Source organism: Corvus cornix, chromosome 1, assembly GCF_000738735.6.
Source record: "Corvus cornix cornix isolate S_Up_H32 chromosome 1, ASM73873v5, whole genome shotgun sequence".
Classification (NCBI taxonomy): Eukaryota; Metazoa; Chordata; class Aves; order Passeriformes; family Corvidae; genus Corvus; species Corvus cornix.
In genome coordinates, this window is record NC_046332.1 from 41,208,342 (window position 1) to 41,496,699 (window position 288,358).

The window sequence follows — 288,358 nt, forward strand, 5'->3', positions numbered from 1 at the left end:
CAGTGTTGCGCATTGTAAGATTTAAAATCTATGGTGCAGGTGATTCCACTGTCTGAGTCAGAAAATTAATTTAAAACTATGAAGAGGGGTGTAAATGAAGGTAAAAAAGAGTCAGCAGTGGTTCATAGGCCTTGTGCTGACCCCAGTGCAACCAAGCAAGCCTGGAAAGTTTTATTTTAAAAGCTCTCATACCCACAAAACTGCTGAATAGTAAGATTTCAACAAGCACTGCAAAATTTCTGCAGTTCTGTCATCTTGTGGGTGTGGGTAAAGTTAGCTGGACTGATGGTAATTTACACAGGCACACCAGAGACTGGAATAATCATGACGGTCTTCCCCCCCAAGGAAAAATGGAAAATGGGGATGGAAGATGTGTCAAGATGAAATGAAGTGCCTTAAAGCAGCACTTAGGCACTATTTATTTGAAAATAAGAATTGTGCCAACCATGTGATTTCAACATACATTTTGCTAACACAAATAATTGAAAGGTGTCCTGTTTTGATTTACAGTCTGTGTTTGGTGCCCAAAATAACAGTATATAGTGAATGTGGTGAATGATCAGTGACCCTGAAACAGCAGACACTTCACTTAAGACAAATAAGCAAAAGTCTATGGTCCCATTTGTTAATGTTTCTTACCACAAGGCAGTTGTATTTCAAGTGAAACGTTTCCAGTGCCTGGGGCTGTGCCATCATATTTAGATCAGCTTCCTCTGGGAAAAAGGATGTTATTCTGAGGCCCATTGTGCAAATGGGTAAATGGAGTCTCAGAGTAGTTCCAAACACATGGAATTAGTCTGGATCTGCCTCTCCAGGTGGGACTCCATCTCAAGGACCTGTAGTGAGAAGCGTGGGCCAAGACAACTGAGCTGGGATGAAGGGGATGTTACACCAACCTGACTCTGTTTTACATTAAACAGCAGCATCCCTGTGCCATTTGCTGGCAAAAAGATGCAATTGGGCTGCTCAGAGATGTTCAATATGGTCCAGTGTCAGAAGAAAGAAACATATAAACATGTTCCCAAGAGGCAGTGGCTCTTGTTTGAAGGAGACCCTGCAGACTCTGTGGAGCAGAAGCAAAGCACACCACAGATGGACTGCCTTTTTATCTGCAGAACTAAATTTGGGCACTCTCCTGGGTGCATTGTCTGAAGTCTCATTATGATCAATGAAGTCAATGCACTCTCTAAGCCCTAGACAGCAGTTTAGGTTTTTACACTGAGGTAGGCACCTTGGGATTATTTCAGCTGCCCACAGACAGATATCTAAAGTTTCTTGAAGGACAGAGAGCTCTCATCGGTCCTGTGTCATATCTGACAATCTCATGAAGATGCCTTGGGTCACCCCTTGCGTCTCAGCTGGCTAGAGAAGCCTTTCTTCAGGCTGCTGTGCTGAATACTCCACAGCTGGGCTCCGCTGACTCTAATGGTGCCCCAGCTGGTGCACACAGAGATTCTTTGGTTCAGGTGACCTTTCCTGCAGCAGAACATCTTGCCCATTTTCTGCTGCTGCCTGAATAAGCCAGGAGCTATCACGTTGCAGGGAACTGTTTTGTTGCTGTGCAAGGTGGCAGCTCTGCAGCTGGTAGGCAGTTGGGCAATGTGCATCCCTTCCAGGACAGTGCTCCTGCTCACAGCTGCATCTGACCTGGGAGAAACAGGGACTCCCACCTCATGCCCACAGCCAAACTGAAAGATAAAATGCCTCAAAGAGGTACATGAATGTTCACACATGAATCCAAATTTTCTTTGTCCCAACAAAGTGACTGCTCAGATCAAGTACAAAATATCTAGTTATCTCTATTGCTAGAAAACTGTAGGCAAACAATGAGTTTATGAGTTTGTGTCTAGCCAACATAATTTTGCTGCTCAGGGGAAGGAGCTGGTCAGCAGTACAATAAAAACTGAGGGAAAATAAAACCGCAGAAAACTAGCTCAAAGGTAAAAACTTAATTTTCTATATTTTTTTTTAATACATCCATCATCTTATACTTGTTTTTTAATTCTGATATTTAAGATTGCACATGGTCTCAAAAATACGTTTAAAGACTACCTCAGTAGAACTATGGATCTCTGACACCCATGATTAGGTCTGTTTTGATGTATTTTATTTCTTGTGTCAGCCTGAAAATACATACATTATGTCCTCAAAGCATTTTTATTTTAGCTCTTCCATCATAGCAAAAAATGTTCTCTGTCTTGTCAATTTACTGTTTATGTATTTTACTGTAGCAACTTTAGCCTCAGAACTTAAGACCTCCACTATGAATGGATAACCATTGTTCATAGAAACAATGTTAATTGTAGTTAATTGTAGCTGTAATAAAAATCTTCATTAGGAAGAAAAATGCATTTGATGATTTATCTATAAAGCAATTCAACATTTCTTTCTGAAATTTTGGGGACTAGAGAGTTACATTGACATTATCTGAAAGAGACAGCATCACAAATCCTATGGACAGGTGCTTGTCCTTCACAGAAATGCATGGAAGTAAAGTTTACTGTAAATTTTTGATTTGTAAGGAGTTGTGTGACTAAAACCATACATTTTAAACACATTTAGGAAAGGAAGGGCAATGTTTAAAGCCATGGGTTTTGCTTCCCAACCACATTCATGTTGTTTATACAGCTGGGCTTTTTACAAAGCAGTTTCTCAACTCCATTGCAAAAGCTCTTGAGGATAAGGGGGGCATAAACTAGAAGACTGCTGCATATAGTTTTATAGAAAGTATTAAAAGCAAGTGGTAAGCTTAAAATTAAGGTTTGAATTACTGGTGAAAGGTTACTAAAGGTGGATTTAAGAAATTTCCTGGTGCTACCTAGCAAAGTCCATGTTTTAAACGATAAAGTGATGTGGCACAGAAATAAATGTCTAATTTTTTCCATTGCAAAGAAATATAATAAAAAAGGGGTTGCACATTTAATCAAAAATCTTACTCCCCCATATGGATCAAATTCAGGGTAGGCCACCAAGATGATAGGGCTGGAGCATTTGCACTGTGAGGAGAGGCTGGAGAGCTGGACTTGTTCTGCCTGGAGCAGAGACAGCTTCAGGAGGACCTAACAGCAGCTCCCAGTGCCTGTGGTGAGGTTTCCAAGGATCTGAAGCCAGGCATGTCACTATGGTAAAGGGCAAGAGGGTGAGAGAGGATGGGCATTAAGTAAAACAAGAGAGGTTCAGCCTGGGTAGGAAGAGAAACCTTTTCTCCACGAGGACAGCTGGGCAGTGGCACAGAGTACCTGCAGAGGTTGTGCAGTCCCTGTTGTCAGAGGTTTTCAACACCAGCTGGGTGAAGACCTCAGTAGCCTTGTCTGACCTCAGAGCTGAGCCTGCTGTGAGCAGGAGATTGGATCAGAGGCACCCTGAAGTCTCTTCCAGGCTGAGTTATTCTGTGATTCTATACCTTATTGTAATAACCAAACATCAAAGTTAGATATTTTGAAAACATTTTAGTGAATATGCTTATGTGACACTTTAGACGTCTAAAGTTCCATACATTGCAGATTTTTGAGTGAGAATTAGTAAAAAAACCCAACAAAACAGGGCTCCAAATGTTGGCTGTCACTTGAAATCTATCTTCAGAGACTTCTCATGTTCAAATTTATCAGTCAATATCTTCATGATATCAGTGAATTTTCAGTTACTGTGAAATATTGGTCAGAAGGTGATCTAGAAAAATTAACCAGCCAATACAGTTTGCAAATGCAAATTAATGTGATTCAGACTAAGTCCTCAAGATAGATATTTGCAATACTTTGAACATCGTATTAGCCTATCTAATGCCTTAACACTACCTTGCACACTAACACTGCTCTATATGAATGATATTAACAGAGTATTTTCAGCCATTACTACAAATTTCCTAATTTCTCTGGCATTCTGTGACATTCTACCCTTTTCACCCTGGCTTCTGCTATATAACTGTCCTTTTGTATTCACTTTCAGAAAAAGACAACAGCTTCCATTCCTCTTTTTCACATGGTCGCTGTGGGATGGAATGACAACAAAAGAGTGTTTCTGACAAGTATTAGAAATGAATTTTTCATCGCACTATCTCTGTTCTTCAGTCAGCTGAAAAGTTCCATTCATGTGTTCCCTAACCTTGGCATTCAGCATTTTCTTTTCTGTACTAGCAGATAGCAAGAAGTGGCTTCTTTCACTTACTTCTTCCTCTTTCCTCATCAGGCAGTGTGCTCTGATTCACTGCAGTGACAAAGACCAGCTGCTAGTAATTAAAACTGGTTAGTGGGGGTTAAAGGATTTTAGAAAAATAAAATTAGAAATATTATTGGTTAAGAGAAGAAGACTTGACAAAGCTGTGATCTTTGTTAGCAATGCTTGTTCATATTCATGCTGAAAAGCTGAATTCAATAGCTTTGATGTTGCAGAAGATGCCTGGAGGTCATGGTTCAGATAGGGTCACCTAGAGCCAGTTGCCTAGACCAAAAATGGTCAGAGGGATGGAGCACCTCTCCTGCAAAGTATGGAATCCACTGAGCAGTGCACCATCAAATGCATCTCTCTCCAGTTTAGAGAGCAGGGTTTTGTGGGGGCCTGTGTCAAAGGCTTTACAGAAGTCCAGACAAATGGCACCTGTAGCCTTTCCCTTGTCCACTGCTGTAGTCGCTCCATCACAGAAGGCCACTCCTTGGTCAGGCAGGACTTGCCCTCGGTGAAGCCGTGCTGCCTGTCTCAAATCACCTCCATATCCTCAATGTGCCTTAGCACTGCTTCTAGGAGGATCTGTTCCATGATCTTCCCAGGCATGGAGGTAGGACTGACAGGTCATTAGTTCCCAGGATCCATCTTTCTGTTTTAAAACTGGGAGCAGTGGTTCCCTTTTCCCAGTCATCTGGGGCTTCAGCTGACTGCTGTGACTTTCTGAATAATGTGATGAGGGGCTTGGCAACTACATCAGCCAGTTCCCTCAGGACTCTGGGATGCACTTCCTCTGTGTTAACTGTGTATGTATCTTAACAGACAGTTACCATTTCGTGACTTATATGTGTTACCAACCTCCCCAAAACAGTTCAGAGTTGTTTAATTGCCCTTAATTTCCTACTGCCTTTTCTGTCAACTGAGGGTGCACTAGTGGGAGACTAGAGGCTATTGGGAGTCTTCAGCTCATATCCCCTTCGGGTGGGCAAGCATGGTTCAGTTTATTGGAAGATCTAGAAAAAGAAAGAAATGTTACCTATGCAAAAGAATACACACAAATCACAAGAAATAGTAATCTAATTTATGAGAATCACTCTATGATGGTTCATAATTGCAGATTAATAACCATTAAAAAGCTCATTAAATTACATAGGTCTTAAATCAGAATAGACTCTCTCCCTGACTATTTTAAAATGGTTGGAGCATTTTCAGCCTTTGTTATCACGATATTGGCAAGGCCATAAGACAGTCAGACCAAGGTCTTGGGAAAATTTCCAGCCATATGCTCCAAACCTTCACCATCTTTGTTTGTTTATTCCACTTCTCTCTAGCCAGATGTTATATATTTGTTATATAAACAAATTAGGGAATATCTGTGCATAGTGGTGTCAGAATGTTTCAAGTTAGTAAAAAATCTGGTGTCATATGTGGCTTGGTTTCCTTAGCATATTAAATGGAAATTCCTGCCTGAAAGTGAACCACAACAAATGTTCACTGAAAGTTTCACAGGACTTATGCATTAAGATGAGCTATTGCTTTACGTCCTTTTAATGCAAAATAATTTATAAAACCTGTTCAAAGTTGACATAGAAATCTCTGGCTATGAAAAATACTTCCATTACTGTCAAATAGTGAGATTATTAGAATGGTTAAAAATAAGGTCTGTGTGTTCTTGCTTTCCTTTTTCCTGGATGAGGAAAGAGGAGCATTAAATAAATAATTTTTATCTTTTTAGCTTTTTTTTTTAGCTTTTTCTAAAAACTTAACAAAATACTATGAAACATGAAGATTTTCTCTGAAGGTTGCTTCTCTATAAATAACTATTTGAAACTATTCAAATAACTATGAACGAAACACTTTTTATCACTTATGTTTAAGAAACATCACATGTAACAACTCCTGATTTACACCTGAACAAAAAGAATAAGTATTGTTTCTATGCAATATTAATCCAAACTGAAAGTCTCCAGATGGAAGAGGATGTTACAACATGACAGATCTACTTTCAGTTATTACAGAATTTTACCAGGAGAAAAATTTTACATCCATGCACCTAACAAAGTAAGAAATTGAAATTCACCCACATCCCAGATGAATGTTCTTGTCCATGTAGTAAAGGGCTGAATCAGTTTCTCCTGCCTTTGTGTAAGAAGGGATCAATCCCATTTTTAATTCTGTTTCACAGAGTACCTAATTCTCACAGCATAAAACTTTGATTATACCATTAAACACAATTACTTTCATTCAGTTTTGCTCAATTGTTTCAGTTTCTCTATTTAACATACAAATGACTAAATGACCCATCTATCTCAGTATTCTGTCTCGTAGCAATGATAATAAAATACAGTATGTAGGGAGAACATGAGTTTGATGAGTTTTTGACTGATGATGGATGTCTTCACAATCTTCTTTAAGAACAAATTCCAGATATTCACTTGCTATTCTATAAGAGACGGTTTAACTTCTCTGTCTCAAGTCAGACTCCTGCAAGTCTGATTCAATGCCCCATACCTCTAATATTGTGCAGTTTGGCATATAGCAGCTTTATATTCAGCTTCAGATGTACCTTCATGATTTTGTAAATCTTAGTTATATGAAGTTTTTGATCTCCTTTTCCCCAAACTCCTAATTTGGTAGCTGGTCCTTCAATTTAATGATTGAAATTGCCTGTCTGTGTACTTTCTTCACTATCATTATATCCTTTCTGAGTTCTGGAGAACAAAACTATGTTTTACACAAAGTTCTCAAGAATTGGACATGGGCAGTTTTGATATAGTGGGAAAATGATGCTTCCCATCACTCCTGCTCTCAGCACTTACCCTGATGGCTTCCAGCACTTTTCGACTTCTTTTGCCTGCCACTGCATACTGAGACATTGATTTCCAAGAGGAGATTTAGTCTTGTAGAGTTCACTCTTGCTTTCATACAAGAGGCTGTTTACGTTCCAAATCCAGAAGGCAGAAAGAATGTGAACTAACAACACAATCAAGGTTGACATGGTTACAGATTTTTGGTGGCAAAACAACAACTCTAGAAGGGCACACTGTCTTCTGACAATCAAAACATAGGGATTGTTTTACCTTATGGTGCATTTTTAGCTGCATTGCTTCATTATCATTTACAGGAAAAGAATAAATAACAGGAAGAAAAGATCAATTTCCCATTCAAAGCTAACATGACCAAAAACCCCAGGCGGCTAAACAAACTGTAAGTTAAATTATAGGATATATGATGTGCTGTGCACCAGACAAATGTGTGTTTTTTCTAAAACTGTGTGAATAACTGATGTTTTTGTTCAGTCAGAATAAGAAAAATTAAAAACCCCAATGATTTCATGTGAAGTGTTTTGTGTTTATCTTTCTTGTCAGAAGGAAAAAAACACCCATATTTCATGTTTCCTTAATGAGAGCTAAGGCTCAAGCAAGCCCAGTTTAAAACCCATGGGTAGTAAGTACAGCCATAAGATCCAGGGAAGTGATCACCCACTCTGCTTGGCGTGTGAGACCAGGTCTGGAGCGGTGTGTCCAGGTCTGGCTTCTTTAGTGCACAGAAGAGGTTACCAAGATGGTCAGGGACTGGAGCACAGGACATAAGAAAGGCTGAGAAAGTTGGGTTTGTTCATGCTGGAGAACAGAAGGTGAAGGGGAAACCTTAGTCATATCTGCACGTACCTGACAGGAAAATGCAAAGAAGATGGAGGCAGACTCTCCTTAGATGTGCAGAGACAAGACAGGAGACAATGAAGACAAAATTGAACACTGGAAATTCCACTTGGGTATTAGGAAAATTGTCTTTGTCCTGAGGGATGTAAAATGTTTGAAACAGCTGAGTTTTGATTATTTGTCCTTGGAGGTGTTTGAAATTCATATAGTCAAGTCCATAAGTGACATGGTCAAAACAAATATGAGGCAGGGGTTGCCTGTATGACCTCTCAAAGTTCCTTCCAACCTAAATTAACCTATACTTCTGCAGTTTTTTAATGATGGTTGTTACTGATCCAGTAGATAATAGCAAAATCTTTCAGAAGGAATGTATTTTATATCTGAGCTGCTGAGAAACAACACTCAGCACATTGCTCTTGGTTCTCTGAATTTGTGAGTCTAGGCTGGATCATGTTTCTCCCACCCAGTTCAGATATGTGAATATCATCAGGTCCACTGAAATTGTATTTATTTTTGTGAAAAAATATTTGTCTTAAATGTTTTTTAAACTCTAAATTTTCTCAGATTTCATAGTAGTGAGTCAATGATAAAATTCTATAAACTAGTCTTCTAGCTTCAGAGTGCTTCACAAGCATTAGATGATTAATCCTCATGTATATCTATTGCTCAACTAAGCATTTTCATGCAGGATATATAGTAAAATTGAGAAAGATTGGTCCCTAACTTCAAAGTTATCTGTCAGTTCCAGTACATTCACTTCTGACAGTTTGTTAAGAACCTCAATTTTGTCCTCAAATACAGGTCAATTAAAATTCACTGGTATGTATATAATGGAGGATCCTAAAGATATTGGTGAAATCCTCAATAAATATGAACTTACAGACCAATAACATCAGCAAGATCATTAATGACAGTCATAGTCCAAATTCTACTACATGATGCTCAAATAAAGTTTGCAAATGAATTCTTCAACCAATAAATATGACAAAAGGGTATCCACTTCTAATGGCTTCCCAATCCAATCTCCATGCAATCACAGTGTGTTGGTATTCCAGCTTCAAATAAATAGCAACTTGACGACTCAAAATACATAGATCTTTGATATGTTTCTCCTTTTAAATTCTATGCCAGGCTCTCTATTGATTCATATGCTTACCACCTTCATTTGAAAAAAAAACAAGTCAAGGAGACAGGCTAAAAAATTATTGAAAATGCTGTCTACAAATGCTTTGTAAGAGGGTGAAGTGTTCAAAATGGGCTGTTCTTAATTCTTTCAGTCTGAAATGTAGATGTGTGGGTGAGCACCATGTATATGAGTGTTAGAAAATGACTTGGAACATAAAATGAGTAGGTAGGTTGCCAAAGCCAGCATGCCTGTTGCTATTGTGCCCACTTTAACCTAAGACAATTGAAACTGTTCTGTGATTTGATAAGACTTGATTAATGGTTCTATGAGTTGCCTAAAACTATGACTCAGGTCTAAGTCTGAAACTCAGTCAGTATTTTTAGATTATTAAAAAATGGGGAGACTATTGAGGCAGGGACCTCCTTTGTCTTGTTTACCTAAGGAATGGAGAGTAAGGTGTTTTTCACAGAGACTTGAAAGCAGAGGTCTGTTCCGTGAGTCATAGTGGATTTTCCACAATGACTATTAGATGATAACTTGAAGCATAACAACAAGCAGCTCAATTCCTAAACAACATGCAAGTTAAAGAAGGCTCAAATTAACCTCTTCTAAATATTAATTCTTTCTCTTTAAAGCAATACAGACTCAAACTCTGTCCAGGCAGAACAGTGTGCTCTCATTTTCTCAAATACTTTAGCTGAAGGATCCATTTGACATGATATTATTTTTCGTGTTCTTTTTTTGAAGTCTATGGTTGTAGACAGACACTGCTCTGAAAAACTTCTAAATTTTTTTGCAAAGAGTCAAAAAATGGTGTTAAAATGTCTGAAAGATATAGTTAATTTATTCACACTAGTATGTTCAGACAATCTATATTGGATATAAAAGGTAAAATGTAACCAACTTTCTCACTTTATCAGAATTGTTCCATAGCTCCCAGGCTCTGTTAAATCAAAGATTTTTATGGTTAAATAAAAGGTGTGTTTTCTAATACAATCCTATGCAGATAGTAACAGCAACATGATATTTATGCAGATATTTAGATACTCAGTTATTTAGATATTTATTCAGAACTATTTTCTGAAAAACTTAGATCTCTCTCCATATCATTGGACTTGTCTATGTAGACACTGAAAACGTGTTATGTGAAAAATCCTGTTCAGTTTGCCCCAAATGCCTTTTGTCAGGGAACATTCTGTTTAGACCAGTCATTTCTGTTTCTCCAACAGATTCTGATGATTCAGCCAAGACATTATTGATAACAGGAGCTGCAAAATACTTTAATCCAGACATTCTTTGCTGATAGCAATGAAGCTACACAAACGTTTATTTCTTGAGGAGCTGCTAAGTACCAGGGGATTTTTGTTAGATGTTTGAGTATTGTCTGACTCAGACTGAAACCAAACCAAACCATCAAAGGGGTAACTTTACTGTCAGTCATCTTTATAGGGTAAGTGGTTAGATTCTGATGCAATGACCCCTGTCTTGATCAACAAGGGGCAGACTTCCAGTGCTAAATTATTGAGCCTGTACAGCTCAAGGCTAAACCCCCAAACTTGAGATGGTAGAAGTGATACACATACTGTTAGAATGGGCATGGCACAGAGGAGAATGAATAACATTCATTGTAATTATTTACTCCTACTCAACCTCAGTTAATGAAATTTTTGACAGCAGTATTGGAAAGAGAGGTCAGTCATGCATTCCTCTGAATAAAAGCCAATAACACATCAGTTATGAATAAAACAGTGATTACAGTCTTTATACTGTAACATCTGATTAAATGGTTAGTTGAGGGGACTTTCCTAAAATGTATTCATCTGTCTACCACACCATATTTATAAACATATGAAATTCTCTAATGCAAAATGAAAGTTCTCAAGATTATCTAATTTTGCAGAAACTTGTATCTTAAACAGGCCTGGGGGCTGAAAAATATACAGAGACGCAGTAAGAAAGACCATGTTTGCAAACTAGACACCCACCCTATGATTTAGGCATTAAGAACACAGCACATCCAGATGAAGCAGTGAAAAAATGGAGATAACTGTGTACACTGTTCATAAAGGGGCATAGAGTCCAAAATTAATTAGTCTAATTAATGTGGGTGATTGATTTGGATGATTGTCATGGCACCAAGGGAGAAAGATTTGATGGGATTACTTCATCTTCCTCCTGTGAAATATTCTGCATGTTGTCCCAAGAACAGTCCCAGACTTAGGAAGAGTTAATTAAGCTGCAGTCCTTCTAGTCAATGAATTTCTTTTTTCCCACAAAAAGAGGACACAGAAGAAAAGCTGATTTCTGAGTTTAAACACTTTCCTCACATATTCTTGTTTTGCCCATTTCTCTTGAAGGACTAGCTCTTTTGATATGAAATTATGTAAAGCCAGTTACAACTCACCGCAGAGGAACCTGCTAAAAATTAGACTTTTTGAGAAATATGAGGATCAAGAAACTTTGCTTAGTTAGATATCTGGAGGTAACTTTATAATTAACCATTTCTTGCTAGATACCCCTTCTTAAATAAACACAAATATAACAATAATAGCAAAAGATAGTGTAATTGTGTTCCCTATTCCCTCTATCAAGAACAAATAATAAGCTTATTAGTGTGAAATTATTAAAATTAAAGAGGGAACAAAGTGACAGTGGAAGGAAACTATGGCCCAAACTTTGGCTTAATATCTGTAATCCTAGGTGTCCTGGAGCTGATGGTCTATATTATATCAGGAAATAAAATGACATGAAATAAAAGATCCAGTAAACATAACACATGATTCACATCTTGGTACTGAACTCAAACCAGCTAGATATAAATAGAATAAGCACAAAATATTTAATGAAGCAGCAGATCCTGATTTCCGATGTATCTCGAACTTGCTTTGTTTTGTCCTCGCTTGGAATGACTTTTTGCATTCCAGTGAAGAAATGTTTATTGCCTACTACAAACCAAGATATTTAAAAACACTGGATATGAAACACCCTGTGTCTTACACACAACACTAGTCATCACAAATTAATGATAAAGAAAGGAAGTATAACAGTCACATTTATAGCAGCACAGCAGCTGTTAAACACTACTTGGCAGTTCCTACATTGTAAAACCAGAGATGTACTTACTGGAGAAGGAATTATGAGGGGCTCTTAGTGTATGAGGTACTCTCTCTCTCTCTCCAGGTCTATAGCTCATGAAGAAGCTTGAAAGCTTCAGAAACGTGGATTCAAGTTTATCTTGTAGGGTCCATAGTTAAAATCCAAGTGCATGAAATCGGATGCCCATTGAAAAACACTACTTTACAGGGATCTGAGCAGTGTAAATACTGACATCAAGGATGAGTTTTCATGGCCAAAGGGAGTATAAAACTACTGAGGTGGTATGCTGTGCTCAGCCTGTGGTATCTGGGACACAAGTACAGGTTAATTATCCCATAGCTCTTTGGTTAACAGAATTCGACATTTTAGATAAGTCTGAAGTTCTTGTCAGTGGCTGCAAATGTTCCAGGACAGATCCTCATGGACATTTTACCAAATCAAGAGAATAATGTCTCGAACATCTGCTTTGTAATACAGAAGCTGAAATGTGAGGGAGTTGAAAAAAATGCATTAAATATTAATAACACTGTCAATGTTTTAGAACTAATGTTACTAGGAATAATAGAGATTTCAAATATTTTTATTTTATATTCAATTACCCGATGATTTAAAAAATATAGGTTATATTTTGAGTTTATGGGCTTTATTAATGATGAGTGTGGAGGACACGTAATTGTTGCAGATGAAACTTGCACATACAATTACCAATACTTATGTTGTTCTACATCAGTCATGAACAGAAGCCCACAAAGAGTTCAAGACACCTGGCCTTAACACTGGTGCCCCTATTCATGTGAGTTACAGCACAAGGTCTTGAATGACTTCATTGGGTATCATATGAAACCTTGGAAGTGAAAAAAGCTAATAGTCTGAAATAGGAGAGAGATTCTTCAGAGTGAAAAAGTTCTACAGAGAATTAGTCTCAACAGCTGCACAAGAGAAAATTTATTGATTATTAAATAATTTCTCTTTAGATCAGTACTTTGCCTGTTGGACATCAGTAAAAACATATTTTGTAAATATATAATCCTATATTTCAGTAATATCACAGCTCTCTGCTTTAAGGAACCAACAAAGAATTATAAGATATATGTAATTTTTCCTGGCTAACATTGTCTTTTTTCTTTAGTCTGCCATTTATAATTATTGTGTTTGAAGTCAGATTGAGAACTAAGTTTTCATATCTGTACCTTGGAAAAAGATATTAGAAAAAGAACAGATGATTTACAAACTCTTTTTTGTCGGCTAAAATAAAAGACAATTTTTCCATCAATTTTTTTTTTTTTTAATTCCAAAAAATTTATTTGTAGTCACTTCCTTGGAGTCTTATTAGGATAATATCTTCCCAATCACATACTGGGGACTTATTTTTCTGGAACAAAAGGAAACACAGTGAGAGTACAGTCTGAAAAAAAGAGATTTTAAGATTTTTAGGGCAAGCTATCTCCCAGTATCATTCCAACAGCTGCTGGAGAACAGCACCACCACTGGTTTCCTCCTGCCTGCAGATGATTTTGTTATGTGCAGTTGTGTGACAGGAGAGAGAAGCTATTTGTGGCTTTCCCATTAATTCAGTTACTTCATTTTGGGAAGTAAGGAATCAGCAAACTTTTTCTTGTTTTTCATCGGGACCTAAGAAGCAAGGAAATGCGATTAGGCACTTTGGTAAATTCTTCCTTTATTCTAGCTCTGTTTTTTCCCCTCAATTGTTACACTGATATTAGAAAAACTATGCAGGGTGAATTGAAATGATTGAGAAAGCATCATCACTGAGCATCCTTGCCATTCCCCTGTGCTGCCCTTGGGAAGTGGAAATTACAAAAATACTACCATGTCAGTTGCAAATAAAATATTTGCCTCAAAATAATTCAGCCAGTTAAATAAAAATAATTCCTCTTGTGACAGTAAGGAAATAATTTGGCAGCTATGTAATCTTAGCAGAAAATAAGGCTAAAGTTATGGCCAGTTGTAGTAAACTCAGCCCCAGAAGTAGAGGTTCAGAGCAGCTCAGCCCCCTTTGAGCCCAGCACAGGCTGGCAGAATCTTCCAGAAGGTGCTGCTTTTGCTGGGCATGTTGCAGGGAGCCTGCAGCCTGAGCCAAACCACAGCTATGGGAATGGCTCAAACGGCTTCCAGACAGCCTGTGTGGAAGTCTGTGACCTACTTTTTGCAACACTGCAGTGCACAAACATACCTCCCTACCTGAGCTCTAGAGTAATTTCCAAGAATCATTTCTTGATAGTTTTATCTTGTTTTTCTCTTTTCTTTCCTCTCTCCTGCTGCCTGGCCTGAGGGTACCAGCCTATGGTGGCCTCTCCCCAGCCCTGTTTCTCAGTTTTCTCACAATTAAAGATGAGAGGAATATATTCCTATCACTCATTCAAAGGCACTAAGATACTCATACACTTCTCTCCAAGGTACTTTCCCCATGACAGCAAAAGCCTTTTTAAATTCCCCAGCTTCCTGCAGCAGGGTCTGGAAGGCTTTCTTTGTGGAAGGCCTCAGTATTCTTCTTGTGATACCCAGAGGAGTGAGAGACAGTTCTTTTCCTGGAGAGCCTGAGACGAAGAGAGAGAAACCTGGAAAGAGGGGAACAGTGCCAGAGGGTACAGCAAGTACCTGTGTTTGACAGGCATCTCCATCATGGTCACAGGGCAGAATGCTCCTCAGGGATAGCTCGACAAGGGAAGCAGAAAAGAAGCTCACTCTCATTTCATTATTAAGATATACTAGAAGGAAATCAGGAAATGCAGGTTTCTGTACACCAAGCTTGTGGGTTTGATGTCTGGCTGGGCCATTCACTTAAGAATTGAAGATCCTTATGGGTGCCTTCCAACCCAGAATATTCTATGATTCTGAGTGCAGGGAAAGACATGCATAATAAAAATGTAAACCCAAGAACACCAATTTTTCCTGTAAAGAACCATGGAACATGTACTAAAGAAGGAAAATGAATTTCCCATGGAGTCTTTGTATATTCTCTTTTATTTTATCTCTAGGGTGTTGTTTTTCTTAGTTATAATCTACTGTTGAACATGGGTTGCTTTCTCTAATCTCCTCTGAGGGTTCTCCAACCTCCTATGAGGGTTTCTTCAACTTCCTCAGAGAGTATCATATTTTTGCTGAGACGTCTACTTGTGTTTATGGCTTCAGAGCATGGTTTGTTTCTCATTAGCAGTAGCTGGACTTCCAACTGGACTTCTGATTATGAATCTTACCAGGAAATTAACTTGAATAAATTAGTCATAAAAATTGCCTTGAAGTGGCCTCACAGCCCCAAAATCATAACTACAGTTCAGCCCTGCAGAATGTGGAGTAACCCTTGGCAAAGGCTTAAACATCACTATGTAGAGGTGAAGTGGGGCTGGTGAAGCAGTGTGGCTGTGTGGGCACATCTGTGCTGTGTGCTGCTCAGGGCAGAGCAGCAGACATGCCATTCCCAGGTGATTAATGGAGCAGTGTGGCTCTCCTGCACTTTCTGTGCCCTTTGGGAACAGTCTGGTATCTGAGACTGCACAGCCAATGTGTAACAGGTATGGAATGGAGTCATGTTTTCTGGGCACACCTATGGGTATGATATACAGCAGAGCTGTGGATCCTGTTGTAACTTGGCTACTCTGAGGCTGTGTTGTACCTCTCCAACAAATAAACTACAAGAGTCCCTTCACGTGTTCTTCCCTGTCTCACCCCTAACTGACATCTCAGAATCTTGTCCCATTGTCTTGCTGCAAGATCAATGCCTGATCCATATAGGGTAGCTAAAAATCAGTTTGCATGCTGAGCTGGCAGAGGGGTCTGGAGCAGACCTGACATTAGGTCCTGTAAATCTTATTCTTAAGCATTGTGTAACTCAGCAGATTTTATGGGTAACAGCATTGGTTTCTTGTCCATTTAGTATGGTTGTTGTAATACAGACTTCTGAGTGGCCCTCACTGCTTTTTCCTGTTTTCGAAGCAAAGGGGTTTTTATTACTAGAAGCATGACTTTTGCCAAGAATGGTAACCACAAAAATTGCTGTTTATGTCAGGAATTCAGAGGCACAGACAGCAAGTCTCCCTCTTGTCAAGATAGAGAAGAAAAGAAGTTTGAGGCTCTGAGTTACCTTAGCGGGGAGGTTTGGGTTAGTGTGGGAAGAGTGCACCACAAGGAACACAACACTAACAGTGGTTTTGCTGCTGCCAGGAAGGACCAGAGAGTGCCACAGAACAGAGCATTTCTTGGCCTGCTTTTGTTGTTATACACTAAGGTTTAAATGAAAAATACACCTTCGTCCTCTATAATAAACTTTGCCCAGTTTGAGAATCATAGTGACTATAAACAGCAGAAGTGACAGTAGCTTCTGACAGTAACCTGAACTAATTACAAAGAAATTAACTTTGTGGGAAAGAGGAAAAACATGGCAACACACAAAGCATTAAAGGGCAGGAGGAAACAAAGCATGCGTCTAAATATTTCTTCTGATTTGTGTTAGTTGCTGTCCTGCTTAAGTTCCACAATACTGCTGTGGAAAAAGCAGGTTTGTAAAAATACAAATACATTGTGGGCTCAATCCTGCCAGGGTGCTCAGCAGCAGAGCTTGCAGGATGGCAGCAGACCTCCTGCAGATGCTGGGAGCAGGAACACAGTGTTCTTTACTTCAGAGCTGAGCCCTGTGCTAGGAATAACTCTCTGACTGTTCTAGAGAGCTAATTTCAAGTCAAACATAATTCTTTATCCATTGTATTAAAGCCAAAGGATCCAGCACCTTTCCATTCTATATATACGATATCTTAATATCCCTTAATCCACAAAGCACATTATAGCCCTGCAGCTTCTCATGACATGTAAGTTGCAACCTTTGCAGTTTCTTCTTTGTTTAGTTGAGATCTTCATAACTGAAGCTGCCTCTGATCTTTAAAAGTCCTGTGAAAACCTTCATGAGAGCACAGTTTACTTCTGGATTTCTTACCTAAGGTATTTCCTTCCTTTCTTTTAATGTGCATCACTCAGATAATGAACCTGACTGCTAAATTCTAATAAGTTCTGCTTAGACTGCTAAGTTTCAGTAAATTCCAATAGTGTTTAGATTTCATTCCTTTCATAGTCTTATTCTGCTAATTAATGCTATAGAAGCATTACCATTCTATTAAAGGCAGTCAGTTATTTAATATAAATCGTAAGTTGTTTTTCAAATGAGGTAGAAATTATCCCTCTGTGGGGTTCTTTTATACAGATTTAAATAAATAATTAGTTATCTACATCTCAAATGTATTCTTTTTATAGAACTCCCATGGTTTCTTTCCTAATAAATTTTACAAGGTTCTTCAGTATACCTTTAAATATTTTAGAGATCTTTGGAAGTGAGAATAAATGATTATAACTGTCATGAGAAATTAATGGTGATATAATTTTTCATCCACTTATGCATATGTGAAAATGAATATGAAACAAATTCTTTAGATTAAAATAAAGCTAAAAAATTACCTTATCAACCATCCAAGTCATTACCTAGAAACTGCAGCTGCTCTATATTGTTTGTTACAGCTTTCTTTCCTGTGCTGTATAGATTATAAATTTGGTTTTGGAAAGAAAGAAGGAGGGAATAAGAATAATTGGTTTCAGGAAAGGAAACCGCAACAAAATTGGGGAAGTGGTAGATGCAATCTTTCGAGAAAATAGTCTAAGAAAATAATCTAAGAGTGTAGGACAGAGTAACCTTTAAAAGAAGCAAGTAAAAATTATATAAATTGTGCCAAGGCAAACTCTTCTGAACTAAGAGAAAAGTCAAAAGTGGTACCATTATACTTGAAGATACCTGAGAATAAGAACAAATGGAATAAAAGCAGAAACACTATTAAGTATGAATGTAGAACAGCAGTAGTAGCATGGGGGCATAAAATGGAAAAGATTAAAAGATTAGGGCATTAAATATTTTTGTGGGTCACATAAAGCAACAAGTGCAGATCATACAGTTCAATTAAAGACAAAAGAAACTTGGTTCCATTGCTTAGCAGGTGAATAAGCCATGTGGGGAAGTGAATCATCAATGCATGAACATCACCACGTGGGAGCACAAGGAGCTGCCAGTGACACCAGGAATTCCATGTATTTTTATCAACATTTGCACCAACAGATGGATGGCGGAATGGGGATTATGACAGAATGTGTTACCACATGTACTTACATGTCCTGGGTGGCTTTCTCTGTCAAGGAACTTAACCCTCTTTTTCTGACTTCTTTTTTTTTCATTTTGTTTTGGGGTTTTGTTTGTTTGTGGCTTTTTATTTGTTTTGGTTTTGGTTTTTTATTTATTTATTTTGATTTGTCTATTTGCTGTTGAAGGTTCAGGGGCAATGTATAGTAAATACTTGAGGTGCTGCAGTATTAGGCAAAATCATGAGCACCTTCGTGTCTAACCTTCCACATAACCATGCACAGATGAGCAGGCCATAGCAGCAGCAATGTTGTTCCAGCTACTCCTAGAAAAGGCTTAGTTTTAATGTGACAGAACCTGAAACATTAACAAGGCAGCATATGATTTCTGGGAAATTATAGAATCATTGAGGTTGGAAAAGACCTCCAAAGCCATCAAGTCCAACCTTTCACTGAAAAACACCCTGTCAAATAAACCAGCTTCTTCAGCTGCTCCTCAAAGGACTTAGTCTCTAAACCCTTCACCAGCTATATCAATAAATGACATTATATAACTAATGAAAAAAACAATCATCATACAAGTTCTAATTTTACCTGTGGCTGTATGCTTCAAATACCAGTTATTCTCAGTCAGGTTCATAAAATATGTGCATTCAGATGTGACTGAATGATGTGGATTTAGAGTATAGAGCTGTTGAACTGAAAGCAGGCCTGTTTTAGCTGACCCAAGTTAGTGGCAATACTGGAAGGGTGATCACAAGCTGCTGGACCACAGATCTGAAGGCAAAGTTGGAGTCACAGGCAAAGGACTGTTTCTGCATCTTCTTACTAGGCCTTTGGTTCAACTTATGAGCAAATGCTGCTTCCTGTCCTTCTGTCAATTAGAGATGCTGAAAATTCCCTTATTTTGCAATTTATGAATATTCCCAAAGGCATTTTGAAGGATGTCTTATGAAATAATGTACAGATGGACTTTGATTTATTTGATTTCTTAGATCTTTACCAGCCTAGATTGCTGTACACCATCTCTAAGATGACAAGCTATCACTTCACTCAGGAACATTTGGTTACTTGTGCCAGAATAAACTACTGACTACATGAAATGATTCCTCTCAGAACCTCCCAGTCATAGTGAAACGAAGCCCTTTTGGATCCAGGACCTTTGTATTTATAAAACAGTTGCTGGCTTCTGTTTTCTGGCATGCTGAGTAGGACTTGCAAGTCAGTTCTATTTAACGATGACTTCAGCAGTCTCTCAGTGTACTATGGAAGCTGCTGGTGCTTAGTTTTTTATTTATATAGATCCTACAGTATAGCTGATACACCATCAGGAAGTAGTAACACTTCATTTATGGATAAATATCTTAGCCGAGGTGGCAGAGAAAATCCAAATATTTATATGAATCAAAATAGTAACACTAACAATCTGATTTTGTCAGTGGTTTTGAGTAAAAAATATGCCAGTATTGAAAACAATAAATCTCTGGTCTTCCTACGATTTCAGATTTCAGGATTTTATTTGCCCATCACAATACATAGATGCTGGTTCAGAATTGTTAGATAATGAAGCTGGCAGCCACGTCACTGAGAGGAAAGATTGCAAAGGCACACAGTTTTGGGTAATAGCTTTGTCTTTTATCCTTATGGTGGATTTTATGATGAGTACTGCATATTGGATATAACACGGGTCCTATGGTCAATCCTTAATTAATCTTCCTTAATGCACTAGAATTCAAAGTAATTAATACAAAGAGCAGAAGTACAAGAGAGAATGTTTTCTCCTCAGTTATCAATCTATAAAATTACTCAATAAATGAGAGTCATGCTGAACACTTATTTGCTCAGCAGTGGGTATTGGAAACAGATTTTACCTTAACTTTAGCTTACCTGGGCTAAAAACTTTGTTGTTCTGTTCTTTCCCTGGAACTCATTCTCATCACATACTTTTGAAGCAAGTTCAGGAGCTGTCTTAAAAAACAACATTCACTAAATTTTGATCTAAGAATAACTGCAAAAAATTACTAGAATATGTGTATATTGAAGTCTTTAGAGCTTCCCCATGTTTGTGCTATTACCTAAATCTTTTCTGCTTTGGGAAACCATCAGTGGGAGCCCAGAAGGATCTAATGTGTTGTTCTATTTGCAGGATCCACTTCTTTGGCTGTAAGTACTTCTAGATGGAGACAAAGTATACAATTTTGTTCTCAGCTGTTCCTGGAATTAGCTTGTTAGGGGTAAGGTTTGTAGGGCTTGACATATCTGGAAAAAAAAAATATTTTGAATGTGTTTCTAGGAGCAATTTGAGTGTCATCACAGCTTTATAGTCGTGCAAGAGAGAAGGATCCCCCTCTCTGAGCTTCACAAATTCAGTCTAATCCTGTCCTTCACAGTATTTGGTGTACTGTGATATCATTGATATAATTTGTAGTCCCAGGTCTTAGAAGGACAAAGAAATGAAGGATGAGGAGACTGGGTATCATACAAACTATTAAAATGGCAACAGAAGTAGATAATTTATTTATTTCATTCAAGTAATAAGAAAAATGATGATACATCTCACAAAAAAACAAAACAAAAAAAAAAAACAAAAAAAAAAAAGGGAATGAGTAGTAAGTAAAATGAGCAGTAAATCTTGATTTCTGGCTGTTTATACCTGAACAGCTGTGACTTTGCAACTTGCTGGAATTCAGGAGAAAACAATTTTTCCAATCAGAGATGGACAACCAAACCAGTCATTACACACTGCTATAAACACTCTGCAATGGGCTGCCAAGCAGCGACTCACATTGAAACGGAGGGGCTGCAACAAGGCTTTGCATTGAGTTGGAAGCTATAAAGCAATCAAAGGAGCATTGATTACTGCCCATTACCTAACACAAAAATTTAACAGTAAAACATAACTGTAGTCCCTTCACAATATAGAACTAATTTTGTCCGTTCATTGCTCTGGTTTGTGCTCCAGAATACTCCTGGCTCTAAATGCAAAAAGGAAAATGAACTGCGGTAGTTGCAGTTTAGGAGAGCTCATGGTTGAGTGACTGAGCAGTAAAAACAGGGCTAGACAGAAACTCCATGGCTGCAAGTCAGTGCCCAGCCCAGCTGCTCGCCAAGAGGGAGCAGGTGGCTTTACTTCACTTTGCTTTTGCCAATGTCTTCTGTTCATAAAGAGTACCTGGAGATACAGAAACGTGGAGCTGATATTCCGCAGTTGAGGCAATGTGCTTCTCGGCCAACTCAGAGGTAGCTCGAATCATAACGTAAATCATAAAAATAAGAGATGGGGATGAATACTGTGATGAGTCATCTGATCATCCTCCTTGCCAACACAGGATTATTACCTACTGTGCCCAGATTAGAGTTTTGTGCCAAGTAATTTTTAGGAAACTTGAGCTTTGTAGAATTTCCTCTGGAAAGAACACCATATTTATTTTCCTTTTGAGCTTAAATTTTCAACTGTGTTGTGTCACTGTCAATTATGACTATGCCAATCACTTAAAAAATGTCCATGGATCTTCATTCTTCTCAATGGAATAAGGATGATTATCCAGCTTTGACCAAAAGTTGTGCTTGTGGTTATATGTTCCATGTCCCAAGATAGAGAGATGATAAAAATAACTGGGCAGTGACCTATGAGCTAAGCACTTTGGGGGTTTTTTTGAATTATAAGACTTCATGGACACAGACCTATTTCCTACTGATACTCTTTTTTCTAGAACAGGATAATGAGCCACCTGGTAAAAGGTATCTAAAAATTCATGCTCGCACCTAACCGGATTTTTTAGAATGTGGAGGCAGCAATGGGAGCTAGGTACTAAGGTTCTCTATGCATTTAACACCCAGCTGCAAGGAAAACACTGCCATGTGTTCAAGACCAGTCCTGCCCACCAATTACCAAGTCAAATACTGAATAGAAACGCCCAGGAAACATTGGTGTCTGTACCTGGGATGCCTATATGGAATTACAATAGCTTTGAAAGTCTGTAGTAATATTTTTTACATCTTAGTAAAAAAGAATATCCTAACTGCTAATGACTTCAGTAGGAAACAGCTCTACATTATTCCCAACTCGCTGCCTCAATGCCCTGTTAGTTTCAGAGAGCCCTTGTATACTAACTTTTAATTTCTCATAGTCTTTATAGTTGTCCATTTTTGGAAGAATAAGTCTCCCAGACAATATTGTTATGACAATAACAGAGAAAATATGACTAACATGAACATAGATTCTTTTAGACATTTGTCCTTAATAAAATAAATGTTATAGTGGTAGGAGCACAAATCAGTAAGTAGGCATGACAGTTGTCTGACTTAGTAGCTAGCTACCTATGAACATAAAATATAGCAAGAACTGTAATCATAGAAATTAGACTTAAAACCACATTATTAAATTTCTGGTGCCTTTTATTATCAGGTCATTAAGATTTCTCAGTGTGATTTTTTTTTTAGTTGTAATTTATTTAGTCTACTTTTAAATGTTGCAAATTTGCTTCTATGACTTCTTGGGAGACTGTTTCTCAGCAATGTTTTGGCTAATATGTCTTAATTCAATTCTAATTCATGGTTCTTAATAATAATCTAGAATGCTTCATTATAGCTATTTTTGTACATCACGTTTATTTCTGCAATATTTATTCTTTATACTAAGGTTTCCAATCACCTTAACTCTTGTAAATGCGCTCTTTTTTTTTCTCAAGCCTGGAGTCCCCAAACACTTTGTATAGAAAAGCTATATGCATATAAAGGTATTCCCATGCTAAAATCTTTAGTGCACCAAATCTAGTTATTCTATTATACTCTCTATATGTATGATATCCAAACTCTTTATAAACATATGCGTACATATAAAGTGTTTATATTCAAAAGCTAGGGAAAGGGAATTATGGTCAAGAAAGACAACATCAGGGTTAATTATTAGGAGGGTCTGCTCCCTCGCTCCTGGACCCTGCTCTGGGTAGCCAAGTGTGAGCTCACTGTCCATGCACAGAGACAGCAGACCTCTAGCTGTCACAGCTGAGATTAAAATAAACATGCAGTGCATTTTCCCCAGGTCCAGTGTCCTGTGTGCCAGTATCATACATCTCCATAGAATACTGGGCTGTGAGACAGCCCAGGTGGCACCAGGTCAGTGCGTGAAACACCTCATAGCTCCCTGGAGTTGAGGCACCACATTTACTTGTCTGCACCCTAGTTCTGAGCTCCACCTCACGCTGCCATCCAGATGTAAGTCAGTAGTTCTGCCTATTGTTTGGAAACTTCCCTGAATCACAAAAACTATGGAGTTTTCCTATCTGTTTCTCATTTCCATTAGGAATCACTCGCATACTCATCACAAGATGCATAGCTCAGCACTTGAATCAGCAGGGGAAAGAACTGTATTCCATTTCCTTTGAAATTCTGTCTACTGCAGCATGGTTTGACCACTTAAATCAGTTCACAAGTCAGTATATTATGGAATGTTTTCTAAAACAATAAAATCCTTAGATGTCATCCCTACTCTGCTAGGGAGTTTGCAGAAGCATTAGAATTTTAAAGAAGCCAGATGATTGTTGACTATATTTTGATTATATTCTTGCAACAGCTATGCCATTTTAAAAAGTGCAAGATGAAAGTCAACAGGAAAATGTTGCTGTATGGGCAGGAACAGAATAGTGGTTTAACTGGCTGGTCAAACTGGTTTTATGGTTTATTTCAGTCCCTATAGTGGCAGTGGCACAGTTAGCCTACTATATGTAAATATATAGTGAAGATGAGAAGTGTTCAAATTTCCAGATTGTTTAAAATTCTTATTTTATTGTAACAGCTGGGACAGAGTTTCGCTAGAATCCTAGGGACTTAACATTATATATTTGAGATCATTGAGTAAGAGAATTTTTTAAATAAAATCTAGTGCACATTGGTATTCCACATTAAAAAAAAAAGAAAAAGTTGAAAAGTAAGAAAGTTAGTTTGTTTTTTTTTTTTTAATTTTCAGCATTTCCAGGTATTGGTATGAAGCAAACCCCAGTTCAGTGGGACAAGATGCTGCGCTTTGTGTCCAAATAAGAGAGTATAATTTTTGTTCCTTCTTACCATGGTCACCATTCAATTATAGGTTAAAAAGGGATATTGGCTTCCATTCTAAATTCTGTTTTCAACTTTTGGGGTTTCTATATTTGTGTGGGTTTGTTTGTTTGTTTTTTGAATGTTAGGGACGGATTTGTAAGTGTTTAAGGAGTTAGGTACCAAGGTGCTTTGAGAAACCCCCACTCCTGTGCCCTGCCGTACTAAATTTTTTGGGTCACGGGAGACTTTCTGCGGGCTTTCATGCAAGGCTTTACACTCGGAACAGCAAAAACGATCCAGAGATTCCCCTTGTCCATATCTTTGAGTAGCTCGAAGAAACCCCAGAGCTGGCTTATCTGAGGAGCCTTATCAGCATGAGATGCTTTCACAAGCCGCTGAGTTCCGCGCGCCGAAACGAGACAAGGCAGTGTCCCCTCTCGGTGTGGCAGCGGTGCCTGTCCCGCACGGAGGATGCCGCCAAGGCCGGTTCCGCTCCCGCTGTCCCGCGTCCTGAGCTGGAGCGCCGATGGCAGCAGGCACCGCCATCGCTGGGGACACGGCCCCCCCTCGCGGCGCTCCGCTGTCATCGTGCGGCTTTTCCAACAAAACACGCTGCGCTGGGAACCGCCACAGCACTTCGGTGCTGCTCCGACGCACAGCATCTCTTCAGCGACAGATCCTGCTCACGGGGAACCAGCTAAAAGAGCATCTTCCTCCAGAGCTGGAATTACGAGGCAAAGATCTGTCGCAGTGTTACCCAGAGGTTAAAACCAGGCAAGTTAATTCTGGTTGCTCCTGTCCTTAAAATGTATTTATCCCACTCACGGAAGCAAATGACATGCACAAATGAGGAAATCATGAAAAAAAAGAAAAAAAGAAAGGCATGAAGTTCATGGGTTTCCAGCAGCAAAGATTTAGCAAAGGCCCATACAGTTTCAGTGTTCCCCAGTAGCATAAATGAGGTATGGCGATATTTATGATTCCATAAAGTTCTGGAATTGTACAGGTTTACTAACTCATCACTGCCATCTGGATTCTCTGGGCTCAATGAAAGAGTTCCAGTTTGGATAACGCTCTCAGGCACACAGTGTGATTCTTGGGGAGGCCTGCTCAAGGTCAGGTATTGGACTTAATCATCCTGAGGGTCCCTTCCAATTCAGCATATTCCATAACTCTGTGATTCATACAAAGTTTTAACACAGAAAATGGGCACATACCATGGATAGATGAAGTTACCTGGATCTCAGCTCTCTTGATTAAAAGAGATGGAAGAGCAGAAAAAAGCTGGGACAGAAAAGAGGCACAGACACTTAGTGGAAAATAATAGGCGAGAGCAGAATTGCTAAGGCCAAAACTTTGGTAGTACAGAGTGTTATGAATCAACTTTGTACTTTGGATTAAACCAACAAACGGATATAAAATATTTCTATATTTGTTTAGACTTGCAACTATAGTAATTCTTAAAACAACAAGAACCCCCTGACTGATTTATAAACCAGGAGGGGATAATACTGAATAACAAAGCACAGCGTGGTAGATAGCAAATCAATACGTGTAACTCAGCTTTCTTAAAGTAACACTATTGTAACCAAGTTGTATACAGACAACGCCCACTTTTTCACTCAAGTGAAAAAATCGGCAGCTACCCCAAGAATATTAATAAAATTGTACAGCACCAAAGCAGGTCAAACCCACAGTACAACTGCATTCATAGACACAGGGTTTTCTAAGACAGGGTGGGACTAATGTGGTTGGGCCACATTATATGTTGCTTGGGCCATATAATATTATTCAGTGACTTCTGAATCAGTGGTCAATTTACAGAACAGGTAATAGAAAAGTGTCATTCTTACAGAAGATGTGCATATGAAGCAATAAAGAATAGATTAGAAAATCAGTAGAGCACATACACATATTACAGCACTTGTACAGATATACATTTTACAGCACTTGTTGCAGGAGTTTTCCTCCAAAATTTCCCAGTTTTGGAGAATTGCAGCCTTCTGAGTTTTTTGCACTTGCCTATCACAAGGCTGATACATGATAAACAACACTTCCCATTATGTAATACTTAGTTAAAACAAAGACTGATGAGGTACATCAGTGACATGTCAAGGCTGAGAAAAACATGAAACATTTAAGTTGTTAGCAAGCATCTCTGTATGAGATATAAGTTTTAAAAGGGACTGCATTGCTTACTTAAAATCCAATAGACAACTGATAACTTTTATGATCTGTCATCAAGTCCACTTCAGATGAGGTTATGAATATGATTTCCACAGGAACAAAAAGATGTAGAAACAGAGGGAGAAAAATTCCTTGAGAACATGTCAGAGACCTCAAGAACTAACACTTTCATAGCCTCTCTTTATCCTATAGCTGGAACAATAATGCTGGCCCAAACAGTCTCTGCAGGAATGCTGATCAACCTGGTCTGTGTTCAGTGTGGTCCCTTTAACAATAAAAGAACTCACCTCCTGAACAGAAAAGTAAGGAGCTTCCTGATAATGTTACTTTAGAAAGAGAAATCTGCATGAGATATAGGAACTACCATTATTTTTCAGGAGAAACTATTTGACATTTCCATTCATTTGGAAACTTCACAAGTGAACTGGTCCTTAGATTTTTCAAAATATATATGGAGAAGCAAAGCAAAGTTAGGATTTTCTTTGAAATCAGCTCTTTTTATAGATATCAGATCAAGCCATATGAGCATTTAACAATTTGTCCTACATAGGTAGCAAGTAAAATTCACACTTCAGCAACATTCATTGTGCAGCAGTGTTAAGAAACACAACAAACACAACCTAGCCAGAATAGGCTAATCTGAATAACAGAAGTAGGCTGAGTAGATGTGATTCTTCACATGAAGTAATTGCACCTACTTTTGTTCTGTTCTAATTTTCTACAAACCATAGAGAAAAAAAAAAAAAGGTAAAAGTTCTTAAAAGTTTTTCTAGGTCTGTATGTCTCTTAAAATAGAGCAAAAATGCAAGAGACAATACAAAAACGATGAACAGAAATGTGTTTGAGCACACGCTTTTTACGGCTGTTAAAACCATCATGTCTCTCTCCCTGGTGGCCTAGCCTCTCAATTCATTCTTGTACCTGTGACAGTTCCTTTAATGTGTTAATTCCATTTTAATTACACCTTCTGAATTTCTGCAGGCCTTGGGCATTTGTTTAATGAAGACCATTAAACTGAGATGGACTGGATGAGATCTACAAGGAAATTCTAAGTACTGAACAAAGCAGTTTTAGAAGCTCACTCTTCTGTACAGAGCTGATCCACATTCCCTGCTCTGTTTTAGTTGCAGGACAGCTAGTGATGCCATCTCCCACAGGACCTGGCTTGTGACCCATCTGCTCTAGCTTCCAAAAGACTGATGAACTAACCTGTTTAATCAACTGACAGATTATGCTGAATATGTTCAGCTGTAAACCTTATTTCTTCCATTGAATAGGACTTACAAGTCAGAGCAAAAAGTGATATTAAGAGAAGTTGGAGAGAAAACTTAGAGTGTGCCTAAACTCCCCTTGGCAGAGAGTGCACTCATCAGAAATCCAAGCCCTACTAAAATGAATATTTAAGTTTATAACATTTACCTGAATTTTCCTGAAAGCCTTGAAAGCTTACTGGGCTACTGGACAAAAGGAAGACTGTTATCTCTGTTTTTGACTGTTGTTTCTGAGTGGCTCAAACAATTAGGTATATTCTGGGATGCCTCGCCTGTTCTGCCAGAAACAAAATAGCTGCCAACCCCCTGAACTGCCTCTGGGATTAGATGTGACCTAGGCATCTACTGACTCCAATATGTCAAATGCAGCAGTTCTGGGGACACCCATCAGCAGGTATTTGGACACCTGTGGAAGCAGTAGAAAGAAGCCTGGGGCCATTAGAGCTATAGTCACCTCTATGGCTAGATATTGCCTGTAGGTGCCCAGGGTCTGCCTGAAGCCTTAGCAGGATCTAGATACCCTCTGTGAATCTCACCCCAGATGGAAGTGGCCACTGAGAGATTGGTGTTCTCACGACCTCCCCAACACACCTTGCACACCAATGACTATTGGAAGAAACAAGAAGCTTCATTTACAGATGCACAGAGAGTTTCAGGGTCCAATTCAGGGATATGGGGAAACTATATTGCTTTTCCATTACCACAGCACTCTGCAAACCCACCTCCATCCACTACCTGAAGTTCTATAGGACATGATAATAACATCAATGAATATATTTAAAAAGCTAGAAACAGGTATTAAAATCACATCACTGTAAATATAAACCAGTATTTCTTCCCCCTTTTTTTTTTTAAGGATTCTGTGTGTGTACAGGCTAACACTTACATACAAAGCTTCCTTTTCTCCACAGTAACCTCACTCTGCAGAGCCTCTCTCAGCCTCTACATTTTCTCACATTAGTTGCACAGCTGGTTGTGCTAATGTATTGCATTAACACATTTACAAGTGGACTTTAATAATATTGCCCCAAGCGTATTCCTTTATCTGTGCTCACTGGTGTATCTCTATGATAGCCTAATGATAGCCTTTCCAGGTCTCATTTGAAAACAGTATTTTAAAGTCTTTAGCCCTACTGATAAGTCTCTGATAGTAGCTTCTTGGAGTGTGTAGCAGGACTCTCATTATTCTTTGCTCATTTTCTAGCATGTATTTTGCAAGGAGACAGCCCTGAAGACTGATAGGCTCTGGTACCATTAAAAGATTCTGTGGACCAAAATTTAGGTGTGGATTTAATTGTTAATGAAATCAATCTCAATTTAAAAAAAAAATGGCCTTTAAGAAAAGCAAATTGTGCTGTTGCACTGCAGCATATGCAAGATGTTTGTTAAATGCCCATGCTTGTGTCAACAGATGAGCGTTCACTGATTCTTCCCTAATTATATTTACCTAGAAGTCAACTTGCTAAGCTGCACTGTTAAAAGCTCCAAATCCTCTCTCTGTGTTAAAACTGAAAACAACCTGTTTTATTTCAGTATTCCAAAATATGGCCCATTTTCCTTGAAGCCAAAAATAGATAGTAAGGAGGTGTTTATTTCTGTTTTGGTCACAACACTGGGCTGCACTGATGGCACCAATAATAAAGACCCATTGGATAAGGCAACATAGTTCTATTAAATCTAATTAATTTCATTAAAAAAAAAAAAAAATTGAGATGACTGTTCGAAGTCAGTGCCACTGCGGAAAGCCTGAAATATTGCAATACATTTATAACACAGAGTCTGAGTTCAAATTTTTTGGTGGGATTTCTTTTTAACTTGCTCTAGCCAGAAACCAACAGTTTCAATACTCTTTCAAATACAGAATTATTCCTACTCCCTCTGGTCTCAATCTCTTGCATCCGAGAACTTTGCTTGACTGTATCTAGCAGATTTTCACAATTAGGTTTAGTCATGTTACCTAAGTGAGAAACCACTACTTCTTGCTTTGTACTACTTTTTTTCCCATTGGATTCTTTATGCAGAGAAATACCAAAAAAAGTTAGACAGAAGGTGTAATTTTGATGAAACAGAAACATTTAACTTTGATAGCCGATAGTAACAGTCAAATATTTCCTTGAATGACCATGGATCCTCTATTGTCTTTTACTGAAACTAGGAAGAAAACAACAATTATAATTATACAAGCATGACTTCTCCAAGATGTTCACAAAACTTATTGATTCTATACCCTGCAATATTGTATCCTTAATTCACTGCACTTCATGAAGCTTAGCTTCCAACTCCATTATTTTCCAAATTATTCAGTAAAATGATAACTAAAATAAAACTCTTACCTCTAAGCCTAAGTTTCTTATCAAATATTTAACTATTGTGAAATTTTTCTTCAGGATTTTTCCATTCATATACTGCAAAGATACACATTACAGAGAAAGGAAGCAGGTTAGGGAGGGACAGATTTCTTGGTTGTGGGTGTTAATTTCTACTTTGTCTTCAAACTTGTGCTGTGTTTGTATAAAATCGTAAATTTACTTTTTTAGCATACTGCTAATTCACTAGAGTTTGGCCCTAAACATCAAACACTGGCAATGTTTGTATCAATAAACAATGCATAGTAACAACAGTAAGCACATACCATTCGGGGGCAAGATGTACTTGCCAGCATGTAAGATGGAAAGCTCTGCTCTGCTTGTTGAAAAGGTAAGCCAATAAATATAAATTCCTAGCCAAAATTACCCCTCCATGCTTAGATAAAATGAAGTTGAATGGTGAGGAGGGCCACAGAACAGTAGATACACGTGCAGCACCAATTCCAGCCACACAACTGAATCAGAGTCCTTTAATTTCATGCTGAAGGCATGAAACTCACGGAAGTTTCAACAGGAGTTCACTGGTCTTGTCTCCTGTGGACTCTGTTAATGGAAACATCCAGGTATTAAATGGATTCCTCTTCCTAGCAGCCACTAGAACAATATAAGGAGTTACACTGTTGCAAAAGAAAAGTGACATTTTTGGATATTTAAATCTTAAAAGCAGGCCCTCTGTGTAGCATGTTAAGCATCTGAGTAACAAACATCCAAAACCTGAAAATTCAGACCAGATAGCTTTAGGCAGGGATACTGCTTTATGCAAACAAAGTTATCTCAGAATCTGCCGGAAACTTCGCTTGATTTCCCTGTGCCTTACTGTGCCCTATTTCTAACTCTGTGCAGATGTGGCACAATGTAGTGGCAATCTTTATTTCTTACTCCCACAGAACAAAAAGAAATACCACCAACCTCACACGTTTCAAACTGCAGCCCAAGTGATGGACACAGACCGGGCCTGCAATCCAACCTAAAAGTCAGCTCTTCCTGTCTTCCACCTGGTGCTGCTCAGCAGCAAAAGCTTAGCAATTAGTGTGCACTAATGACTGCACTATTTCAGGGACAGCAGAAAATTCATCTTAAAATACATATGAAAATCTAAGAGAGAAGGGCATAAAATAAATGTCTTGTCAATCAACAGGAATCTAATTTCCGTAAAGATGAAATCTTAAAATGTTTGGAGAACTGTGTCTCTTATTTACTTCCTTTATTTACGTAACCAAAATAATTGTACAACTTGATTGGAATAACCATTGGTGAAGTCAAACTATACTAATACACATAAAATCTGTTGAGTTAAAAAAAGCAAAAACATTCAATAAACAAACTAAGCAAGAAATGGGAATGAGGTGATTTTTCTCTCTGGCGTTTGTTACCATCAATACCAGAACACAAGTTGTTTAATGATGCTTTTAAGGAATACTGAGCAACTATAGATGATGTACTTAAATGGAAAAAATATGTAATATTTTGATTGCAGAGACAGTCTAGTTAAAAGACAAGCACTATGCAAAGCAGAAGCACAGTGTCAGTAGGACAGTAGTATCATTAGTTTGGAACAAAAGTTTTATTAACACAGTACCCAGAACAACGAAATTGAAGCCTTACGTGTTAGTACACTAGCTGTCCCACAAACTCCCAAACTGATAGAAAAATAATACTCTGTTATTAAACAAGGACTATGAACGTGTTCCCTGATAACCAGCTGCCCTTTAGGAAAATAAAATGAGATTCAAAAAATAAAACCTCAAATTAAACTCTGTTCTGAAGCTTATTCACTGCTTCAAACAGCTCCTAACACTGCAGATGCTTCCCCATGACTTCAGAAATCAGTGTTTTTCCATTGAGCAAAGCAGCATACTCACTATGTTGCAAAATGATGTGAAGACCCACAACCTGTATTACACTACATCATTAAAGCCATAAGCTTTGCATTTAAGAATTACACATTGTAATGAACTTCATTACAGCATAGACTCAGTTGCACAGCACAGGCACAGCAACATCCTCATGTGATTTAATACACGACCTAAAATCACAGCCCCATGAACAGATTAGAAATAAAGAAAAGTCAGAAACATTGGCAAAGGGTAGGCCTTGGCACGTAAATATCCTGGTAATTCACTCAAGTGTCAGTAATAATTACTGTCTTCCCATGAACACTGGCATCTTCAATTCTACAAAGACATTTTTCCACATTAGAACAGTCTTTCTCTAAGCCAGTAATCACCGTACCAACCCAACAAACCCCCAACAAACCAACCCCAAACCATAAAAAGTCAGTCACTGGGTCTGAAATCAGCTTACTGAAAATTCAGGAAGGGAACAGCATTTCACTGCCAGACCTTTAAACTGGCTCCTAGGACAAAACCACTCAAATGCAGAAAAAACACCATCAAGGGTAGATTTACATAGGACAGAAAGGTGCCAGCCACTTCCACAGCCCCAGAGAAGTACATATGATTTAGGAAAGCTGAGCAGAACAGAACCTCCTTTCTAATTCTCCTTTCAGCTTCAAAATCCTTCTGGTAGTTTCCACCACACAGAACACTAGATGGGAAACATCTATATATTTTTATATATAAAATGTGTGTGCATGCATAGAGGCTACAAGTCTGAAACAAGGAGAGAGCATACCCCTGGTTAAACTAACAACCATAGAAATACAGGGGAAAATGGTAGGATATGACTGTATTTTATTTTGAGATATATTTCCTATTCTTTCCTGAATGTGCCATCAAAACTTCCATTTTCCATCTTGGCAGAAGCACTGTGTCATGACCCATGCCCAGTCCCTGGAGCTCCAGCACTGGCCTTTGCTTTGTATTGCTACTCAGTCCCGATGCAAAACCACCCTAATACGCATGAGGGAATAAATCACTTTCTTTGTTTCGTAGATAGAACCAATATAACTACTACACAAAGCATCATTTCAATGCAATTGTCAGGTATGCAGAGAGCCTATTTTTTATATAACTGTTGTAATCTGAAAAAAATTAAAGCCATTACATTTCTTATGGATTAATAATGATTTATTTTAGATGTGTCTTGACTAACATTTTGTCTATGTTCAAATTGACATATGTTGAGCAGTTAGATGAGGATGAAATATATTACTGTTAATCATATTTCTTTGTAAGTTTTAATTATTGAGAGACATTACACAGATACTATTTCCTTTTTCATTAGAAAAACTAACTTATAGTTAATTGATTTTGAATCCTAAAATAATTTCACATTAAGCCTATGGTAGTTAGGAGGCTAGATGCCACATCTACCATTTCACTTTATGATAATTACTATAATAGGCACAATAAACCTTTCTGAAATATCCTAGTATTTAAAAGAATAAAAAAGACTCCCCTCAGTGCTATTATCTAAAAAATTAGCTAGCTAGCATTTCTGTGTTCTATCCCTTTAATTTACTACCATAAAATGAATAGTGAAAGTAAACAAAGTAATTCTGGAAACAGTAAGGAACAAATTAAGCTGCATATTAGCTAGAATTGCAATCAACCAAAAATACCTTTATTTTATAATCAGCACTAATTCACTACTAAGCTGACAAAAATACATACATGGACAAACCCCTGAAACAGAGTGATTTTGTTTTTAATGGTCATAATTAGGGAAGAAGTTTAATTTATGAAGCTAAAGAATTTTATGTGTTTAAAGCATCTTTATCAATATGCAGTTTCTAGAGAAACAGGACACAACCATTACATTTTCATAACTTACTACTTTATGAGTCATTCAGCAGAAATCCACTGGAACCAACTTGGATTAAAGAACTAGTATTTGGCTTGTTAAGACAAAGATCTGTCCACTCTAAGGCCTATAAAACAAATTCAGTAACTTACATCTTCTGTCACTGTTAATATGGTCACTATTCAGGGGAAAAAGCTAAGGAGATCCAAATATGCAGAGTGTGTCATACTCCGATTAACTAGAACAAAAACAGGAACAAGATTAAAGTTTAGAATCCAGATGATGCTGAGAATCTGGTGGTGACTCACCTGGCAGTGGCTTAAAACTAAAATGAAAATTAAGATAACACCGGCTACATAATCTTGCAGTGCATGTTCAGGCTTTAATGCACCTACCTATCAATTCAGTGCTCTTTCTCACAGAGACAGAAAGAAATACAGGAAGAATGACAATACAGAAGAGTAATAAAGTAACAAAACTCTGGCCACCTCTTGTAGATATGAGATGCCTGCTGTGCATATACCACTAAACTCCTACTGGCTCAGGAGGGCATCAGGAACTTCATTATCAAAAACAAGATAAAAGCAGAACCATGGAGACAACAAACAGGCACTGCCTTAGGTCTGAGAGACACGGAGGGAAGACTGTCCTGAGGTAGGTTTGGCATCAGACCTTAACTAGGAAGTCTCAAGAGTGGAACAAGAGGCATCTGCAAGGAAAACAGTATCATTAACTCAAACATATGACAGGACGCTGTCTTTGATCCTTTCTGTTATGGGCTCTGAAAGACCCTATGGAAGAGTACATTAGGAAATACCAAGTCCTTTCCTAAAAACAGACACGCTGGGGGAGAGTGAAGGGAGGCGGCTGGGGAAGACAGAAAAGCTCATTCTCTCTTCATTCACATGCATTGCAATGGGTTGTTGGAACAGTGTTCATTCAGTGAATAATTAATGATGGTTAATTTCCAAGATTATGATGTCCTATCAGCACCTAGTAACATGGGATATAATCAAGAATAGTGTTTGCTGTTACTCCCAGTTGAGATAAAGTTCTATTTCCTAAATCTACACACAGAAGCAAAGAAATTCTTCAATAAGGTTAACTTAACAATTAGACTGATCCATCTTGCCAGAATTCAGTTCTCAGCGATTTTAAGAACAATTACACATACACAGAAACACAAAAGGAAAAACTACGAGGCAGCATGACAAAAAAGTTTTCTGCCCTATTACATACCATTTTATTCGTCATACTTAAAGCTAAACCTGTACAAGTTTGTACACAGTGCATTGAAAGAACTGTTCACTAGCTCAAAAAATGAACAAAACATCAGAAGCATTACACTTACGGTCCCTTTCGGAATTTTTGTGCAGTCAGCATCAATGTATCAGCTCAAAGCTTTTGACAGATACAAAAAAAACCCCCAAAAACAACTGAACAAAGGCCACAGAGACCACAGGGCCCTCATTAGGGCTACTCAAGACAGTATCAGGCTGATGTCCGTGGTAATCTCATAAGCTGAATTCGAAGTCTGCTATATAGAAATGTGAAATTACATCCATTAGTAAAGAATCTAAGAGGAATTTAAGAAGCTAATTTAAACAGTAAAGATAAATTGGATCAAAACTACATATACAGTTACAGACACAGGCAAACTCACACAACCATTTAATTCAGGATCACATTTCTACACAGGAGAAATACAACATTCTATCAACCAGTATGGCTTTTTCCATGAATAGGTGGATGTTTTCAGATTTTAAACTGAAAACTGTTATTTGTCTAAGAAAACGAGAAGTAATTAACTATGTTAGGAAGAATTAATGCCAAGACATGAAAGTGAGATTAATGTGAAATTTATAGCATTCAGATAGACACCCCTATGATTTAATTTTGGAAGACATTTCACCTTCAATTGTCATTCTGGAAGCATATTTCACTTGTGAACTTTCATCTTAGAACACTGAAAGATAAGGTATAACTTTAAAAAAAAATTTAATAGACTGAAATGCACCTGAGCAAAACAAAAACTAAAGTTTAAAGACTAAAGCACGCATTTAGCGGAACTCAAGTTTTCACATGTGGACACGCACAAAATTAAAAAACTGAAACAAAACTAAGTTAACAGCTATTGGCACCTATCCACAATAAGCTGTAAGATGATGTAATAAAACATAGCTAATAAATATGATCAGTTCACAATGAAACTGCACAAGCCATTAATTCACATTGAAACAATACACCTGATTGCAGTTTTGAGCAAAAAACCCATAACTTAAAATTCTATTTTATTCAAATTTGAAAAACTATTTTAACCAGTTTAAATACATTCATCCCCAGTCGAAGTTTTACAGTAACTGATAATTTTCAATCACACACACAGCCACATTGTAAATCCCTGAAACATGGATTTATTATAGGAATACTGATAAAACCTTAACAGAGATACAAATGGTACATCACATAGTGTCTTACACCTTAATGGCAAGTACTTGACCACCTCATGATTGGTAGGTGCATCACTCCTACTCTTACACTCTAATACCATCCTCTAGGACCAAATGGTTTGAATTCACAACAGTTTGCAGTTACCTAAAACCAAGGATTTTTTAAAATCAAGCTATAAAAGATTCTCTTCTGACCAGTATTTCAAAACTTTTGGAAAGAGAACACCTCAGTGAGGACTAAATACAGTATGCAAGGAGAGTCATTGTAGTGAATTTTAAAGTCATTTCAGAATCAGCATCCCTGAAGAGTTACAGTATACAGCAGTACATCCCTTGACATCAGTTACGTGGTGCATGTTTATCTGTGCATCTTAGGACCTTACTGTACCAGTAGGTCTTAGGACTCTTGAAATTAATCTCATTCTGGCACAAACTTTCCTGTGGGGTAGGGCAATTTCCAAATGAAAGGCACTCTGTTATGAGTGAAATCAGAATTATCAGCAATGCAAATGGACAACTTGTAATGTATTGAAGAGAAATGCCACAGCTTACACAACGTCTAAAATTAGGTACTTCCTGTAAAACAGGTGAAAAAATATCCAGAGCAGCTGTAGTGCATCTGTTTACGTGCACACGGACACTAGTCATTGTACAAGCAGTGATCTTCCAAGTATCGCAATGATTGGTTTTTTTTCTCCAGTGCTTTTTTAACTTGGGTGAAATCAAGGTGACTTGTGGAACAGCCCGTGGCCCACCACTGCACTGCTTCCGGCAGCCCACAGCAAGCAGATCTGGAAGTAAGCTGCAAGTGTGGTCCTCGGTAGTAGGACAAGAGCACAGGCACACACCACTAGTTGGTACCACTTATTTATCCTCACACCTTTTCTTTTTTTTTCCTGCCCTTCTTAAAAAAAAAAAAAATTACCATCTTGGGAATACAGCTTTCCTTAATACAGACAGGAAAAATGCTTGTTAGCCTGGCTAAGGGATGTGCAAAACAGAAGTAATTTCCCTGAGGCAAAGATCTTCAAGTCATGCCTAGTTTATGTTGTCTATTCTTATTTCACCTGTTGAAATATTTGGCACACTGAGGCCTTGATCACTGACTGAGACTCCTGGCATTATCACAGCCTGTATTATACACTTTATATAATAAAGTAGAAGTTGCAAATGCTTCATTCTCTCATTCTGGTTTGGTTTTTCACATTTACTGATTAAAATCCCTTTCCTTCTCAAGGGTGGCATTGGGTCTCCTGGGCAGGAAAGTAGAGTGAGAAACTTCTACTGTATTTAAAGGTTGCCATGAATACTGAATGCCTAAAAGGGCAGTAGTTATTAGACTCAAAACACAGAGTAACAGGGTGACAATTAATATCCTGTTAGAAAAAGCCTGTTACTTGGTCAAAGGTAGGCGATTAAATAGCTGCTTCTTGACTTACATTATGAAAACCATCCAGGGAGAAAAAAAAGTCATGTCATGAGTGCCTCCAGTATAAAACACATAAGAAGCAAAGCTTGAAACAAGTCTTCCCAGCTTTCCCTTTTAAAATATAAATCGCACTTTTATACAAAGCAATCCAAAAAGTCTAAATAGCAGTAAAAATCTGAAGCTGCCTTGCTGTACCAAAGAGTATCTGTGTTCAGCATCTGAAGTACAGGCAACAAGCTTTCAGCCATCCTGCACATAGAGCCATTTGCTCTACACCCTCCTGCTTTGAAAGGGGCTGCCATTAAATGCCATGCCACTGGGTGGGGAATAAACAAAGAAATAAAAAACAATAGTAGGAGTTTAAGGCCTTTATCTCCACAAGGAGCTGAAATCTGTGGCACAACCCATGACCAATACTTACTACCCAAACGAGCACACTCCCACCCAGGGCTTCCAAAATCAGTCACACTAACATTTGCCACACAAGACAATCATACCAACAGCAAGCAACAGCGCTAATTAAGCATTTTTAAGGTCTTCAAAAATTCAAGCAAAGGGCACTTCTGAGAAAGATAATCTTACAGATTTGGTTTTAAAAATAGACACCACACTCACATTCAAGGGACATCCTTCACTTTTAGGCCTTTGTCACAAATCTGAATCTTTATTGTTCTGAAATAAATGCTATAAACATAAGACTCAAAACAAGAACTCCAACTTTCAGTCTCAGAAGAGGTGTGGTTCAATGCCCATATCACATGTAACAAGAAAGTCTCCTTAAAAAAGGAAAAAAAAATTACTGTAAAGTCTTTCTTATGAATGAAAATGCAATCCTTTCTTTTTCTCATTACTTTGTGTACAGGCGGGCACCAAAAAAAATTTTTGCATTTTCTTTTGAATTCTTGCTATGATGCTTGACGAACTTTCTGCCATTCAACAAACTCATCCAGAAGTACAGGCCCTGCAAATGGATAAAACTTGGATTTACATTTGTCAATGTCTTTCAAACATCTCTCGAAGTACGAGGTTAAAACTACTGGTCTAGGAAACATCCATGTCAATCCTATGGTAAAATACTCATAGATCAGTATGATCATTCCAATCCAAGGATGACAAAAAGTGCACAAAAAACACTACATGGAATTATGGAAAAAAGTGTTCCTGATATCTGACAGGTGGAGCAAACTGAATGGAAAGCATAAAAATAATCTTATATTGTAAATCAGCACAACTAATTCCTTGTTCCTAAAGTTTTCAAAATTGTGAATAATTAGAACATGGATGAAAACGGGACTTAGGTAATTCAGTCATAGCATGACTGGTGGAGAGTTCAGCCCCAAATACCAGCAGGGTAAAAATTGTTAAGCTACAGTCTGTTACATACTAGAACAAAATGAGAGTTTGCTGTTTATAATTCTACTTGCAAGTCTACAGTTTCATGCAGCAAGCACCTTCACTAGATCCTCACTGAATACAAGCTGGCTCAAGAACACCATCATACTACTGACATACTATACCCCTAACATACAATTAACAACAATTAGTATCTACAGTTTGAAGATGAATGGTTATCAGGGCTGTTTTCTATATATTTTTGGAGAAGAACGATTTTACACCTTACAGTATTGTTTCTGTTACAGAAACTTGTTTTATGCTTAAAATTCTCTGCTAATATTTGAATAAGCAAAACATTAAGAATACTTACATGCACCATCTTCATCATAGTTGCTAAGATCTGCATGGACAGTCCTGCTGAACTCTAGTACATTGTACCACTGATCCTTGTTCATAACTCTATACTTCGATTGCTAGGAAAAGTAATTTCAAAATATTAAAATGTCAAGTTGCATTTGGTACTGCTGCATCTCATTTTATCTTCAATTAGCTCCTAACAAACAATTTAATAGGTAACAATGGCTATTATTTACTTGATTTTCCATTTTTAAAAATACTACACACAAACAGATTTCATAGTTATGAAACTACATAAAATGATTTCTTCAAAGGTCAGAGCAGAATCAAAATACCTGGAAATCAGTAAGTCACCATGCTAAGCTCTGGGAACTGGCGTGTCTTTGCCCTGCCCTGAAGCGGGGCATATCTAACTCAGATATATTTCCAGAATGAACTATTAAAAAAAAAAAATCTTCTTTTCTCCAGGGTACAAAACATTATGAATCATAAGGACATCTACTTTGCAGTGTTAGTACTGTTTTGAAGCCAGGGAATAGTCTCAAGCCTAATGTGTTCCGCAACCTACACACATTCACTTTAATCAGTCACTTGTAGCTGAGCTGACCAAAGTCTTCCAGAGACAGCCAGAGATCAAGGTACCTACACACTGTATCTGCAAAAAGCGAACGTGAAATGCAGTACAGACACAGCTGAAGACACTGGTGGGGCTCTACTACTTACTTTTAAATTTATTTTTACAGTATAATTAAAATGGAAGTTTAGTTGCCTTTGATACAAGAAGGGGGTGGGGCACATGGAGGAAGGGGGTGTGATGCATGCAAGAACATCACTGTTTCATAAGCACATTGAGCAAGCGAAGAGGAGTAATACAGATACATTCTTGAGTAAAACAAACACAATATTCTCACAGAACAGTCCAACCACTATGTCATCATTCACAAAGTCAAGGAAACTTGTACCTCCAGGTATTGATAAAATACTGAAAACAGTGGCCAAGTTCTTCCAAGCAGAAGAGCTAACATGGACTTTGCAGTATCAATATCAAGACTTCGCTGGTCTTTTTCCTAAGGTTGAATAAAGAAAGCACAGAAACCAATCAACCACAAGCTTTTTGAATAAATAGAAGTGAGAACTTTCCTAACATTTCAGCAGTCTTACCCTTGCAAAATCAAAGGCGTATCTGTAGATATTCTTAAAGGATGAAATGTCATTCAACTGTGACCGTAAGAAGTCAAATTTACTCTGTAATTTTTCTGTACAGTCACACCTTAAAATAAAAAAAACCCCAAACATTAGAAGTTCAAAACACAACATTTAGGCAATGAAAAAAATGCCAGCAAACATAAAAAACTAAAATCACCAAAATGCAATCATCAGATACACAGGAGTAATACTACAAAACTGATTTAATATTGAACATGCTCAACACATTTGCAGTTTACTGAAATGATGAATGCTGGCTTCTGTAAGCAAGTTTGTTGTTTTAAATATATCAGCAACAATAATACAAAGTGTATGCTTCACATCTCAAATAATAGCCTTTTTATTCCATACTCTACAATCTGTATTCATACCCAGCAGTATCTTACCTTTCAATCACTATGAACATTTGAAGAAAACATTTTCTAAAGGGGTGCATTAAAGGGTGAAATCCAGCTGGAAATAACGGGAAAATGCAAACCCTAAACATGTAGCTTTTAAGTGAGAGTTTACAAATGGCAGGATTGAGCAGGCACTCTGCAAAACATACTAGTCTGCTCATGTTTTATGACTGATAAATGCAAGCTCTGAAAAAACCTTAATCACCTGAATTAGTCACTAGCTATTCAACTGAAAAATCAAAGGCTGTATGAGAATGTACAGGTCTGCTAGTCAACAGGATAAAGCTTCAGCAAAAATAATCCTTTGGCAGAAAGATCTCCTTGTACTTTACTCAGCAAGGAATTTTGTTTCCAAATAGAAAATGGGTTAGATTCACCAACAATGGCAAAGGAGAATGCAATTTAACCTTGCTAATCCTCCAGAAAATACTCACTCAATAGAACAATTGTAACATGACATTTTATTCTTATAAAAAAGCTGCCAAGATTAAAACCAAATAAATTAAATAATCTACCTTGCCTTCTATCCTTCATGAAGCATACTTTCAGAAATGCAGATGTACATAAATATTTCCTTTGGTAACGTGTCCCCCTTTTGGCAGCCTGCCTCTCAGAGAACACACGTGCACCTCTAACAGCTCCACATGGACTTGTCACACAGGCCCCAGCAAGGGCCCTTCGGGGGTACTGCAGCAGGTTGCGGAGATGCTGTGCTTTGATGCTGTACCTGCTACAGCTGATACTTCCTGTTCCTCAGATCTCCCAGCCTGTGTGCACAGCTGTCTGTAAGTCTGTCCCTCCCAGACTGCGACAAGAGAAATGTAGCAATCCCAACTGAATCAGCCTTTTATTACTTCTTGTCTCTGGCAGCATCTACCTAAAGCAGCACTGACTCCTAGCCAACATTGGTGCTAAATAAATAAAACTAGTAGCTAATTAGGCTACATATTCAGATGACAGAACTAATATATTCTGCAATAAATCATACAATAAATTGAAAAGAACTCTTGTCAAAAGAGCTTTGGTAAATTTAACTAAAGATAAAATTACCTTTTTTGTCTTCAGCCATCTAACTGGTCTGAATTCTACTATTTAACTGTTAAAACAGCATTATGCTATGCTTGAAAGGCATCTCTTTTTATATTCATATCTCTCCTATGTTCCAACCTTCATACTTCCAACAGAATGTTCTACACATTTGAGGACAAATCTACCTATTTAACATCTACCTAAATGCTCAAGTTTTTAGTGTACTAGTGACATATATAAGCTATTTATAGTGAGTTTACCACATATTTTGTTAAAAATAATTTGATAGAGATTATTCACCATACCATGGGTAAACACAAGTTTCAGTATGCTTAAATTTCTTACAAGCTACTTCATTAAAATCAGTCAAATAATCATAAATTTAAGTGCAAAGTAAAATGCCAGTTATTGTCTACTATACTACTGGCTATGTGTATTTTAATGCACAATTAAATATTTTGAAAAAGTTGATATGAACATGTGCAGTTATTAAGTGTCAAGACTCCCGAGCAACTTATTGTCAGTGCATTTATAACCAAACAGCGAAACGGATCATGCTCAGACAAACACCACCCTCTGGATCCTGATACAGGGACACGTCTCTGTTAAAGTCATTTAGGGCATTTCTCTACCTAGCCACTGACCTTCTTCCCAAAAGGAGGCATGGAGTTGTCAAACTCCTCTTTTACAGAGATACAGCTGCTTGTGTGGCTGCACCATAAAATAGATGACTGAGGTCACCCATACTTAGAATAATCTTCCTAACAACCAGAACAACCTTCTAATTAGCACAAGTGAATTAACACTAAACTCCTGTACAGACACTAGAAAAAGATGGGATTTCTCAAACTGTCTTTACCGAAAGATAGCATTAAATAATGTTACCTAAGATCAACAAAATTAGACATTAGCTTACTACACTCTCTTCTCATCCCTATGTCACGTTTTTAACAAAATTTAAATTAGCACCACAAAGCAGATGTATTTTAATTTCTACTGAGGTAGAGAGATTATTTGAGGCATAGCTAACGTGGACAGAGAGATGATTCATTAACTCCTACTCAGACATTTCAATGTTTTATATTCCATAGTTATTCACATATGCTTGTCTTTTACCCGAAAGAAAAATCAGTAAGATGTATACAAACATTAAACCAAAAGTATTTAATGTTAGTATATATATTTCATCCTAAGGAGGTATTTAAAGCAGCTGAAATAAACTGCCTAGCAGAGGTACTTGATTCTCTCTGCTATGAGGAGAGCTTGCATACATATGTATATGCACACACACATATATATGTGGCAGAATTCACCCTACCTACACAACATACTGGAAACCTCACAGCCCAAGTTGCTTAGGTCTCATAAGAGGCTAGTTAGGGCTCAATTCACCTTAATTTTGACAGCATCTACCTTACCATGCACTTATTTTTCTCACCTCTAAACAACAAACTTCGCCAGTGTATTACAGAACAACATGCAGAGAGAATGTCACTTCAAGATTCAGGCACCCAAATGCTGCCATCTAACTGTAGATTACATACAGATGTCCTAAGATTCAGGTGTTACCATTCATACAGGACTAGCCAAGCAACATCTAACAGCAATTCAGGTGACCAGTCATTAGGTCTTAGGGCAAACTGGATACCTTCCTAGGCTCCATTATGCTGACTAGATCGCCAAAGATTGCAGTTAAGAGTTCAAGAAATCCAGCTCTTGCATAAAAACCAAACATTTAGGTATCTTACCATGGAGCTGAATTCCACCCAACCCTGCTCATGCCATTACCTTGTGTGACATTTCGTGTATTTTGAAATATGGATTCTATAATGTAACTCTGACTAGAATACACTCTGGGCTTTTAATGCATTTCAATCTCATTTCTTCATGTGAAACTTAAAAGGGAAAAAAGAAAAAAGCTGTGCAAGCATGTAGTAATATTTTATCATTTGAAGTGTAAAATCCTTTTCTTTCAAACTTCTGTCAAACCTTTCAAGAGAAACTAGATTACCCCATTCCAGATGGAATCCCATAATATGATCCTCCGTTCCTAGTAAGCAACAACAGCACAAGTCTACAGGTTTATATTCTCTTTCATCATGGTTTAACAGCAGCTGGCAACTAAGCGCCACAGAGCTGTTCACTCACACCCAGCCAAAACCCACACGTATCTTTTAGCCAATGGATCTTGAGTTGTGTTATGTGAGTGTCTTTGCTTCATCCAGCTGCTTAGCCTATAGCCAGCTTATCAGAGAACAACAGGGGAAGCAAAACATACAGGTTTACTGCTTTAGGGTTAGGCAAGCGCTCTCATCACAAGTCTGTTTCTATAAAAACACACAGCAGCACTCCATTTTCAGTCTTAAACACAATTAGACTACAGCACGACCAGCTCTGTTCTGAAAAGAACCACAAGGCTTCCAGTCACAGCAAATTATTAGAAACAAAATCTAAAACATAGGCTCTGAACAGGTGCCTGATTTCATACATCTTTGGGCTTGCATTCTGTGAGATTGGCTAACTCTTGAAAGCTTCTATTTGGGCATAAAAACGAAGTACTTCAGATAAGCAACCAATACCCATTCACCGCATCTGAAAAATCATGCACCCAGAATTTAATCTCTGTCATCCTGAATTTCAGTCAATTTAATCATTCCAGCTCTTAACTTAATTTCCGGTGATAGTTACAAAATAATCAAGGCATCTATCAGAAGCCTCATCAATTAAGAGTTAAGAGAGTCAGTCCAGAGTCACTTACTCCATAGTTTAGAGTAACTGGAGGGTATCTGCCTGATACAATTTCCCAAACCAATCTACAACTGACAGGGCAAAATCAACCCCACTTTCCTACTGTGCTCTAGCTGCAATAGTAGCTCCCTATTTTTAATATTGAATGCAGTGTTATAACAAGACACCCTTAAAACACTAAGGTACCATACGTAAGTGGTTACACAAAGAGCAAACAAAAAGTAACAACTGAACTAAGCCTCACAAAAAGCTGATTACTTTAATGTAAGATTCGATCTCTTTAGGAAGGGTATTAACACACCAAAAATTCAAATACAAACAGAAAGAGCAAGAATGCATCTAATAAATAATACTAATAGCCAAAACTATTATCCATGCAGTTCTCATCTATAAAGCTCAGAAATCAGTAAAATCTTTCCAGAATATCAGTGCTGAAATATGCTTATGTGCATCTCCACATCTACTTATTTATGTCTGCTAACTACAATGATATTTTAACATATTTTCGCAAGAAAAGGAAGCCACCAAAACCTGACTTAACTAGGTTTAGACAATAACTTAATCCTTTGAGTGAACTCATTGGATTAATTTTGCAGTTGTGGACCAAGACCAGACCTAAAAGCAAGCTTTTTTGTGTCTTACTTCCAACATACAAGAAATAAAGCAGGAGTAGTTAAGCTATAAGTACAACCAAAAAATTAGAACATTCTATTAGATACGTAAAAACACTCTTACTGTAACGAGGTCATTCCTTTTAACCATTCTTCCTTGGTAAAAAATCCCATGCTTTCAGCCTCTAGTTTCCAGGCTAAAACTAACATAATAATCTAGGGGAAGCAAAAAAAAAAAAAAAAAAAAAAAAAAGCGAAAAACAAGGGGAGGAAAAGGAGTCAGTATGTAAGAAAAGGCTGATTTACTGATGTCCAAGAATAAAACTCTTAAGCATACAAACATTCTAGCAATTGTGGTACATGCTTGCACTTCATATTTGTTACCATTAAATAATTCAGCTACATGCAATTTTCCCCTTAATTTCAATTTCTGAAAATGAAGTATTACTATAATAAAACCCACCCAAAAAACCTCACACACCAGCCAAATATAATTGATGTATTCAGCTGAAGTATCTTAGAGCAGCTCCTACATGCAGGAAGATGACAAACTCTTTGCTTAGTGGAGTTAAGAGTGTTACACAGAACTTAACCTTATCTAATTTCCTCTTAGGTGTTATTAACACTAGGAAAGAAACTTACATTTTCAGGTTCAACACCGATGTCTTCACAGAATTTTTCCATTCCTTCAGGGCCTACAACTTCATCAGGACCTTCAACGCAAAAACCACACCAGATTGAAATCTAAGTAACATTCACTGCTCACAACGGTGATGCACAATAATTAGGCTATACTGCACACAAGGTATTTCTAAAAACACTGAATTACACAATTAAATAGCTTTTAAGCTAGAACTATTCTATCAAGTACAATTGTGTAGACACTTATGTGCTACACCAGAATGTTTGTGCTGTGCACTGCCTTCCTATGATAGCAGACAAGCCATTTTAGTTTTGTATCCGAATTTTCAAAAGACTCCGGTGAGCTTCCTATTGATGCAGCTCAACTCCAATAACTGTGGCAGTCAATTGTTTTAAGAAAATTTGGGTACCATTACTCTCTGCTGAAGTTACTTTATGAATAATGTTCTTCGAAAAACTATTTTATCAACAATAAAAAAAACAATCTAGTTCTGTCTGAGCTACTATTACAGATATTATTCTTTTGATGGTGCTAACGTTACGGGTTTACACTAACACAGAAGAGGGTGAATCTGCAAATAACGTAAGATTAGTTTTATGAGCTGAGTAATATAAACAAAGTGGTAACAATAAATTGAAGAAATGCTGAGCATGTTAGCCATATACAAACCAGAAAAAGCTTTAGGACTGCAATGAAAACAGCTTGATTAGGACCACAACAGCTAGTGTTAAGCTGTAATTTCTCCATTTTAACACAAAAAAAGTCTCTAAAATGCAGCAAAATAGTGCATTTAAAGAGTGCATACGGACACACGCTACGGCGTTTTGTTCCTCTAATCCCTCTCCGGTTTCAGTTATTTTGACTAAGTTCCAAAAATTACTCCTACTGGGCAGCCAAATATTATTAAAAAGGCTTGTCAACACAGTATTTTGACGTGTCTTGGATCATTACATTAACATTCAGTGAGGATGAACTCATGTAAAAGGCAAAGGTTTTGTCTTCCAAAACAACATGCCATTTTACAACTTTTTGGCAAATTTTGCTACTTATAATAGGCAGAGAGTCCTTGATGATACCTATCTCCACTGTATCTGCTGCTAGTGTAAGCAGAAGCCTCTTTAAGAGTTTGGATAATGTGCTTTGAGTAACTACTCACTGTGAGATAGGAACATTGTCAATAAAAACTACTGAGAATGGCTACTTTTACTGGAAAATAAAATGCAACTGACATTTAAGATCATGAACCCCTACCTCTTGAAAAATATTGCAAAGGACATTTTGGCTAGGTAAGCAAGGTCAAACAGTGTCAGATAGAAACTGTTAAAAAACCCCAACAAGTTATGAAGATAAAACACATGCAAGGGTTCACCGGCAATGACAGGTAAAAGCTTGAATCAGTGTTTCTGGTCCAGAAATCATACACACACACACATATATATATGTGTGTGTGTGTATAGTTTTATCTTCCAATGGAAATATTCTATCTCCTGTTGTGTATAATTTAACTGGAATTCTATCTCATGCTGGAAATGTGGCATTTTTTGATTACTGGTTAACCAACGAAGTATAACCTCCTACATTCAATTCTTGACTCAACAACAAAGACAAAATTTACAGACATTAAGTCTGAAGTACGCGCAAACATATTTATCACAAGAAAATTAACTTTGAATTATTATTTCCCTAGAAAAGACTCTACTCCAAAAGAGTATGCCTCAAACCTGAAGTAAAAAGCAGATTACTATAAACAAGAGGAGTTTATTGCTGTGAAAAGACTGCAAGGAAAATATCAGTCCTGATAAATATACTCAAACCAATGGCTGGCAGATAAATCAGCAGCTCACTCCACACTAAGAACTGGCCACTAATGAGTTTTAATCACCAACCAGTTATGATAGACTATTAAGTAGTGAGTAGACAAGAAATCAATAACAATTTAGAAATCCTGAGTTTGGAAGCCATATACTTGGTTAATACATAGCAGTAATAGTGTAATAAATTCTGCAAAATACACTGCATATTCACTGAAAGCAGCTATTCAATGGCAATCCTGAGTTATTTGAAAGAGGCTACTTCAAATATTTTTGGAATGAGACATTTGTTATTTAGAATATCAAAAATGTTAGTACAAATTCTCAAATGGAAAAACAGTATAAACCTCTATTATTTTGTTTTGTAAAATAGAAACCCAAGAAGCTTAAATCACGGCCTGTGTCATTAGCCTTCCATAATGATTACAAAAAAAGACGCAGTTAGATACATACACATCAATCTGAATTCACTCTCAATGTCCTGATTTCTACTTGACAATTTCAAAGCAAGAAGTAGAATCACTCAGTATATCCTGGTTCAACTGTACTGCTCAACATCTGTTCTTTCACTTTAAAGTTATAAAGCATAGAGTAAGCAAAAATAAGTCAAAAAGAATAAATACCAAGAAAATAATAGTAAAAGCTATACTAATACAAGTGCATGCTATAAGGAAGGAAATATGGACATATTTTTATGTCTACATCAACATCAAAAAAAGAAAAATGCAAGTAGTATTTGATGTATTGCTTTATTTAAAGCAAAACCATATAGTTTTAAACATTAATCCATTGCATATTACCTGCATATTCATAAAACCAAGCCAGGCACTTTTTGCTTGAAAAATGTTCCTCTCCACTTATTACTTTACCAGATGGTTGTGATCTGCAATAGCAAATAGAAACACGGGGACGAACAGTGTTATTTTAATGGCACATGTGAAAACCGGGAAAAATTAAAACATATTTATTAATCATCTATTTAAATTGTTTCACTAGGTCAATATACATCTACAGTTATGCTGCATTTCATAAAGGGCAACTGTCTGTCATCCCCAACTCTTGTTGGAACATAAAACTACCTTTAGATTACAACTATCTCATAGCTCAATTTATTGCAACTATTACTTTTTCTGAAATGCAGAAGTACTGTTATCTTATAGATATTAATCAAAAAAAAAACCCAACCCCACACAGATGGCCAAATTATCACTCCTCAGTAATTCAAATGCCTTATTATCTACTTATATTTATACATTCAGGCATTTAAAGTTAGGTCTCTAATAAGCAGCATGATCTTCAAGAGTGCTGAGTATGCACAGATCCCATTAAGGTCAACAGGAGCTGCAGAGTTTGACATATTTAAAAGTCAGGCTATCTATAGTTCATTTGGGAAAAAAACTTGGTCAATTTGTTTACATTATATGTATAACTAAGAATCTGCAACTTCTATAGATATTTGGTATATATACCAGAACAGTAATGTGCAATCTGTGGCAAGACTGAAGCTGCTCAGCACATACAGCTTCCCCAGATCATTGTCTTCATTATGTAACACACAACCCAGTTTGCCTAGGAAGTGAATTTCCTAATTCATCATTCATTAAAAGAATGCATAGAATTTCTTCCAGTAAAAACACCAACCACACAAAGGCATCTTTAGTCAGTAAGGCATTGCAGCACCTTTCCAATGCATCCTCCTTTCAAACACAAATTACAGACTTTTAGAACAAGCCAAGATTATTTCTAACAATGAGGTGAGAGCTAATCATATAATAGGATTTAAAATTATGCAGCTCCCACATGGCAATTTTAAAATTAAAATGTCAAGCAGGAGAAGAAGAGTTCTGAGAGGGGTGAACAACTTTATCTCCCATGCATCGTTTTTAGCTTCACTGGAAAAGAATGCAACACTCCAAGATGAAGCCTTCTGTACTGAAAGCTAGAATTAAAGGTGTCCTACAAACATTCATCCATCCATCCAACCGGCATTAGGAACACAAGTCACCAGAAAGAGGCAGTCATACGGTATGCTACTGCTTATTGGTTTCACCCTAGATTGACATAGATCTACTTGTAATCACTGATTTTACTAAAGAATATTACCAATAAATTGCTGTATAAGAACATAATGCCAAAAATGCTTGTGTATCTAACATTTTCTGATCACCTACCACAAACTCTCACATCATAGTTTTCGCCCAGCAACTAGCTCCCTGTAGAATCTAGGTTTTTTTCTTTTTTTTTTTTTTTCCTTGAGCTACTTTTTTTAAAACACTTTTTTTGAGTAAAAGAAATTAAGATCATAAAATTTCGGTTAACAATGTCCCAGAAAGACAAACTGAAACTGAACACATGCAAACAAGAGCTAAGATGAGCAAGGAAACTGAAAGTTGGTATTACAAACCAGAACAATTTAGCTTTTTTAAGTATACAAAATAAAGTGTGAGAAAACAGAAGTGTTCCCTCCAAATATTCTTTGAGGGAGAACCACGAAGGAGTAGAGTTGTATAGAGGATAATGCTGGCACAAGAACAGTTATTTGTAGGCAATGAATAAACTGACTGAAACTAAAAGGTCATCAATGACCACAGAAAGTGAGCTCTGGAATAGTTACCCAGAATGAACAGTCATAACAAAATAAGAGCCCGGGTACTTCTAAACTCAAGCTTGGCCAGCCTATGAGAAAGGCCATACACCACAATTTCTTGCAATAGCCATTCCCGTAGTGTTGATTTTGCAAGTCCTTTGTGCCCTCATGTCCTCAGGACGTTAGTAGTAACTACTGCTTTACTGGCATACTTAACAGGGTCTAATAGATGAAGCAGGCAGTTACTTCAGGGAAGCCACACTGTAAGCTCCTGCTGCACCGCACTAACGGCTCATCATTCTAATAGCAACTTTTGGGTATCACGGCATAAAGTGGTCTTTTTACAGTAGTTAATGAACAACATGCTTCAGACTCCTGTATTTATTAGAGAAACCTTTCCTGCTCTTGTTTTCCAGTGTGCTGACCAATCCTTCCAATTCACTGCAAAAAAAAAAAAAGGAAAAAAAAAAAAAAAAAGAGGAAAGGACGATTTAGCATCGACACTCTGAGTACTCGCAACCTTAAAGTGACGAGAGCCGCCTACCCCAGGGAAATAGAACGAATATGGGGACAAATGCCAGAATTGGCCCTAGAAGTACAGCCAGAGGCAAAGCCAGTCGGGAATGGGAGCCGTTCCGTGGCGTTTCTCCCCGAGGCGTGAGCACGCCGCCGCTGCGGCCGGCGCGGCGAGCCCCGCGCCTGCACCGGGACGTGCCCCCCGGCACGGCCGAGGCCCCGCCGGGGCCCGCCGGGCCGCGCACGGCCTCACCCCGCCCGCCGCCCCGGGAAGCCCCACGGCGGCCGCAGCCCGGGGCCCGCGGAGGAGCGGCCCGGCCCCGCGGCCGCTCGCCCGGGACGTGACCGCCGGCACCGGCCGCCGCCCCGCGAGACGGTACCTGCCGAGTTTACATTTCTTGAGGCCGGTGTCGTCCGCCGCCGCCGCCCCCGAGGACTTCCTCTTCTTCTTCACCGGCATCGTCCTGCCTCGGGGCGGGGCCGCCCCGATGTCGGGGCCCGCAGCCGAGGCCCCCCACGGGCTGGCTTCCCCTGGCCGCCGCCGCCTCCCGAGACCGGCGTTGAGGAGACGAGAGGAGACCCCGTTCCGCCCTGCTCCTGCTGCTCCTCCCCAGCCCCACCGGGCGCTGCCGCTCCCCGCTCGCCGCGGGCAGACGCCGCCGCCGCCACCCCGTTCCCAGAAGCGGGCGTCGCGTCGGGGGCGGGAGCGAGCGCGGGCGGTATCGGCTGCGGAGGGAACGGCGAGAACGACCCGGACACAGACGGAGCCGGGCAGGAAGTGGTAGCGCCGCCGGGGCGGGGCCGCACCGGGCCCGCCCCCGGGAGGGCGGGGCTGCCGCGCGCGTTTCCCGGCCGGAGGGGGAGCCGCGCGGGGCCGCGTGCTCTGGCGGGGTCGGGGTGCTGGTTAGAGCTCGGCGTTCGCAGCGAAATAAACGGGGAAACGCCAGCCCTTCCAGTCCCTTCGAACCCGCGAGGTCGCAGCCCGCACCGGGGGGGGGGAGCTGCCGGTCGTCTCCTGTCAGCGCTGGAAGCGGGCGTGGGGCTGGGGCAGCCGCCTGCCGAGAGGCGCGAGCGGTGGCCGAGTTCAGCGGCAACTGCTGGGCGGGACGGGATGCGCTGTGTCCCTTTACAAACGCTCTGGAGAAGCGGCCGGGAGCGCTGAGCAGGGCGCGCATCGCTACGCCCGCACTGGCCCGCGAAACCACGGGCAGCCACGAGCCCGTGCTCCCGGTGGGCGGTCTGAGCACTCGCCCAGCGCTCCCCCGGGCCGGGCCCGCAGTCCTTCTGCGCCTTGCTGTACTGGGCACCACGGCCTCCTTAGCAGAAACGATCCCTAGCGGGGCAGGGGTAAGGGAAACACCCCAAGTAGTGCGGCGGCCGTGACACCGTGACGCAGCTGGTGGCAGGAGAGATGCTTCGGTGAACCCAGGGGAAGCCTGGCAACGGTTCGGACCAGCTAAGCCACGTGTGACTGCCGGGCGCTGCTACCGCGCCGGGACGAGCGCAGCGCCTTCTCCGCCCGGCCCCGCCCATCGGGCCCACCCCGTTCCGCCCCGTCCCGCTGATAGCCTAGCGCGTCAATCGCCGCCTCCTTCCCCGTCTTGCCCGGCGCCGCCCGGACTTAGCCCGCCTGCGCGCCAGGGCCGCCATCTCCGGTCACCATAGTGACGGGTCCCGGCGACGCTGCGACGGCTCCGGGCCTCTCCCCCTGTGCCTCGGAGCAAGCCGCCGTCCTTCCCGCCGTGAGCCCCTTGGGTCTTCTCCTGCCAGCGCCTGCATGTGCTCCCGTGGGGTTCTGGATCCGCCCCCGCCTTGATCCTGCCTGGCGGGGTGCGTGCCGCCACCATGGCCGGGGAGGGAGACAGGAGGAAGCGCTTTATTTCAGCCACGGCTGCCAACTACTTCGGGCTGGACCCGGCGGGCGGTGCCGCTGCCCTGGCCGCGGAGCTGCATTCCCGTCTGGAGCTGAGCCGCTTCCTCGACGACGGCAATGAGTTCCTGCTCGTGGTGCAGCGCTCGGGGGCGCAGCTCAGCGCCTCCAACAAGGTACCGTAGTGTCCGGCGCCTGCGGGTGCCGCGCGTCTGCCGCGTCCCGGCGTGCGAGCGGGGATGCAGAGCCCGGAGTCAGCCCGGGCTTAGTGGTCGTAAAGACTGGTGTCAGATTTGGGAGACATCTCCCTCCTGCGAGTACTTGTGCCGGTCTCAGTGTCTGCTGCAAGGTATTGGCAGCTGCCGTGGTTTAACCCCAACCGGCAGATAAGTACACTCACTGTCCCCTGCCGTGGGGAGAAGAATTAGAAAGAAAAGAACGCCGCTGGTTGAGATAAGAACAGCTTAATAACTGAAACGAAATAAAATATAATAATAGCTAGCTATTAATATACTAATAATAGTGTTAATAATTGCAATGAAAAGGGGCGAGAGAGATGAACAAAACCCAGGAGGAGCAAGTGATGCACAATGCAGTTGTTCACCCCCCACTGACTGATGCCCAGCCTGCCCCCAGCAGCGATCGGTGCCTCCCGGCCAACTCCCTCCAGTTTATACACTGAGCATGATGCTCTGTGGTGTGGAATATCCCTCTGGCCAGTTCAGGTCAGCTGTCCTGGCCATGCTCCTTCCCAGCTTCTTGTGCCCCTCCTCACTGGCAGATCACGAAGCATGGCAAAGTCCTTGACTTTGGGTAATTACTGCTCAGCGACAACCAACACATCAGTGTGATATTAACATTATTCTCATACTAAACTGCAAATATGGCACTGTACCTGCTATTAAGAAGAAAATTAGCTCTATCCTTGCTGTTACAAGAACACTGTCCCCAGAGTCTGTGAAGGCCGTATCATCAGCTGCTGATACATTTGTTGGTGGATTGTGCCCATGTTGGTGCAGTTTTAGCTGTATATTGTCTCTATGTGAACATAAGGCGGCCTGGGGCATGGAGTTGGATGTATGATTTTTTCCTGGGCATGGCTGCATGCAAGTGATGGGAAGGATTGCATGGGCAATGTCCGTGCAGGGAATGGGACCCAATGTGTGGCACATTGGCTGATATTTGACAAATCGTAGGTGGGCGTTTGTCCAAAGCATGCATTTTCCAAACTGATGTGTCCAGCTGCGAGCAAATCTAAGGATATTTGTGTGAAATGTCCTGCCTTGAGTCTTGTGTTCAGCAATTGACTCATGGGATTGATACCATGGGGTGTGAAGTGTCACCATGTAAGGAGGGCATGGTGTGGTGCCAGCCACACAGCCTGTACAGGCAAGGTGTGGGTCTTAACATGGGACATGTCATTCTGCAGTGAGATCAGGGACATGGTGTCTGTTATGTCAGTGGCTTTGCACACAAAGATGTATCTAAGGAGTCCTCGATGTGAAATTTGGACCAGTAACTTGCATAACTCCTTGGTTAATCTTCTGTGAACTCTAGCGCATGCTATGTTCAGGCAAGAGTGAACATTTATGTACCAGTTTTTGGGGGTGCTGTTGAGCCACTGTCTAAATTACAAAGCAGCTTTCAGCAGCTGTGGAAGATCAGATGCATATTGGTGCTGTACTGTGTACTTGTTGTTTCAGTGAAGCTATGTCTGTAGGTGTTGGGCTACAGAGTTGATAAGAAAGTAAAACTGATACTGTCCAATACAACTGAAAGCTCTTCTTACTACCCTTTGTTTCTTTTAACAGAAAAATAGTACACAGATGTTTACAATTGCACAGAATCTGGGATTTCACTTAGCATATCTTTTTGCTATTAATTTATCAAATGTTTAATATATTTCCCTGTTCTGTGAATTCTCCTCAGCCACAAATAGTTTCAGTAATTACTTTATGGCAATTTTTGGAACTTTACCCATAAGTTGGGTTGTGGATGGAACATTAGTCATATTACAATTTATGGTTTTACTGATGAAGGAGCATGCCTTTCTCTGTCCTTGAGAAATTTATGAATAGAGTTATGTATTTAGAAACTCAGGAGAACAATACAGAATATTTAGACTATAGAAAAATTTTCCCAAAGGTATGTAGTATAAAAAGACAAAAAAAATAGGTTTCATGCTTAGTTTTCTCTAGGTACAAGAGAGAGCTTCTGTTTTGTCCAGAGAAAGCAATAAGTAGAGTTTTCAAAATATAGTAAGAAATTACGGTATTTACAGACATTATATGCTGTAGAAGGCTTTATGTATTTGGTGTTGGAAGTCAGGTTCCTATGGACTCAGAAATGAGTATAATAAAACTTTTAATTTTCTCTGCAAATCAGATACTGCCACAATTTTATCAGAACCCAGAGGGAGTAATATGGTATTTTATATTTTTTTCTTGATGCCAATTGTTTGTGTAAATGGTGTATTTAATTTAGTAAAATATGCAGTCAGTAACAGCTTTCTAAACAAATCCTGTCTTCTTGATTATTACAGATTGAAGCTACCGATTCAAAGAATAACGTGTTGGTGTTCTTTAAGCTGAGACCTGATGTAATTACTGAAGATAATCTTCACAGTAATATTCTTGTGTCATCTATGCTAGATTCACCAATCAACACCCTTTATCAAGCTGTACGACAGGTTTTTGCACCAGTATTACTGAAGGTGAGCAATATGCCAGTTTAAATGTTCTGTAGCTTTATATTGAGACACTGGAATTCAATTGGATGTTACGTAATTCTGAGCTAAATATTTTATGTTATGAAACCAAAGTATTTGGGGAGATTAAACAATGGGTGATAGTTATGATTTCTAAGTTAAAGAAAGTACTTAAGCTCCTATGAGTAAGGATTAGAGGAAGATTCTGGTCATACATATGCCTGACTGTAAATGTGGAATACACTGGCCAGCGATGGTTAATTTGGAAAACAGCTCACACATTTTCAGAGTGCCTTTATAAACCCAACAACTGACTTGTGATTTTGTGATAAAAATGTTTTTTGTAGTAGTATTTTGAATTGTTAAATGAGAAGGCTCTTCTTTGACTTTATAGACAAAAAATGCTACATTGTCCCACCACGTGGTTTCTACTTAATCTGAATTTTATGTATTTTTTAAGAAAATAGTAATTGCTCTGTCATGTGAGAGTCACAATTTTTGAAATTTTCATTACAGGATGAGAAGTGGAGTAAAGCATTTGATCCCAAACTCCAGAAACTTCTAAGTGAGCTTGAAGCTGGCTTGAGTACTGCTCTCAGAAGACCAGATCCCAGTTACACAGGAGCAAAATTCAATGAAGATGATGTGCGAGGTTTGTTTTGCAGTTATGTCTTTTATAGTTAATTTTGAATTTAGAGTAAATAGTTTATTTACAAGTTGAATGTTTAGGCTTCTCAGTGATTGCACAGTGTGAAATATAACTGGTTGTTGTTAGTAGATTGGAATTACTGACGGTCATGCCAGGAGACCAGAGTTGACTTTTATACTGCATCTAGTCAGGATCAGAAGTTAAAGGATATTTACATAATCATGTAGTAAAAATTTGCTTTAGAAAGTATGTTCTGACTGAACATATTTTATAAACATTCATTTATTTTATATATAAATATTTTCTATTTTATTTGCAGCTATACTTACACCAACAGATGAATTTCAGTTCTGGAGAGAATGTTCTCGTCATGGAAGTAAAGGGTGTAGTAAAGAGAGAGCTTCATATTTTAGAGACCTATTTGAGGACATTGCAAAAGTATGTTTTATTTTGTGTGATCAGTGATACATTTCTGGATTTAGTAAAAAACACTCTTCTATGAAATATATGTCAATATGTCAGTATATGTATACTCTTTCCAGATATATGAATATATAAAGATTTAGTTATTTTTTTCTTAGGCAGAATTTTACTTTAAGTTACATTCATGTGATTTGTAGTGACAGAGGTGCATGGGAATGCCGACATTTAATTGGGAGCGGGTTTGATCATTGAATACTAGGAGCTGCTGTAGAAATACAACTATATTCTACAGTTTGTGAACTGGGGATTGATTCACGAGATGAAAAGGACACTATTAATGCTCTCATGCAAAATTTTCGGCACCCACAAAGCACTTTCTTGAGTAGTACTTCAGATATCAATGAATACTTCACGTGAATAAACTTACAGAAATGCTTGTTTTTTTGAGAGTATTATGACATATTCTGTTGTGCAGTAAACCTCAGGAAACTATACCACTTGTCAGCTTCAGAAAAGTAAATGTTTCTACAATACTATCTGCAAAGTAAACGTATTAAGGATTTTTTTTTCTAGGATTATTACAACTTGGATACTCTCTCGTTATTTGAAGCTGTAGATTTGGTGGAGACTACCAAGGATACCGTTGATGGTGTGTGGAGACAAACAGAACATGATCCTTATCCACAGTCTCGCATGCATAATCTCTTGGATGTGATAGGTAAACTGTTATGCAGTCTTTATTAAATGAATATTTGAGAAAAGTAAAATGATTCCTTGAGCAGAGACCTTCTTCCTTGTAAAGGCACCAATAACAGCCCACAGCATGAAGGTGCTTGCTTCTTGTAATTATGATCCATGAATATTATTTGCCTTCCAGTATGCAATAATTCAGCCAGTTCTGGTAGATGCCTTCACACATGATTGGAAAGGTGATAGATAGTTAGAAGATGGAGTTGGATACCTTTCAGCCTGTGGGCTGGATTTGTCATACTTGCTTTGACTCCCTGTCTTTCTTTCAGAGGAGAAAATTTATTTGCATGAACCCCTATTAAAGGTCGGTTCAGTCTGTATGGAGGTGAGAGCAGGATGTGCAGAGAGGTTCTTCTCTCATTCTCGACAGCAGCCCCACATTTGGGGACGGGCATAGGACAGTGAGTTTGTGTGCTGCTGCCAGCTGTGTGTATGCATGAGAGGAAGAGTTGTGGGGAGCAGCCAGATACTGCCATTGCTGCTGAGAAAGACAGGTGCTTGTGTGTGGAATCCAGAATCCAAATCCATCAGCTTCACATGTTGGACCAACCTCTGTTTACCTTGGAGATATTCAAGAGATTTATTGAATCTGAAACAAAATAATCAGTTACTGCTGCATTTGTGTGGTTTGAAATCAAGACTCTACACTGTTTTTTAAAAAAATGTGATTGGAAAGCGGTGTAGCCTTTAAAGGAATTACTTTAAACAAACATAACATCTTGGTTTTTTGTCTTCCAGGTGGCTCACTAGGTAGATTTGTTCAGAGAAAATTAGCAGCTTTGAATTTGTGGGAGGATACTTTTCACAGTGTTAAAGAAAATATACAAGCTGGCATCTTGATTTGTGAGCAGTGGGTGTCAGCTTGTGAATACCTAACTGGACAACTGTGGCAACCTTATACTGTACATCCATGGAAAAATGAGAAATATTTCCCTGAATCGATAGCCAAACTTGGCAAACGTCTTGATGAGGTAGAGATTTGAATTATACACATTAGTTTCATTAGACGCAGAATTAAACAGCATTGCTTTAATTTACAAAAGGGAATTGAAATACTTTCATAGTCTTTTCAGAGTCAGATAGTGTTCCATAATCTGTTTGTCTGAGCCTTTCAAAAGTTTCTTGTAAAAAGGAGAGAGATGGGTACTTGCAAATGTAAGTTTTGTGTAAAAATGCATTTGATACAGCAAATACTTTTTTTCCCTTATAGGTGCTAGCTGTTAGAACACTGCATGAAAAACTTACGTTCTTTTTGCCAGCTGGAGAACAAAATTCTTTACATCTTTCGCATGTGTTTGAACCCTTTGCTGGCCTAAATCCTGTCCACTATAATCCTTACACAGAGGTATAATGCTTATTTTTGATTTATTCACATTCTTTCTGTGTCTTTTTGCAATGTATATAGTCCTAAACTAACACACGAACTCATTATCTCTAGCCATTATGGAAAGCAGCAGTCTCTCAGTATGAAAGAATTATTGCACCAGCGCAACAAAAAATAGCAAGCAGATTGAAGAAATTTATTTCAGAAATTCAGGACAGTCCACAGCAGGTATGAGTAATTCTGTAGTCTGAAAACTTTCCTGAAGATCAAGTTATTTAATGCCTAAGTAGTCAGTTTAGGGGACAAGAGTAAGTACTTAGGGCCGAAGACAGCACTACTGGGTGGTGTCAGCCTATGTTTAATTTTTTTAATGAGAAAGTGATAACATTTTTAAATCTTAATATTCCAGCTTCTTCAAATATTTCAGAAGCATAAGGAACTGATAAAGCACCCAAATATAAGCAAAGAATTGCTTTTTGAAAGGGAAACATTACTAGCAGCACTTCAAGATTATGTCAAAGGTATTTAATTGCATTCATTTTTTGTGAATGCTAGGATCTTTTTTTACTTCTAGAAGTATGTCAGTTTTCCTGGTATATTTTTATAACTACAGTAATGATCTAAGGTTGTTCTATTAAATATCTGGTCTAATGCATCTTTTGCATGTGTTAGACTATGAGTCAGACTTTGAAACTCGATGCCATGGTGTTCCTGGTGATGTTACTGGACCATTGTCAGGCAAGAACCTTTCTGAAGTTGTCAACAATATTGTATGGGTACAGCAGCTGGAACTGAAGGTATGAGATTCTGTTACTGCTTACACACAATTTATCACACAAGAATATAAAACATGGTATTTGACATTTCTGTGGGAGATTCCGCACAGAAAAATTGTGGGCTTCCCAGTAGTTATGTAATCAAGGTTCCTTATCAGTGGTGCTGCTTGCTAAGTTTATTATTTTAGCAGACCCAGAATGCAGTCTTTTTGTAGTAAACTGAACTTTTTTCATTAAAAAAAAAAAAGACCAAAGTTTGGACAGGAGGTGTTTTTGTTAAATTTTGCCCTCCAATTTGCATTTTAAAATTGTATTTAAGATTCACAGACAGCCAGATTCTGAATTCTCACCTGTTATTACTAACCTTTGTAGTGTCCTCTTGTAGTCAAAGGGATTTCTTGGTAGTACACTTCAAGCTTGTGCCTGACACGGAATTTACAGTAGTAAAAGCAAATGTACAACAATTCTGTTTTAATTTATCTTGTTTTTGTAAGTTTGTGTTCACACTTTAGTAGGAAAATTTGGACATTTTTTGGAAAACATTGACCAGTGAAAACCAAAATGTTTTTTGTGAACATAAGTACCCTCTGCAATAACTATAGATTTGAATGAGAATAGAAGTTACTTATCCCAGAATAATGATTAGCCCCGTTCTGCTGATGGGTGTCAGTTGTATGTCTGCTTTAGGCTGTACTAAATTTTTTAACTGCTCTCAAATCTCCACTGATTGTATTGACTAGGGTTTTAATTTGTCCACATGTAGATGTGAAATTCCATTTCAAATACATTTGAGTGTTGTTATGGACCTTACAGATACAACAGAAGACTCATGGGAGATCTGTACCTTTACAGAGAGTTAATTAAAGACCAAGTGGGATATCCTGGGGTATATTAGTAGTGGTGGATGCCATTGGTGGACAGCTTATTCAGACACAATTTACTGTACAGAGAATTCAAACGTCTGGGACACAGTTCAGAATTCACTTTTTTTTTTCCTAATCAGCTTTTGAATCCCACTTGGATGTTTTGTAATATTGATCCTTATTGCTGTGATTTTTCTTTTCTGATCGAATACTGAGAAGTTAATCTTCTTTTCTTTGTTATTGTGTTTAAGGTGGATGATTCTATCAAGCTGGCAAAGGCTCTTCTGTCTGACTTACCTGGATTTCAAACTTTTCATCAAAACGCAGATTGTTTCCTGGAACAGTTAAAAGTATATGAGCAAGAACAATTTGATGATTGGTCTAGGAATATCCAGTCAGAATTATCAAATCCCAAGTCAGGACTTTGGTAAATACACTCTTTTTAAAATAATGTTTATTAAATAATGAAATCTGTAGTGGGATGTAATTCATTAAAACTTGACAAAGGAAATAAAAAAAAAAATTACAGGATTAAGAATGAGTGGAGAGACAAATTAGAACAATTTATTATACTTTCATCATCCTGCCAGTCTTGCTTGGTAAGTTGAAGTATACAGAACTGTATTATTAATAACTAATTAATAGCTAATATTGCAGATTAATAACTAATCTTGCAGTTCCTGTTAGCACCTGGAATGAAGGACGTTTGATTTTCTTGTTGTTTTTACTTGTTACCCATTGTAATCCTTAGAGTGATAATGTATAGAAACCAGATGATATGGGAGTATAGCTGTGATATATAGATGACACATGCAGAGTAAAAAATTGTTATTCACAAGAAATTCTGCAGTCTACATAAGGCAGTTGAAAGAAGGGTAAGCATATCAATTTAAATTTTATTAATTTTGTTTCCCAAAATAATAAAATTTCTTTGTGGGATATTAAAATATATTTTAACTATTTTTTGGTTTAGTTGATTGGCTACATAGCTTCTGTCTTCAACTCTGAGTGTTGCAGAATTCCTCTGAAAAGAATTTGTCTGCAGTTACAGAGGCTACAGGAGTTGATACTTAAGTGAAAACCTTTAATGAAAATACTCAAATATATAACAGCCATCTAATTTATTAGCACCATATTGTTATTGTGAGATCTTAAAAGATGTGATGTGGTTAATTAAAGTACAGAAGTAGCTCCATACAAAGGGGAATGCAATGGATATGGGAAGTAGAAAAGAGATGAGAAAAAAAAAAGAAAAAAATGAGTAAGGCTGAATTGTTTTTGAAAGGATGGTGGTAGAAGCATTGCTAAAGTAGAAAAAAAAATTGGAGTAAAGTCTGAAGATAGGCTGGTGTTCTTATTAGCATCTGGTTGAATATACCAAAATGCTCCATTGATGCAAGTTCTGGTTCTTAGATTGGTTCCCTCATTATTTTCTTCCCCTTTGCAGCGCTGAAGACTGGGGCTGGGAAAGTGCCTGCTTGAGAGAATATGATGGATACAGTGTAATTTAGAAATACTGTCTAGCTGTGAGTTACATGCTAGCTATTGTCACAAAACAGAAAAAACTTTGTAAGCAAAAATGATAGGCGTTGTTAATTCTGTCTTATCTTCATTGGCTTTGAATAAAAGCAAAGGTTACTAGAATAATTTATGAGTAAATTAAAATGTTAGCAACCATAGAAAAAATAGAATGACATCAAGCTGTTTAGAATAGTTTGTTGTATTATGGTAAAATGCACCTAAGGATAAATATCAAATTATAGTCAGTAATATGATTGATTTTGGTTCAGTATCCAAGCTAATAGCCCTGTGATGGAGTTGGATCCCATTTCTGGAACATTAAACATACTTTACTCAGATCGTTTGGTGACTCTGCTAAGAGAAGTACGTCAGCTGTCAGCACTTGGGTTTGCTATACCAGCAAAAATACAGCATGTTGCAAACACTGCACAAAAGTTCTGCAAGCAGGCAGTCATCCTCAAGCAGGTATATGCCATAATAACTTCCTGTTCTGACTTCCCATCTTTAGTTTGTAGAACTTTTCTACAGTGCTGTCTTTTCTGTCTGTGTGGTTAAGCTTTTCACTGTGCTTGTCTGCATGAAAGTGACTTCTTTCTTGAACAAGTTAGCTAAGTCCATAAAAGAAAAAAAAGTAAAGATATGCTTTATGGTTTCAGAATGTGTCTTCTTTTAAAATACAGTATTAAAGCCATATGAAGTTACTGTAAAAAATAAGTAATTGATCACCAAGTTTTAGTCCCAGTTTTTTATAATTATGACTAAAGGGAGTTGTCATGAAATGGAGCAACTTGTCCTCGCCATTGCTAATTTTCAACTGAAAATATATTAGTAAGAATTTTACTGGGGTTTTTGGGGGTGGGTGGTAAATTTTTTTGGTTACACTCAATGCCACTCAATTCAATTTCACATGAGGTGTCAATGATATTTGAGATACCCCTACAGCTAAGGCAAAGATGACGTAAGACTTTTATTTGTTCTAGTCAATTTAAGCTCTCCTTTTTTACAGGTGGCACACTTCTATAATTCTATTGATCAACAAATGATTGGGAGTCAGAAGCCAATGATGTTACAATCTGCTCTAGCATTTGAACAGATAATTAAGGTGAAGGAATTCCTCTCTCTTTGTCTTTTTAATTTCAGTGGTGTCTGTGCATATTCTGGGTCACTTTTTCTACGTTTATTGCATTGTAATTGAAAAAATTATTTCTTGATAAACAGGTGAAGTTGATTAGCAGTTATTAATGTCACATTTTTGGTGTTGATCTGTGCAGAACAAAGGTGTCCTCTAATCTTCAGCTGTCTGCTTATGTTTGTGGAGCAGAAGTCTCAACATCAGTTGATCTATTTCAAACTCTGTTAGGAGTCTGTCATTATTCCTTCTCCACTGCACTGATGTAGCTATAATGCTATGCCCCTCTATGTCTGTGATTTACCAGATTATTTTGTCTCTAGTGCAGCTAGGGAAAGGGAGGAATAAAACCATCTTTCTCATATTATCACTTCCTCTATGCTAGCTGGTAGACTGTTTTTGTCATTAAATCTTACAAAGTTTGTGTGTTTTTAAAGCATTCAAAATCTGGTCCTGGAGGAAAAGCTCAAATAACATGGGATAATCCCAGAGAACTAGAGGCTTATATCCAAAAACTCCAAGCTGCTGCTGAACGGCTTTCCACTGAAAATAGAAAACTAAGGAAGTGGCACACAAACTTCATTCAAAAGGTATATTTTCCAGATGAAATTGAAATCATGTTTATTATGGCATACCTTAACCTTTTTTTGATTTACATGATAATGAGTATGTTTATTATCCCTTAAAATTCTTTTAACAGGTCATATCGCTTATGAATATTGATCTACTTCGGCAGCAGCAGCGTTGGAAAGAGGGACTTCAGGAGCTCAGAACTGGTTTTGCCAGCCTTGAGTCACAGGCAGGGTTTGATTTTTGTGCTGCAAACTGTGAACATTTGACTTTTCAACAGTAATCAAGAATTAAGACTCAAACATAGCATGATTTAATTAATTTTGATTAAGGAGTTATTGGCTGTCTTAGGAAAACATCTGTGTCCTAGTTAATGCCAGATGTGAGGTAAAATCTCAGATGAGGAGGATGGAGGTAATTTTTTTGTCATACTAGTAATGGGGGAAGAACTTTTGGTCAATAACAGGTGTTAGATGAGGAAATGGGAAAACCTTGGATGATGTAGATCAGTTGTGTCTGAGCCATTAATGCAAGGTAAAATGAAGAAATTGGTAAAGATAGTGAGTGATCCCCACACAGAATAGAACAAATGTATAAAATTTAGAATTAAAATGCATTTCTGCCTGAAATAATGAGAAAAACATTTTTTTTTTTTTTTCACTTATCAGCTGACAACTTTTAGGGTAGAATCATAGAATAATTAAGGTTGGAAAAGACCCTTAATATCATTGAGTAAAATGTCAAAGATTTTGATTAAGACTATCGTATTATCAAAGCGAGCTATTTTGAGTTATCATTCAAGTCAGTGTAATTTTTCTTATCACCTTCAGTAAACAAAGGACTCTATTCTTAGATGGACATGTTGTTCTTATCCTTTGTAATGCAAATGCAGATTACTTCTGTTGGTATTTGCCAGTCAAATAAATACAGTAACTTTACAGTATTTTACTTCTAATTTTGTTTCCAGTCTCTCAAGATAATACGAAAAATAAGTATATTGATTCTGGCTTTTAATTTCTTTTGAAGTTTAATTTGCAGATTTTTATCTTAAAGTCAGTATAGTTTATGAAAATAATCTAGATTTGCTTTAGGATCTGCTTGAAAATTATTTTGGTATTGCACAATATTTTTAGATGGAAAATTACCTGAACTGTATTAAGTCACTCTTTAAAAATCTTTGAGTAGAAGTGATAAAACTTAACCAAATGTATATTTTTTTCACATTCCAAAAATTATAAGATGGTGTAGTCTTACTGCTGTCATCATCAAGATTTTATGTATTTCTTTAAAAACTCCATTTATAATTGTCTTAAGGCTTAATTAAGACAATTTCAGGTTTTCTTAATCTCTAGAATCTTTCTCTTGGAAGAGCTCCTGTGGGCAGCTTTGAATTGTAGGGCAGACCTTAAGTGTGTAGCTTCTTGCAGCGACCCTGGACTGTCTCCAAAGCCCTGTCTGAAAATCTCCAATTAAACAAGAGAACCTTTTAGGCTGGAAGAAATTTGTGATTTATTTTCTAGCTTCTGTTGTACTTTTGCAAATTTCTGCATGACTTGCAAACGACCGTTTAGCTCAGTTAGAGCATGGTGTAATAATGCCAGGGTAATGGGTTTGATCCCTGTAGGGACAATTCACTTAAGAGTTGGACTTGCTGATCCTTGTGAGTCCCTTCCAACCCCAAATCTGTGATTTACAGAGCTTGAGTGTATGATAAGGCTTTACATGTTTTTATAGTGCAGTGTAGCAGATTCCAATGAAAATTGGAATTCATTGAGGTAAAATCTTACGTTAATTTATTAGTTAGCATTTATCTGTGGAAACACACAAGAATTTTTATAAATACTATTTAAAAGGCAGCTTACATATTACAAGAAAATAGAAGGTGTGATACAGGTTTAAATCTCTCATTTGCCCAGCTCTTTATGTTATTTCCAGCAGAGTCCTACTCATTTTAGAGTAACCTTGAAGAACGTTCTGGTAAACCAATGGGTGATGAACCTCAGTGAAGTGCTGATGCTGATCTGCCATAGAGACTGTTTGATTTGGATATTTTTTTTATTCCTATATTAATTTGAAATAAATGCAATAAATCCAATAAATACAATAACTGGTCACATAATCAAAAGCTCATATCTTGTGTTAGAAGGGACCCACAAGCGCCATCAAATCCAAGTCACTGCTCATCACAGGACTACCTAAAACTAAACAATGTGACTTAGGTATGTTGTCGAGATGGACCTTAACCTCTGACTGGCTTGGTGCTGTGACAAAGTCTATTCCAGCTTTGTGATCACTGAATTTTACTAAGATCCTGGTCTTCAGATTTTATACCGTGTGCAGTTTTGTCTTAAAATTATGGTTTGGGGAATAAAATAAAAGAAAAATAAACATTGTTAAATTTTAGGGTTTCAAATCGAGTGATATGAAAGCTTGGAGACAACACTGGAATCATCAACTTTACAAAGCTCTGGAGCATCAGTATCAAATGGGCTTAGAAGCACTCAATGAGAATTTACCAGAGATAATTATTGATCTAACATTCAAGTAAGATTTTTTTTTTTTTTTTTGGCCTTAAAAGAAAATATTCAGGTGCAGATTACATTAAAGTATTAGTTTTTCTGTTATTTGTTTCACTTTTTAGGCAAGGCCGGTTGCAATTCAGGCCTCCTTTTGAAGAAGTACGAGCTAGATATTACAGAGAAATGAAGAGATTCATCTCCATTCCAAATCAGTTTAGGGGAGTAAGTGAAGCAGAAGATGAGTCTATATTCACTGTTATGACCGAAAGAAATGCAAATGGGTTTCTGACTGCTTTCAGTAAAGCAGAGGATTTGTTCAGAAGGCTGACAGATGTTTCTAATCAATTCAAGGTATTTTCAATATTGGACTGACTCATGCCTTTTTTCCCTTAGATTTGTATCATTTTATGCTTTGGACATTCTAGAAGTAGCTGAGCAGTGACATTTGTGTATTGTTGTCTGTTTCTTCAAGGCAGATAAGCAAAAGCTTAGCAAGTCCATCCATGTTAAGCCAACCGCTTAAGCACATGCCTGACTTGAACTATCTATAGTTCTTTTTGAAAGCTCTGTATAATAGCTGACTTTTCAGTCTTCATGTTTTGATTCTCCTTAAATGTGTGAATCTGTCAAACCATTTTTACCTCCTGATTTTTCCACTAAGAAAATCTACAGATAATTGAAGGAGAACAAAGGTTAAAGAGAATGTAACTTGAAAATATTATGAAAATATTTTAATGTTATTGAGAAACGGTTTTTTAATCTGGAAACTATTTCTTTCCCATGAAATAAAAAATAATGTTGGAAAGGAATGGATCGTAATTGGCCAAGTAGATATGGAACCTTTGGTGAAGACACATCTTTCTAGCAAACAGGATTGGGAAAGAAACTTCAAGGCATTAAAAGTGAGAGGGAAAGAAGCAGAACGTCTTCCAAGGTATAGTGTAATTCTGTTCTCTTGTTTGAATAATCTATTCTATCAGGTATTTTAAAGGTAATAGTAAAATAGAGATTTTCTTTTTATATGAAGATATAGATGGAATTTCAAGTGTTTTTAAAATGTTGACTTACTTCTTAAATGTTTAGATATTAATTTTTCATTTTTATTTTTAGATACTTGCTCTCTTTTATCTGTGCCACCTTCTCTGAAAACTTTTAATTACTTCCTGTGATCTAATGGGAAACTTCTTCAAAATTCAGGGCTGATTTTGAAATACTACAAAACATAATATTTTAACAAATCTTTTAGCTAAGTCCTGTACATGTGAAATATATATGGCAGTTAAGAACAGACATTGTAAATATTTGTCATGAAATAATTCTTGTATTGAAACATTTGATTACCTCTTACAGTTTAAAATATGCTAATGTAGGCTTTTATTCTTACATATATTCACATGAATTTATTGTACTATATGGTTAGAGCTCTCAAGTAAAACTGGTAGGAATCACGTTCAGAACAAGGTAAAAGACGTGGGATTTCATGCTGGAGAATGGACTGGTAGAACTTGCCGGCTAGTGATACTCTGAGTAGTAAAGATTTCCATGAGTTCATGGACAGACTGAAATGAATAGAAGAGAAACTGGCTGATGTGCCTTACAGCCAGAAACAACATGTTGCTAAAAAATCCATGAGTTGAAAATATTGGTGTTGAGGGAGAATACTCAGGAAGATCTCAAATAAGGTAGACCGTTTTCTTAGTGTTCTTTAGGCAACTACTTATGGTCACTGATATGTTAGGTATGGGGCCTTGAAATGACTCTCTTTGGCTTTTCTTCTGTTCTTATTACTATTGAAGGTTCAGTTAGTAAACTCCTATGGAAATTAGAGAATTAAAGGCATGAGTATACAAACAATGAAAGTATTTTTCTTTTGAGTATGGTAATAGCCTTTCAGAATTTTATGGCACTGGTTATATAAAATCTAGCCATTTTCCAGCTATTTGGAGAAGCAGAGCATTGGACCTCAGTCCTCATAAAACTGAAAGCATATATGCATAATTGTTATAAATATTTCAATACTATGCGTAATTTTCCCAATAAGCTATGACTTTTATTTGTAGAATTATAAAGGAAATTTTTCATTAAGCTACAAAGGGTAAACTACAGATGTTCATAGATCTCAGAGATACTGACATATAAGTATGCTACTGAATGACTGAATGTTTGCTGTCTTTTAATCTCTTTTTTTTGAAGCACGATCAGAATAGATTGTTTAACTGTTAATTGCAACCCTGTGAAAACTGTAATTGATGATTTCATCCAGAAGTTGTACGACATTCTAGTTGTTTCTTTGAGAAAATCTATTCAAGGTAAATAACTTCAATGAATAGTATTTTGTTTGTTTCTGTTGTACTTGGGCACATTTGTGTTAATGTAAATACTCTTTTAAAGAAATATTGTGCTTTCGGCCACAGTGAACTGCAGAAATCACAATGCAGAGAAAGTAATCTGTTACAGCTGTGTATTCCACAATATTACTTTTTCACTACAGATGTAACCTAGGACCCTTTGATGTCCATTGTGTATCTTTCCTGTTCTCTTGTTTTTGCCACTTCTGTTCCAGGTGTAAAAGAATACATATGAACATTATTTTGCATGTTTCCTTTATCTGGAAGAAAATTCTGTTGCTTCCAGGAGGAAAATTTATTTGATGTTTGAGGGAGGAAAACTTCCTAGGTGTTTGAGAAGGCATCATAAAATGTTGTAATAAAAAATTCTATTAGATTTTCGTTTTACAAATTGAAATACTTCATGCAGAGTCTAAAATAATCTAGACTTACTCCATAGAATTGCTTGTCGCTTAGATTGTCAAAACTGTTAAAACTGTGTTGAAGAATGCAAAACATTTCCGTATTTTGGGTGGTCGATCTATATCTGGAACAGTAGGACAAAGCGGAATAAAGTGTACATGATGAGAAATAACAGTGCTTTGTGCTTTAAATCTAATGATTTAGAAACAGGAGACATAGAACAGGGATTGTGCAGAAAGTGAATTATTTCCATAGCCTGAAAGGTGAATCTTTCCTGGAAGATTTCCTGGAGCTATACAGCTCCTTTCCCGGTGTCAGAAAAGATTTACCTTGGTAGGTAAAAACAACATTATAGCTTATTCAGGCATTTGTTTGTGAGACTTTTCAATATGTAAAGCAAGGTGGCTTTAGTTGTTAGCTTCTTTAAAAGAGCCAAACCAAAACAAACAGAAAAAAACCCAAAGAACCCAAAACCTATTTTAACATCTGTTTTTCTGTTTACCTAAAAAAAAGAACTATATAGCTTTTGAAAGTATATAAATAAACACCTATATGTATGTAATACATAAATAAATGTATTTATGTTTAATGTTCAGAAGGGTCTCTGATACTTATGGTTTAAATCATACACTGAATGCAGTGGATCACATTTGAAAAGCTGTGTGTAAACACAAATCTGCAATTTTTGTTCACGTAGTAGACAAGATTGGCGTCTGCAATTTGTTAAGCAAGTACTTTGCATACTTATGAATAATGTTGTATCATTGTGCATTTGTCTGATTTGGATGTTTAAAACTACAAATATTTTCTCCATGGTGACTTTGTTTTCCATCTTTATGTAGCTCATCTGTGTGATGTTTCTACATTTCTCACCGATGCCATGGAAACACTAGTGATTAGGCCCCAGACTGTAGAGGAAATGGCAGAAGACAATTTAAAATATTTAAGCCTAAATGAACGAAAAGAAGGGGTAAGATACTATTTTATTCTGTCCAGAAAAACAGCTATAAAACTAATTACTTTCTAGTATGGAAACTTACATTTAATAATAACTAATAAAGATCATCCAGAGGTCATATAGGGTCAGGGCAGTAGTCCATGTAGCACAGTAACTTGTGTCCAGCAGTGGAGTGATTTACCTAGGTGAAAATACAAAACCAGGGTACCGTATTTGATACTTTTTACTTCTAATCTTCAACCAGAACCTTGTTGAGTTTTATGTGGTTCTTGAGTATATAGGAACACTTCGTGGATTTCTTTTCCACAGCCTTCCCTCGTCTTCTCTTGAGAGCAAATACATGTTTGATATCCAAAATACACTCTAGTAAAGTGTAGATCAATTAACCATTACATGAAGGACCCCTCTTTTCATTTTTTTTCCAACTGCCTCCTGTTACCATTTATGTCTTAAACTGGGAGAGATATGGACCAAACAGTTCCTGTTCTCCTTTTCATGGCACATGACTGTAGTCTTCTTTGTTGTGTCTAGTATCAGCCATCTCTGTTCTAGACTGAAGAGTGTTAGTTAATATAATCTTTTCTTATGCATAAACTCACTCAACTTTGATCATCCTTGTTGCCTTTTGATAAGTCTTTTCTTTCTATTTCTTTTTTCTGTGTGACCAACAGATTTTTCTCAATTTTTAAGATCTGAATAAACCATGGATTTACATGATGGAATAGTAATATTACTTCTTATTATCTTTTTGGTCTCTGTGACTCAGAACATTTGATTTGCTTCCTGCTTCTTAGATTAAGCTCACATTTTGGTAAAATTAGCTGTCATAAGCCCAAGATACCAAGTCTGAGGTGCAGTTTTTATCTTATGACTCAGCTTGTACATGTGAAATTTATTTTTTCACATTTATGTCACTTCATGGTTATCTACTTGAATTTTACTTGTCACCAGTATCATTAGTCATTATTTCTTCTGCATTCATTCTGTAGTTTTTTACAGGTGAAGTGTTTTAATGCCTGAAATAACATAGTATCATCAGTAAACTTTATCATCTCACAGGCTGATCTCCTTTTCCAATTCTTTTATAAGCACTTTGAGCAGTCCAGAACAGATATCTACAGAACTCCATGGGTGATATTTTTTGATTGCAGGAACTAGCCATTTCCTCCTAATACTGTTTCCTGTCTTTTACCCAATTAATTATCTGTGCAAAGACCTTTGTTCTTATGTCAAGGTTACCAGTTTTCCTTAAATGCCTTGGATGAGAGTTTGTGTTAAAAGCCTTTTGGAAACTCAACTGGAATATATGGTTTAACTTTCCTTCATCTGTACCCCTACCAATGCCTTTAAAGAGCACTGGTTCTGCAAGATTGTGGAGTTCTACAAACCCCATATTAGCTCTTCCCCACTGGACAAGATTTATCCTTTGAAGGATTCAGTTCTAAATGAGTGCATCTGAGTTTAGGTGTTTATGTGCAGGTGTCTGCAGTGCATGTGCTGTTAATAGACTCGGCAGAAGTCTGGTCCAGTTGCCTGAAAGTGCAGTTCTAGAGTTAATCGAGATGCATTTCCAACGTCCTCACAAGGCTGGCAGATGTAACAGATAAGTTCTGGAGGCCTTTACCTTCCTGTAGTTGCAGCTGCAGGGCATGCAAGTGCCACAGGACATCTTGGATGGCCCGATACATGTATTTGGGAGGAACTGAATCAAGTCCCAGTGGTATAATCAGCTGCAGCCTGGAGCAATCCTTGTTACCCTGGTGTAGGCACCTTGTGGCTCATCCTCCTGAGTTGATTTCTTAGCTCCGCTGAGAGCTCAGTGCAGTTATTGATGCATAGGTGTCTACTGTTTGAGGGATGTCCTGCATATCAGAGAGCTCTATACAAGGCTCAAGGTAGGTAAGACACAGGATGTATAGGAAGCCCCATAACTTTCGGGGCTGTAGATGTAAGGCAGATGGGATAGAGTAGAGGATCTCAAGTAGTGCTGGAAACCTCTGTGATTAAATAATTGAGACCTTGGTTTCAGTGGAGTTTTAGATGTCTGCTTAACAAGTCCACATACAGACAGCTAATTTTAGCTTTGTCTTGCATACAGGTTATCTGCTTGGCCCTTTACTCAGTACATTTTGTAGGAACTCTGGGAGAATTATTGGATATTGAAGAGAATTACTTTGTAGTACTGTTGCCTGTTATCTCTTTTTAATTTTTAAAGGAAAGCACACATAACAGGAAATTTTGGTAAATGTATAAAACTGTATGTGTTTATCTCAGATGATTCTTCTGACTTACATAGTTTAAAAGGGTTGGTTTGGTTTTTCTTTTGAATTCTTAGTCTGTCTCTTAGTATGTGGGAAAAAAAGATGGGTTTTTTTGCCCTGCATAAACAGGTGACAAAAACTGGTGCTCTTTCAGATAATTTCTAATTATTTGGATTGTCTCTGTTCCTTCTTTTTTTTTTAATATACCATATTTTTTGTGGATTACCCTGATATGCAGCTAAGCACTACACACCTGCTGGGTCACTTTCTCATTCACTCAGAGCCTCCCCCACCCCTAATGAGACAGGAGAAAAGGAAAGGAAGAGTAGAAATGAGACACCTCATGGATAGAAATCAAAATAGTTCAACAAATGAAGAAAGAGAGAAAGAAGTAAAAGAAAGACATAAATAAGGCAAGGAAAGGAAAGGAAATGAACAGAAAGGAGGCAGTATTACATGGCATGGAATATCTCTGCCTGGCTGTATCTCATGGGTTGAGATAAAGACAGTTTAAGAAGTAAAGCAAAAGCCGCACAAAATCAAAGCAAACAAGGAATTATTTCACTGCTTGCCATGGGCAGGCAGGTGTTCAGCCATTCATCTCCAGGAGAGCAGGGCTCCATCATGCATAATGGTGACCTGGGGAGACAAACATCACTCTGAACGCTCCCTTCCTCCTTCTTCCCCAGCTTTCTCTGTTGAGCATGATGCCATATGGTGTGAAATGTCCCTGTGATCAGCGGGGGTCAGCTGTCCTGGCTGTGTCCCCTCCCAATCCCTTGTGCACCCTCAGTCTCCTCATTGGTGGGGTGGGGTATGGAGCAGCAAAGGCCTTAGCTCTGTGTAAGCTCTGCTCAGCAGTGACTAAAACATCCCTGTGCTATCTATGTCATTTTCATGACAAGTCCAAAGCACAACCCCGTACCAGCTACTAAGAAAAAAATTAACTGCATCCCAGTCAAAGCCAGGAAACATACACACAGATTTATTGAGTTGTGTTGCTCTGCTGCTGTTCTCCAATTTGATTGAGTTGATCTCGGCAATATGTAAGGTGTCACTTACCTCTTTCATAGTTAACATTCACTTCTGTATATCTTATGTTAGGATCAAGATATAGAATTTCTCTAAATACCTCAGATACTATTTTTTCAAAAGTTTAGATGTTATTCTATAAGCAGTATTAAAAAAGCAGCTGTATATCAGCTTATTATCGGTGCATACACAATTGGTGATTCATATGTATTTGCTTTAGATAAACACGATTTAGTGAGTTTTTGCATGCACGCTTACTTTTGATCTTTCTGATTTTAGATGTTTCTCCTGTTTCAAGAAGCTGAAGATAAAAACAAACTTCTGCGAACTGTGGCTGGTGCAGGTTTGGACAGTATCGGTAACCTAAGAGCTACGTGGGATAAATTTGAATTAATGATGGAAAGCCACCAGCTTATGATTGCTGAACAGGTAGCGATAAAAGCTTAAAATTTTGCCTGAGAATGTTGAAATTATTTTGAATATGTCTGGAACAATACTTTTTTCTTAGATTACATCTATAAATGTTGTCAGTTCAGTGTTAACACAGGCATTATTGAGTTGAGGATGAGCCATCTGAGGAAAAATACTTAGACTCTTAAGCAGTAACTGTTAACTCTGAAGCAGTAACTAGGGGAAACTTTGTTGAACTGATGCTGAAATGAATGTTGTATTGTTGTACTTCTGTCTCAAAACAACTTTCTGGTGACAAATGGCTTAATAAATGGTTAACAGAGGAAAAGAGGATAACAGTTCAAAGACTGCATTTTTATTACTTTATCATGTTTTTAGTATTGAAGCTTTTTATTTCTTTTCACTTAGCTTTGCTAACCTATGCACAGTCCTGTAATTCCAGTCCATAGGCAAATTACTGAACTTGTTTGAAGTTCTACTGAAGATAGCAGTTTGCCATACAAATTCAGCAATCTTTCTATGTGCTATAAGAGGCAATCTAAGTAGGTAGCATAGGCTGAATAAATAGGTCTCAAGTACTACTCAAGTGCTAGCATAATAAAAAAAAAGTAGTGCCCCCTTTAAAAGAAAAACAAAACAAGGAGAGTAAAGTTGAACTATTTTGAACTATTTCTTTGGGCGTTACGCAAGAAGTTTTTTGAGTTTGATTTTTGATCAAATTGTAGTAATCAAGTTTTGAAGATGATGTTTTGATTTTGATCACAGTTGTAGGTACAAAATATTGAAAGAATGTAATTTTGCCTATTGCTTTGCAGATGGAAATGATGAGAGGAAATGTGCTTTCACGTATCAACATATATCTTCAAGACCTGGAAAAATTTAAAGCTCGCTGGGATCAGCTAAAGCCAAGTGATGATGTCATTGAAACAGGTGATCAGGATGTACTCGAGAAAAGTGCTCAGATGATAAAGGAAAAAAAAAAAGAATTCGATGAACTTAAAACAGTGAAAGAAAAACTCATGTATGTATGTTTATTTCCCTGTATATCTTATTCATTAATATATTGATCTTTTGTAGCAATAGTATCTCAGAAAATGTTCACCAATTTTTATCACAACAGATAATACAAGTAATATCATTTGTGTTACATGTTTTTCATTAGCTTTTCTGGGTCCTTTTTGTTGATTTTTACCTAACATGAATTTCTTAAGCTAAGGTTTTCTAGATGTTTTTTTGGATAAATAATTTGAGAAGTCTCTTAAGGTCTTGCAAAAGGAAGTTTGTACACTAAAGGCTTGATTCTGACTTTTGAAATTCTCACTAAGAGGAGGTTTGGGATATTGGTCCAAAAAGAACCTCAATCCTCTTGTAACTTAAGTGGGCAGGAGCTCACCTCTCCCACCAGTAAGTGTCCTTGCTCATTATTGCAGATTTTGAGAGGATGAAGTTTTCTATTTAACTTCTTACCTTGGCATGTAAATGATGGTAAATAAAATCAGCATATTCTTTTAACCTAGCAGGAAGAAACAATCAATTCAAAATTATTCTCTTTTCGGTTTTGATTTTGAGGGTACCAATTAATTCACTTTTCTCATAAATAGGAAATAAATGAAAGTTTATGGGAAATAAATGTGAATGTGGGAGAAGATTCTTGTGTAGAAGAGTTATGTCTCATATTTCTTTATTATTTCTATTCAAAAAGGAGATTATAAGGAAATTGCAGTTGGCAGCAATATTCTTTAATAAAGACAATGACTTTTTTAAAAAAAATATGATGATTTCTTTATGGTACCATTTCTTAAACTGTAAAAATACAGTGGAATAATGTAATGCATAATGCAGTGATCTTTTTATGCAGTGAAGAATGCCATCATTTTAAATTGGAAGAGCCTGACTTATCACTGTCAGAAGCTGTAAGCCAAGATATTCAGAGTTGTGCAGAAGTATGGGCATTGTATGAAGAGTTTTATCAAGGTGTTCAGGAAAAAGCCAAGGAAGACTGGATTACTTTTAGGTAACATTTTGTTACTTTATTTTTAGTGGACATACAGTTGTGGTAGTAGTACTGTGTTGTTATGACCTTCTCGTTTGATTTTCATGCAGAAGTAAAATATACCTATTTGAAGAATTTTTGTTTAACTGGCATGACAAACTGAGGAAGATGGAAGAACATACTGTAATGACAGTAAAGCTGCAAAAAGAAGTGGACAAATACAAAGTAAGATGCCAATTACCATAGAAGTGTTCAAGGCCAGGTTGGGTGGGGTTTTGAGCAACCTGGTCTAGGGGAAGGTGTCCCTGCCCACAGCAGGGAGATTAGAACCAGGTGATCTTTAAGGTCATTTTCTACCCAAATAACTGTGATTCTATGAATTTCAGCAAGGCCTGTGAAACAAAAAATGTTCTATACCTCATTGTTCATTTCTTACAATAAAATCAATTAAAATTCAACAAAACGTTTTCTGGTACTGTTTTGAACATTTCACTTACTTTTGAGAACTTTTAGTTCTCTACAGTAAACAGAATGGTCATTACAGCTTACATAGACACAGATTTATACATGAGTTGTCTTCAGAATCCTACTCCTAAACTTTAAATTCAGGAACTGGAAAAACTGTACCTCAGTTTAAGAACTTAAATTTTATTTTTGTTTGAGTAGCATGTCACTCCAAAATCAAAGAGATGCAATTTTCATAATGACTAGATGGATTTATATGTGCCTTTTTTCTGCAGATGATAATTCCACTCCTAAAATACGTAAGAGGAGACCAGCTTTCTCCAGATCATTGGTTGGATCTCTTCCGTCTTCTGGGTCTTCCCCGAGGCACTACTCTTGAGGGTTTGCTATTTGGAGATCTATTGAAAGTGACAGATGCCATTATAGAAAAAGCAGTGGAACTTAAGGTATGAATAATTTTAAACGCAGGATCTATAGTTTTTTTTATGGTTTATTTTATGTGGTATATGTAGTTCCATATGCATATTTTTTTAATACTATAGAAGTAGAATTTGCATTATATTTTTGAATGGAGAGTTTATTGCAAGCTCTGTAGTTTCATATGAGATCTATTCTTGCCTTTAAATAGGATTTGAATTGTCGAGCTCAAGGTGAAATCACAATCAGAGAAGCATTGCGTGAGCTTGAACTCTGGGGAGTTGGAGCTGTCTTTGTGTTAACAGATTATGAAGACAGCCAAGGCAAGACTCTCAGGCTTATTAAAGACTGGAAGGACACAGTCAACCAAGTTGGAGATCATCGCTGTCTTCTACAGTCTCTTAAGGACTCTCCATATTACAAAGGTTTTGAAGATAAAGTGTCCGTCTGGGAAAAAAAGCTAGCTAACTTGGATGAATACCTGCAGAATTTAAACCAAATTCAAAGGAAATGGGTCTATTTGGAACCAATATTTGGTCGTGGAGCTCTACCCAAAGAACAAGCTCGTTTTAACAGAGTTGATGAAAACTTCAGGTTAGTGTTACGGAATGCGACTTACCTTTTGTAGTGTCTTTGGCATGTAGGTAGTCTAGAACATTCTTCGTGGTGAAAATATATGGAACAATTGGAATATGTATGGAGAAGAAGGTCAGCGACAGGAATTCAGAAGATACACATGTATGATGGTGACATGTATCTGAATAAAGGTGGTAGTGTTTTCCTTTAATGGGGTACATGTGAAGAAGGGAATCATGTGAAACATCAAAGATTGTGAGCAAGGCAGGCAAACACAAGGTTAGTCTTAGCAGAAGTAGAGGTGATGTAATTATTTTTTCAAGAATCATGCTGGAGACCATCAGAAAGTACACACAGACTTTTGGGAGAAACAGATGGTTTATTTTTTCCAAACAAGTCATAAGATAAAAAGGGAGTAGGTTTTAGAAATATGGAAAGATACGTACCATTATCTGTCTTGGCATGAGTTGAAATGACTTAAAAGGAAATAGAAGTCAAGAACTGAATTTTCTTGGTTCTGGGTAGAGAAATTTTAGCAAGAAACCATTGCTCTTAAATTATATTGGAGAGACATTGAGGTAAATTCTGAAATGTTTCATCATTAGTACTGAAACCTGAAAGTAATATATCAGCTGTTTATATTACTTGCCTGTGTGTTAATTTCTATTTACTTAATTTTATAGATACTATATTTAAATTAAAATTATAATGGATTTATGAATTCTTTTATTTTCTGTCAAGATCCATTATGTCAGATATTAAGAGTGACAATAGGATAACATCACTGAATGCCCGGGCCGGAATAAAAAATACCTTAACTACCATACTTGACCAGCTTCAGAGATGTCAGAAATCTTTGAATGAGTTTTTGGAGGTACAGTAAACATCAATACAATTTTTTATAAAGAAAGTCAGTAAGCTTGAGTTTAAATCAACAAAATTGATTTATTCTGTTTTTATATAGGAAAAACGCTCAGCATTTCCACGATTTTATTTTATTGGAGATGATGACTTATTAGAGATTTTAGGACAGTCCATGAATCCTCTGGTTATCCAGTCTCATCTTAAGAAACTTTTTGCTGGTAATGCATTAATCTTTATTTGTGAAATATACTTATTTAGAAATAAGCTTCTTCAAAGCTAAATATGTTTCAGTTCCTCTTTTTCCATGACTAGAAACTTAATAATTAATGTTTAACTTTGAGAATATATAACTTTATCTATGCTTTCTGATTAATAGGCATTAATAGTGTGAGCTTTGATGAAGAATTTAAGTACATAGTTGCCATGAAGTCTGTAGAAGGAGAAACCGTGCCACTTAGAAATAAAGTTCTTCTGTCAAATGATGTGGAGGTAAGAAAATCACATCCTAGTCTAGATCAAACATCTTAGAGAAGTTAATTTGTAAGGTAATTTTTGAGTTTTTTCATCTCTTTGTCAGGTGTGGCTAAACAGTTTGGCTTCAGAGATGAAGGAAACCCTGAAAAAAATGTTAATTGATTGTGTTGATGCTGGAAAAAAATCACAAGGTTCAATTGATCCATCGCTCTTTCCTTCCCAGGTAGTAGTTGATCCAGTAATGCCTCTGTGTAGTCTTAGAGTTACCAAATGAGTTATTTTTTTTTAGTTCTGTAAAGAACTAAAGAACTATTATGAAGAAAATAGGCCCAGTCAAATCCATTTTACTCATTTATCATATAGAGAAATATGTGCTATTATAAATTTCTTTGTAAACATTTGAAATATTCAAGTCTTTTACATGGCAATCTGACATATCATTTAATGAAAAAGACTTGTTGTATTAGATTACATTACAAGTTTTGGCAAAATTTTGTCAGATTTTAAGATGGCTTTATTTGTTATTTATTTTTTAAGAGCATAGCAAATATTTTTTGTTTAAAAATTTTACAATAAATAAAAATATACAAATCATAGAAATTATAATTATAGAATGCATAAATTATACAAATAATAAAAACGATACAATAAAATTATACAATAAAATACTTACAATATCAGACATAATAAGCAATTACAAATTAATTGGTAAACTGCTTAGTTTTTATATGTGTTCTGTATTTATGAAGTATAATTTGAACTTTCTCTTCCAAAGATCCTTTCCTTGGCAGAACAAATTCTGTTCACTGAAGATGTTGAAAGTGCTATCAAAAACCATAATCTGCAACAATTAGAATTAGAACTCATGGCTAAACTGGACCATTATACTAACATTGGTAGTGGCATAGAAGATACTGGGAGTACAGGTATAAAAATTACAATTAATATACAATTCTTTATTATGACTGCAGTTATGTAGTATTTTACATTGTTTATTTAAATAGGAAATTATATAAATCTGTCTCAATTTGATTTCATAAAGCTGAGTTACATAAAAACACTCACCTACTACAGCCAAGATTAAAATCTTTAATATTTCAGAGTAAGCAAAAGGATTTTTATTTAGATTAGAAATTATCTTGGAGAATTTACGTATTTGGAGGCCTCTCTTCTTAATTTTCTCATAAGTTTCCATCTTTTAGCTTATGTATCTGCTGTTTCACAGGAAGTGGCCAAACAGCAGTTGAGGTACATTATGTCAAGCCAGTATATTCCATACAACTGTGCAGGTGATTCTCTTTTTCTGTGTTCGAGGTTCACATCTGCCTTTGAACTAATAATTCCTGAGTACCTTTGAGGCAAAATAAGCTTGTTATTCTCAAGGCATGATTGTTCTGAATCTTACATAGTCCGAATGGGTTAGAATAATTATGCCTCTGAGTGCTTTTTCCTCTCTTTTGACCAGAGGCTTTGAGTGACTACTTCAGATGTAAAATTCTACACTGTAGGTTAGGTGAGATGGCTTTTACCTTAGGTGTAAAAAGACTCAATTTGACATATGGTTTATAGTCTTCCACCACATTTGTATAGCTGCTTACTACATTAGATTCTAGTTTACAATTTGTGAACTGTAAACATCTGATATGTTAATTAGAAATAGCATTCATGTCACCTACCTCAAGAAGTCTGTAAGTGTGGTTCTTTATCTGAGCTCCCTTTCTGTGCTCTTTCTATAGCTGTTTGAAAAATTTCATCAGCTACAGAGGAGTCTTCCTTTCATCTATTGTATAATACATTTTGTTAACTTTTTAGTTTGGATAGTAAGTGTGATTTTGAAGTGAGTTGCCTGATTATTCCCACTTACTGTGCTTTAATTACCATCATGGAATGGCATAGAAGCACACAAACTGGATTTCTTTCAAATGAAACTAAATTGAACAGTATGCTCTAAGAGTACACTTAAAGCACCCAATCTGTTAATGAGCATTCATTCCACATCAACATAATTATTCTGAGTAAAATCTCCAGAGTGCATGTAGTGTGGTTTTCAGATGCTCAACAGATCCCTCAGCAGGTTGGGCCACACTGATTGCTGAAGTGGACATGGCTTTTAACACTCTCAGCGTAAATTGCTTTGCAGAAAAGCCTCTCCCTCTCCTTTTTCCTCTCCCTCTCTTGCCCCCTCTCTCCCCCCCCCCCCCCCCCCCCATGTAGAGGCAGACAAAATCACTTCAAAATGACTGAAGTTACATGATTTACACTGTCTGTCAGGATCTTATTTTATGCTGCTTGCTTTAGAAAATAAGAGTCTTCATATAATTCAGACAAGGTCTAAATAATAGAAAGCAGCACAATGAACTTGTGAATGGGTAATGTGTGTCTTCCTTACTACACTGGTGTGATTTTTTTCTTTTGGTGTGATTTTTTGCAGAATCTGGAATCCTCGAGCTCAAGCTTAAAGCTCTGATTCTTGATATCATTCATAACATTGATGTGGTGAAGCAGCTGAATCAAGCTGAGGTTCACAGTGTTGAAGACTGGGCTTGGAAGAAGCAGCTGAGATTTTATATGAACAACCAAAAATGTTATGTTCAGATGGTAGATGCTGAACTCCAATATACTTACGAATATCAGGTGTGGTATTTTTACCTAGTGGCTTTTATATATGAGTGAAAAACTTTCTCATTTCATACATGCTGCTGATTGTCTCCCAACTGTTGCCATTATTCTAAACTTTGCTATGTCCTTAACATGCTATTTCATAGACAATATTAAAAGATAGGGTAATAGTTTTCATTCCTGATGCTGATGGGGTAAATGTAAGTTGTATCAAAGTAGCTGTATTATCATATAACTATTTTCTAATATGCGTGCTTTTATATATCCAAGTGCAGTTTCATCTGTAGTTGTGAAAAAATTTGAACAATACATTGGCATTTGATATAAAACAAGGAAAGCTTTGTAAACAAATTCATATACTTAATGAGACAGAAATTTTGGCTGTTGCTTTATATTGTTAAATTAATTACTTACGAATAAAATCAATGAAATTACATTGCCAGTATTTTCTGTCTACCAATCAATATAATTTGTTTTGTTTCTGCAGGGGATTTCCCCAAAACTTGTTTATACACCTTTGACAGATAAGTGTTACCTAACTCTTACTCAGGCCATGAAGATGGGCCTTGGAGGAAATCCCTATGGTCCAGCTGGAACTGGGAAGACAGAATCAGTAAAGGCCTTGGGTGGACTTCTTGGAAGACAAGTATTAGTCTTTAATTGTGATGAGGTGAATATGGTTTTGTTTAATTTAGGAAACGGTTATCTATGCCCATACTTCATAAAGCAGTATTATATTCCAGAAGTAATATTAAAATTATAATATTAACTATTATTATATTATATAAATTGTTATTATGAGTAGTATTAGTATTATTAATATTATTTAAATTATTATGGAAATTATTCTGATAATTTGTCAGTTGCCATTTGAAATTTGTGGATATTTCCAAGGACCTGTTTTTTAGTGGATGGGAAGACATTCTTTTATATTTTCTTGTTACTTGAATTTTGACAACATTCTTTTTAATTTCAAGGGTATTGATGTGAAGTCAATGGGACGCATATTTGTGGGCTTAGTGAAGTGTGGTGCCTGGGGCTGTTTTGATGAATTCAATAGACTTGAGGAAGCTGTATTGTCTGCAGTATCCATGCAGGTTCAGACAATTCAACATGCACTGAAGAAACACAGTCCTGTGTGTGAGATGCTTGGCAAAAAGGTACAGCAAAACTTAATTATTCTGTTCACATAGGCCAAACTTAAAAAACTGTCTACTGTAACTAAACATAATCCACCCATCATTTCTCAATACTGTTTCATCTGACAATATATCCTTACAATGCACTTCTAATGCTAGGTTGAAATGGATCCTAATTCTGGAATTTTTATCACTCTGAATCCTGCCGGAAAAGGTTATGGAGGAAGACAGAAACTGCCTGATAATCTCAAACAACTTTTCAGACCAGTTGCTATGACTCATCCAGACAATGAACTCATTGCAGAAGTTATTTTGTATTCAGAAGGCTTTAAGGATGCTAAAATACTGGGTAGAAAATTAGTGGCTATTTTTAATCTAGCAAGGTAAGCTTTCCCCACCCCACCTCCCTGCTCCTTAGTAAACTTCCCTTTCTAATTCTCTTCCCTTGTAGCTCTTAAATCTAAATGGTATACCATACAAATCTCTGTACAGATACCTTTAACTTTTAAAAATACTGTAATGTGTTGGGAGGTTGAGGTATGAAAACATCTTGAATTCAGTTATAATGTCAAGGGATCAAGGTGCTGCTCCCCTAGTATCTCACTAAATATAAATATGAGCATATGAATGTTTGCAAGCATTGTGTTGTGTCTAGACTCTTGAAATTGTTGGAATGCAAGTGACTGTTTGGTTAAAAGTATGTGCACTAGAGAGTACAAAGATCAGAGGTTATAGTGAATGCTGTCAGAGTCAATAATAAATACATGTTGAATATAACCCCTCTGAAAATTCCAGAGCGTCATTGCTGTATTTCTGAGATGCATTTCAGATGACACTACAAATATGTGCCAGTTTCTCTTTTCACCAAACCTGTATTATAAGAGCGTTCATTCACCAACCCAAAATTTCAGATGCTGTCACCTAGAGCTTATTACCATGTTGCTGTTTATAAATTCAGGGAGCTTCTGACACCACAGCAGCACTATGACTGGGGTTTACGAGCACTGAAGACTGTTTTGAGAGGCTGTGGCAGTCTTCTTCATCAGCTGAAGAAAAGCGATGCAAAGCAAGAAGGTAAGATTGACCACACCAAACTTTGGATTCTTTAAGATCGTGTACAAATATAATTCACTCCAGCTTTCTTGTTCACTGGAGTTTTAAAAAGCCACGGCTTGTATCTGTAGGCAATTTAGAAAAGAGGAAAATATCCATGAGCCCACCTTTACTAGGAGACTACAAAAGATTCTTCGTATTCTAGATTTAGCTTTTATATGATGATAACACACGGATTACAGAACTTCATTTGGGAATCATTTAAAATGTTTCTCAAAGACTTGTTTTCACTTGGCTTAGGACAGGAAAGTTGATCCTCTGATGCTGTCATTCATTAAGTTATCAGACCATTTTGATTTTGTTTGAGTTTTGCAAAAATTGTCACATGGTACTAGATTCAGATTGGTAGACAAATATAAGGATAGGTAGGAAGGATAGAAAAGTATTGGACTAGACTGAGTCAATGTATTTTTTAAAGATTTTTTTAATTATTGTTGTTTAGGTGTTTAATGAGAGGGAATTAAAGAGTGTGGAATGGATGAGCATTTCACATCTTTAGGAGACAACTACTGCTTCCTGTTTGCTTAAACAGCATATATCTGAAAGTTTACAAATTTTGACATAATAAATGGTTTGCATCTGACCAGCACCATAACCACCTCATATCTGTGTAGAGTGCATTTGTGGGCATATATCATACTTACAGTAAGTATGCCTAACTGTGCCTAGCTTCCAAGTAGAATTCTTGAACTGGAATTCTGGAATCTATGCTCTGATTCTACTTTCAGCATCTAAGCAGTGTTGGCTCAGGTTCTGATATATTCAAAGGAAAAAAACCCCAACAAACAGCTTAAACTGATCTGTTTTCTTTGTTTTTCTTTCCAGTTAATGAAAGTCACATAGTGGTTCAAGCTTTGCAGCTGAACACCACATCAAAGCTCACATTTGCAGACTGCACACGTTTTGATGAGCTGGTTAAAGATGTATTTCCTGGCACTGATTCTAAAGATGTGGAATATGCTGAGTTAACTGCAGCTTTAGAACAAGTCTTTGAAGAAGCAAACTTGGAAGTTATAAGCACACAGGTAAACATTAACTACAGCAACAAAGCAGTATTATTCTGAATTAGAACTGATTAATATTACATTCATTTGACTCATTTCTGTTTTCTTTTGAAAAATCTTTTATAAAAAAGTGAGAATAACTGGTAGTGAGATTCTAATTACATATATACAAGAAATTAGATGTGTGTTCAAAGCATGGTAGATCAGTTATGTAATTGAAAGAAAAATAGTGCAAGGAAAATTAAGATATGAACATGACACACAGTTTCATTCAAGCCAGGTAGAAATGCCAGTGAATATTTTGGACAGTGAAAGAATGAAATAAGTGAATATTTGGTTTTCACAAGCAGTTCTCTGTCTTGTTTTTATTTATTTATTGTAGAACTGGACGAAGTTTTGTGACTGAAGATTTGTTAAATTCTCATTAAAAATATGCCCAAAGATGGCTGTTATTTTTGTATTAGTAATTTAGTGAAATGCTTCCAACATGTAAAATAAATTTCTTCATAAATTTTAGTGTCATAATTTTAATTATTCCTGCAAATATCCATTGTTTAAAAAATCAAAATTATAGAAAGTGTCTGCATGCAAAGTAAATTGCAGAAATACTATAAAAGAACATGTTTGATTTAGCTTTACAATTGCACATAGCCATTATCCCTTTCATTGTCTAGATCAAGAAGGCTTTGGAGTTGTATGAACAACTGCGTCAAAGAATGGGTGTGGTTATCGTAGGTCCAAGTGGTGGAGGTAAATCCACGCTCTGGCGGATGTTAAAGACAGCCCTTGGTAAAACTGGCCAAGTAGTGAAGCAGTACACAATGAATCCCAAAGCCATGCCCCGGCATCAGCTGCTGGGCCGCATTGACATGGATACCAGGGAATGGTCTGACGGAGTGCTTACCAACAGCGCTCGGCACGTGGTGCGAGAGCCCCGAGGTACGTCTGAGAGGGACTCGCAGATTGTTACACTGAAATTACTGAAATGGTTCGTTTTCGGGTACATCTTTATGTTGTGTTGCTATTTGTGGATAGCATAAGGCAAGAAAAACTGGTAACAATTGTAGCCAAAAGCCTCGGTACGTTCTTTACAAATTTTGTGATGAGAAAGCAAAAATAGGCAGCAGAAGATAAAGCATATGAGGAGTGCCTTCATAAAACTTCAAGTCGTAATGAAGAAAGGATAATAAATAGTGTTAAGATAGCAAGATGCGATATTTTTAAACTGTTTTTCTTGGGTTTGATATTTTATTTTTGTGTCTGGAAATAGATATTACTTCATGGATAATTTGTGATGGTGATATTGATCCTGAATGGATTGAATCTTTGAATTCTGTTTTGGATGACAACAAATTGTTAACTATGCCCAGTGGAGAAAGAATTCAGTTTGGTTCAAATGTCAACTTTATATTTGAAACTCATGACCTTAGCTGTGCTTCTCCTGCTACAATATCTCGAATGGGAATGATCTTTCTGAGGTAAGTCACGGGAGTATTACATACTTTTAAAGTAAGCAAATATATACTTACTTTTCTTGAAAGGTATTCTGAGGTGAAGGGAGCAGTTGGTTAGTTGCTTACACTTAGGAAGCCAATCACTGGGAAAGTTTCTTTAGGTTGCATATCCCTTCTGTGCTGTTTATTATAATCTTTTGACTTAAATACCTCAGATTTTTTCCAAAAGACATGGTGAATTCTTTATTGGAGAGCCCAAATACTGGTTAGAAATTGTTAAAGTATTTTACCAGACTTTTTCTGGAATTTTGTTGGTTTTTTAAAGCAGTCTATTTAAAGATATGGGTGCCTTATATTTATCTGAATCTTGTTTTGTTTTGACTTAGTGATGAAGATACAGATCTTAATGCTCTAATAAAGTCTTGGTTAAGAAGTCAGCCTGAAGAATCCAGATACAACCTTGAAAACTGGATTGGGGACTATTTTGAAAAGGCTTTAAACTGGGTTGTAAAGAAGGTTAGTAAATGAATACTTAATCAAATTTCAGCTTCTGTTAAGTGTGATCCATTTTTCTAGTTTAGCACTGAATAGATCATTCAGATTAATGTTTGAATTGTAAGTAAAAAACCCAACTCAGTGCTTTTTTGATAGAATTATAGAATTGTAAAATATCCTGAGTTGAAAGGGACCCACAGGGATCACTGAAGTCCAGTTCCTGGTCCTGCACAGGACCACCCCAAGAATCAGACCATGCAGCTGAGAGAGTTGTCCAAACTTCTTGTACTCTGGCACGCTTGGTGCTGTGACCACATTAATGATGCTGTTTCCTTAGTATGATTAATTCTGGAGCTATTATTATAAGGTCCCAACAACTGATCACTGTGCTTAAAAGTTTTGGAACATTTAATACCATTTTAACTAGTAAAGACAGATACTAAGTTTCACAGATTTAACATGCATTTCATTGTTCCATACCAGACATTTTTCTTTATGTTTTCAGAGATCTGAAAGACTTGAATATGTAAAAGAAAAGAAAAAGTGAAGAAATTATTTTCTAGATTGATGTTATTGTCTATCACAAAAAAAGATGGCTAAAATTTGTCAAGTTGCACAGTGTACACTGAAGATTGTAATAGGTTGAGGAAAAATGTAATGTCATATCTGGGGAAATATTTTGACTGTTCAAAATGTTAAATTCAAACAGCTTCCACTAATCTGTCCTGAATTTAAGTATGTAACTTTAGCTCTCTAGGATTCTACTCAAAACCTTGACTGAAAAATGTTTTAATAGGTGAAAAGTGGTACGTAATTACAATATTTAAAAAAAGGTTAGTCCAAAACTTTGTGAATTATCTGGATTCTGGGACTCTGGGATGTACATCATAGTAATTGTTCTGCATATGCTAGATTTGCTGAGGGATTCTAGATGCTTCCCAGACTCGCCTTCTGGAGGAGTTGGATTCACCTTGATCTCAAGTAGCTTATGTGCACAAAACATTTTTTAGGAGACTTCCCCACTGCTGTGGCCAGTGTGCCAGTGTTTGAGACCTGCATTGTCTCCTCCTGGGGTACATATATGGTCCTGTTGTGTTGTTCTAATTATTTTTCCTCCAAGTTCTTTCATTCATGGCATTGTTCCTGAGGCTGCAAATTCTCTTTGGTGCTAAAGAGCAGAATCTCTAAAGATTCTGTTCAAAAGAAAGGTTTCCAGTATACAGTTAAGTTTATTCCTTATATATTCTCAAGATCTGTGAGGAAAGTTTTGATTGCTTATCCTAAATTACATGAACTCAGAGTCTGGAGTTAAAACCTCCAAATCAATGCTTAGACATAATTTAATGCCAAGTGAATTTTCTAGAACAATAGCAATGTTGAGATCTTCCATCATTTGTGAAAATGTCAAGAAGAAATGAGTAATAATTGCGTGCTAGCACCACATCACATTTATATTGAGGAATATATTTAAATCTACTACAACTTTCAATTTACAGAATGACTTTGTGGTAGAAACAAGTTTAGTTGGGACTGTGATGAATGGACTGTCTCATCTTCATGGGAGTACTGATCGTGGACAGTTTATTATTAACTTGTTACGTGGTCTTGGTGGCAATCTCAACATGAAGTCACGACATGAATTTGCAAAAGAGGTAATCTCTGTGCTCTAATTTGATTTTAATTTGTGTTATCTGTAGAGAAGTTGCTGAGAAGTAAAGGAATGTTTTATGTGTCACTGATGCATTGCATCTGTCCCAGATAGCAATCCTTTGGTTCTGCACCAAGAGATTGTGAAATACCTTTGTCCATGCTGCTTAGTGCAAGGACTCACTGTAGCAGGCTGTGTTTGTATATATGCATTGTATATGTAATTCAGATTTATTTTTGTGGGGTTTTTTTCTGTTCAGAATACTTGAAATAATAATAGGACTTTGCACCTCATTAGGAAGGTATTGTTAGGGCATTACACTGAGGTTATATATTGTATGCACTGGAGTGAGGTTCTGTCTCTGTGAAGATATTTGAGAGCACAAGGGCCAGGCTAAAGTTTTGGAAAACTGTGTGGGTGTACTGGTTCATAGTGGCTTGAGAATGTTGACCTTGGAGATAGTTATTTCCACAATCACACTTGGGTTTTGTGTTGGAGAGAGGGAAGTAGTTCCTTCCAAAAGACAGCGATTATAATATATATACTGGGCAATTGGTAAAGGTTTAGACTCAGCTCTAGGAATTAGTTATTCATGCATGTGAATGAGTTATATCATGATTCTTCTTATTAGGTTGCCTAATAAAAAAAATGTAAAGCTTCCCTAAATACAATTTAATTTAATTTCTTTATATTATGAAAACTGGAAGAGTAATATACTATTTAGTTAAGGACTTGATCATAAAGCATATGCATGATATGATTGAATTTTCAAAGGCAGCCTCAAACTATCAAGTCGAAGAATTATATGTTTGATTTTACATAAGTATTCTTTAAACTTTCTTTAGATTAGCTTGAAATGGTAGATCTTGTTGTTAGGAGTATGGATTTAACTGAAGTTTTATTTTTATTTTCTTTAAAGGTCTTCAGTTGGGCACAAGAGTCTCCTCCTGATCCAAGGAAGCCCCTGGACACGTACTATGACACTGACACTGGAGAGCTAATGCTGTATCAGCTGAAAAAACCTGAAAATCTGACAGCTGATGACTTCAATAATCTCCAAACACTTCCTGTCATCCAAACCCCTGACATGCAGAGAGGTTTAGATTACTTTAGACCATGGCTAGATATTAATAATAAGCAGCCATTTCTTCTTGTGGGTCCTGAAGGATGCGGAAAGGGGTAAAAAATGGTTCCTATTTTAAGTAAAATATACTTCTAGTTGTTTGACAGAATTTTTAATATTTTTTTATAATGCTTTTAAGATATGAATTTCTGATAGAATATGACGGGTTTAGGTCATTAATTAAACAAACCTTTTGTAGTGGCAAATAAGTAAATTTTTATGAAGTTGTACAGGGACAGTTCAGACTGTCATTATGCATCTACGACATCTAAATGTGGCTTTTAGATATGTAACAAGACTTTTGGAAAACCAACTGTCATGGAGCAACAGCTTAGAGGCATGTGAGATCCAGTCTCATTTCAAGAGGCTCTAGATGCCTTGTGTGGGCAACTGAATTTAGCACATCCTGTTGCCTTTATTAGATTCCTTATTTAGATGGCTTGGGTCACTACAATCAAGGTATTAAATTAACTGTTTTGTGCAGCTGTATACACTACATTTTCATTGAATTTTATGAATGGAAAATGTTACAGTTTTAAAGGCAAGGATGTTGAATTCAGCAAACCTCAGCTCCACCTATTCCATTAATACAGGATGTAGTATGTGCATTTTAATTCAAAATCTATAAAATATCTTTGGATACACAGCATTTTAATTTGTTTATGCCTATATGTATGTACTGTTTGCTTTTCTAGGATGCTGCTTCACTATGCATTTTCTCAGCTCCGTTCCACTCAGATTGCTACCATTCACTGCAGTGCGCAGACTACTTCTCAACATCTTCTGCAAAAATTAAGTCAAACTTGCATTGTAATCAGTACAAACACTGGGCGAGTGTACAGACCAAAGGACTGTGAAAGGCTTGTTTTATACATAAAGGACATCAATCTACCCAAACCTGATAAATGGGGAACAAGCACTCTTGTGGCTTTTCTGCAGCAGGTGAACACTTACGTCTATTATTTATAAAGGGACTCAAGTATACTGGATATAATTTAGTGTATGTAGTAAGTACTTACATCAAATAATTTCAGAGTTAAAATCCTGCATCTGAGTTTTGTTTGTGCTTTACTAGACTATGTAGGTGTCAGCCAGAAATAAGATACCACTTTCATTTGGCTTATATTTATAAATAAATAAAGACAATGATCATCTTAATGAGTTACAATGCAGTAGACATATGAATGACAAGAAAATTGCCAGGAGTAGTCAGCATGGATTCACCAGGGGCAAGTCATGCTTGATGAGGGGAGGAGAGTGAATATAGTCTACCTGGGCTTCACTAAGACCACTGATGCTGTCTCCCAAAAGATCCTCACAAGAAAAGCTGTTGATCCAAGCTGTGTAAGCAGATAGTGAGGTGGGTTGAAAGCTGGCTGAAGAGCCAGGCCCAGAGGGTGATCATCAATGGTACAAAGTCTACTTGAGGCCAATATCTGTTTAACATCTTCATTCATGACCTGGACAGTGGAGTCCTGCAGGTCTGCAGCTGACAGAACTGTGAGGAGTAAGACACCTCAGGCAATTAAGAAAGCAGAAATAATGGTATACTTCTCGCTATTTTATTTTATTTTGTATGATACTCTGTTGACTTTCTTTTAATGAAGTTATTTATTTAATTATTAAAGGTTCTTACATATCAAGGATTTTATGATGAAAATCTGGAGTGGGTTGGTTTAGAAAACATCCAAATTGTGGCTTCCATGTCAGCTGGAGGAACATTAGGAAGACATAAACTTACCTCCAGATTCACTTCTATTGTTCGTCTGTGTGCAATTGAGTAAGTATATGTAAATTAGTCTAACTCTGAGAACTCAGAGTCAGCCTCTCTTTATAAGGATGTCTTGTCAATTTAGTCTTTATGCAGATGTAGCTGTTCTAGTCTTTCATCTTTTCTCACAGTTTGTGATTGTCAGATTTGGTGCTATTTGGTGCCTCTTGGCACCAGAGTCCAGCTAAGAGGAATCTACAGCTGCCTGTTGATAATGAAGTGTTTGAAATGTTTCCTGTTGGATAATTTTGCTTCCAGTGAACTGCTTTCTGCAGCTTTATATTAAGGTGCTGTTTGTTTAAAAAGTTAGAGAAATTGAAGTTTATTTGTTTTTAAGTTTGACCATATCAACATATGTATTTAGAAAATTTCTGAGAGAGGCCTATTGCAATAAAATGGTAATTTTACTTAGCTTCTGGATGGAAATGCTAGTCAATGAAATTTCTCAGTAATTGTGTATGTAAGTTTAACTCAGTTTTAATTAAATAGAAAAAGTCCATAATGATTAATTTTCTTCCCTTTTTTAGCTATCCAGAAAGAGAACAACTGCAAACTATTTATAGTGCCTACCTGGAACCCGTACTACAGAAAAACCTGAAGAATCACCCTGTTTGGGGTTCTTTACCAAAAATACATCAACTAGCAGGATCTATGGTTCAAATCTATGAACAGGTATGGAAACTGTTTTTCTTTCTTCAAGGAGATGGAGAATTCAGATATTTTATTACAAATAATTAGCTTTTGATATTAACAAGCAAGTAAAAAGGTTTATCAGTATTAAAATCTAAGTTTATATATTTTTAATAAAGTTGATACCAATTTTGGAGCTTCTTACTTTCAGAGAATCCTAGGTGTTAGAAGCAAGCCAAGTAAGCAGTAAGTGCTCCTGCTTTCCCACAGATTTATTTTAGGATTTTGGCCCGCATCTTAACACTTCTATACTTTCAGTTCCTGATTTACAAAATGTGGACAGTAGTGTTTTCCTGCTTAATGGATGAGGAAACAGTGCAACAGATTGTTGTGTGCCCAGTTGTTTATGGATGATGTTATGAACAGAGAAGGAGATACGAGAGTGGAGTCCTTTACAAACATCAAGGACTACCTACTAAAATTGTATACTGTTAAAAGCGGGTGTTTAGAACTGGACACAAGTTCATTTTAGCCTCCCACTTGGAATTTTATGGACTTCTATCTAGCAAAACGCTTAACTCCTTGCTTTTCTTAATGAGTACATAGCCTTACTGGGGAAGGTACTGTGTGGTGCTTGCTGTAGAATATATGTAGGAGCTTGCTGTAGAATGTGTGAATATCCCCATCCAGGCAGAAGCATGATACAAACCCAATCTTTATGACTGGAATGTGAGTTTAGTTGCTGGCCAGCATGCACCTGTTAGCAGGAGTTTCATATGACATTATCCATGTATTCTGAGAAATATGAGTTTAAATCTCATTCCACTGCAATCAAATAACTGATGAAAGCAGCTATTCTTTAAATTAAAGATGTAGTTGTAAATTCAAATATCCACTCTGGGAGAAGAGTAAGTATGAAGTATTTTGTTGTGAGAAAGCGTTACTAATTTAGGTAGGTTTTAGTGAGAAAATGTTAATAATTTAGGTAGGTTTTTATTAAATTTCAGTATTGCCTTTGCGTATCATATTTGGTATTGTTTTAAAAAGATATGTATTTTGTCTAATAATACTGCACTAAAAGTCCTAGGTGAGATGTGCAGTAGTTTCCATCAAAGATGAAAACAGAAAAAACCAGAAAAAATGTTCTGAGGAAATCTTTTGTGGTCAGAATACAAGACTTAAACAAGGAGTGCATTCATAAAATATCTAAATATACACCAACTAGAAAACTAATTTATCTGGTACCTTAGAAAAAGTGCTTTACATTTTACAATATCACTTTTTTTCCTTCCCTTAACTCCCGTTTTTAGGTACGAGCAAAATTCACAGTGGATGATCACAGTCATTACCTTTTTACACCATGTATTCTTACTCAGTGGGTTCTTGGTTTATTCAGATACGATTTAGAAGGTGGTAAGTCACTTGCTTGGCTTTCATTAATAAAGCAGTTCTAAAATGGCCTAGATTATTACTGATGTCAGTCTTACTGTTGGCTCCACATGTAACTCATTGATCTTTTTAAACTGTGGACTGTCTGTAACTCAGTAGAGGGAATAAATGCTTGACAGTTCATTCCATAACATAAAAGTAAACAAGTTTTAAAAAATCTAATGATGTTTTAAAATATGTGTGGGAGCTGCTACTTACGGTTTTAAGGGAAGTTAGTATGTTGGGACTGCATTCTTACTATGGGAACTTGAACTATGCCCCCTACTCCCCACTGTTTTGTTCTGTGTTTTTTTGATTTGTGTTGGGGTTTTCTTGAGCATATATGTTGTTTTCTGGATTCCCAGAGCCTTGCCCCTCATGCTTGTCCTGCTATACCTGGCTGTATAAACCTGGTTTATACACATCATTCATAGGCTGCTTTCTAATCTTGTTTTTGTCTCTGAAATTGGTATTATTACTAGATCATGAGCAATACTCGTATTTTAGCTCTTACATTGATTAAAAGGCTGCATAGAGGGTTGCTTAAAGAGGATGAAAGTCGTAAGAATGTTGTGCTTCATTTCCACTTACTTTCTGGGACTGACAATCAGTGAATGGGTGATCTCAGCCCATTTAAGGACTTCTTAGTTGTATCTAGTGTTGTCATATGCATGTGTGTAGGAACCCAGAGTGCCGAGAATATTTCTCTTCCTGTTTTTAAGGGTTCTTACCCCCTGAACAACACTGTTTTAACCTCCAACCTTGGAAAAAATTACCAACGATCAGACAAGAACTAGAAAATACAGTGGTGTGAATTAGGTGATAGGCTACTCTGTAAGATTGTCACAGGGTGAAAAATATAGAGGTTTTTGGCTTTTCTTTGTAGTAAATAGATAAGAGTAAAAAATATCAAAATGGAGGATTGTTGTTGTTCGCTAAACCTTCTCCTTCTTCTACTACTCCATATTCTGCAGTAAAAGTAGTTTGGAATGATTGGATAGAGAATTCTGCAGTTCCTGCCCGTGTTACTGAATAATTGGTAGGAAAGTGAAAATAATACATGTTTTTAGTAACTATTGGTTAAATTATCTTTAAAAGGCCATGTAAATCTTGATAATTAGATTTAACTCCTGCTTTCTGTGCTCTATGCTGTACCTGGGTCATGCTAGTGGCTCTGTTCCTCTGATTAGACTTAATAAACAACTGTCTGGCAGCATTGAAACTCCAGGAAAAGTCTCAGTTTATCTTTGAAACTCCTTGCAAGGACTTTTAGAAAATTCTTTCCCATCAGGAGGGATTTGATTCATGGCACGGTTCAGTGTCACATGTGCTTTTCCAGTGATGAACAACACAGCTTGTTAGTTACTTACCTTCCTTTTTACTTTTGTGAAGAATATTTAAGATTTGGAGTCTCTAGTGGCATTTTCTAATACATACTTTGCTATGCATGTTTTGGGTATCTATTCTTATTTTAGTATTTGTTATCAGTCTTTCTCTTTCCATTTAAAAATGTCTTCTGGATTTTCTTGGTTTTATTGCCTGGAAAATCGACTTTTAATTTTAACTTTGCGTGCAGCACCTTGTTCAATTTTGTTAGAAGCTGACACTTGTAATAGAGAGAACTTGTTTTAATAGAATATATTTCATTTCATCTTGTCATGATCCATAAAGATATTATTAAAAAGCACTTCATAATGTTTGCTTTTTCTCTTATTTCTTCCTTACCGATGCTCTCCTGCTGGTATGTAATTTCTCTTGCTCATTTTCAATTTCGTATTTTGAAATAGAAATTTGAAAATTTATTATAAATATATAAAATTAATTCTCTCCTTAAATTTTGTAGGTTCATCGATACAAACTGCAGACTTTGTATTGGAAGTTCTTGCTTATGAAGCACGTCGCTTGTTCCGTGACAGAATTGTTGGCATGAAAGAACTTCACGTATTTGATAACATTTTGATCAAAGTGTTTCAAGGTGATTGGGGCTCAGATGTTCTGGACAATATGGCAGGTGAGCCCTTTGAAGCGTACCGCACAAACTTGAAATAATTGTTTAGGAACTATGTAATCAAGCAAGATAGCATATGAGTTGAACATAGAAAGTTTTGAATGTTTCCTTTTATTTTCACAGATACCTTTTATGTAACTTGGGGAGCTTGTCGAGAGGCATACATCACACCAGGACAGGCACTGCCACCACATGGGAGGCCACTTGGCAGACTAAACTCAACAGACCTGAAGGATATTATTCAAAAAGTGAGACATGATTAAAGAATATACACTGCAGGGGTTCACAGCAATGGTTTTGGTGAAGAGTAGTAGCATGCGAGCAGCAGGTTTATGGTGGGGGCTGCTTCTTGTTCAAAGAATCATCATTTGCATTTGGTGAAGCGAGGGAAGACTTGTGCAGGCAGTAGGAAGTATCATGTAGCAAGGTTGTTTTAATGAAAGGGCATCAGTTGCATTTGCTGCTGATATTCAACAGTTTGTTGAAGCAACATTTTGACAAACATTTATGTCCATATATATTTGTATATTGTTTGAGTATCTAAGTGTTTTATTAAATGATTACTTTTCAAATTTGTAATTTGGTAACATAGTTTTTATTTCAAGAGATGCAAATGGACTTTTTGGAGATCTGGCTCGCTTTTAAGCAGTAAAGTACAAAAAATGAGCTTGATGAGGAAACGCAAACATTTTAACTCTTCTAGGCTATGTGATTTTTAGGATGAGAGCTTTGAGATCATCACCCTTAGTCATAGTGTTTGATGGACTGCTCTTGCAGATGGGACTCTACTCCCTCTGCCTAAGTGCCAACTTGTTACCAGTACACTGTATGGGAAATGGTGAAATTCAATAGTCCCAGTAAGGGGGGAGTTTGTTGGTTTTGGTTTTTTTTTGACTACACAGTTATGTTAGGCTTCAAAGATGAGGTTTTAATAAGTATAACAAGGTCAGAATTTAATTGTAGGATCTGTTATTGTGTGTTTCACTAGGAACTTCCATAATCTGCAATTATGCAGCAATTAGGTGCCTAAAACACTCTCCTGAGTTATTAATGAATTAATCTGTAGTCAGAGACACAGTTCAGACTTTGTTCTGGTCCATTATTCAATTTTAATTAGTTCAGTGGTAGATTCCTATTTCAATATATCAAAGACTTTCAGGGTGTTATGGTGCTGGGTGTAGAATATGTTCATTACTGATACATTCATTACTCAAAAAGGGTATGTGAGGTGTATCTAAATTCTGTCACAAAAATAATTTGTTTGGAATGAAGACCAATGTGGTCTCTAAAGCTTTTAAGCCCTTCTTTTCTAAATGTTTAAATGTTGGATGTTTTCATATCTCACTGCTTTTATTTATTACTAGTGATCCGATTTTTTTTTTCTCTTTTTTTAAAATAGGGCATCATTCATTATGGACGGGACAAAAAAGAGATGGATATTTTACTGTTCCACGAAGTCCTCAGTTATATGTCCAAAGTGGACAGAGTGCTAAGTTTCCCTGGAGGTTCACTTCTTTTGGCAGGACGGAGTGGTGTAGGTCGTCGGACAGTTACCTCTTTAGTTAGTCATATGCATGGAGCTGTGCTGATTACTCCCAAAATTTCCAGAGGTTATGAGCTGAAGCACTTCAAAAGTGATCTTAAATACGTAAGTCACTCAGTTTCTTCTATTTTGTAATGCTGTAGGTGGATGTTAAAGAAATTTTGAATGACGCAAAGGGTTGTGTGAAGAGAGATTTTAAGAGAAGAAAAATGACAGTCTAAATGAAAGAAGTAAGTTTTTAGAAGTTCTCACTCCAGATGTGTATACTGTTCTTTATAGTAACGAACTGAAACTCCACTTTTTGGAACATCTTGAGCTCTTTTTGAGTGTTATAGAACTTAAGAGGTTTATGTGAATATTGGAAAGTCTTTTTCATGTATATATTTCCATATTGATATATACTTTTATTTTCTGTCTCTACTATGATCCACCAGTTAATAGTAGTTGAATCAAATAAAATCTTAGTGATTGATGAAAGTGTACATATTATTTAAAACCAGATGCAAACCTTGAATCAAGTGTTTCTCATTGCCTTCAGCAATGCTAAAGAGTATTCTAGATCTATGACTACACAAAAGAGTGATACCATTGAGTCATATACATAAATATACTCTATGAAAGAGTCTGTTTTAATTATTTTTTCATTACTAAGATGCGTATCTAGGCAAAGTGTTCTTTATAATTGATACATAACTGCATCACCTAGAAATCTTTTGTAAATATATAATAGTGTAGATGCTGTGGAGAAAATATGTATGTAATACGTAGTCAGAGAAAGGTTATGATCCTTGTCAGTCCCTTCCAACTCAGGATATTGTATGATTATCATTCTCTTATGATCAATACGTATATTCTATACACTGAGATTTAAATGTCTTCCCTGCTTCTAGGTGATGGAGCTTGCAGGCATTGAAGCACAGCAGGTGGTACTGCTGCTCGAAGACTATCAGTTCGTTCATTCCACATTCCTGGAGATGGTCAACAGTTTACTGTCCTCAGGTGAGTCAAGTCCAAAGAGATTATGGTACTACTTATACCACACAGAATTAGCTCAATGAGGCAGAATTAGATGATGTTTTCTAACTTTATGTCTCTATCAGAAGGTTTAGGTAGCTTTCTATGCTGTTTTAGCTAGAGTCCTTCCACATGAGAACCTGACTCAAAGTTCACTTAGCTGTCTTTTAACCTACCCTATAGTACAGGTGCTTTCAGTTCCTCTAACGTGTTTCAAAGGACTTCTTTATAACAGGGTAACCACAAAATGAGGATGCATTCTACTCTACAGCTTCCCTTCTATAATAAAATTAAAAATTGAGAGGTTTCCAATGCTTTACTAGGTTGTATAGACTGAGGCCTTTACTTAAATGAACACCAGCAGAGCTCACTTTCCTGAAAGCAGTGAGATGATAAATAACAATAACAAAAGTGACTTTATTTTACTGTCCAGTTCTGTTCCTGAATCAGAGAGAGGATCACTGAAGGACTGAGTCTAACTTACTACATGGTTTTTTTGGAACTGCAGTAGTTTAAGAGCTGATTGATAAGAGCCCCAGATTTTCCTGTCTCTCAGGTGCAACCTCAAATCTACTTACAGTATCAGATTTCCATTATCCAGTATCAAATCTTTGTCTGAGGATCTAGGTGACTACTCATTTTCATGTTCCTGTGTCCTGGTGTATTCACGGTTTGGTTTGATTTGTTTTGTATACAGTATTGGGTCACTGCCTTTGGGTAGATTTGAAAGAGCTTTTTTCAAACACATTTCAGCAATATGAACAAAGTAGACTGTTAAATAGAATCACTGTAATTTGTTTTTTTGTTTTCATGATCTCATGAAAAAAATGATTAAGTACATGGGATAATACTCATGAAAGTATACAGGTGAATACTACCATATTTGAATTCTCTATACAGAGAATTCAAGGGAACCCTTCAGAGGAATTTAAAGAATTATAGTGTATTTTATCTGACTTAAATTCATTCTTGAAATAGGAGAAGTTCCTGGGCTGTATAAAATAGAAGAATTAGAACCATTGCTATCTCCTCTGAAGGATCAAGCTTCGCAAGATGGATTTACAGGACCAATTTTCAACTATTTCACATACCGTATGTCAACAGAGTTATAATTTATAATTTATTATGAAGTTACAAAAGTGGTATAATAATGGACAAATAATTTCTAACATGGTCCTTCTATTGTGTGCAGTTTTTGCTTTTAGTTAGTTACTAAATACCAGGCAGGAATAATGGTATCTGTGATATTTGAGGGCATAGAATCTCAAATTAAAATTTATTTTTCTGTCTGAAATTTTGTATTGATGAATGTTCAACAAATGTTATTAAATCTACTGTTGAAAGTAATTAGAAGGAAGAAAGCTTTTGTTCCCTTTATGTTCTGGTTTGTATAGCTTTTATATCTATCTAGTAGCAGAGATTTTTTCTATTTGTCAATTATACCAAGAAATCACTTTGGCTTCTGACTAATCATAAGCAAGTTTACAGAGAGGTTTCTTAATTATTTGTGTTTCTTCCTTGGCTCAACAAGAAGATTAAATAGTTTACAAATAAATCAAGGAATATGGCTGAAAGAATACAGTCTTAGTAGCAGGCCATGGAACTACTTCTAATTGGTTTTATTGTTCTACCTCAATTGGAATGAAAATTAGTGGTACCTATTTAAATACTGTCAGCTCTCCAGAATTAAAAAATACACTGTAGTATATGTAACGAGAATTCATGATACTAAATAAGGTTCTGCTTATAAACATTCCTGTCCTACTGTGATTTGATGTTTTAGGCTCTTTTTTTTTTCTGAAATCACCTTGTGATAAGTATTTGAAAGAAAGTAAATTATGTTGTATTTGTTATAAATCTACCATCATGTAGTCAGATTGTTATGTACTAAAAATTTAAAATGTTACATTTTCTTAGGGATCCAACAAAATCTGCATGTTGTCTTGATCATGGATTCTACCAATTTAAATTTCACATTAAACTGCGAAAGTAATCCAGCACTATATAAGAAATGTCAGGTTTTGTGGATGGAAGCCTGGTCAGATGACAGTATGAAAAAGGTAAATTTTATTAATTGTGACTTATTTAAATTAGTATCTCTAAATATAACTGAGCTCTGGTGAGTAAGGTCAAGATATTTAAAGTTGTGAAGGAATAATTAACACTGTACTTAGTTAATCCATTTTTACGCTCTTACAAAGACAGAAGATTCCGCAGAACAGTTGAGTATTATTAGCATTGTTATTTTAGCAGTAACATTATGTTTTGTTCTGTCTGTGGGCTGACCTGAACAACATGCTGACTGCTATGACTCTGATCAAACACAGCATTTAACAACAAAATACAGACAAGCAAAATGTTAAAGGCAATTGTATTGGGTTTGTGCAGCGAGGTTTTGGTGTGGGGGTTGGCCTTCAGGGGTGACTTCTGTGAGAGGCTACCAGAAGCTTCCCCCATGTCAGCTGGCTCCAGGAAGATGTGCTGCCAGCCAAGACTAAGCCCAGTGCTGGCAGTGCCTCTAGGATAACATTTAACAAGTGGAAAGAATTTACTGTACAGGAGCAAATGCAGCTAGAGAAAGGAGTGAGAAAACATGAGAGAAACAGCCCTGCAGACCCCAGGGTCAGTGCAGAAGGAGGGGCAGGAGGTGCTTCAGGTGCTGGAGCTGAGATTCTCCTGCAGCTCGTGGTGTAGACCATGGAAGGTCTGCCCCTGCAGCCCATGGAAGTCCACAGTGTAGCACAGATTCACCTGCAGCCCATGGAGAGCCCCGTGCTGAGGCAGGTAGAAGCACCTGAAGGAATCTATGACCGCGTGGGAAGCCCGTGCACATATATGCATGTGCTTGTCACACAGAGCTTGTTGCACAGAACAACACAAACAGAACCCCTAAGCACTAACATAAACAGTACCAATGCAGCATTGCCATCATCCTGTTCCTCTTTGTGAGTGATCTCAGTGAAGGCCAATTAGTGGGTAATATGTACATGGGCAGGATGTGGATTAAGACTGTCTTATTTCCTCTGTAATTGTATATACTTTTAAAACTTCCAACATTTGTGCTGTTGTTAGAATCTTCTGAGAATTAGTTGCTCCTTCTTACAGCCAGGAAAATCTCTTCTACTTGAGAGAATAGGAAGTTATCAGTGACATGGAAGGGCAGAATTTATCTTTCTAATGCTAAAAATATTCATAGATTCCTTTTTCTGACTAAATGCATCATTTTCAGTCTTTTCAAAAGAGAAGGTAGATTGAAAGTTTGTGGGTTTTTAAAAAATTGTAACTCGAATTGTAGTTGTTCGTAATTTTCATGCAAAAAATCATGTGGTTTTTTTAGATACCTGAAATGCTTCTGTGTGATTCAGATGAACAAGAAAAGACTGGAAAAACACATAAAGAAGTAAAGAAGAAACATTCAGGTAATATTTAAGTAGACCTACTAGTTATTATTCTTGTTATTAAACACTTGATCCCGTGTTGGGCATAGATAATAACATAGATACTTTGTCTTTAGTAGCATTTTCATAGACTTTGGTGTCGTTTCCACGGCAGGCATTTTGCACAAGGAAGTATTAGTCTGGAACATACATCCTGGCTGATCAAATGTGGTCTCTTCTGTCACATGCAGTCACTGTGTCTATTCAATTTTATAAACTGATTTAGCTGTATCTTGTTTCGGTCTGTGTCTTCCTTCAATGTGGATGTTATTTTGCAACCCGAAAATTTGATGTTTTGGGATTTTTTTGGTTTATATATTTCATTATTCTTTTTGTAGATTTGCTGGGTTTATTTTAATAATTTCAAAAACTAGTTTCCTGTAAGTAATGCCCCTTTTTCAGAATAATTTGTTTTTATAATTAGACTCCAAGTTTGATCATGTTAAAAATAGGGTCTTGAACATAATCTAAGAGACCAGTGCCAGCACTGACTTGCAGAATACTACTTTTAGCCACTTTCTATAAAAGTAGCACTTAGAGGTTATGGAACCAACAGAATATAAGATGGTAAGTGGTTCAGTTGGAGTTTCTTGTTTTATATTGCTTTTTAATAGGCATTCCTGCCAATCAGAATAATGGCCAAAAATAATATTTAGTGTTCACATGATCATCCCTCTTTATCCTAGATCATCGTACTTAATGCAGGCCTCAGTACTTATTAGAGGCATTCATTTATATGTAGATATGCTTTAGCAATTATTTTCTTTTGTAGGGTAATGCAGTTTATTTTACAGTATCTTTGGGCTTCTTTTGAGAAACTGTTCAACAAACTGAATGGCAGGAAAACTTTTTAGTTTGCCTGTCATCAGAGATAAGGGAGAAGACAAAAACACATGGACTTTATTTCTAAAGAAGGCCAAGTATTTTAAAATTCAATTTTTGTGGAAGTAGTTCCTTGTATGATTAGCCCTCAGTAATCTGCAGTTAATTTTCCTGGCTTTTCCAAACATCAAACAATTTCAGTATCTTTCTTTCTGAGAAATAGGCATTTCAAATGTACTTACATATTTCCCTGATAGTACTTTAAAAAAACATAGTCTTTGTGCTTTTTGAATACCCTTAATTCATATCTCAAAGAGCAAGCATATTCTGTTGCTATTTCTTAGTTATTTTAATGTGAGATGAAATTCAGTATAATTTTATCTGTGTAACAAATGATGTTGTACAGGTGATTCTGATTTTCTGAAGTCGTTTTTGGCAATCCATGAATCGTGTAAAATATACGGAGCAACACCTAGCAGGTATATGACATTCCTTCATGTATACAGTACCATCAATAACAGTAAAAGAAGAGAGCTAATAAAAAGGCAGAACCACTTGCAGGTATGTGTTTAAAACACTTAAAATATTGCTTTTCAAAATATTCTTGCATTAGGAAATGTCTTGTGTATAAATGGGCTGTAGCTGCTAACATTGTTATGTGATGTGTCCTCTATTGGCATATGCTCATGCTGTGGTTTCAGGAGACAAATAGTATCAATCTTAATGCCCTTCTTTGTTGAAGTGCCTGAAAGAGTGAAAAGTGGTTTTCTTATTTTCATTAATACTTTTTGTCAAGAATGTATCAGACTGGGCGTGTTTTCTTGGAAGAGTAAAACATACTTGAAAGCAATTTACATTTTTTCACCCATGTGTAGTGGAATTGTGTTGCTAAAAACCCATCATCTTTCCATCAATATAAGTCCTGCCTGTGCTTTTATAAATGTTCCCTTTGTAGCTCCATACTCCATCCCTTTATATCTTGACAGCAACTTCCTGCTTCGTGTGATTTTCATGTCCTTCTAGTTCAACAAACTGTTATATTCAGTGTTAACCTCATGGTGCTCTTACGTAGCTTTGACCAAGGTTCCCTGTGTTGTGATTTTCTTTTCTTTCTGTTTTGGAATTGATTTTGAATTCCTTTGGCACACATCAGTCCTTTGGACAGTTGTAGCCCAAATGCAGTTCTTCTTGCAGGTGTTGTTTTACTCCTGTGCTGTATGTATAACATCCTTATTTTTGAAACCCATTTGGTATCTTTCCAGTCACACCTACTTCCCTCCCACCAGTATATTTTGGAAAGATCTGTATGGTCCTTTAGGGCAACTTTCATCTTTACCTTTCTCCCACCCCTTTCAGCTCCTCTTCTCAGTGACCCTTGCTGCTATTCAGAACCACACTGGCAGTCTGTATTTTTTTCTTAAAACGCTTGTCCAAACAAAATTACTTCCTTGCCTTGTATTCTGCTTTGCTTTTATTCTGCCTGCCAATATTTTTCCATCACTGTAGTATGCAGTTTAACAAGATTGCAATTTGTAATAATAGAAATTGGATTTTCAGTTTATTTAGAAAATAACTGGGGTTTGTTTGTGGCAAACGCTCATTTGCTTGTTAAATGCTCTGGTTAAATAAAGGTAATAACTTACATGAAAATTAGAAATGTGTATCCTAAATCAAAACATCTTCCAGGTAATTTTTTTTCAAATGTATCTTGAAATATTGGTAGTATATAATTAGCATAAAGTAAACAATGTGGAAAGTGTGGGTAAAGAAAATGTTAATATTAAGCTTTATTTTATACATATCTATGATTTTTAGAGAGTGTACAAATATGTAGAAATCAGATAATCTATTTTGTTTAATTCTGTTTAATTTTTATAGATTTGCTTTTATGGGAGATATTGTTACATTGAGTTAATATCAATTAAGTGAAACACTATTGAATTATTGGCAAAATTGTTATGTGCTAGTTGTTGTTTCATTAAAAGTTTATTATTTTGAGATTTTTTTTAATCTTCTTGATGTCGTAATAGATTTTAGAACGACACATCTAGAATTGCCAGATCTCATTTTTAGGTTAAATAATATCAAGAAAATGTGGAAAAAATTAATAATAATAAAAAAAAAAATTAGTCTACATTATTCTTAGTTTGTCCATACTATTTGTAGCAAACTTTCATTTAAATTCACTTAAAATTTGTTGCTAAATATCTGCTTCCTGTAAACTTTTATAGGCAGGTGTTTCAAAGCTGAATGAAGCTAAAGCCCTTGTAGATGAACTGAACAGGAAAGCTGGAGAACAAAGCATTTTACTCAAAACAAAGCAGGATGAAGCTGATGCTGCTCTTCAAGAAATTACAGTATCTATGCAGGTGCTGTATACAATCACATCAAAAGAGGGGGGGAAAAGAGAAAAAAAGCTGGTTTTCTATCTTTTGTCTCTGTAACTGCCTATGTTCTGTATTCTTTTCAACTGTTACAAAATCTGATGCATTTACAAGAATTTGCCTAAAGGAAGGCATGAGCCCACAGGCTTGAATAAAGTTGCAACAGGACAGAGCATTATGTAATTTAAATCAGGTTAGAACTGGTTGAGTAGGAAGAGATCAGTGCAACTTTTGTACCTGAGTTCACTGTTGTAGTTTAGTCTGTCTGAAAGTTTTCCTAGAACTTTGTAAATCCAAACCGATCGATTTTATGTTTATCCCAGATAGGAACTTTCAGCCAAATACTTCCAAGTAGCACTATTTTAAGTAACAAATACCAGGAATTAAATCTGTGGACTGTTAAAAAGTATGTATTTCATGAGGTCTGATTCTCAGAAGTCAACCTCAGAGAAGGTTAGATAATACCTCTATATTCATCACTCTTTGAATCTTTATTCTTCAGCTCAGAAGTACACTTTTTTTTTCAAAATTCTATAATTTTCTTTAGGAGTGTTTTCTCCGTCAAATAAAATAATTGTGTAGAAAATAGGTCTCTACATTGATGCTTCCTGGAATTATAAATGTAGGATAAGCTGTAATGAGTCTGCTGTGACTGCACTGGGTTTTTTTTTGTTACTGGTTTAATCTGGTCAGTCTGAAGCCCGATGTCGAAGACATTCTGTGTGTGCAGTAAAGTAAATGCCTGATCTTCCACAGCATATTTTTCACACGCTGTAAAAGTGCATTACTTCCCATCTTTGTAAGTCTCTTCCTGTTGGCAGTTCTTAGTACTTTTGGGCTCTATCTGCCTGCTGTACACTGAATTTGAATAATGGTGATTGGCTTGGTGTATAAATCTGTGTCTGCTTTTGTCCAGTAGAGTTACAGGTATGTGGGTAGCACATACTAAACTGTAGGACAAAATAGGCCAAAAGCAATAAAACATGATGGCCCCACTGACATCAGAAAAATTTCAGTGGAAGGCTGATTATTTAGATTAGCATAAAGTATAGGTGCCCTCTAACATTTTAATGTCACTTCAAATGATCTAGGTTACATAACAGAGAGAGCTCTAATACAGACAGACTCTTTTAATCTCCTTTCAGAGAAAGACTTTTGACCTACAACTAAATTTTAAGGTTTTCTTATTCAGAGTGATCATTCAGTACAGGTTCATTTGCATGATGTCTAATCTATTTTTATGTAGCTAATGTTTTATGGATTTGAATGTAATCTTCAGTAACATGCTGCTCTGAAGCTTGGGTTAAGTGCTCAGAGGAATATTATTATTTTAAGATTTTCTCTGCTTTTATGCATCTGTTACCTTCTGTTACATCTTCACTCAGCTTGGCAGTTGCTGGTGATGATAATGTGTTATATACTGGAAAAAGCTATACAATGAGCTTCATTGTCTTGTGTCTTCTAGGTGAACTGAGCCTAGAATATTAGTATTTTATTTTGTGTGTTTTATACATTTGTCCTCAATGGATAAAAAACATGTAAGGTCCTTTCTACTGTAGTTTTATAGACTAAGTATTAATTGTTGTACTGAAGTGTTTAGCATTCCTGAAGATGGCTAATAGCTACTCTCTGCTGGTAGACACAGGTATGCACAATACAAATCCAGAAACAAAAACCCAAAAACCCCAACAACTTACAGTATAAAGGTAGGACATAAGACAAGTATCTGTATGGACAGATTGGTACAAAATTACAAGTAAAGAAACCATTCCACGATTAGTAATTCTGGGCTAATAAGCTGTAGTTCCAATACAACTGCTGCTTTTATGAACATGATAGAAAAAGAGTGTTTTAGTGATGTTCTGAAAGAAATTGAAATAGAAATGGGAGCAGGACAAGGCCAATGACAGGAAAATAGTACTTTCAAATGTAGTGAGAATGTTACAGAGGCTGTCACTCCTATGCTTTTAAAGGAAGGCTGACATCTTGATAAAGAAAGGAAAATCAGAAGCAAAGGAAAAACAGTCATAATGAGCCTCAAAGATACACGTACAGATCTGTCTGTGGTAAAGAAAGGGAAGGAAACACAGTAAAAGCAAATTATGCTTATTCCATATACTTTATTTACCTAGGCAACCTGCCTAATATCAAATAGACTCAGATATTTTATTGTAATTGGTGTTGTGCAAAATATTATAATGAAGACTAAAAGAAATAAGAGACCTAAAGGAATAAAATCTGTGTAAATTTGCAAACTAAAGGTGTTCTTTTTTTTTTTTTTTACAGAGTGCTAGTGAGCAAAAAGCAGAAATGGAAAAAATAAAACACCGAATAGCAGAAGAGGCTGCAGAAATAGAACAAAGAAAAAGAAAAATTGAAGATGAACTGAAAGAGGTTCAGGTAAGAGCTGATAAGGAAAAGTAATATTTTGCAGTCTGATTTTATCTGACTTATGTCCTGCTGTGCAAAATAGTTTTGCAGAATTTATCCCTGCAATTCTTAAATTTTACTCCAAATTATTTTGATATTAAAACTTCTATGCATTAGAAAACAGTATTCCGTTTGCCAGATAGAGATTGTCATTTTGGCATTGTGTTCTATTAGATAGTAGTTACAGAAAGAGTTTTCAAGCCAAATATTGCTTCCACCTGCAATTTCTATGCTGCCATGCTCTACAGCTGAGTTCTGATTTTATGGAATATTTTTCAATTACTGATATCTTATATAGACCAACTACATTACGTTGCCTTGATCAAGCTGGTAATACAGGACTTGGTACTCTCAGCTGAATGGAAATAGTTTAGTGAGAGATAATTTACAGTTATTACTAAATCCTGAAAAGTACATATCCTAATGACACTATAGCAAACTGCTTGTTCAAGAGATTTTACAGCTGTTAAGCATCAGGGTTTTTGGGAGGTATGTGTGTTCAGTCATTGCTTTTAGTCTGTATTTTTCATCCTATCCATTTAAAATTTATATTAAAGAATAAGGGAACAGTACAACAACTTAATTTTTTTCCTTTTAAATATCATAGGTATCAAGGAATTATATCCTTGTATTGAAAGTGACATGGAACTACAGGATTAGACCCATTCTGTGGTCTTTGATAAATATGAAGGATGTGCAAGGTGTGCACAGTCTTTAATGATAATCTATAACTTTTGTTTCCTGACCATTTTGTTGCTTTGTTGATAGGGGTGAAGGATTTGTTTAGCTACTGGAAATGAAAAGCTTTTGTGGCCTGTATTTCTGTGGATGTTTACAAAGAGATCCTCAGTCATGCCTATAAATAGTAATTAGCATCATTATTAAAAGATACCTATATCACAATGTTAGATTATATGATGCTGTTTTATATGGAAGTATACTTGTTATCACTTATTGAATACGTGGCAATTTTTGACTAACTTGTAAACATGAATCTGCATCTATAGTAGTTTCTTAGGTAATAAAATATTTAAAAAGAACAAGAAATTGTATGAAAACTGGAATGGGAAATGTTTACTTTCTTATATCCTCATCTCTCTTTTTAATGTGTCTTCATGTTTTAAGCCACTGGTTAGTGAAGCTAAATTAGCTGTTGGAAATATAAAGCCAGAGGCTTTGTTAGAAATCCGATCACTACGGATGCCCCCTGACATAATCAGAGACATTCTAGAGGGAGTTCTGCGGCTGATGGGGATTTTTGATACATCATGGGTGAGCATGAAGAGGTGAGAATTTTACTTAACCTTTAAAATTAAACACTAATTTACAATATGAGCTACTTCCTATTGTATTCTGGAATATGGTCAGAATCCTTGGTTTCATATGGAAATAACCTTTTTAACATTTGTTTCTTCTTTACTTAGTTATTTAATTATTTTTACAGTTTCTTGGCCAAAAGAAGTGTAAGGGAGGACATAGGATCATTTGATGCCCGTAATATTCCAAAAGAAATACGAGAGAGTGTTGAAGAACTTCTTTATAAAAACAGAGCATCTTTTGATCCAAAGGTAATTCCCGATGGCATTATGTAAAATGAAAACAAGCCCAAAAAAAGACCAAAAGAAAGGACATAATTGCCTGGTTTGCCAATATAATTTTTAGGATGAACTTAAGTAAGAGAAAAAGCTTAAGAATTTTGCTTACAGAATTTTTCAGTATAAAGAGATAAAGGTGTATCCAACAGTGAGAATGTGGTTGGTGGGTGAGAAGGGGTGGGGTGAGAAGTCATTATGGAGTCAAGTACTCAAAGATTTTTCTACTGCTGTAAATTAGAACTCAGACCAAGGAATTGTAACTGGCTCCTCTGGCCTCCTTGTAACAGTAAGAGTCTAATAAATCATTCATTAATTTAAAACTTGTTAATTTCAGTATAGCTTCATAGTTATAAAGATACCCATTGTGGTTTTTTACATGGATTGATGGCCTGCAATATATTCTTAGTAACAATTTAAAAGGTTAGTTCAGTAGAAGAGTTGGCTTATTAACATATTTAAGTTGGTAACTAGAAAATCTGTTGCATACATAAATACTTATCCTGTATTTATCTCTTCTACATTATACTTCAAGGACTTTCTTGTAACAACTTTTCTTCTACTGAATTTTTTAGAATGCTAAACGAGCTAGTGCTGCAGCTGCTCCATTAGCAGCTTGGGTGAATGCCAACATCCAGTATTCCCATGTCTTAGAACGAATTCAGCCTTTGGAAAAAGAAAAGGCTGGCTTGGAAGCGTAAGTTAGACTCTATTACAAAATAAGTGTTTTTCATTCCAATGGTGGTGGGTGGAACTAAAGCTGCCAAGGAGGAGTCTGAGTATGAGGAAAGGCTTCTTTAGTTGAGGGTGACAGAGCACTGGAACAAGCTGCCAGAGAGGTTGTAGAGTCTCCTCCTCTGATGATACTAAAATCGTGCCTGGACTCAATCCTGCTTTAGCAGGGGGGCTGGGCTAGATGATCTCCAGAGGCACTTTCCAGCCCCGACCGTTCTGTGATCCTGTGTGAATTGAAGTTTATTAAAAACAAAAGAAAAAAGATAACCTCATCCAGAGGTAATAAAAGGTACATACTGACGCAGAAAAAGTAAGTTTGCAATAGTTTCTTTTTCCTGGAAGCTACGCCTTGGATGCCTTTTGTACAATCGTGAGTTACCTGTCTCAGCTGAATACTGTCAGGGAGAAATGAGCATCACAGATATGCTTAAAATGTATTCTCTCAGTGAAACCCATGCTATTTATGAGATATATAGTTCCTCTTTTTCCAGCAATGTACCAAGCATTACCAGTTTGTCCTTAGGATCAGAAAGATAAGGCATTGTCTTATGACCATCCATAACCTGAGGAATCTGTACTGATTGTTTTTCCAGGTATTAAAATTCTGTATTGGAAGAATTTGTTCTGATCTTTAAGGATGGGGTGTTTGGTTTCCATTTTTAAAACTATGTGATGAGAAGTACTCAAAGCTTTGACATGTGAAAACATGTATTTTAATATAAAACACAAGGAAGAACTATTTCCGAGCTATCTCTATGTAAATTACTTTCCTGTTATATTTGCTCTTTTTTTTTTCCCTTTGGGTCCATAGTCTTAAAATAAATATTACATTTTTGTAGTAATCTCAAGAAAACTGAAGACAGAAAACAGAAGTTAGAGGATCTTCTGAACTCTGTTGGTCAGAAAGTATTGGAACTGAAAGACAAGTAAGTTGGGTTCATTTATTTCAAGGTATAAATAAAAGCATTGATGATTTTACAGTATGAATAATGAATTTAAGGAAATGTAAATTCCTGTACTGCAAGATATTTACATCAGAATTAGTGATGCTTAGGCTATCTATACTCTCAGTGGAGATAAATGCTATTAGAATACAGTTCTTGTCTTTGATCAGATGAAATAAATGCTCCTTAAAAGTACCTCCTTCTCACTACTGACTGTGTTGGTAGCCTTCGTTGTAGTCATTGTAGATGTCAAAGGTAGACAGTATGTTTCTCACCTTCTGAATCACAGAGGACTTCAGTGACTCCTTAGGACTTTGGAAACATTCCTACACGAAACTTCTACTGATCACAGCTTGAAGAGAGGCAGTTCTGCTTCTTTTAGGGTGGCCAATTTGGTGACAGTTACTTAGATAGCTATCTCCTCTTTCCTTAGCCTCTCATCAAATCCATCACTCACAGTGGCATGAAAATAGACCTGGTAAACGATTATACTTTCTCCAAATTCTGTTTAATTCAAGTTTTTTAGTTTGATGTTTTTATTATGTACTTAGTATAGGAGATACTTTACAACCTGACATATGTTGTACATATTACTGAAAGTCATGTTTTGTAGTCTGCAGAAACAAAAAAAGGATAATTCTTGTAATTCAGCTATAATTCATTATATACTATATATTAGAGTTAAATATATTACTTTACGTACTATATATCATATATTTATAAAGTAATATATAAATATATTACTTTAAAGAGATGGATTAAATGTATTAAGTATTTTAAATATGAATCAAAATAATTAGATAGTGAACATTACAAAATAATACCTAAACCATGCCTGGTTTTTAGGGCATGTTCTTACTTCATATTAGTTTACAAAATAGACTACTGTGTATTGAACTGGAGTCATCCATGTGAATTAGTAATATTCTTTTTTAAACATTTAATAGATTAAATTGACCAAATGGTTACAAAGGTATGGTATGGTATTGTATTGAGCATGCTATTGTCCTCACTAGGTGCAGATCAGAACTTTATACGATCACTAAAATTGTCAGGCTGTTTAAATAGAAGAAGGAATGATTTTCAGACATTATAGTCTGTATTTCAAATCTATTTTTAAATGTCACCTATGCATCTATCTAAATTTTGTTAGCTAGAAGTCAACAAGCCCATCTGCCAGTTAGAAGCAGAAGGTACAAAAAAAAGAACTGCTGCAGTTGTGTTCTTCATTAACAATAAGCGAGGCATTCATTACAAATTCAGTCAATTAAACTGCCTTGAAAATAACTGTCCATAAGTTTAGTAGTTCATGGTAGCAATTACAAAGGGTATTTGTTTTACAGGTTCCAGAATAGAACAACAGAAGCAGCAAAACTTGAAGCAGAACTAAGTAAAGCTCAGAAAACGTTGAAAGCTGCAGAGGTACTGATAAGTCAACTTGATAGGGAGCATAAAAGATGGAGCACTCAGGTTAGTGAAAATTTTCATAAGTACATCTTACAGCTGATAATTTGAGAATACAATTTTTGCACTGTTTGGAGAATGTGAATTACTGCCATTCTGCATTTTTTGATTTTTCATTAGAAAATAAAGCTTTCCTTCTTTCTGAAACTTCTTTTTACTTCACCATACTTGCCACCTCTCTACCAGAAGTGTAAAAATCCCCAGTATTTAATACAAAACATATACAAAATTCTGTGCTGGTTTTCAGTCACAAGAATGTAATTATTATGATGGCTGAATGTGTCAGCAGTTGGACTCTCCAACCTGAGATAAAGCCAAAAGGGACAGATTTTAAATGATCACAGTCTTAAAATGTATCTCCTTTATGCCATCAGTGTTGGAAATGCAGATGTAGGTCTATCCAAAATGATGGGTTGCTTTTGAAGTCTTCACTTAGATGCTTGGAACTTTTCTGCTGTTAAAGTAGGGAAGGTAAGCATACATTGTTTGCTCAAGTGATGTATTTGAGAGAAGCTGTCAAGTCTTTGGAGACACAGGCCCTTTTACAGCCTGAAACAAAAAGGAAAATCTGAAGATATATATGAGGTGAAAATTGCTGTCACCTCCAGAGACCCGTAAGTAACTTTCATGGGTATCTTAAAGCAGAAGAAATCTTCATGCAGAGATACATGGTCCTGTCTCTCCAATGATACAGGAAAAAGCCTAAACAATTGACTAAATGCCTGCATTTTGAAGAACCAAAGTTAAGGTTAGATGAATCCTTCTTGTAGGTTGACCACCATACTGGAAAAAAATGGAAGATTATCCTCTGAAAGTCGCTTTACAGCTTTTCCATCTGCTATAGTAAGGATTGGATATATTTGAACCCCAGAGTTTAAATGCTTCTAAAAGTGATTCCTCACAGTTTATCACCCTGGTACATTAAAGAATTCAGACTATCTATTAATGGTATTCTGTAGACTAAACTGACAGCTAAATTAATCAGAAACTCATCCCATAATGAAGACAGTAAAAAGGCAGTATTTTTCTCCCTTTAGGGTAAGGAAGAAACAGTAAAAATTTGCCTTTAATTTGTGTATCAGTATTTGTTTTTAATGTCAGTTTGGTTAAAGTAAAAAAAAAGTGTCAGTAATTTGAAACCAATTATGGCAGTCACATATGCTGTTGATACACTGTATTTTTCTCCAAAACACTGGAACATTTCAAAACTGAGTTGATTCAGTGCAGATAAATTATTTGACGATATATGATGAATATATTTTATCATGTAAGTGTGCACTGAATAACAATAAGTATAATAGTTGTATGTAGTTGTCTGTATACATATTGTAAGTTATACTTACAGCCTGACTGTGACTAGGATCACAGATTTCTTATTTTTCTTACTATAATACTATTTATCCATTTGCTTATAAATTGAACTGTTCATCAAATTAATGGATTTTTAGCAGTTACATTCTCAGAAATATCTGTCCATGCCCTAGCCCAGAGCTAAAAGGAATTTTCCCCATATGTCCATGTGTGTCTTAGCTAGGTAGAGATAGCTGAAATGCAAGAAGAGAAACTGTCTCATCTGTATTACCAATGGCAGGCAAACTTAATTCTGACATTTTAGTAACTGATGAGATGTATTAATGCAGTTTTTGTTTGCAAAACACCTATACATTCTGTACATTCTGTACTTTTTTTTTTTTGAAGGTGTCAGAGATAACAGATGACCTGGCTACATTGCCTAAAAGAGCTCAGTTAGCAGCTGCATTTGTTACATATCTTTCTGCTGCTCCCGAGGATCAGAGGAAAAACAGCTTGGATGAATGGACCAAATCAGCAGGCCTTGAAAGTAATTTCGTGTGTGTGTTTGTCAGTGTCTGCATGCAAGTAATTAAGCTTGATTGAGGAAGTGAGAAATGCCAGTGAGTTCTTATGAACAATCTCAGTTGTCTTTGTGATCCCAAATGAGAAGAGACATTTTCTTAATAAATATTTCTACATGCTGACAGATTATTTCTTAGAATCATTCAATGAAATTATTAGGCTTATAAATATTTATAAATAATTGTATCCTTATAGTCCTTGCTTAAAAAGAAAAGTTTACGAAAATGAATGTGTTCACATTAACGGTTGTAAATTTGCCAGTGTATTCTGAATGTTGCTGCTTTTTCAGCAATCATTTTGATCTGTGTGTTAGCAAAGCTATTTAATATTTCTATGACATCAGCTACTTATTAATAATAAGTTTAATAAAAGCAATAAAATAATAGATTAAAGGGAAATCTACAGACCTGCACTCTGTTAGACAAAGTCTCTGTTCTGTATAGACTGGTAAATGCTTTAAAATTATGCAGACTGTAAATGCTGACAGAAACTTACACTTTCATTTGTCAGAGTTCGATTTACGGCGGTTCCTGTGTACAGAAAGTGAGGAGTTAGTCTGGAAAAGTGAAGGTTTGCCTTCAGATGACCTTTCAATAGAAAATGCTCTTGTCATCTTGCAGGTAAATTTGCTTTTTTGGGATTTAGATATTTACAAATTTCAGTCACATGGCAACTTGAACTATTTCATTTGTGTTACTTATTGGCATCACAGAGCACACACACACATAGAAATAAATACTTATGTAGCAATGGATATTTTGTAGCAAAAGGAAAAAAAACCTGTTAAAGGAAATACGTGTTTTAATTTTTGCCTCTACTGTTTTATTCCATATCAGTCTGTTCAGGCTTAAAGTGTAAATAGTCATTAACACCAGTACAATCAGTGGAGGATTATGTCCTGTATATGCTCACTTTGACATATAATTTCTATTTCTTTTTTTCCTCAGAAAAAGGAAAAGGATATATGCAGATACCATTCAAGATCTATATATATATACAGCTAATAATACTTGAGAATGGGAAAAGATTCCGTTTTATTTTATATATATATATATATATATATATAAAATACATAATATACAATTATGTATGTAATATTCTAATAATTTATTAGATCTGCTAACAAGTAAATATTTAATGGCTTGAGGGGAAACTGCATTTACCACAGGTGATTTGCTTGGATAATTTATGATTCAAATCAGTTACTGATTTTTCTCCAGTTTGAATTTATCTTGCTTTATCATCCTCTTTTAGTAGATCTGTATATTCTTTTCTCAGTTTGATTAAAAAGCTTTTCAATAAATATGGTACTGTATAAATATGGTACCAGTACTTTAATGGTACTGTCTTGTACCATTAAAGCTACTTACATGCTGTAATAAAATCTTATTTTCATTTTTTTCATTAGTTGAGTAGATTGAGCTCTTAAAAATTTCACAGTGTAAAAAGAGCTTTTTGAAGCACTCCCTCAGCTCAAATAATTTTCTTTGTGTACAGTTTTTTTCAGCATCCTTATAAAGCTGAAAATGGTATTTTATCAATGTGATCTACAGTAGAGTTCTCAGCCTCTTGTGTTCATCATGTTTTGGTGCTTGAATACTGGTTATGTTCCCCTGTCTTTCAATTTGAGATCTCTGTAGTTACTCAGTTTGGAATACTGGAACTCAATCTAAAAAAAAGTCCCAAACTTGGAAATGCTTTTCTCTCAGACTGAACCAGAGAATTGTTGAAAATACATGCTTAAACCTTCAGCAAGTTTGCTGACACAAAACTGGGAGACATGGCTGATACACCAAGATGATCCGAGGGCTGGAGCACATCTGCTCTGAGGATAGGCTGAGAGAGCTGGGGTTGTGCAGCCTGGAGAAGAGAAGGCTGCAGGGACACCTCACTGCGGCCTTTCAGTACTTAAAGAGGACTTACAAAAAAGAGGAAGAACAAGTCTTTACATGGGTAGATAATAAGAGGACAAGGGAGAATGGTTATAAACTAAACAAGGAAAGATTTAGATAAGATGTTAAGTAAAAATTCTTTACTTAGAGTGTACTGAGGCACTGGCACAGGTTGCCCAGAGAAGCTGTGGATGCCCCTTCCCTGGAAGTGCTCAAGATCAGGTTGGATGGGACCATGGGCAACCTGATCTAGTGAGTAGCATCTCTGCCCATGGCAGGGGGGTTGGAACTTCACCATGTTTAAGGGACTTTCCAATCCAAGCCATTCTATGACTGAGTCTCTGATACACAAGAGGTTAAAGTTGAAACTCAGAGAGTCCTTGACAGACTGGAGAAATGGGCTGACAGGAACCTCCTGAAGTTCAGGAAGAGGAATTACACAGTCCTGCACCTGGGTAGTAACAACCCCATGTACCAACATGTGCTGAGGACCAACCAGTTGCAAAGCAGATTTGCAGAAAAGGACCTGGTGGTCCTGGTGGACACCAGGTTGTTCATGAGCCAGTAATGGGCCCTTGACTTCTCCTTGGTGTCCTGGTGGTATCCTGGACAGCTTTAGGCCAAGTATTGGCAGCAGGTCAAGGGAGGTGATCCCTCGCCTTCACTCGGCGCTGATGAGGCTGCACCTGGACTCCTGGGTCCAGTAGTGTGATCCTCAGCACAAGACAGACATGGATGTACTGGACAGAGTTGAGTGTAGCTTTGTGCCTGCAAAATACTTGTATTCATGATTGTTTCTAAAATGCATTGAGGTCCAAACCCAGAAGTGGCATAACTTTGCCCACCAGAGGAAGAAAATGGAAAACTAACAATTCTAAGTTTAAAAGCAGCTGTGAATAACAGGAGCTGTAGATTATACTCGTTGAATAGACTCCTGTTTTTAAAAGAAGGTGAAGAATTGCCTAACTTCAGCAGGACAAACATCTAAGTTTGGATTTGGGTGCTCTCCTCTTTTGTTAATGGAGAGATAAAATGAAAGACATAAGTTTCCTCGTCTGTTATTGTTTCTCTAAACAGTGTGTTAATTTAAAAAGTTTTTAAAATATATATTCCATTAGTTTGGGGAAATAAAAAAAAAGGATTTCAATTTTATTCCTAAAATAGATTTTAGTAAATATACTTGTATTTCTTTTTCCCTAGAGTAAAGTTTGCCCATTTTTGATAGACCCTTCTTTCCGGGCTACTGAATGGTTGAAGACACATTTGAAGGAATCACGTTTGGAAGTTATTAACCAACAGGTGCAGTATTTACTCTAGGTCTTTTTTGTTTGAGCTTTCTCTATTCCAAATTTTACAGAGTAGTTTTAAAGGTGTGTGATAGCAATCACCAAAAATGAGTTTATATTCTATGAAGCATATAATTTCTCAAAGAGTTCGAGGTTATTTAAAATTGGAAGGTCAACATCTGGTATTCCTTCTACATGTTTGCTTCTTTGTGCTGCTATCCGAGAACGTCATATTGCCTGCTGAGAGGAAGATAGTAAAAGGTTGTCAAATAGAGAAGTTTTTTGTATACTTGGTTGCAATTCACTGGATTTCAGGAGTATATATACACTTAATTCCCTATGATTGTTGTGTTGTATTATCTACATTGGAAAGAGTAAGTTTGATTTCAGTTTGAGATTAAGGTACCTGAAATTCATTGTGTGCCTGTAACTGTTTACCTGAGTAGTGAGGCACAGCTCAGTTGTGCACACGTAGGCAGGCATCTGGTGCTATTAAGAAGTTCCTTACTGAACCCCACCTGGCCTCCAAATATTGCTTCAACAGCTCTGTGTAACCCTTGTAGATGCTCTCTGATGGTAGTAGATAATATATCTTTGGGTAATTGATTGTTTCTCCTGCTAGCTGGTTTGCCTGATTACCTTTTAGCCTCTCTTGTCTATATTGTCCAGGATCTGTATTGACTAATGAGATCTTAAGCACCACATGCATGTTTAAACACCTGTTTGCAACAAAAGACTGCATGTAGACCTCTTAATAATGTGAATCCTGTGCTTGGTTCAGTTTTGAGACATAGCTACATATTAAAATTTGAAATATGACCAGGACTTCCAGGTGCACCTGGCAGACATGATGGTGAACCTGCTCTCTTCTGATGGGGCACTTGAAGATCTAGGCATGTTAGATAGGTTTTCTGCATGTCAGTAGCTGAGTAGATCAAATTTATTTCAACTAAACATTTATGGCTAAACCCTGAAGTATCATATGCCTGTAGTAGGATTTTTCATCTGTACTACTGATTTTTAGATTTGGACTATATGGTGTAGTGCCTTCCTACTCATTCTGAAGTGTTCACGTTTTTCAAAGAAGCATGAATCAAAGGAATATGTTTTTATTTACCTAGGACACCAACTTCCTAACTGCTCTTGAGCTGGCAGTGAGATTTGGGAAAACGCTTATTATACAGGAAATGGATGGAGTGGAGCCTGTACTTTACCCATTGCTAAGAAAAGATCTTGTTGCTCAAGGTAAATCACCAAGATCTTCGCAAATGCTTGTTCAAAACTTCTGTAGTTTAGATCTATTTATATAAAACTTGATTTTTCTGAAAACATGAATATTGTGTAGTTGTTTTCCTCTGTAGTATTAACCTGCTGCTAATGCTTCAGTGCATGAAATATGTTGGAGATACGTTCTTATTTAGTAAGTGGAAAAATATTGAAAAGTATTTAAAACTTTTTTAAATTGAAATTAAAATAATGTGTTTTTATCGACTCTTAAAAATTTAAATTTTAAGTTAATTTCTAGTGATGATTTCAGACACATAGTTTTAATTGGAAACTTGGGCCTTAAATAAACCAGAAGTTACACAGCTGTTTGTGCAATTAGAAATCAAAGGTTTAGGATGTTGGTGTTCCTGCTTCTCTTGCATTTCTCTGGAACTAAAGAAGACGCGCAAATCTGTTCCTGATGTGCCCTTGGAATGGGGAGGGTCATAGAGATCAGCAAAATGGTGGAATTTGGTGAAAGGAGTCCCTTAACCAATGCAAGAAAAAGGAAAAAACACAACATTTAAGTTTTGCAATATAATATCTCTGGTTTGGACAGATAATGTGTTCTATCTAACTGTCTATATAACTGCTTTGGACTCAGTTGCTTTAAAAATTTTTTTTTAGTATGAAAAATTGTGATGAAAGTTTAGCAAAAATAAATAGTAATTATGCAAGTATCTCAGCATGAATTTTGTTGTATTATGTTACATATTTTGAAATTATATCACGAGAACTGGATGAATTAAAAAATACAGCAATGTGTGTTTTAAATACTTTCCAAATTACAGTAATTAAAATAGATTTGTATTACCCTTTGTAATAATATTTCTGCCTCAAGTGATAATTTCTCAGCATATACCACAGCATATGCATGTAATTTACTGTATGAACTTTGGGTACTGAAAATAACTCAAGACTTTTTTTGCTGTCATTTCATCTACTATTGAGATCTAATGATGTGTGAGGTAGCAGTAATTTTTTAAATGTAGGTACATACTAAAAATAAATGCAAAAACCATAGGATTCTTACTTACATTTATCTCCAATATCAGAAAGATCTGTTTAGGGAGAAGAAAGTCAGCCTAGATCAGCCTGCCATTACAGATGTGCTTGCTTGTTTATTCTCATTGAAAGAACACCACCAGAGCAGTGATTTCAGGGGTCTGTGGGGGGGTTAGGTAGAGCACTGTAACAATTTTTTTTTTGCCCCTCTAGCTTCTGCTGAATTTTGGAAAGCTGATGAGATACAGTATGAGAGATGACTATGTCTGCAGAACTGTGGAGAAAGCAGATTAAATTCAAATATACCAGTTTTTTCAGGAAAATTGCTCATAACACTCAGACATCCTCTTTTGCTTGTTAATGAGCTATGTTAATTCCAGGTCTGTGCAGGTCCAAACTAGAGAGCTGCTATTGGAAAAGGAAGAATGGGTCACTATTTGAACCTTTTCCATCACTTTACAAGCAAGCATGCACTTCTTCTTTTTGTCAAAATGTGGCTGTGGGGGCCTGTCTGCATTATTTGGCTTGTGATGACTGTACATCTCTTCATTACTTGGAATGACATGTTAAGAAAAATGTGAATGTATATACTGCAGTAAATTCGTCTTTGTACAGCTTCCATTTTCTGTTTAACATTTTTACAGCATAGTCCTAAAATTTATACTGATCTTTGGCATAGAGGCAAAATTGGTATGTGATTTTCATCTCTACCAGTGTTTTGGCCAGAGATTTATATTTGTGATCTGCACTCAGTGCTAAAAATAGAGAAGCACCTAAGTATGCCATCTTGGAAAGTTTTCTGTAATGGAAATTTTCACTTTTCATCTTATAATTCTGTTCTTATTTCTTTTTCAGTATCAGGAGGCAAAATCTCACTCTAATCATGGGATTGTCTGAGTCTATTATTTTCTAACCCTGATAGAATGGAAACCTGTTATGGAAGGGGGGGGGGGGGGCATACATGTAGTTTTATTCTGTAACAGGCATGTTGAGAAAGATTAGGAGTATAAACAGACTGAAACCATGACATTAGTTATTTAATAAATCACTTGTTTCTTTCGTAATATGATTAAATTAAATGTATTTGTAGTAATACAAATTTATGGGATATTTCTTGATGGGGTATTTTTCTTTCATTCTACTGTCTGATATTCCATCATTTTTACTTTCATAGATTTGCTCTATAACAGTTATCATAGAAATAGTATCTTAATAGAATTATGATTATACAACAACATCAACCTTCTACAAACATATAACAGATACAGAGATGAAATCTCATGGGTTTGGATGACATTTCAGTAAATATTGAACCATCTTAATTAGCCATTGTATAATAATGGCTAGTATAGAGTGGTAGACCAATGTTTAAAGGTAAAGGAATGTGTTTAAATTATGACAAGACTCATACAAAAGGGGGATTCTCGAGGTCATCTTCTGTGGTGTTTTGTCTCCTATTCATGGTCTGAAGATTTCAAGAAGTCATTAGTATTACTTTTATGTCAAGTGCATTTTTTGTCTTTTATGCTTTGTGTTCTGGGTAAGAAAAATTAAATTACTCAGGTGTATTAAATATTCTTACTATGTAATTTCATGTAGTAGTGTTACGTTATTACTTTTCTGTCTGTAAAAATCAGGTTAGGATGTGTTCTTTAAATTTTTTGAATTTGTATTTTTTTCCAATCAATTTATAAATACATACTGTAAAATATATTTAGATCCATTGGTCATAAAGTATTACACAAATGCCATTGTTTTCAGATAATTTTAGAATGTTCCAATCAGAGTGAGTATAGCATCTATTTATTATTTACAGGACCCCGTTATGCTGTACAAATAGGTGAAAAAATGATTGATTATAATGAAGAGTTCCGTCTTTTTCTATCTACAAGGAACCCAAATCCCTTCATTCCACCTGATGCTTCTTCAATTGTTACAGAAGTAAACTTTACCACAACAGCAAGTGGCTTAAGAGGACAGGTGGGCATTTAGAATAAAACCAGTGTATGTATAGTAGTGAACATGCATAGCTGCATCCAGCATCTGGAATAAACCAGTGCAGTTTGTGTTAATGGTTATGGAGGTACTTTCTAGCTCACAAATATAAATAGTAAAATTTTTATGTACTTTGGAACCAAGGAGTGAGTCCAGTAGAGAAAATGAAAATGTTCTCATTGACTTCAGCTGCAACAGATTAATTGCTAAGCCTTTGCTTTCTGTTCAAGATGCAGTTATGGTACCATGGAAACATTTCTGTTACAGCTCTCCAGTGTCCTACTTAGAGAGTAATGCTGGTACCATCAAGACACTTTGTGTACAGAAAAAATGTAGTGAAACCAAAATACTGTGTATTTTATTTCCTTTAAAATGCTAGTAGGTTTTGGGGTTTTCTCTATAAAGTCTAGAAATCAAAATGTAACATACAAATGGAAGAAAAAGGAGATAAATTAAGGGAAGAAAATCCCCTCTTTATTTGGTAGGAAACAAGCTTTCTATACTAACAAGATGCTTAGAATGGGGTAGATAGGATGTTCATAAGTAAGATATAATTGAAAATGTGAAGCATAGATAACCACATGGATTTGCTCCTTCCTCTGGCGATAGAGAATTGGCATCATACAATGTATCCATGACAACTGACCCCTCTTTACGTGGAAATGCAGAAAACCCCCCAACTTTGTTTTTGTTTTCTTTGTTTTTAGCTTTTGGCTTTAACGATTCAGCATGAAAAGCCTGATTTGGAAGAGCAGAAGACAAAACTGTTACAACAGGAAGAAGATAAGAAGATACAGTTAGCTAAGCTTGAGGATTCTCTTTTGGAGGTAAAACAAATTTACCTCTTGTATATCTGTTAGACCAGTAAGATAATGATCACATTGGCATGTGTTTGAATGAAGATGCTGGGAGTGTTGGAATAATGAGCCCTCAGGATTTTTGATTACAGAAAATAAAGGCATTATTTTCCTGCACCTGTTGGAAGAGTAGAGTAGATAAAAATGTACATCTGTTATGAAACTGTAGTATTTCAATACATCAAGCATTTTCATAGTTAAATTTATGAATTTGTTGAACTAGATTTAGGCTGATTTAGATTGATTAGAAATTTAATTAATTTTAACACACCAAGAAGAGAAACTTTATTAAAAATGATACTATTTCATTCTGAAATTATGAGTTGAAAAAAATACCAGATTTTTAAACTTGTAAATCATGTCAAAGGATTCTTTCTCAACTTGAGAAATGATCCTGTGTTGTGAAAACAATAAAAAATTCCCACTACAAAATTGAAAGATTGCTGAGAGAGACATCTAAAATTTTAAACCTCCACAATTGTTTCTTATTAGCAATGAGCTGTAATATTCTTTCCAGTTAAACATTCCCTGTCTTGCATTTAAAATTAATATTCTCAATTTTCAGTTCATCCTTTTATTTTATTGAAAGTATTTATACTCAGAAACAGCTGTTCACCTTATAAGGAAGGATTGTTTTATTTTTTGCCTGTGTCTTGTCATGGATTTCACATAAATTGTACTTCGTGCTTGTAGGAATGGATCCTCAAATCCTCTGTCTTTCTGAAAGGTCAGAGATGCAGGGAGATTGACCTGGTGCCTTAAAACCCTCAGTCTGAAGCTAAGTCACAGAACTTTGCAGTATTGAGTGCAATGGATTAACATAAGATAACAGTTTTTACAGATTAGCCTGGCCATTCATTACACTGGCCCACAAGAGAGCTGGAGAGGGACTTATTACTAGGACTTGCAGTGACAAGACAAGGGAATGGCTTTTAGCCTGCAAGAGGGTAGGTTTAGATTAGACACTATGAAGAAATTCTCTGCTGTGAGGGTGGTAAGGCACCAGCTCCTCTGGGAACCTCTGGGAACAGGTTCCCCAGAGAACTTGTGGATGCCTCATCCCTGGAAGTGTTCAAGGCCAGTTTGGATGGAGCTTTGAGAAACCTGATGTAGTGAGTGGCATCCCTACCCATGGCAGGGGAGTTGGCACTAGATGGTCTCTTCCAACCCAAACCATTTTATGATTCTATGATTAGTAGCTCAGTTTTAGAATTCTGCATATAATTATCTGATGTGATTTGAATTTCCACATTTACAGTCCCTATTGAACTCCCTATTAATTCTCAAATACTAAGCTCAGCCTTTTTTTAAAACTCTGGTGGGGCAGATTTCTCTTACAGGAAGAGGGAAACTTGCTCTCCAATAAAATTCCGTATCCAGATTTGACCATTTTAACATCTTATTGTCTACCAGAAGCTGAGGGTTCAGAGATGCAACAAAACCAATTTCACTTTTTAGGACACACTTTTTCTGCGATCCTGGAACTCAAAAATCTTTTTCATTTGTCCGATCTGAATTATCAGGTACAAACCTGAAGTAGTTGATGCCGCAGCTGTCTGCAACAAAAAGCATCCAAGTACTAACAGCAAGGTTGTTCTTCTTAGCGCTGCAATCAGGATGCTCTTTGACCCTGAAGAAAGAAACCTAAAGCTCAGTGAAAACTGGCAGGTGCTACATGGACTCTGTCAACAAAGAAGTCAATGTTGGATGAGGTCTAGCTAAATTTAAGTTAGTCTTAAAGCAACGTTGCCGTTCCGTCTGAAATACTGTACTGGTTTTTTACTGGTGCTCTTGCTGTCTCATAGCTCACAGTATGATTCCTCATAGATTAATTGGACTCTTCGAAAAAGTAGGTTATCTTGTCCTAAACTTGTTTCAGGTAGAGAAGCAAGTGCATTCTACTACTCTAACTGGTGAATCTCTGCCTCCAGATATGCTAAAATGCTGTCCTACAGGTGGCTGCTCAGAACTGGTTTGACTGACAGGCAGCCAATTTTCTGTCTGACTAAAATAAATGTATTGATGCGTATTTACTGAAGGTTAGTAAAAAACCTTTAAATATAAGTGAACTATTCAAGCTTTTCCTACTAATTAGAAGTGAAATTAATCGCTTAATTGCTTAATTTAATGAGGAGAACTCAGGAAAACTGTGGGGTAATCTCAAGGATTTTGAAGTGATCTCTGATTATGAAATTTAAATTGTTGTAATGTGAATATTCACTGTTGGAAATGAGAACTAGATTGTATAGGAGATATTGGAATGCTTTTGAAGGAAAACGAATTTATGAATGACTGTGTACAGGAAGTTGTTACAAGTAGCCAACTTCAGGATAAATAGGAAGTTAAACACAAGAAAAAAATACCCTAATGTGTATTTACCATGGGGATTTTAGTGCCTAAGACTGTGATCATAGAAATCATTCTCAAAAGCCTGCTGATGACCTATGTTTCAGAATCTGGATTTTTGGAGTATGTTCTTGAGCTTTATTTTCCATACTTCTTTAAAAAACATCTCAGTTTTTGGTGTAACCACCTGTTTTCTAGTACTGTTGAGATGCATTCAGTGATTCAGACATATGTACAGGTCAGAAAGATGGACAGCTTCCAAAATGGTTACTTTACAGGATTTTTTATTTTTAATGTAGCATAGATTACTTTCTTTTTTCCAGACACTTGCCACATCACAAGGCAATATACTAGAAAATAAGGATCTGATTGAATCTTTGAATCAAACTAAAGCAAGCAGTGCACTCATCCAAGAATCACTGGCTGAATCTTCCAGACTTCAGAGTTTCCTTGATAAGGTAGGAGAATATTTTAATCTTTAAGTGCTGTTTTTCTCCTGCTAAAAATAGTCATCTTTTATCTAGAGAAGATACATATATCCACAGGGCTATAAGATGAGTAACATATTAAATTAGGTTTTTTTTGAGTAAATGATATTTGGTATATGCAAATACATGCAGTATTTTCAGTAATTAAAATGCTTTGTTTTGTATATGCTGAATAGTTACACAGTTTAAAGTCTGCCAGTTTGAATTAAAGGAATTTTGGCAAATCCTGGGTTTTGACTTTATTTTTGCCATCCACTATTGCAAACATTATAGTTCATAAGGATGTTTTTGCTTAGTATGCCCCTTGCTATTGGAACAGTTTAGATCATGGGTGATGTTATTCATCTGACATCCTCCTCTTTTTGTGACAGATTTCAGAGTTTTCTTCTGTGTTCTATTTGTTTACCTTAAAATTTCCCATTGAATTTTGGGATGTGTTCTGTGATGGGAGAAGACCTTAGTGCCCTAGGGATTAATTTCCAACATGTTCTTCGTCATTTAAAGAATTTTTTGCTAAAAATGTTTACTTCCAACTTTGAAATCTAAGGACAGTGTTGAAGTCTGGAGTGCTGGTCCCTCGATGTGAAGGCTTGGAAAGGATTCAGTTTTCTAAAGCACTGGGAGTCATACGAATTGTTTTCTCAGCAGGAGGAGTAAATGTTTATGCAAAAATCAGTAGGTGGCAGTAATGCACCTCCTTTTTTCATATGTGTGTTGTTTTTCTCCACAGGAGAGGGACGCCTATCTCCCTTTGGCTGAGAGTGCCAGCAAAATGTATTTCATTATCTCTGACTTGTCCAAAATTAATAATATGTACCGCTTTAGTTTGGCGGCGTTCCTGCGGCTTTTCCAAAGAGCTCTGCGAAGCGAGCAGGTATTTTCTCTTCTCCTGAAGCTGCTAATGCTGTAGAAGAATCCATCTGCTTTGATCCTTAGAATTTATTAGTTACTCTGGACATTTTTTTAAAAAAACTTAGAATAACTGATGATTAAGTGTATAATAAGTAGTGATGTTGACCTGTGGTGCTTAGATGTTCAGAATACAGGCACATGGACTTTTAAATTATCTTATGTTGTATATAAATCAGAATTTCTGTATCATCTGAAAGCAAAGCAACTCTTTGTGATTGCCGGCTTGCTCTTTGTCTATGGTGAATTAGGAAAACAAAGGCTGATGATAACTTTACTGAAGGCTTTATTCAAATAAATTCATGATCTAAAATACTAATAAAGGTAGCTTTATCAACAAGGGGTAGAATAAGAAAAGACCTATTTTTCTACATGGTTCATTTACCCAGAGGAAGGCTAAAACTTTATCTACTTTTATACCGTTTGTAAGCATGTCTGTAGCCTCTCCTGTTTAAAATGTAATTTTTATTCTTCTATATTCTTAGGCCAGTATATTCTTATTGAAGCAAAGAATGGTCTTATCCCTTGTCACCTCACTCTTTAGATCTAAATACCCACACTGAGTAATAATGCATTTTCTTTTTATTCAGCATCTCCAAAATCCTTTGTATTTTTCTTTGTTTCTACTTAGAAAGTCATTCACCAACCTTTCATCATGTTTCCTTTGGATTTACCTTTAGTCTGGCATCTGTGATTACAGTTCTCCTTCAGCTCCAGTCATTACTAGGAACACAGTTCTGACTATGTGAACTTGCCCTCTTTGAAGCTCCTATTACTTCTTTTCGACAACATGAGGTTTTAACTTCTTGTTCTTACTCTCACACTCCTTCATAATTTTTCTTCTTCCTGCCTATAATCTTAACAAACTCAACTTCTGGTTTTGCCTTCATTGCTTGCTTTCTTTTTTCCTTGTCCTCTATCCAATTCTTCATTTTTGCCAAGTGATTTATTAGACATGGGAAAGGTATTAGGCAAATCAGTTGCCCAAGTGCCTGCCTTAAACTCATCATTCAAATTCCAGTATGGTAGAAAGGAACTCATACTACCTGTAACACACCCAGTCCCTTTCTTCTTTTGTCCTATCTTTTAAATTTTTTCCTGTTAGAATTAGTCTTTCAGTCTATGAGCTTTGAGGGACAGTGTACACTTAGTATTTTTTACAATGTTCATTTCAGTTGGGCCAAATTTGACCAGAAGTTTCATAGCTATGCTTAAGATCAACATACTTGTTTAGTAGTATCAAGTGTAGTAAATAAATGCATAAGCAATTTTTTATCACATGAAAATGATGAGATTTCAGTGATATTGATGTTAGGAGAAGAAAATGTTTTCTCATTCCCGATGTATTTCATCTTAAACACAAAGTTGTATCATGTTCATAGTCAAAATATTCAGTGCCAAAATATTTATTTCTTAATACTTCAGCATGAACTTCGCATTTAATCACCTGTGCGTTAATAGCTGCAGATGAATTTATTAGTATGTTTTTAGAACTAGTGTCGCGTAGAGTCCAGATTATTTGTGTCATTTTGCTGAAATTAACAAAGCACATGAAAAGATTTTTACTTCCACATGAATTTTTGAAATCTGAAATTTCTTTTTTAGGATTCAAGTAGTACTGAGGAAAGAATCAAGTTGCTTATTGGCTCACTGAAGCATACAGTGTATGAATATGTTTGTCGTTGTTTGTTTAAGGTAAGATTGTGTTTTTTCTGGCTTTTATACAGTGCACTGGGTTTGGAAGTATTCTTTCAGCAGTCAACACTTGATCTACTTTAAATAAGCAGTATTGTGTAATAGATACAAAAAATTACACTATCAATATTTAACATTCTAAATGAGGAGGACTAAAAATCGGGATATGACCAAATTAATATTGCTGATGCTCATTTCTCCGCAGAGCTCTACCTCTCTGCCTCATTCTGGCTTCAGAGTCAGTCCTGGGCTTCTCAGTCTTCTGAGCACTCTTTTTGCATTTGCTCTTATCTCTTGCACTCCTGAATATAGGATTTGGTGTGATTATTTAGGGGTTTTTTTGTATTTTGGTTTGGGTTTTTTTAAAAGGAAACAAAAGTGGATTTGTTAGGTTGATGGGTGGACTTGATTATCTTAAAGATCTCTTCCAACCTAGATGATTCTATGTTTCTAAAAGTCCTCCACTGTGATATTCTCCTTTTTCTTTTCACAGCCTGTCCCAAGTATCTACCTGCTATCTTGTTTGTTTCTGTCTATTCCTTGTTCTTCCTCCATATAATGTTCTTAGTGTATTTCTTCTTTATTTCAATCTGGTGTCTTTTCACTTCTTGCTTTCTTACTGAAGACCTAGGGAATATATGCCTTTCATTTTCAGTTCTAATTTTTACTTTCAAATGGAACTGTCATAACGAGAGGTGTTTGTCTCATAGTACCAGGCTGAAGAATGCACAGTAGATCTGCATATATGATTTGAGCAGTACAAATCAGATCAAAGTCTGTAGCTTGATCTGTGAGAACAGAGAGATCTTGAAAATTTCACACCACCTCCTCCCCCCGTCCCCCAATCTAGCAATGCTATATTGTGGATATAGGGGTAGCAGTTATTTCTAAGCGGTTTTGTTTATCAAAGTCCACGTGGATTCTCATGAAATAGTCTCGTAATACTTGATGTCTGTCTTGGAAGTCATGAGTATGTGAAGCCTTCCACTAAGTCATTATATCTTGTGAATATGGAAGGCAGCTATTTTTATATGTGAGAAAAGAGTAGAGAGTTCAAATGCAAGGCAGAGAAGAGAGTTCTAGTAGGAAAGATTTTAACTGTGATCAGATTGGAGTTTAGAAAATACTGAAAGGGTGTTGCTGTACCGCTTCAAACTAATGGTCCATGCAGCTTACTCTTGTGTTCAGTAATGGAGGGAACAAATAAACTCTTCACACCATCAACAATTCACTGCTAATTCTTCCTTTTATTCGTGAAATTTTTTAAAGACTTCTGTGACACTGAGGCTTTACTAGTGTCTTCATAAAAGGTATAGCTGATATGAGTTTATACCTTTTGAAGCATGTTGGAATTGGGAAGAATGATTTTGTCTGTCTGTGGTTATTATTTATGTGTACATAGGCTTCACGTATACTACTAAATGAAGTGGTGCCAAGAAATTTACCTGAGCATTGGAATTGGCCCACCTTTCCTGTTAATTTGTCAAAACAGGCTTAGTCTGGGCCAGTTAGCGTTCTTCCAAACAATTCTTGTTCAAGTTTTAGATACTAGATCATCCAGGGAGCATCCTAATACACAGTTTTGTTACGGATTTGCTGACAGACCTTGTCTGAGAAGATGAAAGAGTTAAATGGTATGGTTTGTTCTCAGTGCCGTATGATGTTCATGTTTATCAATAGAATGAGAACTTCAGTGCCTTGCACAGATTGATGCTAATTCCTCTTTGCCCTCCACTCCACGGCCCACTTTGACTTAGTTTTTGTCTCTAAGTTGCAAAGGTAGGTAGCAATTTTACATTAGGATATGTCATTAAGTCATTACTATGGAATTAGAGGTGGTTTTTTAACAAAATGTTACTTATAGAAAAGAACCAGAAATGTGACTTTTGCTGAGGATATAGATACATTTTTACTGCTTTTATTTCAGGCTGACCAGCTAATGTTTGCTCTACATTTTGTACGAGGAATGCACCCTGAACTTTTTCAAGAGAATGTAAGTGCTAGAGAAGAAAATCGCCAAGTATTTTACTCAAACTTAATATGAAAAGTAAATAAGTAGATATAAAGTTTTTGTCAATAAATGTAGGACTTAGTTGTAGTTATCTGTAGTGTAGTCTGATTAGTGCTATAAAGTCTGCCTGCAGTGAAAGAGTATGCATAATTGACTTCATACAACTGCTTAAATGTGGCTGATTATCCTGAGTCAAGACACAGTTAATTATCTAAAGTACCTACATGGAACGGAGAGACAAAACTATGGCTTTCTGTACTAGAAGCTGGAGACCAGAAGGGACATCAAATGATAGTAGATGTCAGTTTGATAGAGGAGAGTCCATTATGGAGGTAAAAGTAAAAAGCAGATTATACATTTGAAGGAAGTAATGGAACTTGATTATATGAAAGATGTGAGCTTAAGGTACAGAGTTAAAAAAAAAGTTGGTTGGAGCCTTCTGATGTTATGAATGCAGAGTAGTTTCGTTGTAGACATATAGATTGACAAAGTGACATCCCAGTCTTCCAGCAATGATGTGGCCTCATAAAAATAACTCATCTTTATAGTAGGAGTATATCCTGGCTGCTCTTCCTTATCCAAAGTTCCCTATTTCATATTTATTATTTTGTTTGAGCTTCTGAAAATACCTTGCTTTATTTTTCTTGAGTTTCTAAAGTCATGAAGGCAGCAACCTGCAAACAGTTTTCTGACTAAATTAAATTCTGGCTTCTTAAGTGTTTGTAAGTACAACCCTATGTACGCTGGTTTCCATTGTTTAGCATTCATTTCCATCAGCTATTAGAGCTCTTAGCTTAATCTAGGTTATATATAATGCATATTTCTGCTGTATCTGAATACTCAAGAGAGAAAACAGGCAAATAACATCAATATTTTTTTTACTTCTCTGAAAGGTAGAAGTTATTTTAATTAAATTGTTAAGAGAAGAGTGCTTGTGCAAAATAGTGAGGAAAATGAAGCTGAAGTGGTTATTCTTTTAAAATTATTTCTTTTAAAGCTTTTAATGTGATGAGACTAAGAGTTGCTTAATCTGCTGCTAGAGAATTTATTATTCTAAGTCCCTGTCTCAAAAGAATTCAACCTTCTGCACTTAAATATTTTTTTGCATAGCAATATGAAATTTATAGTACAACTTTAGCAATATACTACAGAATGCCTTGGTTCTTAGTAGGGACATTCTCTTTCTGAATCAATATGTATAGATTTTTCTGAGGTAGTTTTATATGTCTCCATATATTATACTTCTGCTTTTCTTCATAACAATATTGCACAAACAAAAAAATATTCCACGCATTTTTGTGTGCACAAGCATTTTCTTTGTAATTGGGAGATGAGCATCAGTTTGTAACTGAAAGAGGGGGTTGTTTCGAGACTCAGTGAGACTGATGGGTGCAAAAAACTGTGTTGGGGTTTGTATCAGCAGTACTACTCTTAGTCAATTGCTTTTAAATTTCTAATGTTACTGTTGTCTTTAATATAAAATCTTTATCATGGAATATAGATATTAATTATGCAAATTTCCAGTACTTATGAGAGTTTTTAGTCTGTTTCTTGTCACCTCCAAATACAGGATTCTGTAATTTCTAATGGTTTGAAGTACTTGTCTGATCTGATGTAAAACAATTAAAAACTGTCTTCTTGGATACATATACCAAGTCTAAAAGCTTTAATCATACATAAATTCAGTCATGCTTTTAGTTACCTGTTCTATGTGGGCTGCTGATGCCCCACCAGGCAGGATGTGTGTCCTTGCCAGCCACATTTGTTGCTTCCTGATAGTCTATAGATGGGCAGTCTGGGTCGGAGCTGTGAGTGCTGAGGAATTATAGAACTTGCCCTTTGCTTATTTTTCTTATAAAGCACTCCAGTCACTTAGCTTGGATTCTGCAAAAGAAATTACATTCTGGTAGCATCACCTACCATTTAAAAATTGTCTTGGAACTCTTTCAGAATCTGGGATTTAATTTGTTTATTTTCCTGCTCTGCCTACATGCTACTACATATTAATCTTCATTCTTAAAGATGTCTTGGGACTTACATGAGTTGTTCACTTATTCCCCCCAGGAATGGGAGACTTTTACAGGTGTGATCATTGGAGACACCATCAGAAAATCAGTAAGCTACATTTATTTTCATATTTTGAAATAAGGAACATTTACTTTTATCCTGAAAACTTAAAATATTCTTACTTTGTTGTTTAATTAGTTGTATTCATACATTAAAGAAATGAGTAACTTTTCACATAGTAATATAAAATACAAATTTATATAAAACTTTCTGAACATGGCAACTAATTTTCTAATTTGAATAACTTTTTGCCTTTGTTGCATATTTTCTTGTATTTTTCTTTTACCAGGATGACAATTTGTAATGCTTGCATGTTTGAGAAGGTTTTCAGCCCTCTGCTGTAACTAAAATCAGTGTTTCTGAATTCCCCTTTCATCCAGAGTCGTGTCTGAGCTGTACTTCTTGTATGAATTAATGAAATTGTACACACACTTTGCTAGCTTTGAGTTCCTTTTTTTCTCAGTGTCAAGGGTTCTACATCTGAAGATGGATTTATATGTTTTCTTGGGTAACTGAGCAAGCTTATGAAGCTTTCTTTGCATGTCTGATGAAGCATGCTGTAGTTTACTAAGTGTCTTTCAGTTCTATTGAATCTGTATACTATTAACATAAAATTCCATTAGGAAAGGGTAGAGAAAAATGCTAAGCTTTCCATATCTTGCCCATTATAGCCCTTCTTTGAGCCAAATATTTTGGCAAAGGTTTCGAAAGGTTTTTTTAGGAAGCATGAGCACAATCAGGAATTATGAACGCAGTCTTTGCCTCCTGTTTTGCTTTTCTGCTCTTTTCCTCTTTCAGGCTCAGCTGCATTTTTCATCATTCATGACTACTTTTAACCTACAGCCTTGTTTAAATATCTGTCAGGGTATTTTGTACATTGAGTGGTACAAAATGATGACCAGTGCAAGTACCTTGATTTTAGAATATTCATGAGAGCAACTGTGTTCCCATGCATGCTGGTAGAAGTGGCAAGTCATTTAAAATATAATGTTTTACTCAGGTTTTCTCAGGCAGCTGGTTGCTAAAATGATCCTTAAAATCCAGTTTCTCTAGCTGTTAGATGGCTCTACTACAGGCTTTGCGTTTCAGTGGGACTGCAGAAGTCCCCCTTCATCTCTCTGGAGTCGTTGTAATTCAGTTAAATGTCTGTGAACTGAGTGATTGTCAAGTATGTTCTTGCTGTAGGCCATTTTCAAGGAATGTGAGATCTGATTGTATAATGGAATTTAATACCAGTCTTACTTCCACCTGCCTAACACACAACCTATAGATTTTGGAAAGCTTGTGCATTTGTGTCCTTTAGCCCAATTCTAAATGGAATGTATATTGCAGACCCATGTCAAATTTATTCCTACAATTGCTTCCAAGTTTCCTAGTTTTGTTCTTTCTCAGACTTTGTAGCTTATGGCTGAGATACCCTTTCACAAGAAAGTTTCTGCTTTTTTCTGCTGAGCATTTAAGATTACTTTTGAAGTTGCTCACTGGTTGAAAGATCCAAATACATTTCCATGCAGCTACTCGTCAGACTGGTTTATGTGTACTGTAATACCTTTTAATAACAAATGATGTAGGGAATACAGAAATTCCACTGGAGCTTAAGCAGTGTTGTTCATCCTTATAATACCCTCCATGCCAAACATCTAAAGAGCAGAAAAATAGAGCTGTGGCCAGATTTTACCAGTGCAGAGATGTTCGGAGGTGGTGTTTTGCCCGTTGTGTGAGGGACCATCTTCTTCATGATTTCAAATATGTGCAATGGAGTTGTTTTTTGAAGTCAGTTACTCAGAGTGCATATGCAGATAGCCAATCATTTGTGTCACTTGTTTTTAATGAAAAACTACTTAGAATTGAGTGTGTCATAAGGATACTCTAAGTGGTAAAGTATTATCATGCTCAAGTAGCTAAGGAAATGTTAATGTGAACAGTATATCTCATATTTAAATCTTTTTGTAGCTTTTTTGTTATGCCATTTATGTATTTAGCCAGAGACCATAGAAAGATTGCTGTTATGAATGCTATTTTTAGTAAAACATGGGTTTCAAAATCTTATTACTCCATATAGTTTTTCACAAAAATTTGTGTAACCTCCATGTGTAATGTAACTTGCTTCCATAAGGATTCACAAAGAAGCGCTCGTGACCAGATTCCCTCTTGGATAGAACAGGATCGAGTCTGGGCAGTAGCATCTTTAAAGGTATACATCATGTGGTCTGTTGAATTTAAATTTAAAGAACTTTGTTTTTGGCAGATAGCAATTTGGACTTGAATACTCAGATACGTATTTTTCAGATCAAAAGATTTTTTTACTTTAAGGTGTTTATTCCATCTTCCAGAAACCATAGCTTAATATACGCAGGTTTTAATATACAAAGGTTTTTTGGTTTTTTTTTTAATTTTAATATCACTTTTTGGAGCCTTTTTCATGTACATTTCTACGCCATCTAACAATGCATTTCAATGCATGTGAATGAACCTGTCATCTCACTGAGATTAGAAAATACTTTAAGTCTACCCAAGGTACTCCAATTTTTATAGATAGGAAGGTAGAGGGAAAATTGCGAATAATATTTAGTTGTAGATTTCACTTATGTAATGACTTTCACAAATCACTTCATATTGTATTAAAAGCCATAAACTGTTAATTTAGAAATTAGTATTCTCCTAATCAGATTTCTCTGTACATTTTATAGGTGTTTCAGACTTTGTGATTACTCAGATTGAGCTAAAACAAAAACACTTTTTTGCATTGGTTCCTCCTACCACAGTCAGTGTTGAAGTCCTCTGATCCTGAAGGGAACGTAAGGAAAATACTAGTTCTGAAATTCTGTCTCAGGCTCTTCTCCTCATGCATGTAGCTCATCAGCAAGAAGAAAAACCTTGACTGGTCTTTGGCAAGGACTTTTTTTGCTAAACCCAGAGTTCACTATTTAATTTCTCTTCAACCAGGAATCAGGAACAATCACAATAAAGGTGTGGCAAGCATAATAGTTAGAGGTTTAAACAAACAGAAATTGAGTAACTGAGTGAATCAGTAGCATGCACTGATAGCAAACTATTACTAATAGCAGATCATCATTAGAGGAAAGGACTTAAAGGTAGAGCCCAAAGTTTAAAATCAAAGAACCTTAAGGTTTAAAACTAAAATTACAGCGCAATATAGATTTAGCCTTTCCAGGGAATAGGTAAACAAGTGATTAATTTTAAAATGTACTCTTTTCTTCTCTAACTCCAAGAATAAAATTGAATTTTGTGATTTGCACAGGTAGTGGTCATAGTGATATTTGGAAATAAATTAAAATATACAATGTCCAAATGTCTGTTCTTCTTTACAGTTAAATCTACACCATTTTTTTTTGTAGATATCTCTCCCAAGTCTCTATCAGACACTTTGCTTTGAAGATGAAAGTCTATGGCACACTTTTTCTCAGAGCTCTATATGTGAACAAGACTTTCCATCTTCTGTTGTAAAAAGAATTTCCTTGTTTCAGCAGGTAATCTTTTCATTCATAATATTAATTATGAGTTCAGCATTGAAAGTAAATTTTACATCCAGGCCTTGTTGAATTATAATCAGTGACAGTATCTACACTTTCTTACCGTTTAACTATTTTTTTTAGTTTAAGGATTATATATTTTTTTTACTATCGTGTATTACTTCTCTGTTATCTGAGTCTTTTTAGTGTTGGTATATTAGCTGCAACTGGGTATATCCTGTAAGGTAACAAGTTCTTTAGAAATATACACAGAATTAATTTTATGAATAGGTATTAAAATTCTTCCATGGTTGCTTTGTTACTGCTGGATGCGTCAGCTTGTTGAGCATCTTTAATTTACTTCATCACTGAATGTGCAAATTCACACAAAATGCAGTAGAAGCCTCTGCTTTTTTAGAATAGAAGTCATGAAAAATGACTTCTGAAAACCTGGTGATCAAGAACTCATGGAGAATATGGGAAAGGCAAGTTCCTTCCTCAACGTGAGAGTCCTTTTCCACTGGAAAACCACTTCTGTGCTTATGAATGAAAAGATGTTGTTACTTAATTTCAAATGATGCTGTGATTTTTCATTTGAAGTTACTTCACGTAAAAAAATCCAGAAAAAGGATGAGGCATTAGACAATGTAGTTTTGTGTTGATTGGCTCTTAGCAGCTGTCTATTAGAGCTTTTTGTGGAGGAGGAATATTTCTGAAACAGCATGCATGGAATTTAGGAATAAACCATTTTGGAAAGGAATTTGTCTGAGTAATATTTGATTCAATGAAATGCTGAAGAGTACTTCTTATGTGTGCAGTGTGTTGTCAGAAAAGGTCTGCGTTTATAGGAAAGTAAATCTGGAATGATTGGTGTACCTTGTATCTTGTACAGAAAGTATTAAGAATGTTTCTGTTGATGAAGTATACTGAAACTATGTAGTAAGATTGATGTGCCACCCATGAATTAGTTTGAACTGAAACCAGAAATATTACTATTCCAAGTAGGACATTGCTGCCTATATACGTGCATAGAATTTAGATTACTAGTATAAAGCTAAGTGTGCTTTCTGTCATTCTAGCTACCCACATAGCTACTGTTTTTCTAAAACATTGTAGAAAAGTTTGTATAAATAGGCATTAAGTATAGATCTATTTTCTGATTCTGTTGATAGAACAAGCTACTTAAAAAAGAACAATTACAGTAGATTGTCTTGGAAAGGAATGATCAGATAGCTCTATATATTCAGAGATGATAAATTTGTTCTTAAGATAAATTCAAAGAATTCATCCTTCTTAGAAGAGTCTTGCATTTTAAATTGTCATTACACACTTTTATAGACTCATCTCTCCTGAATATATTTTATTTTAAGGTACTTGTGGTCCAGGCTGTCAGACCAGACAGGCTACAGAGTGCCATGGCTCTTTTTGCATGTAAAACCCTAGGTAAGTTAATTTTTCACCAGGGTATTTCTGCACAACAATTAAATATCTTCTTTGGTCCTATGTTTCTCTTTTATTTTATAGTTCTTATGGAATCCCTAAATTTTAGCATATGAAAATATGCTGTAAAGGTTTGCTGATTTTGTTCTTGTAAAATATTCTTAAAAGTGCTTTTAAAATGGTTTGGTTTATGCTGCACAGTGATTGAAAATATAATAAAAAAATCTGTCAGATTCTTTTAATTAGTTCTTGACCACTAGATAATTAAGAAAGGAAGATAACGTTTTCTGTAAGTTTTACACTGCAACACTCTCATTAAGACTCAGATTTTACATAAACATTACTTTATTTAATGTCATTTACCATTTAAAGACCATTAGGTTTGAGATTTTGTAAATGGACTCTCAAAAGATTATTTAATTAATATCATTTTTGTCTTAATTCTTGGTCTGTAATACTTTTTACTGTCTTTTTAAAAGTACACATGATTTAGAGTGATTCAGTGCTATGGTTGTCTATTTGTTCTAGTCAGTCAGTTTCCTCTCTCAAGTCTATTATATCCAGAATTTGAAACCTATATGCCAAATAATCTTAATATTGCAGTACAGCACACAAAAACCTTCTTTGAGTTTTTAGCAGTTACGAGTGTGGATGCTGTAAGTTTTAAAAGTCACTTTATCTTACTCCCTTATGCTGTCTGTGGACATTATTTGTTGCTCAAAATTGCCTCCATATCTGCCACCCAGACTGGGATTTTCAACATTAAGATATAGCTTCTCTGTCAAACATTATTAGTAGGTAGAGAGGGTACTTTGATCATGGTGACATGGCCCATGCTGACAATGTCCCTGCCTGTTGGAATCAATGACAAGAGTGATCTGCAGTGTGTGTGGCTCAAAAACCAGCAGAGACCTGAATGCAGAGTAAGTTTACTTGCTTGCTTACCGTCTTCCAAATCTTAAAGTATTACATAAATCGCTTGTTCTGGGACCAGTTCCTTGGAGGAGTGCTGCACAAGGGAATAGTTTTGGTGAATGAAGCTGCATACTCACCAAGGAAGGCAAAATACCATTGACTCCATTTGGATTTTCAAAATGATTGAATCATCCACAAATCATCCATGGATTTTTCATGTATATCAGTGAGATCGGTGTAAAATCATGACTAGCACATTCTAACCAATAAAAGATGTCATGCTTGTATGAATATTTTTTCATATTTTTTTCTACCATGTTTTTTTCAGTGTCCTTGCCCTGAAACAACTTAAAACAAACTGGTTTACATAGTTCTAAAGGGAGCCATTAAGTTTCCAATCTTGTTTGGCTGCTTTTCCTGTGAGAAAAATAAATTCCTGAAGACCTATAATATCCCACAAGAAAGCCTTTCACTTCTGTTTTATCCAGATATTCCTTTTTTTCCTTTTGTCACCTTTTACCTGTATTTTTAAACTTATGGATGAAGAGGGATTAAAATAATTTCTTTTGAAGTTAAGGTTCATAAAAATTTGCTAAGAATGTGTTTTGTAACACGCAAAGCATGCTTATTTCTTTATTTTACATGCTATACAGAAATGCACTATGTTAACAGCCTTTCAGTACCTAAAGGGGCCCACAAGAAAACTGGAGATGGACTTTCTACATGGGCATGTGGTAACAGGCCAAGCGGGAACAACTTCAAACTGAAAGAGAGCAGATTCAAGTTAGGTATTAGGGTGAAATTCTTCCCTGTGAGGGTAGTGAGGCACTGGAACAGATTTCCCAGAGAAATTGTGGATGTCCCATCCCTTAAAGTGTTCAAGGCCAGGCTAGATAGGGCTCTGAGCAACTTGGTCTAGTGGAAAGTGTCCCTGCCCATGACAGGGGGGCTGGAAGGAGATGATCTTTGAGGTCCCAATACAAACCATTCTGTGATTCCATGGTACAAATTATGTAGTACTGTTCTGTGTGGAATGTACAATAGCTCAATTCTGAAAACAGACTGTGCCCTCAAGGAAGTGTGCATTGCATCTTTTAGTAGTTGTGGCATAGATGTCACAGATTTGGGCTCTTCTGTCTTGCTGCATGTTGTGATTTCCCATTGCACCCAATGCTTCACTAGTTAAGTCCCTGTCTAAAGATGCATGAAAATATGTGGTTAACACTATTTCATTTATGATACACTTACACATGTATCTTTGGGCTCATGATAAATCCCTTGCCTATACTAAGTCAACATTCTAGACATTTAAGGTGTATATTAAAACAAATAATAGACATAAGTTATGGTGGCCAGTGGGCCTGTGATACAAGGGACAAAGAGAGTCCACTGGTGAGATAGTCCCTAGTATCAGAGATCCTCCCCAGGTTAGGGTGAACAGAAGAGGCTTTCCCCAGGATGCTTTGCCCTGCTATGTTAATGTACCCCAGTTCCGCTCTCCTGGTTGGCCCATGGCCTCCCTGCTCCTTTGTTACCTTATTTGTCCCATGTCCTAGAAGGTTCTCCGCCCCAGGTTCCCCCCTTTGGCCCCTGCCCCATCACCACTCCCTCAGAGTTCTCCATTGGCTCCCATTCCCTTCTCCTGCCTGTGTACTGCCCCACTGCCCTCAGATCATTGGTCCCATACTTAAACCTGGACTCTCCATTGTTCCTTGTCTTCATCCCTGGAACCCTTCATGAGCATTGCTGCAATAAACCTCTCCTGTGGAACTCTGTACCTGCCTCTTTTGAACTTTGTACCCTTCCTGCCTCGTTGCCATTGCTGTATTTTCTGGAGCTCTCCGTGTGTGTGTGTGCATGTACACGTGTGTGAGTGTGCTGGTCCTGCCAAGCGGCTCCGCTGTGGAGACGCTTTTAGGAAGGTCGCGGCACCTCACTATGCGGCACAGCCAAGCCGCTGGGCTTCGCGACAGTCAGTAATCACAGTACCAAAAACCGTGTGTGTCTAATAATTCAGGCTCCCAGGGCAGTAAGGAGAGAAATTCTGCATGTGGACATATAAACTGCAATTAGTTTCAGCAAATAGCATATTCTCTCTTTGTATGTTTTCCTCAAGGCTTCACTCTAAATAAAGACTGCAGTTTATATTTGTCAAGCTGGAAATCCAGGTACCAAGCTTGTATATTTTTCTTATCAATATAAGGTACCTTATACCTGCATGTTGTAAGGATTTTTTCTTCATTTTAAAGCCCATTTTATGGTGTCTGCTAAACAGAACTCTTGACAGCCAGATGACCTCTAAAATGGATAGTGAAGTACTCCATCATGTGTGGTCACTTTATTTCCATAATAATTGTAATTCTAATTGTAGGAATAAAAGAATTATCTCCATCTCCTCTGAATATGAAACGTCTGTATAAAGAGACACTGGAAATTGAGCCCATCTTGATAATAATTTCTCCTGGTGCTGACCCTTCTCAAGAGTTGCAGGAACTTGCCGGTGTTGAAAGAAAAACTGAGTGCTACCATCAGGTCAGTCTTATCTAAGTGTAATGATTAAAAACCACAACGTGTAAAATTTTACTGTAGTAATATCTCTTTTACTTTGTTTTTTAAAGAAGTTAGTATGTAAAATCATCATTTGGTGTCGTGTTGTTTTGTTGTTCCCACCTGTCTTGAACTAACTTCTCATTCCATTGGCAAAATGGGCTGGAGAAGAGAGACACAATTAGTCATGCTCACAGAAGTGGTATCCAAACAAGAGACATTCCTCCAGTGTGGAGAAGGAAAAAATGAGAAGATGGATGGAAAGGAACAAAAGAGGCTGAGAATTATACATGCTGCATAATTATCTTTTTTAGTGTGGAGTAATTGAAACAAACAAAACCCACTGAAAACTAGGCTTCATCATTTCCTCTGCTTGTAGGATTTGCACATTTCTTTCTTCAACAGAAAACATAAATCAGGTGCTCAGTGTTTGTGAATACTAGGTATTTCGTGAAATTCTGTAAAATATTTTGAGAAGTTTTGCATCCTTGAAGGTTCCCAAGAATCCACTGGACAAAGCCCTTAGCTCCTGGTCTGATCTTCATACCTGGCCCTACTGAGAGCAGGAGATTGGACTAGACACCTTCCAGGATTCATTCCAATTCAAATTATTCTATTAATCAAATGGTTTCCTAATATTCCCAATAAACAGTACCAATATGCTTTATAACTTTCTGTAAAATATTATTTCCTTCTGTCATTTGATATATTAAGGGGGGGGAAGTTGTTATCTAGCTGATCACTAGTTAGCATAGAAATGGAAAATGTCAAGTTTAATATTGCTTTTAAATAGTCCTTGAAATTGTTCCTTTCCTGGAATATAAACTGATACAATGTATTTTTCCCATCAAACTGTAAATATTTATATCCTACTGCCATCTTATCTATCTGTGAGCATTGCAGAATACCTATTTCTCACTGTGCCACATGGATTTTCATGTTTATCTCTAAATATCCTTTACATGTTGGACTTCCAAAATGTAGCATGGTATGGTATTCAGTCAAGGATCAGGACTCAAAGCTAAATCACCTGAAAGTTGTCTTACTACTGAGAATATTTTGTTACTATGTTTTCCTACACTTTCTCATGTAATTTGAGTTGAACATGTAAGACAGAATTTTGTTCTCTGTTGATTTACTTCTTCTATAGGATAAAGAACAGAGTGCTAAATTTATGCCATCTGTAACCATATTGCTGGATTTCCAGTTGTCTTCTCTTGGCTATTTTCAATTATTTCAAGATATTATGCTCAGTGTTCCTTAGTCAGAGAATCGTAATGCTAAGACAGGATTTTTCAGTTGGCTAAGACCTCGTTATTTTCCATTAGTTTGGTTCAGGGTTTTTTTTTTTATATATAGCTTCCAAATAGATTTACAGTAGAACTAACATGGTACTATAAAAATGAAGAAAGGGGTATATGTTAAACTATTCATATATCCCAGCTGGAAAGAGAGCAGCCTTAGTTTTTAACTCATCTTAATACAAAATTGAGTATTTCTCTTCAAAGGAAGTATTCCTAACTTCCAGTCAAAAGAAACTTTGTTCTCATTTATCTCTTACTTTTGTGGTTCTGCAGTAATGCAGTTTAGTCATTGATATTTAAATTACTTTTCGACTTCCCAGGGAATACCATCACTGTCACCAAGTGATGTATGTTTTTTTTCCGTTCAAAGACTAGGTAATGTTGTTTGTTCAGAAACTCTGGCTAGATAAGTTGCAAAGAAAAACTTGTTTCTCTTAATCTTTTCTCTACTTTAGTAACCTATCACATAAGAGAAAATTCTGGTTATCTTTAGCACTCTTTTTTTTTTTTACGTATTTATCCTAACCTGCAAACACGATTTTGTATTTAACTATTAAATGAGGTCTGAGAGATTCTTGATACAACTGTGTCTGCCATTTCAGATTGCCATGGGCCAGGGCCAAGCTGACCTGGCTATTCAAACTTTAAGAGAATGTGCACAGAACGGAGAATGGCTGTGTTTGAAGAACCTGCATCTTGTTACATCTTGGCTTCCTGTTTTGGAAAAGGTGAGAGCAAATAGAGAAGAAGATACTGGAAACCAGACAAAATTAGTATGCAACATTTCTGAGGCATTTCAGGCATTTCCACGGTGATCTTTAAAATTGCAGTTTAAAAATATGCTTTCACGGTTTTCTCAGTCATGCATAAGTTGAACTGCGTCAGATCTAAGGAGCTTCTTTCTTTGCATGAATGCTTTAATTTTCATACAAGGTAGAGTATTTCTACCACAATGAGTGGTCAAATGCTCCAATTAGGACTTCTGGTATTTTATGGGATACCGTCCATGTTTTTTATGACCTATCAATCTATGTATGCTTGAATTTAATTTTTTTCCTCCTTAGTTCTAGGACTTTCTTTTTAGTAGTTCTTTTTTTTGTGAAGTGCAGCCTGAGTCTGAGTCATTAGGAGGTTTTTGCTAATTTGAAATTAAAATATCTCGTATTTTATAGAAACACACACTTGCGGCATATGAAATCATTAACTTTCTAACTAAAATTGCATTTATATGATATACTTTTCATGTATATCACTGTGAAATCCTCAGAACAAATTAAGTCAGAAGAAAATCATGGAATTCCTTTAACAGTTACTGCAGTTTTAATTTTCTAGTTTTCAATGATTTTGTAAAACACAGTCCATGGACGTGAGCTTGGAGTCTGTCATCTGTCTAGCAGTAACCATGTGGCATGTACCTTTAGCATTCCTATAATCCCGAAAAAACGGAAAGGCAAAGCAAGATAACACTGATGTGTGTCATGTAGTCTGAACAAGACAGTCAGCAGTAAGGAAATGTTTGTAAGCTCCTTACTGAATACAAAATTTCAGATAATGTAAGTATTAAAATATGGGTATGTGTCAGGAGGTTCTTATTCTTTCCACATGAGCATAATACTGAATGCGTTAAACTTCCTGCTGAGGTTAATATTGACTGAGATTTGCTGATGTTTGACTCTGCACATCCCCTTGCCTGTTTTATGTACCATTGGCAAGTGCGAAGCTATGTCATTCTTACGTTTGAACATCGTTTTAAGAGACTGCTGCAGATTTATAATTCCATTCCATCCAGGGGCAGAAATTCTGTTCTCACAGTCTCTGGATATGGACCTGAGTGTACCTTAGTGAGGTAGATTGAAAACTGGCCTAATTGCATTACTGCAAGGGGCACTTTTCAGCATCAAAAAATCCAGTTGGAGGCCAGTCATTAGTGTTGTGCTCTAGGCATTGATACTGTGGCCAACACTGTTTAACATCTTAATTAATGAGGTGAATAATGGGACAAAGTGCATCCTCAGCAAGTAGAGATGATAAAAAAATGAGGGAAAAGATTGATGTAATAGATGAGTGTACTTTTGTTCAAAAGGCCCTTGGTAGACAAGAACCTTGTGAAGTTCAGCAAAGGGAAATGGCAAGTGCTTCCCATGAGAAAGAGTAACTCCAACCACCCAGACAGTCTGGGGATGATCTGGCTGAAAAGCAGCTTGGCAGAAAAGACCTGGGAGTCCTGGTGGGTAAGAAGGGGACCATGAGCCAGCAAAGTGACCTTGCAGCAAAGACCACTGGCATCCTGGGTTGTTTTAGGCAGTGTTGCCAGCTGGTGGAGGGAGGTTGTCGTTCCCCTCTATTCAGCTCTGGTGAGACACACCTGGAGTTCTGAGTCCAGTGCTTGGCTACCCAGGACAAGAGAGACATGGACGTACTGAAACCAGTTCAGTGAAGGGCTGCAAAGGTGATGAAGGAACTGGAGCATGTATCGTACAAAGAGAAACTGTGAGAACTGGGACTGTTCAGCCTGGGAAAGAGAAGCCTCAGGGGAATCTTAGTATTTTGTGTATTGGCTGATGGGAATGAGTAAAGAAGACTGAGTCAGACCCTTTTCAGTGGTGTTCCGTGACAGGACAAGAGGCCATGTGATGCCTTTTCTTGGTCTTAAAATCAAGAGACATACACGGTTAGAAGGGGAAAAGGGATTTTACCTTGGTATTTATTTTTAAGGATCCTTAGGTGTACACGTCCAGGTCATATGCATTGAGATGCACCCCACCGAGTCTTTCCCTGTGTCTCTGTGTCTCTCCTCCTCCTCCCCCCCCAACATTGGGTATAACATTATAGGCTTTACTAATTAGCATATCTATCAAAGATTCCCCAATGAGAGGCTCAAGTGAGCCCCCCCCTCCCCGAGGAACCTTCCCCTGGATGGTTCTATCTTGGTTTACAGAATGTGTTCTGGAGAGGACCTTGGGGTCTGGGGCACACTAATCCCTAATTACAAAGCTTCTAAAATGTTTAGTCTCTTAGCTTGACAAACAAGTCCAAGAATGTAGGCAAAAAGCACTAGGAATACAGAAGTTGTAAAAGGTATAACAGGGGTATAAAAGAAAAGACAAAAATGTTCATGGCATCACATGGCCACAATCTAAAATACAGGAAATGCTATTTAAATTTATGATAAGACTTATTTTAATGTGACAGTGGTCAAACACTTGAACAGGTTGCCCAGAGAGCCTGCAGAGTCTCCATCCTTGGAGATACTGGAAACCTGACTGGCTACAGGTCCGGGCAACTTGTATCTGGCTCTGCTTTGAGCACAGAGTTGGACTAGGCAGTCTCTGGTGGTTCCTTCCAAGCTCCACAATTCCGTAATGTTAGAGTTATCATTTTGCTTAAATAGCTGAATGAACTGGTACTGTTTTTTCAGATTTTTTCTTTACTAAAAACACTGAAAACAAAATGATAATTATGCTCTAGAGATGAATGGATTGTGAGAAAATTTTTTAAGAGTTTTTTGAGCTATGTTTCTTCTAATACATACATAAAACTCTTGACATTGTTCTGAAACCACTTGTCAGGCAACTTTGCTGTCTTCAATCGTAGTTGAAGAATATGGGTTTCAGCTGAGCGTAAAGTACCAGCAGTGTGTTTCCATATATTCAATTAATATATATTTTTGTGAAGCCTTCATGTGTGAAATAACTTTTGGCAGTATTTCTCTTAGAACTCAATTTTCCAATCTTCAATTTTCTGTGAATCATGATATATGAAGGGGCCATACAGCACACACTTGAAGAAAAAGAAATTAATATAGCTATACTGGTATTGAAAGTCATTGAGATCTGTTGTTGATATGCAGCCCACATTGCAAGCCTTCATCATTTTTGATGTAGCCTTCTGGTGTTTTTGTACTTAAAAGAAGTAAAGAACTGCTCTATATTTTTATGTCCTGAATTAAGTATCTAAGGGAAAGGGGCAAATACTTTGGCACAGCTAGGATGAATTTCAAATTTGAGCACAGCAATGATACAGAATGTGCAGAGGCAACACATCTTGAACTATAACCTTATGTTTATACACAACTATAGATTTTTTTAGATAAACCTTTCTAATAAAAAGTTTTAGATAAAACTTTCAATCCAGGATATAATTTTGTAAATAGTGTTCTATATATAAAAAACTCCAATCACTTCAAAGCCTATTTCAGTATATAACATCTCTTTCATAGGAACTGAATACATTACATCCTCAACCAAACTTCCGTCTTTGGCTTACTACTGAAGTTCATCCAAAATTTACTCCAATTTTGCTTCAATCAAGTCTGAAAATAACCTATGAAGTAAGATCTGTTTGGAAAGCTTTTATTAGGTTCTTACAGTGAATGAACCTTGATGTATAGCAAACTATATGTTTAGATAGAAAAACTGGTTTTATCTTACATTTCAATTACATGTAATACAAAAAATAAAATGAGTTTACCTTGAAAGATGATTTTTTTCCTATATGCTTTTCCCAGTTGAAAGTATGAACTGAAAATAAGTTTACATAGGAGAAGTAATTGATCTGTTTTGTGCTCCAAATACTTCTGTGCATTTAATCAGTTTTTCTTAAAACCAGAAATCTACACAGGTGTTGTTACATGGATGCAAAACAAGGAATTTCTCCTTCTTGATGAATATCCTCATCTGAAGATCACGGAATCCCACTTTCTCTTCCTTGTTTTCGTTTTTGGCCGTGTAGCTTTATATTCACTGGATCCTTTCAACAAAAATGGCTCTCCTCCTATACATCAGAACATACAGTTAAAAGCCTTTACTCAAATTTGAGAGCTTTGCATTTGAAATGGCTCAGCTTAAGGAATAACTGGGACCATGTTCCTCCAGCTGACTGGAAAGTAGTCTAATCATGAATGCACTTAAGCAGTAATGTCCAGTATGGAAATCATTAACTGGAGTGCTCCTAACTCTTCCATTCATGATGGAGTATGGAGATTTTGCCTGCAGCTAATCCAAGAAACTCTGACCTTTTAGAGTCCAATGTTGCTGACTTTCAAGAAGCCAAAATTGTTATACTTTTATATTGGCTACAGGTATTTTATATTTGAGTACCCTCTTGCTTATATTGAGGTCTTCAATGGTACAGAAACTGCAGGACTGTCTTACTCATCCCACTATTTTTGGAATAATTGGAACTTTGCACAAATGCAATATTCTAAGTAATTTTGTTTCCTTTCCAATTGTAGTAAGTATTTTGTTATCATGAAAGAACGATGATAGGCAATGACTTGGAAAATGGTATTTGATTATTATATGGTTATAGTATGTACCAGTGTATGTAGAATGTTACCAATGAAGATACAGACATTATAAAAAAAAAGTGAATTTACTACAGTGTTTTGCAGGTATTTGTCAGAACCAACTATGGTAATCTTATGGAACCACTAACAGCCATTTTTAAAAAGAAAGAACAAAGAACATTCTTAGAAATTGTAATTTAAATATCTTAATATTTATATTTGTCTTCAGACTTGCAAATAATTTGAGAATGGCTGAGTGTCCAGTTGTTTTTACTTTTAAGCACTGTAATTTCAGTTACTGTATACACCTTAAATGCAGTTATTTCTAGTGGTTGTGATCATTACCTACCACTAAATCAGAGAACTGGCATTTTATCATTCTTATATACCATAGCTATATGCTAACTAACAGAGTGTGGTGATGGCATAAGGCGATTTGACATTCATCACATCACAGAAGTCATTGGTAGTTGAGCTTGTAAAATCAGAAAAAAAGTTCTTTTGTTTGAAAACAGTTGAATTTACTTTATGCTGATATATTTTGGTAGAGTACTATTCTTTCACTAGGTTCTTTTAGTGTAGTACAGTCCTGTCAGTTGGTCCTGGTAACCTGGTTACCATTTCCTTCAGTATGTTGAAGTTATTTTCAGTATAGAATCATTCTGTTGTTAAGCCATTTATTACAAACATTTTCTTTCCTTGTTAAATTCCATTCTATTAAGTACTGTTTGTCATTTCATTAAGTTACAAATTCTAGGTTATAATTTAAGAAACTAGCACATAAAAATGTCAGGTTTTCTGTCTAGAACAGTGTTTTTCCTTCCAATACAGGCACCCCCAGGCCTCAAAAAAAATCTTTTGCGAACTTATGAATCTTGGACACCAGAGCAAATCAACAAAAAGGGAAATCTGTCTAGAGCACATTCTCTCTTTTGTTTAGCATGGTTTCATGCTGTATGCCAAGAAAGAAGAAATTACATCCCTCAGGTAATATTTTATTTGCTATCTTTTAAAAAATTTACCCCATTTATTAGCTCTTGTACTTGGAAGCATTTTTCATCACGTGTATGTTGGGTCATATTCAGAAATGAGAAAAACTTGGATATTTCGGGTGCCTGTCTTTATTGTCTCTGAATTCATTGCAAAGTAAGATCTTGGTAACCTCAGTTCCTGTCCCTCTGAAAATTGCTCCTGCCTGCATGGCGTTATTTTGTGATTCATGTACTAAGTGATACTGATGCAGAAGTGGGGTCCCATGGAAAAGATTCTGTGAATCCTGTTTGCTTGGGAGAGCAAATGGAAGATGTGTGAAAAGAGACACTGGGGGAAGGAGATGACACTGTCTACTCTTTCTTCATACAAACTCCTTCAAGGAGAAGGAAGAGCAAGGGAAATTGTTAGTTTCTTGTGAGGATTATAATGATTTTCAGAGATGTGTTTCTTCTTTAGCTAAATTTTTAATTAAACTGAACATTTTTTTCTGGCTGCAGGTGCTTAAATTAAACAGACCAAAAAACCCACCAAACAGTAAACTGCTCTATGTCTTGTTTATTTTATTCTATTTAGACTAGATATGAAGTTACACTGTCATCTGAAGGATTTGATCTGGCCGAGCCTGGAATGTTGGAGAGTTTTTTTGCTAGTTTCGACTCTGTGATATTTTTAAGGTTGTTTACCTTTTGCAGTAACAGGCTTTTGAATATTGTGTTCAAGTAGTACAATGGGTGAAGATATTTAAAGTATTAAACTTACACGTGAATTCTCCTTTGTTCTTGTTCAAATTCACGTTCTTTGGCACCAGAGTATATTAAAGAATATGTTTGAAGAGTCAGTCCTATTTATGAAAATACTGTCTGTATACTGAAATACAAAGAGGCCCTCAGAAACAAAATGGTAATTCAGTTCATGATCTAGTCACAGATGTCAGTGAGTTTTAGTTGAAGTAAATATTGATAGAAAATAAAATAACCTTAAGTTTACATTTTTATACTCAGTGGATTCTGGTTTATGTGAGTATATAAAATTAAATGCACCGTTACAACTGAATTTTTTTTATACTACTACTACTGACTATTTCAAAAAATGCACTTAATGGACACAGGTTGTTTCTTTTTTCAGTAAGTATATTATACAGCATTCAGTAACCACATGGTGCTTGTATTTTACTTCATGATCATCACTGTGTGACTAATTAAATTGTTTGGATTTCTTTTCATGGTAGGGTTGGACCAAGTTCTATGAATTTTCTTTGTCTGATCTCCGTGCTGGTTTTGACATTATTGATAGACTCTTTGAGGGTAAGTCACTTCTTAAGGAAAGTCCCATTAGTTGGGATGTTGCATGTAGGAGCTTTATCTTTCTACAACATTCATATAAGAGAGGAGATGCTGTAGAGCTCATCACCAGTAAGCAAAACTAGAAAAACAGGGTGAATCATAAATCCATTTTTGGGTGGTTGGGTAAATCAAAAATTCTTGGTGCCCAAGGAGTATTCTGCTCAGCTTCTTGAGTCCAGAGGAACAAATTGGAGATACAGGCAGCCTGTAAGATGAAATCTTGTGTCTCCATTCCTTCCCAGTGTGAGTTCCCCAAAATATTGTATAAATGAATTGAATATGAATTATTAAAGAATTCTTCATATTGACACTCAGTATCAGACAGACCCCACTTCATTATTCTGTTAACCAGCGTAGGAATTTCTAATATTATTTAATATGTTGAAGGTAATTTTCTTCAACTCTTTGCATTTTGTACAATTTCAAAGTAAAGTTAGGAACTGATATGTAGAGATAAGTTACAATCGTTGACTCAAATGGGATTTGTGGATGATTAATACTTCTGGAATTAGACCTTAGTTGTGCAGACTTGAACCACACAGTGATGTAAAGAGATTGAATCATTAACTGTCAATGATAATCATTAATTATTACTGTGAAAATATCTTTTCTTACAAAGGAATGATTGAAGCACTAGGAAACAACAGTCACCACCAGTAAACCCCCTCTTAAAGTAATTGCCACTTCCGTCTTCCAAAGGACTTTAAGGATTACCTTTCTGACCAAGCTTTTATCTGCACATGAAAGCTATAGGATATAAGTAGTTCATTGTCCCATGCAGTTATTTTGGGCAACTGTGATAGAATGGAAGAAAAATAAGACATTTTGAACTTGTGGGGTATAGTTAGGTCAGAGTAGTCTAATGCAACATCAGGAAACTATTAGTAGCATGCTTAAATTTATGTGCTGTGTTGTGTGATTTATAATGATTTGCAGAGTATCTATCCTGGACCTCTTTGTGTTTGAAAGGATGACATTTCCACCAGTCTTACTTATTTGGAGCATGATCTGCTTTTGGTTTCATCAGTCAGTTTATTTTATGAGATCAGATGGTACCATGGTAGAAAATAGCGTATACAATTTTATTTATGACAAAGGAGCACAAAATTGAAGTTTTAATAACATAATTTCTAATAAATAAATAAAAATAATTTCTAATAAATAAATAATTTTTAATAAATAAATAATAAAACCAATTGGTTCAAAAAGCACTTGAAGGCTAAAGTAAAATTTCTAATAATTCATTTGCAACACAGTAAGTGTTCATGTTATCAATGACATATATTTACAAACTCTTTCCAAGTTTCTGCAGCTTTTGCTATTTGGTCATATAGAAGAACAATTAAAAATTAATTATTTGATGTATTAATTTCTTTTTATTTCCCTGAAGAACTGCAGTGACAAGAAGAAATGCTTATAATGCAGTGCTGTCCCGTGATACAAAACTAATGTTAATGAATTAATTCATAGGTTCCAAAGAATTTCAGTGGGAATTTGTTCATGGCTTGTTTGAAAATGCAATTTATGGAGGCCGTGTAGATAATTCCTTCGATATGAGGGTTCTTCGGTCCTACTTGGAGCAGCTTTTCAATTCACGAATCATTGGCAGTTTAAATGCCAGAGGCAAGAAGATGAGTAGTTTCCCATGTTCCATCTCTTTACCAAATTCCTGCAGTATTTTGGTAGGTATACATCTTCTACCACCTAATAATTTATTTTCAAGAACTGTTTTTGAAATATTTCCACAAAGAAAACTGAAGTTGCAATCCAAAGGATACCTCTGTTTCTTCAGAAAATTAGCTCTTTTTTGTGGAGCATTAATTCTTGTCAGTTCATTCACTCTTTTTTTTTTTATTATATCTGATTGGACTGTGGTGCAGAGCAGCCTACCTATGAAGAAATCAGTAAAAGAAATTGAGTTAATTTATGCCAAGGATATAATTATATTTTTAGTTATATTTTTTTATATAATTAGTATATTAACGTAACAGTAGTTTTTTAAAGACTGCTAAATATTCCTGCAACTTCTGAATGAAATAGGAAAATCTAAATATACCTCTCTGTTTCCAAAATATATCAACATTCTGACAATCTGCTGACAGGCCATGGAGGGTATATGACATTTTATTTGGTGATAAATATGGATTCTGATTCTCCTTCAGTAGAAGTGTAAATGAGAGGGAATTCCAACAGTCTAAACAACTGATCTCTCCCTGTCCTTTCACAATGTAATTCTTGGTTTTACTGTGATTAAGGTTCACTTGCATTTTAATGGAAGACTCCATAGTAGACCTCTAATATGAAATTATGTAAATAGTATTATCTCAGTTAAAGTAAATTGCTGTCATTTGGCATTCTTTACCTGGATTCTGACTGCTTAGGCTTGATTTGATTTGGAGTTATTTTATTACTTTAATATGAAAGTTATTTTTTATTTGCTATAGATGTTCTGAGTTAGCATCATAAAGAGAGAAGGAATAAACAAACCAGGCTGGTCTCTGTTCTTGTAGATAATATGTTCAAGTAGATGAACCTTTTTTTCTAGCCTGCCCAGGATTTAATATCTCTCGCTATCTTGTGTGATTATTTATGTAAGAATTTATAGTTTCGTGTCTTCAGTTAGTGTTTCTTCAGTGTTTGGTGTAGAGTTCTGCTGCTGTTGTTGGCTCTGAAGTGAGATTCCACATTAAAGTGAGTTGTGCATATCCAGCACATGCTCCTGCTAGCAAAGACAAAATGCATGTGGCACATACACAACAGGGTGCAGCCAGACTTTCAGACAGTAAATATTTTTGCCTTTAAATCACAATAAAAAAGATGTCTAACACCATTAGCCTACCTTAGTCTGCAAGGCCTCTTTCTGTTTTGTGCAAGAGGGCATCACTAGTGACTATTACACTGCAACTGCTATTGATGCTATTCCACATCTCCAATGATTATGCAAACCTATTTTTACCTAAACTATTTCACTTTCTTTGAGTGATAATATCTTCCTAGATTTAAATAGAAGTGAGTGCTCTTAATTTTATTAATATGTATTATACTTGTTTTAGAATTCCAAAGTATTTTTGGTTTTTTATTTTGTCATTACTCTTGCCTTTAAGTTTTCAAAAGAAGTATTGTACCTACTTTTCAGGGATAGTCTTGGCATATTTTTGTTTTCCTTTGATAGCATTACTGTAACCAGAATTGCTTTATGCTCTTTTAGAGTTATATGAAAGAAGATAGTTTCTGATAAATAAAATGAAGAAGTCTATAAATAAGATTACCATAATATGCCACGTCTTGTATACTTATTTTAGTCTTTGTGTTGTGCTCTGCACCTAATGAAATTCTTTTCAGCATATGCTGTTAATTTTCATGAGCAGAATAAAAAGTTCCCTCTGCTATGTCTATTTTTTTCTTCTTATGCAGGATTATCGTAATATTATTGAAAGCCTTCCAGAAGATGATAAACCTGACTTTTTTGGCCTCCCAGCTAATATTGCTCGTTCATCACAGCGTATGATCAGTTCCCAGGTAACTTTAGCATTTTTCATTGACTTCTGAATCTTTTCTGGGGCCATTATAAGCTGAAGAACCCAACCACCTGTTCATAAATGCAGTTTCCATAAGAAAGAGTAAATGGTTGTGTTTTTTTAATATGTTGACTTTTATCTGTATTTTTATATAGTAACATTTAATCTTTAGTTACAAGAGCATTCATTTAGAACTTAAATAAACAAATACTTATTGAGAAGGTTTCCAACAGTATAATTCACTTTACAATGAAGAGTGGTACGATAGTTTTACACATAGAATATGGGTAAGATTTTTTGCTTTTGCTGGAAGAGAAATTCTGAAGAATTCTTCCACTAATTCCAGAATTCTTCCAATTAGTCAAAAAATTCCATCATTCCAATTAGAAATGTGTTTTTTTTAAAAAAATGTTATTCTCACTGAAGAATAGCTTATAACTACTTAGGCATGTCATAATGAAATTCCCATCGTAATGAAAAGGAAGTTTGAGGGTGCTGTAGGTCTTAATTTAAAAATTCACTGATTTGATGTATTTCCTTTATTGATTTAACTGTAAGATATGGCAGATGGCTTTATAATAGTCAAGAGTTCTCCACTATAATTTAATTGCAGTCTAGTCCAGATTTGAATATGTATTTAGTGTGTGAGAGTGCATTGATCTTAGTGTTGGAATAACAGGCAATGATTAAACATTTTTTACCTCTTTAAGAGTTGTGTGTAGAAATTGCAGCTTGTGTGAGTGACATGGGTCACTCATTATCCTGAGTACTGCTAAGGACCCAGCTGGGGCAGCTTTCCTACTTACCTTTGGGGGAGCCCAGAAATTCTGAATGTCCCTTGTTCTCCTCATTACTTTTTTTTTGTCAGTCTGTGAAGGGAAAAGATGGAGTGATTTGAATTCCTTATGTCTCCATTACCAGTATGTTTGGTTCTTTGGACAAAGCTTTTCATTGCTAGTATTGTGTCAGTTCTCTTAGGTGTCAATTCAGCTGCTTAAAAATTGGTATCTTGTATAAATCTGGAGATGTCCTGGTGCATTTAAGACATCTACTAGGAAGTGTCAAATACAATGCAGGACCCAAGTGAATATACATGCTCTACTGGGCCAGCAACTGGAATTCAGGGCAAAATGGCACTAGAAGCCATTGTTTAAGCAACTGATTCCCATTTCTTGAACGCCCTGATCCAGTAGGGTATTGGTCTGGGGGTCCTATGTCATATTTGTCTATCTGTAACATTTTCATGTCACTATGTGTAACAACTGAATTGAGCTCCTAGAGCCTAGAGTCAAGGGAGTAGTTTGACTAAGTGGCTGTACCTCAGCCTGAGTTGAAATTCAGTAATACTCATAGGCAGGTGAAAGTTCACCTTTTGTTTATTCAGGTCTGCTGGTCATTCTAATACCTTTTAGATCAAATATGGAGCAAGTTCAGGACTTCAAAGCAAAGCTTAAATTCTTTGTTCTATATTTTTCTTCCATTGCTTTTCAGTGAAGTCTGGATGAGAGCGCACAGTTACTGTATAAGTGCAGTTAAACAGTACAAATCTTTTAAATACTTACTAACATAGTTTATTTGACTGGTAAATTAGTAGTGTGAGATAACGTGAAAGTTGATGGATTCGAGAATCTTGCATCAGGATCTGTATATCAAGGCTCTCTTTAATTTTCTGCACAGCCTTAGCATGCTGTTTTATGTATGGACAAGTTATAGAGGGAAAAAATTAAATCATAGAATCATAGGTTGGAAGAAACTAAAGTGATAATCTGGCCCAGCCTTTCTTGGCAAAATCTGTTGGAAGTTCCCTATAACTGGAATTTCCAATAATTTCAAGACTAAGAATTACAGTTTTTTAAAAAATATCTAATTGTTTGCTTACAGTCGCTTAAAAAGGCCTCCAAGCAGAAATTTTCTATTGATATAAGACCTCTGATCTGCTGAAAAAAAAAGGCATTTGCATATTGCATTTGTTGCCTATCAAATATAGTACTGTAAACTTTTTAAAATACATCTATTCACTTAAATCCGTAGCTGTATTGTCAAACTATTTGTGGTTTCTCTAGAACATGAAAATATAAAGATATGTAAAGACAAATCAGTAGGATGAAGGTGCCTGAGGTAATAGGATGAACTCAAGAACTTGTCTCTTACAAAGCTAATACATGCTCCGAGATTCAATGTAGCTGTCTTTGGTTTTGTCTTAAAATCATTTACATAAACAACCATTTAGATGCTTTTGTTTCTCTCAGATTCACTGTAGACTGCTGCTTATTTTTTTTATTTCAGCTGTACTTGCACAACCTGTTAAAAGCTGCAGTTGTTAAAAATCCTAATATTTGAGAATCAGAATATACTCAGAGTTTCTGTGTGAAGGGAAGTAGATAATGAGTGCATTTGCATGTAAACTCACTCTGCTGAACTGGTCTGCCATAGCATTGATTCTAAGCTATAAACTACGGATTATAGTCTTGAATATGTGAGACGGCTGTAGTTAAAATTCTGTGAGATGTTTTTTTTGTCATAGGAGATATTTTCTCACCCTTCCAATAGTATTTTGCGGTATTTCTTTAAGTCTTAGGCAGTTTAAGTAACAGAAACATGAGATTTTCCTTAAACTGTGCTTCTCCCTCCCTGTGAATCCTACTCCTTTTCCATTTCTGACAGTTTGGCAGCTGTTTTAGATCCATAGGTGATCCCATGGTTCACAGCTGGAAACTGAATGATTGTTTTCCTACAGGAGTGTTTCTCAGAAATCCATTACCAAGCTAAAGCAAAGCAAAGGTGGATGAACAAGGGTAGTCAGAAATCAGTTGCTACCAGCTCAGCCACCATGTCTCTAGGACCAGAAAGGCAAAAGGCAATACCACATCCACTACTTCACTGATTCTGTAGACTTTCTATGAATATGATTAATTTTTCATGCCTAGAAGTGATAGTTTGTGTTGCTGCAGCAACACACTGTACTGTAGTAGAAATAGGCTGCAGCACAGTGCGGCGTTTTGCAGTCATGCAGATATCTCTTTTGTAATCTACGCATTGCTTGTGTTTGGGTAAACCTAAAACAGCAATAAGAAGAAAGGGACTTTTTTCAGAAATTTTACAAGTGATGACTGTATTTGCAGCTTTCCTAATTTAAAAGCTGAATATTGCTACCAGTATTATTTTTACATTGGCAATTACTAATTGAAATTTTAGAAATTATGTCTTCCAGTGTTCTGTGGTGTGATTCAGAGAATATTAATATTAAATCCATACTGGGAAAAGCCTTTTTTTTTTTTTAAGAAAACATTTTACTTAAAAACACATGATATTTTTAGAAACATGAATTAGATTTTTTTTCTGAATTTTGTGCTTAGTTGCTCTACATAGGTAAGGATAAGTAAATTTTTAGAGGCTGGATTTCTAGAGTTCGCTGTGTCTCTTTGGTTCTGCCTCACCTGATGTTTGAACAAGCCTTTGACACATCTCCTATGTTGAATATGGTCATGAATAATCTCACATCTCTTGCTGTTTCTCTTTGCACAACAGTGCATTAAAATAAAAAAAAACTCCACTTACAGTGCAGCTGCAGGAGTCAGTATACCTCATCCTACCTGTTTTACACCAATAGAGATTTTCTGTACATCTGCAGATGTTCCTCATACTCCACAAGTCCTCACCACTTAGTTACAGTCATGCTTCTTTCTCCTAAGCTGATAAACACTGTATTTTGCCTGCATATTGGCCTGTATTCAGGTGGTCCAGTCTCCCAGTGTGTTAAACCAATGATTGTAGCAATCAGAATGTGTGGAGGTTGGCTTTAGGCATCCTGTGCAATGAGAAGAGTCTGTAATTTAGATATTTCTCCGGTAACCTTCTTGCAAAGTGGGCTTTTGGTGCCAGTGTACTCATCTCTTAGTTTTGTGCTTTTATGAATTCTTATGAACAAATTTCATCCTTCATTATAATTTTAATAGAACTATACATAAGTGTCATCATCAAAATAAAATGTATCATATGTGATAAATGGAATTTTTACATTGAAACAGACAAGCCTGCATGTATTTTTACACCTTTAAAAAGCAGTAAGGACTATCCTTTTCTGTGCAGGATTTACCATACATGTAACTAATATGACTTATGCCGGTAACCCCCCTAGGAAGATGAAATGAAAATGCAGAGGCATTATTGTTTTTTCTCCCTTCTCTGCACAGCAGACATAGTCATTGCAGGCACTCCAGAGAGTGTAGCACATAAAGCTGCCTGTGTTGAGTGATCCCAACAAACCTTGCCGAATACAAATGACTACAGCCTGTTTGTAGTAGGTATATATGATCAGTCGACTGGGTAATCTAAACATTCTTCAATAATACAGTAAATTACTTTGAGAAGAAAGCCAATCAGTAACTGGCAAGTTGTGCAAGACTTCAAATATGACTGCCAATGATAATGAATATGGCTAGCACGTGGTTTGCTCATTGCTAACTTCTGTATACAATACTGTGTTTAATAATTCTAAAAATATCTTGCCTCAGGAATTCAGCATTCTTTTACACATTTTAATGCTTCACAGGGAGTATCATGGGAGACAGGTTAAGCCTCAGTAAGGTTGAAGAATAGGTCGTTTTTGATATTTTCGTAAATGAATGAGTACAGTCTCTCACATTATCATGCAAAGATGAAGGATAGTTACAGTCTCTCTGTACTAGGACAGCATCTTGATTCTTTTGTGTCCACCATCCCAGTGATGGCACAAGTGGAAGGCAAGTCTGTGGATTTGCAGTAACTTTTTAGGACCTCCTAAGGTTGATTGTGCATGCATAATTGAAACTTGCTTTTTAAAGTTCATGGAATAATGTCTTAAGTGAGTGGGACCCCATGCTGGAGCAGGGAAAGAGAGTGAGGAGAAAAAGACAGTGTGTGATGAACTGACCACAGCCCCCATTCTCTGTCGCTCTGCACTATTTGGGTTGGATAGGGTAGAGAATTCAGGAATTAAGTTGATCCCAGGAAGAAATGAGATATGACAAAAAGGCATTTGAAGATTTATTTCTCATTATCCTACTCTGATTTGATTAGCAATAAATTAAATCCGTTTCTGCAATTCAAGCCTGTTTTGCTCGTGATGCTGACTGGTGAGTGATCTCTCCCTGTCCTTAGCTTGACCCATGAACCTTTCTTTACATTTTTTTTTCCTTGTCCAGCTGGGAAGTAGAGTGATAGAACAGCTTTAGAGGGCACCTGGTGGCCAGCCACGGTCAATCCAATACATCTTCAAAAAGCTTAAGGACATCAGAAATGTAATATAATACTTTATTTTACAAAACAAAATAATTGCTGAAGAGTCCACAGATTGTAGCTTCTTACCAAATTTTCAAAGAAACACTATAAAATTATGTAATTGTAGAATTTATATACAAATTAAAAATTTTGACCTCTGAATACTTATAACCTACATATTAACTGTTCAACTGAACTTGATGAAAGTATTTATCCTCCTATATTTTGTCCTTTGTAATTTTATTTGCTTTTCAACCAGGCCAGTGATATTCTGCAGTTCGGGTGGTTCAGATTTTGCAACCAAGTTACTTGCTTTAAGAACCTTTTACATACTAATTTTATAGACTCAAATAGAATCCAAATCCATCTAGCATTTTCTGTGACAGGGCAGAGGATATAAGGTAATATTTTCCCAGATACATCTCTCTCAAGCTGCATGCTTGTCTTTGCCTGTTTCGTCTCAGAGTGAGTGACAGGAATGACTCTCACTTCTCCTAGTTAGCAACACTATTATTTTTATTAACTGAAAGCAGTTGCAGATAAGTGGTTTGAGATGCTCCTTTTTCTTTTAACCATAGATTTTTATCTCAGCTCTTTTGATAATAATTGGTTCTGCTTTTCTGCCCCATCTAACTATTTCTTTGTGGATTCCACCTGGTATTCATGAAAGCACCGTAAGGAGTTAAACAATTCCTGTAACTTTAATGTGCTGCTTTGTATTATTGCCAAGAGGACTGACGTGCTATTTGACCTATTTGCAGGAATACCTTTCCCATCAGGTTATACTGTAGGTGCTTTACCTGACTGTCTGCCCAGCACCTTTTCTTTGGATTGTCATCACTGCCTCATAAGCCTGGTTTAAAGCTCTGCTTGCTAGAACCAGTCCTGCTGGCAGGTATTTGTCACAGTTTGTCACAGAGGTGACACACACTTTACAGCCAAGTTAACATTCCCCTGTTCTGTCCCATTCCCTTCACAAGCAGAACTGCCGAGAGCACCACCTGGGCCCCCACATCAGTGGTCACCTGCCACTTTCTCTTGAAGGCACTGGTTCTGATCCGTGTGTCGGGCCCCAGTAGCCCACATGCTGATAGAACTTTACCCTCCTCACCTGTTTCTACTTACTCTGCAATTGCACATCTGCAGGTGGAGAAGGAGCCTTTTCATTCTTGCTGGAAGTCACAAACTTGCCCTTTTATTTACCAGTACGGGCATAATTTTTTGGATAGTCACTACACGTTGGCAGCTAAACTAATATAACAGAAAAAATATTTTCTAAGAGTGATAGTCATCTAACAAAGCTTGATTTTTCTGAGAGTAAGGTGCCTAATCTTATGGTTATCTGGGCTCCCTGTGTATTACAGTGCAACTCCAAAATACCGTATTCATACCTGCCATGGAGTGAATTATGTAGATGTGTGAATTCCTGTTTCCTTCACTGATTTTATCTTCAGTTAGTGTTTTAATATTTCTTAAAATGCCTCCTGTTTTAATACCAAATATTTTACTTAGATGTTATTCTAACATTTCCCACAAGTCAATGGTATTTTTAAAACAGATACCGTGGAATTAGAGTTTATCTTTGAAATACACAGAGAGGTTCCGTCGGATTTTTAGTTCAGCTCTTAGAGAATATTTGGTTTAAATCCTACTAGAAAAGACTTCTGATGTATTTATTGATTTATTGAAATTTCCGTGACTGATACTGGAATAATTTCTTATGAGTTTATTTTTCTTTTAAATGTTTAGGTACTGTGATAGAAAAATATGATAAGCCCAATTCAAAGCCCAACTGAAACTAAAAAAAGAAACCCAGTGTAATACCTCTCAACTAGCTTCAATCATATGAATATTATCCACCTCTTCTTACCTAGTCATCCTTTTTTTTTTTTTGTTATTAAGGAAAGACAAGCATTTACAGGGAATAATTTGTGCCAGTCTTAGATAGGCATCTAAAATAAAGGAGTGAATCACCTTTTGGAATTACCTATTTCTTTCCATTGAACTTTGGATCAAACTTTGTAATAATGTCAGCAGCATTTCTAAAACTTGTATAATGAACATTTTAATGAGCATTTAGGAGATTAAAGAAAACAGCTGTAACTAGGAGGTTGTTGCATATGCAGAACACAGGAAGGTTTCTTTTCTACTGAAAACTGGACTATTTGAAAAATTAGATTTTTATTATATCAGGATTTGGAAAATAGTTGCATTTGCCATTTCTGCATTGAATATTGTAACAGTGTAAGTATAGTTGTCACTTGTATTTCATATCTAAGTATTCAATTTAAAATTGAAAAGTTCAGGGGGAGGAAGTGAAATTTAAAGCATCTTAAAGTATGCAAGTTATAGTGCTTGTCTGAAAGACAAAAAGGGAATTTTATTAGTTAGTGGACGTATTTTTTTGCATGTTTTATCTTCCAGGGCAGTAAAGACCAACACATTTCAAATTTCATTTGTTTGTTACCAGCTTTTATTTTATTCAAGTGCTGAAGCAAGTGAATGGTTCCCACCATTGTGCATCCTTAGGCAAGGCCATCATTCCCATTAATGGAAGAGAGTTTGCTTGTGAGACTGACCTTTTACTTGCCCACTGTCTGCCAGCATGCTGAGAGTGCACTCGATCTCCTCATCAAGATCATTGATAAAGATACTAAACAGAATTGGCCCCACTACTGAGCCTCAGGAAAACCACTGGTGACTGGCCAACAGCTGGTTTGAAGTCCCTGGTAGTGTATGAGTGTGTTCATGTTCTTTGTGTGGACTGTTTCTCTCCCATTATTATCTGCTCCTTTGCTTCCTACACCATGCACAGAGGCCTTAGAATACTTCAGGTTCTATGTACCATGCCTCACTTACATTCTCTTACATTCAGCCAATGCCCCATGTTTTTTTGAACTTCTTCATATGTGTTGAAACCTGTCTTAATTGTTTCCTGCTGGTCTTATGTCCAGCTGGGCTTTGGCTTTTCTAATTTCATCTTGAATTTCCCAAGCAGTTCTTTCACTGTCTTTGATATTTTTTATGTGTTGCTTTTTTTTTTGCCTTTCAAGCCACAGAGATATTCCATGCTTACTCAGTCATTTTGCTAAAAATCCTGGCATTTCTGCACAATGAGAGGACTTGTTCTGAAGCTCATTCAAAAATATTCTTTTATTCCCCTTTTTAATCAACTGAAATTAATGTGCTGACCACTCTACTGCCTCAAATTTTCTCTCTCCTTACTATACTGTATCATATTTTCCCTCTCCCTTATGCGTATTAAACCAGTGTCTTATTTCCTTAAGTCCAAAATCTTAACTCTGCAGTTTACTTCATGGGTATCCTCAACATATATATAAATATAAATAATAATTTCTGCCTGCGTTTGCAATGTTGTCTGTTAACCACCACTTTAGAAATTTCCTGCAGTGAAGTCATCATCAATTATACAGCTTTTTCACATATATTTTGAAATACAAAGATGCACAGTTGCAAATAATGGTATTTAGAGGGCTTCTGTGACTAAAAGGTAACTCTTAATTTAAGATTTTGTAAGCTATAATTCCCATGAAAAAATTGTTGATGCACTTCTTTGACATAGTATAAAGCTTGTGTGTTTTTTTCTCATACTCAGTAAAAATCTCATCTTGCAGATCACTGCTGTAAATGTCAATTTGATTTTTACAGAACTACAGTGCAGAGTGTTATAGAGAGTATTTAAAAATGCCTAGGAATGATCCATGCCTGTATTCATACTTATTTTCATGTGGGAGGAGTGACTGATACCCCAGAGGGCTGTGCTGGTGTTCAACAAGACCTGGACAGGCCGGGAAGTTGGGCAGAGGGAAACCTAATGCAGTTCAAAGGCAAATGCAGAGTTCTGCACCTGGGAAGGAATAACCCCATCCACCAGCACAGACTGAGGTCTGACCTGCTGGAAAGCAGCTCTGCAGAGAAGGATCTGGGGGTCCTCATGGACTACAAGCTGTCCCTGAGCCAGCAGTAGCCAAGAAGGCCAGAGAGTTCCTGGGGTGCATTAGGAAGAGCTTTGTCAGCAGGTCGAGAGAGGTGATCCTGCCCCTCTACTCAGCCCTGGTGAGGCACATCTGGAATGCTGTGTCCAGTGCTGGATTCCGCAGTTCAAGAAAGATGAGGAGCTGCTGCAGAGGGCTCAGGGGAGAACTGTGATGATTGGGGGACTGGAGCATCTCTCTTACCAGAGAGTTGCGTCTGTTTCACCTGGAGAAGGGACGACTGAGGATTTTTATCAATGTTTACAGATATCTTAAGGGTGGGTATCAAGAAGCTGGGGCCAGACTCTCTTCACTGATGCCCAGTGACAGGACAAGGGGCAGTGGGCACAAACTGAATCACAGGATATTCCATCTGAATATGAGGGAAAACTTCCTAAATGTGTGGGTGACAGAACACTGGAACAGGCTGCCAGAGAGGATGTGGTTGAATACCTCCTCTTCTGGAGATATTGAAAACCTGTCTGGAGGTGATGCTGTGTGGCCTGCTCTGGGTGAACCTACTTTGGTGGGGAGGTTGGACTAGATGATCTCTAGAGGCCCCTTCCAACCCCAACCACTCTGTCATTCTGTGATTCATACCATGGCATTTCATACTCATCATGAATGGCAGCTGAATCATTTGAAAACTTGAGAGGTTGTTCTAGCAGAAATTTGACATAGAAAATTAATATTCACATAGTGTTATTTAATATTAACATTCATATTCACATATTTAACGTTACATCAGGATGACTTAAGAAAATTATGGTATCTGAACAATGTCAAGTTCAAAAAATCAGGCAAAAAGCATGTTGCCCAACTGAATACTCTACAGGAATTAATACTAGCACAGAAATCTCACACTGAATACATTCTTTTTAGAGATGGGATTGCTTAAAGAGAAACAATAATTTGTTTAATGAGATCCATCAGAAGTCAAAAGGAATAGGTAATTGGGCCTTAGTGTAGCTACTAAATACAGTATTTATTTAAAATAAATACTCTTGCTCTTCTGTCTGTACTTGAAAATGAGAAATTTTGTAGGAAAAAAGTTACCTTTTTATAACTATTTTTTATTATGTGATGAGTATTTCTCAAGTTAAAATTAATGTTAAACTAATAATGAAGAACAGTGTAGAGCAATCTAGTAAAGTAGACAAGGTATGAACCAGGGTCAGGAAACATGAAGCAAATTTTGCCTCATTAAATCTAATTGCTGTGATCTCACTGACTTCAGTAAAACAGCATTTTATCATTAGGTTCTTTTTTTTTTTTTACTTAGTTTCTGATGTGCTCTTATTTTCAGCAAGTCACTGGCTGATTCTGTACCTCTTCCTACTATTCCTTGCATATCCTTTTACTTAGATTAAAACTGCTCTCTGTCTTCCTAGAACTGTGATCAGGTATATGGTTCCAGTGCTGCTTTTTGCCTTGTTTCTGAGAGCAACAGAGACGGAAGGTGTAGGGGAGGGTGTATGAGGACATTGGCAACTCTTAAATTGCTGGATCATGCTTGAGTTTGTACACCAAATCTCCTCGGCTGTTACTACCCAAGTCAGATAAAGAAAAGTTGGGGTATGTCCTCCCAATATTGGAGTCATACATCTGACTCTGCAGTACTTCTACTGTGTATAGAATAGGTGGGCTGTGGTGTGGGGTTATTTTTCAAGGTGCAGCTGTAGTGATAGCTGCAGCTTCTTGAGTGTTTGTCAACAGACACAATTTTCTCTTTCACAATCTAGCTCAACAGAACTCAGAGCATGAATTTTATATTTACTGCTCCTCCGTTATTCTAATTGTGCCACATAGAGTAATGAGTTTAATTATTGAAAAGTATTTTAATTATTGAAAAGCAATTTATATTATTCTTGAACTTCTTATGTTATTACTATAAATTCCAGATGAACGTAAATTTATTTTCTTAAAATAATTTAGCAATTATATAACCCTTCAATTGTTCAGAGTGTTTAATTACTGACATTTATTACATCCCACATCACAAATATATGACTAACAGTCTCTAGGAGAAATTGATGAGTAATGTCAATCTGTATTTATTACCCTGCAATAAGAGAGATCTGAGTACTTAAAAAGGATTTTTAAAATATGGGGAATATTTTGAATACACGTGTGGTGATGCATGAAAGAAATGTGCTGTGCCATTAATGGAGTAGAAGCCACAGTACTGTGCTCTAGCAAAAAGAGCTAGAAAACATCTCTTTACCAATTTAGTGATTCAATGTAATGCTTCAAATAACCTTACTAATTCCCATGGGATTGGTGCTGTGTATATGAGAATTTATTGGTGGTGCTCTGCATATGAGAAGTTTGTTCTCTTCTGAAAACAGGCTGCCATTGTCCAGTCTCTTTGAATTTTGTTAGGATATGTAATTAGTTAAGGTCAATCACCTCTTCTGGCATGCCTTTTAGCATCATGGTCTCCAGGTAATGTGTATCCTGTGGACCTGTATGAAGTAAAAATCAGTTATTCTTCAGGAGAAGGTTCAGCTAGAGTACTGTCTGTGTCAGTACTGGGCTTGTGCTGTCCATATACAGCACAGTGCTGACTTCCTTCCTTCCTTCCCTGAACCGCTGCTCTGCAGAGAGTCTTGTTGTCAAAGGTACATGATAAATGATGTGCTTCTATATAACGGAAGATGCAGGTGTGATCAATGTCTTTGCCACATTTGCTTTGTATTTGACTGAGAAGGTATGTATCTCTATATAGAGTCCAGCCCTACTTCAGATCCTTAATGAGTGAGAGTGCAGCTTTGAGGTGGTCTTGATGGAACAACAAAAGAGCAAGCTTACACCTACACTGTCTCTTACTGACCCACATGCAGTAGGAATGATTCGCTTACAAGTGCCATTAAAGTACCCTCATCCTAACAGCATCCATGGATCCTTTTCTTGCAGAGAGGGACACAGTCAGGGACTGAAGAGAGGTTCCAGTGGCAGCTCAGTCTTAGTCTACTTTCACAGCAATGAGAGAACAGGAACCAAGCTGTGAGAAACAGTTTGGAAGCATGTAGTTGTGACAGAAGGGATGTCACACAGAAACCTCGTCCCTCTCATGATGCAGTAAAGACATAGTTGCGTTGCATTTGGTTAGTACTTTCACAATATTTACCAAAGTAAGCTAAAGCTTCATACTTCAGTTTGAGCTGTAAAGTCTTATAAAAACAGAAATATTTCCTCAAACAGCTGTGTAAAGGGATATATTGTTTCATTCAGAGAAATGAAGCATAGAAGTGGTTTCTGTGCTACAACTATGTCCTTTTAAAACTGGTAGATGGCAGTAGAGTATCTGCTTTGACATCTGTAGATTTACTGAGAGGACTTTGCTAGATTTTTGTACAAAAATGAAGATCCTTTTTGTATGTTCCATAGTTGTGAGAAAAAAATACCTGTTATCTGACTAGCAAATCTTTGCAGTTTTGCATTCTTAAAACAGTAATCATATTGAGTTCAGAAATGATTGATCTGAGATTTTTTTTTTTTAGTTCACTGACATAGAATTTCACAAGATGTTTTTTACTCTATTACTTTCCTCCTTTTCAAGTCGTAATACTATGTGTAAAAATATGATTTTGTTGCATGATTTGTAGGGTATATTGCTTCTGAAATGAGGACAAGACTTAGATGTAAGTCTGTGTTTATTATGTGTTGTGTTTGTGAAGTAGCAGTTTTTGCAGTAGTGGTGAATGACTGAAGGCAAGACTTTTTCCTCATCTTGTGCATTAGTAATGAACAGAAATAGATTTTGTGTTCCTAGAAATCTGTCTTGTCTGAGTTCCAGAGAATGAAAAGTTCAAATCTTCTCATTTCCTCGTTTTTATTTTTTCCATGAATTTTAATTTTCAGGTAAAACATGTCTTTCTAGTAGTTCTGTATGAAGTCACATGGGAACATTTGTTGTCTTTGTAGCTTTCCATTCTGTTCATTATCTCTCATAATTTCTCTAGATTCATCTGTTTTTTACTCTGATGTGCTGGTCAATATCATAGCAGCATATGTCCACAGATGCACCCAAAAATAGGCAATAGATTAAAAAGCTGAGATGCATAAGTAATTTAATAACTAGAGAAATAAATATTGACATTCTTAGTTTGACCAGCCCACCTTTCTTAATATATGCTATTTGTATTTTTCTGCACTGATAACTCAGAAAAAAACATGCAGTGCATGAATTTTCCACTAAGAATAGAGAAGATACTTGGTAGCAGTTTCTGTAGGCTGTTCATCAGTATTAGATGCATTGTTCACAAATAAATTGCTCTATTGAATTTTTTGTATAAATACTGTTACGATTAGGTGACCTTACTTAAAACAGATTCTACAAAGAATTGTGAGTCTGAATAATCTTCTTGCTCCTCCTCACCATTATTGGTGATTGCTTTTATATTTTTATTTCCTCTTTTTCTATCCCTCTCATATTTTTAATCAAGGTACTGTTTTCCTGCTTAAGGGTAGATTTTTTCACTCTTCTCATTATTCGGAATATTCAGATGTGTGTTTGGTCTGGACTAGCACAACATACAAGAGCTTTTATTGTATAATATATAAAAAGAATACATTGCAATAACAAAGGAGAGCATTCAAAGGTTAGGTATTGTAAAAGTACTCTTATTTTGAGTACCCGGTATTATACACCTATAATTAAATTTTCAGTTTCCTTGGTACTGTAAATAAATACCTGGGTTAGAGTGCAAAGGATATGATTCCACAGACCTGGATATATGCATCTGTGCTGGTCATTTCTGATCTCATTTTGTGGCCATAGAAACACTGTGTTTAAGGCAAGCTTAATCTAGAGTAGGTATTTGAAGTTGATTATAGGTTGGCCTGACGGTATTGTATATATAGTACATTGAGAGAAAATAAATTCTTCTCAAGCTTTGTAGTTAGATTTTCAGGAAATGAAATTAAAACCTTCATTCTAATTTCCACAGCACAGACCCATCCATCTCAGGTACCTATGTAAGGAACTTTGCTTTCTTATGTACTCAATAAGAGAGTCTTTCAAGTTCAAGTTAGCCCACTTAAGATATGTCTGTTGGGAGCCCTCCTCTTAGGGAGGCTAAGGCGATAATATTTTTGAGTTAGTTTTAAGTAAGCTTCAAATAAGTGCCTGAGGATAGGTAAGGATGTATTTGTGCTTGCCTAATGTGACCGCATGCAGAGCCTTCTTTCAACCCAAGAGTTCTTTCATCTTCTTAAATCAGATTCCTAATTGTATTCTCTTTGTCATCTGAACCAAGGTCTCCTTCCTTCTAGGTACTTATCCAGTCTGTGTGTTCATTCCTGTCTTGTTGCTTTGGTTTTCATGTGACCCCCAGAAATGTATTCTTGATAATCCGTTTTCTTTTAAATCCAGTGTCCCTTCCAACTCAAAACTTATTTCACTTGCCTGGAGGTGAAAACAGTTATGTGGAGCAACTGCAAACATACTACAATCCCTTGGACACTTGTGATGCACCTGACAATTCTACCCGGGTAATATATCCCACTCGTGGTTTTATTCAGGCCCTTCCCAATCTTAACACATTCTTTGTCCCAATCCATGCATTTGACTCTTACAGGATATAAACTGAAACAAGAAAGGTCCAGATTTGATATTAAGGGAAACGTTTTAATCATTAGGGCGGTAAAGCAGTGGAAGAGGTTGTTCTGTCTCTCTGCTTGAGATTTTTCAAAACCAGATAAAGCCCTTAGCAACCTGGTGTGATCTTAAAGCTCGTCATGATTCCAGCAGGAGGTTAGACTAGAGACCTCCTTAGGTTCTTTCCAACATTAATTGTTCTGTGATCCTATTAAAAAAAAAAATTCCCTTTTCATTTTCATAACATCCAGAAAGAGACTGATTTGAGAGTACTGAGTAAACATTTTCTCAAGATTTGGCTGATTCAAAGTAGCACAGACTGGTCAATAATGTAAGGAACTTCAGTGAGATCTGTGAGAATGAAATACTTGTGCCATTCAAGTTCTAAAATCAAACTTGTAATCATACTTAAGTAGTAATATGTGTTACTCTAATTCTTTCCTAAATTTGGACAGATGTCATGCCATCGAATTTGCAGTTCATTAGCAAAAGTTTGGGGTGTTGAAGCAGTTCAAAGGTGAAGTTAACCTGAGTATTTTGACGTGAATCAAATGTATTTTCATCTGTTTCTTGAAGGTGAATGACTATTCTAGGTTAAAATTTTCAAAAAATACTCACGCTGAAAGAGCCACCAGTACACAAAGTTTCAGCCCAACCCATTAATTAAAAAAAAAATTACAGTGAATTGAAATCTTCGCTGTCATGGAAACTTTAGGAGTAAATTATATTACCATCACACATGTTTATACCTGAGAGAAATGGGATGAACTGTTAAGAGTTAAAGATTTTCCATGAATATTTGATGAAGATCATTGTATGTTACAGTACTCTAGAACACTGAGAGCTAAAACTTGATTTCTTTTGATTCAGTTAATTTAAGTGTTTAACTTTTGATAATGATAACCCAGTATTTTTTAACTACTCTGATGAAATTTACAAACCAGGAACATACAGGCACACTGAAGAAGAAAAAAATTGAAATTAAGGATAGATAGTGTATTTCCTATTTAAACTATATTGACAAATTTTATAATTAGATAACTAGAAACAGACAGCTAACCCCATATTGTAGAGCTAGAAAAATACTTTAGTTACTTGCTCTTGCAGTCACTACTTCTCAAAATCATTTCAGCTATATGGAGGTACATGTTTATACCTTTAAAGGCGCTTTAAAAATGAATATCAGAGTTAGTATTTTCAATCCCCCATATTCACAAAGCAATCGTATAAACATTTTTCAGCTTTATAGTATGCACTATATGCAAGTTTATATGAACTATTACATAGTGAATTACCAGTTAAAGTGCATTTGATATAAATGTTTTATTGCTTAGCAGATTATGGCAGGCAACTATCCAAAAACAAATTAAAAGATACAAAACTATAGCTAAAAGAATGATATCTGGAAGGCACAAATGTGTGTTTATTATCTGTATTGCTTGTCAGAACATTTGCATATGTGCAGAGTGAAAATGAGGAAGAATAGCAGGAATGATAAAGATACTATGATCAAAACATCCATCAGAGAAATTAATTTTTTGCTAAATTAAACAAGAATCTTTTTTGGTATACACAATAGCTGGGGCACACAAAGGATTATGAAAGTTTAAAATTAAGTTACGAGAATGAGAGAATGAAATGTTATTTTACATAACAGAAGCTATAAAGAGCAGTGGCTTATATTTTCTTTTCTTTCAGCTACCAGAATACTCCACAAGTCCTTTTAGGCCTTTGCATACACTGCTGTTTTCAAAGCCAGATGAGATTCGGCTTTCCTCGCTCCATCCTAACACAATTGAGCTGTCTTGATGCCCGTGCTGGGTAGTCCATCCTTGTGCCCATTTTCTGTGGGAGATTTCACTGCAGTCTCCAGCTTCCTCATGAGGGGAAACAGAGGGGCAAGCACTGATCTATTCTCTGTGGTGCCCAGTGACAGGACCCGAGGGAATGGCCTGAAGCTGTGTCAGGGGAGGTTTAGGTTGGATATCAGGAACAGGTTGTTCGCCCAGAGGATGGCTGGACACTGGAACAGGCTCCCCAGGGAAGTGGTCATGGCATCAGCCTGACAGAGTTCAGGAAATGATTGCACAATGCTCTGAGGCACATGGTGTGACTCTTGGGGATGGTGCTGTGCAGGGCCAGGAGTTGGACTTCAATGGTGCCTGTGGATCCTTTCTGACTCAGTTCATTCTGTGACTGGAGGTCAGTAGCTTCCTTTACATCCATTATGATCTTCTGCCGTGATTGTTCTTTGACTTGCTTATCATGCTTGTTTCCTCTGCATCAGAAAGAACTGGTTTTGTGCTTTGAGAATTTTTTTCTTGAGGATTAACCAGCTCTCTTGGCCCCTCTTTGCCCTCCAAAACAGTTGCCAACTGTCTCCTGCCAAAAAGATCCCTGGCTAAGCTGAAATCTTCTTTCCTCAATTCTGATGTTGTGATTCTACTACTGGCCTTATAATCTTCTCTCCGGATTTTAAAACACAGTCTCATGATCAGTGCTTGTTTTAGAAGTGAAAATGATGGTTTACTATGATGGTGTGTTACCATCTTATAGTGCTTCATAGTCCCTATCAAAGCTGATAAATAAGAAGGTGCCATTTGCTTCAGTGAAAGAAAATGAAAAACAACAGAAAACACTTCATCACTGCACATCTTTCAAGACTAAGAAAATAAGCCAAATCCCAGCAGAAACAACTTTACTTTCTCCCTCAGTCTTACAGTTAAAGAGTCCAGTCCTTCTGAATGATTAATACATTTTTTACTATCAAGCTTAATTCTTTATTGTCAAGTGCAAGAGGAGAGAATTAATAAGTTGTTCTCTAACATGCCTTGCAAAATATACACTGTGAAAAACAGCTAGAATGTCGCTAAAATGCCTCAAAAATACCAGGGGTGTTTATATACAATTTAAGGAACAGACTCAATATCACTGAAGAATTTTAATTTCAGTGTCCTTTCTTCCAAATGTATGTATATATTTTATCAGTTGATTTTTGAACTTACCAGGGTTGCTAACAATAAAAGGCAGTTGGACCTAATGAATTAAAATCTCCCCTTCTTTCTGGAAGGTTTGTAGTTATTCTTTTAATTTCTTGCTTTCTTTATTTAATAAGTATGCATTTAAATAGTTTGAGGTAGCATGAATGTGTAAATAAGAGATCTTGGTCAGATCAGAATGAATTTCCTATAGTTGTCTTGAGTTTTGATGCCTGATAATTACTGTATGTATTTAGTAACATATTTTGGGGGTTTGTTTCCAAAGGCAGAGCTCGAGTTTTGTATCTAAATTTTGTGGAAAATAGGCTTTTTAATTAATTATGCACCTCATTAGTTTTTAAATTATAATTGAACAAAGACAATTACTGGGATAAGAAAAATATGTAGGGGGTTTTTTGTAGCTTAATATGAATGAGGTTCCAGTATGTTTGGACTTGAATATGGATATTGTTTGTGTTTTGATCAGATCATGATCAGTAATTAAGTATGCAGGAAAGGATAGTTTGTAGATAAATTGAAGAGTATTTGCTAGTGTATCACATTTTTGTACTAAAAGAAGTTTGTTTATCCTTCTTCAAGAGTGCATTTGTTTTCTCGTCACTCAGGTGATTTCACAGCTTCGGATCCTGAGTAGGTCAGTAACTGCTGGCTGCAAATTTGACAGAGAAATATGGTCTACAGAACTTTCTCCTGTTCTCAACCTATGGAAGAAACTTAATCAGGTAGGAATGTACCTAATTTGAAAAGACAACTTTTTTTCCTCGTAACTACATTAAAAATATAGTCTAAGGAATTATCTTGAGTATTGAAACATAAGAAGAGAAAAAGTAAATGAAATGTATTTGAGGTGGGAAGTATAATGTTAGGTGCATAATTAGCTATGAAGTCTGTATGTGGTATAACAGGCTGTACTTTTTGTCTCTCCATATGGGTGAGACCACACTCAAAACATGAAACTAACATCCTTTATGTGTTTCCAAGAAAAATACTAATGTACTTTAGATTTTAATTTAGTCTCTGCATTTATCTAATACTCACAAGGCAGTGTTTAATGATTTTAAATATAATGAAGTTTTTTCTTTATACTGTTGAAATATGGTATTAGCTTTAAACTGAGGTTCATTAAAATCCCTTCTTCACTATCCAGTATCACTCCCTTTATATTCCTTTGTTGGTCTAGCTTGGTTCAGTTTGGTGGTGTTTCTTAATACATATTGTAAAGCTTGGTTTCCAACCATTGAATTCTTATTGCAGGCACCCATTATGTGTGATGTGTGTGAATGAAGACACTACACATACTTAGGAAGGATCTCTCCCACCTCATGCTAGGTGCTCACCTAGACATTTGGCTGTTACTTTGTCTCCTCAATGATTAAGTAATAGATCAGAGACATTGTGACCTAAAACTATGTCTTGTACACAGCAACACTGTACTGGGAAAAACCTTTCCCTTACTCAAATAACCACATACAAGGAAGTGACATAAGGTACACACTTGAATTTGCCATTACATTTTGGAATATCTCATTAAATTCTCATCTAATCCATCCTAAGTGTATGATACATCATGTTTATGTGTCAAAATAGTCTTCCAGTACTAAATAGCTTCATGTTGAAATCTGTGGCCTCTGAACATGGACCTCTGTTAACCAGGTCTGTGATCCTGTAAGAAAAAGTATATTTCAGTGTGACACCTTCCGTTATCTCTTACTGACTAGAGTTAAACATACCTCTAGGCCTGTAAATCTTCTTTGAAAGAGCACAGATGAAACTATTACATATACATACACAAATAAGCAGAAAAATAGAGATTTTGATTGTAGTGTTTGGAAGAAGGGTAAATTAGGCCAGTTTTAAACAGTAAAACAAATCTGCACTACATTAGTATTCATTAACAGCACACGTTGCTAATGGCTAGTTCTTTGTAATTGTTAGTTATTAGCAGTGCAAATTCAAAGTTCATATTCTTTAAAACTTGGGTCGTAAATTAGCTGTGAGCATGCAGTACCATGAAGCTGAAGCCACATAGCTGGTACTGGTGGCTGAGGTTCTTGATAGTCTTAGTTACCTACATGGAGGTAATCAAGATTACCTGAGAGCTCTTTGACAAGGGAAGCTGGACCTGATGCAGGCCTCTTCTTTCACCCCTACCATTGGCCTCAAATCTGAGATCTCCTTTCATATGATTTTTTAGCTCTTTACCTCAGTTCCTGATCTACAGGCTGGGTGACACTTAGGTGGGGTTATTTTTCAGGCTGTAGCAGGTACCTTTATTGTGTCACTTAGAATCTTTTCTTTGCTGCGTAATTGCATTGCCTCTTGTCTAAGAGCACAAGTAGCCTTGCCAGTTCTTAATTGTGCCCTTTCTAAATGGCCATTACATGACCAGCAGGTTGTTGTTCATAGTTCTGAGGCCTCTCTTTTCAAACTGTGCTCATACTTTCAAGACCTTTGCTATTTTCCCATACTATCCCAAGCTTTACATAATAATAGGAGATACCTGGTGCTGAATTCCACTTTACACAGCAAGCTCTTGTAACAAGCTGGTAACACATCTAGAAGGCCAGTACTGCCAGCCTTGCACAGTAAGCATAAGACCTGGTTAGCATGACCTATTCCTAGCTAGAGCAATTTCATTTTTCACAGAATCACTGGGTACAGAAATTTTGTATATTGTTTGCAAAGCTCCTCTCCTGTGAGAACAGCCTGAAAGAGTTGGAGTTATTTGCTGGGAGAAGAGAAGGCACTGGGGAGACGTTGTGCCCTTCCAGTAAGAGAGCTGGAGAGGGATGTGTTACAAGGGCGTGTAGGGACAGAATAAAAGGGAATGACTTCAAACTGAAAGCAGGTGGCTTTAGATTAGATATTAGGAAATTCTTTCCTGAGAGGGTTGTGAGACTCTGGGACAGGGTTCCCAGAGAACTGGCAGATACGCCATCCCTGAAATACTCCAAACCAGGTTAAATGGGGCTTTGAGCAGCCTGGTCTGTGGAAGGTGTCCCTACCTGTCCAGGAGGGTTGGAACTAGATGATCTTTAAGATCCCTTTCAACCCAAACCATTCAATGATTCTGTATTATCTTGAAGTTTCTTTGATTTTCTAAAGTCTTTATGCTATAAGTAGATAATGAAATTAATCTTTTGAATAGATCCTTTAGAACAGGATGGCTTCTGATATTTTATAGGGTTTTTTTTGTGGGGGGGACACTTTCTTGAGTGTTTCAGAAAATTTAAATAATAATATTCTTTATCAAAATTAGTTTTCATAGTCTGTTCAACCAGTAATTGCTTTAAGCTTTGAAAAAGCCTAGGGATCTTTAATATTTCACAGACATTGCATACAGTTCTACATTCTCATTCTAGATTGATAGCTCAATGAAGGCATCGTCTTTGTTTGCAGAATTTATAAAGACCTGGAAATTGGAATGAAGAAGATTGTTGAATTGCTGCTTAAGTTAACAATCATAAATTATTTTTTTTATGCATGAATGGGCAGAGAACATGAAACTAAAACTGTTTCCCAGATATGAAGAAGTAAAATAAAAAAAAGTATTCCTGAAGTCTGTAAAAAAAAAAAATTATTCCAGAGGCAGAAAGACACTCAGAAGTTTGTTAATATGTAGACAAAGATTAAGTATATTTTAAACATTTTTATTCCTGTGTTGAGTATGTTAGTCAAGGATTAATTAAAAAAGGATTATCTTATAAATACCTTGAAAATAGTCGTTGTATATCTATGTACTGATAATGCTGAAATTCACCAAAATTTACCACTTGACATAGGTATGTCGTGTAGAATTTATGCCTCTATGATTGATCACAATCTCTTAGCGTGGCTGTATTTTTGTCTCTGCACTCTTAATGAAACTCCCAAGCCAACTAAGCCTGATCCACACAGAAGCACCAGGAGGAAGTGGTAAGGAAAACTAGTGAGCAATTCCCTGCAGGTGGGAGAAGGATGCACCCATTTTCTGACCTCATCTGTTGTTTGGGGAGTTTTGCTGCCTTGCAGGGGTTCAGCTGTGGGACGTTGTGGAAAGACTGCCAAGGCTTGTCTGGCCCTCAGACTATGACTCCTTGGAGCTTTTCTACGTAGACTCCAGTCAACTGCCAGGTGTAGTGTGGAGCATATGAAGCTCCAAGGGATCTTGGCTGGAGACTGGATGCAGTCTCCAGGTCTGGGCAACCTGCTGTAGCTTTGAGCACCTGAAAATCTCCAGAGGTTCCTTCCAACCTCAGCTGTTTTGTGGTTATGTGAATAGGAGTAATTTTTGTTCAGTTTTCAGAGCTTATCACATTCTCTGTGGCCAAACAGCAAAAATGGCAGATATACTTTGGAAAGTTTAGCTTTTTTCATTTTAGACATTTTGAAATGGGAAATAATCCTTATACATTAATATGGTAGTGAGGACTTATTTGTTGTTACTTTTTCAGAAATGTTTCTGAAAATTTTTCAGGGAAAAAAAAAAAAATTTCCTCTCAGACCACACATGTTGCAAAACCCTGATAAATGTTACTACAAGATATCCTGAAATTGTTGAGCTGGGAAGTTTATTATTCTTTATCTATAACAGTAGAATCATGGCAGCTGCCTCTCCTTCGTCCACTATTTATTAGTCCAGCCAGAATTCAGACTGAAATTTTAAGTTGAATTTTACTCTAAATGAAATAGATACTCAAAACGTGCTTCATATCAATGTGCACCTGTGTCGAAACTACACAAGGAAACTTCTCCTTTTATTGAGCTGTTCTGAACTAATACAGAATGTCGTGACATTTTTGCCTACATTAGCCTCATTTGAAAACATACATTTTAATTCTTGCCATTTAAAAACACCCTTGTAATGAATACTGTCCTAAAACTGCTTTTACAGTGTTTTGTGGCATGATTTGATAACAGCTTAACACTCATCAAATTAATTAAACTCTCATGAACCTGCCATTTAGTTAGAAAAAATCACATACTCATACGTTCAGTATTAGTTTGCATGAAAGACTTGTTGCGCTATAAAATAAAGTCTTCACCGAATAAGTTGTCAAATGTCACCCAAATTTAAAAAACCCTTCCTTAATGTGGAAGGGTGTTTGCAAGGGCTGGGCCCTTGAGTTAATCAGTTAATTCAGCCAGTCTCTGTCCTGGTGTCCGTTCTCTTCCCACACAGCCTTCTGCCCTGACAGAGCGTGGCTGAGCACCTGTGTAAGCATTCATTGTCACATAACTGGATCAGCTGGAAGTCACTGTCCTGTGGAACTCAAGCATCACCCCTCATGCAATAGTTGTCAGAGAAGCACAAAAGTATAAGGACGCAGCGAGAGTGCATAAATGTTTCATCATGTCCAAATGGCGCTCTCTCATGAGGAGAGAGATAGAGAGAGGAATCGGTGCTATATTTTCATTGTAAGGTGGTTGCATTTTCTGCCTTGTTTCAGAAAATCCCCTTACCAGCTCCATGAAAGTTAGAAGGCCCACCCATAATTTCAGCAGCAACTCCTTCAAAATTGTTAGCTGAATGTATGATCATTAATTATTGTGTGTTCTGTGTCTTATGTTTGTAAATTGTAACTCATTGTTTTCATAAAGTTGCATAATGATGCAAGAAAATTGTCATTGTAGAATCATAGAATCAGAGAATATTCTGAATTTGTATGGAACCACAAGGATCTTTGAAGTCCTACTCTTGGCACTGTACAGAACAGCCCCAAGAATCACACCATGTGCCTGGTACCTCATTATCTACCTCAGCTTTAAAAAAAACCCAGGGTTTTTTCCATGAAGGAAAATCAGTGAAACAGAAATATAGGGTCATTCTTCATTGTATTTTCAACAATGAAAAGCCTGTAAAACACAGTGAGAGGCTAATATCTGAAAGAATAGGCAGAGAGACTCAAAGGAGGAGGCAAAATAGGTACATCAAAAGGGCAGTAGAGATTTCTAAAACCCATCACCACAACCAAAATAGAATTTTGAATAAAATGCAGAACTAATAGAGGTATATGAGTTTATTTTCATTTCTTACATTTCTGAGGAGGCAGTTTTCAAAACACACTGGAGTTTGCAAAAGCTTGAGTTTAAGAAGGTAACAAAGTCAAGCTCTGGGACAGTTTAGGTAAGACTATATGAGATGTTACATTGTACTAAGATAGCAACACATACAGAAATGAAAGAGGGAAAGTCATCAAAGTCTCAAAATACACCTGATTAATATTGGTAGCATAATACAGTATTGAATATTAAAGATTAGAATCTATCTTCAGTTTCTTATGATTAGGAAAAGCACTCAGTACTTTAGCAGTTCTTCGTCTTAATTCCCAAGCAGGTCATGAGCATACACATATTTTAAAAGCTGATGTGAGTTATATACATAATGGATTTTAAGGGAATGTAATAGGACATTAAATGTATAAGCTGATATTGGTATTCATGTTTAATTTTCCTATGGAAAAGACAGATGGGTTGTTTCAACAAATTCTCTGGGGAAAGCATTAGAAAGAGTGATGAAATGAATATGCAATTCACAGGAGACTGTTATGTAAAGGACAATATTGAGGAACTTAGATGACTTCTCTTTCAATAAGCTTTTGTGAATTTGAAAGTGTCAAAGATTGAGCAAAGCCTCCAAAGTGCAGTGTCTTGGGTTTTTCTTTATTTTGTGCAATTAAATACCTCAATAAGAAATTATCAACTAGTTTATGGTAGTTTTATATTACAGTTTACATATACTCAGCAGATTATGGTCTTAGAAAAACTGATGTGGAACTGGTACTGTAATTTTTGAAAGCATGCAAACAAAAAATACAAAGCATAACAATTGTAAATACTATATGCTTCTTACACTTTGATCAGTAACTTTGTTGTATACCTTTTTAACAATGTTTGAAGACTTTATTCTTCATTTTTCTGTTGGTCAGTCATAAGCCAAAGTATTGCTCATTCATTTAGCTTCTCTCATATTTTAGCTTTGTAGCTGAGTGCAGTATGAGCCTGAAATTAAAAATGTAAAAGTTCTGACAAACATGTAGTGCCTGGGAAAGATTATAGAGGTAAATATCTTCTGTGTTCTGGAAAGCGAGATGCCATGTGACAATTCAGAAATGCATTTAACCTGAAAAATAATCAAAACTACTTGTTATTTTAAGACTACATACTTAAGAGAAAGTAAAATCTGATTTTATCTTTACTAAATTACTAGAAATTGAAATAGCAAAACATTTTTCCCTATAGGCTAGGATTTACTTTTTATATTTATGCCTTATAGAATTTTCCAATAAAGTTTTTAATTCTATAACTGGAATTCATTGCAGCATCTTGTCACATGTCAGGTTGACAGTTTCCAAACACATGCTAAACTGTATTTATGTAATAAGCTGCATATGAATTAAGATTTGCAAAATTACACCATCTCTTGAAATTATTGAATAAATTTGAATTTTCAGTGGCTTTAATGGAAGGGAAGTAAGTATTAAAAATGGCAATGTGAGAGCAGAAGTATCTCTCAGAGCCTGAGTTACTCAAGATTTATGCATAAAATTATATATATTTTGTATTTATTCTGTTTAATTTAATTCCATGTTGAAGCAGTCTCACAAAGCAAGTACTGGCAGCATAGTTTACAGTACCCAGAAAATCTTGTTGTGCTGAGTACACCACTGCTTTTTTACATTGGCACATTGACACAAATACTAAAAGCAGTGATTCAGCTAAGTGAAGATTTTTCAGCAATTCAAGTACTTTTGAAGTAACTGGGTAGACAGGCTTGTCTCAGAAGAGTGGTGCTTTTATTGAAGATGTCACAGACAGTACTGAAAGTATCATTATACTTTTAATCCATGTCAGAAAAGGGTTGATACCGTCACTACTTCTAAAGCTAACGAGGTCATATGAGGTATTATGAATTAAACAAACAATATGTTGTACAACAGCAGAGTTTCCCTGAGTTTATTAACTGAGTATCACGTGTTCTTTCTTAGAATTCTAACCTGATCCATCAAAAGGTGTCTCCTCCTGCAGAACAACAAGGATCTCCAGTCTTATCATTCATTACTCTGGAGCAATTCAATGCCATTCGCCTTGTGCAGAGTGTCCATCAGTCACTTGCTTCTTTAAGTAAGGTCATCAGAGGTACCTCACTACTGAGCTCTGAAGTACAAAGACTAGCAAGTGCTCTGTTAAACCAGAAGGTAAGTCATTTTGTAATAAATATACATTGTAATAAGCATTGAAAAACCCAAGGAAACTAAACTAATTCTGACACATATTTTCATGTTACTATTTGTTCTAAGTTTTTTTATTGATAAAGACTCTAAAATGGAGTTCTTTAAAGATAGAAACCTAAAGCAAAATCTTTTTTTTTTCCAGAATTTTTTTCAGAATTTTTTTTTTGTTTGCAGAAGCTTCTGAATGTATTACTCTCTTATCAAGTTTTCTCTTACAGACAAATGCAGTAAGGTTAGAAGCTGTGGAATACTATTTGAATTTTAAATAGCAAGTCATGCTAGATAAGTCAAATATATTAGCCAGTAGAACATGTAAATCTGTCCCTTTACTTAGTTTTTACATTTTCTTAAAATTTAAGTTGTAATAACAATTCTCTTTGCATTTATTCAGTATGGAGTATTGCCATACTACACCAGACAAGCTCTGCCTATCATACCAGCCTATCATCTCACCCTGTATTCTTGATGTAGAAGAAAAGCAGTCAGAATTTGTACATGTACTTTCTCCATGTTTTTTGGCATTAAACTGGACACGTTTATAATCTGGTATAATTAGTGACAGCAAGTTTACATGCTCTATCATTAATAGCTAGATAATTGGATTACAAAGATAGTCAAGCATTGATGTGACATGAAACTCTGGTTTTGTTTCACCTCCAGCAACTCATAAATTCTGTCGATGCTAATGCATAGATAGTGAGATTGCTTCTTCAATGAATGATAATTCCTGTTAGCATCCTGTTTATCTTCATGTGAAGAACAAGTACTGTTAAAAAGATTGTTATGCATTTATTGATATATCAAATTCTAATCAAAATAATAAATAAATTTGTTGTCTTTCTAGATTCACAAGACAGCATTTGTTAGCAAAATTGCTGTACAATTAGAATAAATTCATGTTTTCATGTTAGCAATCTCATCGCCTTTTAAACACGTTTTGACTGTGTGGTAGAAACTGGTGCTAAGTCCAAGTCATAGTGAATGAAAGTGATACATGTAATGGCCATTCTTTAGTTCCTACAGTTATATTTCTTGTTACTGAGCAAGAGAGCATGGCTCGCTTGTGTGCTTAAGCTGCACACTTCAATTGGAACCGGCAGCAGCGGTGAAGCTGATGGCTACCACAGAAAGTTTCTTAAAAATTCTATGCATTTTAACCTCTCACAAGTATCAGTTCAGTGCTTCCTGATGTATTGACCAGTGCTTCTGTCATTTCATCTGCTTACTTACCCACTTTCCTTGACACAGATCACTGCACTGGATTGTGACCATATAGCATTTTTTTCAGCAGCCTTCCAGAGAGCCTAGTGCCACATTCGTGGCATGGCAGCTAAGCCTCACTATATTTATCATCAAAAAAGTGATTTGCTTCATGTATTTTCTATACACTCTTCTTAAGTGTTTTCATGTGTTATGTAGCAAAGGACTATTTTTCAAAACCTGTATTTTAAACCCACTAAGATTGTAGTTCTTTTAAGATTATAGCACCTGAAGAAACTGCTGGATTACTAACAGAAATGTGAAATTCAATAAATGTATGACTTACAAAGGTTTCAGCAATGTGCTGTATTTGTGTAAAATTGGTATGTTAGCCCCATACTAGCCACTGTGAAGAAAATTAACTCCATCCCAGCCAAAATGAGCATAAGTACATCTGAGATACACTTACATAATAACAATTAGCTAAGCTATTTCTTTAAAGTAATTTAGAGTGATATATTAGCAACATTAGGCAAATGCCTTTTAAGTGATATATTGATGAATTGATGAGCTGTCTTTAAATGCATATCAAGTAGAAGAGGCTGCAAAAATGCCAGGTTTCAAATAAAAAATAAGTTTCAAAAAATCCTAATTAGGACGACTCCCCCCAGTGCAGTTAACTATGCTTTGTTAATTGTCTCATTTGTGCTCTAGTTTATTCAATCCATTTGTAGTTACTATCCTCAAATCTAGTTATGTTCTGGTTTTTATCTATAAAAGGTAAACATAGAGTATTTACTTTGAAAGATACCTTTTTTTACAAACTTCTATGATCAGATTTTGAATACGTGTTTAATACATATGCTATTAGAATGGAAACTTCCTGGAAAATGCAGCTGTAAATATTAAACAGTATAAACTGTTTTTTCTGCTCAGCATCTTCAGTAGTGTGCAATATTCCACAGGTACTGTTTCACATCAATTTTCTTTCTCATAAGTAGGAGAATCTTGCAGTCACTTTCACTGTGGTTTAGATTCCTGTGGACTAGGTAAAGTTAATGTTCCTATCCTTATTTTTAAGGAGGAAATTTAACAGATGCTCTTTTAAGCCTTTCTTTTTGAAGTCAGTGAAAAAACTTGTACAGGGAAGTCTTGCAGGATGTTTTTTCTCGGGTGTTGCTCTGCAAAAACTGGAAGGTGATGAGAAAATAATTATTCAGAGGAATTGTACCAGATTGTCTTCACCACACAGCCACACAACTGCGTGTTCAAGACTGAGGAGGCTGCAGCAAAGGAGTGGGAAACTGTGGTTGCAGTTGAAAGATGGCATTGTGATTTTCCAATAAATAGTTGTCTTAGGCCTTTTGGAAGTCTTTGTGGAACCAACTGATGTTTCCTTATTGAGTAGCAGAGGTTCTTGCAAGTTCTCCATCAGAACTGTGTCTGGGCCATACAAAGAATTAGTGGGAATATGACCTTTCTGTTTCTGATTGTATGTTCTTGATCATTATGTTACTAGTATTGCCCTTTTCCTTTATAGATGTATTTGATCTCCAGGTTATTAATTTCATTCAAGTTTCTGGCTTAAAATGTAATGATGATGGATTTGAAATGTATACTTTCAGTAAATACATATTTTATTTCAGTGTCCTGTCACATGGCAAAGCAAGTGGGAAGGTCCAGAAGATCCTTTGCAATATCTCAGAAGTCTTGTAGCTCGAGCACTTGCCATACAGGTAATTTCAGAGTCATTTACCTCAGCATGCTGGTGTTCAGTGACACAGTGTATTATGTAAATTCCACTGCAGTAGACCTCTACAAACACAGGTCCCAAAGAGTTTTAGATATGTGAAAATGCATGTAAAAATATGAAGATCAAGGAGTAACGTGATAATATGGTTAGTTACTTCACAATTGGTTTATATGTTAGATTTTAGTCATTAATCTTTATTGTGAACTGTGGGGAAAAAAGACTTTTTTTACCCAGATGAAATTTTGCATCTAAGTCAAGACATACTCTTTAATCTGGTAGGGAGATGCCTATCAAGATGTAAGTGAAGCATTTCTAATAAAGGTAATGTAGAAATTCATAGATGACTAGTCTTTGAAGAAAAAAATGAAAACATCTGCATTCTCCAGGTTTAGAAGGGGCTATAAGAGAGCGTGCAGAGTCTGACAATAGCCCTGTCTGTCCAGAGTCTGACAGTGAAGAGGGTAAATTTTAGTTTAGGTAAATCTATATATATTTTGATTGTCAGAAGTGTTGTATGTAAGATAATACGCAGAAAAAATAAAAGTAATTTATCTAAATTAATTAATATTTAAGGAAACAGATTCCTTATCTATGTTGGATACATAGAGAGAAAACTGTGAAAACCGTCAAGAAAGGAAGACTACTTTAGGAAGGACAGATCTTTGTTATGTCCTGGCAATAAATAGAAAGCTGTTGGTTTTGATCTTGATTAACACATCTTGTCAAATGGGATAGCAAGATTCCCGTCAATATTAGTGTTGACTGTCAGATTCAGAAGAAACATTTGAAGGGCATGTGACTTCTAGGCATTACTTTTCTAAAGAAACTGTCAAACAGATGTTTCCAAAGTATTGATAAGATTCTTGTTAGGCAAACAATTTCTTTTGGCTAATGCTTATTTTTTCTTTATCCTTTTCTTCAAAAAAGGCTTAAAGTATAAACAAGAAAAAAATATAAATATGTATAGCAACAAGTGATAATGCATGTTCAAATGTTATTTCGTCATACAGCTGGAGTTGAACTTAGTCTCATCTGTCTTTTTGCTGACTACTAAAGCCTTTAGTGTTAAAAAAGCATCATTTGTGGTGAGTCAGCATGTTCGTAAGCTTCAAGAGTTCTTTACTGTTTGCAACTTCTCCTTTCATTTGGTTGTGACCAAACTGCATGGAATTTTCCTTACTTACATGATTTATTTTTAATGGAAGTCTGAGATTAGAGTTCAAGCTTCTGTGTGTAGTGCACCTCCCATACAAAGTGACAATGCAGAGGTAACAGGATGAAATTAGTGTTAATAGTAATAGATGATTTTCAACCACACATATTCCAAAAGTTTTTATTTCCATCTATTACTCCACTCAGCTATTGACAAATGTGCTGCATTATATTTGCTGCATTACCATGATAGTAATCTTCCTTTCTCATTGCTCAAACTGCTGACAAAATGGTACATTTGGATTAGTCATTTTTATGAAAGTTATTATGAAAGAATCAGTTATTCATTGTAAGAGAGAGAAAGATTATTAAGGCATAGCTTTCCTGTAGATACTTAACTGTGTCCTTAAGCAGTAAATTATGTTAAATTTTTTATTAGTGATAACAGTCACTGGTTGTCTCATTTTATTTCTTTAATGGCAAATATGTAATATAGTTGTGTTTGGAGCAATTCTTAATAATACAGTATCAGTCTGCTTTGCCTCTCAAGCTTCTAGTCAAATCACATCTGAAATACAATTTCTATATTTTTTGGTGTATATTATTAGAAAAATGTTGATTATTTCTAGTTATGCATTTCATTTGAATCATCTTTGTCCATAAATGTGATTCCAAATCATGACTGTGCCCATTACACCTTTCTGATTAGTCTTGATCATTTTTAATTAACTTTTCTTTTTTGTGACATTTCATTATTGATTTTATAAATGTAATTAATCACTAGTTCATTCTAGGTTTAGTGTTCAAAAATTCAATAAAGGCTTCAATAAAGATATTTCATAACTCTGAAAATTATCTTCAGATTTATTTTTCAATAAATGCCATATTTTGGATTAGTTTAGTTTTATATGACCAACTTTATAAGCTTTTTTTTTTATAGTTACTCTTATCTCCCTCTGTTTCATTGACTATAAGATATTGACTTACTGTTTGAGACAGGTTTGATTTAGGCATTTTTGAAGAGGAAATAGGAGATATTGAAAGATCAAAGTTGTATTGAAGGATTATATTTCCTAAGGATGCAGTAAGTCTCTACCTAGGTTATTAGTTAAAGGCTGCCTTGTCAAGAGGTTTGCTGCCAGTGCAGAAAACAGTAAAAGTAACTGCAACAAGCATTTAATGGGGATGGGGAGGAACACAAAATACAGGCCAGATGGTAAAATATTTATAGCAGAATTTCTAGAAGTGTAAAGATGTTCTGAGAGCATTATACAACAACAGGCAGAAAAACAACAGGTGTTGCATTTTTCAGGTCTGAATTGACTCAGTAAAAAGGAAAATAAAAAAAACCCAAACCTGCCTATTGAAAGTGTGAAGAAATTTGTATTTGTATATGCAAAATGCAGTAGAGGCATGCATTGCTGTGTACTATTAGTTATGGCGATAGACCTGATGTAAGTAGGTGACTTCTTCCCATGTGCAAGTTCTGATATTTGGATGGTAGCTTTTGCTTTAAATTGAAACAAAAGATATGTATTGAACATTCTTCTAAGATGGAGTTCTGAATACTTTCAATAAGCAGTGCTGACATTGAACTTTATAATTTTGTGTTTCAGCTTGTCTGTCTACAGTGACGTATTTGCTACTGACATTAAGATATGAAATGTATGAATTATCATGGATCATTGTATAAGTTTTAATGCTTGGTCCTTACACTGTCAGTTTCCTCATGATGGCACCCTAAATGTTTTCTGTGGTTTCCTTCTCTCATGGTTCACGATCATAGCTCAGCAATAATGCACATCAGTATAAGGGTATTAAGTGCATCCCAGTCTCTAGATAAGTGTCTTCTCATGGCTGTGGATACCAGCAGGAGAGAAAGAGAAAGAGGAGACTCACAACTGCAGCTGTTAAGAGGTGAAACAGCAGCCCAGGCAAATGTCAGCTGAACAGCAACCTTGAAAAAATATTTCAGGTCAACAGATTGGAAATTAATTTTTGTTTCCACAAGAACTAAATAAAGAGCTTAATTTCACCTCTTCAAAAAAGAACCCCAAACCCTTCTTATTCCAAAAAGATCTTTTATTTCATTCTTTTGGACTCTGCTGGTTTTATGTCATTTACAAAACCAGTTCTTCCTTAGGATGATTGTTTGGTCAGAGAGCTGCTAAAAGTCTTGCAGCATACATTCTGTCCTCAGAATCATAAGCACCAATTTCAGAGTTCTAATCAAGGAAATGTTATAAACACTGAAAGTCTTTAGTTGCATAATTTATGAAAGGTTTTGTTGAAAATGTGCATTTATCTATAAAGTACTCCTAGTATATAAAGAAGTTAAATTTCATATTTTTCAAGAGACTTATATTTATTTTCTGAGATGCTGGTCTCTTGTCCCTTTCCATCCTGAGTAAAATCTAAGGTAGTAATAGTTAACTTCAATACCAATTTGAGCACCTAGTATAAGATTTTTGCTGTTTTAATGGTCTTTCAGTATTTGAGAAAGAATGACTTTGTTCCTGTTTTGGAACCGTAGTCCTCTATTTCAACAATTAGGCCCCCAGAAAGGTGGATTGGACACCCAAGTTATATGAGGTTTGAACTCTTGGAAATTGCCTGCTGAATATACTGGAAAACCTTCTGGGAATAGGAAACACAGGATTTCTCCATCATATCCTAGGCATCTAGGCAGAGATACTAAATTTTCATTCACTGATAACAGGCAGAAAGTCTGCTCTTAGTAAACCAAGGGAATTGAGTCCTCTCAATTTTCACCAGGCTAAAGAACTCATACAATTCTTGTAAAAATCCAGAATTGTCATGCTCAGTCCCCCTATTCATCCACTGGGGTACTCCATAATAAGGCCTATCCCAATTCAAGTAATCACACTTAGTTTCCAGAGTGTTTTCTAATACATTGCCTTAGCAGAGTCTGCAGCAGGGACAATAGCTTAATGGTTTGTCTTTTACAGTTTTAGGAGAGGCTGATTCAGATGGATTAGTTTTGCTTGTTCCCCACTGTAGTGGTTTGGCCCAAAATACTCATTACTGTTTATCTTCTGTGAGATAAGAATTAGGAGAAATGCAAAGCAGGCACCAAACTTGAAAGAATATAAAGAAGTTTATTAACAGACCTAAAAGAGGGAAAAAAAAATTATACCACCTTCAGAGGGACTATGCTTGCTAACCTATGACACCCACCTTGTCATTGTTCCTCTCATGGCTGTCTATGTGAACAGCTGTTACCTAGGTATCTGTACAGTGCAGATTTAGTATTCTAATATTAAAGCACAAAAATTCATAAAAGTAATGTGGTTTAAATCCACCCATTCCATTATCTTAGTTCAAATTTCCACTGTATTCTGAAGAATTAGCATTTTTCTGCTGCTTTTCTTGGCTTCTTCTCTTTAGCTATCATGAATATCAAAACAAAAATACAACTACAGCCTAACATTATCTGCTAAGGAACTGATCCTTAATTGGCTCCCTCAGTTCTCATCACGTTGCAGCATGATTTCATTCTGTTCAGAGTTTATCAGCCAGGATATGTCTTTCAAGACCTTATATCTAAGTGATAACTGTTTGGTAAAATTTGGAAATATGCAGGTACTACTAAAAAAAAATGTTTTGTTTGTCTCTAATATGCAAATTTGAAGCTCTTAGCAGCTGTTTTATCATGTCACTCTTAATCACTGTCTCAGTGAGATTGCACTGATGAAGTCATGGCTGATACGGAGTGGTAGTGCTTTGTAAAGATGCACCATCTGAATAAGGGACCACACAGAATGTGAGATCTAAGTTTTGGACATGGATGGGTAATAGGAGTTGTCCACTGAAATAAGATCTCATTTCTAAGGAAATTAAAGCAGAAGCTGAAGCAATTTTTGTGCTTAAAGAGATTGTGTACTCTTGTCACTTACAGAAAGCTGTGTTCATGCATTGGTAAAGTTTCCCCTCCAGGCTCTTCACCATCTTCTCAGCCCTCCTTGGGACACTCTAATAACTTAATATCTGTCGTAAATTGTGATGCCCAAAACTGAACATCACTTTTTTTTCATAGTGAAATGTTTATTTTCCTCCAAAATACAGTGGGTTTTAACACTAAATCTGCAAACTATGCTATTTCAAATGTAAATAATTTTGGTTGCCAATGAGCAAGATTTACGTCAAGTTTTGGAAAAACATTGTGCCTTTTGCACAAAAAACCTGGAAAAATGGTTTTTAAACAGCAGCATTGGAAAATGGAAAATACTGCTACCTGCATTTCTTTTGGTTTTCTTGTGAGCTTTTGAAGCCTATTCCCAGTGAGGTTTAGATGCTCTGTTAAACTGAGGCATCTGCAAACTATGGGCTTTTCAATAAATATCAGGCTTAACTGTTGTGAAATGTAATCTGTTTCAACAGAATTCAGCTGCTGTTCATTAAACTCTTGAAATTTTAAGCATGTTTTGTGAGAATGGCTGTTCTGTTGAAATTGTAAAATACTACCTTGTAAGCAGAAGTTTGAGCAGCACCCCTTATCACACCACTAACCAGGTGTTTAGCTCTTTGATTATAAAATATTTATTGCAGGAGATAATTACTCATAAAAAGATTTTTGTAAATGTTGAGTAAAAGAAGAAGAACCCAGGTCATTGTCTCTACAGACATTGTGTCTGAGAAATTACCATATTTTAAAGAAAATGATCTTCTTTCCTAACCTAGGTTTAAATTTAAAAAAACTAGATTTAGTATTTTTTCTATGGATGAAAGATAGTATTTATATACTTAGTAAATTACAAAAAGCTGTACTATATATTTTATAAGATTTAAAACTGTAGTTGATATACTTTATTTAAACGAATAAAATAATCATCATTCATTGATTTTTCTCTTTAAGCTATGAAATACATTTTCACAATACAGAAAGAAATCTGAAAAGATGCAATGATAAAATAGTAATAAATTTTATGCATTCAATCTATCAAAATTAAAAGTGTAGATTGCTCTGTTTCTAATAGCTTGTTTTTCACTGTATCTCTATCATGGACAGAGCTGTCTGCAAAAGAGAAAGCAGAGTAAAATGGATAGTCTTGTCTGACAAAAGCTCAAGCAGAAAAGGTTAATTTTAGTATAAGGGGTAGAAAATGATGTTATTATCATTCACATGTGAACGAGTCCTTACGTTATTCTGTCAAAGACTGGTAATTTTAAATTCCATCTATTAATGAATGAGAAGGCTGCAGCACATGCTAATGCACCAATTTGTAGGTTCATCCTGTCAATCTGCTTTGCTTTTTGTAGACAACTTAGAATCAGAGAGAGGTTTGGGTTGGAAGGGACCTTAAAGACCATCTTGTTCCAACCCCCTGGCATAGGCAGGGACGCCTTCCAGTAGATCAGGTTGCTCAGAACCCCATCCAACCTGGCCTTGAACACTTCCAGGGATGGGGCATCCACAACTTCTGTGAGCAACCTGTTCCAATACCTTACCCACCCTCACAGGAAAGAATTTATTCCCTAATATCTAATCTAAATCTACCCTCTTTCAGTCTGAAGCCATTTGCCCTGGTCCTGTCACTACATGCCCTTGTAAATAGTCTCTTTCCGTCTTTCTTGTAGGGCTCCCATCAGGTGCTAGAAGGTTGCAGTTAGGTCATCCTTAAGCCTTCTCTTTTCCAGGCTGAAAAATCCCAACTCTCTCAGCCTTTCCTCATAGGAGAGATACTCCAGCCCTCTGATCATCCTGGTGTCCCTCCTCTGGACTCTCTTCAACAGGCCTGTGTCCTTCCTCTGCAGGGGACCCCAGAGCTGGACACATGTCTTGGTTTGAGACAAATTGGAGGAGTTCATCCGAAATGAACGTTCTCTGATCGAGGGCAGATTTCAGCAGCCCCTACCCCTCCAGGTTCGGGAAAGAAATTCTTTGGAGGAAAGTAAAAAATAAACCTATTTATTAACAAGAAAAGTGCACACAGGCATGGAAAAAGAATAATGTTAGATAATAAAACCTCTCACTGTGGAGAAAACCTGGTAAATGCAGAGTCCTTTGTAGGTGTGGCTCTGCCCTCTCCAGAGCTGGGGTTCGGCATGGGCCCCATGGTGTAGGGCCTCCTGGGAATGATGTTCCACACCGGAACAGAACAGTCCCAAGAAAAATTCTTGCCAAAGGAGGCAAGCAGCTCAGCTAGCAGGCTAGCTAAAAAGCAAAGTTTTAACTCTCAGTCTCTCTCCCGAGAAGAGGAGCTGAGAGCTGGCTAAAAGCAGGAAGGTGCTTCCTCCGCTCTGCCGCAGGAACGCAGGGGAGTGTGTATGTCCTTGAGCACAAACCCGCTCTGAAAAATTCGCCTGGCTTCTCTCCTCCCTCTCCTGAGAAACAGCTTAAAGACACAGGAAGGCACAGGATTCATGTCTGGCATAGGGCAGATGATAGGGAATACAGTAGAATGCAGTCCCCCAGGACATTGCAGCACTGCAGGTGGGGTCTCACCAGAGCAGAGCAGAGGGGCAGAATCCCCTCCCTGGCCCTGCTGCCCACGCTGATTTGGATGCAGCCCAGGACACCTCTGGCTTTCTGGGCTGTCAGTGCACACTGACAACTCATGTCCAGCCTCTCATCTACCAGCACCCCCAAGTCCTTTTCAGCAGGGCTGCTCTCCATCTGCTCATCCCCAGCCTGTCTTGGTACTGGGCGATGCCCCACATAGGTGCAGCAGCTTGTAGTTGGCCATGTTAAACCTCAGGAGATTCCAATGTCCCCAGTTCTCAAGCCCAGGTTCCTCTGGATGGCATCCCATCCTTCAGGTGTGTCAACAGCACCACTCAGCTTGGTGTCATCAGCAAATTCGCTGAGGGTGCACTTGATCCCTTCATCTGTGTCATTAACGAAGATACTAATTAACGCTGGTCCCAGTATCGACCCCTGGGGGCCACTACTTGTCAGTGATGTCCATTGGGACTCTGAGTCATTGATCACCACCCTCTGGATGTGACCATCCAACCAATTTTTTATCCATCTCACAATCTACCCATCAAATCCATCTCTCTCCAGTTTAGAGACAAGTATGTTGTGAGGGACCATGTCAAAGGCTTTACAGAAATCCAGATAGATGGCCCATACATCCAGATCTGTAGGTCTTGCCTTGTCCACTGCTGTAGTCACGCCATCCTAAAAGGCCACTAGATTGGTCAGGCAGATTGCCCTTGTTTAGAGTAACTTGCTCTTCTGATCACTACTATATTGACAGAAATATTCTGTCTACTAATAATAAACAATCTATTCAAAATCTTTTATTGTTTTATTTATAAATCTGATGTCATAGTTAGCAGTGCATACATAGAAATAAATTACTTAGAGTAATAATACAGCTTTGTAACTAAAACGTAGGTGTGATTGTGGCTCTTTTTTAACTTCTAGATGGTTTGCTGGGAGCTGGGTTGGTGTAACAGTTTGCAAATGTTTCATCTCCTGTTTTGAGCTTTTAATTGGTCAAAATCAATGGTAAGATGCTGTAACTATTTCTCAAATATCATTAGCAGATATGTATTTTATAAAAAAGCCCATTTTTAAATAGAAACACTTTTCCATTTCACAAGCAAGCACCATCCCTAATTAGCAATCTTTTTGGCCTTTCTTTGGGGGAAGGCAGAAATGTAGCTGCATATTGACCTATCTCTCTCTGAAGGAGATGCCATATTACCGAATTGGAAATTATAGCATAGTTTCATATTGTATTCCTTTGCAAATATATTAAAAAATATTTAAAATTTCAGAGTCTTTTAACTTCGAAGGCTGACATCTCAAATTTAGTTTGTGAAGGAAAAGAGTCATACGAATAATTCTTGACTAAACCATTCTTTATCTATTGTGTGTGCAGTTGTTCTACTCTTGAGATTTTACAGTCAAATAAAGCAATCAGTTCAGGTTGCAAGTGCACTCAACAGTTCTGTAAACAGACATAACTGCGTTTTAAAACTGAAGTCAACAGAAAGGCATTCAGATTTGGGGTTTTGTTTGTTTTGTTGTTTGATTTTTTCCTTAGTAGAGTTATTTTTGGTGTGGTCTTTATCTCTAAATGTTCAGCAAGGTACATAATTGAAGAAAAAAGAAACCAAACCATGAGTCAAAATAGAAGAGTTGTTAAGAGTGATGGGAAGCTTAGGTCCTTATTTAAGGTGTGTAAGTGATGCTTAAAGACGGTAAGGATAAATACCCTCCTGCTCTATAATGTTTCCCAGTGTGTTCAACTGAGTGCTATAAATAGCAACTAAATTAAAATGTGTGCTCCTACGTGGAGGAGAATGTGCAAAAGCATATTGATGTATTGGTAATTCCACACAGTCACTCTGAACTAAGAGAGTTATGATCCAGTGAGAAATTTGTTCTCTACATCTGAACTTGAGTTTCAAAATTCATGTCATGTTTGTACTGTTGCACAGTGTTGTATGTGCTTTTCCTTATACATACAGTGTGTTTTCCTATAGGTTTTCTATCACTAACATTTTCACTATTATTTCTAACATTTCATTATCCCATGCAATAAATTAAGCAAGTGAAAATACCTATACATCAGTCAAAATGCAGTAAATAATTTAGGACTAAACCAAATATTGTTCATTCTTCAGATACTTAGGTTACGAAGCTATGAAAAGGATTTATTCTGTCATGTGTATTCGTGTAATATATTATCACACTGAGAAAGTACAAAGTAATGATTTGAATATATCAACAGAAGAATCTATCAAATAAAAAAACAGTAAGATATTACTAGAATAATAAAACTGAAACCAATATGTATATCCAAACATACCGTGGAAATGCAGAATTCCTAATGACCTTACTAAAGGTCAAAGAGAGTTGTTATTTCTTCTACACTTTTGAGGCCGCATCTGAAACCCTTGTCCAGTTTTTGGCTGTGAATTTGAAAAACATTACCCAGATGGTCCAGAGAGGTTTGTGGAGATATATGGTTTGTAGAGATTTCTTTGGAGATACACAGAGCTAGAGTAGACAATGCTCTGAGCAACCTAAATTGATATTGAATTTGGCACGACTCTGAATTGCAATTGGATTGGATGCCAAAATGTTTAATTTTATGAATAAATTTTTTCTATAATGGAAGTAATTTAAAAACTAAAGTTATTATATCTGAAAAAAATAAAAACTAATTTAAAAATACAACAAAAAAATAGTGTGCTGTTTAACAAAAGTGTTTAACAAAAATTCGCTTTCAGGTTTAATAAAAGGTTTTATGAACTTCAGGGAGCTGATATGCTGCACTTGAGGTACCTTTATGCTAACTGGCTTGGCTTTACAGTGTAGGAGCAAACAACAATACATAGCAGCTTACTGCACCAATTAAAAAAAAACTTAATTATAGTCTGTGTCTACACAAAATTCTCCTTTGCTGAACAAACTATTTGATAGTCTGAGCATTAATCCCATGTTGGAGTGTTCTCTTTAATGGAATGTAAGCAGCTTTAGCATGAGCCAGCATGGTGTGCCAAGATGCCATGTCACAGGCATGGCCATGACATCGTGTAGTTCCTTGGTTTACATGGGGTTGCATCAGCCACTGTTGCCATTCTGTGATCTCTTTTTTTCATGTTGAAAAAACCAGATTTCCTTCTTTACCTTTTAATTGTGGTATCTTTTGGGTATTTTGGGATATGGACCCCCCACAGAGTTAAACAATTTCTGATTAGACTGCTTTAGTATGTTTGATTAACATTCCATACTTACCTGAGAGTTAGGTTAAGCCTTAATAGTTACTAATATGGTAGGGTTCTGTGACACAGGCATGGGTGACAGATTTTCTTTCTGTTTCGGCAGCCTTAAAAGAGGATGTTAACAAGAAATAAATGACTAGTAAACAAGGGGAAAAAAATGGAGAGAGACTGCTGACTGCTGTTCAAGGGGTCATTGTTTCAGAAGAGGAACAAGGACTGTGAGGGAGATGCTTAGTGGAAAATATGTATCTTATGGGGTGTTACCAAGGAAAACGAGCCATAGCAAAGTACGCAGTTCTCTGTTGGCTCTCTTTATTGTAACACAGCCTTCAGGCTGGTACTGTAAAACAAATTACTGCACTGCATCCCATCATTACTAGTGGCTTATATATTGAGTATTCTTTACCCCTGTTTAGTCACACCAGCACCATCACAGTATAGATTTCAGCATCCCTGGGGCAGGAGAGGAGAGGAGAGGAGAGGAGAGGAGAGGAGAGGAGAGAGAGAGAGAGGAAGGAGAGGAGGAGGAGAGAGAGGAGAGGAGAGGGAGGGAGAGAGGAGAGGGGGAGAGGAGAGGAGAGAGAGGAGAGAGAGGAGGAGGAGAGAGGAGGAGGAGGAGGGAGAGAGGGGGAGGGGAGGGGAGGGGAGGGGAGGGGAGGAGGAGGGGAGGGGAGGAGATGGGAGGAGGGGAAAGGAGGAGATGGGAGGGAGGAGATGGGAGGGGGGGAGGGAGGGGAGGGAGGGAAAGGGAAAAGGAAAAGGAAGGGAAAGGGAAAAGGAAAAGGAAAGGGAAGGGCAAGGGGAAAAATGTTAAACCAAACATAAACTCTGAATTAAATTACTGTGTTATTTACCATTTGAAAGATAGTATGAGACAACACCTTATCATATACCTGAAACACTGCAGTATTCACATGGTCATTTAATAGAGGATAACTACCTCAAGAATAATGACTCAAGGATTTCACATACAAAAAACTTACCACAAGGGAACGAATTGTTGTATACCAGTTGTTCCTCAGACCTTAGGCATAACCCCCTCTGGGCTCAATGCCTGGAAAAATCCCTCTGTTTCATTTCTTTGAGCTGTGATACTGTCACTCCTGCTGGCATTTACCACTGAATACCTGCACTTAGGAGCCCACCTGTAGAACACTGTGAGGAAAATAGCACTGTAGAATAACTGCTTGTTTGACCTTTGCTCAGTCTAAACTCCAGTTAACTGAGTACTTACTCCTCTAGCAGTGCTACTCGCCATCATTTGCTCTCAGACTTAGCCAAATTCCTGCACTTTTTTGCCCAGTAAAGTGGAAACCTTCTAAAACTAGTAGAAAAACAGAATTACACCACATGGTTCCTGGCTATGCATATTCATATAACACTGAATACAATTCCATCTAGGCACAAAAATGAAATCACTTCTGTAGTGATTTATATGATTTTCTTTTTCAGTGTAAGTTCTCTTTGGGGACCACAGCAGTAGAAGATTATACATTTGGAATGAATTAAAACTGGTGAAGGAAGAGTATTTGGTTCATTTTAGAGGAGTTCTGTGATTCTAAAGCTGTATAAAAATGTGAAAATCTGGCAGCCTCCTTATTCCTTCCACTGTTCAATGAGGTTCTCAGTTTGCTTTGGGATTATAGATGATAAGGAAGACTTCTCTCTGAAAATGGAGTAGATGTTTCTTGGATGTTAAGCTACATGAAAAAATACTATTTGAACCACCCGAGACCACACTTAGAGACTTGTTTTTATAAGGGGAAAAGAAAACAAAGTATTTTTATTACAGTAAACAGAACCGCACATTAATGGAAGTTTTGAAATATCCTGCAAGGAATTGCTTTCCAAGCAGTTTGAGTATCGCTGATAAGTTTTGATATTATATTTATAATCATAATTTCCTAAATTGATCTATCACAGTTTAATTTCTAGTGTAATTCTAACAAGAAAGATTCAGGAAATATTGAAATAATGAAATTTTGAAAGAAACGGTTGCAAAGAAGAGTGAATGATAGATTTTTTTTTTTTTTTAATTTTGTAGTAAAAATATTTTCCAGGTTAGGATATTTGGACTTGTAGACCACATTGTTCATATAATAGTTATATAAGAGTTGGTGATGGAAGAAAGCCCTTGAGACTGAAATGCTGCATGGCCATCCAAGATGAATAACAAGTCAAACAACTTTTCATCACTTTGACAAATGCAGTCAATATATGTTTCTGTCAGAGTTGGGATGGGGGGAGGGGCTGTTATCTTCTACAGGATTTCTCCCTTTCAAGAAACATCACTTCAGTCTTTCTACAGCTAATCTTAAACTTCCTTCCCATCAACACCTGATCTCTTCTAGCCTTATGCCAGTGGGACTACCAGTGCCAAATGGTCTGTCAATAGAGGGGTGTTGTCTTTTGAGACTGAAACATTTCCCTTATAGGCTGTCATGTGGTGTTATAGGACTAAAAGAAGCATAAGGACTTTTTTTACAACTGCGTTGTAAAATACATTTGATTCTATCTAAAATTATTTATTAAATGGATATAAATGAGCTACATATTCAGCTTTATATAGAGCAGTACAAGCCAATACAATTTTGGTTTTGTGATCTAATGAAAGTTTTCGTTATTGAGTACATCCTAGCGCTACTTAATTATATGAGTTCAGAATTAATGTCACCCATACTGGTCTTTTAATTGGGTGGAATATAAACATCTGTGTTCCTGACAGTGTTTCTCTTTAGCAGTTACATTAAAAGTTTATTTGATGACAGCAATAGAATGATTGTATTAATTACAAGTTGAAATGATGTCTACTTTTATTACACAAAGCAGTTTACTAAGCCTCTCTTAACCAGAATACAGAGTCACTGCTATATGATAAAAGAAATTGTTATATGTAGTCATTTAAAGACTCATGCAGACAAGAGTCATTAACCATGTACATTTACCTAATGGAAATGGAAAGCAAAAACCTCCGAACTGATTCATAATCATTTGGGTTGAGGGCTCATAATCAGGGACATGGCAGATTAAAAAAAAACTGATTAAAGGCTTGAACATGGTGGAAACATTATGGAGATGTGTGTGACACACTGCCAAAATAAAATAAAACTCCATGAGTGAAATGATTTTGTCACTTCCAAAATGGTTCTATGGAATTATTCATCAGTTTGCAGTCCAAACAATACACTAAAGTACTTTTTAATCAAGATATAGGTGCTTGGCAGGTGCATTGTGTGATGAGAGTGTAACTCCCAAGATTTTTTATTCAGTGACTATGGCAATTTTATAATTTCCTGGGAGCTGGTATTTTGAAAGGAATGGGACTTGTCTTTCTCTATTTAGTGATAGCATGTAGAATCTTATTCTCTGATTAGTTTCTAGCTTAGTATTAGTAGAATCACAAAATGGTTTGAGTTGGAAGGTACCTTAAATATCATCTGGTTCCAAACCCCCTGCCATGGGCAGGGACACCTTCTACTAGACCAGGTTGCTCAGAGCCCCATCCAACCTGGCCTTGAAGATTTAATCTTTCTGTGAAGAGCTTACTTATAGTGTGGATTATACAGTGACTTCAGGTTCATACTACAGTGCCATAGTCAGGACTGTGGCTATATCATATAAAGAAACTGTACCAAAAGAGATTCATTGTAAAAGTTTCAGAAGAGGATTTTGAGCGTGGACTGTTGTGTAACCACCCAGGTATCTAAATAACTTGTTTGATGATAGCAAATTCTTTAGTCCAAGATTGTTAATGTTTTGAGGATCAAACTCAGACTGCATTTCTTGGGATGCATGGTTGATAAAGATTGCGAGGTGCGATGTGTGTCTCTTTTCTCACATTGGCACATAAGGTGTTGCATTGATGGGAAATTCTGAGCTTGCTGCTCCTAACAGGCTTCATAGCTGCCTGGCAGAAAGAGTGGAAGAGGTTTGAGGCATGTGCTCTGTAAGGATAATTGAGGACAGTTACTCCCCCCACCTTTATTAGACTCATTTATTACCACGTATAACAGGGGCCAATTTTTATCTTATAATAAATTCTGTGAACTCACGTCTCAAACTAATACACTAAAAATGACAGCGTCAACATAGTAGTAGGAGGTATTTAAAAAAGCCTGTTGGCAAGTACTTCTAAAAACTATAACTGCAGACTGAAAATCAAGTGTTTCTTCAGTATAATTTGTCATTTATACAAAAGAATGGTCTAAAGCCTACCTAAAGGAATGCAGTTATTTTCCTGAACTTATTAAAGCAAACACAGTAATGGCAGCCCTTTTGATGGAAAACATGAACTCCCCTGTAAGTAAAGGTGAAAGGGTTTCAACAATGATAAAATTGTTGAAATGATAATTTTCACTGTACAATGATGAATTTTCACTGTGCAAAGTAAGCTGCACTGAAAAAAGAATGAAACATGAGTTTATTTAGAATGGATGAGTCATGTTACACATAAACTGTTGCTTTTCTTTATATTTTAAAAAGGTGTTAATTTCCTTTTCATCAGTTTGAAATAATTGAAATTAATATTAAGCTTTGAGGTTACAGTATGTTCACAGAAACATTTTTCATTAATCATAATAATTGGCATACCCACATTAACTCAAAATGTTGAAAAATCAAATAATAATTCCAGGATTTTTTGTTTTCCCATGTTTTTCTTTCTTTTTTTTTTTTTTCTTTGTTTTTTGAAAATATTCTGTCTTTTAGAATTGGGTAGAAAAAGCAGAGAAACAGAAACTGTTGTCGGACACCCTTGACCTTTCCGAGCTGTTTCATCCAGACACTTTTCTCAATGCCTTACGCCAGGAGACTGCAAGGTGAGGGGAAACTAATGTGCCTATTTGTGCTAATGTGCCAGTGTTCCTTATGTGTGAGGATGGTTATTTCATTTTCAGGACACAGATCCAAAAAGTTTTGTCAATTGCTGTCATCAGTCATCTTACTTTTATTTCTTGCCTTGAAGTAAAATAGCTGTTACTTGTTTAAATGCTGATTGTTATGTTTTTTTCAGTTAGAGATGTATTTTTCTTCAAAGTAAGACCTAATATGATATGGTACACATTGAAAATACATGGGGTTTGGTTTTGTGTTTGATATCCTGTTGTTACATGTCCGTAAGATTTACTGTATATGTGTTTCCATTGCAGAGTAATGAGCTGTTCAGTGGACAGCCTTAAATTTACAGCTTCATGGAAAGGGCGAATACAGGAAGGCAAACTCCAAGTTAAGGTATTTTACTAGAATATTTTACTAGGATTTTATGAGGATGTTTTATCAGTTCAGTCCAAATCATCTGTCCATAAACTTTCTGGAAAACTGAGCTGTAAATACATTAGAGTACCTGAGATAAAAAGGCTGGTTAATGGTATACAGCTACAAAAACGGCAGTGCAAAAATTCCACAGAAATTAGAAAAGGAAAGCAGTTATCCTTTTTTCTCCTCCCTCATCACTGTTCTCATTTAAAAACTAAGCTTATTCTTGCTCCATTATCTTCAACCACCTCTTAGATGAAAATTGAAGCTGCAATTTCTTGCAGTTAAAATCTCACTCTTGTCCAGAAAGACAAGCGGCTTGTAGCAAGAGGAAATACACACGTAAATCTGTAAGTCTAAGGCCATGTGTTAGCATTTCTTTAGTCACTGAAAGGAGACTACTAAGGGAGTAAACCAAAGTAAGATGACTAGTTTTTGATATGATAAAGACACAACAATTCTTTAATGACCGGTTAAGCCTATAGCCAGCAGCCATAAAGTCACTACTGATTGCTTAGACAGCAAAATAGAGATGAATCCTCAAACGGTTTAATTTAGCTGCTTAACATTCCAGATAAAACTACCTCTTCGGTCAGCACAAGTCTCTGTGCACCTTTTTTATACTTAATTTTGTAGGGAATTGACAAAATAAATTTTCTGTGCTATGTCTTCCTACAGGTATGTTGATCCCAAAATAATCCTGCAATAACTGTAATCATCCAATCTGACCTTAATACAGTACAGTCTTTTGAACTTTGTTGAATTAATTCCTGCTGGAACTAGAAAATGTAATTTTGAGGAGTTTTCAGTCTTGATACTTAATTAAGAGAAATGGTTGCCTGCTTCATTTCATGAGAAGCATGAGAAGCGTGAGAAGATAGGGGTGTAGAACTTTGAGATTAATAAACCAAGGGACTTTTAGGGCTAGGAATAAACCTGGTATAGGACCAACCTTGGAGCCTGCAAGTCACATGGTCTAATGTTACAGATTCAGACAAGACTTCTAAGTCCATAACAGTAAGCAAAACTGAGTTTCACATCTCAGGCCAGTCATTCCAGTAGGCTGGCTATCAGCTGCAGATTACAGAAGCTTAAAGTTCTCCAAAACCATCTTAACATTTTTGAAAAATGTCTGAAGTCAATGTCAAGTATCTCAACACCCTGAATAACATTATCTCAGTATATTCATCTATTAAAAAATACCACAATATTTTACAGTTGCTAGGTTGAAATAGTTGCTTATCAAATAAAGAATGAGAGGGAAGAGTTTTGTAACAGTACTCCAGTTTTTATTAAACTTCTAACTGAGGTTTAAAATGTTTTAATGTGTGAGAATTTATGTGGTAAACTTTTGGCAATACTAGTTAAAGTACACTGTTAACAGTCTATATCATATGTAAGCAAAAAGGTTAATGTATATAATCTAATGCTTTACAAGAATGTGTCATGTTCTACAAGGGATTGAAAATCAAAAGAGAATTTTGTTTAAGAGCAAATTCTCTGCCCTGGGAATGATACAAGCAGTTAGGTGAGTGGTTATTTTTAGCAAAACATAAGAATCTTGTCATGTTTCTTCACTTGATTTGAGTATTATCTTCTCCTCTGTAAGAGAAATATTCATTGATTCTCTGTTAGTAAGTATTCACTAGTATTTTCACTGCTTCTTTTAATCTTTGATGAACAGAAACGCTTTGGAACACTTTGCAATGCTGAATATTTAGATTTCCCTACCATGAGTCCTTCCTCATGCTCGTGGAGAGCTGAGGAGAAACTTTCCCATTAGTAAAGCTAAATACCACATGGACTGTAGCTAGGGCCTAAAAATGTCATCGATTCAGAAAAATCATTCTCTAAAATGTGTCTTGTTTGATAAGGATCCTCTAGCTTGCACATTAAGCTTGGTTTGCCTGAGCCATATGAATTTTAATATTGGTAAACTTTATACCTGCAGTTTCAAAAATTCAGGCTAACCTCGTAGAATGAGAAGCTATTCGGAGTGGGAACTCAAAAAAAAACCAAAAATCAATCAGCAGAATAGCTAAGTCCTTAAACATTATACTGTGATGAGGTAGCTGGGACCTTGTTTTACTCCACCTAAATCAGAAATTTGGAGTTTACCAAACTCCCCTACAGGAACCAGACCAGGTGTAGGCTATTCTGAGGTTTGTCAGTCTCAATTGATGCTAATGGTGTTATTCCACTTTATGTAACTAACTCCACTGAGAGACTTGATTCTGTACTCACAGAGTTGGGGGACTCTGTTTCAGGGTTTGGGGAGTCATGCTCGAGTCCCTGAATCAACAAATATTTAAAAGCCTAATAGAATGTCTCTGTTGAAGGATTGGCACAAGTAGGAATGCAGATGAATTTAAACCTGATAGTTACGCATACTCTGTGTAACTTTCTTAGTAACACTGTCAGGTTTTGAAGACGTATTCTTCAACATTTTTTCTTACCTTTAATTTTAAAAGGTTTTGATGGCTTAGAATTTGTTCTGTGATAAGGAAAAGAAGAAGATCTCTTTATGATCTGTGTGATGAAAATGCTTTCTCAGTTTTCCTGTGATTTTAAAAAATGGCATCAAGCTTCAGCAATTGTAGATATTTGATCTTTCTATGCCTAAAAATACAAATAATTTACCCAGTGATCATCTGTAAGTTAGAAGCATGCAGTGCTAATACTGTCAGCGAAACTACAAAGTAGGCAGAGGAACACTCAGGGCAAGAACACACCTAAGTCTGTATGAATTATCAAATCAGGTGTTAAATTATCAGTGTCAATTCAGGTGATGGTTTAGATGTATGATGTGGAGTGGATCTCTTCTAGTAGGAGGTGATGAATATTTGATTTAGAATCAATCTGTATAAAATTACACATTCTTTAATAGCACTCTGAATTGCTTTAACAAAAGGTACTGAAAATGTATGGCTGTTGCACTATAATCACAGATTGATATGCAAATACATCTCTTGGTTTGCTTTGTGCACTGATTGTGCTGTTGTACAAAAGCAGGTAGTCATTCCTTTTGGCCTTCCATTTTCTGTATTGTAGAAAAGAGTGAAAGAAAGGAAGAAACATGGCAAGTGACTTATTGGGTAGTAAGTAATATGACCTTGGTTAGAACTTAATATAAATAGTGAAAAATAAAAAATTATTGAAAGTCTCAAATTCACAATATGAGTATTGATATCAAAACTATACTCTTAGCAACTGAGAGATATATTATTATAAGGCATCCTGAGAGGTCTTTTTTACAGTATACCTCCATCCTGAAATACCAATAAATTAATGATGGAGGCCTGCAGAGGTAATGAAGTGAAAATATGACTCCTGAATTCCGCTGCAGTTTGCATTGTTTCATGGGAAATTTTGGCATTAATTAGTAAGGGAAAATCTGTTGCAGAGAATTAGAAATTTAGAAACAGACATACTTTGGACCATGGTATCAGCACACTTTCTACAAAGGTATTTTAAAGAAACATAGTCTGGAATGTGTGAAAATAACTTTTTTGAACCTAAACTAGTACCAATAGCTGTGAACTGCCAAATTCTTTCTAAAAATTAAAAATTATGGTCAACTCCTGCCATTAACTCTCTGCTGAGTTTCACAGATATTATGATTATATTACAGATGCTGTGAAATTCATGTTTTTCATAGTACTTGTATTTTCTCTATACTGTTTATTATAGAAATGAAAACATGGCTATGGGAGTACTCAGACAAATGGTGTCTTGAAAGTACATTGTTCTGGTATTGTTGATTTTTTTCTTAATATCTTTTAATACTGAATCAAAGCAAAAATTTGCTCTTAATCTTCAAACAGTTTCTACCATTGGTTGAAGTTTTCCAGGAGATCAAATGGTATTATTTTACATAACTATAATGTCAAAAGGACTACTGATATCAAAAGAAGAAACGTGCAGTAAAAAGTTTTTTCAATAGGTGACCCACTTCTATAGAAATTTCTTTCAGAGATGTTCAGGATGGCCAGACCTTTGAACACCCTAGCAATAAACTTTAAAACCTCTTCATCAGACCAGTCTTTCTGCAATAACTTTGCCAAACTTATTTATTAAACTAAACTCCCTAAAATTACTCCCTGCAGAAAGCAAGAAGGACAGAAAAAATAACATAGGAGATGAATCTTCCTAATATTTGTGTGATAGGGGTAAGGAAGAGCTTTGAAAGCTTTCAATCAGAGTTGTAGTGAGATAAAGTATAATCTAGGACCTGTGCATATTATAAAGTGAGGCCTTAACAACAGAGAGCAGTAGGAAGGAGTCTGTGTTAAAGATTCAGTATATTCATTAGTAAGACTTTCTTCATTTTATGCCATTTAGGATACTTTTATTCGTAATCTTTGTTGTTTCAAGGCAGAAGTGGCACTGGAATGTATATAGGCTATCATTAAAGATTATTGACACCCAAACTTTTCTGCATAAAGCCAGCTTTTTCCAAAATCTCTCTGCATAGAGAGTTTTTGAGTTTGAAAAGAAGTGGTGCAAAATATCAAAGGTTAACACCGTACCTTAAAAGCAACATACCTGAAGAGATCACAGACTTGGCAGCAGAAGTGAGAATAGTGTTCCACCTTCATAACAAAGAGCAGACCTTAAACTTTTGACAAGAGGTTGAAGGATAAAAAGAGTTTTTGCAGTTCCAGATAAAAACTTGAAAAATATCATTCATTTCACTGAGGACTTGTTATAATAATTTGTGAAAGTTAGAGAAAAAGTCTACTCTGAACTTTCCATGGGGTTGTTTTGGTTCACGTTACCCACAAGTTTTGGTGGTTTCACTCTAAGTCCTATTCTGTATGAAGCACAGATTGCTCCAAAGAATGTTGTCACTTCTCTGGTCACTGTCTATCTGAAAACAGACAGAAACACAGCTTTGTTCTATGTCCTTTTTAAATGCCATGTTTTATAACAATTATTTTTCATGTTAGTTTATGTACATCTGCATCTTACACATTGTAAGGAAGAGTCCCCAGCTAAGTGTTAAAAGAGAAATGTGAGTTTAAAGAAGCAAATTCTTGAAGAGTGTAATGCCTGTCTACAATAAAAAGAATAGTTAGATATTAAAAATGCAAAATGTAATCTTAGCTAGTTTACAGTTACTACATTATTAATTAAAAACCCCTAACACTTGGGAGGACAGCATTGCTTTTCAAGCATGACAGTAACCCCCATTGTGTTACTGTTTAATTCCATCTTTTCGTGTCAAATAAATAATTTTAGAATACTAAAATTACCTAAGCAAATTATATGCATTATATCTTCTATGATATTGATCTTCATTGTAACATCATACTTTAACCCCTTTTTGCAGTCTGGTGGATGTTTTAAAATTTCTTGCAAGGGAAAATATATTAGAAAATGACGTTCTTCTCCATTTTGGTTATGTGGTCACTCATTCAGTTTCCAGCAGCACTGTATTTCCTAATTCCAGCACTGCTTTATGAACCTTGCATTTGGTGAAAGCCATCCTCAGCCATGATAAATTTAATTCAGTGCTTTAGTATGATAGTATAACAGACAGATGATTTTCAGATTGTAGCTTCTGTTAGAGAGCTGCAGCTGGAGAGTTAGCCTTTCAAAAAGCTGCATGAAAGTTGTTATTGAGTTAAGTTTTACTGCGGTTAAAACTGAAGTTCTCTCTTCAGCAGGCCAAAATAACAAGTAGTAGTAGTAGTAGAACTGGTGTTATTTGTAATGGAGAAAATAATATGATCAACAAATACTGGAGATTTTTTTTAAGAAATCCTGAATAAGTATAATTGTCACTAACTTATGGAAGACTCCAGAGAAGAAAAGAGAGAACCTGTAATTCAGAGGCTGAAATGACTTCATTAAAAGAAAACACTTGAAACATGTTGCATATAAAGCATTGCATACTTACTTAAAGAAGCAGCTGTAATTCTTCTTTAATTTTTTTGCGAAACAACAGTTTATCTAAGAAATCCTGGGTTTGCTAAATAAAATTTTCTCTCATATTATTTCAATATATTTTGTTTGCCACTGCTGAAGCTCTGTAGCTGTACATTCCATTCTTTGAAAGCTGTGCTCAGATTTCCAAGCAGGAAATCATGCTTATTGCAGTGATTATTCTTCTCTTCTTCTAGACATTATAATGATTGTGAATTTGGCTGTTGCTATCATAATTCCATTGATCTAATGCCAGGCAACTGCAGTTTCATAATTGATGACATTTACAGGTATTTTTCTCCAGCATATCAAAGAATGTGAATCCAAATCAGAGGAAGTTCACACTGAAGTGTGGTCCAGATCTTGCTTTTAAATCATGTTTCCTATTCTCACAAAGGACATAACAATAATTAATTTCCTGTTATTTAAAAATATGGTCACAGTAAAAAGGTTCATCATTTATTAAAGCACAATGTAATCATTATTGGCATATTAAGTCTATTATTTATGTTTGAATATTTTGTATTTCCATGGCAGATCAGTGGCTTACAACTGGAAGGTTGTCATTTCGATGGAAATCGACTTTCAGAAAATCTGCATGATTCTCCCAGTGTGTCATCTGTTCTCCCTTGTTACATGGCCTGGATTCCACAGGTACTAAATTATTAAAAGCCCTAAACTTTCAAGACCCATAATTTGATTTTTTCTGTGTAGTAGCTTTTCAGTATGATGTTGCTGACCTGTTTTCCTTCCATTTCAAAATAAAAATCCCAGTCTTTACTAGGAAAAACAGTTACTTTATTTAAGACAGAAATTTATTATAATTTTGTTAATATTCTTTAGCTTATATTGCTTAGATGAAGGCAAGGGCTTTATTTCAGTCATACCTTTTTTTATTTGTCTTTTAAAAACATCAGCATATTTCCAAACCTGTATTTAGTAAATGTGTACATGTGTTTGGGAGTTCATTCCTAGAATATATTTTCTTTGCATTTTAAATATTAAAGTAAATGCAACAGCAATGAAAAAAGAGAGAATATGATGTGAGCTGTAAGCAAAGAAAGCCTTTCCCCTAGTTAAACTAATTTAAAAAATGCCAGTGCTTGCAGATTTTAAGACGAGAGCAAAGTAATCCAAACAGTAAAAACTGTTGCTGCTTCTGCCCTCCAATTATCCTAGCAGTCACTGATAAATAACTCAAGAAGTCACATAGAATATATTCAAGGATGTGTCTTTTAACTAAAAAATTGCTTATTTTAGAATTCATCCCACCTACATTTAGGAAGCCCATCCCATCAGAAGGTAGCTGGGATAAATCTGTCTAGGCGTGACTCTAGAGACAACCTAGACCGCTAACTCGGGGAGAGACAAGCCCATGAACACCCATGCACATGGACATAAAAAAACACAACAAAAATCAAATGGAAATGTAGAAAGTGAGAAATAGTAGCAAATGCATCTTTCTCCCTGCATCTTTATCACAATAAATAAAATTAGCAGTGTATTATGTAAATATATATATGGAGAAAAATGTCAACTTTTATCCTGTCCTGTAGAAATTAACTCGCCAGGCAGATAAATTCATTAACTGTAGGAGATTATTATTTGGCAAGCCACATAACTCAGCAGAGTTATCACTAAAGAAAGCCATGTTTAGTTAGAAAACTGTTAGAGAGAAAAGTTCACTGGACCAAAAAAAGTTGAAATTTCAGTTAGAATTGAGTTTATTAATTATGATAAATTATGGCAATGATGACCTTTGTTGTATATTGTGATAGATATTGTGCAAGGAGCTCCATTGCTAACACACTGCTGTATGCCAACTTTTTTTTTCTCTCATTGTTATTTCCAGCAGTGGAAATATAGCATTATATTATAGTACAGCATTAGAAGTGTAAAGGTCAACAGATTTAGACGTTGAACACAGAAGTAAATGCTAGACACCATCTGCACCATTGCTCCCAGCTTGGTTAGAAAAGAAAATAGTGACAATTTTAAAAAAAGGACAGAAAATGAAAACATCACGAAACCTCTTACAAAGCTGACCAGTGAAAGATTTTCCAGTTCTTCAGTATTTACAGGGTTTGGTTTTTTCAGATAAATAAACAGATTTCTAATTTACTTGAGAGGTGGTGCATGGGATAAATACAGAATTGCCAGACATTCTAATATATTGGCTCAGTGGTGGATGGTGGAGGATGGCAATATATGTGATTTTCCATGGTAACACCAAGAGGAAACACATTGAAAATGAGAATTGTGAGTAGTCCTCCCATTGTTCTGAAAAACATTCATCTTGTGTTAGAACAGATTTTTTAGTACTTTTCTGAATAAGACTGTATTTTTTAAACTCCAAAGGTAGGATCCAGAAGTTATACGTGAAATCAGCAGAGATCTTTATCTATAAAATTAAAAAATTAGATTCTTCAATAATCCATGAATTAAACTTTCTCAAATGTACTTATATTTGAAATGAGTAGCAACTGACATCTTTGTGTTGGAAAAAAATACAATTCTCATAAAACACAGGCCATAACTTGTCAACTGCCCAGATTTTAAATACAAAGTCTCTCTAAGGAGAGTTTTTCTGAATTGGTCTACCCTTGAGTTCTTTTGCTGTGACCATCACTGTAAAAATTGACTATAATCAAATACTGTGCTCAGAAACCAAAGCAAAATGGGATATCATGCATTTCTCTTAATTTCATTATCTCTCCTTGGGAGAAGCGTGCATAAAATTGAACATATTTTCTTAGGATTCTTAGGTTTTGAATTTGTTTTCATTTCTCCATAAATACATCTTCTAAAATCTAGTGAGCAAAAATCTGTTTATAATGTAATGCTTTGAAGTAATTTTCAACCAAACTTAAAGTAGCCTACAGGATTTCCCCTCAAAATGCTGCAGTGCTCAAAACAGAATATTTTGAGCTGCTAACATGATGCTTATTCTCATTAAACTGTGAAGGTCCTTGCCAGTTTTAATCCACTGATAGGTCCCATGCTGTGAAGCGCGTCACTAAAGGGGATGGAACTGTGTGTGATGCGGTCTGACAAAGAGAATTTTTGGACTGTACTTAAGCCAAGGACATAAGGATTTGTGATTCAAAAAGACTTCCACAGAATGGCTTCAACCCTCCAATAATGTAATTCCTTAAAACATCAGTGGGATTGAGAAAGGCACAAGAATATTTTGTCCCTACAAAGTGTAAAAAAAGGTCTTTAAAGGCAAACTGGCCAGCTTCTGGCTCCCAGCTTTGGCAAAACTTAATTCTCTGATTAAAATTTTACTCTCAGACTGGCTAGCATTTTGTCTTCTTCAGTAGTGTTAACCAAGGGATAAACGGGGTAAGTACAATCCTTCTGAGAACAGCTGAGTTCCTGATTATTAAGTTACTCTATACAAATATTGCTGCACATCGATCTTTTGCAAGGATTTTAACACTGATGTCCAAAAGACAGGGGAAGTTGATTTTCAAAAGGGACAAAAAAAATTCTTCAGTAAGGGTTTTACACTTGACATGCAAGGCAAAGTGCTGGAGACAGTTACTGTTTGCATGTTTCCTTTTTCCCGTTTTTAGTTATTTTCTAATACTGGAGCATCACTAAGTCACATTTGATGTGATCTGAGTTAAAATGACACTCATTTTTATTTTAAATTCTTTTCTGACAAGTGTGCTGCTTTGTTATTTGGTTTGTGACAATCTTCTGACATTTTCCTGTTGACAGGAAGGGACATTTTGAGTGTGATGCTTAATATATATCAGTTGAATCAAACCCTGAATTATTTGCAGTAACTAAATACATTATGGGTTGAAATTAAATGCTGTAGGAAGTCTAGACTGAGTCTTTGAGCTCAGTTCTGGGGTCACACATACAGACAATGCCCCATGCAAAGCCCTAAAAGCAAACTGCAACCAAGGCAGTTTGTGTGCAGACAGCAGAGAGGAGCAGTTCCATAAAATAGCCTGAAATGTGTGGGGTAAGATTTTTCAGATTGTAGTTCCTGCAGTATGATGCTTGCAGGTATCTTGGATCACACCAGGGGCTGTGCCCCGGGAGGAGGGCAGGGTTTGCAGCAGGGATGGAAGCGGCAGTAGGGTCTGCCAAGGGCACGGCCGCCGCAGGACTCCAGCCTGCCAGGACAGCTGCTCACTGCACTTCAGCACAGGGGCTCCTGAGCAGCTTTCTCCCTGCAGGAAACTGTTCAGCACTTCCCTTGCCCTGGTTTGCAGACACTTTTGGCATGTTTTTGGGAGGGTTTTAGCTGAAGGAAGGTTTTTATACCTAGTTCATAGGATCACCCTGTTAGGTACTTCCTGGTGTTTGAGTTACGGAGCGAGCAATTTTTCTGAAGTCTCTGCTTCCTTGGTAATCCTTCTCCTTAGTGGCCTGAATGCAGACTTTCTTGCCCAAGGCTGCAGTGTCCAAACTGTATCTTAGCTTTAAATACCATGCCAGTGGAGATTATTGCTTTCTCGTGTTTTGTTGCCTTTTTAGGTGATAACTAAGTGCTTGTTTGTTGACAGGATGCATGTGGCCCATATTCTCCAGAGGAATGTATATCTTTACCAGTCTACAGTAGTGTGGAGAGAGACCGTGTGGTTACAAATATTGATGTACCCTGTGGAGGAAACCAGGACCAGTGGATTCAATGTGGTGCTGCTTTATTTTTAAAAAATCAGTAATCTGAAACTGTGCTAATTCATGAAGTTAAGAGACATTTAAACATGTAATTTCTTACTTACTAAAAGAGAACTTTAGATTAATTCTTTTATATTTTTAAAGCAATGGTTTATTAATTCCTGCTTATTTTTTTAAGATATATTCAAATAATTCTACTTGATAGAACTTCAGTGTATCTTTGTGGCATATTGTAAAAATTAACATGGCACTATTCAGCAGACTGCTAATTTGGGGCATTTCTTAAGATTGTAATGTGCTGTATTTCTTCTTGAACTTGTTGAAATCTCTTCTAGTTTGCCCAAAAATACTGAATATAAATTCAAAGTCAGCATTTTTTTCTTTGATTGGTTTTTTTCATTATTCTTTTGGAACTGTTATTCATGTTCCTCTGATATTTAATAAAATAAAACTATAAAACTTACCTTTTGTAACTGAACTTTAATGTTTTACTTGAGGATAAGAGTCAGGATAAATGTTTCAGTCTCTTTTAATGATGTTTTACTTGTAATTATATTTCTTTGTATAAGTAGTAAATAATAGGACTTCCACTAACTTCATGCAGAGTTACAAATTCATGTGGCGTTACAAAGTTAGGCTACTATCATGGTGATTATCTAAAAGTTACTGAAAAAACAATTATGAAACTGTACTAAATTCCAGTAAAAATGTGCACATAAAGGCTCACAATAGCCAAACACTTCCTTAGACGAAAAAAAAGAGATTTCCATCCAGTTGTTAAATGAATAACAGAGGGGTATAATAGTGCTTTTGGTGACGTGAGGAACACCTGGAATCTTGTTCTTAGTGCAGGATACCCAAGGTTGATTTCACTTTCATGATGTATCATGGGATGCTGTCACAGCATTGGAGTGCAATTAGACAAAATCCCAAAATCCAGCAGGAAGCAGCATTACTGATGTCTCAGCGTAACAGTTGAAAGTGTCTAATTTTTAACTGGAACTACACACCTCATGAAGATATTTTTAAAAGCCAAAGGCAAAATAGCACTTTCTTGGATTTTTTGGAAAACAAATAGGTGGTTTGGCTCTGAGATACCTGATAGACTTTATCTTCATTTTGAAGTAGTATTTAAATTAAGACTATATTTCACTTTCCTGATATTTTTCATTGATGGTTTGAGGGAGAGAGAAAGAAAGCAGAGAAAAGATTGGCCTTTTCTCCAGGTCAACTTCCTGAAGAGTTTTTCTCTCTTCTTCTCATCTTTGTCTCTGTGGAAAGTTTTCCATTTTAGTTGTTCTTCTAATTAAAAACTGTCCTAAAATAATTTGATACATTGAACATACATTTTTAAAACTGAATCCTGTCAAAAAGCAGAATATACTTACTTAATACTTTTCAGATAATTGCCTCATCTTCCCGTATGTATTTCACTCTGATTCACTGAGGAGTAAAAAGGTAGCAAATTTGGAAATAAATTGTCTCTGAAGAAAATTTTGGGAAAAAAATGACAATCTCCATCAGAACAAAAGCTCTTGTGTAAATCTATGTACAAGCTCAGTGTGGTTTTAGAGAGTGACTTGTCCAGAGAAAATATTCTGCCATACTAGACTTTCTTGGAGATGAAAAGTTTTGCAGAGGGCATGCTTTTAATTCCCATAGGCACATGTAAAGAACATGCTGCAACTTTCCCTTTTGGATCCAACATTTTCATAACCTAGACTGGATTTCAGCTTTCCTATCTCTCAAAACTGAGGGATCTACTGGCTCTTACAAATTCCGGCTTCTCTTTTGTAGGCAGGTAGAGAAATACAGAGATACTCAGCTATTCAGGCTGTTTTGCCTGTTAGGGCAAATATGTCTGGAAAATAATACATCTTATTTTCACCTACCTTGTACAGAAAGTAAAGACCAGAGATGTAGTAGGTGGCTTTGATGACCAATCTTGCTTGTAGTAGGAAGTAAAAATCTACTGTGGTGAGTGGTAGAATCCCTGAAGTGAATCATTAGTAGAATATTGTGGGGATTTTCATGTTTTGTTTTTTAAATTTTTTTTCTCTCCTCATTGTAAGCTTCAAAATGCCTTCCATATTGCCAAGAGAAGTACAATTATTATTTAAAGTCTCTCTTTTCAAGTCTCCTCTTGCTATATATTTAGTTTTACTCATCCTACTAATAAACAGATATTGATGCTATCACAAAGAATAGATAGAAAAGAGACTCCTCCAGACCTATCACACCGTATTTCTGTTTCAGGGTCAGGAACTGATTCAGTTTCTTACTGATGACTTGTCTGTATCCTAACCCCTCAGAACTGGCCTATCTCTGGAGGTTTGTTACCTCTTCTATCATCCACTACTGGCATGGATTTACAACTGTGGAATATTTCTCACCTCACAGCATCAGGAGTTTTGTTCCCAGGACATGCATTCATGCATTTCTGTCAGAGCCTTCTCTTAGCCAGCTTGATTAAATCTCATTTTGTTTGGTTGTCCTCTCAGTTTGGAGCCCTTTCACATTACTAGAACTGTCTGTTTGCTTCTGCTCTTTCTAAGACCGTCCCTGAATGATATGAAAAAACCCAGCCTTCTTAATGTTTAGCTATAACTGGAGCATTGAGTTATATTTTTATTTGGACAGAGGTCCTGTTGAGCCCACTGAGACTGATCTTGGTTACAGACGTGAAAGGCTCTCTCTTCCTACGTGTCTTCGATGTCTTTATTTTTTTCAGCACAGGACAATAAACTGATTTAAATGTCAAACTAATTTTTCAGCTTGAAATCTAGTAGATTTTTAATTATGTAATACTACCATCACAAAAAGACCCCCAAACCTTGGGAGCTGTATATTACACTCACAGTATATTAAGCAGTATGTTTGATACTTATTTTGTTTAAGTGATTCACTAATCTTTGCTTCTCATAACTGGAGTTATAACCCTCATGTTTTAGATGGCTCCCAGATGACCTAAAGAGGTAAAAGAAATGACTTATCATGTGTTCCTTGATACGTATTGTCTGCTTGCAATGTACAATGTGCTTTCTTTCTACCCAATGTTGTAATCTAAACGGAAGATACTATAGGTAACTGCTACTCTAGATCATAGGAATTATATTTTTGGCAGTAAAAACAGAACTGTAGAGTTTTTATTACCACCAAAGTGCAGCTGTATCACATGCATAGGCCATTGAGAAGTATGAATCAGGAAACACAAGAAATAAAAATGTCAGAAATGCCTTAATGGTCGGACCAGGGTTTGAAAGAGTCTGTTCTGCTATTCAGTTTCAAGGGTATAGGAACTTGTAAGACTAAAAAGAGATATATAAAGAGATCTTAGAAAACACACATTGCTACTCTCTAAACACTCTCTTCTGAAGACTTGAGAAAGGCATATCTTCAGTTAGTGCAAATTGTTATCAACAGAAATCAAAGTGACAAAATGCAAAGTGAAAAAACCTTAAACAAATAACAAAACCTTTGAAAATAATGAAGATTATGCAGTAATATCTAAATGTTTTTAAAATACAAATTTTTTTTTGTAAATGCATTTATTTTAAATTTAAAAAGGAACAGTTTCTTTTACACCTTATAGCAGTCAGTTTTCTGTGAGATATTGGTGCTGTCATTCACTGGAAGATATGCTGTTTGGTGCATTTAGCAAATTCACTGCAAGTCTACTGTCACAGAGTGTGCTGTGTGCCCAAACAGAAGAATATACTTTTGTTGAAGAGTCAGACTCACTTTTTGCTATTTGAGGTAAACAGTCTTTCAGAAACAAGACCTATGAGGTTGATAGAATACCTCACATGTTTTAGTGCTAAGTCAAGTTGACTTAGGATTTTTTCCCAGAAAATTTTTAGCATTTCATAAAAATCCAAATGCAGCAGTGAAAGGCAAGTTATGCAAGTTGTGCTGAGTATAAATAGAACTGGTGATGTAAATTGTCTTTCCCCTCAGTTTTCTTTATTTCAGCTTTCAGAGACCAATACTCAGACGAGCAGTAATTTGTCCCCAAACAGCTATATTGTTGTTAGAGCTGAAGGGGTAATAACCTGAACTCCATGCTCAAAAGCATCAAATATGAATTATATGACTTATTAATCTGATAGATTGTCTTTCATCAAAAAAAAAAGGGTTTGCATAAATTATACTTAATATTGGTTACCATAATAAAAATGTGCAGCCTTTACCAGGGCTAGAAATTTCCATATGAAGTTTTACATAGTAAAATAGTAAAAAATAGTTTTACATAGTAAAAATAGGTATTTTTAATTCCCTTTAATTTTTACATTTTTAACCCTTTGAAAATGAAAGGTGTGAATAAGAAACTACATGTGGGAGAGTCTCAAGACCAATAAAGACCAGGTCACATTTGAGAAACCAAGCTCAGCCTCTGTGAGTTCTTACGCTGTGTTCTCCTCTGAAGGTGTGCAGCTTCATCAGTGCACTGGAGTTCTTCACAGATCAGAAGCTTTCCATATGCCTGAGAGGCCATTCTCCTTCACCTCAGCTCATGGCCTCCAGCCAGTGAGGCTGCATAACTCAGCCCCATCTCCTGGATCTGCTTTTCATTTCAGATACTGAAGCTCCTTACAGCAGAGCTCACCAAATGAATGTGTTTTAAGAAATGCCAGTCTTTAAATTTCTTACTTCTAATTCTCATGACCTTTATGTAAGATACCTAGAAAGCAACAGAAGAGGGTTTTTTCACTTTCTATATGTTTGCTGCAAACAGAAAGACTTTTCACTGGCCTGTTTTAGAAAATCAAGGAGCAAAATTGGTGTTACTTCTTTGAACAGCTTTATAATATTACTCTTAATAGGGGCTGCAATTGGCCTCAGGAATAGTTCTTAGGATATGATCTTTGTGGAAATTGAGGTGGTTATTTCCTTCTATTTTAAACTTGAATTAATTTGGCTTGATTATATCACATAAACAATCACGATAGAATATCCAGAAATCTTTGCACAAGCCAGTTCTAGAATGGCTGTGTAGGTATGACAGGCTAGTCAATGCAAGCTTTTGGGTATTCACCCTGTGTTAGAATATGCTGCTATTTTACTTTTTTCTCATCAAAGCCATCTGCATTGCAGTGTCTTGTTCCAACACAGAAATTGAGAGCACATGTCATTTGAGGACATGTAAGTACCCTGTGTAAGTACCCTGTAAGTAAGTACCCTGTGTGGTGTTCATTCCTGCTTGGTGATCCTGTAAAGGAAGTTGCCTGAACTGCAGCGAGCAGATGCCCTAGGTGCATGTCAGATCTGTGTACTCTTAAGTGGGAGCAGTTTCTACAGAAGTGTCAGAGTTGCTACTGACTTTGCATCTCAGGGGGCAGCAAGCTGTCCCAGCTCTCTTTAGAAGAAGTCTTAGATGTATTCTTCATCATTTTCCCCCAGTGTTAGAGCCACTTAATTTTTCAGAGTGGCAGATATGGATCTTCTCAACAGATCAGCCTTGGAAAAAGTAACTAGTAATCCTGCTTATGAAGTGTTTCAGATAGGCAAATTCATCGTCAGAGCTGACTCGTCTCAGCCCCTGGCAAGGTGAGTTCTCCTCATGCAATCCCACGTGGTACTATTACTGCACCTAAGAGGATTTTCATACACTTTTCTCTCCCTGCTGAGATTGGGAAGAAATGACAGTGTCTTCAGAGCGATTTTGGGATGGGCACGGTCATGTCAGCGTCTCCCACTAGGTGGTACTGTGGGCTAGACCCTGGTGAGAGACTGGCACAGGGGGCTTAGTGGGGTTTGGGAGGTAGGACAATTTATACAACATTGCATCAACAGTCCGTTCCAAAGGAAATTTCTTACAGCAACGCTGAATAAGCAGCTACAACTTAAAAAAAATGCTTCTAGTTAGTTATGATGTAGTTCTTTATAGAAATAAGTGATTCAGAAAGTGGATTTCTTGTTCCTTCAAGATGCCTGGTTTGTGCAAGTGGAAAAGGCACTGACTGACCACTCTGGCCTGTTTGCAGCTGTTTCTGTGCATCTTCAGTATCTGCATAGGAAGAAGGAGCAGTGAGGAGAAGGGTGCCCTTGCAGCACGGAAGGCCAGCAGCCTCCTGCTCTGCATCAGGCCAGCAGGCCAGCAGGCTGAGGAAGGTGATCCTTCCCTGCACAGTATTGGTGACACACATCTGGCATTCTGGGCCCAGTGCTGGGCTCCGCGGTGGAGAGACATGGATATACTGGAGAAAGTCCAAGCAAGACATTGGAGAACTTGAGATAGTTACCCAAGATGGTCAAGGTGCTGGAGCACATGCCTTATGGGAAGGGGCTTAAGGAACTGGCCTTGTTCAGCCTGGATAAGAGGCAGCTTTTACTGGGAGGGACTTACTGGCAGCTTGCCATTGCCTACACGGAGGTTATCAGATATTGTGGCAGGAGGACAGGGGACAGAAGATAACTGCATACAGGGAAAAATATTTTCCCCCTGAAGATAGTCAAGCACAGGTTTCCCAGAGAGGTTGTTCAGTCACCGTGCTTGGAAGTATTGAAAATTGGACTGGATAAAACCCTGACCAGTCCTTTCTGACCTCAGAGCTGACCGTGCTATTGGGGACCTCACAGTGTCCCCTCCAATCTGAAATACACTCTGCCTCTGTCTGGTGGATTATTTACATGTTCATCATTTCAAGCACAGTGTATAAATTACAGTAAGAAAATAATGTAATTTTGCTCTTTCTACTTTGTGCTCCATATAGAAATGACCTGCAAGTCCTTCAGTTTTACTGCTGCCTCATAAGCTATCAGCAAGTTCAGGGGTTAGTCAATGGAAAATGAAGCAGTTCACGGAATAAATGGATGAATGAAATGTTAAACCATAATACAGCAAGCCAAAAACAATTTAGAGGAACCTCACTTAAGGCATAAAACCAAAAATAAATGTTCTGAATACTTCAGAAGCAAGATGCCTGCCAAGGGGAGTATTTGGTTATTAGATGAAGTGCAAAAAGAGTACTCAGGGAAGGCAAGACCACAACAGAAATCTAAATTCTTTACATCAAAATTCATTTCAGAGAAGCTGAGTGTGGTTCCCATACTGACATCTTGCTCTGTGTTTTGTAAATAAGGGATGAGCCTTAGGGATCATTTTAAACTGACCTGTCAAAATAAAATGTTTTAGAAGAAACTAGAAAATACTTGTAAGAAATAAGTTATTAGGTCCTCATCCAAGAGTCCTAAAGAAACTCAAAGAACTCCAGCACAATGTTGCCTTACTGGTCAATGTAGGTGTCTAACCTATCATGTAAGTGGCTGTGGTTCTAGGGGAAGGAAAAGTTGGTTTTTTAACAATCCTCCATAAAGACTTTGTTCTATGTAAAGCCTACTGAAATTGTAAACCAAAAAAATCTGATACTCAACTATCTCAAAAACAAGGAAGGTCAGCATGGATTTTTTGAGGTCAGATTTTAGAGAAACAATTTGTTAACCTTTAAAAAAGCTTGAATTTATTGATGGAGTCAGGAAAATAATTTGATACAGTATACAGGGATTTTCACAACGTGGGAGAAGTTGGGAGAAAGAAACTAAACCGTACAACAAGAAAAAATGAGAGCGAGAGAGATGGAGGGAGAGAGTGAGTAGTGTTGTGCCCTTTTACAGCAGCTGAGGATCTCAGTTTCATACTTGAGCTTTACCAGGGCAGGAATCCCAGGCAAGAATATTTGCTGTGGCTCTTCAGTACAACAGCATACTTCTTTAAGGAGAAGTCTGCATTAATTTTACTGCTTTTTCTACATTCAGACATGCTGTGCCCAAGGGTCACTTCTCTCTTAACCTGCGTACCCTTTATGCCTCTCTCTTAGGTGCTGTATGATTGATCATCTTGAAAGGTAGCAAAGAGGTAATCAGTCAATTTTTAGTTTGCCCTTCCTTCCTTCCTTCCTTCCAAATTCCTTCCTTCCTTCCTTCCTTCCTTCCTTCCTTCCTTCCTTCCTTCCTTCCTTCCTTCCTTCCTTCCTCCCTCTAACTCATCTGATATGTGATTGGCCATTAAGGTAGATAAAATGAGGAAAACTTCACTGAAATAGTGTTAAGGGGGAATGAAGAATTTTTTTCATATCTTGGCAGTTATGATCCAGTTCATATCAAAGAATAGACTGTATCACACCTGCTTCTAGGGATTGCCTGGAGCAGCAACAGCAGAATCACAGGAATTAATACAAATAAAAGTATCCTGACTGCATTTCCTGGTCAACTCCAGAAGTTATAAGAAACAAACCTGAAGGTTTCAAGCTGATCACTTCCTAGCACAAAGCTGCTTCTAGGAGTGAGCTGATGAGATGTGAAATTTGTGTTGCCGCAGGCAAGTCAAAATTACCCTGTCTTGTGTTTGTGATGCCAATGTAACTAATCCCTGTAAATCTCATTTTTCAACAGCTTCAGCTAGATGTTTGAAATATGTTTTATTCTACTATTATTGAATTTGTTATCTTTCATTGGATGGAAACAAAAAGGTCCAAAGTAGTGAAACTGGAAACCAGCCTAAACTGAAGTAAAAGAAAGCTGATGCAGATTTTAAAAAAGCAAGTGAAACACAGCAATTTCCTAACCAATAAAAAGTTGAACAGAACAAAATTAAATAAAGGGAAAGCTAAAAACAAAGTGGTAAAAAAATTTAAAATTACTGAAGAATCCTAAATAATGGATTTGCCATGCTTGTTGAGGAATGGTGGAGTGCTTCAATACTAGAATGTGAAGCAACTGCAGTCGGAAGAGCCTGTCACCCACTGGCATCATGCCAGCTACCCTGAAGAGTAGAATTTAGTCCACACTGAAAATATATTGACTTGATGAAGAATTGTATGCTTTGTAATCCAGAAAATACTTCTGCAGTGGAATAATGCAAAGATGAGTAAAATTTAGCATCTGACCGGGTGCTGCCGTCGTGAATGGAAGGTGAAAATTGCTGGTTTAGATCAGAACCACATACCAACTGATCCAGCATGCTGCCACTACAAATACTGGGGGAAAAATATAAAAGCTAATGCACCCAGCAACAGGCAAAAGCAGTAAGGTAAAGCCGTGTACATTTCCTTCTCTTTCCTACAAATGAAAGGTTTTCTTAATTTTTCCAAAGGGCAGATTTCATTCCCTTTCCAGGAAAACATGTGTTACCCAGTATATCCCTGAATGCTCCTGTGATGCATATATGTATGTACAAACCTTCTTTGAGTTGTCTGAAATTTTGAGCCTGAAACATACTTGTGACTGGACTTTTCTATCTAGATTGTTTACTTTATACATATTGATGATATCCCCTCTTAATAATTTCCTCCTGAACAAAACAGTCACAGCCTTGTGGAGTCTATTGATAGCAAAAAAAGGTTATTTCCCATCTAGCCATCTTCAACTGGTTTTGCTAAGTTTTTCTGAATTCTGAACTTTTTCCTTCTTTTTTAATGATCAGGTAGTCACAAAGTTTCAGGTAAAACCATGTAAAATTTTTTATTTTATTTGATATCCAGATACTATAGTAAATTGCTTCCTACAAGGTTCATATCCTGTTGAACAGCACTCTCCTAGTGCTTTTTCATGAACAAGACAAGCCAAATATTGTAATGTGAGGGGTTGCCCATCTTCTTTCATTAAATGAGGGGAGTTGAGCCAAGATCCATTAAGCAAATACTTACTTCTTCTTGCCATTTTACTTTAAAGCAACATGGAATTTAAATACATCTTTAAAATTTTGAATTTATCTTTTAATTTTAAAGTTATTTATAAATAGATCACCTTTCTTTCCTACCTACAGATGGAACTACTTCAGAGGTAGGTGTTTGGCAGAGAAATTTTTATTTTTCTGAGAAAATACTCAAGATAAAAGAAATATTAATTCTTACTTATTTTGTGACAGTACTTATTTTGTGGTGTAGCATGATCCCTGCCCTCTGTGGTTTTGGGTTTTTTACCTTTGTCCTATTCTCCAGAAGGTCCCTTCAGCAAGAAAGGTCTCGTTGGTTCCCAGGTGGAAGGTCCCCTCTGTTCCCCAGAGGTTTCAGCTGCCCAGAGCAGGCACACACCTCTTCCCACTACTGCCAGGCTCCAAACTTCCAACAGAACAGAAATGCACTAAAGGAGAATAAGAACAGGCAGGAACTATATTTTCTTTCAAAATTGCAAAACCACTCTTATCTTAGCCTATTATGAACTGTTTTTAACATTATGGAGGACATTTGCAAAGCATAGAAGGAGCGTTGTGGTGATTTTCTTGGAGAGCCAAGAAAGAAGTGACACATCTGTTGAAGGACCATCTTTGCACTCAGCACAAAGCATCTGCTACTGAATGCTGCTGGAGACAGGGGTGGTTTGATCCATCGTGTGGGTCGTTTAATCCAAGTGAGATTTTACAGAAGATTTCATATGATCAGCTCAGTTGGTTGAGGCATGGTGCTAATAATGCCAAGGTTGTGGGTTTGACATTCAGTTCAGAGTTGGACATGATGGTCCTTTGTGGGTCCCTTCCAACTCAGACTATTCTGTGATATGACAGAAGTTATTTGTTCACTATAGTCCATTATGACCACCTTGAAGACCTGTCTAGGGCAGCGTCATTAACATAAATCATCAGAAGGGTTAAGTGCTGTGGAAAACTTGGAAAATTTACATGGACAGTCTGAGCAGCTGTAAGTCAACACGTCTCTGTTGTCTTCAGGGAAATTGTGCTGGTTCGCATCAGCTGATGAAACGTCTCGTTGAGTTAATTTGACCTTAACTCTGTGCAGTGGGGGCCATGGCTGTGGTGAGCAGCAGAACTTATTGGTTGGGTTTTTTTTCATGGGCCTGATTAAGAAATTTATGCTGATTTCTTTTTCCTTTGGAAAATGATGATTCACTAGAACATGACTTCTGAGCAGGAAAGTACATTGAAACCAGTCCTAAATAAGAGATTAAAAAAGGGTTTTAACACTTTAGAGTGTCCCTCTAGGATTGCTGAAATACAGAAGTTTTTATCCCTCAATTCATAGGAATTTTCTGTTTTGAAATCTGAACATATTCCTCCGTATCTAAAAGAATACCAGTATAAAAGATATGACAAAACCACCAAAGGACACCAAAATAAATTGATACATCTAAGATGTATCTAATTCAGTTTCTCTAACAAATTATCCAATCACAAAATAAAATATCTTGAAACAGTTAACGCTAAAAGTATATGTCAAGAGAATTAATTCGCTTTGTAAACAAGGATTTGATTTAATCCAAGATACGTGAGTGCATTTTTTGAGAACTACAGGGACCCGTTCCTGCCATTATAAAATTTAGTTTACAGAGTCTGGCCACTTTCAATGTACATACTGTAGCTTCTACTCCAAAAAATGAAACTACAATTTTAGATTCCTTCTGGATAAATTGCCTACCAGCTTATGACTCCAAAATATGTGGCACTGGATTTTCGTGCTGTTTGGTTCCTACAGATTGCTGCAATATTTGGGGTTTGTTCTGGATGCTGGAACAGAGGTATAAAAAAGGTGTATTATCAGACAAGCAAGAAGGCTACCAAAAATTTAAATTCAGTTACTAAAATAGCTGTTGTGCACAGTACAAAGTACAGAGAACAATCTGAAACCACAGACACCAACATTTCCCTTCAGAATATACGGGAGGTGATACTTTGATGATTATGAACAGGACTTTGGAAGTGCCTCAGGCTCATTTATCCTTTGGAGTTATGAACCTTACGAAAAATCCTGTCTTGTGCTTCTAAGGATTTCATGAGGATTTGGTAGTCAGCAAACCCCAGCTCTCAGGTTTTTGCTGAAGTGTTGACACAGGCTTTTACTTGGGAATAATACCAGGGTATTTTTCTCTACACAAAATTACTCTCATCAGTATTTGAGTGTTTTCCAGCCAAGTTATCTGGTCCAAACTGGGACCAGATATGGCTTTCACTTGGCCTAGCAAGTCATCCTCAGCTGTCAAGATGTGACCTAAAATCCTGGTGTAACTGTAGGTCCCAAGAGCCTTGCCCCAGTTCCCCACACCACCTAGGAGGGTGGCAGGGCAGCTGGCTTTGGCACCAGCTGTCATGGAACACTGGGCTTTGATCGCCATTATTTTGCAGCCTCTCTTTTTTTTAAGTGAAAGCATAGCAGTCCTTTCATCCTATGCTGAAATTAATTTGTAAAATAGGTGGAAGAAACCATCTGAAGGGAGTTAGGCTGTACCATCAGATGACCCAGGGAACTAGAACTCCTGTCAGCCTAACCTCAGTGCTGAGGGAAGTTGTGGAACAGATTACCTTGGGTGCAATCATACAGCACATGCAGGATAACAGGGGACAAGGCCCAGCCACAGGTCTGTGAAAGGCAGGTCCTGCTTGACCAACCAGATCTCCTTCTGTGACCAGGTAACCCTCGCAGTGGATGAGAGAAAAGCTGTGGATTTTTTCTGCTTGGACTTTAGTAAAGCCTTTAACACCATTTCCCACAACAGTCTCCTGGAGAAGCTGGCTGCTCATGGCTTGGACAGGTGCACTTCTTGCTGGGTGAAAAACGGGAGGCTGCGCTCTGAAGTGCACTGGGTCACTTTGAATGATAACTTAAAAGTCACTGAAGACTGGTGTATGGAAATGTTGCATTGTGTTCAAAAGCAGCGAACAAGTAGAGCCTTTGTTAACTCAAAATGTGTGGGATTTTTCCTCCTTTTCCTTTTCTCACTGGCTTTTCTGTACCATTCAAGGGTTTACACACCTTTCAGTAGAGATGGGATGACTTGTTAAGAGCAAACGGGTCATGCATACTGAGCTTTGGTAGGAGACAGACCTTTTGTCATCCCAACACAGATTAAATGAACTGGCTTTGGAATTTTTTTCCTTTAATTCCTCATGTCTAACTCAAAACTTGTGAGGTCCCTAAAGTAATAAAAGAAACACTTCAGCCACACACTTCACTGGTTTCTCCTGGTTCTGTTGGGCACAGAGGGGCACTCTGCCAGAAATAGTTGTAAATGGCACCATTCCTATAAAGGACAGTGAAAATTGTGTTTTCAAAACCTGTCAGTTGTGACCAATTCTTCCTAAAGACCTCTTGGGCTTTTCTGCAGGAAGAACAGCTGACAGGATATACAGAGGTAATAAAAACATTTAAACATTGTCAGTACATCAGGCTGCAGGGCGATGAAAGTAGCAAAGACCCGGTAGCACATCCAGACCATGGATTTTGACTGGATGAATTCTGCATGGCTTAGAAACACTAAAGGGTACAAGAAAGGGTGGAGGGAGTAAGTGCTACCATTGCCCAACATAATGAAAATTGGTTAAAAGAGGCTGAGAGGCTTCTCTGAAACTCATGCACTGAGGAGTGCAAAACATGGCAGGAAAACCCAGTGCCTGTGATTCCTCCTTTGCCCCTTCCTTTTCAGGAGTTTCATACAGTGGAGATGACTTACCTCAATAAATTGTTCTATTGGGAACTTTTATGTTGCATTGAGTTAGTTTTTGTAGCCTGTTTAACAGAGATAAAGTAAGAAATTAGAGGATTCCTGTTCAAAAATAATAATTAAAAGAGATGTTTTCCTACAAATATAGCTGACACTGGCAGAAAGGTTTCAAGATAGAGCAGTGAGGCAATGTATTAAAATTATTCAATAACTGTAATATACAATAATTATTAAATAATACATACTCTGGCTTAATTCTCCATAGTGATTTCCTTGAACAAAATGGATAGTAGCAAGGGACAGTACAGAAGAATACAGCAGATGAAGCCATATAACTCTTCATCAGGCAAAGGCTTTACTGCCGTCATAGTGACAAGGTGAGATCAAGTATGAAGAGGTACAGGCTCATGGGTCAGAGACAGGGTATGGCCTCACCTGCATTGTTGAAAACTGGATTAACTCCTAGAGTCAACACAGATATGCTGCAAAAATTAGATCTGATGTTGGCTATGAGAAGTTTCATCCCAATATATTGAGATGCACTCCAGCTAATTTGAAGCAGGAAAACAGTTAAGCCAGGATGATTTGCACCAGACAGTCCAACGTACTGACTGAATAGAAACTTGATGGAAACCAAGGGCTGTAAGAACATGTTCAATATCTAGGATAAGAAAATGACAAACCACAAAATGAAAACATAAAACACATCAAGGCACCTTGGGGCCATATTTGCACCTTACAGTGTTGACTATTTCTGTATGATCATAGAATCACAGACTCTTAGAATATCCTGAGTTGGAAAGGACTCACAATGGTTGTCAAATTCCAACTCCTGGCCCTGCTCAAGACAACCACACGAATCACACCATGTGCCTGAGAACATTGTCCCAATGCTTCCTGACTTCAGGCAGGCTTGGTGCCATGACCACTTCCCTGGGGAGCCTGTTCCAGTGCCCAACCACCCTCTGGGTGAAGAACCTTTTCCTAATATCCGACCTAAACCTCCCCTGACACAGCTTCAGGCCATTCTCTCAAGTCCTGTCATTGGTCACCACAGAGAAGAGATCAGCGTCTGCCCCTCCTGTTCCCCTCATGAGGAAGCTGCGGACTTCAATGAGGTCTCCCCGCAGTCTCCTCAGGCTGAACAGACCAAGTGACCTCAGCTGCTGCTTGTATGACTTCCCCTCCAGACCTTTCACCATCTTCATAGACCTTCTTTGGATGCTTTCTAATAGCTTGATACCCTTCTTACATTGTGTGTCTGTTCTTGTTCCTACAGCCTCACTTTGCTTTTAGTCCACAAGCAAAACAGGACAGAAATTGTTTTACCTGTAATGTTTGTCCACGATGACAATAGTGGTTCCCCACCTTGGTGGCTGTCTAGGCACTGCTTTTTTTTACAAGAAAAGTGGAATGCACTATTTCTCTTCTCTTACAGGTTCGAAAATACATAATTTTCTGTATTTTTGTTCGCCTTGCTCAGGATGCATGTTGCGATTTAAATTTGGATCTTCCAAGTTATTGTTAAGGTTTCTTCTGTGTCTGAATGATTCAGTTAGATTCAAGTTTCCCTTTAAAAAGCAGAAGTTAACTTCTTTTTTTTTTGCAAAAATTGAGGAACTTGATACCTGGGAAAAAAATATTCATGAGCACAATTCTAGATGGATGTGCTTGGTGGAGAAATATTTTTATCTTGTTAAGGAACATGCATTAATGCAAATGTGAATACGAGAAGTTATAAACATTAAAGGCAATCCCATCTCAAAGCTACTTACAGAGACAGAAATTATTACCCAGTCTTTATAATGCTGTAAATTGTGTCTGATTTGAACTTCATTTTAGACTCCATAGTGAAAGAGAAATCAAAATTTTCTGTTAAATACAAAAGCTTAAATGAGAATTCAGCACACAGAAGACAGCAGACTGACAATATACAATCTCACTGAAGCTTGAGTGTGCATAGACTAGCACAGTTAATCAAAAACCCCACTCATCTGCCAACTCTTTATGCATTCATCAAAGCTCAGCAGAGAGTTATCAGCACATGAGATTCATACATCAAGGCTTCAGCTCTGGCTTCTTTGACATCCCAAGCAGATTAGTCTCTGACAGATTTCTGTAGCCCAGCAAGCATCCTGAAGTGGAGCTACAATGGAGATGACAAGCAAATCCTTGGCATCTGATGTCATGTCCACTTGTTCCATCAAAGCCAACTAGGTTTCACTAAGGTTATTGAAGTCGTGCAGGTTTAGGAGCTGTGTTTTTATTCGGACAACATGACAGGACAAGTCCTCAGCAGCTTGATGCAGGCAATAACCTTTCAGAGACCACATGAATAAATAAATCTCTTTCAGACTCCTTTCAAAACAGCCATGTGTCTCCCATGCAAACAGACCAAAGGAGGGCTGGATCACAAGTAACTGTTCAAAAATGCTCTTTCTGTCCTCACAAGGTATCCCAAAGGAGATCATGATGTACTTCTCAGTGCCTCAAGAAAGCAATAGTAGAGCAATTATCTCCCCACGTGTTTGTGTGCCTCGTGCAGCTGATGCTGAGCATGTACTGGCTGAATGCAGATGTTTTGATCTGGGTTTGAAGCCAGCCATTAAAGGGCGTGCTGCCTGAGAAAATCCCACAGTGTGCTTACATAGGAGGTCAGGCAGTCTTTTCTAGCATAGGACTAGGGCTGACTAGGACTAGAAGAAAAGACCATCCCTATCTAGGGATCTCAGGACTAGGCTCTGGGCAGGAGCAAGTGTGCCTGTCTTCCTCAGCATGTGAAATCCTCCAGTTTGTTCATTTTGCTTTTCTCTGTGAGACTGCAATGTCTCTGTCTACAAAGATACCATCGTGCCCCATTTCTCTGCAACATGGGTGCAAAGCCACCATCTCAGGGGTTGTTCAGCCTGGAGAAGAGAAGGCTCTGGATAGACCTTATTGTGGCCTTTCAATATGTAAAGGAGAGTTATACGTAAGATGGAAAGAGATCTTTTACCAGGGCCTAACAGGTCAAGGGGCAACAGCTGTAACCTGAAAGAAGGTAGATTTAGATTGGAAATAAGAACATTTTGTGATGAAGGTGGTGTTGCACTGGAACAGGTAGCCCAGAGAAGGTGCAACATCATTGGAATTGCTCAAGGCCAGATTGAATGGGGCCCAGAGCAACCTGATGTAGTGGAAAATGTTCCTGTCCTTGCCAGGGGGTTGGATTAGACAAAAGGTTCTTTCTGCCCCAAACCATTCTATGATTTTTATGGTCATTCCACTGAGAATTTGCAAATGGATCGAAGACAGTAAATTTACTAAAAAACCTCATAGGTTGAGGTAAAGACAAGTATTAGCTAAGGCAAAAGCCATGCACGCAAGAAAAGCAAAACAAAGAATTAATTCCCCACTGCCCATGAGCAGGCAGGTGTTCACCCATCCCTGGGAAAGCAGGGATCCATCACACATAGCAGTGACTTGGGAAGAGAAGCTCCATCACTCCAAATGTGCCTCACTTTTGTTCTTCCTCCAGCTTTCTATGCACGATGTGGTCTGGAATGTCCCTTGGATCAGTTCAGGTCAACTGTCCCAGCTGTGTTCCCTCCCAAATCCTTGTGCACCCCCAGCCTTCTCGCTGGCAGAACAGGCCTTGGCTCTGTGTAAGCCCTGTTCAGCAATAACAAAAACATCCCTCATTTATCAATACTGTTTCCAGCACAAATCCAAAACATAGCCTCATAACAGCTACTATAAATAAAATAACTTCTACCCCAGCCCAAACCAGCACACTCCCTTTTACCCTTCAATTATCTCCTGCATCCCACAGGTAAAGACTGAGAAAGCATCTGCTTGGGGCTTAGCTGCCTGGCGAAGTTAAACCACAGTGGTTCACAGTGGTGTGAAGCTGCTTGAAGGACGAGGCAACAGCCAGACTCATTTCAGTATTGCCTTGTAAGGCTCGTTAAGTGTAAACTGTCAGCCAGATATTACAAAAGGATGATGGATCAAGGCATTACAAGAATCTATAGAACGATAACTTTCCTGTGCAGATGACTGACCAAGCATCTCCACATACAGAAAGGGAGAGAATTCTGTGCCCTGTTACTTCCTGCAACACACCAAGAAGTCTGGATTACATGAGTTGCATCAGTCATGCCACTCACTCACTCACTCAACAGAAAGTAAATTCTCTGGAACTGATATACGACTTGCACTAAAGTCACACCACCCAAAGGAGTATTTTAGGTACAGGGAGTTCTCCGCTTTCCTTGGTTGGAGTTAAATAATCAATACCTAAACAAGGAATTTAGCAATGCTATTGTACATAGGCTTAGATTTACTGTAAATGCTGGACTTATAAAGAGATGCTGCTCCCTTTTAGAAAGCAGCTGATGCCTTAAGGTTGCCATGGAATGTTCTTTTACAGACAGCTTTAGGAAATGTCAGTTCCAAAAAGACGTAAATAGCCTGTAAAAATTCTTGAAAGAACAGGCATAAACCTTCAAGACACTCAGCAGATTTTCTTCCATATTGATACTCCGCAATGGTCTGAATAGATTTTAAAGGTGTTTCTCCTCAGAGGTAGCTGCACTTCAAAGGTCTCAGACTGGTGAAGTCCATTCAAAAGGGAATTTAAATGCATATATAAGTAATGTAGAGAAAATGGTTTTCTGATAGTGATGAGGATAGATACATTAAAAAAGGATTCCTTCTGGAACCGTATCTATTTGCAAAGAAAAGTCTAATTTTTGCACATTTTAATAGGGTCACTAATTCAGTTAAAAATGGAAATGTAACAGGGTCTAGGATTACTTCAATCCCCTTTAGGAATGTAAAGTGCTTTAAGAACATATTTTACTTCCCCAGTTCACAGCAACCTGATCATAAGGAGAGTGGCAAATGTTTAAACTAGCGATAAATTATGGAAGCCAAGAATCTGAGTCAACTGGGCCAATAATCCATTTACCAGAAACTGGCTTTTAATGGTCATGTAAATGTGTAAACACTGTAAACTCATGTAAATTTTCTTTTCATATTTTATTTCATGCACATACAGACACGCACATTTCACTTGTTTTAACGTATTTCTTTCATCTACCTGAAGGCTGTAAACCTCTTTGCATGCTTGACCTGCAGTTCTGTTTGGGACCAGAGACCATTTAGGGTTATTACAGATGTCCCTGTGAGTAGTGTGAACCCCAACAGCCACTGTACAAAATGGGGTATATGGCTGGCATTGATGCCCAGGTCTGTCTGAGACCAGGAGCAGGGAGCTCAGGTGATATCTGGGTAAAGAAAAGTAAGACCTTCTACATTAAGAAGTTCCTGACTAGCATCACATCCACATTAACAAGTGGTTCATGAGGACTTGGCACACATCTCTCCCAAGGCAAGTTAACTCCCAGGTGTAGCTCTGTCACAGAGGGAGTCAAGCTCTTCACCTGTGAGAGGAAAGCTACAATATACTTTATTGATCTAAACCAGTGAGTTAAAAGAGTTCAATGGTAAATGCAACAGTGGTTTAACAAGACTTGATGGCAAGATAAACTTGATTATTAACTGCATGCAGGGTCAGAACTATCAGGAAGACCCTCCTGTTGAGTAGGGCTCAGAAAGGACCCCCTACCGAACTAAACTATTCTAAACTCCTTTTCAGAGAGGAACCTAGGTGTAGCTGTGTTCAGTCCTAGTCCCAGCTTGGTCAACAGTTTATGTCTGAAGGATTATATCTGCACAATCTTTTATATCACTCAGCTAAGGTTTCGAAGTTTAGTGTATTAAAGTTGCCAAAGATTTCAAAGTTTAGTATCTGATGCTATAAGGACTCTCTAAACACTGAGGAATAACCTTGACATTCCTACTCAAGGGGAGATGCTGGCATGCAGCGTTGCTCAGTGGGGCCTGGTCTGTCCACTACCTATGGAGTGAGATGACTGACTTAGAGTTGCAAACCAGCAAAATGTTGGGGTCACCATGACAGACCACCCTCAGCCACCCTGCTGACATCTGCTCCCCAGATTCCAGAGTGAACTGGATGCAGCCATAACAGCCCCCCCGAGGGTTATGGCTTAACCCCGGGGCTGGGGGAGGACACTGCCACAAGGTGCTGATGTCATTTGGCTCCAAAACCGAAAGCAAAGGGAAAGGCAGCCAGACTGAGCTGAGGAGAGCAGCAACACTGCAGACACAAAAGGGAGCCCCAAGTGCCTTTGGCAAGCTCAGGTAAACCAAATGGCAGGTTCTGGTAGCACCCACTGTGCCTGCTTTGCCTTGGCTGCTCACGAGGGAGAGGTTGGATGCAACTGGGGTGTGAAAACCCCCTGCAGAGCTGTATCCCACCTCTGGGCAGCAGCTTACATTTCAGGGAAAGACCAAGCACTCCAGCAACATGTCAGCATCTGCTCTGGGCTCTTCAGGCAGCTGTCGGAGCTTTGCCTCGCACCCCATAGGTGATCAGCTGGTGCCCTCAAGCAAGGAATTTCATTACTGATATCTTGTCTTCACCTGCCTGCTTGCAAATGCTTAAGTGATAAGATTTTCCAGCCTTTCTAAAAAGCCAGACACGGGTTTTGCTGCTGTGAGTTCCTATGTACAGACAAAGCATTTTCCTCCCTCCTTTTCTCCCTGTGATTCATGTAGTTCATACATGGCCTGCCCTTTCAGCTGGGATGAGAGGGTCATGCTGCATGGCCAGGGTTTGCTTTAAGGACAGCTCTCTGAAAATGGAGTGATATATTTTTTATAATCATAAGATACTTCATCACTGAACAATTCTGTCATTGGGAATATTAAAATATGATTAGAGATATTTTATGCAGCTGTTATTAAATAGTCATTAAACATTTCTGGAAATAATACTCCTCAGGGATTTGACATTGAAGAATAGACTGTTGAGGCCCAGTCTGAGCCATGACTTAGAAAAAGATAAACCTACCAAATGCACTAAACTTGTCTTCATCAGCAACTATCTCTGAGTTCAGCAGTTTTCTACATACCATACAGAGTTGGATCTGGGGTATCTGTTTCTATGCACACCTCACCCAGGACCATGGTGTCTTATAGCCACGTGTGGCACATGGCTTTGCAGTGCATCAGAGGAGGCTGCAAAAAACACCACAAAAAGGCCATTTTTCTGAGGATCTCAAGGGTCATTTTTTAAATTAAGGATAAAGTGGCAATTGTCTCAAGCAATTTTATATCTGCAAAACAGGTCACCATGCCAGTGCTGGGAGACAGTGTTTGGGATCTAGGGGCAGTAGAGTGACACAAACTGATTTGGGGCACAGCTCCCAATATGTACCTGCCAGATGTACTTCATGGTGTTTTGACCTGTGCTTTGATGATGACTGTTCCTTGGCCAATTATGAAGGTAACTATCTCAGGTGATTTTTTCAGATGCTCAGACTTTGTGTCTACCAGGCTCTCTCATTTAGAGATCCACGTGCTGCTTCTCCTACCCCTCAAACCAATTGCAAACTCCCAGCAGCAGCTTAAGGTTTCTTCCCTGAATGTCACTGTTTTCACCTGGAGATTGATAAAGACAATAGGAGGTTTTGCGCCTCTTCCAAATTTATTCTCTCCAGATGCAGAGGTAACAGTCTCTTATGTCGCAGTGAGGGGAACACACAGCAGATTTTTCTATTTTTACCTGATTTTTATACGGCTTCAGGAGAAAATGTAGTGCTTCCTGCTGTCCGTTTGAACTCTGCAGGGATTTTGTCTGCAGGGAAAATCTCCTCTTATTTACAGACTAGTCCAGGTTCCCAGGGCATTCAAACTCTCATTCCCACTCCCAGAGATGTGGCTCAGTTGTAACCAGGCAGTTTGCCTGACTCCATTGGAAGTTATGGTCCTGTGCTCTCATACAGATTGCTCTGCTAAGGGAGAACAATTCTCCTTCTTAATGAATATGCAAAAAACCAATTTCCACACTCATAAGTCTCTCAGCTGGTTAGTTAAAAGCCTCCACTGGTGGTATACAACAGCAAGAATAACAGCTTGATTAATCCCCATCTACTGGTCTGAACTAAAACCTGTGCCATTTTGTCACATTGCAGTGACAGAGTCATCATAAAACAATGCAGCTCAAAATGGCTCTCACAGATTCAGAAGGTTGTAATCGTATCCCCACTGACCCCAAATATCTGGGGGTATGGTAATTTTCCTTTGCTGAAATGAATAGGGGACTGATTTTGAGATTTCATTGTAATGGAAATATATTCTGCTCAGGACAATTACATTTGACTTCCCCTCACTCCCCCCTGAAGCATCAAGAATATTTAATATGCTACACTGATTAACAGTGCTAGTCTCCTGTTTCTGGGATGATTTGTCTAGGTAATGTATGCATAGAGAATATGGCAGAGGAGAAATTGTGGTGTTTCACTATTGATCCCATCATCAGATTCGTCTGAGAAAGACCTACTTTTCCACAGGGAGGATCTCAAAGCATGAGTGAGGGTAGCCTTATCACTCCTTTTTGGGTTCTGCTTAATGACACTGATGTTTCTTAGTTACCCCAGCCTGTGGAGACACCCATGTGAAGAGTGTACCTTGAACTACTTGGCAGGATATAGGCCTGGACACAAGTTATCTGTGGAAAACATCGGGTATCTCCTCCCAGCCCGTGCATGTTCTTGGCTCTTTGTATTCATCAGGATGCTGCTATGTGAAAGAGATCTGGATGGCTATAAAAACCATTATGCCCGAGACTGAATAAAGAACAGAGCAGTTACTTCACTGTGGCATATTTATAATTTTTACATGGTTTGGAGGGAGGTTGTGAAAAAAAAACAAACATCAGTGACTGCTTAGTCAGATCTATCTATCTGAAGACACCAACAACTCTTTTTGTTTATATTGGGCCATCTGCTCCAGCAGTGCAGCTGGATTCTGCCAAATATGCTGCAGCCACTGCTGTACCCTGGCTTCAGGTTCATGCTCTGCCTTTCCTATTGATTTTAACAAGGCAGAGATATCAGGACATACACAAATATGTATAATATCTGTTTTAATTTTTACCATTTATTATTTTGGGTAATGTTTACTATCTTAGGAATAAGCATACAACTACAAAATGTGAATTAGTTTGCCTTTTGTGTGGTTTTGCCAGTTCCATGTTGAGGCTGCATTCCAATTCTCTTTAGAAAGAAATGATAGCATTTCAAATCTCTTGTGTTTCTAAACAGTTTACCTAATTGTGTCTCTAGAAATGTTGATTATAGAGTGCATATATATATAAGCATATATATATTTTATTCATATTTGAACCTAAGGTGCAGTTCAATGTATGCCTCAAACTGCATTTCCCACCCTGAAACTGTGTATCCCATTGTGTTAATCCCTCTTCCTCCTACACCATTTTGCTTTCAAATATCTTCCCTGAAAGTAAAAACCCACAGCATTTCCTTTTAAGAAAAAGGGAAAGCATAGCCTAAACATCTATACCCCATCAATTACACATGAATAACATACAAAATAAAAAGCAAAAAACCCAATCCAGTTCTGAATGAGAAAAAGACTGAACACATGGAGGTGAGAATGAGATAGCATAAAATGAAACTTGCAGTAACAGATCATGTCACAGTAAGTTTTTTTCAGAAAACAACTTTAGGACTAATATTTCTTGGTAGTAGGGAAGGATAAACAAGAACAGAGAAGATTTGCATGAACAAACAGAAACCTACATGGCTGTGAGTAAGACCAGACAGAATAATGGGTGTGTTTCTGACTGCAAGAGCAAGAGGACACTAAGGTATATTTTCTTTCCAACAGGAGCATCCTTCAGCATTTCATGATGGATTGTGCTTGTGTAAGGATTGAGTTTATATGAGGGAGCCTGCAAAGACTGTTGCCAACTACAGTCAGTGACCCAAGAGTTCACTCCAAGTCTTGGAGTGCACTCCAAGCTACCATATACTTCACCCTTCCTTTGCTGATCCTCTGACACCTACTATCCTTCTGCATCCTGTGGCTCAGATATCGTGCTATGTTGTCTCAAACTATGTCATTTTTAGATAGGTGTCTCACTCTGATTGTCTAGAGAAAATGACAGAGAAAAGGAAGTTTTCCACAGTCCTCCATCCCATTCACTTCTGTATAGCATGAACCTCCTGTTCATTTATCTTAGCCAGACCAGTGAGGCTTGATGGGATGATGGGAAAACAAGCCAGCCTAGATCTGGCCTGGTTCATCAGTTGAGGAATTTAAAAATTCTCTGTGCCTGGTAGAACATGATATATCCAACCATCCTCCCCAGGTCTTCTTGTGTTATGACAATATAAGAAACCTGCCTCAAACTAGGAAGACCAAGAAGCTTAGTGTTACCAGACACTCAGGAGCTGTGCAAACATTTCCTGCACTCTTTCAAAGGCACTCTCCCTTCCCAGACCTTTTCATTACCATTTTAATCACAGTGTAATAGTTCTTGTTTCTTCCTCCCTGTGACAATGCAGATGTAGAGTCAATAGATTGAATGGCAAATACATAATTGATGGTTTCCTGTGTAGCTTGAAGTTTTTTGAAACAAGTGAACCTGGTAGTCTGCTGGTTTTTACTCAAAAGCTGGAGATATCTATACTATCTAAAATACCTTCACAGTGAAAGACTAAAGATTATGTCCTTTCAGATCCACACATGTATTACTGCAGTGATATTAATTCAGAAAAATACATTTAATTTTCACTTTTAAAAAGAACAGAGCCATTTGATTTCCTCATGAACACAACTCCATACCTACATTTCTACATTTCATGATACCTTTTTGGCTGCTTTGACTTCACACAGTGTCTTCTGGGTAAAGTGCAAGCTGGTAAGGGTTAAAAGCACCATTGATGCTATTCCCCTTAGAGTAAAGGTGAAGTTGCTGCTGCTTCTTCCTGCGTAGGGACAGGTGGCCTGTGGCATCCTGATGGGTTTATTCTGTTTGATGCTGAAACTCAAATACAGAACTTTGGCCCTTTTTTCCCTGCTCTATTCTTCTCCTTCAACTTCCTGTCCTCAGTGCTAACAAATTTTAAGCGTGATGAATAAAGGAAACATGCTGGTGCATAAGGGGATAGATAGATTAGCTGTTTACCTACAGCACTTGCGAGATACCAGCCAGTTCCCTGTCGATGTATGTTGGGTTACCCTGTAGTTGTAGCACTAGCTACAATGGGCTAGCTGTTTTCTTAATCCTGGGAAAGGGGTGCTTTCTTCTTTGAGAGCTCACAGCCTTACGGACAGACAAAGGAGGAGAAGGAGGAGGCAGCAACTCCCAGAAGTTTATAAATTAATTTCTCCTCCTTTTTCTGAGGGAACGGTGATGGCTTTGAAGCCAGCTCTGGTCTCAGCCATAGCTCTGGCCTGCTGTGCTCCCCTCCTCTGCCCTTTTTTCTCCTCATTGTTCTATTTAGATCACAGGAGTCTGTGGCTCTGCAGCTGCACAGCCAAGTGGGACACTGGCCACTTTCCTCTGGGCATTTTTGCAGGATGAACAATAACTTGTGCAAAATGAAACTCCCTCAGAGTGGCCTGTCCAAAAGGGGCAGGGAGCTTCAGGAAGGGTTTTCATGTGGCACAGGGTGTGCCAGGCAGCAGGAGGTGCTCCTGTGAAGTGTGGGGAGAGTATGGTGGTGGTTGTGTGAGGGGCTGCTGCCCAGGTGTGCAGCACATGGAGCAGGGCTCTGAGTACGGATGGCTGAAGAAGGAAGGGTGCACACAGAGCTGTGAGTCCAGGACAGACACGTCCTGCAAGGCCACCCCTTGCTGCCTTGATGGATGGCAATCCCTGTCAACCCGTGCATGGGGATTATTCTCTGCAGGACTCAAAGAGCCCAATTCATTATAGCAAAGCCTATTTTTTTTTCATTTTTCCACTCCAGTGGAGCATAAATGACCCGAATAAATCCTACTCCTTTGGCACATGTAATGCATGGAATGTGTTGCCAGTGCTGTAACAAGATTTATCTCTTGGTGCATGTTGTGAACACACATTTCTTTCCAGTCAGTAGAATTGTTATAGCTATAGAGCTTGATTATTGAAAGGGGAGCTGGTTGGTGGAAGGAAGATATATAAACGTGATATACACGGTACACGTCAGCCACACCAGCTGGAAAAATCCATTTATTTCCACTGACTGAATAACTCACTTTTGATTCCAGTTTATACAGGTAGGAACATGATTACTCAGTGCCTGTCTCCAATAACTCAGCTAGTGTTGAGCTTTGTTTAGTCTTTTTGGCCAGAGCCAGCTCCGCTCTAGAGCTCCATACCAGCAATTCCACAGGTGTTCAGAGGTGAGAACTGGTACAGACCTGCCCTGCTCCAGCTTTGACACACATCTCAGGGCAGGTGGCAGGATCTTGTGTCCACCAGGGGCAAAGAACATATATGTAAAGGTAGAAGAAAATGGACAGGGACACAAATGGATTTGTTTTGTACTTACAACCATAAAAAAAATTAGATGTTTGTTGGGATGGTGGTTATGCCACATCAGGAGGGAAGAAATTCCCTTTAAGGTGTTGGAAATGCCAGTCAGTTTTGCAAAAGTCCATCATGAGGTCTCTTGCTTGAACAGGGGCTGTGAACAGAAATATCTGTGAATTACAAAGAAATAAAAAACCTCCACCACAATGCTTCAGTGACCCCAGCCTTCTTGGAGGAAAAATTCCACTGTTTGCATGTGGATTTGAGGGAATATGGCTCAAGTGCTGCTGATGCCCCAAGCAGAGGTGGGCCACCCAAATGGCTGCAGGATTCTCATCTCCAAGCAAGGATGGTAACTGAGGTCTTGTGAACTCACTCACTGCTGCTGTGCCTCTATCCATACTGTCTGTGACATGTTTGAAGTAATTTCCTCTCCTTTCCATCCTTTTCCCACTCTACCTTGCTGAAAAGTGACCTCCATCTGACCTTCTTAGCCCAGGCAGAGATGCCTCCTGAATGCTGATAGCTCCAATCACAGTGATTTCCAGATAGCCTGTCTGCTGTTGATCCCAGAGAAGCAGTCAGGATAGACCATCTGTGTTTTACCAGTGAAGAAGCTGGCACACAGCAGGTGAACATCCCCATAAGGATTTTCTGCCCAGCAGCCACCAAGCCAGGTGTGTCATTACTGTGTATAATGAAATATTATCCCAAGAACGGGGGGGAAGATAAACACGTCATTCAAAAATCTCCTGATTATGGGAAGTGTACACTAACAGGGCACCCAATTAGTCTGTGCAGCTTTATATTTTGCCCATCTGTTATTACTAATCTGGCCTCAAGTGCTGCAAACCTTTGGTTGGGACTGTTTTAATAAACTCTGTGGCCTGCAGCATCTGCCTCCAGCTAGGAGAACCATTTTGGAAACTTTCCAAATCACACCACCAGTAGTTATATTTTCTGTGTTTCAAACACACTTCTGGCCTGGTTGGTGCTCAGTTTCAGGGAAATATATCCATATATCTGTGTGATATCTTGGAAAGAGGGAGTCTTCTCTACAGTTTTTGTGCACTAGACTCTCCACCTGGCTGTGTCCCCCCACCTGGCTCTGCTGTCCATGCCAGTGAGGATCTGGGAGACCAGAGTCATAGCTCCTCATGCTACACATGGTCTGCTCCAAGCACCACCACTCACCCTCCTGTGCATGCTTTGGCTGCAGACAGAAGATCTCCCTGACAGCACATCTTGGTGCTTCCTCTTCTTCAGTGACCTCCCTGTTGTAACCATGCCCAGAGTGGCCTCTGCTCCCAAGCTAATGGCTAATCCTGGTCTCTCTGTGAATACTCAGTTGAGAGTCTTCTCTCACTTCTTCCCCTTCCACTTCTGCTAAGTGGATGCAAATAATTTCTCAGTTCCCCCTTTTCCTTTAATATCCAAGTCTGTAGGCTGGACATCAAGATAAAGAGTCATCTGCCCAGCAGCGTGGAAAGATGACTGGAAGCTAAGCCAAGGACCAGGAAACCAAAATGGCAATGAAGAATGAGAGAAAAAAGAAGCATACCAAGATGCTAAGCCAGCACAAGGAAGAGGGTCCACAATACGCTCAAGAGCACCATGTCATGAAACCCTGACCTTTATATGTCTGTCAAGCAGTGCTGGAGGAGCTGGACATCAGCTGCCTCTTTGTGTCTCCAACAGCCACCCAGGCTGCAGCACCCTGCCGCTGAATCCTTGTCTGGCCAGACTTTGCAAGTGAATTTGCCATTTTGCTTAATTAGTGCTGTGCACAAGCCCAGAAGGCAACGAGGATCTGCAGGTACAATCAAAGTGTAAGGTGCAATAGTGTTGTATGCAGATAAGGAGCATAATGAAGTTGTAAAAGAATATTGATCGTAATGAATACTGCATAGGTATGTCCAATATGTTCGTTTTCTGTAGTCATTCATCTCTGGGGAGCTTTTGGGAAGTTAATGCTGTAAGTGTTTGAGACTGGTTAAAGGGACATTTTCATTATTTGGACAATGCTTGAAGGTGATTGTTAGAAGATCTAAAATTTGAGAAACAGTGGCTGTTAGCTGGGGCTGTCAGATGCAGAAACCAATGTCATGATATGAAGGATGTTTTCTTATGTTTTTCTTTTCTTACTGAGCTTGTGTCCTGAAGTACTAGTAATTATTTGCTGTCAAAGTATCTAAGACAGAAACTACCACAGGCTTGTTATTTTGGCCAGCTTGGAAGAAAACACTGTATTGCTTTAGATAAACAAGGGTTCCTTGCTTTGTCGTGGAAAACTCATCTAGCTCTCAGTTGCTGCTTTGAGACATCTTGCTTTCGGATGCAATGGGGATATCAGCTTTGACATGTTCATTGCAGTTAGCTGTATTGCAGAGATGCAGTTGAAATCAATGTCCACTGCAGAAGCCTTCCTTAGTCAGAATAACTCTTCTTGGGGAGATGGAAAGCATTTGCCTAAGTGAAAATTCTGATGCAGAGTCAGATTTGTACAAGCTCTCAGTAAGCTTTGAAGCATTTTCATGTCTCTTCTCCCCCTCTTCCGTAATTTAAATTTTTATGATCTACTTGGTGAAACATACTGTCACATAAAAGATTTAAAATGGAATGTATCTTTCCTATCAGTGAGCATATTAGAAGATATTTTTACATCTCTTTTTAAGGCATTGGGAAAAAGTTGGACACAAATGCTGAAACCTATCTGGTGGTTTACAGGATAGATGCTCCATTCATGATTTGCTTCAGAAAGTAGCCTAGAGTAACAATTTGTCCTTCCTGGACTATAGCTTTGCACCACTAAGGGGCATCAACCTTTGCCTGTTCCACTTGTCAGCCCTAACTCTGTGCCCAGCAGCAGCGACTGTGACAGCTGGCACGAAGGCAGCACGTGTTAGTGAACTGTCTTTATATGGATCCTATTGTGGATAGACAGCAGGAATAGAATAACCCCTAAATGGACGTTTGTGAAAAGTATTCTGCAATATTTGCATGTTTCCAGCCTGGACACAGATGTTAAGGACATAATATTCCATGCTGAAATACTTCCCAGCACTCACAATAATTGGGGCAATAGCAAATATTTCTGCACAGAGCAAAGAGGATTATGCTTTATGGCATATATATGCATAACACATGTTCATATGCTTTTATTAGCTGTCACCCATGCTTAAGGCCAAATGAGGCATGCCATTTTGCTAATGGACACCTGTCTTGGGAGGGAATTGTTCATTCACTGCTCACGGATGTGAACAAACATCTTAGACCAGCATCTAGGAATTTAAGGAACGAGTTGTGATAGTGCGCCCAGACAGATGTCAACTTGGATTATTCAGCTGTACTTGTCTCAGAAACTACTACAGTCCTGCTGTATTATCCACACCAGAGAATCTCAATCAGATAACCTTTGTGATCCGTATTTAGTGGAGAATTGATATAATGTACATTATCTCTGCTGACAGTTCACAGTTATTAAATTATTTTTGCTGTCCCAAACTCCTGATTATATGTTAAGAAAGGTTTATTTTTCTTCAATCAATACTTTTCATGATATTTTATGATAATGACTCACATATTGGATAATAAATGTTCAAATTCTCTGTCAGTGTTGTCCTGGAGGGAAGAAAGGCATTCACAATAAGAGAGAGGACTCTAACAAACACACCAGCCATTTAACTAGAAAGGCAGCCTTTCTGCAAGTTGATCATGTTGCCATAATAAAAGTTCACCATCCATGGTATGTTTACAGGAATAGCTGTTTGGCAGGATATGCAAATCCACAGAATCTGACAGCAACCACAATCACATGATGTGGGATGGCATCCCTTCTGCCCAGGGCACTGACATCTCAACACAGAACTGAGGACTTAATTTAAAATACCCTGAATGCCCAAGGACTACCTCTGCAGGGAGCAAAGAGGGCTAAAACCATCATACTTCCCACCACAGGTTACGTGACCAGTTTCCAATGAATGTTGTTAAGACATGTTACCAATTGTGGAAACTCAACTATTACAGCAAGAGACAAATACAGAATCACAGAATTCTCCGTTGGAAGAGACTCACAAGGATCACTGAGTCCAGCTCTTAAGTGAATGGCCCATATGGGGATCAAATCCATGACCTTGGCATTATTAGCACCATGCTTGTGCAAAAACACAGATTATGAAACCTGCTGATTTTTGCCAGCTTGGGAGAAAGGTATCAGTAGGGACCTAGCCAAGGCTGTGAGTTTTTGTATGCCATGGGCCCAGTTGTGTGAAAATAAAGTGTTGTGGTAGAAAGATGAGCCAAAAAGCAGTGATCACTTTGACCTTACTACTGACAAGAAGCACAGTCCACCTCTCTGGGGAGTCTCTCTAACCTTCTGATAGGCAACCAGTCTGCCTCTGAAAGGTTGCCTGTGCTTATGATTGTGTTGAGCAAGTCCTGCAGTGAAAAATAACTTTAATGGCTGACACTACATTCTTCTGTAACAACTGCAAATTGAGTGGTCGTTTAGCAAAATCTGAATGAACTGTTCAGATCTTTTTGCTTTTTTTGCTACTGTGGTACTGTTTTCTGTTCGAGAAGGAGAGATGCAGATTGTGATTATACAAATGTACTCTCCTACTGCTGATTTTAGTAAAAACTATGCTTTGGTATAAAACAATAGTCTAACTGTCCCTCTCTGGGATATTACAGAAGAAGAAGAAGATTTTAAAATGGCCAGTTCTTTCCCATGACACAGAATGCCTCACTAAAAGGACAGCCAGAAATGAACATGCAAAACTGGGATTTTTCCCAATGATAAATCTAGGTTTGAACTCCCTGTAAGATACTCTCTTCCCTTGTTAGGACTCCTGAGACTGATTGGGAGGAAGATCTCAGATGTTCCATGGCATGATTGTCATGCTCTACAATTAGAAACCAAAAGGCAGTGTGAAGGTGCCTTTAAGGCATGGAACAAAGTATACACTTAAAAACTCCAACATTCCCATACATCCCAATATTCATGTATATGAATATTGCTACATGAATATTGGTAAACTCAGGATGAGGTGAAATAAACTGAATTTTTTATGTATTTTAGGTTTCTGACTGATACCTATATACTAATGAGATGTACTCATTAAATGTTCATAGCTAGATAATTTACCTGGATTTTTTTGGAGGAGGAACTTATTCAAAGCAGAAAGGATATTTTATTCAGAAAGGTTTGATGGTAAAATATTTTCTCCCAGCCAAATAAGATATGACTGAGAATTTTCTTTTAATTAATACAAGTAAAACTAGTGAACAGGGAAATTAAAATCCTCCAGAAGTAATTTTGCAGATTTGTTTAGCCTGAGGTTAAAGCTTCTTTTGAGGGAAAGGGAGGAGTAGAGGATCTATTACTGTCCATGCTCTACTAGGATTCTAGTGGAATTACTGTTTTGTAATAGAAGATCTATGTTTAGTTAGCCATGAGCTGGGACTTGAGTCGGAATATTTCATGTGAGGACTGATCTGAGCAGCAAGCCAGAAACCAGAAAGTCTTCAGCCCATGCTTGAAGCACTCATACGTGGATCATCAGCAATCCTGTCACCTTCAGAAAGTTATTCCAGAATTTCAATGTAAATTATTTCATTTAATGCAGAATTTGTGTTGCAATCATTGTCTCATTTTACACTGTTGGTTTGGACTGCTTCTTGGTTCCCTCCAGGACCCTGTTCTCCTGATTAACCATAGCCTGCTGTATTAGCCAAAAATTTTTTTTGAAAGTGGAAGAAATAGGTATGCAAAAACTGTGGGTGGTTTTGTAGTTAGATGGTCCAGAGATTATTCCCCCTGGCAGTATGGATGGGACTGCATGATGTCCTGGTGCCTTGGCTTGGAATGGCCTTTGAAGACTCTTCCAAAAAGCCTGTGCTTTCCACATGCTTTCGTGCTCTGTTGTTTCACCCATGCGTTACATTATAGGGGTAAAAGACATGGCAGGTTCCCACAGTCAGTCCTCTCACTGTTTCACAATTCAATATGAACTCCAAAAGCACTTTAAATGATAAAATGTCTGTGACTCAAAGGGCCACAGAAGGCAGGAAATGTGTCCTCAGTTATTGCTGAAGAGGAGCTCATGGTGGCTGGGGGTCTATGGGCCCCTCAGAACCCATGCAGGCAGCCTCACACTGGGAATTTCAGGCACAGTCCCAAGCTTTGCTAATTTCCCTGTGGGAAACTACCCTGACCATGTAAAATGGGTGTCAACAGTCTTCTCACAGTGCCACAGGCATGTGAGTCAGTGTTGTGGGTGCCATGTGTTGAGCATCTCTTAGATGCACTGCAGGAGGGTACAGTCAGTCACCTCTGCCTTTGATGCCACTATGGACACTGCCTCTGCCTCTTCGGCTCAAATCATGGACCACCCTGGAAGCAAATCACAGGGATAGTACATGAGGAGCCATCAGGATTCCTGTCCATCCTTATGCTGTCATTTAAATGTGGCTCTGAATCTCTTCATAAGCCTGGACTATCTGCGCTGCTTTCCTGTGTCCCAGGGCAGGGTTAGGAGACTTCCACGGCTTTTGCCTGGAGGAGCTCAAGCCTTAAAACGGCCCAGTGCATAAGGACATCAGACCTGCACCAAGCAAGCCACAGTGAAGCTTTCCTCAGCTCTTCCTAAATGACGATCCTTGTGGGTCCCTTCCAACTCAGCATACTGTATGATTCTCTGATCCTGTAAACACCGTGTGGATGAGCTCAAAGCCTGACCTGCACAACACAAAACTGAGCAAATGAACAGGGCATGTATGGACTCAGCAGGTGTAAAGTCACAATTCAGCACAAGGATAATCTAGTGATATTTGCCATGACATGGGAAAAAAGGCTGCCCAGGAGCCACCAGGGGCAAGAATTCATTTTGCACAGCCACAAATAAAGACCTCTCACTAGTGGATGGGTTTGCCTCTTGTAGATCAGCCGAGCACACATGCAGTGTCTGAGAGAGAGATGGTGGTATGAATATGCACTTCATAGCTGGCTTGTGCTCGCAGTGATCACTCAGCTCAGGCTTTTGGTCATCAAATGTAGCAAGGATGCATCAGAATACTGCTAAACCAAAATGAACTCCTAAGAAAAGCAGTTGAACAATAAGGTGTGACAATGGTGAGCTGCCAGACACTCCCCACCTGTGTGGGAAGGTCATACCCTCTATGTACCACCATTTAGGGCATCTTGGCCAATGCATCCATCATCTTAGTCTATAGATTAATCTATGGCAATATTCAATCCCTGTCTCTTTTTTCCTGTAGTTATAGAACCACGGGTTGAAAGGTAACTCAAACAATCTGTAGTCCTACGTCCTGCTTGCTGTTAAACTGAGAGGGTGATCTTTGCTGATTTCTTTTCTACTACATTTGGAGTATATGTGTTTGGGGGTTTTGTTTTTGTTGTTGTTTTTGTCTAATTTTATTTTTTTGGTTTTGTTTGGTTTTGTTTTTGTGGGGTTTGTTTTGTTTTGTTTTGTTTTTTTCTTAAAATGCTTATGTTGTATTCAAATGCTTAATTATCTTAGAGGCAACCAGAATTCAAGTCTGATGTTGACATTGTTCTTTCAGAATTGGCCTGATGTTGCGGTGGCTAAGTCCACTTTACACCCCCCAAGTTACCCTAAAAGTGATCTCTCCCTACAACACTGTGCTAGAAAGTTCTCCCTTTGTCTAGATTCTGCTGGTCACTGGCCCTCTCCCCCCTCCCATCCCTTTTCCCATTGGCCCCTGTTATGCCACTCATCCTTGCCTTTGCCCCCAGCCCTCAGACTATTGGTTTTGGATGCTCTGCCCGCCTTTGGGAGCTTTCGGGATAAAACTGGTGCGGGCGTTCAGTTCAGGGTTCTTCTTGCCTCTGTTCCCTTCAGGTGTGTTGCCATTGAACACCTCGGAATTGCAGGCAGAGAACCCCTCTCCCCTCTTCATCTCTGGTTCATGCACAGACTGTGTGTGTGAGCGGCTGTTTGCGACTGCCTGCGAAGGTGAGATCGTGTGCACGCGTAGGTGCTGGCAGAGTGCTGCCTAAGCGTCTCCACGAGGGACCCTCTGGAATAAACACGGCATCGATCCACCAAAGCCCTCATTCAATAGCCTATATTTAGGAAAAAATAGGACAGTGACTTAATTATAACGTGCAAAAAGATATGTATACTGTAAAAGCTCTCCATTGCACCAAGGGTTTAAAAAACCTTGGAGAATCATGTATGTAGCCTCTATTTTGTATAAAGGTACCATTTGTGTTTTTAAAAGCCTTTGTGATGAAAATGAACTTTTTTCTCCAGGGAAGAGACCAGTCAGAGGAAATGTATAGAGTACAAGTTAAAATTAAAGGAAATTAATAGGGAACAGAGCTCAGTTACTTTTCTTCAAGGATCACATTCCTGAGGATATTGTTCCTCAAAATACGATTTTGTGAAGGCAGGATAGCTGCTGTGTGAGTGTTTCCTAGGGCAGGTACTCCACTGCTCCTCACTGCCTTTTCCTCCCTGGAAAAGCCTGGCAGCACTGCCTCTAGCTGAGCTGCTGACCCCTACGAGCCCCAGCCTCAGGCCTGCCTGTGGGGATCTGCCCTGTCCAGCCCTTGGTGCCACTCACCTCCTTTTTTGGGAAATAGTCCATCTTTGTGCCTATTGTCCTGTGCTGTCCCAAGCCAAAGTTCACACGCTCCCCAGTCAAAGTCAGGCACTCCTTGTCAGGTCCTAAATTTTATTTGGTCAGGTACTTCCCACATTGTCAGGTGCAGCCTTCTATTTGCCCAGCCCTCAAAGCATCTGCTACATCACCATCTGAGCCTGCTCAGTGACCACATGTGAATCAGTGAGTTGCATTATTAAGCTGTGAGTGTTGGTCCAGAAGGAGACTTCACCAGACTGAACCCATTCCTTGGGAGGAAATACTAAAATGATACTCTGTTACAGAGTAAATGTTTTACCTTTTCTGATTCACCCTGTCTGACGAGATTGACTGATGCTGATACATTAGTTGAAGGTTAATTGCCAGTGAAATTTTATATTAACACTTTTTTTTTAACCAAAATTTTGAGATTTAGGATCATTTACTAATGAAGAAGACAGACAGAACATGTATTTCATCATTTAATCTGTGTTTCATCATTTAGTCATGTATTTCATCATTACACATAAGTCATGTAATACTTTAAATAAAAGAGTTTTTTCTTAAAAATTCCTTGCTATCAACCGTTAGAAAATTTGACTAAGACCTTCATCTTTCATTCAAGGAAGATCATGTGGTACACCTCTCCATTTATTTCCAAAGGGTGTGTACCTGAGAATACTTCTTTTTACAGAGCTCGTAAGAACCTTGCCAAGGACTGGAGCTTTCTTACATACAGTAAGCAAAACTTTGGAGGCCTCAGCAGATGTAAAATAATGAGGCAGTGCATGCAAAAGAGCCTTAGATGTGCGGTGTAGCATTGTTCTCCCTGAGTTTTTAAAAAAAAGCATGTGACAGCAGTTGCTTAAGTTTTTAAAGTAAAGCATCCTTCTATGACAGCAGATTGCATGAACTGCTGGAAAAGTCAGGTAATGTTTTCCTGCAAGCCCAGCAGTCTTACAGATGACTTATTCGTTTTCATGAAGATCTCACCAAGATAAAATACCTGTGCTTTGAAATTTTTCTGCTGAAAAGATGCTTTCAATGTGAATGATTTGTATTAGTCTGCTCACACTCCCATGTGCATTCATCTTGCTTACTCAAAACTGTAAACATAGAAAATGACAGACTTCAAAATCCAATTTATTTCACTTTGTTACCATTATTCAGTTATCACTGAAACCAAGACTAGGATCCCTGGTTCACTTGGAAGTCTGCAGGGGAGCTTGAAGTTTCTACATATCTGGAGGTTTGAAATGGGCCTGATGGTTGTAATGTGCTATGCAGCAAATTGTACTACCTCATCAGATCTCTCTTCCGACTTCTAAGCTATGCAAAAGTGATGACAATTCATTTATAGTTTGTTAAAATAATGGATTTAAGGCTGTTGGTTCTTACAATATTTGTTCTTCCCATAAATCTGTGTCCTCTGTAGGAAATGGGCACGCATAAAGAGCTTCAGAATTTTAACAGACCTTACACAGGTCATGTTTAAATTGCCAGGGACAAGCAAAACATGTCTTGCAGGCGGTCAGACCTTACCTTCAGAAGTACAGCATGTAGAAACAAGGCCTCTGCATTCTGCAGGGTTACTCCTGTATCATAAAATCTGCATATTCCTACCATCCAAATATTTTGCTTTCCAATATTTTGAACTGTTTTTCTTGGGGTGACTTCATGATGTGTATCCCCTATCACTGCTTTATGCCCAGAAATTAATTTTGTGCCTTTCTGTGCCTTTAAACTGAGCCTGAGAGGGGGGAGAGAAAAAAAACCCGAGCAAACTTTCAAAGCAGTTTGTTCAAGGACACAGATATATATAGACTTCTCTGCTTCTGCAGAGGTGGGAGCAGGAGGAAGCACCCTGCTTGCTCTTCAGCCAGCTTTCGGCTACTTTTTCTCTGGAGGGAGATGGAGAGTTGAACTTTGTTTTCCTGGGACTTTGGGCTTCTTTTCTTTCTTCTTTTTTAGACTGTTTCAACATCAGAACACATCAGGAGAGTTCTCCACTGAGGCCTTGGAGGTGGGCCCACCACGACCCAGCTCCGAGGAGGAGGAGAGAGACTCAGTCTACAGAAGGAATTTTCTGAATTTTCCCAGGTTTCTCTCCACAACGAGAGGTTTTATTATTTAGCATCATTACCCTTTTCCTGTGTGTTTGCTAAATAAATAGTTTTTATCTCTTTTGCTTTCCTCCGAGGAAAATTCATTTTTTCCCGAACCTGGTGGGGGAGGGCTGGTTGTAACCTGCCTTCTATCAGAGGATATTTTCCTCCAAATTTGTCCAAACTGGAACACTGTTGTACATAAAAATACTATGGAAAATAAAGACATGCTATTTCACTTTGACTGCATTTTTCCAAAGGAAAGTAATTATATTAGCATTTTTCCTGCATTAACTCTCAATGGAAATCAATCTCTGATAGTCATAGATTAAACCAGCTTTGTGTCCCTGTTCCATGGCTTTCCTGGTTTTATTGAATCACAAATGCACTATGGTTATACTGAAAAATGTTCATTCTTTTCCCCTTTGTACAAATATTCTGTCAGTGCAAAATCAGGTATTGTTAACCTTCGTGCTCTTCGGTATTTCTAATGGCTACCCCCCACTTTGCAAATGTACTGTAAGTAAAAATTACTTTCTTCTTCTATCATCATGATTGTTCAATTCATTTGGAAAAATATACTGATTGTCACCTAAAAGCTACCACTTCTAATGCTGAGTGGATGATAGTAATTTGTCAGGAAAGTGAATTTTATCAGTTGTACCTTAGGGAAAAAAGGAGGAATGCGAGAGAAAAATTAGTATTCACAGAGTACAGCTCTCCTGGGTGCTCAGTAGCTCTCTCACATTACAGTGTGCATCAGAATCTTAGAATAGACCTACTGAGAACCACCACTAGGCAGCAAGGTGGGGATACAAGGCACATACACAGGTGCAGGGTGCTCCCTGTCCCAGCCAAACTGATTCTCAGGAGACCGGGAAATGACCCAGGCAAAGCCAATGATCAGCACTTTAGTGCTGTTTCAGCACATATTCCCACTCATTACCAGTGGTAGCAATGGAAGGTCTTCAGAGATCTTCAGGTGATGGTGTCAGATTTGAAGTATCATGCACATGGGGTGATTCTTGGATGTAACCCATTCCATACAGAAACTTTCCTTCCAGGAATGTGTTTACAAGTAATACACCATCATGGGAGGTCTGTAGTGGGTTTTTTTGGTTGGTTGGTTGGTTGGTTTGGTTTGTTTCTTTGGTTTAGTTTTTCCTCAGGATCTGTTTTCAGACTGGGAGTTTTTCTGGGAATGAGCACAGATATATGGTTTGCCTGACTGGCAGAAGCTGTTGATGAGCTGCAGGGCAGGTCTGCCATTTAGAGGGAACTGTAGAGGCTGGAGGAATGGGCTGGCAGGAGCCTTATGAAGCTCAGCAATGGCAATGTCAAAGTCCTGAGCCCACGGAGGAACAACCCCAGGCACAAGACAGGCTGGGTATGACCATCTGGGAAATAGCTCTGCAGAGAGAGGCCTGAGGAACCACAAATGGAGCAGGAGGTGAAAATATGCTCTGGCAGGTTCCAGGTACTGAGAGAAGGGACAGGAGGTTGAGGAAGGTGATTCCTCCCCTCTGCTCAGTATTGGTGAAATACAACTGGAGTTTCACGTCCCGTGCTGGGCTGCCCAGTACAAGAGACACGTGGGCATTCTGGAGCAGGTCCAGGAAGGTGTCAGAGATTGAAATATTATAGTTTATGACTTAAACATTTTCTTAAAGGACTTTTAAACTGTATTACAAAAGCTGCAGAGAAGACTACTGCACCCTGAATGGGGCCTTGACTGAGGCCTTACACTGCTCACTGATGAAGATAAGATAAAGTAACAACTCAGGGCTGGGGACATTCACAAAGCACAGGCTTAACACCTCCGAGATGGAGACCACAGCCCCAGGGCTATCAGCTTCCAGGCTGGAACAGATCCTCGCACCAAAGGGTGGAGGGAGAAGAGGCTTTGGGTATCTTGGAAAAGCCTCTGGTCAGAGGTGCAGTGACTGCCCATCCTCCACTGTGCAGAGGAGCCCAGCTGAAGGGTCCTCACCGGGGCGGGGGGAAGCTTATCCACAGCAGAAGGGGTGACATGGCCCATCACAGGGGCCCCCCTCAAAGAGGTCCCCAGACCCTGCACCAGAGCACCAGAGATGTTGCAACAGACCCTCAGTGTTGCAAGAGACAGTGTGTCAAGCTGCCCCCTGCAAGGGGAGACACATGGGGGTACCCACCTGGCCCAAAGTGTATATTAATCCACGGGATTCTGCACTCCTTGGCGTGTGGTGTGGTGGCGTGTGGCGGCCTGGCACAGCGTGTGGTGGCATGGCCACAATGGCAACAGGGGACCCTCACCACCATCAGACCAGATGGAGGGGAGCAACGAGACATCGTCGGGACCCTCGGATGGGTGATTTGCTTCCACCTAACCCCTGTCACCTCTCCCTGTCCCCCCAGCGCCCACGCACACTTCTTTCTTTCTTTTCTTTCTTTTCTTTTCTTTTCTTTTCTTTTCTTTTCTTTTCTTTTCTTTTCTTTTCTTTTCTTTTCTTTTCTTTTCTTTTCTTTTCTTTTCTTTTCTTTTCTTTTCTTTTCTTTCTTCCTTTCTTTCTTCTTTGCATCTCTCCTATTAAATAAAATACATCCATCTTTTGGCATCAACATCTGACCTCGTTTGGTTTTAATCTTGTTTCTGGGAATATTTTGAACCTTCTAAATTCTTTCCAGTTTATGCAGAGACTTAGCTTTCTTTGCTTTTCTGGGTTTAAACCAGATTGCAACAGGAGGGACCATGAAAATAATGAAGGGACAGTAGCATCTTATGTAAGGAGAGGCTGCAAGAGCCAAAACTTTGTAGCCTGGAGAAGAGAAGACTCAAGGAAGTCTTATTCAGTGTCTAAACACCCAACCAGTGAATGCATAGAAACCAGACTGTCTGTGGAGGGGTTCTATGAGAGACTGCGGGGAACAGACATGAGTTGCGTTAAGGAGAAGAGAAAATCTGTACAGCAATAGTGGTAAAGCACTGTCACAGACTTCCCAGAGAGGTTGTGAATCCCCATCCTTGGAGGTACTCAGAACTCAGCTGCCCAAGACCCCAGACAACCTGATCTGCATAGGAGCTAGCCCTGGTTTGCACAGGAGGTTTGGATCGATGACTCCCAGTGTTACTATCCAGCGTAGGTGATTCTGTGATTTTAAGATCCTGCAAGGTCAGTTGTCAAATGTGTGGTTTCAGCTGTGCAGGAATTTATAAACTGAATGTTTTGCTTCTCATGAAAAGATTTTTCAAACCAATGAACAACACTCATTTATCATGTGAGGCATTTGAGTAAGAAAACTTGAATTAATCTGTATGATTTTAAGTATATTCCTTAGAAAGGCGGCTTTGGTCTGAAAAAAAGAAAAAGCAGTATAAAGCAGAAATGAATAGTCTTTACCAGTCATTCTTAGGTCCCCAGCACTGACAAGGGACATACTTCATGGATCTGTGAACCTCTGCAGTTATCTTGTATAGAGATAAGCCTCATCTGTAACCTTTGGCATGTTCTGTCTTGCTGATGTGACCTAAAAAAGTCCTTTTTTAGCACAGCCTGTGTTAGTTTTGTTTTGTTAATAACACTTTACTTTTTTTCTCAGACTGTGGCTCTGAGATGGTGCTGTTATTTTTTTCTTTCTTCCAGCCTCACAAAATGGTGTCTGTTCAGTGGGGAGCAGCATGTTACGTGCTTGCGAAAGTGTTGACAATAATCCATATGACCTCCTCTACAGTGTTCTGCCTTCTCATGACTCTGACAAATCTCTATCACTTCCTGCTTAAGTGCCACAACTGTGAAAAGCAATGTGTTCCTGTGTCACCCCATGGATGTACGTTTGAAACAAGCTCTATCTTCGAGCTGCCACAACCTGAGACCACAGCTGGTCAGGCTGAAGGAGGGAGGCAGGTATGTACTAAACATTTTTACCATCTTGCTGTAGAACTCCAGGCTATTATCACCTGCTTCCTAATTCACTAATCCATTCACTCAGTTTAAGCCTTTGATGTATTATAAACTATTGCACCTACACTGTGAGCAGTGATGATAAACAGCAGTACGAAAATAACCATTAGCTCTGCTGTCTGTGGTCAGCATGCTTTCATGCTTCCAGAGCCTGAAGGTTAAATATAGCACTCTGCAGTGCCAGCCTATCTCTCATGCAGCTGATGCAATTCTCCATAGCCTATTAATTTCAGTCTTTCATTTTGTTTTCGCATTATGAGATAGTGTAAAAACTGTTGCCCATATCAGATTTTTAAGATGGAACCTAATCAAAACACTCTGTGTTCTGCATCCAGCGCCACAGTCAAGATGTTTTGGGAGTGTGGTGACTCGGGGTAAAGGCTGACATTTGAAAAATATTCCCATCATGCTAATGGTGAGTGGGTAGCTTGAGAAAACAGGAGAAAGTTAACTATGGAGGGGCATGAAGAGAATTTAAATTGACAAAATCTTCTTTGAAAAAGCCAAGGGCAAATCTGAATACAAAGTGCTTCCTGTAGCTTTTGGGTTTAGAGGAAAGAGGGGCTCTTTCTTTTATTTTTTCTTCTGGGGCAGGAGAGAGGTTGTATCTTGTGAAGCCTGTGCTTGCTCTCTTTGTGCAAAGAAGAGTGAAGAAGTTAAGAAAATTATTATCTGGATTGCAATAACCCTCCACCTGGAGACAAAGAGAAAGAAATGTTTCTCCTTTGCTTATTATTTCACAGTTGAACTTTTCAGTTACTTTGATTTGATTTTGCTTATGCTCTTAGCCTTACACAAACAAGAAGCCAAATAAAACAAATCCCAAAGCATATAACATTGCATCTCCCAGGCAGATGTAATTTGCAGAAACCGTAGGCACACTTCAGGAGTTCACTGTGCTTTCAGAAGCATTTCCAATTCCAGCTATATTTCCCATGCTTAAATTGGGGCTCCGGTAGTCTCTCAGTAGTCAGAATTAACTTTGCAAGTGCATACATACTGCAGAACAACAAAGCTTAACACAAGCAGTAAATCTGCTGCAGTGAGGTGGAGAGACACTGCTGGGAGCCTCACACAACGGAAGTTAAAGCCTGTTTTTCTAAGAACTGGAGATTTTATTCGGGTCTCAAGGAAAAAATGGGGTGCATCTGCGTGGAGATGTGCATGGACACACCACATGTGCCACATGCTGTGGTCAATGCTTCTTAAAGCTAGTGATGCAGGACAATTCCCTTCAGAAAATATGATTTTTTTTTAACACAGGTAAATAACTTCTCAGACCAAATCTTACTTTTTATTATTTAACTAACAAATCTGACGATGAAAACAGAAAGGTGAAAATTGGAGCCTACATTTCATAAGTGAGTAAGTCACAAGAACACAGCATCCATTTGTCAGGTTAAAATTGATTTTCTTTCAGCAAATGGAATACTTTCTTTTCTATTGAAAATGCCAACAGTTTGTGGCATTTCCCATTTTTAGCAGAGGCATTCTTCTTCCCATAGATTTTAGTATTCATAAACAATCTAATTCAGTGCAGAAATTAATTTCAAAATGCTGCCATTTCTCACACAATGAAAATCATATTTGTCTGAGCTAGCCCAGCACTAAATATTCTTTCTGGGTTCTGAAGGATGAGAAATACTTTGCTGTAGTAGCACACCAGAGATGCCTTGTCTGGTACAAGGCTTGAGTGTCCTTACTAAGAAGAGCCCCCAGAACCAGTTAGCACTACTCTTCTGTAGAAATTTCTGTTGCCTTTCTGAAGATAACAGGAACCTGACTTTATTACAAGGCTCAAACAGAGATTACATTCCATAATCTCTGCCCTGTTGTTTGCATTAACCAGTCTCCCATGGTCCATTTTCACTTTTCAGACATCAAGGAGAAATATCAGCCAGTTACCCTGTGTCAGCTTGGAGGATGTCCCAGGTCAAAAAAGAAGAGGAATAGTGGCCTAGATTGGACAAATCAGCTTTGGGCAACTCAAAATACAGGAACACCAGGTGGGAATATAGAGGCTATGAGGATGTGTTTAATGGTGTGCACCTTCCAGTAAGCATATGAGTAGCTGGCAAACCAAACAGAAATGCTTGGCAACCAATGCCTGCACTACATTCAGCTGTTTTCAAAACAGCTCAACAGGATCCCATGTAGCAGGCTTGTGCTCCCCAAGGGCCTCTGCACCTGAGAGCCTCAGGGCTTGATCATGGGCCTGTGTGTTGCCTCTCAGAGCATGGTTCTGCATGTTGGCATCATGCAAAGATGCAGATGTTGGCAGCACAGTTCTACTCCAGTGCTTTTCCCATGGGTAAGGCTGGACAATATTTTGATAATCAGAGATTGACAGGAATCTTGTCTTCTGAAAACATTAATTGTATTATTTTTACATGCATTTCTATTTAATATGTTCATTGTTGATAAATGGCCGCTCTTCACTGCTAAGGAAGCTACCTTGTTCTGACTGCTCATCAGATCAAAGGCCCAGCAGATGCTTAGGGTGTCACTGACAGTCAGTGGATGGAAGTAAACGCGTCTTCTATGTTTAGATGATGGCTCTTCACTGAATATTAGGGAGAGCTTGAAGATAAAGTGTTTTCCACCGTACGGAGAGAAGTGGTTGAAAATTGTATTTTACCTGGCAAAAGGTTGGATAGTCCTAGACTGGAACTTGATGGCGAATCTGAAACATTATATCCCAAAGTTGCATGTCCATACTCTCTTTCCCTGTAAAGTTTATGTCCTTTCAACAACTTTTGTGGTGGAACATTGTTTTCTCCTCCTGAGTCGTGTGTGGAGGGAAGGAAAGAGAAAGGGAAGGAAGAGCTTTGACTGTGTACAATGCGGTCTCATAAACATGCTGTGTGCTTTACAACCACTTTTGCTTGAGTGAACAAGAGTTAATTTATTCAGAGAAATTAAGTAGAAGGTGGAATGAAACAAGGAATTTAGATTCATGGAAATTTATTTATTAAGTATATGCTATATAATCCAGTTTCCAACAGAAAAGATCACTGGCATGCTGCAAAATGTAAAAGTGCAACACATTAGCAATTTAGCTTTATACTGTGAAACTGATTGTCTTCTTTATTCTGTTAATTTTGAAATGAAAATCCACATTTTCATGAAGAACAAAAGAATAGCAGAACGGAATATTTATTTCCTGGAGTAAAATCAAGTTGTGAAATAATTCCAGACTTATTATTGCCCCCAGGCCCAGTTCTCTTAATTGAGAGTATGTGATGGTGATAGGTGGTGTTTCATAACTGTGTTTCTGTCTGTCAAGAGAAATTGCACCTGATACAGCAGCCAACCTTCCAAGAGTGATGAAACGATAAACTGATACCAAAACAAGAACTGCATAGCAGCTTTGTCTGTGCTGGGGGGTACACAGTGTGACAGTACAACAACTTTGCATTCCAGCTCTCATCTTTGGGGAATGCTTGCCTTCATGCTCCTAGAGAAAGAGTGTCATAGGAATACCAACCTTGGTGCCCTGCAGAGGCTAGGTCTTTTTTTGTACATATGATGTATTTAAACCTTCTGCAGAAGTTCACAGATTACCCACCCTAGGTACCCATTCTTGCTGTTCATCTGTGATTCATGCAGTTTGTAGTGGGGAGAGCCTGCCAACGGATGAGCAGGCTGGGGGGACTCCAAAGCCTCAGTCCTTTCTCTTTGGCTGCGGGGAATGCTATTGAGCTGGCTGAAGTGTTACTCTCTCACAGTGGTTACCAAACCTATGGACAGCATTAGCTCTTCAGCTGTATCACAAAACACCCGTATTGTCTCTACCGGGAAAGTGCAAGATTCTGCCGGCTGTATTTATGACATCATTAAAATTTCCTCCTTGCTGCTCAAGTCCATTCAACATTATTGGAATAACATCAGAAGTGCTAAGTGAAGCAAAATGTTATATGCTTTGAAGCAGTAAGTGGGAAAATCTATGTGGGGGGTTTGTTGGATGCAGGAATACTCAGGCTGTCCCTGCAAGTGCAATGCCCTGACGATCCATACTACATGTTAGTTACTTCTGGGCTGGACAAGGTAACTTCTGTTCCTCAGAGCATTGTTTACTAACTAGACTTTCAAGCCATCTGAAGTAAATGAAGGGCATGGAGTACAAAAAGCAAAGCAGGATTTGCTTTAACTAAGATTTAGCAGTTTAACTCCAGTGTAAAATGAAAGGCTGCTCAGTGATTATAATAGTTATTTGCCACTCTCTAGTCAGGGTTCAGGTCCTGGTTTGATCATGAACATTTAGTAGTCTAAAAGATAATATTGATTTATTTTGTATGATCATGGTCAAATCACTCAGCAACTAAAAACAAAGGAAGATATTGTCCCTTGTGATATCAAGGTCAGTGTCTTCTCTCTGAAAACCAGGGTCTTTTTAAGGTTTCTGAAACTAGGCATCTCCAAAATGAAGGAAACAATAATACTTTGCCATGTGTCATGGGTTAGCAAAGCAGAGTCCCAGAAGTGATTTTCTTGCAAAGAGGTGCTTACAGCTCTTCTATGACCTGACAGAACCTATCAGCTGGCCAGCTTGAATATGGACAATTTCTTAAGCCACTTAAAATTTTGACCGCCTCTGTGATCCACACTTAAGAGTAGACAAACCCCAGGCAGGTCTCTGTCTCATTTCTGGCACTGGGACAGGTGTCTGCGGGGCCATGGCCATCCTGGAGCCAATGGGCCCTGTTCCACCTGCGGTCCCCCCGCCCCCACCCCCTAGCCCTGCTACATGCAGACAGAGCAGCCCGGCTCCCCCTCTCCAGTGCGGCCAAGATTCAGCTGAAGCTGCCCTGTTGTCTGGCAGAGATCATGTGACCACCAGCGATAAGCGAAATTCCAGCTGCAAGGCTGAGGTGAGATTAACCCTTTTGGTGCTGTGAAGAGCTGAAAACCTGAGGGAGAAGAAAGAGGAGATGCTTAAAGCTGAAATTCTGTTGTGAAGCTATGATATGTCAGAGTACTCATTGTAATTTCATGAAGGCATGGGGGGTGGAGCATTGAACTTGTGAGCAAAAGCACCTGCGCTGAGATAGGCAAATGCTGAAGCAGCTGTAATTTGATGAGAAGTTTGAACAGGGAGAGATGGAAGCGATGAGGACTTTTGCTCCAAATGGAAAGGAGAAGACCTCAGTTCCTAGAGATGCTCCCAGAGATAGTTCTAGAGATGAAGATGAGGAGGACCCTTTGCTCCCAGGGAAGGGGGAGGGCCTCTGTTCTTAGAGATGAAATGCTCCCAGAGATGGGTGAAGAGAACTTTTGTTTCTGAACGGCTCAACCTTAAAATGGCACCCCATTGGCTCAAGATTGGACCCTTGAAAGCAGTTGTGGGAAAAGCTGCAAGTCGTGGGAGGGGGACTCTCACATGATACGAGCAGAGAACCAACCCGGGCGGCTGTCTCGTTGTGATAATTTCTCCATAGCATGAGCAAGAGAGACTCCTCTTCCTAAATGAACTGAACAAGGCTATTACGGAAGTGGTAAACAGACTGAACATCTCAAGGGTTGTCTTTTTACATTGTCAGTGGGAGAAGGGAGGAAGGTGGGGGGAGGAGAAGTGTTCTGAAGGTGTGGTATGTTTTTTTTTCTCTTTTCTTTTTCCTTATTTTAGGTCTATTAATAAACTTCTTTATATTCTTTTAAGTTTGGTGCCTGCTTTGCTTTTCTCCTAATTCTTATCTCACAGAAGGTAAACAGTAATGAGTATTTTGGACCAAACCACTACACTAAATTGGTGTTTCTGCCCGATTTCAAACCAAACCCGCTACACCATGCTTGAAAGTGTTTTGTAGCATTTTCATAGAGATTGTAGTTAGAGACTTAAGAGTATGATATTGTTTTAAAGTTCTTTTATACTGAGGGTATAGCTCTGAACATATCCCAGTACTAAGAGGAAGCAGGACTGAGTAGTTCTAAAGCAGGTGTACATGGACAGTTTTAAGAAAATCATATGTTAAGAAACAGCTAGTTTAATACAACAGTTCCTGCAGCTCCCACATTATCAACACACAGGCACAGACATTTTTCTTTCAACTGAGAAGGCAACACAAATTGGTCTTAAAGCTTTCAGGAAGAAAAATGGTAAAAATAGCTAATTTACCTGATTTATGTGAGCCATTAACCATGTACTGCTATGTTCTGGTTCAACTTGGGTTGTAAATTTCACATGACAAAGAAGACAATTAAGGAAAAAACAGGTAAGAAAAAGAACAAATCGTTATTTTACTAATTTCTGCTTAGCAAAGATTTTACCACCACCTTTTCTTCCAAGGCATCTCAAATTGTTACCTGGATGTGTGTATCTACGTATCTCTTTCTTCAGCTGACAGAATCAAGATTGCTGGGCACTCAAGGGATTTTAAGTTTCCTTCTTATGAGGCAAAATACCCTTCCCTGGTTTATCTACCTATTTTTGTACCAGATCAGCCTGACTTACATAAAGTCAAGCTAGTTTCTTTTTATAATTTAAAACAAAATGCTCTGTTTTCTTCCCGTTTCTTGATTGCTGGTCCTTCAATAATCAGATGCTATTATGCTGTGTCTTTGGGAAGGCAACATGTATCTTTTGTAGTGCTCTCTAAGAAAGAGTAAGCAAGACTGGGGGAAAAAATACCTGTCATACATTCAGCTTGTGCAATTAAACAGAACAGGCATTTCAGCTCCACGATGTGAGTGGGGTCCTCCAATGACAACGGGGTTTAGGGTACTCAACTGATGCAATGGTGCTGTGCTGTTGCCTTCTGAGACCTCATGAGAAGTGCCAACACCTGCAAGAAGAGCAGATAGACAAGGCCTGCAGCAATTTGTTTATTCTGGATGGGTGAATTCTGGACGTCTAGCTGGATGAAACAGTGGTGAATGCAACAAACATTCACCACAACAACGTTTGGTCTTTCTCTGTCCAATCAACAGGAATGTTTACAAGACTCCAGTTCCAGATGTAGCAGCTCATCCCTGGTATGGAAAGCTTTTCTGACTCTTTCCAGACCCCACAAGCACCACGCATGGAGAGGGAACACTAAGCAGGCCTAGTCTGTGTCTACTGTCTGTTCTGTCTCCCTTCTGTCTCCCTCCTCTCCTCCTCCTCCATTTTTTTTTCTGAAAAAGCCAAGACTGGGAGTTTATAAATGCCTGCGCTTTGTAAGCATGCCTGGGTCTCAAGTGAGGTTTGACATTTGCCTAAACCCAAAGTTCTATAGCAGAGAACGCTCTCACCTTGCTCCTTTTCTTTCCGTCAAAACCAAGTTCATACTTGCATTTGTCAGTGTGGCTTGCTTGGATCTCTAAATTAGAGTTGTGGTCCAGAAATTTAAATGAGGCAGTAGTGTACCAACTTAATTTTTGGGCAGAAGTATCATTGCTAGTCCTCATTCACTTCTTAGGCAGATAATCCTTAATACCTCACAAGGAAACCTGATTAAGAGCATATTTTTCTTGCTCATTATTCTTACAGACTTTTTATTATGTATTTTATTCTATGAACATTCAGTGAGAGAGCAAATGAGAGATGGTAGCAAACTTTCCAGCAACCCTGATGAGAGAAAGACTTTCACTGTAATAACATGCCTGCAATGGTTACTGAACCCTTCAAGTCAGGCCCAGGAGGAGAGTATACAGAATAGAACCTGGGACAAGAGAATAAAATTATTTCTGAACAAGGTGGACCATCAAGATATATGTTTCTTTTTATATGCTATTTACTTACAATTTTTCCCTTTTTCTTCCAGAATTCTGAAAGAAATTTCTCTGCAGGCACCAAGCCTTTTCTCCACAGACCTTCCCTTCAGCTGTGAATTCTTATTGAATCATGGTACATGCGAAGTGATAAGAGAGAACAGAAGGTATGACATTCTTTTCCAAGAGAAGCTTTAAAGGATGATAAATATTTGCCTAAGCAGAGTATTCAAGCCATATGCAAATTTGCATAATGGCACTCCAGGTGATGTGACGCATGGTAATTACTTGCAACCTGATAAAACAGAAATTCAGGAGCATGCTGCTGAATGCAAACATTCATTTGTGAAAAACAACACTAGCTTGTCACTCCTTAATAAGGGTATCATGAAGAAAAGACATGTCTTCAGGGAAATGCACAGAGGACATGTCTAGCTGGACATGAAGGACATCTCCTTGCCTCCCTCCAGGAGTGTGATCACTGTATGCTCACTTCCTGAACATAGCCATACCTTTCAGCTTTTCAACTTGCATCGATTCCTTAAAAGCTGAGAGGTTCTCATCATCTCCCAGAACTACACATATTGGCCTGACTTTTCCAGCTCCCCCAGTAACATGGTTTGTGCTGTAATCACTCTCAATTAACAGCACTCGCATCATCAAGGCGAAGAAGAACACATCGGACTTACTTGCCTGTGGGCAATTAAATCGAACAAACAGACCCTTGATGCTTGAGGCATGACAGAAGAAGGTCAATAGTTCAGAGCAGATAAATAGTGGATTGTAGCAGTGCATAAAGGTATAATTAAATTTCCATTTACCATGTATATAAAGTCCAGAATAGAGCCATGTGTCAGATTGAATGTGATGAGATTTTGCCAGTGGCTTTGCCTGGGCCAGAATTTCACTCTGGGACACATTTTTATCTACTGGGAAACTTTTTTTCTTAGTCCATCTGAGTGAAGCAGGGAAGTATTCAAAATGGGTAACACAATTTTCTTCACTTTTAAGTTTCCTTACCTGGGAGAAATACATCAGGATAGCAGTAAAAGGAGTCCTGCAAGTAGTTTTCATGTCCTCAACATGGTGGCTCCATGGTTGTCCACAACGGGCTGTGCCTGAAGGAACAGCTGCATGAGATAGAGAGTCTGCTGAGCACTGAAGGAGAGCTCCTGGCCAGGACAAGCAACCACACTGTGTGCTTCAAAGTGAGCAGGTCCAAGAAGGTCAAGCAAGGCCTGGTCCCTTTTTTTTCCCCTTTTCATCACTTAAAAGCATAAAATACTGCACAAGTTCTCTGTGCTTAAACACTACAGGGCATTGTCTAATGCACTGATGCAGCTACTGGAATTTGGATAAGGGAAGCCATACTATACCTGCATAGGGAAGGTATAGGTAACAGTGTGTTGCTGTCAGAGCCTTAAGTCCCTTTCTCCACAGTGTGCTCTGTGCATCCTCTTTGTAATATGGCTTTTAAGTGGGATTAATGGATTCCTCAGACCTACCACACAATACGAATTTCTGAGCATTCATTTCATATCCGTCAAGGAGGAACACAGCTAGAGCAATATTAACATTGCTAATATGAAAATATTATGTAAAAGCACAGATGATGTTACCTGGCCTTAACTGTGGGAAATGAACTAAGGTTTTTGCTGATGTGGACAGCCAGAAGCTGATGGACTGCACAGCTTTTAAAGCTTCAGTGAAAACAGAGAAGGAGCCATCAGAAAAGGAAGTAGCAAAGTGAGTAACTTGGGGGAAATTATCATGCTAGAGAAAATAGCCTGAAATTCAAATAGTTGCTAGGAATGATTATATTGGGTAAAATATGTATGTAAATGATGAGTAATAAAAATATTTTTATTACTATCATGTAAGGAGATCTGACAGTCATTACTTGAATGTACCTAACAATTTCTATTTTAAAAATATCTATAAAAAATTTCATAAGAAGCTTTCATAACCAATTTTTTTTTAAATGAACAGCAGACATAAGACAGAGAATGTGATGGGGGCCAAGGAGGTGCTTTTGTCATTTACTATTTGAATTTTGGTTGTACAGATCCATTTCCTTTCTTTTTCTCTGCATTATTTTTTTGTCCCAGGGTTAGAAGAACTCCTTCTTGCATTGTTCTAAACACAGTAAGCACAGAACTCCCTTTGAAACTCCCTTAAAAATTAAGTCAAAATTAAATTCATCAAGTCAGAGTTGTAGTTATGTGGGGTTTGGCAGAAGACAACATGTTCTGGGAAGTAGGACCTTGTAGCCATTCTTTGACTTCTTTGAAAATAATAGCATTTTTGGCACACTTAAATTTTTGCCTAGGAGACAGCAGGACATTTGATGTCCAGGTATGATACCAGTTTCTCTAGGTATTAGGTTGTGCAACCTGAGTAGCCAGAACCTATCACATCTTCCTTTCCTAGCTTCAACAGCCATCATTTTATTGAAAAGGAAATTGATACTTCTCTCTTAGTGTTGCTTTCTCAAATTTATATTGGTACTCTCTCTGTCTTAGATTTTTCTTCCTTGTTTTGCCTTTATATTGGATGGGAAGAATATATCTGTTCAATAAAGGGCTTCCTAGTATGATGCCCGCTGGGAGTTTTATCCATCTAACCACATCAGCTAGTGGATGTCACTAAATCCACTACAGAACTGCACTGTCTTCTGTGTAAGACCAGCAAAGAATTAATCTCAGGCTGTGGTTGAAATACATATTTATTCTTTTCATTCGATAGGAACCTAAACAAATATTTAAGATGGTTAAATTGATTAAAAAATGTCAGAAAGTGTCAGGATAAAACTTAACATCAGCCAGAGATAGCTGCAAAAGGGAAATAATGGGAAATACCATCACTTTGCTATCAGTGACTCACTGTTGTGCTTCGAGAAAAGGTCTACAGATAAGAGCCTGATATTGGAACTGACAGAACAGATCCCCCTGATCTTTCTTCTTCCTGTTTTCATGCAGCTATGTGCTACATAAATTCTGACTGAGAAGCAGAAATAATTTTTTAAAATTTTTAATAACATGGTCCTCACTAAAATCAGAGATTTTCAAACACAAATTGTTTGATCTCCTTTAAATTTTAACCATCTGACTTGCCTACTCCTTTAACTACCTGCCGTGCAATTACCCAGGTGGCTCCTCCTGAGTATGCTATTTCCTGCTGATGCAGTAATTGATGGATAACAGGAAGTGTCTGAAAGTGGATGTTAAATTTTATTCACTGTAGGAATAGATTCCATTGCCACCACTGTTGCTATATTTACTTAAACCAGTAATCATTGTTGCCATTTTATGTGCCCTCAGGAACTGGATGCTGCTGTGCTTTCCCAGCATGTCTCTTTTTCCAAAGACATAACACATGGAAGGGACAATGGATCGAGGCAATTGCACAAAGAGAGGACTTCAAGGTTTGCCCACTGTTCACATCACGTGAGCCATGACTAGACTGGTCAAGCACAAACATGTACACTTTGAAAAGGAAGAAAAGACCAGCAAGCCTTTGAAATGGAATGAATTAGTACTGACCTCTGCTTTCAAACTGAGAGTGCCTCTGGCTGGCAGGATGGCACACTGGTTGCCAAACCTGCCACTGTCTTTTGCTCTCGATGTTGGTTTTATGAGTTTCTTTCTCAAGTCTTACAGTTTTGGCAATTCTGACCAATAGAAACAAAAATTTCTATATCTGGACATTTTGGGTGGGGAGGGGTCAAGGACCTGACCATGGATCTTGGATAAGTCTTTTTGGAAGGGAATGACTGAGCAAGGGAGAAATTAAGGACTATTTTTCCTATCATTCTTACTCAAGTCGCTGTAAATCTCTGCCTTGGAAACCACGTGGGAACTGGGACATGTGTGTGGGGTTGATTTCTCAGTTATGGACAACCTTATCAGTGTGTTAACCACAAGGCTATCAAAAGCATAATTTGCTTCTGCATATGCCAGTGTAAGCTAATCAGAGAAGGATGGCAAGTATAATCAGGGCTTTAAAATAGCATGGCTATAAAAAGAGATAGAATTGACAAGTAGCTTCTAGTTTGGAATAGAGATGACTATTGTAGATATATAAAAATATAAATGGCATAAAAAGAACAAGAAGTGATTGGGATTTGAGTGAAAACATACTCAGGAATGAAAGAAGACTTCCCTCTCCACTGCCTTAAAGCATAAAGGAACAGCAGAAACCTCTTGCTCTGAAAAGTCTCCAAACTGAAGTGGGAGGGCACACCAGGGGAAGGATAACTTGTTATTTGTCATGATTTTATATTCCTGTTGTGCCTACTTACTGGCCTTTCACATGCATGGTGCCAGGCTGGGTAGCCCTCTTGGTATGGCCCTGGCTATGATTTAAGAGGCAGTACCTTTTTATAGCATTCTTGCAAGTACAAGTAATGTTAGATATAACTAGGCCAATCGTTCCCATATTCTTTCATGTACTGTTGGGATTTCAAACACAGATGCACACCCACACACAGACACACACACAGATGCACACACTTTTAGAGTGTATTGTGTAGTACTCCTGCCTCATACACTTCATAGGTATCACACTGTACAGCTGCCACAATATTCATGTTTCTGCTCAAACTGATGCCTTAGGTTGTAACTTTTATATTTTTCAAATCCTGTACTGCCTAGTGTGTAACTCTGAAGTTTCTTGTAGCCTGTTAACTTCTGCTCTCTCGTGCTAGGCAGACATAACAAAGCCTCCCCAGGCCTGCTCTCCAAGGATACCCAGACCATCCTAGGCCCAAGAAGTATAAACCAAAAGCCTTTGTGGGGGGGGGCAAGCGGAGGGGAATTACATCATTAAACTGAAGCTTTAATTGGAGAATTAACCCTGATATGCAAATGAACCAAACCTATAAAAGTGTGAAGAACTCGTGACCTGTCATCCATCTTAAGGTCCATCTTGGCAGTAGCCTCTGGCTCCCCAGAGTGTACCTTTGAAGGCCTTTCAAATAAATAACTACCTTATTACCTTACTCCTGTCTAGTCTCTGTTTCTGGGAGGCCTCTCAAGGCATGAAAACTCTAATAGGAGTCTGCATTTCAAGGTGAGTGTAACCACAGTGATACTACTTAAAAGATTTCAGAGCAGGAAATGACATAATTAAAAGCTATTATCCCAGATGTAGGAACAGAATAGAAATATCCTGTATTATTAAATGCTTCTGTTTTGTGAGAATGAATTGTGTTAGGAGTGTTTGTTTGTAAACTGATTACAGAACTAATGATATAAAAAATATGCATAAAACATAAACAGAGTGTCTCACGGGAGTTTCCCACATGCACAAAGGGTCCATAATCTGTTTCTCTCTGGCCTTGGTACTACGTGAAAGGCTTGGAATATAATATTAACCCTGAAATGATCTTTAATTGGGACAGGACTGGATTTCCTCTTTAATAGTGGCACATCATGTGGGTGATTAGTAGTTGTCATGGGAAAATATTCCATATATATTTCTAAAGACGTTTGTTTTCCAAGGCAACACGTTGACGAAAGGTATCATTGCAGACAGATCAGTCTGAGTAGGAAAACAGGCTCTTGCATTCCTGCTAAAATTCTCAGGTGAGACAAGGAAGACTGTATTTTGCTAAGAGTCCAACTCCAAACTATGGAATTTTCAGATCTTTTCATAATTAATAAAGTCAGTTGTCCGCAGTTATTCAACTTGATGGTCTTTAGTTGCTGTATTAATTCACTTCATTATTGTGTAGATTTATATTGATACTTCTTTATAAAACTTCCACAATGACTTTTTGTTTATAATATCACAGGTCGAAATGTCTTATTTGCTTTTTCCATGCTTAATTAAAGCAAAAATAAAGGTAAAGTTAAAAATAAATGTAAAATTAAAAATAAAAATAAGAACAGGTTGTTGCCCCACTGTAATCCCATGAGCAAGCTTTGATGACAATGTCAACCCCTATTTGAGAGAACAAAATCTCAATTCATGATACACCTATTTGCTCTGAGTTCTGTTTTATTTTTTCCAGAGAAATAGAAGATTTGAGGCTCTAAGCAGACAGACACTGTCATGTTGGCCTATTCTCCTTGTATCGCTTGGGATTCAGTTTCTGAAAGCTGCCACTGCTGCTGTTTGCACCTTTTGCAGTACATCACTAAGCTGCTTTGTCAGCTTGAGGGTTGGCTATTTAATTTTTCAGAAACATGCAGCTACTCTTTTAACACAGCTATTAATTCGCTGCTCTTTGCTGACAAGGGAAAAATAATTTCACAACAGCATTTTAGAATTATGTCACTGAGAAGATGGACTTGTCCCCAGATGCCTTGCCCCAAATTCCTCCATGGCAAATGACGGCTATAGCCTGTATTTGCACTAGATATTAACTGGCTATATGGTTAAATTAATGAGTGAAAACAAAAGAACGTTTACTGAAACTGGCTTTAAGCTTGCAGTGATGAATATCTCCCACTAGCTCTATTATTTTTGGCATGCACCTTTAGTCAGTGTTACATTTGTTCAGACTCCTCAGCTCAGCGAGAGAGCTCAGATGTGTAACTTGTACAATTGTGGACACAGCAACCAAAGTCACTCTCATGGCTCACTGGTGACCTGTCTCTTTATTGGAATTCATTTTATCGGCTTGAGAAATCTATGATGTGTATACTTACCTGGTGACTTTGAGGTGCCATGGGGTATTTACAATGTACACAGATGCCCATATCCTTTAAGGCTGGCAGTTGCAGGCCAGGTGGAATGTGTTAAGTCACCCCAATGTCACAAGATACCCAGATGCGGGCAACTGGATTAAGCTTCTGAAATCTGGCGAAATGATCTGTGCCTGTGGTGTCTGTTCTGTGGGGATGCAGGTTGGAGGTACAGCTGTTTCTGGGCTGAAGGACTCAAAATGTTCACACACAATAAAAGTGTTCAGTGGGAAGAGGGCTTGTTTGCAGTTAAAACAAAGATGAACTGAATACATGAATCTCTGTTTATCTCTTGAAGGCTCTTACATTAACTCTTCTTGCTCCCAGAAGTCTTCTCATGTTAAAATCCTTTCTTGCCCCACCAGCTGTATGTGTAAATTGCCAGTTTAATGGGAATGGCTGACATGGAGCTAATTTTCCCCATGGCAGCCCCCATAGTGCTGTGCTTTGCATAGGTAGCTAGAAAGTTGTGGATAACACAGCAGTGTTGCGGCTGCTGCTGAGCAGTGCTGGCACAGCATCAGTGCTGTCTCTCTAACATTCCCATCAAGGGGCTGGGAATGGGCAAGATCCTGGCAGGGGACACAGCTAGTCCCAAATTAACCAAAGGGGTATTCCATAACATATCATATCAGCTCAGATAGAAAAGCTAAGGAGAGGAGGAGGAAAATGGGATACTTGTTATTTTCAGTGTTTGCATTCAGAGCAGTTGAGACGTGTGCTGAAGCCCTGCATCCAAGGAAATGGTCTGACATTGGTCACCAGTGGGAAGTAGAAAATAAATTTTTTTTTTGTCTTTGCTTGTGCAGTATCCAGTAACACAGCTACTTAGGGTTCTATTCAGTCACAGAGTCAGAATCTATTAGTATAATTCTTTTGCTAAAAGGCCTGGAAGGTGAGGGGAATTGTATTAAAGCATGTCCCTAGTTTCAGCAGACCTCTGTATGAATTTAACATATTCTGTCTATATACTAGACCTCCCTTTTAATTTCTAAGGTAGCAAAAATCTAGGTAATCATTAATACATGCCATAGTCATGGCTAGTGATGGTTATACTCCAAGAGACTTGCCTGTTTGTATGAAATTGGAGCCAGGAAAAAAATGATTCTGCTCCATTCTTATTGGAATATCTCCTAGACTTTCCTTATCTTTTTTTGCACTTCATTAAATCAGCTACATACTTGCATTAAATCAACCATACCCCAGAGTTGTTGTCAGCAAGCGGAACTCTACCTTTTGCTATTAAAGCATATGGACCACAATCTGTTAGTATTATTATATCTGACAAATACAAATTTGTTAAATCAGAGGGCATGAGTTTTTGTCTTTCTAAATAATCTTATAGTCTCTCTCTTGCTCTTGCTACTTTCCATTTCTTCCAACAGCAGTCAAATTATCTTTGCCTTGCAGTAAAGTATGGCATTTATTTGTCTAAAATAATAATCTACTCTCCAAATTACTTTTTATCTGAAGATCATGAAGTGCTTTACTTCATGAAGCTTGCATAATCTCAGTGTCAGAGAGAGAGAAAAAAGGAGAACTGGAAAGGACCTTGAGAAGAGAGTATTTGACTTGCCCAAAACCTCCTCTGTTTTGACACAGTACTAAGGAAATGTAGTGAAAACACATCAGTCAATTTTTCTCTGCTTTTATTTTCCTCCTAGTAATATTTTGAAATGCAATAATTAGGCATATATAGTTACATCAGCTTAGACTGAAGTTATTCTTAATCAGCTGATTTGGGTGATAAGATTTCAGCTACATATTTGCCCCTAGGTAGCTGGGGTAGAAAGAATAACAGAAATGCAATTGCAGCTTGATTTTCATTTTGCCTTTTGGAAGAAATCTTTATCCCTTTGACTAAAATTTGCTGTCATTAACACCCCAAGCTTGTTTGCTATAGCCAGTGGGGTCATCTGGAATATTGCTAAAAGCAGAATTTGGTTTGTTACATTCTCAGCAGCTTTTCAAAATATTCGATATGACAAAATGCATAGCTGTTCGTGGTCTTATCCATGGCAATGGCAGAAGACCCTTCAGACAAAGATTTGCTTCAGACTTCCTCTGAAATCCTTCTGCCTGAAATGTGCAGAGCTCTGCCTGTTGCATTTAAGAAGTCAGGACTGAAAAAAAATGTATCTTGGAGCTTTTTACTGCTTATTTGGTTTTGTGCTACAACTGTAAACTCTGTTCTTATTTTATTTGCTGATCTGTTTTATTAAGTGCCTTCTGATGAACAACAAGAAGCCTGTAATAAAAACCATCTGCAGTATGGTGGCAGGTTCCTTCTCTCAGCCACAGACCTTAAACTAGTCCCTGGTGTGCTGCTATACACAACTCTGACTTGTTTCTAATACTTGTTACTGAAATGTTCATCTGGACCTGGCTGGCGTTTTTGGCTGAGTTTGGATTGTGCTGCTATTAGAGGACACCCTTCCCTGAGAACATTTTTCTAGTTCATTTGTAATCTCTTTGAAAGCATGTTCCACTGCATAGATCCTCACTGGAGTAAATATCATAGTCAGATAAATGTGTGGAAGAATGAGACAGTTTGCATTTGGTAAGAATCTTCCCCTTATCTAATCACAGCAGATGCTGAAGTTCTGATTTTTCTTGCTCAGCACCTGTGTACCACATGCAGTGTTTTATTACACAGTCATGACCCATTTAGTCATAGCCCTCCCCCTTGCTGCAAAATTATCTGCTAATAGTGTACTATGCAGTCAAATTTTAAATTACTTCTGTGAAAACTCCTACCAGGTCTAATCTGAGAGGACCCACTGTGCTGGCTGAGGTGGAACACCAGAAGTTCCTGTTCATCCTTTAGGCAGTATTGTGCAGATGTCCAGGTGTTAGGGAGTGCCTTCAGCCAGGCTTCCCAAAGACCTGCTGTTCCATGGGATTTGTTCTTCTGGGAAAGGAGTTGTATTTTCATGATACACCGTGGGTGAGGTGAAATGTTGTACAGGACTCAGCCACAGCAGTGTTCAGGTTTCTTGAAGATTGCTTTGCCTCTTTGACAGCAGAGCAGGAAATGCCTTCCCTGACACTCCCAGAAAATTCACACTTCTTGCCAGTGCTGAATGTGTCTGCAAAGACACCATTAACATTGATGGACACAATCTCCTACTTGGGGAAGAGAACTGAAGATGCAGGAACCACTTGTAGGAACCTTCACCTGTAGGTGTTAAAGACAGGCAGTGTAATTTAAAAGCCAGACTGTAAGGACTCAGAATTTACAGGGGTTTAAAATTTTGATGAAAACTGATGTAAATGATCCTGGCTGCTGTACACTATCCATTTCCATTACAGCACCTTCACAAGATTGACCTTGCTTTCTGGTTCAAACTCTATTTCAACTAAATATCAGGATAATGAATGAGATTGTGCTCTATTACAGTTCAAAATAATCTTAATTCATATTGCTGGGATATGCAGTTAGCTCTTAGCCTGTATTTTTTGCTTCTTTTTTAGAAACTTTGAGAAGCCCCCAGTGGCTCCAGCAATCTAAATATCAAACGATGACATTTAAAGTTTGGAAGAAAAAGAAATATACTGCTACTTGCCATAAATGCCCATTAATTACCTTCCTCTTTCACATTTAATAGCACTTTATTCACTGTAAGCCACTCCCAGAGGCTGGATCCAGTCTTACCATTATTTAAGTGTGGAATTTGAACCATTATCACATCTTAACATTATCACATTCATAACAAGAAACTATTCCCTGTTTATTTGATCCTAAAAATTTTCCTTTGCATAGTAGTGAAACATAATATTCTGGTTTTGAGCCTCATGTCCTTTTAGAATATTACAGAGCTCTAGTCTATGTTTTGCTGGAAACAACTCCAGAAAGTTAGTGAAAAGTCATCTTGCTTATGTAGCAACTACTGGCAGGAGTAGCCACCTCCTCTTTACTGTGACCCGAAAGCATCCAAAATTATGTAATACAATTACAACTGTTTAGGACTGACTCCTTTTCTCTTAATTTAATGACAGCACTAAATCAAATCAATCTTTTGAACATTTAAGTTTTGCAACATCTGGTTCAGTTTTTATTTCCATATTTGCAGCACTTGTAATTATATTACCTAATTTGCTGTCCTGAAGAGTGAAAAGAGATATGTATGAGAAACTTTCTGTCATTAATAAATATGTTTAACCATAACAGATTCTTTCAACATAAGTCTACTTCAGAATTAGTGGTTTAGGTCTGAGTCAGGTTCTGCTTCTTCTCTTCTGTGAAGAAAAAGAATTTGAGTCTAATGACTTTCACCAGTGTACTTTTGTCCATGTATTTCCAAAAAAATATCAGCTAGTAAGGATGATTTTGTTAGTTCTTGAAAATGCTGGGCATATCTAGACCACGCAGACAGAAAATTTTGAGCTCAGGATAGTTGCATTGATCCCTGAAGTGGTGGCACACCAAGCAGGGAGAATCAGCAGTGTGGGAGACAGCCCAAGTGCAGGAGTGTGCCTTAACAAGGCTGTAGCAGAGCTAACATGGCTGGGCTTCTTCCAGGCTCAAGCCTCAATCAGCAGTGACTCTCACACCTCTACTGGTTTGAGCATCCACACGTTGGAGTTTTGAAATCAGAGATCTCCACAGTTTCTTCTCATCTGTGGCCACTAACCAGAGAGGTTGTAGATACTCTTTCACATTCTTTGAGTTCTTAATTCTCTTAGGAACTGTGCAATTTTTTTCCATCTTTCTCACAAATGGAAATGAATGTTCAGAGTTGACTTTATTTTTCTTCTTGCCTTTGTGTATGACTTAAGCCTACAAAGCTGATAAAAAGAAAGTTCTTTTGCTTGCTGCTGTCATCTCAGTGAATGTTAGTACGTTTTTACAGAACTGCTGTTTACCAATTCCTCCTTTTCTTTCTCCAAAGTAAAAGAAAATCCACCTACTCTTGTTTTTGAGTATCAACTGTAATTCTGTAATTGTTTCAAAACATCATGAGAACTGTTGCTGCAAGAAAATCAGAGCTGTAAGAAATACCTGTTTATATCTTACATCCAGACCCATGTCTTTTACAAGTTAGGTGCTTAGCAGGCTCCAATGCCCTCTGCTTCCCTCCAAACAACTCTTAGGAACTCTCTGGTGTGGATTGTCCTCAGCATTATGGTCACTGCAACCACACATTGCGCATGTCTTCAGGTCCCCTATGCTTCTTTTCAGCTCTACCTGTTTAACCAGGGAATGGAAAGAATTTTGAACATATGATAGTTAATACAAGTCATAAGATGAAAGATATTTCTATATTTTAGAAACTTATTTCACACCACTGGAGTCCTTAAATTCTGCTTATAACTACTGGTATGAACCTGAGGGGTTGTTTTTACAAGCTATGTTCTGAGGTTCATATGGAAACAGAAAACCTTTCTGGTGTTGATTGGAAGGGACTTCAGTGGCATATTATCCCTCCTCCCAGTGAAACTGTCACCATCAATAGACCAGTAAAGCCTGTAATGAGGATCCCCCACCACTCTGGATAATCTGCTTCATTGCTCAGCTAGCCACCAGCGAAAAAGTTGACCTTAAAGCAGAAGTTGAACACCTCAATTCACAATGTGTGACTGTTACTCCTTGCATATGTATAATATATATCATGACCAAGAATAATTTGGCTGTGTTCCTTTATGATTCCCACAGGCACATTTGCAGACTGCATGTAGACCAGCTCTTTACCAGACTAAACAAGCCAATGCCTCTTAGCATTTTCTCACAGGCCCTGTGCTGGCTTTCCTCGTTATTCCCACAATGGACCTGGAAGCCAGAATCCTGAACTCCTGACTCAAAACTGCTGTGCCTGTGGTTCTATATTAAGAAAGTTTCTAAGTCAGGCATTGAAATGTTGTACGTGTAGGTTCATGGCCTGCCAGTGGGATGCAAGGCACTTAGGTATGCCCCAGACACCCTACACAGTCAGCACAGAGATACAGGCACCCCTGCACATCTCCCGATAATGATCAAAAGTGGAGTATTTACTTGTCTCTGCTGACTGTGCTGGGAGCCTTCATACTTCAGTGGAGCCATTCAGCACTCTCAGATGGAGCAGGGAGCCAGCTAACCTAACCCAGCAGCGAGGTCACGCACAGGACTGCGCCAGAAAAGGCATCCGGCTCAGAAGTGCACAGCAGCCTCCTGGATCCCCTGGGAGCTGGGATACAAGGCCAGCCCCAGAGAGCACGTGTCTGACTGGAGAGGATGTGTGTGGCTCAGAACTGTTCAGTACAGGGGTCTCAGATATAGCTGAATAAAAAAACCCCCACAATTCTAATTTGGGTTGGTTTGGTTTCCTTTTTTAGTAAAGCTGATATAATTTCTTAGTAACTCTATGAAGTATAAGCAGCCGAGACTTTGAGGCTACCCCCTAATCTCATGGACTCACAAAGCCATATTCTTGCCCTGAGCATTTCTGAGCTAATAGAATAATGAAGATAGCCTCCAAGTTTATGCACTTCTGCTTTGTTCAGTGTTTTGGGGCATGTTTCACAGAGTTGTAGAAAGTACTGATAATATTCAAGCAGTCACATTTCCCTCCTTTTCACCAGGTCAATAATGCACTGTTTAGCAAGTATTGGACACTGGAACCAGTAATTTGAAATTCTCCTGAACAGGTTCAATCTAGAAAAAAATGAAATTGCAGCCATCCAAAGATAAATTTATTCAAATAAATCTGTTCTTCTCCAGCTGTACTTAAGCTAGATGATCCTTCAGCTTCTTAAGTGGTAGTGTACCCCTTAGGACAAACTGCTACTTCATGCATCTTTAAAAAGAAAAACATATTTTATTTATTTTTGATAAGCTGCTATAAGCTAAAAAATATTATCTTAATACTTTTGGAGTAACAAATTAAAATATTTTTAAGGTGAAAGTCCATTCCCTTTACTCATGCTGAATAGTGAATTGCAATGCAAATAAAGGATTACAGGTATATTACACAAACAGAGAAAAAAGATGTGGGCTGAAAAGATTGCAGGAAAGGTTGGAATTGAAGCTAATTTAATACATATGCTTCATAAACCACATAATTTTTATTATGAATTTGTAATGTGGACAAAGGATATGAAAGGAGTAAGAAAGTAAGAAACATTTTCAGAAATATATTTGAAGCTTACATTGTTTCATTTCTCATTGACTAAATTAAACCCTGTAACGGAATTTTTCTTTCCGGAATTGGATATATATTTTTTCATCTATCTTTGGCCCATGACAGATCTGCTCTTCTTGGTGCCTTCTGTATTTCTGTAGGTCCCTTAAAGCTAAGAGAAGGATTGTACAGGATAATATAGCCTATATCTACTATAAATAATCTGATAAAAATTGAAAGCTCAAAGTAATAACAACTGAAGAGAGGTATTTCAGCATCAAAACTGCAGTGGTAGATTATAATTTACCTGTTTTACCAATATTCACATCTGCACTGTATTTCTTTCTAGGTGTTTAAAACATATTGTGTTGCTTCAAACAAAATTCACATATTTTAATCTTTAGTCAAAATATTGTGGAACCACATGTGATCTTATCTAGACCAGGTAAAGTGAAGCAATTAACGGTGTCTGATTAGAGAAACCTCCAATGTCATCTGAAGCCTGATGTCTCCCTGTTCCTGGGCCATATGGAGATATGGCTGTAGCTACACTGTCATGTACATGGCTTCAGAAGAGCCTCTCTGAAGGTACCTCTTTTTTTCCAATCTTTAACAAGTTCCATATTACTTTGAATGTTTTTTAAACATATCTGTCTCAGCCTTAAGAGTAGGCTGATTTTAGTCCTGCACTGCTCCCATAAAAAGTTCTTTTTTAGATCCTTGCTGCTGTAATGCTTATCTTTTTTTTCCTTCCTAATTTCAAGCCTAAATTTATTCATAGCCAATTTATACCCATTTGTTCTTGTGTCAGCATGGCCTTTAGCTTAAACAGTTGTTTTCCCTGCCTGATATTTACATCCCTGAAATGCTTACAAAGAATGGGAGAGAAGACAGATGGCTATCGCTTAACCTGTAATTTGTATTAATTATAATAATTAATCAGTGTTTTTTGAGTTCAATATGGTGTGATTCAGCAGAATTTGGTATACTGCTAAAATTTATCAGAAAAGCGGATGGAAGATTTTGAGTTTGCAAAGAAATCATATATTCTAGTAGTAAATGTTTGTTAACAATACTTATTACTGTGCTGAACCACAACCATTCTACCAAGCCAAAACAGTGATAAAGTCGCTTTCTGTAGCGCTTTACAGCCTGTTGTAGGGAAACCCCAGCGGGACACAGAGGCTGCTGGCAAGCAGTTACCACTAGGGGTCATTCAGGAAGTCCTTTAAGGCTATACCTGTGTCACCACATTGGCTTGGATTCTGAGATAAAAATCTCCCGATTGTCCCTGTATCGGTTTTCTGGCTCCAGGACGGAGCAGTTCCAGAGGGGTGAATTGCAATCCTTGGAGAAAGGAGGGGTGCATGCCTGAGCCACAGCTGGGCAATCATGTTTTCCATCCACAGCGCCAGATAACAGCCAGTCTAAAGCAAAACCTCCCACCTAGGCCTGTATGGTGGATGTGTGGACCTCAGGACAACACACATTGCTCCACTTCTGTTTTAAATAGGTGGTAACTTAACCACTGCTCTGATTTTTGCATCTGCTGAGTTAGATTTTCATTTTCCTTATTTAACCTTGCACTCTGTCTAACTCCTTGTCTACTACCTTTCGCTGCTAGAGACTCAGCTGGTGTTACAAACACCAGTGTTCCCATGAATGAGGGGCCTTAAACTGCTCCACGCAGAGATAGCCCAGCTCCAGCATGGGCACAGGTACAGCTTTCACAGGCCATGCCAGCCCCTTGCTATGCCACCTCCATGGTATTGAGTTCCTCCTTCTATATCTATGTGGATCTTATTCAAATTCCAAGGGTCTTTATTGTCTCTATTTTATTCTGTATGGAACCAAGTGCAATTTTTTAAGCATGGGAAAAGTATTTTGCACATATTTATACAGCACCAATAACAAGAAAATAAGAGCTACTAAGTCCTTGTCATTCCCAGTACTACAGATGTTCTCCAGAGAGCTGACCCAAGCACTTCTCCTAGTCTTCAGCCACCTGGATAAAAAGGCCAAGGCTGATTGTGTGTTGATTGTTCTTAAAACTTTTATAGCCATTTAGGGTAAATATTTTTATGTCCTAGCTGTGTTGATTTATTCATTACATTACTTCTGCTTTATGTCATCCTTGTTTCAGAGACACTGCAAAATGTTTTTAACTTCTGCTCATAAAATGTGCAGAAAGGAGATGGAAGACCATGGGATTATCTGTGCTCCCATCTTCTGCTGTCAGAGGGACATGGAATTTCTCTGTATGCCTTTTACTGTGGTGATATTCTGCTATCTGTCTGGGTAAAATCAAAAAGCTTCAGTGGTTTGGGAGTTTAATATTAATTTCTACTCTTGTAATGACCTGGGAAATGTTTGATATTGAGAGATTAATCTCAATGTGACCTTTGAAATTTGTAAAATTTTACTTTTGTGGGAAGGTATGTACCTACAAATTGTACTCTCTGTCACTGAATGAAAAGCACTACTTCCCTCACCCCATTTCTGTTCTCTTGTTTTGCTAAGCTTTAATCTTATATGCAATTTTCTGTGCAAAGATGCACATAGTGCTGCTGTTTGAGATACTGTAGTAATAGCCTCCCTGTAGATATATTTTTGAGTAGTTGCACAGAAAAGAATTCAGTGCACCACTTCCTCAGGAAGCTTGTGATAAATTATGAATAGCTGCTATTCAGGCAGCACTGTTCATTCCAGGCACTGAGTCAGTTAGGGATGGTGGAGTGGGAACTATAACAATTATGAAATCTGCAGCTCTCTTCTGTTTGAATGCTTGCATGAGGACTGAACTTGGAATTTACATTTGAATGGCTCCCTTTGCCATGCTTTCCTGTTTTGTTTTGGGTTTTTAAATGCAATTACCTTTAAAAAAATGCAAAACAAATCAAACCCAAATCAAACCAAACCCAAACCAAACCAAACCAACCAACCAACCAACTGACCAACCAACCGAAAAAACCTCAAACAACAAAAAACACCGCAAACCAAAAAAACCCAACCAACTAACCAACCAACCAAGGAAAAAAAAAAAAAAAAAAAAATTTGCACATGGGACAATGCTGACCCTAAATGAGGTATCAGAAAGCTAAAGGTTATTTTCATTGACTTTGGCAGGTGAAAATAACTGTCTGGGATTTCCTGGTATTTCGGATGTCCACCACGGTGGCACATTAAGCTGTGAAACTGCTGACAATCTTCCAGCACAAAAGGGAGTGTGGAGATTTGAAAATGAGAAGTTTAATTGCAAGTTTTGCAGTAGTTAAATACTTCTACCATGTTAAGTGGGAGGAAACTGAGTTGCAGAGCAAGTTCAGTTCTACACCAAGTAGACACTAGGACACTCCTATCAGGAAAATATAGTCCCTTCTTTTCTACTCTGTCATTCAGTCCTCCTTTTCTGTGCATCCATTTTCTTCCCTGGATGGTTGTCTCCAAAATTTCTGGACCTTTTTCTGTACAATCTCCTGCCCTTGCAATAACTGTCCTGTTCCTCACTGTCTCTGTCTGCTCTGTGTATTTTTTGCTTAGAATAGAGTTTCTCTATGCTTCCGCTTCTAATAAAGATTTTAGTAATTTTCTGATTCTTTGTGCTCATTTACTTCTGTATTCTTAAGGCCTGGAGCTGTCTCAGCAGAGTGCATTCCCGTCACCGAAAGGCCAGCTGGCTTTGGGAGGATGAGGAGTACTCTGCTACTCTACAGCAGTAATGGGTATCCCATAGGTCTTTACAAATATCATGGACTTGGGGTGAAGCTCTTAACCTAGAGTCACTTCGGTGTTCACTAAAATGTTTGCCCTGAGATGCAGGAATTTCCCTTGACTCCAGCTTGAGTGAGAGGAAGAGCAAGAGCACAGCATGTAGCAGGGCAGGATACACTCTGACTCAGCTTAGTTGGCTCAAGTCCTCATCCTTCCTGTCATTAGCAAGGGAACTAATCTGACACAGATCCTTTGGAAACTTCTTTCCTTTATACTGGTCTACTGTGTGAGGTAATGTTATGGGAGCAAACGTTCAGCCAGGAGGCTGGGACTTCTTCCCTCCACACAGGGCTTTGCTGGGCCAGGTAAATCATGTGGATCCTTGTGCCTCTTACACAGTTATGCAATTGATAACATTATTCATGTAGATAAGTTTGGATTTTTCCATTTGAATGATGTAAGGCCTTAGCCCATTAAGGTTGTGTTGACATGCTTTACTCATAAACGAACAGCCTCATTTTTGGTTGATTGATACAACAAAGCCTGAGGCAAATGGTCAGCGTGGTACTCTTGGCAGAATATGGCTTTGCAAACAGAGGGCAAGTAAGGCAATGACTGCTGTATCACATAGGGTTCTTGCAGAAATTGGTCTCTGCACAATTGGTTTCATGGTCCTTCCAAAAGGAGTTGCTTGTTTAAGAGTGGTCTTAGTCCAAAAAAAGCGGCAATACTGAGAGCACAAACTGGATAATTGCTTAGAGTAAGATCTTGTTCCTACCTTACTCCCAGCAGTATAAAACCACCAACCTTACTAACTTTTCCAGCAACAAATGACGAACTTTTGGGGGCTTTGTTACTGCTGGATTTTTTAATTTGTTTTGTCTTTTTTTCTTCTGCATATAACAGAGACATCTCAAGAAGTCACATCCTATGTCAATCAAGTTGCCCACTGCTCCAGGTCTGGCTACATGGGACCTTTGCCACCCAGACTGCTAACCTGCATAGTCTGTAGTCCGTTGAAGAATTTGTCTTCATTTACCAATGCCATATTTTCAGTTTGTACAGAACCTGTGTCAAAGAAAGTTTTCAATTTCTTTTTTTTTTTCCCAGTAACTCCAACCGCACAGAAGAATGTGACTATGTAGAGAAATGAACTGAAAATAACTTATATTTTCTTATGGAGATAAGTTTCTTGAAATAATGGTGTGGTGGGTTGACTCTGGCTAATTGTCAGGTGCCCACCAAAATGTTCTCTCAGACCCCCTCCTCAAAGGGTCAGGGGGCAAAAATCAGACAAAAAACTCTTGAGTCAGGATAAAGGCAGCTTAATAAGGAAAACCAAAGGCTGTGTTCAGAGGCAAAAGATAACAAAAATAGTTATTCTCTACTTCCCAGCAGCAGGCAGCGTCCAGACACTTCCTGGGAAGCAGGGCCTCGTTATATATAGTGATTTCTATGGGAGACAAACATCTTCATAATAAATGTCCCCCCTCCTCCTCTTTTGTCTTAGCTTTTATTGCTGAGTGCAACATCATGAGGTGCAGAATATCCTTTTGGTCAGTTCGAGTCAGCTGTTCCAGCCATGTCCATTCCCAATCTCCTGACCTATTCCATCCTACTGACTTTTTGTAGGGTTGGAGAGACAGCCTCGATGCTGTGGGAGTACTGCTCAGCAGGAGCCAAAACACTGGTGCGTTATCAACAGCTTCCAGCTACAAAACACAGTGCTATGAAAGACACTGTGGGGAATGCTAACTCCATCCCAGCCAGACCCAATACAGGTGGATCAACAAATAATTATTTTCCCCAAAATAATGACAGTTTTTCATGGAGATGTCATGGAGTGTAGTGAACATGATGAACACAGCATTTTAATTCTCATGGTAAACTGGAGTGATACCTTATGCTTCAGAGAGATTTTATACACCTGAAAATCACAGTACAGAGGAGAGATGTTTGCCTGTTGTTTTCTCTCTGTGCAGAGACCTCTCTTTGCTAAGATGATGGTGTTAGCAGACAATGGAGCAGGATGCCGTTCTCAAGCACGGAAACCCATCTCATGCCATTCAAGAGACCCTAGGGCTTCTGATGCCCCTTTGCAGGCCCGGCAGGTATTCCGTGGCAATAAGGTAGGGCATACAGGCAGTGTTTGGAAGCCACAATGCATTAGGGTGACTCAGATGATGATCAGGCCAATGCTTAGCATTTGAAGCACTCCCCTAGTGGCTTCAGATCCATTTTAAATAAAGGAAATGACTTTTATTTTCCATAAGTGTGGTGAAAATCTTTGAGTCAAATGAAGCTTTTATCTATTTACAATCACTAATTGACGTACAAAGTTACACCTCATTGCGCAGAATGTGTCTTTTTATTATTTTTTGCTATCAATGCCTTGGAAATGCTACAGCTTCCTGTCCCAGTGCATGTGCAGTCTAATACAAACAAGAATGTCTATTGAGCATGACTCCTAAGGAAATCTGTGTTTGTAGTTTTGGGGAAAAAAAGGCACTATGCAAGCCGAAAGGAGTCAATATCCTGAGCAAGGAAACACTGCACCATGAGACTTCGGATTCAGTTCTGGACTGTGCCTCTGGGGACAATGGTAAGGCTTTTTGGAGGAGTGCAGAGCCACCTGCAACCTCCCTTTTCAATGTCTGGTTTCTGGTTTATCTGGTCCCAAGGCTGGCCCTTATCACAGGTGTGTACAGCCTGACTTCACTCCCTCCTCCCTCACCATTACCACCAGCCGCAGTGACACGAGTGCTTTCTGACAGAGGGACAGAGGGTTGCCCTGGCTTTGACTTTCTGTCTCATATTAACAGCCAGAGCACAGTGTGGGAGAGGCTGGGTTGGCCTTGAGCCACACAAGTCCCTCTGCTCTTGGCTGTCCACCAGCAGAGAGCTGTTGTGTTCTCTTGGCACGGTGAGACAGCCCCCATGGCAGTGTACTCTCCCACAGGATGAGCGGAGATATTTTACTGAATTCCTTCTTCTGAATTCATAGATTTCAATGGAACAAAATGTCAGGCATTCCAGTGAGTTAATGTCCTTCCTCATGAAAGTAAAGTACTTGCTTGTTGGTAAACAGAGCCATGTCGTACCAGATGTTATAAAATGATGAGCTGATCAAATTACAATGTTGGTAACTTCTTTGTGTCATGTAACTCACTGTGTAACTTCTTGGGGAACAGTCAAGTCAGTACACTTATTTTCCCCAAAAACATTTCAAGAAATTAAAGGTTTCCACTTGTTGAGGAATTCAGGGATGTTATTTTTTAAAAACAAATATTAAAAACTGTATCCACAGCACTTTTCAATATTGTATAACTTGCAACCATTGCAAAATATCTACAAGAATTAAGGAAATATTCTGCAAAGTGTCTGATTTTCTTCCTGCTTCAGTTTCATGCATTTCAAAAGAAAAGGATAGAAAAGAGAAGAAGAGGATGAATCTGAATTACAGATGAAAAGGAAATTGTCCCAAATGAATGCCGTTACATCAAAAATCTTGATGAGAACTAAGCTTCCTAGAGGGAACCAAGAATCCATCATTAGTTTAACTAAAATCTTTTATGTCTAACTAAAACTTTTCTTGGTTCATTTACAATATTGCTAACATTGTTAACAACACATTTAGGACTGATATATGCAAACGTTCTGGTACCTATCACTTTTCCCTGCTGTTCTGCTTACCCATCCTCTTCCCTCATCTTGCCACAGCCCTCTCAAGAGAACAGTGGAGGTTTTCAAGTGGTCAGTGTCTCAAGTTGTTTGCAAGGAGGAGTGTGACACTCACATTCCTTGCCTAGGATCTGCTTGAATTATATTTAAATACCATCTAAACTAAAATGTTGCTTCCTTTAACTCTAGAAATTCCCAATTTCATATTTTCTTGCTTTTCTTTTCTGTGTTATTATCCTTTAAAAACATTTAACCAGACACACATGGCTGCACTCCTACAGTGCCAAGTAATTGGCAACTACCATTTGTGTTTGCAGTCCTGGGGTTTTGTTTATGTCTGTTGCTGTACTACATGGCGTCTTTATTCTAGGATCCTATTCTAGGCAGCTCACTCCACCCAGAATAACTACTTGTTATCACTACCTCTTAGTTAGCAGTAGGCATTCATTGCACTGCACCATTGCACACAGCTAAACCAAAGCTAAAACAATTTAGGACATAGCTATGTGACCTCTAGACAATTGCTGTCACAGCTGTGACATGCTAAAATCAGCTCAGGACAACAGATTTGTGGACAAGTTCAGAGAACTTGTGTTACTGGGTTAATACAAAGTCTGTGGCTTCTTCCCAGTAATGGCAAACTCATTTTTTCTCAGCTACAGTGTGCAACTCTTGGTTAGGAGGTTTATGTTGAAGGTGCTCTGAAAGTCAAGGATTTTTCTGACGTGCTACTTATGGAAACATAAAATTAGTCAAATAAGTATACAATAGTTCATGAAAGAAGCCTATAAACCTTGAAATGGTGTAAAATATACAGTGCTTTAATAAATTTATTCCTATAAGGTTTAAATATTAAGAAACACTTATGGGTGCTCTGCTTAAGAAAGGCTTAATCTTGCCTAAGCCTCAGCTGTTAAGCCAGAAGAGAGTATCTCATTACAACTGCTGATTGGAATTTTTATGGTCTAATCGCTGACAGAAAACTTCATTATTACAAGCATAATAAATGAACATATTAATTTTCTGTCTCTTGACAAACTAAATTTAACCTTTACCTAAATTTTAATTTCAGTGGTTGCCTAGACAATCTAATTTTGTGGTTTGTTCTAGATGTATGAGCACCGTTTGCCACATATAAACATTTCCTTTGATTCTGCTTCTTTCAGCATCCTTTTTTTCTCCTTTGAGGATGTGCTAGGACATAATTTTCATGGTTAAACTTAGACAGACTTATAAAAACTGTAAGTGTATTAGCATTTCCACATCATCTTTAGCATGCTTAATATGCATTTTATGCTTTTGGTACTGACAGCCGTCTTTGACTCTCTAGTCAGTAGAATTTGGATTTTTGAGATACTGAATTAGGATTGCAAAGTACTCAGTACTTGTACCCATGAGCATGGAAACCATAAAACAGTAAAAACTCTGTGAGTCCTTGGATATCGAAAATAGTATGCCTTAGCATGAGGAAGTCTGGCCAGTCTGATGCTATTGAGGCCAAAATTAGTCCCCCCCACAGGACCACCTAGCCCAGGACATACAGTTATGAATGAAGTGCTCATTGAGCTACCCTGAGTAAATAATTCAGCATACAGAGTCCACCTGGCATCTTCAAGATTCTGAAATGGTGGGTTTGCAGGTGGATTTGTTTCCAAATATGCACTTATAAAAATGTCAGTAGAGACAACACTCTTCTGAGGTCTCAGGAGCCCTCTAGGAAGGTTCTGCATGTAAAGGCAACTCTTTCTTGAAAGGATACTGGGAAATTACATTTTAATGGATCTGTATTGTTCCAGTTCTCTTGTTTCTATGAGACCTTTGGGAACACTCCTTCAGAGTGTAATTGTCCTCAAGCTTTTATGAATTGTTTTAAGAGACCATCAAGTATCCAGCTTCAACCGTTTTACACAACAGAGAAACTTTACTGAGGAAAGTTGCTTTTCCTGATAAATGTGACTCTTGCAAAAGCCCTGTTCTGAGACTGGCTGGTTGATCACTTCAGGAACAATTGCTTGACTTCTTTGATAGGGAGGGGGCATGGTTGAAAAGGAGATTCATAGTGTTACTTGATGCCATAATTTTTTTTTTTTTTCATTTAATGGCTTAGAGCAGATTCTTGAAAGTTTTCAAAAGTGGAGATTTATGGTACAATAAAATCACTCATGGATGAGCTTGTACCAAGCACAGGCAAAATGATTTGTCTCTGATAATGTTTTAAAGTTTTTATGTCAATACCTCTTGTGTTGGTGGGGTGAATTTGAGTGAATAATTAGTATGTCTCCTATTTGATGACCTGCATTGCTATACATAGTTGGCTTGTACATGTTACTGTTCTGTTTAGGACTCTAATGGCTTGCTACAAAATAATGACTGGAAAATTATAAAGATAAAAATGTTTTGCTTTCGCCACCTATATACACAGATGAAGTTCACAGCACTTTATGGATTTGGACAGTAGCCTGTGTGTCTCTCAATTTTCAGTATTAAGTTTCCTGCATAATTACACTACCTGCCTGTAGTGGTCTGGTCCAAAATAATCACCACTATTTACCTTCTGTGAGATAAGAAGTAGGAGAAAAGCAAAGCAGGCACCAAACTTAAAAGAATATAAAGAAGTTTATTAATAGACCTAAAATATGAAGAAGAAAAAAAAAAATCATCCCACACCTTCAGAACACTTCTCCTCCCCCCACCTTTCTCCCTTCTCCCACTGACAATGTAAAAAGACAACCCTTGAGATGTTCAGTCTGTTTACCACTTCCATAATAACCTTGTTCAGTTCACTCAGGGAGAGGAGTCTCTCTTGCTCATGCTATGGAGACATCTCCACAAGAAGTTCTCTCATGGCTCAGTATCACAGCGAGCCAGCTGCCTGGGTTGGTTCTCTGCTTGCATGCCAGAGTCCCTTCCCCTGACTTACAGCTTTCCCCACAACTGCTTTTGAGGGTCCAATCTTGAGCTACTGGGGTACCATTTTAAGGTTGAGCCGTTCAGAAACAAAAGTTCTCTTCACCCATCTCTGGGTTCCCTATCTATTCTCATCTTTGATTTTGATCTTTCCATTACAAGGGGTTTTATTTCTAAGGACATATTAGTTCATGTATAAAAAACAGGTTGCATGAGCTGAACCTGAAAAACGGAGTGCATTTTAAATGGGCTGTAGTCTTTGACTGAGGAGAGCATCCTGGTATTGACCAGTCCAGAGTAAAGGAACAGTCTTGATTTTCTTCTTAATACTAAAATCCCTCACAGTAGCACTAGTGAATAAGTTTTTTACCACTTTTAGCTAGCTAAATAAAGAGCTCCACTACATCTTATTCAATAATGATCCAGCATGAAGCACTTGAGGGCATCTCTCAAGGGTGCTTGATCACCTTACACATACAACAGATATAATCATAGAAATACAGAATCATAGAATGGTTTGGGTTGGAAGGGACCTTTAAAGGTCACATAGTTCCAAACTCCCTGCCTTGGGCAGAGACATCTCCAACTAGGTCAGGTTGCTCAGAGCCCTGTCCAACCTGAACTTGAATGTTTCCAGAGATGGGGCACCCACAACCTCTATGGACAACCTGTTCCAGTGTTTCACCACCCTTATTGCAAAAAATTTCTTCCTTATATATAGTCCAAATCTACCCTCCTTTAGTTTAAAGTCATAACTGTCATGTCCCACTCCTAAGTGGAAGGGAGCACTCAAGATTTATTAATGCCCATGATCGAAAAAGAAAGGCAAAAGCCAGATCCAAAAAAGTTCAGTTTTATTAGTAAACTACGTGCTCAGTATTGAAATTGATATATGTTTTGCTCCTATTTTCTGACAGTAAGAATAATAAAAGAATGAAAGAAAAGAGAGGAGAGAGAGAGGGAGGGAGAGAGACAGACATCAGATTTTGGCACAGTAGAGAATAATAGGAATAATAGGAAAGACTCTCCTATGAGAGGAGTGGGTGCTGGTATTGTGAATTCTTCTGCATGAACAGTCACACATCTTACTGTCTTTTTGATCAGAATAAAGGTGTATATAGGTTTGTCTTCTGATACAGAAATGCACAGGGATATCTTCCTCTTACATCAAACCAGCAGCAGCCTAATCACCAACCAAGCAAAATTACAAATGCTTTTTAGATGAGGAGAATATGAATAGACAATCATATGTAATGATACAAAAAATTGAAGACATTGAGGATCTGTGGTGATAAATGAGGAAGGAAACTGTTCAAAATGAAATGTAAATATATTGGCATCATAATAATTGAATGATAGCACTATGACAGAAATGTTCTCCCGAATTCTATTAATAAAAATTAACTTTAAAAAAAATGAAATAACAGGGTTTTTTTGTTATTTTTTTTCTGCACCTGATTTCATCTCAACATGCTACCCTGCTTGCCTTCAAGAAAAAAAAACAAACAAAAAACTGCCTTAGAAATTCAATTTTGCATTACCTGTAAGTGCTTCAACTTGCCTTATGCTTCAGAGGAAGTGCTAAATCCTTCATTTATATGGTAAAAACAATAAATGTCCTTATTTAACATAAGCTGCAGTATATTAGCTTTATCCTCTAGGTGGATAGTAAATCCAGCTAACATAACCAAAGAGTGTCAGTCCTACACAGGGCTCTGTAAGAGCCCTAGGAATAAAACATAGAAGAATGGCACTATTTTTCTCAGTTGCAGTTGGAGCATCATGTCAGACCAGGGGAATTCTGTGTTGAAACCTTCCTGCTAACAGATGAGTTAAACACTTCACATTGCTCAAGTATTAAACCACACAGCAGATGTTTGGTCAATTTGTCTGTGTTCTATCCCCCACTTGTTCCTACTTGCCCAACAGTACAATAAGCAATAGTTAGGCTCAGCTATATTTTGACATCAGGTTATCACTCCAGCTTGCAGTTACTCTGAAAAAATATGTTTTGGAATTCTGGAATTTGAGGAAAATCTGTGATTTTTAATGCTATTCTTATAAGAGAAAGTCAAATTTCTAGGAAAATATCAGCATTTTTTCCCTTGAAGTTTTCATATGTGTCCTCATTTAATAGGAAAGCAAAACCATCTTCTTATTTAATACAGTTAGCAGGACTACAGCTCTCCAAAATGAAACTTGCAGCTAAAGTACATGAAGGCTTGCACTAAGCTGAGTATTTGTATGCGCTCTTTTTTAATGTAATATCATAAAAATCTCACTCAATTCAAGAGTGTTCTATTTTTGTAAAGAACTGGGAAACACCTTAATATTCTAAAGATCTACTGACCCTTTTACAATTTTTTAGCATCATGCTGTTAGTATTATTTTTTTCCAAAAATCAGTGTGATGCTTGCACTATAAAGAGAACTTTGTTTATTTACATATTCTTCCAGTCTGTCTGCTGTAGTGAAAGTATTTAATTCATTTAGAGCTGATAATTAGAAGTAAAAAGACAAAATGATAAATGAAAGTTTACTATTTTTTTTTTCCACCTTGTGAAGGAAACAAGAAGTTAGAAAGGTTATGAAGTTCTCATTATAAAGATTTAAAGGCCATAGGGCCTTGTATTTTCAAAATTGTTTAGACAACTAAGTGTCTGCTCAGTATAACTACACAATTGTGTATATGCATATCTAAGCACCTAACTATCTTGAAATTTTGGTCAAGGATAGCTTTGGACAAAATTTATTAAATTCTCTTAAATCTGCTGTTGTTCAAGAACAGATACTCAAGATAGTTTAAACCTATTTTCACATGCGATGGATATTCCAGGATAAAAAATACATTAATTTTAAGAAAAGCAACAATTCTGTCTTAGTTGTTTCCATTTCAAATTCAGCTTTCTGACTAATGCAGTCTGAAACAACTCTCACAACGAGTTGTGAACAAGGAATGTGCCATTCTTCAGTCTCTAAAATATTGATAGAAAAATAAATTTTCTAACAATATATGCCAACATATACAATCTCTAAAGTAAATATATATGAAGAGAATATAACATGTTACTCAGAAAAAATATCAATTATGTCATATAAAGTTGCACTAGACTGCAAAGAATTATTTTTAGAGGCTATGCTGAAAAAGTAAAATTATTAAAATGATAGTTTAGTTCAATTGACCTGAATCAATCTTCCCTGGTGACAGAAAACAGCTTCTTATAATAACCTATAAATATTAAAAATAACCTAACATCTCATACTTCTGTGTCTGAGGAAAAAAGAATAAAAACAACAAAAAAACCTCAAAACAACACAAGGCATTTAGTAGCATGTAGGAAAGGGTTATACTGAGTACCTTGGTGCAATTCTCACTTGCACTGAAGATAAAGCTCTGATCACATCTAGGACATGACTAAATTTTAAATGGCATTTTATGATGGATATCTGGATTTTTGGGGAGGCAGGGATTTTTTTCTGTGATTCTGCAGCAAATCAAGCATTGATAAAGGGGCCTTTTCTCAATGCAATTAGTGTCTCTCATTCTAATTCTAACTCTCATAACTTCAGTGCCTGTAAGAGGAAAGTATTTCTCTCACCCTTATTTCTCCCTCTTCACCTGATGGAAAATGACAATGCCATATGCTCGTAAAATATGCTGAGACACATTTCAATATGTTGAAAAATACATGAGTCTTCAAGACTATTTCCAGATTCCATTAATACATTACAGTTTTATTGCATAGTAATAATGGGCTGAACATTACACATAGAGGCAAAAGTGGTTATTTCTTATAAAATATGAAAAGGTTTGTGGTTTGCTCAATACCCGTGTTCCTTTTTCTGGAGGAAAACTTTGGCTGAAGATCTCCAGCATGGAATTTAACCTGACCTTATTTTAACAACCCTAGAAACCCAACACAAAAGAAACCAATTAGGGTAATTAGTTATTAATTAGAACAAGATTCAACTTTTACTAAGGCAGACCTGTATATAAAGACCATACTTGTTTTTTTCCCTCTTCATGAAGTTTTGGATCCATAGGGGATGAAAATGTGCACATAAAATGCTTGTGCTGTTTTCTTTAAAAGTGCCCCTTAAAGGCTGATGTGCTTCAAAAGTTTCCCCGAAGTATTGAATATTGATGTTCAGTTCAGACCAGGACTTATTATGCTGAACATGAACTTGCCAAATCCTATTATAGTGAAAACCTTGAGATAATGTTTAATGGCATGAACAGAGAATGCTGTAGTGAAGTTAAATGATATGTGCCTGGAGAACATAAGTGATTTAGGAGGAATCTTGAAATTTTTAATCTTACACACAGTTTCTTAGAAGTGTGTTTTTAGAGAATGCTTTGTCTCTTTCAGCAGTGAGAGAAAAAAAAAAAAGCAGTAGCAAAATGAAACTGATATTTTTAGCTTGAGACATTTATTTTCTCCAAAAGTGAAAATGTGCAATGAGTCATTCCTGCAGCTGGTGCTAAAGCTGGGTTAGTCATATGCCTGTGAACTTCTTAACTTGAGTACAAACACCAAAAGGTTTCTGAAGGACCTAGAACCAGAAGTTCAAAAAATATATGGCAGTTGTGAGTAGACATCATCTTTTCAAGTCACCTCCACCTTATCATCTTTTATAAGTGTCTATGCTTTTAACCAGTACTTCCTGCATCTGTATCACTAGCCGTGCATTTCATCAAGCTGAATTAAGATCGGCTTACAAACAATATCTTTAAGTAGTACTCATGTCTTATCCCGTAAACTCTCTGTATCTCTGATCCCAGCAAGCAAGGCAGTGTTCACCTTTTCTGCACATCTTCAATACGCAGCAATTCTCTCTGGCATTATACTGCAAGGATATTTTTCTTTTCAAGTTTGGAAATTCAGTTGGTCTTCTAATGAGTTCAGGAAGCCGCAAACATTGTGGATTGCTCCTCAGAAGTGCTTCCAGACTACTCATAAAGCTAAGAGAAGAAGACTGATTGCAAAGAGCAAATAGTTGCTTACTGTGCACAGCTGGCTAAGAAGTCACCTGACAGTGAGTCAAATTGTCATAGAGACACAGACTCATAGGGTGGTTTGGGTTGGAAGGGACCTTAAAGGTCATCTAGTTCCAATCCCCTGCCATGGGCAGGGACACTTTTCAGTAGACCATGTTGATAGAGCTCCATTCAGCCTGGCCTTGAACACTTCCAGGAATGGGGCATCCACAACTTGGCCAACTTGTTCCAGTGCCACATCACTCACAGTAAATAATTTTTTCCTATTATCTAATCTAAATCTAACATCTTTCAGTTTAAAGACATTATCCTTTGTCTTGTCACTACCGGCCTTCGTAAAAAGTTCCTCTCCAACTCTCTTGTAAGATCCCATTGGATACTAAAAGGCCACTATAACATCTCTCCCCAAAACCTTCTCTTCTCCAGGCTAAACAGCTCCAGCTTTCTCAGCCCATCTTAATGGGACATATGGTCCAGCCCTGTGATCATTTTCGTGGCCTCCTCTGGACTTGCTGCAACAGATCCACACCCTACTTACATTGAGGGGAACCAATGCTGAAGGCAGCACTGCAGGTAGGGTCTCACAAGAGCAGAGTAGAGGGGGATAATCACCTCCCTTGACCTTCTGGGCACTCTGCTTTTGATGCAGACCAGGATATATCCTTCCAGCCAAATGACTGTAATAAAATACAGTTGTTGGATACTAAGTAAGATTTTTTACCCCACTTCAATAGCTTTGCCAGCACTTCTTGCATGTAACCTATGCTCCATGGCTGGCCAGGAAAGATCATGATTAGTATCCCACTGCCTCAGGTCAAATGATGTGGAGCAGCCTGACCCACAGGAAATAGCCCTGAGTACTCTCACACGTGTTGTGAACTGGCAATGCTGGCATCTAAACACACTGATGGCCAGGTCTCAGTTACATATAATTGCAAGCACAAGAAACTGAACAGTTGGTAATGCTTATTTAAAATGTTGAAATTGTTGTAAATGATGATAAATTGCAGACAGGCAATGATGTGTGATGTCTAAGTGACCCCGTCTCACAGAAAAAAACACCATGAAATCATTGGGGAAACAACTCCAATTCTAGCAATAAGAGGAGTGATTGTTGAAAGGACTGAAAATGGTCAGTTCTGCAAGGGAAAAAATAATAGCCTAATATTCATTATTTGCAGTTGTTTCACCCCTTCAATTCAGTACATTTTGCTGTTTTTATTAGGAAGAGTCCAAAAGAACCTAGTTTGTTACAGCTGTGGAGGAGAATGAAGCAGTAAACCAAATGCATTCATATGTCAATATGAAAGAAAATTTCATCAGTATTTTACTCCGCTAGTCCTGCCTTGTCAATGCTTTATCCTAACCATGTGAAACTTTTAACTTGAAAAGTGTGATTATACTTTTTAGTAAAAGCAGTGGAGAGACTTTGTGCATGTATTTATCTTATAACCTTAGTCTACTTGAATTCTGGCTATTGTCATAAATTTCTTCTGAGTGGGTGCAGGTTTCAGCTGACCCAACTTTCCACAAGACCTTAATCTCTTTTTATTTTTTTCCTTTTTTTGTTTGGAAACTCACTTGCAAGTATCTAGATGCAGAAGAGTTTGTGAGATGATTACATTCCAATAACAAAGTAAGAATCACTGAAATAATCCTTTACATACATTTCAGACACTATTCATATATTCTCTTTTCTATACAAATTGAGAAAGTTCATTCTACCTCACTACTGGGACAGTGTGCACTTGTTCAGACTTTAGCAGGTATTGGTGAGTGATATGCCAGAGTCCGAAACCTTGACTGTCTCTTAGATTTGGCAGTGGCAAAAACAGTGGCTCTGTGTTGGCCAGAAACCTGTCAAGCTTAGGCAAGTTGTTTTATTGCACTGCTTCAAAACTGTTCCCTTTCTCCCACCGTATTTTCCCATTTCCTATACAAACACCACTCCAGTGAGGAAACTTCAATTTATATTATAATGTTGCATTTTTGCATCCCTGAAGGCTTCATTATTTTCAACACCTTCCAGGTTTATGTTAAACCACTTGAGTACTTGGGAATGAAGTATTAAGAATGTGTTCATGATTGGCATTGGTTCTACTCTATTTTGGCAATATCATAGAATCATAGAATAGTTTGGGTTAGAATGGACCTTTAAGATCATCTAGTTTCAACCCCCCTGCCCTGGGCAGGGACACATTCCACTAGATCAGATTGCTCAAAGTCCCACGCTAAGATTTATAGTACTGGAAATGGGCAGATGTTTAGCTGTGCAAAAGCATGCCTCCTTTTAATATATGTAACTTGGAAATACAATTCACCTTTGATCTGTGCTACAGACCATCTGTACAGATTAACTGTAGAACAGATATATCAGTGTCCAGGTAATTGTTAGCCTTCAATGTGCAGTCCTGTTAGTTTATCATAACAGTTTTACACTAATACTATTCAGACAAAAGACCACTCCAGAATGTGTGTGAAATCAAGGATGGTGTAACATAGTGTGATCTGTTGAACAATTAATAGTTAATAACAGTTTTCATGCTGGATTCATCTTTTGTCTGCTCTTGATGTTTGTGCTAATATAAGTTCAAGCAGAATGGGTTCGTGACACTGTAAAGGCTTTGAAATGAGTCATTGCAAGATCAATGCATTCCAGCCAATCTGTAGTCATCAGTGATCAGCTATTGCTCCAACACAGCCTATCAATACAGACCCAGTTTTACCAGCATGCAGGACACCATATTGTGGTGCATTTATCTTGGCCACCAGCTAAGCCCCTACACTGCTGCTTGCTGACTGCCCACCTGCCATGCTGCCTCCATGGAATGGGGGAGACAGTAGGAAGAAAAAAAGTGAGAAAACTTTTAAGTCAAGATAAAGACAGTTCAAAAGTGAAGGAAAGAGGAAACCAAAGCAACAAGCAATAACTAATGCCCACACAATCATTCACCACCTCCCACAAGAAGAACAATGCTCAGCCAGACTCTGAGCAAGAGTTACAGTGGAAGACAACCTCTACACATCTTTTCTTATATATTGCTGACCGTGACATCATCTGGTATGGAATAACCCTTTGGACAATTTGGGTCAGCTGTCCCAACTTTGTCCCCTCTCAAATTCTTGGCCATCCCCAACCTTATTGCCTATGGGGACAAAATGACAAACAGAGAAGGTCTTACTGCTGAGTAAGAATTGATCAGCAACAGCCAAAGCAGTGGTGTATAATCAGCTCTGGTCTAGTCACAGATGCAAGCCATAGAACCATATGGGCCATTATAAAGACAATTAACTCCATCTCAGCAGATCTAGTACAGGTAAACAGTGTGCTCAGTGCCCAGCTTATAGGAAAATAGACTTAAGTCTATAGACTCAAATTCAGTTGAATGGACTGCAGAACTTTATCTTACAAAAGGAAGTGCAGGTCATTTCTTGGATTGACTCCAGTTTGCCACTTTCCTGCTAATTATGTAGACAACAGCTGATCAGAGTGCCCAGTACCTCCTGGCAGACTCCTCTCATGGAGAATAGCATACGTGTCCTGGGGAGTAGGAGAGAACCAGCAGGAGCTGGTTTGTGCTCAAGTCTCCACACGTGGTGAGGTTAGGAAACAGCTGGATTATGCAATTGATTCTGGGAATTAAAAAACTTTTCTGAGTTTTGCAGTAGAGATGTAGTCCAAAAAAACCCCTTATTTCATCTAGGACTGGCAGTGAGTCAGCACAGATCCTGTGTTGGACTCAGATCTGGAGGACAATCTCATCCACAAGCAGAACTTGAGTGGGATGCCTTCATTAACAAGGCATTTAACCACCCAAATACTTTCAGTGACCTAAATTCAGATATTAACACTAGCCTCTAGATGAAGCAAAATGTAGTTCTAAGTTTGTAAACAGGGAAAGGAAAAAGAGATCCACAATCTTGAAGAGTCAGTGTAGTATGCTTAGACCTTGTTAAAT

General features: G+C 37.6%; 2 protein-coding genes and 1 long non-coding RNA gene across 10 annotated transcripts; 2 read left to right on the forward strand and 1 right to left on the reverse strand.

Annotated features, from left to right (window-relative positions):
• Nucleotides 1-36,129: 36,129 nt before the first annotated feature.
• On the reverse strand, nt 36,130-51,609 carry DCUN1D5 (defective in cullin neddylation 1 domain containing 5). Of its 4 annotated transcripts, XM_039563893.1 has the most exons (9): nt 51,243-51,346; nt 50,746-50,787; nt 48,560-48,642; nt 45,948-46,018; nt 45,430-45,521; nt 40,475-40,583; nt 40,276-40,380; nt 39,327-39,429; nt 36,141-38,582 (listed from the first exon to the last, which is right to left on the reverse strand). In XM_039563893.1, the coding sequence occupies exons 1-9, from the start codon at nt 51,320-51,322 to the stop codon at nt 38,527-38,529; spliced, it is 741 nt and encodes a 246-aa protein (XP_039419827.1). In that variant the 5' UTR covers nt 51,323-51,346; the 3' UTR covers nt 36,141-38,526. The 4 variants fall into 4 exon arrangements, with proteins under 4 accessions (XP_010398892.1, XP_010398891.1, XP_039419827.1 ...); XM_010400590.3 differs by lacking the exons at nt 50,746-50,787; nt 51,243-51,346 and adding an exon at nt 50,564-50,720 and having other exon boundaries at nt 36,130-38,582; XM_010400589.3 differs by lacking the exons at nt 50,746-50,787; nt 51,243-51,346 and adding an exon at nt 49,944-50,510 and having other exon boundaries at nt 36,130-38,582.
• A 320-nt stretch (nt 51,610-51,929) lies between these two features.
• Nucleotides 51,930-207,636, forward strand: DYNC2H1 (dynein cytoplasmic 2 heavy chain 1). 4 transcript variants are annotated; one of them, XM_039563927.1, is made up of 89 exons: nt 51,936-52,908; nt 55,275-55,445; nt 55,956-56,091; nt 56,408-56,526; nt 57,085-57,229; nt 58,000-58,232; nt 58,472-58,606; nt 58,700-58,813; nt 58,995-59,106; nt 59,258-59,382; nt 60,476-60,651; nt 62,015-62,210; nt 62,752-62,847; nt 63,312-63,464; nt 63,575-63,673; nt 65,849-65,988; nt 66,086-66,314; nt 66,770-66,897; nt 68,157-68,272; nt 69,556-69,683; nt 73,244-73,393; nt 74,191-74,396; nt 75,234-75,389; nt 75,479-75,593; nt 76,109-76,279; nt 76,462-76,844; nt 77,568-77,700; nt 77,791-77,908; nt 78,067-78,179; nt 78,268-78,387; nt 78,940-79,090; nt 80,596-80,798; nt 81,271-81,453; nt 81,761-81,943; nt 82,082-82,305; nt 82,881-82,996; nt 83,861-84,060; nt 84,714-84,978; nt 85,310-85,517; nt 85,880-86,009; nt 87,485-87,640; nt 88,556-88,815; nt 89,455-89,701; nt 90,388-90,539; nt 91,058-91,202; nt 92,471-92,573; nt 94,432-94,599; nt 94,720-94,844; nt 95,996-96,244; nt 97,030-97,138; nt 98,132-98,245; nt 99,071-99,213; nt 100,491-100,572; nt 101,819-101,973; nt 103,644-103,781; nt 106,083-106,196; nt 107,352-107,512; nt 107,671-107,794; nt 108,394-108,515; nt 109,393-109,479; nt 110,841-110,967; nt 112,660-112,801; nt 113,347-113,456; nt 115,929-116,027; nt 117,136-117,259; nt 120,102-120,265; nt 120,988-121,107; nt 123,807-123,941; nt 124,702-124,845; nt 126,486-126,575; nt 128,503-128,568; nt 130,651-130,701; nt 132,770-132,847; nt 134,013-134,144; nt 135,497-135,569; nt 138,853-139,013; nt 140,935-141,060; nt 144,552-144,662; nt 146,451-146,606; nt 147,841-147,916; nt 149,426-149,637; nt 151,370-151,474; nt 169,934-170,050; nt 177,296-177,505; nt 180,388-180,477; nt 196,059-196,168; nt 196,499-196,580; nt 203,070-203,186; nt 207,059-207,636. In XM_039563927.1, exons 1-89 carry the CDS (start codon nt 52,708-52,710, stop codon nt 207,215-207,217), a joined length of 12,921 nt encoding a protein of 4,306 aa, XP_039419861.1. In that variant the 5' UTR covers nt 51,936-52,707; the 3' UTR covers nt 207,218-207,636. The 4 variants fall into 4 exon arrangements, with proteins under 4 accessions (XP_039419883.1, XP_039419878.1, XP_039419861.1 ...); XM_039563935.1 differs by having other exon boundaries at nt 94,453-94,599; XM_039563949.1 differs by lacking the exons at nt 169,934-170,050; nt 177,296-177,505; nt 180,388-180,477; ... (2 more) ...; nt 203,070-203,186; nt 207,059-207,636 and adding exons at nt 164,336-164,371; nt 166,105-166,170 and having other exon boundaries at nt 51,930-52,908.
• A 39,740-nt stretch (nt 207,637-247,376) lies between these two features.
• Nucleotides 247,377-260,005, forward strand: LOC109144735. Of its 2 annotated transcripts, XR_002045665.2 has the most exons (5): nt 247,377-247,570; nt 247,963-248,042; nt 249,505-249,633; nt 255,370-255,483; nt 258,637-260,005. It is a non-coding gene; the product is annotated as an uncharacterized LOC109144735 (long non-coding RNA). The 2 variants fall into 2 exon arrangements; XR_002045666.2 differs by lacking the exon at nt 247,963-248,042.
• The last annotated feature ends 28,353 nt before the right edge of the window (nt 260,006-288,358 follow it).

Excerpts from the sequence above, each read along its gene's own strand:
- DCUN1D5 (XM_039563893.1), bottom strand. The coding sequence starts at position 51,322 with ATGCCGGTGAAGAAGAAGAGGAAGTCCTCGGGGGCGGCGGCGGCGGAC. Across the intron at positions 48,643-50,745 it reads ACACTGGAAAACAAGAGCAG|ATCACAACCATCTGGTAAAG; the intron begins GAAAGGTTTCTC and ends TTGCTATTGCAG. Across the intron at positions 39,430-40,275 it reads TATTTTATCAATACCTGGAG|CAATCGAAGTATAGAGTTAT; the intron begins GTACAAGTTTCC and ends TACTTTTCCTAG.
- DYNC2H1 (XM_039563927.1), top strand. The coding sequence starts at position 52,708 with ATGGCCGGGGAGGGAGACAGGAGGAAGCGCTTTATTTCAGCCACGGCT. Across the intron at positions 77,701-77,790 it reads CTTTGAATGAGTTTTTGGAG|GAAAAACGCTCAGCATTTCC; the intron begins GTACAGTAAACA and ends GTTTTTATATAG. Across the intron at positions 80,799-81,270 it reads AATATACTTACGAATATCAG|GGGATTTCCCCAAAACTTGT; the intron begins GTGTGGTATTTT and ends TTGTTTCTGCAG.